This window comes from Ranitomeya imitator, chromosome 2 (assembly GCF_032444005.1).
Source record: "Ranitomeya imitator isolate aRanImi1 chromosome 2, aRanImi1.pri, whole genome shotgun sequence".
NCBI lineage: Eukaryota > Metazoa > Chordata > Amphibia > Anura > Dendrobatidae > Ranitomeya > Ranitomeya imitator.
In genome coordinates, this window is record NC_091283.1 from 559,269,165 (window position 1) to 559,557,522 (window position 288,358).

At 45.1% G+C, this 288,358-nt stretch overlaps 3 protein-coding genes across 5 annotated transcripts; 2 read left to right on the top strand and 1 right to left on the bottom strand.

Moving 5' to 3' along the window:
* The first annotated feature begins 786 nt into the window (after positions 1-786).
* Positions 787-75,716, top strand: LOC138664956 (uncharacterized). 2 transcript variants are annotated; one of them, XM_069752043.1, is made up of 16 exons: positions 787-1,073; positions 10,108-10,218; positions 18,910-18,985; positions 20,359-20,515; positions 26,323-26,368; positions 26,506-26,564; positions 26,844-26,879; positions 29,488-29,540; positions 35,871-36,003; positions 36,418-36,614; positions 36,693-36,738; positions 43,882-43,947; positions 58,066-58,125; positions 58,238-58,320; positions 75,396-75,487; positions 75,562-75,716. In XM_069752043.1, the coding sequence occupies exons 1-16, from the start codon at positions 1,037-1,039 to the stop codon at positions 75,594-75,596; spliced, it is 1,287 nt and encodes a 428-aa protein (XP_069608144.1). In that variant the 5' UTR covers positions 787-1,036; the 3' UTR covers positions 75,597-75,716. The 2 variants fall into 2 exon arrangements, with proteins under 2 accessions (XP_069608144.1, XP_069608145.1); XM_069752044.1 differs by lacking the exon at positions 26,844-26,879 and having other exon boundaries at positions 889-1,073.
* Positions 75,689-78,892, bottom strand: H3-3B (H3.3 histone B). The gene is made up of 4 exons (XM_069752045.1): positions 78,757-78,892; positions 78,074-78,209; positions 76,543-76,696; positions 75,689-76,410 (listed from the first exon to the last, which is right to left on the bottom strand). The coding sequence occupies exons 2-4, from the start codon at positions 78,199-78,201 to the stop codon at positions 76,282-76,284; spliced, it is 411 nt and encodes a 136-aa protein (XP_069608146.1). The 5' UTR covers positions 78,202-78,209; positions 78,757-78,892; the 3' UTR covers positions 75,689-76,281.
* A 46,526-nt stretch (positions 78,893-125,418) lies between these two features.
* On the top strand, positions 125,419-235,863 carry UNK (unk zinc finger). Of its 2 annotated transcripts, none has more exons than XM_069752046.1 (17): positions 125,419-125,591; positions 155,545-155,754; positions 158,981-159,157; positions 159,315-159,445; positions 167,528-167,663; positions 168,681-168,798; positions 168,881-168,965; positions 169,119-169,261; positions 199,216-199,263; positions 215,689-215,874; positions 216,020-216,085; positions 217,697-217,871; positions 223,346-223,447; positions 223,529-223,717; positions 225,456-225,637; positions 227,059-227,319; positions 231,864-235,863. In XM_069752046.1, the coding sequence occupies exons 1-17, from the start codon at positions 125,485-125,487 to the stop codon at positions 232,020-232,022; spliced, it is 2,475 nt and encodes an 824-aa protein (XP_069608147.1). In that variant the 5' UTR covers positions 125,419-125,484; the 3' UTR covers positions 232,023-235,863. The 2 variants fall into 2 exon arrangements, with proteins under 2 accessions (XP_069608147.1, XP_069608148.1); XM_069752047.1 differs by having other exon boundaries at positions 227,059-227,203; positions 231,864-232,101.
* The last annotated feature ends 52,495 nt before the right edge of the window (positions 235,864-288,358 follow it).

A 288,358-nucleotide genomic window follows, 5' to 3' on the forward strand; every position in this document is an offset into this window, starting at 1 on the left:
CTTTCCTTACCCGCTCGCCGCAATATTGGATTGAAGTTCATTCTCTGTCCTCCATAGTACACGCCTGCACAAGGTAAGATTGCCTTGTCCAGGCGTGTAATACGGAGGACAGAGAATGAACTTCAATCCAATATTGCAGCCAGCATGCAGCCAGCAGGTAAGGAAAGGGTGAATCAAACAAAAGGATTAGTGCAAGAAAAGTTGTCTCCTGCAACCACAGGAGATAGGATTCTTAAAACCTGACCTTTATTTATCATCATATTGAAAAGAACAGTTATGCAGATATGAGCAATCCCAGTGCAAGGAAACAAAAGGTGGAATTTATTTTTTTTACCATCATTTAACCCCACTTGGAATATTTTTCCAGTAAGGCCATGTTCTCATGTTCAGTATTTTACCTCAGTATCTGAAAGGTAAAACCAGAAATCAGAGGAAAAGTATAATAGAAACACGTCACCACTTCTGTATTTATCTCCCACTCCTGGTTTTGGCTTACAGATACTGAGGTAAAATACTGACTAAATACTTAGCGTAAAATGGCTGAAAGAAAAAGTTCTAAAATGACAAATGACCCAATTCTGAAGTGAAAGGATTACAGTTAATTGAAATTCAAGAAGGATAATAAAGAGGTCCCAGTCATTTCCCAGTAGTAGCCACACTCCAGTCTGGAGTCGCCTGTAACACCGCTGTGTCCTGTGTGGGAGCTCCAGGATTAGCTGCAGGTATACAGACCGTACACTACAGGGTTAACCTGACACCTGTGCAGGAATGCAGCTAGCCTCAGTCAGTGGCAGGGCAGGACAGCCTGAGTGCACAGCACACACCTCAGCCTCCCCCCGCACTGAACAATTATAGCTGCGCCTTCCTCTTTATTCTGCCTCACTGGATCAGCTCATTGCTAATACAGGGGGAGCACGCCCCACCCCCGGACCGCTGCTGATGCTGGACCCTAGATGTTCTGGTCGCGGCAGTGTGCAGAGTAGCGGTGCTCCATTAATCCTGGAGCCCGGTCACTAACGGAAGTGTCAGCGAGAACATGGCAGGAAAGGAGCCTCTGCTGGGTACTCTGAAAGGTTGGTGGAGAGTGACATGGCAATAGTTCTGTGTGTGCAGGCTTGTAAGACTACAAGTCCCAGCGTGTCCTGCTGGCTTGTATGTGGGGAAGCATGCTGCTGACTGGGCTTTGCTGTGGTGGTGATGGGTGGGGGAGACCCCAGGAAGAGGACTGGGCAGCAGGGTGAGCTGGTGCTCATTAGTGACCCCCGAGCCGAGACTTCTGAGCCCCCCGGGTCACTGTAGGTCACACACATTGTCAGAGTACTGTAAAGGGTTATTCCTAAGATTCTGGTAGTAAGGGACCCTCCATAGGATGTAGGGAAGCTGCTGACCATGGGGGTCCTGAGAGCCAATGTCATAATTTGTGTTTTGCACTAATAATAATAATAATAATTTTAGAATGGCCTCCTTTGAACCTCTTCCCGACCAGTCAAGTTAGTTGTTTCCTGGGCCAAGTTGTAGATTTGATTGACATCTTACATCTTGACTTTTGATGCACTGGAAAATGGGGGAGGCGGGATTCCATATCTGATGAAATGTTATTTTTGGGTATTTTTCTATCATTTATTGTACTGTAGTAAAGACCTGGCAGTATGGTTCCCCCACACCGTAGAGTGCAGCAATACCAAACTTGTATGTGGCGTGGGGGTTTTGTCTTAAAAGCGGACATTTTACCAGGTGAAAAGTGCTCAGTTCTTGCTCTTCTTGAATAGTCAGGTTTTTTTGTTTTTTTTAAACCGCCATCCCGTTCCAGAGATTTGGGCTTTTTATATTGCAGCGCCCCAGGGTCCTGGTTGTTGCAGTAATATCATTCTCCTCTACGGGAGAGTGATGTTACGTTTGGAGGCAATGAAAGAGATCTCTTTACCAGGTACCACAAACATACAACACATTTCATACTCCAGTCCACCAGGGGGAGCTATGCTCCTATTTATTAGGGCACTCTTCACACTTAGGTAGAACTGGCGGCCCGGAGAGGAAGTTAGGCAGTTGCTGGCTGAGCTTTGCTCAGGTAGTTGGTCCCTGACAGGGGTGGGATCCTGTCAGAGGCCTAGACAGAAGGTCACGGAGCTGCGCCTGCCCCACATGCGGCAGTTTCTAAGAAAGGACACGAACAGAGAACTGTATTGTAGAGAGTGAGAAGAAGTCATAGCAAAGGAGTGGAAACCAGAAGGAGTTCTGCCCTGCACAGGCTGCCTCCTTCTGAGGCGCAGGATCCCGGTAGCTGGAACACCGAGGGAGCAACAGTCCTTTATGCCTTGCTCCAGAGATCGTCAGGAAAGCTAATTGCAAGTTACTGATCCGCCCTATACCCAGGAGGCAAGGTGGCAACCACGAGAGGCCGGGGCATGATAGAGTCCCTGTAAAAAGCCTCAAGCCACTGGTCATACGGGTTGTCCTATCCATCTGGGGGACAGAGAGAGATAACATCTGTGAGGACCTTATGAGAAGCTTAGCAGTAAGGTACTACAACACCCAGGCCCTAGAGGAAGGCTACCGATTTCTACCTGATAAGAGGACTCTGGATTTGCCTCCAAACCGGCCGGACTCTGCCTGCCCTGTGATCCGGTACTGTGGATGCTGAAGTCTTCAGTAAAAGGTAAAGAGACTGCCATCTTGTGTCCTCGTTCTTCTCTGCGCCTCTCACCATCCACACACTGGGAAGCCCTGGGGACGTACTTCACCTGTGGGAAGGTATACCATCTAGCTGCCATAACATCACCCCAGCGGACCCCTAAGCAGCGTCGGTCACCCTGACCGAATACCACAGGTGGCATCACGAACATATCCCTTTAAAGACCTTTTCCCCTTTAATACGGACGTCCCAGGGCCACGGACCGACCGGGTCAGCCACCGTGACATCCCCCTGTGAACCGAAGGACCCGGTACCGAGTACCCCTAGCCCTAGACGGGGCGATCCAATATAGTGCTAATCTTTAGGTCTTTCCAAGATGGCGCTGCTCACAGGATTCTCTGGAGATCTGATCTGTCTGTTGGCTGCTCTGCATTATCACCTCTTGTAAAGAGCATAAAAATCAGCACTAAATAAAAGGCAAATAGCTGCGGAACCATATGGTGGATTTTAAATGGGGGGGGGGGGGGGATATGGGGAAATCTCAGGAGATAACGTTTGACTTGGTGACATTTCCTGGAAAAAACTGTCACTTGTGTTGCCATTCTCCTGAGCTCTGTAACTTCTTTTTTCTTTTCTGGGCAATGGAGCTGTGTGACCTGATATTTTATTGATACCATTTTGGGGCACATGCAACATTTTGATAGTTTCTTATAGTGTATATATATATAGTAAACATCACTGTTTCCTATAGAGCACCATAATGACAAACATAGGGGTCTTCAGCGAACCCCCCAGATGTCATAACAACCCATCAGCGCTTCTGGATGGCAGGAGGGAGAGGGGACGATGGGTGCATGGTCAGCCATGGAACCCAGTCCACGTACTGTAAATCATAGATTGGCAGCGGCATCTAAGAAGTTAACTGTAGGGTACCGTCACACAGTGGCATTTTGATCGCTACGACGGCACGATCCGTGACGCTCCAGCATCGTAACAATATCTCTCCAGCGTCGTAGACTGCTGTCACACTTTGCAACGTACGACGCTGGAGCGATAATTTCATGACGTATGTGCAATGTAGAAGCCGTTGGTTACTATGCGCACATTGTATACAATATCTTGCACACCTTTGTTACACCATGTGATCATGCCGCCACAGCGGGACACTAGACGACGAAAGAAAGTTTCAAACGATCTGCTACGACGTACGATTCTCAGCGGGGTCCCCGATCGCAGGAGCGTGTCAGACACTGCGAGATCGTAACTATATCGCTGGAATGTCACGAATCGTGCCGTCGTAGCGATCAAAATGCCACTGTGTGACGGTTAGGGACACTTGCAAATAAATAGGACGAATGCAATCCAATAAATCGGATTGCATTTGAATCAATGTTATTCTGTGATTGTGTGCTCATCCTTCTTTTTTTTTTTTCCAGCTTCGATGAGCTCGGACTGAAAAAAAATAAATAAACGCAGCATGGTGCAATTGCATGTGAAATTTGGATCGCTGGGGATTACTCTGCAGATTTTTCCAGACTGATTTTGGTAAAAACGCATTGCAGATTTCCTGCGAAATTACCGCGTTTTTTTGCAGATTTCACCTGCGGTTTTACACCTGCGGATTCCTATTATAGTGCAGGTGTAAACCGCTGCGGAATCCGCACAAAGAATTGACATGCTGCGGAATAAACAGCGCTGCGTTTCCGCGCTGTTTTTTCCGCAGCATGTGTACTGCGGATTTTGTTTTCCATATGTTTACATGGTACTGTAAGGCTATGTGCACACGTTCAGGAATTCATGCAGAAAATTCCTGTGACAATCCGGACATTTCTGGCAGATTTCCGCATGAAATCCGCATGCGTTTTTTTGTGCGTTTTTTGCGCGGTTTTGACGCGATTTTTGTACGTTTTTTTCCGGACATTTCCCAATGCATTAGACAGTGGGAAAACCGCAAAATTAATGAGCAGGTTCATTATTTTTCCGCAATGCGTTTTTCATGCGGAAAAACGCACATCCTGTGCACAGAAATTGCGGATTTCATAAAAAATGATAGGATGCTTAATGTATGCAGATTATTTGCGGTTTTATAGCGTTTTTATAGCGCAAAAACGCTAGAAAACCGCAACGTGTGCACATAGCCTAAACGCATGGAAAACTGCTGCAAATCTGTGACTGCCGGCCGTAAAGTGAAAGCAGAGCACAGCGGCTGTGCTTTCACTTTACGGCCGGCAGTCACAGTGCGGGAAGCAGACGGCAAGGGACCTGACGGACACCAGAATGTAAGTATGTGCTGTTTTTTTGTTTTTTTTTTAGTTTTACGCTTGTAACCAGGGTAAACATCGGGTTACTAAGCGCGGTCCTGCGCTTAGTTACCCGATGTTTACCCTGGTTACCCAGGGACGTCTTCACTTGTAACTGACTGTGAGCGCCGGCCGTAAAGCACAGCGGTGACGTCTGTGACGTTTATGGCCGGCCCTCACAGTCAGTGCGGGAAGCTGACGGCGAGGGACGCGACAGACACCGGAATGTAAGTATGTAGTGTTTGTTTTTTTTTTACATTTACAATGGTAACCAGGGTAAACATCGGGTTACTAAGCGCAGCCCTGCGCTTAGTAACCCGATATTTACCCTGGTTACCTGGGGACCTCGGCATCGTTGGTCGCTGGAGAGCTGTCTGTGTGACAGCTCCCCAGCGACCACACTACGATTTACCTACGATCACGGCCAGGTCATATCGCTGGTTGTAATCGTAGGTAAATCGTATAGTGTGACGGTACCCTAACAGCCTCAAAACATGCTGCCACAGGGAATCAAGCATGTTATCCGAGCAGGCACGGATAACAAGTTCGCTCATCGTAAGTTATTATATTGGACTATAAAGTAGGAACAGCAATATGTCCCGAGATGGTAACATCCACACTACCCCCAAATACAGTAAGTCACAGTGGTCCCTGAGCTGATCTCCCCACTGTCCCCTGGCTCTGTGCAGAGCCTCTCTGCTGGTTATGCTGCCACCTGCTGACTGCACTTGATCATATTGCTCTGTCTGATTACAACACTGTAGTTAAGTTTGCCATTGTAGGCATTTCAAGGGTAACCATACATTCAAGTAACTTTTCAGAATAAGCTGGCCTGTGGAATAACACTATTTATGGCCAATTTGTGACTTGTACTCTGCTCTTGCAATAGTTTTCCCCTCTGCATGTTCTATATCTAATTTTGGATTTGACGCTGAGCTGGGGGATGAGACTAGCTGCTACCATGTCTCCCATACACGGCACAGTACACAGAAAGGTATTCCCGCTCGTCATTCCTTAGCACACAGACATAAGCAGCAGCATGGAGAACAATATATAGAAGTCCTGTGCTATGCTTATGTGAATCCAGCTCTGGATAAAAAGCTTGTTACCGTGTTTCCCCGAAAGTAAGACCCCCCCGAAAGTAAGGCAGGGTGGGGGGTTTCGGGGGGTCCGCCAATGTAGGGCACCCCCCGATTGTAAGGCAGGGTAGCGGGAGGGGGGGGGGGCCGGGGAATGTAAGGCTGATTGGCCGATCAGCCTGTTTGTCACAGGCTCCCTAGTCCCTGCTGGCCATCAGCTCGAGCTGTGATTGGCAGTAAGCCGGCTCGCAGCTGATTGGCCGAATCAGCTGCGACGTCACCGCCTGCAGGCTCGCTCCGATTGGTCCAGCTTCCCCGGCATCCGAATCGTCAGCCCGGCACCGCAGAGGAGATCGAAACAGAAGGAAAGTAACGGTAAGTTCCGAAACTCTCTCTGTGTGTGCGTGTGTGTACGGTATGTGTATGGGTGCCGTATGGGGCTGTATGTGTCAGTGTGTGTACGGTACCGGTACGATATGTGTGTGGGTGCCGTGTGGGGCTGTACCGGTACCGTATGTGTCAGTGTGTGTGGTGGCAGAGTGGGGGGCAGAACCACTGTATGGGGAGGCTGCAGGAGGGAGGATGGGGTGGATGCCGGACTCTCAAACAATGGGGATGCTGCAGGGGGGAGGATGGGGTGGATGCCGGACTCTCAAACAATGGGGAGGCACCAGGGGATGCCGTACTGTACCATACAACAATGGGTAGGCTGCAGGGATACTGTATGGGGAGGGTTGCCGGACTGTACAACAATGGGGAGGCTGCAGGGGATGCCGTACTGTACCGTACAACAATGGGGAGGCTGCAGGGATACTGTATGGGGAGGGATGTCGGACTGTACAACAATGGGGAGGCTGCAGGGATTGCTTGCTTGTTGAACAGTCTACCTTAATGTAAAGTACCGTACTGTAAAACAGATACGGAACCAGAAACAATGCTGATACCGTATATTTTTACCCCCAGATGAGCTCTTCCGGTCCCGGTACCGTGTTTCCCCGAAAGTAAGACCCCCCCGAAAGTAAGGCAGGGTGGGACTTTTGGGGGTAAAATTAATGTAAGACAGGGCCTTACTTTCGGGGAAACACGGTAGATCGTGCCAAAGTTGCTACCTGTGCTGTGTCTCCTCTGCTTATTTTCTCACTCCTACCACTAACTAACCTGACATCTCAATATTCTGGCAGTCTTGTCTTGAGCAAGACACATTTTTTTTTTCCCCCAGAGTGAATGGTGAGTTTAGTAAGCAGGGGGGAGGAGAAGTGGCTCATAAGTGGGGAAGGAAGCAGATTTCTCTTATAAGAGAAATTATAAAGTTTCTTATAGTCACCTGTTCTATGGATTTATGCAAAGTTTTGCTAAAAGAAAAGTCATATTGTTGGTTCTGACAGCACAGTACTATACAGTGGTATGTAAAAATTTTGGCACCTTTGGTCAAAATTACTTTTGACAAAGGTTTCTGACCTTAATCAGCCTGTTAGGGTTATGGCTTGTTCTCTATTATCATTGGGAAAGGCCAGGTGATGCAAAAATCCAGCTTTATAAATACTCAGGCTCTTCTAACCTTGTGCCAAAAAACAGCAGCCATGGGTTCTTCTAAGCAGCTGCTTAGCACTCTGAAAATGAAAATGTTAGAGACCTACAAAGCAAGAGAAGGCTATAAGAAGATTAAAAAAAGCATTTTTAAGTTGTCCTTTCCTCAGTTTGAAATGTAATTAAGAAATGACAGTTAATAGGAACAGTGGAGGTCAAGACAAGGTCTGGAAGACCAAGCAAAACTTCAGTGAAAACTGCTCGTAGGATTGCTAGAGACTCAAATCGGAACCTTTTTGACTGCAAAAGACCTTCAGAAATATTTAGCAGACTCTGAAGTTGTGGCACATTGGTCTACTGTTCAGTGACACCTGCACAAATATGGCCTTCATAGAAGATTCATGAGAAGAAAACCTCTCCTGCATCTTCACCATAAATTGCAGCGTTAGAAGTATGCAAAAGAACATCTAAACAAGCCTGATGCATTGTAGTAACAAGTCCTGTGGACCAATGAGGTATGAAATATTAATGATAATATTAATATTTATATAGCGCCAACATATTCCGCAGCGCTTTACAGTTTAACAGCTTCAATCACAACAGTCATAAGTAACAATGTTAACAATACAATAATTAAAGCAACACAAGACGACCCTGCTCGTGAGAGCTTACAATCTACAATGAGGTGGGGAGATACAAAGTCCAGGTGTGTATTTACAATGATGTATTTACAATGATGGTCCATCCATCTTCAGGGAGTGGGGGATAGTTGGAAGTAGTAAATGGGCTACACACAAACAAAATAACTGATTAGGGAACATTATAGGCTGCTCTGAACAAATGTGTTTTGAGGGAGCGACTAAAACTATGCAAATTGTGGATGGTCCTAATTTCTTGGGGTAGAGCATTCCAGAGGATTGGCGCAGCACGGGAGAAGTCTTGTAGTCGGGAGTGGGAGGTACGAATTAGTGCAGAGGTTAGTCGAAAGCATTTGCAGAGCGCAGAGGTCGGTTAGGCCGATAGACAGAAATGAGGAAGGAGATGTAAGGGGGTGCCACACTGTGAAGAGCTTTGTGGGTGAGAACAAGTACTTTGAATTGTATCCTGTAATGAATGGGCAGCCAGTGTAATGACTGGCGAAGAGCGGACACGTTTGAGTAACGATTAGCTAGATAAACGACCCTGGCTGCTGCATTAAGGATAGACTGGAGAGGGGAAAGTCGAGTGAGGGGAAGGCCAATTAATAGAGCGTTGCAGTAGTCCAGGCGGGAGTAGATCAGGGCGACAGTGAGGGTTTTTGTTTCTATAGTGAGAAAAGGGTGGATTCTAGAGATGTTCTTTAGGTGTAAGAGGCACGAGCGGGCAAGAGATTGTATATGGTAGGTGAAGGAGAGATCGGAGTCAAACATAACACCCAGACAGCGCGCCTGCTGCCGGGGTGTTATTGTGGTGCCACCCATGGAGAGGGAAACGTCAGCTTTAGGGAGGTTAGTAGATGGTGGGAGCAGAAGTTCAGTTTTGGAGAGGTTGAGTTTCAGATACAGAGCTGATATCATGTCGGAGACTGTATACAGTCAGTGGTGTTCTGTAGTACAACAGGAGTAAGGCCAGGGGATGACGTGTATAGTTGTGTGTCGTCGGCATAAAGATGGTACTGAAAGCCAAATCTGCTGATGGTCTGTCCAATTGGGGCCATGTAGAGGGAGAAGAGAAGGGGGCCAAGGACTGAGCCCTTCGGCAAAAATAATCAAAGGTATGTGTGGACAAAAAAAATGAAGAATATCAGGAAAAGAACATCTCTCCAACCATTAAACATGGAGGTGGATCAATCGTGCTTTGGGGTTGTGTTGCAGCCAATGGCACAGGGAACATTTCATGTGCAGAGGGAAGAATGGATTCAATGAAATTCCAACAAATTGATGCAGACATAACTGCATCTGTAAAAAAGCTGAAGTTGAAAAGATGGCTTCTACAAATGGATAATGATCCTAAACACGCTTCAAATTCCACAAGACTACCTCAGAAGGTGCAAGATGAAGGTTTTACAATGGCCCTCACAGTCCCCTGATCTGAACATCATTGAAAATCTGTGACTAGACCCCAAAATAGCAGAGGATGCAAGACGACCGAGGAATCTTACAGAACTGGAAGAATTTTCCAAGGAAGAATGGATGAAAATCCCTCAACCATGAAAGACTTGGCTGGCTACAAAAAGCATTTACAAGCTTTGCAAAAGGGGGTGCTACTAGGTACTTGCCATGCAGGGTGCTCAAACTTTTGCAGCAGCCCATTTTTCCTTTTTGTGATCATTTAAAATATTTATTTTCTAGCCTGAAATTCAAAGGAAATGTCATCTTTAACTTTAGGCCTTTTTAGAGATCATTTCATCTTCAACTTGCTTAATTGTTCACAATAACAGTAATTCTGAAAAGGGGTGCCCAAACTTATACATGCTTCTGTACACTGACATTGCAAGTGAGACTAGTCTGGCAAGGTGGGGATGTGAGAATATATTTGCAGGCTTGTTCCTTGTATTTGTATAACAACCAATAAATGTTTTCTCTTTCAGCTTGTGTACTGGGATTGCAGACAGAGCATTCAGAAACGATCACTGATGACTGTCCTCATGTGACTCCACTATGTGATACTATAGAAATGATCCTACGGAAGGGACTGAAAAGTAAGTACTACAACCCTTCCTTTCATCCTTCATGGCAAAGTAAACCAGTGTTTGGGAAGTATGTAAGGTATACACTGCTCAAAAAAATAAAGGGAACATTAAAATCCCACATCCTAGATATCACTGAATGAAATATTCCAGTTGCAGATATTTGCTCATTACATAGTGGAATGTGTTGAACAATAACACAAAAAATGATCAGTCAAACCTAATATCCCACAGATGTCTGGATTTGGAATGATCTGCAAAATCAAAGTGGAAAATAAAATTACACTGATCCAACTTCAGTGGGAATGCCTCAAGACAATGAAATTATGCTCTTTAGGGCCCCTTTCCACTTGTGAGGAAAACAGACGAGTGCAATCGGATAAAAAATCGGATTGCACTCGGACCAATGTTAATCAATATGTGACACTCCATTTGCGATTTTTTTTTTTTTTTTTTCCCAGCCGAAATCGGACTGAGAAAAATCTGTGTCGGCTGAGAAAAAAATCGCAGCATGCTGCGTATTGCTGAGATTCTCGGACGAGACTCGCCAATGCAAGTCAATGGGTGCGAGAAAAAAAACGCACAGCACTCGCACCATACGAGTGCTGTCCGATTTTTACGCACCCGTGTCCTTAGAAAAGCCGGCAATTCAGCGCAGAGTACAGTAAAATCACACTGACAGGTTAGATGAGAGTAGATATATACACATAGAATAGGTATATATACATATATATATGTCAGGGAGACACCTACATATATATATTTATATTTAATGCAGCGCGAGATAGCTTTAAAGCTGGTAATTCAATTACCGGCTTTTGCTTTCTCCTTCACAAACCCAACATGATATGAGACCTGGTTTACATACAGTAAACCATCTCATATCACCATTTTTTTTGCATATTCCACACTACTAATGTTAGTAGTGTGTATATGCAAAATTTGGGCGTTCTAGCTATTATATTTAAGGGTTAAATGGCGGAAAAAATTGGCGTGGGCTCCCGCACAATTTTCTCCGCCAGAGTAGTAAAGCCAGTGACTGAGGGCAGATATTAATAGCCTGGAGAGGGTCCATGGTTATTGCCCCCCCCCCCCTGGCTAAAAACACCTGCCCCCAGCCACCCCAGAAAAGGCACATCTGGAAGATGCGCCTATTCTGGCACTTGGCCACTCTCTTCCCATTCCCGTGTAGCGGTGGGATATGGGGTAATGAAGGGTTAATGCCACCTTGCAATTGTAAGGTGACATTAAGCCTAATTAATAATGGAGAGGCGTCAATTATGACACCTATCCATTATTAATCCAATTTAAAGAAAGGGTTAAAAAAATACACACACACATTATTAAAAATTATTTTAACCCCTCTGTGACCTTAGACGTACTATCCCGTCGAGGTGCCCTGGGCTTATCTGACCCTGGACGGGATAGTACGTCATAGCCGATCGGCCGCGCTCACGGGGGGAGCGCGGCCGATCGCGGCCGGGTGTCAGCTGCTTATCGCAGCTGACATCCGGCACTATGTGCCAGGAGCGGTCACGGACCGCCCCCGGCACATTAACCCCTGGCACACCGCGATCAAAGATGATCGCGATGTGCCGGCGGTGCAGGGAAGCACCGCGCAGGGAGGGGGCTCCCTGCGGGCTTCCCTGAGCCCCCCGCGGCAACGCGATGTGATCGCGTTGCTGCGAGGGTCTCCTCACCTCCCTCCCTGCTCGAGCCCCGGATCCAAGATGGCCGCGGATCCGGGTCCTGCAGGGAGGGAGGTGGCTTCACAGAGCCTGCTTAGAGCAGGCACTGTGAAGGCTGCAGCGCTGCATGTCAGATCAGTGATCTGACAGAGTGCTGTGCAAACTGTCAGATCACTGATCTGTGATGTCCCCCCCTGGGACAAAGTAAAAAAGTAAAAAAAAAATTTTCCAAATGTGTAAAAAAAATAAAAAAAAATATTCCAAAATAATGAAAAAAAAAAAAAATATTATTCCCATAAATACATTTCTTCATCTAAATAAAAAAAAAAACCCAATAAAAGTACACATATTTAGTATCGCCGCGTCCGTAACGACCCGACCTATAAAACTGTCCCACTAGTTAACCCCTTCAGTAAACACCGTAAGAAAAAAAAAAAAAAAACGAGGCAAAAAACAACGCTTTATTATCATACCGCCGAACAAAAAGTGGAATAACACGCGATCAAAAGGACAGATATAAATAACCATGGTACCGCTGAAAGCGTCATATTGTCCCGCAAAAAAAGAGCCGCCATACAGCATCATCAGCAAAAAAATAAAAAAGTTATAGTCCTGAGAATAAAGCGATGCAAAAATAATTATTTTTTCTGTAAAATAGTTTTTATCGTATAAAAGCACCAAACCATAAAAAAATGATATAAATGAGGTATCGCTGTAATCGTACTGACCCGAAGAATAAAACTGATTTATCAATTTTACCAAACGCGGAACGGTATAAACGCCTCCCCCAATAGAAATTCATGAATAGCTGGCTTTTGGTCATTCTTCCTCACAAAAATCGGAATAAAAAGCGATAAAAAAATGTCACGTGCCCAAAAATGTTTTCAATAAAAACGTCAACTCGTCCCGCAAAAAACAAGACCTCACATGACTCTGTGGACCAAAATATGGAAAAATTATAGCTCTCAAAATGTGGTATTGCAAAAAATATTTTTTGCAATAAAAAGGGTCTTTCAGTGTGTGACGGCTGCCAATCATAAAAATCCGCTAAATAACTCGCTATAAAAGTAAATCAAACCCCCCTTCATCACCCCCTTAGTTAGGGAAAAATAAAAAAAAATGTATTTATTTCCATTTTCCCATTAGGGCTAGGGTTAGGGCTAGGATTAGGGTTAGGGTTAGGGTTAGGGCTAGGGTTAGGGCTAGGGTTAGGGCTAGGGCTAGGGTTAGGGCTAGGGTTAGGGCTAGGGCTAGGGTTAGAGTTAGGGCTAGGGTTAGGGTTAGGGCTAGGGTTAAGGTTAGGGTTAGGGCTAGGGTTAGGGCTAGGGTTAGGGCTAGGGTTAGGGCTAGGGTTAGGGCTAGGGTTAGGGCTAGGGTTAGGGCTAGGGTTAGGGTTAGGGCTAGGGTTAGGGTTAGGGTTAGGGCTAGGGTTAGGGCTAGGGTTAGGGTTGGGGCTACAGTTAGGGTTGGGGCTAAAGTTAGGGTTAGGGTTTAGATTACATTTACAGTTGGGAATAGGGTTGGGATTAGGGTTAGGGGTGTGTCAGGGTTAGAGGTGTGGTTAGGGTTACCGTTGGAATTAGGGTTAGGGGTGTGTTTAGATTAGGGTTTCAGTTATAATTGGGGGGTTTCCACTGTTTCGGCACATCAGGGGCTCTCCAAACACGACATGGCGTCCGATCTCAATTCCAGCCAATTCTGCGTTGAAAAAGTAAAACAGTGCTCCTTCCCTTCCGAGCTCTCCTGTGTGCCCAAACAGGGGTTTACCCCAACATATGGGGTATCAGCGTACTCAGGACAAATTGGACAACAACTTTTGTGGACCAATTTCTCCTGTTACCCTTGGGAAAATACAAAACTGCGGGCTAAAAAATAATTTTTGTGGGAAAACAAAAAGATTTTTTATTTTCACGGCTCTGCGTTATAAACTGTAGTGAAACACTTGGGGGTTCAAAGTTCTCACAACACATCTAGATAAGTTCATTGAGGGGTCTAGTTTCCAATATGGGGTCACTTGTGGGGGGTTTCTACTGTTTAGGTACATTAGGGGCTCTGCAAACGCAATGTGACGCCTGCAGACCAATCCATCTAAGTCTGCATTCCAAATGATGCTCCTTCCCTTCCGAGCCCTCCCATGCGCCCAAACGGTGGTTCCCCCCCACATATCGGGTATCAGCGTACTCAGGACAAATTGGACAACAACATTTAGGGTCCAATTTTTCCTGCTAACCTTGGAAAAATACAAAACTGGGGGCTAAAATATAATTTTTGTGGAAAAAAAAATATTTTTTATTTGCATGGCTCTGCGTTATAAACTGTAGTGAAATACTTGGGGGTTCAAAGCTCTCACAACACATCAAGATGAGTTCCTTAGGGGGTCTACTTTCCAAAATGGTGTCACTTGTGGGGGGTTTCTACTGTTTAGGTACATTAGGGGCTCTGCAAACGCAATGTGACGCCTGCAGACCATTCCATCTAAGTCTGCATTCCAAATGGTGCTCCTTCCCTTCCGAACCCTCCCATGCGCCCAAACGGTGGTTCCCCCCCACATATGGGGTATCAGCGTACTCAGGACAAATTGGACAACAACTTTTGGGGTCCAATTTCTCCTGTTACCCTAGGGAAAATACAAAACTGGGGGCTAAAAAATAATTTTTGTGGGAAAAAAATTTTGTTTTATTTTTATGGCTCTGCATTATAAACTTCTGTGAAGCCCTTGGTGGGTCAAAGTGCTCACCACACATCCAGATAAGTTCCTTAGGGGGTCTACTTTCCAAAATGGTGTCACTTGTGGGGGGTTTCAATGTTTAGGCACATCAGTGGCTCTCCAAACGCAACATGGCGTCCCATCTCAATTCCTGTCAATTTTGCATTGAAAAGTCAAACGGCGCTCCTTCCCTTCCGAGCTCTCCCATGCGCCCAAACAGTGGTTTACTGCCACATATGGGGTATCAGCGTACTCGGGACAAATTGGACAACAACTTTTGAGGTCCAATTTCTTCTCTTACCCTTGGAAAAATAAAAAATTGGGGGCAAAAATATAATTTTTGTGAAAAAATATGATTTTTTATTTTTACGGTTCTGCATTATAAACTTCTGTGAAGCACTTGGTGGGTCAAAGTGCTCACCACACCTCTAGATAAGTTCCTTAGGGGGTCTACTTTCCAAAATGGTGTCACTTGTGGGGGGTTTCAATGTTTAGGCACATCAGTGGCTCTCCAAACGCAACATGGCGTCCCATCTCAATTTCTGTCAATTTTGCATTGAAAAGTCAAACTGCGCTCCTTCCCTTCCGAGCTCTCCCATGCGCCCAAACAGTGGTTTACTGCCACATATGGGGTATCAGCGTACTCAGGACAAATTGGACAAGAACTTTTGAGGTCCAATTTCTTCTCTTACCCTTGGAAAAATAAAAAATTGGGGGCAAAAATATAATTTTTGTGAAAAAATATGATTTTTTATTTTTACGGTTCTGCATTATAAACTTCTGTGAAGCACTTGGTGGGTCAAAGTGCTCACCACACATCCAGATAAGTTCCTTAGGGGGTCTACTTTCCAAAATGGTGTCACTTGTGGGGGGTTTCAATGTTTAGGCACATCAGTGGCTCTCCAAACGCAACATGGCGTCCCATCTCAATTCCTGTCAATTTTGCATTGAAAAGTCAAATAGCGCTCCTTCCCTTCCGAGCTCTCCCATGCGCCCAAACAGTGGTTTACTGCCACATATGGGGTATCAGCGTACTCAGGACAAATTGGACAACAACTTTTTGGGTCCAATTTCTCCTGTTACCCTTGGTAAAATAAAACAAATTGGAGCTGAAGTAAATTTTTTGTGTAAAAAAGTTAAATGTTCATTTTTATTTAAACATTCCAAAAATTCCTATTAAACACCTGAAGGGTTAATAAACTTCTTGAATGTGGTTTTGAGCACCTTGAGGGGTGCAGTTTTTAGAATGGTGTCACACTTGGGCATTTTCTATCATATAGACCCCTCAAAATGACTTCAAATGAGACGTGGTCCCTAAAAAAAATGGTGTTGTAAAAATGAGAAATTGCTGGTCAACTTTTAACCCTTATAACTCCCTAACAAAAAAAAAAATTGGTTCCAAAATGATGCTGATGTAAAGTAAACATGTGGGAAATGTTACTTATTAAGTATTTTGTGTGACATATCTCTGTGATTTAATTGCATAAAAATTCAAAGTTTGAAAATTGCGAAATTTTCAAAATTTTCGCCAAATTTCCGTTTTTTTCACAAATAAACGCAGGTACTATCAAAGAAATTTTACCACTATCATGAAGTACAATATGTCACGAGAAAACAATGTCAGAATCACCAGGATCCGTTGAAGCGTTTCGGAGTTATAACCTCATAAAGGGACAGTGGTCAGAATTGTAAAAATTGGCCTGGTCATTAACGTGCAAACCACCCTTGGGGGTAAAGGGGTTAATGAAATAAAAACAAAGGTTGTTGTAATTTTTTATTTAACGCCCAATCCACTCAGTGAAGACCCTCGTTCTGTGACAAAAAAAATAATAATAAACCAACAATATACTTACCTTCCACAGATCTGTAAAGTCCAACGATGTAAATCCTTCTGAAGGGGTTAAAACATTTTGCAGCCAGGAGCTTTGCTAATGCAATGCTACTCCTCGCTGCAAAACCCCAGGGAATGAGTCTAAATATAGATCAATGAGCTATATTTAGCTTCATTTGCGGTGAGGCGCCCTCTGCTGGCTGTTCATAGATCGTGGGAACTTGCCTAGAAAGCTCCCAGGCTTTCTAGGAAAGTTCCCACGATCTATGAACAGCCAGCAGAGGGCGCCTCACCGCAAATTAAGCTAAATATAGCTCATTGATCTATATTATTAGTCCGATTCTAACGCATTGGGTGTTCTAGAATATGTATGCGTAGCATATTGCGCAGCCCACGTTGTATATTGCCCAGCCCATGTAATATATTGCACAGCCCACGCAGTCTATAGCAATGTGGGCACCATATCCCTGTTTAAAAAAAAAAAAAAAAAAATAGTTATATACTCGCCCTCCGTTGGCCCCCGGATCCAAGCGGTTACCGACGCTTCTAGCGCTCCGGTCTGAAGAGTGCATTGCGGTCTCGCGAGATGAGGACGTAGCGGCCTCGTGAGACCACCCGTCATCATCTCGCGAGACCGCAATGCATGGAGCAGTCACCTGGGCGTCGCGAGGAGCGGGGAAGGCCGGTTCCTGATCCGGGGGGGCCACCGGAGGGTGAGTATATAACTATTCTTTTATTTTTTTTAAATTATTTTTAACATTGCATCTTTTTACTATTCATGCTGCATAGGCCGCATGAATAGTAAAAAGTTGTTCACACAGGGTTAATAGCAGCGTTAACCGAGTGCGTTACACCGCGGTCAACGCGGCCATTAACCCTGTGTGAGCGCTGACCGGAGGGGATTATGCGGGCGCCGGGCACTGACTGCAGGGAGTAAGGAGCGGCCATTTTCTTCCGGACTGTGCCCGTCGCTGATTGGTCACGGCAAAACAGCCACGACCAATCAGCGACTTGGATTTCCATGACAGACAGAGACCGTGACCAATGAATATCCATGACAGACAAACGGAAGTGACCCTTAGACAATTATATAGTAGATATATCTAGTATATAATTGTCTAAGGGTCACTTCAGTCTGTCCTCCTTTCTGTCATGGATATTCATTGGTCGCGGCCTCTGTCTGTCATGGAAATCCAAGTCGCTGATTTGTCGTGGCTGTTTTGCTGCGACCAATCGGCGACGGGCACAGTCCGGAGGAAAATGGCCGCTTCTTCCTCCCCGCAGTCAGTGCCCGCTCCATACTCCCCTCCAGTCAGCCCTCACACAGGGTTAATGAAAGCGCTAATGGACCGCGTTATGCTTCGGTGTAACCCACTCCATTAACGTTGCTATTAACCCTGTGTGACCAACTTTTTTACTATTGATGCTGCCTATGCAGCCTCAATAGTAAAAAGATCTAATGTTAAAAATAATTAAAAAAATTAAAAAATCATTATATACTCACATTCCGGCGCCTCTCCCGCTCGTCGCGACGCTCCGGTGACCGCTCCATGCAAGCGGCAGGTTCCGGTGGCAAAGATGGTATGCGACAAGGACCTGCCATGACGTCACGGTCATGTGACCGCGATGTCATCACAGGTCCTGCGCCCATATCAACCCTCGGATCGGAAGCTGCCGCGTGCACCGCACACAGGGCCAGGACTTCAACAGAGGGTGAGTATATGTTTATTTTTTATTTTAAGTCTGTATACTACATGGCTCTGGGCAATATGCTACGTGGTTGGGCAATATACTGCGTGGACATGCATATTCTAGAATACCTGATGCGTTAGAATCGGGGCACACATCTACCCTTCTTGCTACATCTCGAAATGATATTCCATCCTGGATGATCTGCTCTACCTGAGCAACTTCTGTGGGTTGTAGACACCACCTCATGCTACTGTACCTCTAGGGGTGAGAGCAATGACAAAATGCAAAAAATGACCAACACAGCCAAAAAGGATGAGAACAGAGAAATGGTCTGTGGTCACCCCCTGCAGACCCACCCCTTTTATAGGGGTTGTCTTGCTAATTACCTATAATTTATACCTGTTGTCTGTTCCATTTGCACAACAGCAGGAGAAATTGTGAATCAATCGATGAGGCTTCATAACTGGACCAGTTGATTTCAAAGAGGTGTGATTGACTTTTAGTTATTGTGTTGTCTAAGTGTTCCCTTTATTTTTTTTTGAGCAGTGCATTTATAATATAAATATATAGCAGTAGCAGAACCATTATATGTCCTCCATTAGGGCATATGAATGTCATAACTCCAAGGCCAGAATAAACCGCAGTTCACATGGAGCCTACTCATTCTGGGGAACCCAGCTTACACATGTATTACACAGATGGACAGTTAATTGGCTGCAGTTTTCAACAATTGCCATTTCTATTTTCATTGGTTATTTTAATAAATGTGAGCCATTGTCTTCCAGGTGGAGTGCTGGGTTTGAAGAAAAGAGATTATTGGCATTGGATAGAGGACCTTCCACAACTTGATGCCTGTGGCAGGTGTGAACCAAAAAAATAAATGTCTGATTAAATCTCATGAGCCTGGGAAAGCAGAGCTTCGAAGGATAAGCCATCACTTATATAATTAATGGTATCTGACCATTTGCACCTCCACCGATTCCCGACAATGAAGGCTGTAACATTGCATCCCCTAAGTTTTCTCTTCATGGTGGCAACCTGTTCTCTGCCTGTTACAGCAGCTGGTCTCAATTATATGATATTATAAGCCCATAGGTGTACAGATTAATAAAATAACAAACTGAGCCTGTTCTAGCTTTCTCTGTAATGATGCCTCTCTTCTGCTGCTCCTTCCCTTGTCAGTGGCTTGCAGCGGTGTCGTCATGGACAAATCAGCCCTGCCTATGTAGATGGCATGAGCTCCTAAGATCTGTGATTGGCTGCAGTGGTGAAGTCAAATCAACAAAGACTGGAGCAGCAGAGGAGAGGCATCCCTGGAGCCAGGGACGGCGAGTACAAACTCCGTTTACTTTAGGCTCACAGATTGATATTAACTCATAATACTGTGTATACTAATAAACTGTGTGTCGTAACCCCTTTAAGCTGCGCTGCCATTCCCCTGAAAAGTGAATGGACACAGTACCACTGTGCAAAAAGATACTGTAAAGGGGCCTCAGTGCTATGATCCCTTCATTCTCATATGGGTGTCCTAATTATAAAGTGAATACATATCCTATATATTTTCACTTTGTGAATTGAAAATCCATGTCAGTAAATGACATGGTTCTTAGCAAAGCGGTTTTCACTGGGATTTAGCCACATGTGAATTGGCACAGAAGATGAAGGCTTGAGGCTTTTGCAAAGCTGTGTATAATGTATTATGATCTAGCATTAGTGAAAAACTGTTAAATTCCAATGTTTTGACCAGTGCAATGGTCTTTTTAAAGGCCTTCTGTATGAGAATGGAGCGGGTATATGATGATGTGTAGCATCTGCTATAACACCATCATATACCCAGCTCCTTCCTCGTACAGATATCTTTGAGAAAGGCCATGTTGAAATTCATCAGTTTTCACTAATTTCGGATTCTAATAATTTTGCAAAGGCGTGTGTGTGTGTATATATCTCAAGTCTTCATCATCTGTGCTCAGGTTACCTCTTATGATTGACAGGACCACCATCCTTTCCTACTAAGCACAAAATCTTTACTGCGGTGTTGTTAATCCCTTTACCATTTGTGACATGTGAATTGGCCCCAGAGAATCAGGCCAATCCATATTTGGACCTGTTGTAGTTCAAACCGTGGCTCAAATCTGAGGCTCGGCCAAAAACACGGCTGACTTTTCCTCGACATGTGATGTATGGTTTCCTTTTAGTCTGATGGTATATCTTCTCTCCTAATTGTTTTATGTTAGACTTCCGCATATTTCAGTGATGATAGAGAAGACTGTGGCTTGCCCCAAGGTTCTAACCCCACAAGGACGAGGAAGATACTTTCTACGCCTGGCTCTCAATAGAAAATCTTTAGCAGCCACTGTCCAACATCTGCAGCACACACAGAGATTACTTGAGGTGGGTATCCCTGCAAGTTTGCAGTCACAGCCTTCTCTAAACCAAGGGTGCACAATGTTCTCTGGCCTGAAGCGTACCTTGCCCAATTTTGACCTTTATGACAACCCATTTTTTTTGCTTCAGGATGAGTTGCATTTGGCATTTTTTTTTTTTGGAAGAGGGCTTTAAAATGGTTCACTCCTGGGGGGTGAGAGGTATATACTTGGCGCTGATCATTCTCCTGTGGCATAATCTGCTTCTTTAAGGCCAGTTTCACAAATCTGTGTATTGGAGTATGGACTGCGATGCCTGTAATGGCCGCAGGTCAGCTGACAAGAACTTGACGGCCTCATGGCTATCTGACAGTTGAATTTGGGTCTGCTGCCAGTTTGTGTACTGCTGTCCATTCCAGTTTAGCCAGATTCCTCAATAGTGGTGTAAACACCCAGAATGCCTAGGGCAGCATAACCTTTACATAAAGCTCTGGATGGGCTGACCGAGCAGAAGGGGCATTCTCTGTCAGACTCCTCACATCCGGCTGGCACTATTGACAACGGCATGGAAGAGGTTACAGATAAAGAATTTTCACTACATTTAAACTTATTGTGTTTGAACCCCAGGTGGGGAATTAAAAAAAAAAAAAAAAAAAAAAAAACAAACAAAAAAACCAAGACTGGTGCCATTCTTCTTCACTTTCATTACTTCTCGGGACTGGCCACTGTGTTCCCTGCTAACTCCTGGTGTAGACAAAATCATGTGATGGCTGCAGCCTTCACATATCGTCCAAACTGAATTTTCCTGTTCGGATAGAATGTGAAGACTGCAAAAAAAAAAAAAGTATTGTTTCTCAGAGCTTTGATTGCACATGAACCTTCCCAAGTAATACATATAGGTCTACACCTCAATAGCTGTGCAATGCTATCGTAGTATCCATTGTAGTCACTCATACTGTGATGTTTAGATCCTATTTTGGTGATCTAACATGATCATTAGAAATGTATGTTTTGATGTTTTTCTTCCTAATGGTATCTTCAAAAATGTGTAATCAAATATAAATATTTTGATTATTTTTTTTTTTTTATGGTCAGTGTTCTTTATAATTTTTTTTTCTTCCTTATTATTATCTATACGTTTAAAATCCTTCCAAATTGTTTTTTTTTTTCTTTTTTTTTTTACACTGGGTGTTAAGCCTAATAACTAGAGTTAAACTTCCTGGAGCAGCCATATGGAACTGGGTAGTAATAGACCTGCTCTGATGCATTAACTACAAAAAAACTTTCTAGGCATGCTGTGATCTGGGCAAACATCATTGTGCAGGGAGGGGGAGCAGGTGAGCTGTGACCTTCACATGTTGTATTATATACTGTCATTGGAATTCTGCCTGTAATGATAATGACTTCTAAAAAGTCAGAAGAGGAAACTTCAGTCTAGTATTCGTCTTAATCCTCCACCACGCCCATACACATTAGACTAGGTGGCCGAACATGCTGATGTTGATGAGATTGGCCGACTGTCTAATGTGTATGGGAACCTCGCAACTCTTCCCTTACAAATGATATTGAGGGAGAAAATTTTTCTGTTCCCTGGGAACTAAGCCACTGCCATAGATGTCTGGCAGCAGCCCTCTCATGGAGAATACAGGAGTGCTCAGCTGAGCAAAAGATTCCTGTATAGGATGTAGTTGGGGGGGGGGGGGAAATGAGAGATGATCTTGCTTATAGCTATCAAATGTTTATGGGGTCCTCTAGTGACCAGTATAAAAAAGTGAAAAAAGTGTGTGCGTGTATATATGTATGTGTGTGTATATATATATATATATATATATATATATATATATATATATATATATATATATATATATATATATATATACACACACATACATACATATATATATATATATATATATATATATATATATATATATATATATATATATATATATATATACACACACACACAGGTCCTTCTCAAAAAAAATAGCATATAGTGTTAAATTTCATTATTTACCATAATGTAATGATTACAATTAAACTTTCATATATTATAGATTCATTATCCACCAACTGAAATTTGTCAGGTCTTTTATTGTTTTAATACTGATGATTTTGGCATACAACTCCTGATAACCCAAAAAACCTGTCTCAATAAATTAGCATATTTCACCCATCCAATCAAATAAAAGTGTTTTTTAATAACAAACAAAAAAACCATCAAATAATAATGTTCAGTTATGCACTCAATACTTGGTCGGGAATCCTTTGGCAGAAATGACTGCTTCAATGCGGCGTGGCATGGAGGCAATCAGCCTGTGACACTGCTGAGATGTTATGGAGGCCCAGGATGCTTCAATAGCGGCCTTAAGCTCATCCAGAGTGTTGGGTCTTGCGTCTCTCAACTTTCTCTTCACAATATCCCACAGATTCTCTATGGGGTTCAGGTCAGGAGAGTTGGCAGGCCAATTGAGCACAGTAATACCATGGTCAGTAAACCATTTACCAGTGGTTTTGGCACTGTGAGCAGGTGCCAGGTCGTGCTGAAAAATGAAATCTTCATCTCCATAAAGCATTTCAGCCGATGGAAGCATGAAGTGCTCCAAAATCTCCTGATAGCTAGCTGCATTGACCCTGCCCTTGATGAAACACAGTGGACCAACACCAGCAGCTGACATGGCACCCCACACCATCACTGACTGTGGGTACTTGACACTGGACTTCAGGCATTTTGGCATTTCCTTCTCCCCAGTCTTCCTCCAGACTCTGGCACCTTGATTTCCGAATGACATGCAAAATTTGCTTTCATCAGAAAAAAGTACTTGGGACCACTTAGCAACAGTCCAGTGCTGCTTCTCTGTAGCCCAGGTCAGGCGCCTCTGCTGCTGTTTATGGTTCAAAAGTGGCTTTACCTGGGGAATGCGGCACCTGTAGCCCATTTCCTGCACACGCCTGTGCACGGTGGCTCTGGATGTTTCCACACCAGACTCAGTCCACTGCTTCCTCAGGTTCCCCAAGGTCTGGAATCGGTCCTTCTCCATAATCTTCCTCAGGGTCCGGTCTCCTCTTCTCGTTGTACAGCGTTTTCTGCCACATTGTTTCCTTCCAACAGACTTACCATTGAGGTGCCTTGATACAGCACTCTGGGAACAGCCTATTTGTTGAGAAATTTCTTTCTGGGTCTTACCCTCTTGCTTGAGGGTGTCAATTATGGCCTTCTTGACATCTGTCAGGTCGCTAGTCTTAAGGCCCCTTCACATTAAGCGACGCTGCAGCGATACCGACAACGATCCGGATCGCTGCAGCGTCGCTGTTTGGTCGCTGGAGAGCTATCACACAGACCGCTCTCCAGCGACCAACGATGCCGGTAACCAGGGTAAACATCGGGTAACTAAGCGCAGGGCCGCGTTAGTAACCCGATGTTTACCCTGGTTACCATGCTAAAAGTAAAAAACAAACAAACACTAGATACTTACCTACCGCTGTCTGTCCTCCAGCGCTGAGCTCTGCTTCTCTGCTCTCCTCCTGTACTGGCTGTGAGCCGGAAAGCAGAGCGGTGACGTCACCGCTCTGCTTTCCGGCTCACAGCCAGTACAGGAGGAGTGCAGAGCACAGCGCTGGAGGACAGACAGCGGTAGGTAAGTATGTAGTGTTTGTTTTTTTTTACTTTTAGCATGGTAACCAGGGTAAACATCGGGTTACTAAGCGCGGCCATGCGCTTAGTTACCCGATGTTTACCCTGGTTACCAGTGAAGACATCGCTGGATCGGTGTCACACACGCCGATCCAGCGATGTCAGCAGGAGTCCAGCGACGAAATAAAGTTCTGGACTTTATTCAGCGACCAACGATCTCCCAGCAGGGGCCTGATCGTTGGTCGCTGTCACACATAACGATTTCATTAACGATATCGTTGCTACGTCACAAATAGCAACGATATCGTTAACAATATCGTTATGTGTGAAGGTACCTTTACCCATGATGGGGGTTTTGAGTAATGAACCAGGCAGGGAGTTTATAAAAGCCTCAGGTATCTTTTGCATGTGTTTAGAGTTAATTAGTTGATTCAGAAGATTAGGGTAATAGGTCGTTTAAGGCCCCTTCACATTTAGCGACGCTGCAGCGATACCGACAACGATTCGGATCGCTGCAGCATCGCTGTTTGGTCGCTGGAGAGCTGTCACACAGACCGCTCTCCAGCGACCAACGATGCCGGTAACCAGGGTAAACATCGGGTAACTAAGCGCAGGGCCGCGCTTAGTAACCCGATGTTTACCCTGGTTATCATGCTAAAAGTAAAAAAAAACAAACACTAGATACTTACCTACCGCTGTCTGTCCTCCAGCGCTGCGCTCTGCTTCTCTGCTCTCCTCTTGTACTGTCTGTGAGCCGGAAAGCAGAGCGGTGACGTCACCGCTCTGCTTTCCGGCTCACAGCCAGTGCAGGAGGAGAGCAGAGCACAGCGCTGGAGGACAGACGGCTGTAGGTAAGTATCTAGTGTTTGTTTTTTTTACTTTTAGCATGGTAACCAGGGTAAACATCGGGTTACTAAGCGCGGCCCTGCGCTTAGTTACCCGATGTTTACCCTGGTTACCAGTGAAGACATCGCTGGATCGGTGTCACACACGCTGATCCAGCGATGTCTCCAGGGAGTCCAGCGACAAAATAAAGTTCTGGACTTTATTCAGCGACCAACGATCTCCCAGCAGGGGCCTGATCGTTGGTCGCTGTCACACATAACGATTTCATTAACGATATCGTTGCTACGTCACAAATAGCAACGATATCGTTAACAATATCGTTATGTGTGAAGGTACCTTTAGAGAACCTTTTCTTGATATGCTAATTTATTGAGACAGGTTTTTTGGGTTATCAGGAGTTGTATGCCAAAATCATCAGTATTAAAACAATAAAAGACCTGACAAATTTCAGTTGGTGGATAATGAATCTATAATATATGAAAGTTTAATTGTAATCATTACATTATGGTAAATAATGAAATTTAACACTATATGCTAATTTTTTGAGAAGGACCTGTATATATAGATATAGATAGATAGATAGAGAGAGAGATTCAAGCCTTGAAAAAGGCTCAGATGGAGCTGAAACGTCGCCTGGCTATGTGGGTTGATTAAAACCTTCCACATTTTCTCACTTTAATAATGGAGTGCTGCCTCTTTTTTGAATCTCTGTGAATCTGGTGCAATCGTTGGACTGGTTGCCTGAGGCCCTGCACCTGAAGATAAGTATAAACGTGGTGCTGTTCCTTTTCTACTAATATATACATACATACACACACACACACACACACACACACACACACACACACTTTTTTTTTTTTTACAGCAATAAAAAAATGCATATAAGAAACCTGATTCAATTGGTCAATTTATGATAAGATGCCCCTTTAACTAGCAGCAAAAACTACTATTTGCTGAAGGTCTTGGGCAGTACACATCACATTCAGCAATCAGCTAAGCTGATACTAACGGGAGTGATGTTTAACACTTTCTATGACTAGTCAGACTGTCACTACACAGTTTGTCCAATGAGTGCTGGTATGAGACTGTGTAGTTATGACTGTCAAAATACTATTTATGCATAAATTAGAAAACACCTGTCCAGTTCACCAGATCATTGTGTAGTTTATTGGAGTCATATACAGAAAATCCCATGGAGCTTAATAGTAATAATAATAATGATGATTGGGGTCATTTGTAATTGTCCACATATAATATTAGCGTTAAATTGGAGAATGTAATATTAGAATTCCGACATTTCGACACCAAGTTTTCTTTGCTATATTCATCCTTTCGCTTTTGTCCTTTTATTGCAGTGGTACGATCCACTATTCTCTGTACTGGGAAACGAAGAACATTTGGGTAATAGATATATTTTGCAATAATTTACCTACTAATTGACAGTTTAATCAAACACACATATATTATGCAGAATATAAGTCAGGAGTAACAGTAATGCCCATGTAACCACCGACTATATGTATATATTCTCCCCACAGAGCCCTTCCTGTCGTTGCTGCTGGTCATATCGCAAAGCACTTTTGATCTAAATTTGCAGGTAAGCCATAATGACTATAAGGCCACGTCCACACATCAGTGTTTTGTTTGTTCCACTCTTGGTTTTGACTTCCAATCAGAGGAAAAGTATAATAGAAACATATGCACCACTTCTGTATTATCACCCACTCCTGGTTGTGGCTTACAAATACTGATGTAAAATACTGACCAAATACTGACCGTGTGAATGTGGCCTAATTGTCAGTTCAGAAGTTGCCTTTGAATTATTTTAAAGTCCCACTATCAATCTGTTGTAATGTGTCTGTTGTAATCTTTTAAGAATTCTAGTTTTCTGGATGAGAGCTGGATTCTACCTGTAAGTATGGATTCATTTTCCTCAAGTTGTTATAAAAATGTTTCTTGCATAGCCAGGGTCCTAATAACACGCAGATTATCAATGGGATTGTCTCATCTTAAACAGGTATAACTGTACAGTGTTTGTAAAAGCAAGCAATTTACATCTTATTAAAAATACGGTTTTTAAGAATGGAGGGATTTTTAATGCTATAGCTTTTTGCTCGTTGCCTATTTTACCAGTCTAGCAGCCTTGGCCAGTTCTCTAGGTAAGGAGCGCAGCGCTTATGATCTCTTTGCTATAGAGCATGCAAGCGCTGCTCTAAAACTGGCTGGATTGCTGCATCAGACCTTTCTCAATGCCCTGGTCATCCTCCGATGCACATGAACGCTCAGTCTGAGCCATTCCGCTGGCCTGGACTGTCAATCAGGAGTAGTACACCGCCCACTGGGAGGCCGAGAGCGGTGCGCTCCTGAAGTTTGCGGATGAGGCAACCCCTTTAAGGTAGATGTGTTTCTTAATACCTTTCCATCTCCTCCTCTCAAGACTTAAATCTTTAATTTTACTGCTAGTCTTGACTTGAAAAGGTGTTTTTTTTTTTTTGAATCAGCACCATTTACTGGAACATGGGGAAAAAGAAATTATTTCTTGTGGACTCACAATTGTTTTTGGAGTTTTAGTTTAAAGGCATTCACTGTATGATAACATCATTTTTAACTTTATCGGACAGGGCAAATATAGCATTGAAAATGAATAATCTTTATTTTTAATCTTTATTTTTTTTATATAGCGCTAACATATTCCGCAGCGCTTTACAGTTTGCACACATTATCATCACTGTCCCCGATAGGGCTCACAATCTAAATTCCCTATCAGGATGTCTTTGGAATAGAATAAATCTGTAGTTTTTATAGTATTATCTTAACAATTTGTCCTATGTAGAACTTTGTGATTGCTCTTTTCCTTTTTAAAATGTTTTTAATTTGCGGAATGAGAAAAGGGATGAGATTTTAAATGAAAAGAAAATGTAAACTAAGTTTTAAGAATAATCAAAACAAACAAAAATACAAAGTTTCCCTCAAAAATACAAAGTTTCCCTGATTGCAGGTACAAAATACTGCCACGCTTTAGTTTTGCTCTGTCGCTTCTTGGCGTGGAGTTGAGGCGTAAATGCTGGGAGGATGTGATCTTTGTCCTCACAGCAAATAATCCGCTGTTCACAGTCATTACTAATGGTTCACTATTATCAGTGATCTGTGCAGCGAGATGCTGGGAGGGAATCGATCGAGTCATCCCATCGTGCCCTGTCCGAAGTCATAAAGAGTAAATGAACCATAAATGAATATGTATATTAGAATAATAACAAATATGTCTAAAAGAATGTAAATGCGTTGTGCTGGAGCATCCCCCATAACATGGATGCACGTTACATGGTCGTCTTTCCTTCTCTAAATAATGCCTCCCTATAAGGCATAATATGTTACCCCCCAAATCCACCAAATAACTAAGCACTACTATTTTTCATCTCTCCAGCCCTCCCATATCCGCCCTTAGCACTTAAAATAAAAATGTTAGTGCAAAGGTAGTTTGCCCGCACATACATATCCTATACAGTGAGGGATATGCTGGAATATTATGGGGTCCTTTACCCAGCATAGATAGTTACTGTAAGGCCCCAGAACAAAGAACACATTTTGTATTGCTATACGTATTGCTGTTATGGGATTTTATAATGCTACAAAGGTTTTAAATGCTAATAGGGGAAATATTCTCCCTACGTTAATAACTTTGGAAAAAAATATAGAGGTGAAATGCTGGTTTATTTTTGTACCACATTTGAAGGGCATCTGCCAGTAGGATTAACTTTTCTATGCCATCTATCTGGGCATGTAGATCATAGGAAGCTGAATAAAGTAACACCCTGATATCTGCGATACGATGTCTTATTCCAGAGAAATCCACGTTTTCTTTAATATGTAAATAAGCTGTTGAAATCTATGGGCCGGACACTGAGCTGCATGAGAATCGGCCTCCAGGGCTTATTTTGCATGCTCTCCTGATCTACATGTCTCCCACAGATCATGTCCCCTTTTCTTAAGCTTATTTACATATTAAAAAAATGTGGATTTCTTGGGAATAAGACATCAGATCACAGATATCAAGGTGTCATTTTATTTAACTTTCTATAACCTGCTTGACCATATAGACTGCTTAGGAGAGTTGATCCTATTGACAGGTTCCATTTAAAGCCCTATGTGTGCCCAAAAAAAATATTTATCGATCATATAATATAAAAATAGTCAAGAAAATCTATTTCGCTATTTTTAATCCTGAAGATGACATTTAGCTGTGGTCATCATCTGACTGCTTAAAGCTGGTCATGCCACCTTCACAATTGGGACTGCTGGAAATGGCAAAGTGCTGCACTAGACTGTCCATGGAATGGCAGTGTGCACACCCGGCGCTCCGTTCATAGTGTGCTCCGGACCCAGTCTAGAGGGGTTGTGCATACATCTCTATAATGTGTAAGCAGGAAAAACACATTGATTGTATGGATGCAAGTTAGAATGTCACAACCTATTGAGACTGTCAGAAACAACAATGTGAAACCTTTTTTTTTATACTGTAGGTGTGTGCCACTTATCAGATTGTGCCATGTCGAGAATTGGGGATGGTATTGAGGTAAGAACCTTGAAGACACGTCGTAAAATGACTACACCCCTTTAACTGTTATGTTGTTGCCAATGGCAACAAATAAAAAAAAAAAAAAAAAAACCCACCACAGTACAAGTGTCTCCTGTACACCTGCGGGTCACACTGGCCTCGCCCATGTCCTATAAGATAATGCAGCCGCTCCTCCAAGACGTAGAATGGCATTACTAACTGGTTTAGCTAGTTCTGTCAGGGCAGTGGTTCATTCTCCTTGCATCCTGGCAAACCTTTACCTATTTTTTCAGGTTTATTTCCCTTTGCTTTGTTCAGTGACTATTTACACTGCTGCCTGTACAGCATATTTAATCACTGACCTATTACATATAATCCGTATGACTTTGTAACCATTGAAACTCAGGACATACAAGTAATTTTAAATAGTGTATTTAGTGCACGCACTGAGGATTCACCAGAAATGGCAGTCATGGGACTGCAGGTTTGCGATTTGCCACACTCGGACTAAACGTTTTCGGCCTCACTCAATGCAAGTGTATTGAGTGAGGCTGGAAACGTTTAGTCGGCACTTGACCGCGTGTATGCAAATCACATACTTACCATCTCACACCCGCCTGCTCCTAGCACCGAATAACCCGGCAGCACGCACTGTGCACACTGTGAGGATTCACAAGCCTACACTGACATAGTGACTCTGGATACCCCTTTAATATAGTTGTCTCATTAGGAATAACCTCTGTCAATATGCCTGTTGGCTCTGATCCGCCTCTTTGGGCCCCTTCCTTCCACGCTTCCAATTTTCTTGTATGTGTTCAGTCGGTATCCTGCAGATTAGCTAACAAATGAGATATGTGCCATCCGACTGTTGATTGGATTGCTCACTGGCCCTTGTTGTTTAATAGATTTTTATTTTTTTTCTCAGTCCGAATAATTGTCCGAAAGGAATCCCGGCATGTACTACTTTGTTTTGCTTCTCGGATAAGACTTAAGGCCCCTTCACATTAAGCGACGCTGCAGCGATACCGACAACGATCCGGATCGCGGCAGCGTCGCTGTTTGGTCGCTGGAGAGCTGTCACACAGACCGCTCTCCAGCGACCAACGATGCCGGTAACCAGGGTAAACATCGGGTAACTAAGCGCAGGGCCGCGCTTAGTAACCCGATGTTTACCCTGGTTACCATCCTAAAAGTAAAAAAAAACAAACAGTACATACTTACCTACCGCTGTCTGTCCTCCAGCGCTGTGCTCCGCTCTCCTCCTGTACTGTCTGTGAGCGTTGGTCAGCCGGAAAGCAGAGCGGTGACGTCACCGCTCTGCTTTCCGGCAACTGTGCTCACACACAGTACAGGAGGAGTGCAGAGCACAGCGCTGGAGGACAGACAGCGTTAGGTAAGTATGTACTGTTTGTTTTTATTACTTTAACGATGGTAACCAGGGTAAACATCGGGTTACTAAGCGCGGCCCTGCGCTTAGTTACCCAATGTTTACCCTGGTTACCAGTGAAGACATCGCTGGATCGGTGTCACACACGCCGATCCAGCGATGTCAGCAGGAGTCCAGCGACCAAATAAAGTTCTGGACTTTATTCAGCGACCAACGATCTCCCAGCAGGGGCCTGATCGTTGGTCGCTGTCACACATAACGATTTTATTAACGATATCGTTGCTACGTCACAAAAAGCAACGATATCGTTAACAATATCGTTATGTGTGAAGGTACCTTTAAACATTCAAATCTATAAGTGCGAGAAAAATCTGATCCCAGACAGACCATCCGAGTGGCATCTGATTTTTACAAATCATTTCATTATGAACATGGGAAACTGTACGTGATTGTTAACGTAGTTGGATGAAAATGGATGTCACTCGGACATTAATGAACACATGTATGACACATGGTTGAAAATCTGAGGAAAATTAGAAAAAAAGCTTGAATTGTCTGGATAAAACTTGGGTGATTTTTTTTTTTCATAGACTTGTCTGCTGGCACCCTTAAAGGGAACCTGCCATCATGATTTAGTATGTTAGCATAAATATATGGCCATAATGGCACTTTTATACTGAATTACTAGGTACTTGTAGAGAAGAAATCCGCATCATGGTTCTTGTTTTATTTGCGTTAGACTGTGGGTAGGGTTTCGGCTCTGTCTTGGCCCCTCTGCATTTGTATGAGCCTCCTCTTTCAAAGTATGCGCTAGCGCTATTCTTACCGCTGGCGGTGCTTGTGCACATTCATCTCCCAGTGGTCTTAAGCAAAATTCTGCTGCTGGCAGCGCATGCTAAATCGCGTTGACAGGTTCCCTTTAAACCAAGTAACCTGAGACAAGACAAGATGGCCTGAAGATGCTCAATATTTGTCACATTGGACCTTGCTGGATTCCAAATCTGCTGCATCTTTAAAGGGAAGGTGCGATCAAAAAACATTTTTTTCCAGTCATTGAAAAAAATGTAAAGAATTAATGTTTAAATTTTCTTAAAAAATATTATCATTTGTTTATAATTTAGTAAAATATGAAAAATAATTTTTGGCATTTCCACTTTTAAACACTAGGGGGAGCAGCTAACGAAATTTGACAAAAACCTAGTGTACAACTAGCTCACATTACTGCACTGCAGTAATTATGGGTAGGAGTCTGCTGACATGTGTGATGTCTCCTCCCCTCCTGGGTGTTTGCAGTGCGCATATTCCTCACTGTAATGAGCAGGACCACGTGACCGCTCACACAGCACAGGCTGCCGGCGCTGAGAGGAGACATCGCTGGAGCTGGGTGTCGGTAAGTATTTCTTGGCAAGCAGGGGGGGGGGGGGGGGGGGTGTGCACAGGGGATGGGAGGCGGGAGGGGATGCACAAACTTTATTTTTAAGGGAAAAGAGAGCGCCTAGACACTGCCTGTGTCGGCGCTTCCTACGGTACCTCCAACTGCGGACATTGCGACCCCGGACCGCGCCTCCATTGCACCACCAATGACTGCACGTAGGTCCCTACTAAGATGACTGACACGGCATGAAGGGATTCTAATATTCCCTGCCTCACCCTATTCTCTTTGCTGGAACCCTCGAGTCTGCAGGGCCTCATATGAGCCAACTTAACAATCCAGCCAACCTGACCTTTTGACAGATGTCTCAAATTTATCGCTGGACTGCACTACAGCTTCCGACTATTGAATAATAAGACAAGCTTTATCTGCCATTTGGCCTCTTGTGTTCATTCCATATAGGCCACAGCCGGACTACCCTTACTTGGCTACATATTACTTTATCCTTGTTCTTACTTGACGTGTCACAAACAGTTCCTAAAGGCACCATTTGTGAACAAGGCCACTGAGTGGCCGAAACGTCAAACTTGTTGCCTCACTGTTTTCTGCCTTCACGTCTGCAATAAACTTTTTTCACTTTAGCAAAATTGAACTGGATGAGTGCAGTGTTTTACTTTTTTCCAGTTATTGAGGGTCTCTGGATCCCGTGCACTAGCACCATCAAGAAACTCTACCTATCTGTCGAGTGCTAGCTCTTTATCCTTTCTGGGATCACACATATACGCGAGATACGGCCGAGTCTTGCAGGTGAAAACCGAGCTCTGGCGCCGGCACTCCGGAGCGAAGCGTGCAGCCGCACAGCAATACATGGAGCTGCACGCCCCTCTCCGGAGTGCCAGAGCTTGGTTTTCACCTGTGAGACTCAGCCGTATCTTGCGTATGTGTGATCCCAGCCTTACACTGACAAGTAGACAGTCAGAGAGGATGGCAGGCAGCAAGGATTCTGGGAGATATATGGTGGAGGGAGCAGGGTGACGGCAGCACAGAGTATTTCAGGAGAGCAGTGTGCTGGTGTATGAAGGCCCCCTGTTCGGTGCGCGGAGCAGCCAGGGATTGAATATAGAGCGCTGTCTTTTATACACATGGATGGGCCGTCTGCTTGTCTGCTCCACTGTAATCCAGGAAACATTTCTGTGGATTGACGGCCTGTTCTGATCCAGACATTGCATGCTAAGACCCCATTCCAGCTCCTTTAAAAATATCAAAAACTTTATTTCTCCATTAAAATTCGAAACAGCAATCCTTGCCTTAGTGCGAAAATGTGAGTGCAGAGTACATGCAACGCGTTTCGATCTAAATGATCTTACTCAATGCATGATGTTTGGCAAACTGCGGTGGCTATTAATATACAGATGGACCAATCTCTTCACTGATACAAGTCACATGACTCATTACCACAGGTCCTATACATGTGAACTCCACCGCAGCTGCAAGAGATGAACAAACAAATAAGCCAAGGTAACACAACATACTTAAAAAATGTAGATACACAATAATAAAAACAATAAATTATTTTTATTATTATTTTATTGTTTTTATTATTGTGTATCTACATTTTTTAAGTATGTTGTGTTACCTTGGCTTATTTGTTTGTTCATCTCTTGCAGCTGCGGTGGAGTTCACATGTATAGGACCTGTGGTAATGAGTCATGTGACTTGTATCAGTGAAGAGATTGGTCCATCTGTATATTAATAGCCACCGCAGTTTGCCAAACATCATGCATTGAGTAAGATCATTTAGATCGAAACGCGTCGCATGTACTCTGCACTCACATTTTCGCACTAAGGCAAGGATTGCTGTTTCGCATTTTAATGGAGAAATAAAGTTTTTGATATTTTTAAAGGAGCTGGAACGCCTTTCTTCTATTCCTTCTGCTATTCACTCATCCTGGTCCGAGATGAAGTTCCGTGCACCTGCGTGGATCGGTGAGCTGGCTGTGGCTATTTAGTCTTTTTTTTTTTCAGCATAAGACCCCATTCCCCTCCTCAGTTCCTGTCCTGGCAATGTGTGAAAGTGAGGCGACAGGCGCAGTCGGGGTGACGCTGGGGGGAAATGTAGCCATATAGTAACGATAAAAATGAGACCTCTCTCTTCAGCTGCCTCACCAGCCTTCCCCTGACTGCACCTAACTGGAGGACATGCTGCCCCCTGTATTACCCCAGACCCGTGTGCAGGTGCTCAGCCAGAACCACCCTAGAATGGGTCCCCCTTTCTGAAGATAATACTGCCATAGTGTTCTCACATAATACCGCCATATAGAGCACACATAATACCGCCATATAGATCTCACATAATACTGCCAGTGTTCTCATAATACCGCCATATACTTCACACATAATGCCGCCATATACTTCTCACATAATGACGCAATATAGATCTCACATTATACCGCCAGTATTCTCACATAATACAGCCATATAGATCACACATAACGGGAGAGAGGAGTGCATATGAGAGGATTAGATGCATGGCTCAACACAGTATCACACAGGAGAGGATTAGATGCACGGCTCAGCAGACAGCATCACACAGTGTAGGAATAGATACATGGCTCAGCACAGTATCACACAGTATAGGATTAGATACACGGCTCAGCACAGTATCACACAGAATAGGTTTAGATACATGGCTCAGCACAGTATCACACAGAATAGGTTTAGATACATGGCTCAGCACACTATAGGATTAGATACACGGCTCAGCACAGTATCACACAGAATAGGTTTAGATACATGGCTCAGCACAGTGCAGGAATAGAAACACCACGGTCTGATGTCCTGATGAGGAGCTGCAGTGAGAGGCAGGACAGGAGCAGCACAGAGCCTCCCCCTCTGTTACATCTGCAGCTCATAACGACATCAGCCAGCTGCACTTCATCTTCTCTAGAGATTACAGCCAGCGCAGCAGGCAGCATAGAAGAGACAGGGAATTCCCGCTGGTGTGAAGGGGGAGACAGATGGAGCTGCCCCTCCAACAGCGCAGCTCTCACATGGAGCTCACAGATACACAGCAATCAGAGCTCCAGAAAGATGGCACCGACCTCCTGCCTCTGCTCTGATGTGTGGAGAGCCCAGGGGGCGTGGCCAGATCACAGCAGGGAGCAGCTCAATTATAGGTATGGGGTCGGCATCCGACCGCAGTCTCCTATGCCCAGGGCCGCCGTATTTGCAGAGTGTAAGTGTCGTGCAGCTACACTTACACTCCTACAAAGCAAAGTGGCGGCGCCCAGTGGCTGAAAAAATAATTAGTAATAAAAGATATTAAAGTTAAAAAAATTAATTTTGTATTATAAATAATTGTTTATATAAACAATCATTTTTAATGCACAAAAAAAATGCGGCACCTTCCCTTTAAGCATAGAGCTAAAATGAATAAAATGTGCTTCTTTTTTCTAAGCCTCTCCCCTTAGAATGAGGAGCAGAGTTTGTTTTTTTTCTCTCCCCCCCCCCCCCCCCCCCCCTTCAGCCCCATCAAATCATCATGGCGGTTTTTAATTGGAATGACCTCCCTTGGTATGTTTTCTTCCAGATATCTAGAGGGCCGAGTGTTTGTGGTAGAGGTACTACCGGACAGCCAAACGGAGGTAGATGAGGTGGTCCTAGCAGGAGATATAATTGATGAAATAAATGGTGTATCACTGAGAAATGCGTATAATGGACAGGTGAGCAGAATGTTAGAACGTCACAATCCAAGCTTGTCATCTATAATAGCCAGGTTTATCTGTCATTCTTTCTTAAGTTTTAGTTTCAATATTTAAAATGCAGTAGGGCTGTTCTCGCGCACATAAGGTCTTTTTTTCAGGAAATTTCCTTGAAAATTCCATCTGAAAGTGCCGCAAAATCGCCCATTACATTGAACATGGTGCACAGCAATGTCAATACGACATCGCTATGCAAATGTTCTCTCATTTCACTCCTGAAACAGTTAACAGGAGTGACATGTTATTTAAGAATTACACTTTTTTTTAAATTTTAAATTAAATCCTGGAGAAACCATTAAGCATGCATGTACTTGCAGACTGTTCTGTTATTTTTTGACATGCAAAACAACTCAACAATTTAATAACCCTATTTAGGCAGGTACAGTACTAAGTAAGTTGAAGGGGGAGCCACTAATATTTGGAATCATTCGTTGGCGTTGGAAAGACGGGGAGGTCTTCCGCCCCCTCAAACCGTATCTTAAAGGGGTCAAAGAGAGGGTTCCTGACTTCCAACTACAACAAAACCCCAGAAACCTAGAGAGAAGACAGGACCGTCCCCAACAGGATGGAAGGTGAGGTCATTAAGTGTTTAGGATATTGGGGAATTGTTCATTCTGTCAAGTAATGTCCTTATTGTTCTTGTTCCTTAGACTCCTGTATTCTGCGCAGTATCTGGGACAAACCGATGTTGGAATGGTAAATGGAAATGGCTTTTTATTCTGTCTTTTTACAGTTCAAGTAAAGTAGAAATGTTGTGTCCCCTCCCTGCTCCAGTTGATTGACAAGTCCCTCGTGTGTACTTAGAGAGAGACATGTCAGTTATCTGGAGCAGGGCGGGGGTTTCATAAAACAAACTGCTTTCTCTGAAACTCCATTTCTGATTCATTCTCCCTGTGGTTGAGTAGCATGATGCAGCTGATGGGTTCTCTTTTAAATCACCTGATCCTGCAACTTTGAAAGCCACATAATCTGCCTTTGCTGAGACAACTGGAGACCCGAAAGGCTAGGTGCACACGATGAGTACAGGCGAGCCCACCAAGTTTTTCAAGCAGAAGACAATTAAAAAAACAAAAACAAAAAAAACACGACTTTCCTGGTCATTTTGGATCACTTTTTTTTTTGTTTTTTTTTTGTTAGGTTTTCCCATGGTTTTTGACGTATTTTAATTGTCACTTTTTTTTTTTCACTCCATGTCAGCTTTTTTGAACAGCTGACTTGTGCCTCTAACAGCCGCAGGTGGAATCGCGATCCACCCTCGGCTGTTACCTGACAGCGACATTTAACACGGGCTTCCAGTAAGCGCGCCGGATGTCCCGCCCATGGGCGCCCGTGTTACATGACCGTGGAACGCCGATGACAACCACAGGTCTCCAGCAGACCTCTTTAGTTGCCACTGCCAGATTGCTATAAGCGCCGCCCGGTGGTCAGCACTCATAACAAGTGAGCAATTCTGCTACATACAGGAGATCTGATCATCCCCTGGATGTAGCAGAGTGATCGCGTTATGGCAGCTTCTAGTCTCCCATGGACTGAAGCATGCCAAAAGTAAAAAAAAAAAATAGAGAAAAAATTAAATATTAACCCCTTATTGCCATCGGACAGAATAGTACGTCCGATGGCAGTATCCCCTGCTTTGATGTGAGCCCGCATCAAAGTCGGGACATGTCAGCTGTATTGAACAGCTGATAGTGCCCGCAATAGGCGCGGGTGGAATTATGATTCACCCACGCCTAATAACTAGTAAAATGCCACTGTCAAACTCTGACAGCGGCATTTGACAAGCGCATCCGGATGGAAATACGCGCATCGGTGACCGCCGTCACATGATCGGGGGTCATCAGTGCATCGGCATGACAACCAGGGGCCTCCTTGAGACCTCTATGGTTGTTGATGCCGGATTGCTATGAGCGCCACCCTGGGGTCGGGGCTCATACACTGTGTTCCAAATTATTATGCAAATTGGATTTGTCATAAAGATTTAATTTTTTTTTTTTTCAAATAAACTCCTGGATGGTATTGTCTCAGGGCTCAATGGATCACTGAAATCAATCTTAAATACGTGTGATAATTGGTTTTGTAGGCGATTCTAATTAAAGAAAAGCTAATTAAAAATGATCGACATTATTAAGCAGGCCACAGGTTTCAAGCAATATGGAAAATAAAAAGCATCTCTCTGTTGCTGAAAAGTGTTAAATAGTGCAATGCCTTGAACAAGGTATGAAAAATTAAATATTTCACGAAAACTTAAGAGTGATCATCATACTGTGAAGAGATTTGTGACTGAAACAGAGCACAGACAGGGTTCATGCAGATAAAAGAATAATGAGGAAGGTTTCTGCCCCTCAAATTCATTGGATTAAGAGAGCAGCTGCCAAAATACCATTACACAGCAGCAAACAGTTATTTCAAGCTGCTGGTGCCTCTGGAGTCCCTCGAACCTCAAGGTGTAGGATCCTTCACAGGCTTGCTGTGGTGCATAAACCTACTATTCGGCCACCCCTGTTATGTTTGCTAATGACAGGTGTTATGAAGGCAATCCAGAAACACTGTGTGCTTAGCGATCAGAGCGCACACAGTGATCTGACAAATACCCAAAAATACAAGAACGAGCTCTGAGACGTGGAAACTCTGTAGACTGCACACCTGATCCTATCCTAAACACAACTAAAAGCGGCTGTGGATTGCGCCTAACAACTACCTAGGCAACTCGGCACAGCCTAAGAAACTAGCTAGCCTGAAGATAGAAAAATAGGCCTGACTTGCCCCAGAGAAATTCCCCAAAGGAAAAGGCAGCCCCCCACATATAATGACTGTGAGTAAGATGAAAAGACAAAACGTAGGGATGAAATAGATTCAGCAAAGTGGGGCCCGATATTCTAGGACAGAGCGAGGACAGTAAAGCGAACTTTGCATCTACAAAAAACCCTAAAGCAAAACCACGCAAAGGGGGCAAAAAAAACCCACCGTGCCGAACTAACGGCACGGTGGTACACCCTTTGCGTCTCAGAGCTACCAGCAAAACAAAAGACAAGCTGGACAGAAAAAAAGCAACAAAAAAGCAAAAGGCACTTAGCTATACAGAGCAGCAGGTCACAGGAACAATCAGGAGAAGCTCAGATCCAACACTGAAACATTGACAAGGAGCAAGGATAGCAGCATCAGGCGGAGTTAAGTAATGAAGCAGTTAACGAGCTCACCAGAACACCTGAGGGAGAAAGCTCAGAAGCTGCAGTACCACTTGTGACCACAGGAGTGAATTCAGCCACAGAATTCACAACACACCCCTAAACAGTGTTCACAAGCAGAAACGGTTGCAGTGGGCCCAGACATATATGAAGACTAATTTTCAAACAGTGTTGTTTACTGATGAGTGTCGTGCAACCCTAGATGGTCCAGATGGATGGAGTAGTGGATGGTTGGTGGATGACCACCATGTCCCAATAAGGCTGTGAGGTCAGCAAGGAGGTGGAGGAGTCATGTTTTGGGCCGGAATCATGGGGAAACAGCTGGTAGGGCCCTTTAAAGTTCCTGAAGGTGTGAAAATGACCTCTGCAAAGTATATAGAGTTTCTGACTGACAACTTTCTTCCATGGTATAAAAAGCAGAAACATGCCTTCAGGAGCAAAATCATGCATGACAATGCACCATCTCATGCTGCAAAGAATATCTCTGAGTCATTGGCTGCTATGGGCATAAGGCTACTTTCACACTAGCATTAACTGCAATCCGTCACAATGCGTCGTTTTGCAGAAAAAACGCATCCTGCAAAAGTGCTTGCAGGATGCGTTTTTCCCCCATAGACGGATGCGTCGTACTTCTGTGGACCGTCGGGAGCAAAAAACGCTACATGTAAAGTTTTTTGCTCCTGACGGACCGCTTTTTCCGACCGCGCATGCGCGGCCGGAACTCCACCCCCACCTCCCCGCACCTTACAATGGGGCAGCGGATGCGCCGGAGAAATGCATCCGCTGCCTCCGTTGTGCAATGCGTTAAACGCTAGCGTCGGAATCTCTCCCCGACGCATTGCGACGGGGAGATTCCGACGCTAGTGTGAAAGTAGCCTAAAAGGAGACTAACTCATGGTGTGGCCACCATCTTCCCCTGACCTCAACCCTATAGAGAACCTTTGAGGTATCATCAAGCAACAGAACTATGATGGTGGGAGGCAGTTTACATCAAACAGCGGCTCTGGGAGACTATTCTGACTTCATGCAAAGAAATGCAAGTAGAAACTCTCCAAAAATTCACAAGTTCACTTGATGCAAGAATTGTGAAGGTGATATCAAAGATGGGCCCTATGTTAACATGTAACTTGGCCTGTTAGGAGGTTTTGGAGTTAAATAGCTTTTTAGTTCAGTGAATGTGACCTCCTAATGCTGCAAATTCCACAAATGAGCATTTTCAGCTCTTTAAAACATATCAAATGCTTATTAGGCACAGTAGAATTTCTAATTTGGAACAGTGCATTTTGAGTTTTTATTCATTTTGGAGATTATACTGTTATCATTGGGAGGTTTCTTCAATAAAATTTGATGTATAATCTAACGAGTGATGACTTTTATTAGACTGACTGTCATTTGCGCCGACCATTTAGGAAAATCCGAGAAAAATGTAATTTGCATAATAATTTGGAACATGGTGTAGCAAGTTTGTAATTCTGCTACATGGTGGCGATCTGAGCATCGCCTCTATGTAGCAGAGCCAATCAAGTTGTGGCAGCTTCTAGCCTCCCATGGAGACTATTGAAGCATGCAAAAAGTAAAAAAAAAAAATTAGAGAAAAAATTAAATATTAACCCCTTATTGCCATCGGACAGAATAGTACGTCCGATGGCAGTATCCTCTGCTTTGATGTGAGCCCGCATCAAAGCCGGGACATGTCAGCTGTACTGAACAGCTGATAGTGCCCGCAATAGGCGCGGGTGGAATCGGGATTCACCCGCGCCTAGTAACTAGTAAAATGCCACTGTCAAACTCTGACAGCAGCATTTCACAAGAGCACCTGGACGGAAATATGCGCATCGGTGACCCCCGTCACATGAAGTGTTTAAAAATATGAAAAAAAATGTATAAGTTCAAATCACCCCCCTTTCACCCCATTCAAAATAAAACAATAAAAAAATCAAACCTGCATATATTTGGTATCACGTTCAGAATCGCCCAATCAATAAAAAAATTAACCTGATCGATAAACGGCGTAGCTATTTAAAAAAAAAAAGTCAAAATGCTAGAATTACGTTTCTTTGGTTGCCGCGACATTGCATTAAAATGCAATAACGGGCGATCAAACAAACGTATCTGCACCAAAATGGTATCTTTAGAAATGTCAGCTCGGCACACAAAAAATAAGCCCTCACCCAACCCCAGATCATGAAAAATGGAGATGCTACGGGTATCGTAAAATGGTGCAAATATTTTGGGGGAATTTCTTTTCAGCACTTAGCTATAAAAGAACCTAGACATGTTTGGTGTCTATGAAATCATAATGACCTGGAAAATCATAATGGCAGGTCAGTTTTAGCATTTAGTGACCAGGGTAAAAAAAAACCCCAGAGATTGCACTTTTTTATTTTTGCAATTTCACCGCACTTGGAATTTTTTTCTTGTTTTCCAGTACATGCTATGTTAAAACCAATGGTGTCCATCAAAAGTACAACTTGTCCTGCAAAAAAACAAGCTCTCACATGGCCATATTCACCAAAAAATAAAAAAAATGTATGGCTCTGGGAAGAAGGGGAGCAAAAAGTGAAAATACCTCTGGGTGTTAAATAATGAAGAAAACGCTAGCTTTTTTTTCTTTCTTTTTTTTTCCAATGCAAAGAAATCAATGGCAAGACTCTGTAGAATACGTCCGGGCATCTTTTGAACTTTTCAATTAACTTATATTTTAAAGCAGCATGTCTTCCAAGTGGGGAAACCCTAGGAGAAAGGTGAAGTTCACTTTTTTTTTTTTAACCTCTTGGTGTTTTTTAGACATGTGATGCAGTGATCCCTGTTACAGCTAGGGGGCGCTGCATGTGCTCCTCAGGATATGCATGGAGGCATATCTGTTTTTATAATGGTTGAACTAGCCACCTCCTACCTATGGGAGTGGTTACAAGTATTTAACGTGACCATGTGGTCACATGAAAAAAGACGAATGACCCTGAGTGGTCTGTGTGCCAGGTCCTGGAGGGCCTCTGTGTTGGGAGGTCCTGGGAGTAGAACTAGATCCCTGAAGAGCACATGGGGAGGTATTGGTCCTGGGGGGCCTGTGTGTTTGACGGTCCCAGATGGGGATGGACGAACTGAATAGCGCACAGAGAGGACGCGTGTGCAGAGTCCTTGATGGCAATGCGTTTGGGGAAGCTACAACCCGTCTGAGGATCTGGACTGTCAGGTGGCCTGGTGAGCAAGGCATTGCCCGGGACGGTGATCCCAGTTCGGCAGCTTCCCTGACAGAGTGAGTACTGACAGGAGTCAGCGTATGGAGCAGGAGCTCCTAGAAGGTAACCCAACGTATGGGGTGCGGTGCAGTCACCCATGGCAACTGGTCAGATAAGGATCAGTGTGTTTAGAGACCGCGATCCAATGTCAAGTGCGCTATATGACTAGGGACATTGATGAACTGTTCGGCGTACGGACACCCATGGTAACTGGACAAATTGAGAGGTCCAGCATGTTTAGTGTCCGTGAGATAAAGCCGAATATGAAGTGTATATGATGAACTGTGCATAATCAGGTTTATGATGCCATAATAAACCGTGTGGACTGTTTTTAAGTAGAAAAACCTTGCCTAAGTGCTTGAATCCCGTGCCAAGCGAGTGTCCCCCAATACACTATGTAAGTGCAATCTTACAGACACCTGCAGCTGCTAAGTCAGTCAGAAGCGTGAAAATATGAACAGCAAGTCTTTTTTTACATACAAATGTGTTTGTTCATCCTCTTGAGTGTTTCCTGATAGGTTTTTCATATGGATTCCAAGGCTGAACCCTTAAAAAAAAATGTCTTGTGCACATACCCCAGGAGTTTGGTACTCCTGAAGTTCAGCTTACACCGCACTTAATGAGTGTTGTGCATTGCGTAGAGGCAGTGGCATTGCCATATTTTCATCCCGAGGTGCCCTTCTGCTTGCTTTTAGCTGCCAGTTACCGGTTAGCTTTCGAGGATTTTGAATATTAAAACACTTCAAGGATTTGATATTTTGTAATCACAGACTCTATTAAAACTGCTCTACAGTTGGACCCTTACTTTACCTTACTTTATCTGGTCTTTGTGACTGCAGACTTGTGAACTCTAGCATCGCACGCAATTGCACACTGTGCGGAGCATGCGGTTATGTGACCATAAGTATGCATAGTACTGGCCATATTCCGTCTACACTCTTTCCGGCCTTTCTCAACAAACTTGCATTGAGTGAGGATGCGCATACATAGCGCATACATGCAGTAACATGACTGCTGTTAGTATAGCTGCTAGAGAATCCTTGCAGCTCACAGTGCACTCTGTGAGGATTTACAAGATGGCAGTCACAGGGTGACTGCAGAATTTTTAGTTTATTCAGGTATATAAAGTCCTGCCACTCTTTCCTCAATAGTGGTAGTGATGGCCATGGCAGTAAGGTCAGACTGGTAGTCCAAAGCTGCTCTCTGCACTTTGCTGCCTTCTTTACCTGCAGAAAAGCAAAGTTAGTAACAAGCATTGTCCTCCTAAATCCAAAAGAGGAGACATGGGAAGCGGAGGCCCTATCTCTTTATGTAGCCTGTGATCTTATACACCCTCAGCTCTGTGTTTTTATACAATTTTCTGTGAAAATGGTTTTGAACCAGTAAAATCTTTTTTTTTTTTCTTTCTTATGTAGTTTGGGGGCAAGGAAATTTTAGATACTGGCATCACCAGGGTGCAAAAGCAGAAATGTCTTCCAAGGGTAAGTGTCATGCTTTTGTTGTAAAATTTGAAGGTCTTTGGATCAGTATCTCATTCTAAGGTTCCTCCAAGAATAAATCACTTGTTGATTTCCATGCATGAAGTTCTGATCAATATTATTACCATTCTTGATTGTCTATTATAAAAAAAAAAGTCAATAAGGAGAATTTAATTCCAGAAAACTTCCCTCTGATCAAGTCCTAAATAAAGCAATTATGCCACTTCTGGGCTGTTAAATTTACTATAATGATAAATGATTTTTTTTTGTGCATGCATAGCAAGTGATGCACCTAATTTGTGAGCTGTGTGCCTCGTAAAAAAGTGGGCTTGTTATTAAAAAAACACGCCAGTCTTAATAAATTTCCCCAAATATATTCAGAAATATGTCGACATGGACCATCTGTGTATCATTAGAATATATTATTAGATTGTCCAAATGTTGAAAAACCTAGTTCAACAAAAAAGTTGACCTGTCTATATACATGAAGGACTTTTTCATAAAGAAAAATGGAAAATGACATGGACAGAATTAAAGTCACCCTCTCCTAATACTTGGTTGTATAACCATTGGCAACAATAACAGACTCCGAGCGGTTCTGTAGCCATCTGTGAACATCTTAAATAATTTTAGAGTTACTTTTCATATGCAAGCAATTTCACTAAACATTTTGGCCTCAATACATCGACTGTTGTTTTATGCTGTAAGCATGTATCAGACTGTGGCTGTGAGTCTTGTCGGACAGGCGGGTCCGCAGCAGCTTTTCAACCTGCTTGAGTGACAGAACTTTCCGCCTAGTCTCCTAGGCGGCTCTTAAAGAAAGTGTGTTTATTGGGTCGCCCATGACAGCACCACCGAGAGAGGGGATCCGCCCTTCAGGATCAGGAAACCTACAGATACAAAAGGGCGGCACCTCTCCCACGCATCAGTTGGTTTTCTGTTCCGGAAGAGGATGGGATGCCTACGGATACCTGGAATATCCCAGGCCCGACCGGTTGGTTTTAGGTAGTGGGAGTCTCCTACCTCGGCCGGTATGGGGTCCCAGGAAGTGCCACGGTGGGGCCGGGTAGGATTCCACGACTGTGAGCGATGCAGGTGGAGCGGTGTCCGGAAGATTCTGTTTCTGGATGGCCAGCGTCGGCAGGTTAGTATCCCCCTGATGGATCCATCTGTTCCTGTCCTGCGCTCCCCGTCAAGCTATGGCGCTTCCGGGTCCGGCGGCATCAGAGGCGGGCTGAGTGGCACGGCGGCTGGAGGCGGGCCAGTGGCTCGGCTGATCTGGGCGGTCCCCTCGCGCGCTCCTGCGGCCTCATTGGCGGTTGCGCTGGTGACACCTCGGGGGGGGGCAGAGCCTGGGGAGCTGTCCCGGAAGTCAGGTGCTGGCCTTTTTTCTTGTCTGCCGCTGGGTCGCGTACACACAGCTTGTGGAGGGATGGCTGCTGGAGACCGGGGGTGCCGTAGCCAGAGCGGGGGGGGGACGTGGAATCGGGAGGCATGCCGGGTCCAGAGGGGAGGATGACATCCCCTGGCCAGTGACCTGCTGACCTGGATATCCGGGGGGGAGGTGCCATACAAGGCCCTGAACGCCAGCAAAACTTTGCTTCTGAAACCATTGCCAGAATGGACGTGGCAGAAGCTTCCTTGGAGCAGCAGGAGGACCTGCAGCATCTGAATTGTGCGCAGCATGCTTCTGTGAGGCCCCGTATAAAGTCCCGACAGAAGGCCCGAGAAACGGGTAGTGGTCGGGCAAGCGTTCTGTTCAGGCACAGGAGCTCCTCCAGGGTGGAAGATCCGGTACCTACTAATCTGCAGCACGGTTAAGAGGACTTCGTGAAAGTACACTCGGTGATGCAGTCTTCCCATTATTTTTTTTCTATCCTGTTAGGGGAAGAAATGTTATGGAAAATTTAAGGCACTGGGAGTGTGCCCTTTGCAGCTGTCCCCTGCCAGATGCCTACCCAAAAAGATTGTCCACCTTGTGTACGGCAGATAGTAGGGTGCAAAGGGGGGAGGATTAGTCTTCAGCCAGAATGCCGCACCTATACTTCCCCCTTCTACAGGTAGCGGAGGAAAGACCCTTTAGATAAAAAAAAGGCAGACTCCTTCCTTAAAGGGCCCTGGGAGATGTCAGCTGGCTCCCTGAGACCGGCAGTAGCTTCCACCTGTACAGCCAGATCCATGATGGTCTGGCTGGATCAATTAGAATCCCAGTTAAAGGACAGGGCCCCACAGGAATCCATCCTAAAAGCTTTGCCTATAATCCAGTGGGCTGCAGCCTTCCTAGCCGACGCCTCAGCGGACTATGTAAGGATGGCAGCTAGAGCAGCAGGACTGTCAAATGCGGCTCAAAGGGCTCTATGGCTGAAATGTTGGCCTGGTGATATCTAGGTCAGATCCCGACTCTGCTCCCATGTAAAGGAGGGTACCTTTTTGGTCCAGTCTGGGACAAACTTTTAGAGAAAGCAAGGGATGACAAAAAAGTTTCCTAGTCTACCAGCCATTTCCTACCGACGTCCTTTCAGTAGCAAAAGGTTCAATCGTTGGAGGCCTTCCAGGGAGCGTGCTAAATGCGATGATAGGAAGAGGAAAGGTACGGGATTTATGTTTGGAGGCCCCTCCAGAGACCCTAAAAAATCTTCCCAATGACTAGCGGTACCCGTGGGAGGTAGGCTGGCGGCCTTTTACCCGGCCTTGTCCCTGATCGCTAACAGCAACTGGATTATAAGTCTAATATCATAAGGACTCCAGTTAGAATTTTCCTCTGTGCCTCAGAATAGGTTTAACCCCTTTACCCCCAAGGGTGGTTTGCACGTCAATGACCAGGCCAATTTTTACAATTCTGACCACTGTCCCTTTATGAGGTTATAACTCCGAAACGCTTCAACGGATCCTGGTGATTCTGACATTGTTTTCTCGTGACATATTGTACTTCATGATAGTGGTAAAATTTCTTTGATAGTACCTGCGTTTATTTGTGAAAAAAACGGAAATTTGGCGAAAATTTTGAAAATTTCGCAATTTTCAAACTTTGAATTTTTATGCAATTAAATCACAGAGATATGTCACACAAAATACTTAATAAGCAACATTTCCCACATGTCTCCTTTACATCAGCATAATTTTGGAACCAATTTTTTTTTTTGTTAGGGAGTTATAAGGGTTAAAAGTTGACCAGCAATTTCTCATTTTTACAACACCATTTTTTTTTTTAGGGACCACGTCTCATTTGAAGTCATTTTGAGGGGTCTATATGATAGAAAATGCCCAAGTGTGACACCATTCTAAAAACTGCACCCCTCAAGGTGCTCAAAACCACATTCAAGAAGTTTATTAACCCTTCAGGTGTTTAATAGGAATTTTTGGAATGTTTAAATAAAAATGAACATTTAACTTTTTTACACAAAAAATTTACTTCAGCTCCAATTTGTTTTATTTTACCAAGGGTAACAGGAGAAAATGGACCCCAAAAGTTGTTGTCCAATTTGTCCTGAGTACGCTGATACCCCATATGTGGCAGTAAACCACTGTTTGGGCGCATGGGAGAGCTCGGAAGGGAAGGAGCGCCGTTTGACTTTTCAATGCAAAATTGACAGGAATTGAGATGGGACGCCATGTTGCGTTTGGAGAGCCACTGATGTGCCTAAACATTGAAACCCCCCACAAGTGACACCATTTTGGAAAGTAGACCCCCTAAGGAACTTATCTGGATGTGTGGTGAGCACTTTGACTCACCAAGGGCTTCACAGAAGTTTATAATGCAGAGCCATAAAAATAAAACAAAATTTTTTTCCCACAAAAATTATTTTTTAGCCCCCAGTTTTGTATTTTCCCTAGGGTAACAGGAGAAATTGGACCCCAAAAGTTGTTGTCCAATTTGTCCTGAGTACGCTGATACCCCATATGTGGGGGGGAACCACCGTTTGGGCGCATGGGAGGGCTCGGAAGGGAAGGAGCGCCATTTGGAATGCAGACTTAGATGGAATGGTCTGCAGGCGTCACATTGCGTTTGCAGAGCCCCTAATGTACCTAAACAGTAGAAACCCCCCACAAGTGACACCATTTTGGAAAGTAGACCCCCTAAGGAACTCATCTTGATGTGTTGTGAGAGCTTTGAACCCCCAAGTATTTCACTACAGTTTATAACGCAGAGCCGTGCAAATAAAAAATATTTTTTTTCCACAAAAATTATATTTTAGCCCCCAGTTTTGTATTTTTCCAAGGTTAGCAGGAGAAATTGGACCCTAAATGTTGTTGTCCAATTTATCCTGAGTACGCTGATACCCGATATGTGGGGGGGGACCACCGCTTGAGCGCATGGGAGGGCTCGGAAGGGAAGGAGCATCATTTGGAATGCAGACTTAGATGGATTGGTCTGCAGGCGTCACATTGCGTTTGCAGAGCCCCTAATGTACCTAAACAGTAGAAACCCCCCACAAGTGACCCCATATTGGAAACTAGACCCCTCAATGAACTTATCTAGATGTGTTGTGAGAACTTTGAACCCCAAGTGTTTCACTACAGTTTATAACGCAGAGCCGTGAAAATAAAAAATCTTTTTGTTTTCCCACAAAAATTATTTTTTAGCCCCCAGTTTTGTATTTTCCCAAGGGTAACAGGAGAAATTGGTCCACAAAAGTTGTTGTCCAATTTGTCCTGAGTACGCTGATACCCCATATGTGAGGGTAAACCCCTGTTTGGGCACACAGGAGAGCTCGGAAGGGAAGGAGCACTGTTTTACTTTTTCAACGCAGAATTGGCTGGAATTGAGATCGGACGCCATGTCGTGTTTGGAGAGCCCCTGATGTGCCGAAACAGTGGAAACCCCCCAATTATAACTGAAACCCTAATCTAAACACACCCCTAACCCTAATTCCAACGGTAACCCTAACCACACCTCTAACCCTGACACACCCCTAACCCTAATCCCAACCCTATTCCCAACTGTAAATGTAATCTAAACCCTAACCCTAACTTTAGCCCCAACCCTAACTGTAGCCCCAACCCTAACTGTAGCCCCAACCCTAACCCTAGCCCTAACCCTAGCCCTAACCCTAGCCCTAACCCTAGCCCTAGCCCTAACCCTAAACCTAGCCCTAACCCTAGCCCTAGCCCTAGCCCTAGCCCTAACCCTAGCCCTAGCCCTAACCCTAGCCCTAACCCTAGCCCTAATGGGAAAATGGAAATAAATACATTTTTTTTTATTTTTCCCTAACTAAGGGGGTGATGAAGGGGGGTTTGATTTACTTTTATAGCGAGTTTTTTGGCGGATTTTTATGATTGGCAGCCGTCACACACTGAAAGACCCTTTTTATTGCAAAAAATATTTTTTGCAATACCACATTTTGAGAGCTATAATTTTTCCATATTTTGGTCCACAGAGTCATGTGAGGTCTTGTTTTTTGCGGGACGAGTTGACGTTTTTATTAAAACCATTTTCGGGCACGTGACATTTTTTGATCGCTTTTTATTCCGATTTTTGTGAGGAAGAATGACCAAAAACCAGCTATTCATGAATTTCTATTGGGGGAGGCGTTTATACCGTTCCGCGTTTGGTAAAATTGATAAATCAGTTTTATTCTTCGGGTCAGTACGATTACAGCGATACCTCATTTATATCATTTTTTTATGGTTTGGCGCTTTTATACGATAAAAACTATTTTGCAGAAAAAATAATAATTTTTGCATCGCTTTATTCTCAGGACTATAACTTTTTTATTTTTTTGCTGATGATGCTGTATGGCGGCTCGTTTTTTTGCGGGACAATATGACGCTTTCAGCGGTACCATGGTTATTTATATCTGTCCTTTTGATCGCGTGTTATTCCACTTTTTGTTCGGCGGTATGATAATAAAGCGTTGTTTTTTTGCCTCGTTTTTTTTTTTTTTCTTACGGTGTTTACTGAAGGGGTTAACTAGTGGGACAGTTTTATAGGTCGGGTCGTTACGGACGCGGCGATACTAAATATGTGTACTTTTATTGGTTTTTTTTTTTATTTAGATGAAGAAATGTATTTATGGGAATAATATTTTTTTTTTCTTCATTATTTTGGAATATTTTTTTTAATTTTTTTTACACATTTGGAAAAATTTTTTTTTAACTTTTTTACTTTGTCCCGGGGGGGACATCACAGATCAGTGATCTGACAGTTTGCACAGCACTCTGTCAGATCACTGATCTGACATGCAGCGCTGCAGCCTTCACAGTGCCTGCTCTGAGCAGGCTCTGTGAAGCCACCTCCCTCCCTGCAGGACCCGGATCCGCGGCCATCTTGGATCCGGGGCTGGAGGGAGCAGGGAGGGAGGTGAGACCCTCGCAGCAACGCGATCACATCGCGTTGCTCCGGGGGTCTCAGGGAAGCCCGCAGGGAGCCCCCTCCCTGCGCGGTGCTTCCCTGCACCGCCGGCACATCGCGATCATCTTTGATCGCGGTGTGCCAGGGGTTAATGTGCCGGGGGCGGTCCGTGACCGCTCCTGGCACATAGTGCCGGATGTCAGCTGCGATAAGCAGCTGACACCCGGCCGCGATCGGCCGCGCTCCCCCCGTGAGCGCGGCCGATCGGCTATGACGTACTATCCCGTCCAGGGTCAGATAAGCCCAGGGCACCTCGACGGGATAGTACGTCTAAGGTCACAGAGGGGTTAAGCTTACTCCCCTTAGATCCTCTTCTTTAGAACAAGCTGCCCTATAATCAGAAATCCATGATCTAGGTCTTAAAAAGGTCCTGGTGGAGGTACCAGAAACGGAGAGAGGTAGAGGTTTCTATTCTCCTCTGTTTTTGGTCCGAAAAAGAGACGGTTCCTTTAGAACCATAATTAATCTAAGGGCCCTCAATAAATACCTGGTAATACATCCATTTAAAATGGAATCCATCAATTCAACAATAAAGTTGTTGTTTGAAAACTGCTTCATGGTGGTGTTAGATCTAAAGGATGCTTATTATCATGTACCCATTCATGTAACCCATCAGCGTTTCCTTATAGTGGCAGTTTTTAGAAAGATCAGTTTGGCACTTCCAGTATTGCGCTCTACTCTTTGGCCTTGCAGTTGCCCCTCGTGTGTTCACTAAGATTATATCCGAGGTCATGGCCCACCTTCATGAATCCAATATCCTTGTTGTCCCTTACCTTGACGACTTCCTTATTGTAGGCAAATCAGCGGACCATTGTTTGGGGCAACTAGAAACTACAATGTCCATCCTGGATACTAAATATCAAGAAATCACGCCTACAGCCCCTAAGAGTACAACAGTTTTTGGGCCTAATTTTAGACTAGCAGTCAGGAGTGCCGTTTACCGCCGGACAAGTTAATTTGCCTGCGTCATCAGGTCCAGATTGCCTCTAATAACCCCACCATGTCCCTTAGGAAAGCTTTGTTCCTGTTGGGCTCTCTCTCATCCTGCATCCCCGCGGTCCAGTGGGCAGTTTCATACTAGATCACTACAAATGGATGTGTTGTTGAATTACAGAATTCTCAAGGATCATTTAGAAGGTTAAGTGACGTTATCCCGGCCGCTTTAAAATCTCTTTAGTGGTGGTTCGACCAGAGAAACCTTTCTAGAGGGGTTCCCTGGGAGTTTAATATAACCAGAGTGGTCACTACGGATGCAAGCCCTACGGGTTGGGAAGCTCATATGAGTAAGGTTATGGTCCAGGGCTTATGGTAACATCATGAGATGGAGGCGTCTTCTAACCTAAGAGAATTAACAGCAGTAGAGCGGGCAGTCAAACAACTTCTTGTATATTTGCAGGGTCATCACGTGCAAATTCTCTCTGACAATCAGGTCACAGTGGCTTATATCAACCACCAGGGCGGGACTTGTTCCAAACATCTGATGGATGTAACAGAAAATGTTGTTCTGCAAGTTGGAACAGGCGTTCTATCTTTAACAGCTCTGCATATAAGAGGGAAAGACAATACCGCAGTGGACTTTTTAAGCCACAACCTTCTGAGACAAGGGGAATGGTCTCTACAGACTGCCATTTTCAATCTGAATGTTCGGAAGTGGGGTCAGCCGGACGTGGATCTCTTCGCCACCACAAAGAACAGCAAAGTAAGGCAGTTCTGTTCACTTGATCCCAAAGAAAACCTGCTAACAGTGGACGCCTTCCTCATAAAATGGGACTTCAGTCTAGCCTATGCCTTTCCTCCCTTAGCTCTACTACCTCTAGTGGTGAGGAAAATCAGGAAGGACAAAGCAAGGGTAATGGTAATCGCTCCCTTTTGGCCCAGGAGGGCATGGTTCTCATGCCTCAGGACCATGTCTGTATCCAACCCTTGGGTGCTGCTAGATGTTCCAGATCTCCTATCTCAAGGCCCAGTCTACCATGCTCAGGTGGCTGGCCTTCATTTGACGGCATGGAGTTTGATCGTTCATTGCTAAAAAATAAGTTTTTCTCTGAACCTAATAAACACCCTTCTTAAAAGCAGAAAAGAAATTACAACCAAGATCTATGCCAGGACCTGGAATTTTTTTTTTTTTTTTACAGAACTCAGGAGTGGAAGCTGGGAGGGGACGTCCCAATAGCCCAGATCCTAGAAGGGTCTAGATATGGGCCTTTCCACCAGTACTCTGAAGGTCCAGGTTTCAGCACTAGGGGCGCTTTTTAGCTATATCGCCGGTAACCACTGGGTTAGTAGATTTATTAAAGCGGTAAGTAGGTCCAGGCCCATAGTTAGGGATAGGTTTATGCCATGGGATTTAAACCTAGTTCTCTCAGCCATGACTGAAGCCCCGTTTGAGCCCATTTTATCAGCATCAATAAAAATACTCTCCCTCAAAGTAGCCTTCTTGGTAGCACTGACGTCGGCACGGAGGGTGAGTGACATCCAAGCACTATCTAGACTCCCTCCGTATATACACTTCCAGAACGATAGTGATACTTAGGCCTGACCCAGCTCTATAGGACACAGGAAATAGTTCTTCCTTCCTTCCCCACCCAGCCAACCATAAAGAGATGAAGCTCCATACCCTAGATGTTAGATGTCTCTTAGAATACTTACCAGTTACTGATTTCTGGAAGCGGGATAATGCCTTGTTTGTCTCTGCTTTCAAGGAACCAAGAGGGGCCTTAGGGTGTCAAAAAGCACATTGGCTGGATAGATTAGGGAAGCTATTTCGCTGGCATGCACGTCAAGTGGCAGGCCGGCACCTGAAAAGCTGAGGGCGAACTCCACCCGATCCATGGCAACTTCGTGGGCGGAGAGATCAGAAGTCTCCATAGACCAAACATGTAAGGCTGCCACTTTGTTTTCTCCAAGCACATGTTTTAATCATTATAGGTTAAACCTGGGTGCTTCCTCAGACCTTTCCTTCGGTATAAGGGTGCTGCAAGCTGTAGTCTCTCCCTAAGTAGTTATTACTCTCTGTAATTCTCTCGGTGGTGCTGTCATAAAGTTACTTACCCATAACTGTATTTTTCGGAGTCCATGACCGCACCCTTAGATTTCGTCCATCTTTCCTTTAGGGTGCGCACTTCTTCCTCTTATAAGGCTCATGTGTAAGAAATATTTAGTGTTAGTGGTGTATATAATTTTTGCCACTAACCATGGAGGTCCTCTCAAGCTCTGTAGTCCAACTGATGCGTGGGAGAGGTGCCGCGGATTTTTGTATCTGTAGGTTTCCTGTTACTGAAGGGCGGATCCCCTCTCTCGGTGGTGCTGTCATGGGCTCCGAAAAATACCATTATCGGTAAGTAACTAAGACTTTTTTCTCTGAAACATTACAGTATTTTAGAATCGAGCAAATTTGCCTGAAATCATACGTGGATTGGGCAGCATGTATCTACTGTTAGGTTTCCTTTAACTAATCTGTTGGCTGGCCAGGGACTGGAGTATATTTCTGTTTGTAATGTTCACCATTCTTATGGCGAAAAATATGATGAAATTGAAGTCCGCGCCCCATCAATCTAAGTTGGCTGACACTGACAACAAAAGTTTTGCTTCTGCTACAAGTTTCAAAAATTTTGCAACATTTCAAATGGTTTTATGCCAGTGTTCTGGCAAAAAAAAAGTGAAGAATCAGCTCCTTATTTAACCCCTTAGTGACAGCAAAATTTGACATTAATGATCAGGCCAAGTTTTAAAAATCTGACCAGTGCCACTTTGTGGTAATGTCAGTGGGATGCATTAAAGTGTTCCACAGTTGAGGATCAATACCCCCGAAACACCGTGTCTTCAAATTGAGGTTCTGGTTTGGCTTTTGTCCTAAGTCATATGACAAGACTTGTTTTGAAAGGGAACCTGTCAGTAGGACTGTGCACAGTAACCTACAGACAGTGTCAGTTTGGCACTGTTATACTGATTACAATGATACCTTGGTTGATGAAATCCGTCTTGTGGTTGTTGTTTAACCTTTATTTTTGGTTAATGGTATGCTCGTGCTGCGGGGCGGCCTGTGTGGGGCATCATGTGATGCTCTGCTTACATATGCATCTGTATGGCTTATGACTAGGGATGAGAGCCTGTTTGTTGGGCTCTCCATGCATGTGTTATGACTGTCACACAGCTGCGACACATGCAGCTGAGGCGCCGAACAGCTGATTATTGGGAGCGCTATAGCTATTCGGATTAGGACTTATCCGAAGCTTTTGACATATCCCTACTTAATGACGGTTCAATGACCTGCCCCTATTTTAAATACTTGCTCAGTTCATATCTTTTTTTTTACTACAGCACATTGGCAGTGGCGCATGCGCAGTGGTGTCTATTGCTTACTGGCAACATTTTGTTGGAGAAAAAAAAAATTGGCTTCAGCAAAATGGCCCTTGTGCAGTAGCATCTATCAGCAAAATAGATGCTACTGCACAAGCGCCGGTGTCATTTTGTTGCAACCCAATTTTTTTTAGTTCAAACAAAATGGCGCCGGCGGCATAGCATCCATTGGCAAGCGATAAATACTACTGCACATGCGCCGCCACCGTTTTGCTGTAGTTCGTTTTTTTTTGTTTTAATTTTCCCCCTCCCCAAGACCACAATATGAACTGAGCAGTATATAAAAAAATAGGAGGCAGGTCACTGAAGGTTCAGTGACCTGTCAGAAGCCCATAAGGATGAATATGTACGCAGAGCACCACATATGTCTGCTTTACATCTGCATCATTTTTTAAACTTTTTTTTTTTTGTTTGTTTGTTTTCTGTTATGATGACAGAGGGGTTAAAAGTTGAGCAGCAATTTCTATTTTTTTTTCAGCAAATTTACCAAACCTGTTTCTTTCCAGACCTATTCAGATTTAAATGGACTTTGAGGGGCATATATATTGGCAACGCACCAAAAATCTTACCCTTTTAAAAAACGCACCCCTCAAATACTTCAAAACTGTCTGGAAACCTTTTAATTAGGGCTAAAGCAACATTTTAGAGGTGACATAATTTTTATCCCTTTTGCAAGAGGCAACACCAAAAAGTTAAAAACCCAGTTTACCCACTTTCTTACAAGCATGCCGATACCCCACAGGTAGTCAAAAAGTTCTGTTTGTACAAAGGTCAGGGCTTGGAAAGATATTAAAATTTTGGAACCCTAATTTGTCTCTATTTGGAATTGTCAAATGTGCAGAGCCCGTGTGGTTTAAGAAGAGAAATCCCCCATAAATGTTTTTTTTTGTAAATTATACTCTCTAATGCATTTATCTAGGGAGGTAGTGAGTAGTTTGATACCATTTTTTATGCAGTTGATGCCAGACAAACGTGGTATCCTTGGTGAAGAAATAGTGTTATTAGCTTCCAAACAATTCTACCCGTGATGCCAAGTGTCTGGTGGCAGTTTGCTGGGTTAATTTGGCAGTCCCTGCCTTCGTAAATTTATAAACGTGGATGTGTACCCTGTAGTGTTGTCTCATATTTTGTATAATTTTACACCATATTTGGCACACTTGGAGGGGATAAATTGGCAAAACGACAGACGACCCTTGATGTTCATGAGGGAATCGTCGACTGCAACATTTTGCTGAGGGGTATATGAATTTAAAAATGAATTTTGTAGTAGGGAAATTAGTGGTCTCCATTTGTTAAGGCGATTGTAGTTCATTTCTTGGGGGGCTAGGGAATTGTCATTAAAGTGAAGGAATCTCATTAGGGTTTCATAACTGGCTTGGGTCATAACAGCTGCAAATACAGGAGTGCTCTGGACAGATTTTGTTGCCCCGTGTGAGCAGTTTTTTTTTTTTTTTTTTTTTTTTTTTTTTAATTAAACCTGTAGAGGGTAATGCCCAAAAATCCATGAACAGGAATGAAAGGATGTGGGTTTTGGGCAAATATGTTGTCAGGCATATAAATTAGTTTGATGGGCAATTAATTGTAGGACTTCAGCGGTGAAAACAAATTAGGAACAATTCAAAGGGGCTAAAATTGGTGACATCCAATTTTATTTCAGGGGCTGCTGAAATAGTGGAATTTGAGGAGAAAATGCATTGTTTGGATACCACAGAGGTGTGGGGACTGCAGTACTTGGTCCTGCCTCTGACTATTCAACAGTGACGACTGACTCCACTACCGTGGGATCCTGTGGAGGAAGACGAGTCGTGGCTGTCTGAAAACTGTTCTTCTTTAGAAGCAGATTCTGTATCACTCCAGGAATTGCCGTAGCAAAACAGGGTGCACGCCTGATCTACGGTCAACATTCTGCCGGCCATTATTTTATACGAATGCCTAAAAAATAAAATCCTAACCTAATCTAACACTAGGAAAGCTAACGTAACAGTAGTAATATTTATTTATTAGATTTTTTTTCTCCTTTTGAAAAAACTATAACCCTAGCCAAAGGCAAAGAAAGAAAGGACAAATTGTAAAAGAAAAATTTTAATCTGACAAGTGGGATGATCAAGGGGGCGATTAAGAGATTGGGGAAGAATTTATTGGATCTGAGCTAGAAATTTGACAGCACTTGTATATAGTGAATTTCTCTCCCAGAACAACTAAAAGGAGAGGGCACAGTGCTAGTGCTTGCCATTTTTACTAAATATTGAGCTTTTGATCACTCTGATAGAACTATCGCAGTGATCAAACGTCAGGAACCAATTGGAATAATCCCTGTGGTTGCTGGCTGGCAAATCTGTGCAGGCGCACTGCATATGCGACCACCATTTTGCTTTGGGAAAAGGAGGGACTGTGGGATGTCAGTTTTGGTACTTGGGTACCGGAGGCTATCATTTCTCTGTCTTCTGACATATTAGATCATGTTAGAGGAGAGAAGTGATTTTTTTAAATGAGACTTCAGATTTTTAAAACATTTTGTATGTCATCGCCGTTATTTGTTGAATAACGGCAATCACGTAATTGGGGGATAAAAAAAGGCCCTGATCGTGTTCTCCACGGTTTCAGCCCCCGGTAGCTGAAACCCCAGAGATTTTCTGACACTAGGGGGCACTATCCACTTATTTCTCAGCACTGAGGAATAAGGCCCCTTAACCTTCGTCAAGCTGCATAATTTTACAACGTTAACAGGCTGCAGAGGTACAATTGTACCTTCATATATATTTTATTGAAATTTGGCCAATATATTCTGGACCAAAACTGCAGAGATGTCACAAAATTTCAGCCCTCTATGGCTTTTCGAAAAAAAAAGTTATTGCAATTTTAAAACGGAGTAGTTACAATTCTACCTACTCAGCCGGACGAAGGTTAAATACCGTTGATACACATTTTAACGGCAGTAGTTAAGGGGTTAAGATATTTTACATGGTTTATTTCAAGTTCAGGGGAGTCAATGCAGATAGCTGTATCACATGTGATTATAGTAGTGAGATATTTATTTTACTCACTTATATAGCGCCATTAATTCCACAGCGCTCTACAGACATTATTGGCACTGTCCCCGATGGGGCTCACAATCTAGATTCCCTATCCGTATGTCTTTGGAATGTGGGAGGAAACCAGAGTACCTAGAGGAAACCTGCGCAAACACGGGCAGAACATACAAACTCCTTGCAGATGTTGTCCTTGGTGGAATTTGAACTCGGGACCCTTGCGGTGCAAAGATTTAGTCCTAACCACTGAGCCACCATGATATACATGGAAACATGTGGTCTCCCCTTCTAATTATTGCTTCACTGTAGCATTAGGCCTCATTTGAACTGTAAATGACCATCCTAGCAGGTTGGTGAGCGCTCACCTGTTATCTCCCACAGGATGTATTGCTGGACATCAGAGAGACAGAAGTTGCAGTAAAGGACAAGGAATCATCTGAGGTAAGTGATTGACATTATGAATGGTCTTTATTACCACACTGGCCACAGCAGCATTTGCTGGTTTTGATGGCCTAGGTTTCTTGGTCATGTCTCACCCTGTGTATCCCTGCAGGTCCTGTTTCGCTACTCGTACCCCGAGATTTCCAGTGTTGGACGAAGGCTGGATAACAGGAGAGTGTTTGCATTATGTGCGGTGTAAGTATGACTGGCGCGTAGATGTTGATACTGGCCATGTTTTTGGGGGGTATCCGCTCAAGAGGGAAACTAGATATAACTGGGTAAAAGTTTAAAGGGGTATTCCAGGGATTGTTTGTTGTAGTCAGAGAGTTGAGAAATCGCCAAAATGGGGGACTTTACCAATTGCTACTACATCCAAATGGGGGCACATTGTTACCTCTGGAGTACTCTGAGAGTGAATGGAGCCGCAGCACACACTCACTACAAAACTTAAGGGCTAGTCAGTCCTCCACATCGCAGATTGTGCAGGAGCTATGAGCACTATCAGTGACATTGGTCTCTATGAGGAACTAGCCCAATGACTTGCGGTGCTTTCTCACTGTGAAACAGGATTTGGACTTGTGGTCCGATGAGTACATAGACTATAATGGTGTGGAGTCGGTAAGCCACAGTTGCGACTCCGACTCCTGGATTTTATCAGGTTCCGACTCAGACTCCGGCTCCGACTGCTTCATAAATGGCCAATTCGTAACAATAAATTTACTGTTGTCAAATATTAACATCGTGCTTATTCAGTTTCTCAGCATCATATAATCAGACTACTTCTTACAGTCTTCCTCTTCTGATTACCGTATATACTCGAGTATAAGCCGACCCGAGTATAAGCCGACTCCCCCTAATTTTGCCAGAAAAAACTGGGAAAACTTAATGACTCGAGTATAAGCCTAGGGTGGAAAATGCAGCAGCTACCGGTAAATTTCAAAAGTAAAAATAGATACCAATAAAAGTAAAATTAATTGAGACATCAGTAGTTTGTGTTTTTGAATATCCATATTGAATCAGGAGCCCAAACATAATGCTCCATAAAGTTTGATGGGCCCCATTAGATGTTCCATACAGCCACTTGCCCCTTATAGTGCTGCACAAGTGTTATGGCCCCATAAGATGCTCCGTACAGCCACTTGCCCCTTATAGTGCTGCACAAGCGATATGGCCCCATACAGATGCTCTGCACAGCTACTTGCCCCATATGCTTTTGCTGCCATAAAAAAAAAAAAATCACATACTCACCTCTCTGTCGCTCAGGACCCCGGCACCTTTACCTGCTCCTCGTGCGGCTCCGTCTTCGGCACTGACGTTCAGCAGAGGGTGTGCACTGATTAAGTCACCGCGCCCTCTCACCTGAGCGTCACTGCCAGAGGATGCTGGAGACGGAGCCGCACCGGAACGAGGAGAGGTAAATATCGTGCAGCGCTGCGCTCCCCGTATACTTACCTACTCCTGGCGCGGTGTCTCTGCTTCTTCCCCGGAGCTGCATCTTCTTCCTGTATTGAGTGGTCACAGTTACCGCTCATACAGTAATGAATATGCGGCTCCACCCCTATGGGAGGTGGAGCCGCATATTCATTTCTGTAATGAGCGGTACCATGTGACCGCTCAGTACAGGAAGAAGCTGCAGCGCTGGAAGAAGCAGGGACCGCGCCGGGAGTAGGTAAGTATAATTACACAGCCCCCGGGTATTACTCGAGTATAAGCAGAGAGGGGGACTTTCAGCCCCAAAAAAATGGGCTGAAAATCTCGGCTTATACTCGAGTATATACGGTAGCAGCTGTGAGATGCTTGGAAGATGCACACCAAACATCTAGTCTAGAGGAGGAGCTTTACTACTAAGAATTTGCAACACATTTTCACTTTCAGTTTCATACATTGTAAGTAAGGGGGTTGGGGCAGCATGAGGTTAATCAAGTATAAGCTTAGATAAGGGCAGTGGAGAACAGTGACACACAAGAAGTAATGTCTCTATCTTCAGCAGAACTGCTTATCACTGTTGTTCATAGTTTGATAGAACATATATATTTGAATAATATTTATAAAATTCATATGAAAGTTCAATTATGAAATATTAATACATTTTTCTCTAGTCACCTTCCACGACGGCATATGGAGGTTGTCTCTTTGCCCTAATGGGGAACAGGAAACACAGAGAGGTTTAAAAGGACCTCCCACCTCCCACCTGCCAGTGTCTTTCCTGTTCCCCATGGGACAGGGAGAGGTCTCCAGGTGCTGTTGTGGCCGGCAACTGCGGTACCTTTGTGCAGGCTCTGCCTGTTATAGCCGGGCAGCTGATAGTCGCGCTCCGCCTCCTCCCCTGCTGCTCCCGTCGTCCTGCTATGCAGGTGCCTCAGGGACCCCCTCCCGGCCTTCCCGCGCCCCCACGAGGGCAAAGCAGGCCTGGGATCCCTCGCCGGGCTCCTCCATGAGCTGCTCGGCGTTCTCCCCCTCCATTGCCGGCTCGGCGTTCCGGATGTGACGTCGGCGGTCTCGCGCGTCACTTCCGGTCCTTCGTTCTCCTGGAGGCCGCTTCTTCCGGGTTCGCCGGCCGGCGTGTCGGACTGATGGCGTCCCCACATGGATCCCGGAGGGGGAGGGGGAACTGTTGATTGCTGGAGGCAGGTGCGGACAGCGTTCTTAAACCCTGCTGAACCACCACTGAGGTAAGACTATTTTTCCCAGTATGGATGGTTCCTTGTGCCCTGCATCTGCGGAGCCCAGCGCTACCCCTGCTACAGTAAGTGTTTTGCAGGGATAGGATCCGGGAGGTAGTACCTATAGGGGGTTTAATGTCCTCACTCCCCTCTCCCTTGTCATTTCAGGGAGAGAAGTCTGCCCCTAAAGCCGCTATTAAAAAGAAGTGCCCAGTCTGTTCTACTAAATTCCCTCTTAACTGGGACAAAAGACTCTGCCAGCCATGTACTGACAAGATTGTAAAAGCTGAGCAACCATCTCTGCTGGAAGAAATTCGCTCCTTAGTAAAACAGGAGGTGCAATCTTCGTTAGCAGCTTTTACTACTCCTCCACCTCCGCCACCACATTCCCCAGCTAAAAAGAGAAAAATTCAGGTGGTCGAATCGGACTCTGATTCAGACCTCTCCCATACTTCATCTGTGGGCTGGGAAGATCCTGTATCACCTAAAGCTGAGGTCAGGAAATACCTCTTTTCCTCAGATTATATTGAGGATTTAGTATCTGCTGTCCGTAATACTATGGGCCTAGAAGAGGAATATGAACCACAGTCCGTACAGGATCAGATGTTTGGTGGACTCAGATCGGAGAAGAGAGTGGGGTTCCCGGTGCACGCTAACATCGTTAGTATGATTAATCAGGAATGGGAACAGCCTGAGAAACGCCTCACTACCCCTGCAGAAATGAAGCATAGATTTCCTCTAGAGGGTGAAGTAATCAAATTGGACATTCCAAAGGTTGATGTGCAGGTGGCTAGAGTCGCCAAAAGAACAGCACTCCCTTTTGAGGATTCTTCACAATTAAAGGATCCTAAGGACAGAAAGATTGAAAGTCTCCTAAAGAAATCTTGGGAAACTTCTACGTCTATCCTTAAGGCCAATGTCGCTTCCACTTGTGTTGCCAGGGCCCTCTCCTGCTGGTTGGAGAAATTAGAGTCTCATATATCTCAGGGTACCCCGAGAGGTGAGTTATTAGATTCACTTCCCATCCTGCATAGAGCCTCTGGGTTTCTGGCTGACGCTTCTCTAGAATCTGTTGAGTGGCTGCCAGATCTCTCGTACTCTCCAACTCTGCTAGAAGAGCCCTCTGGCTTAAAATATGGAGCGGTGATATCACCTCAAAGGCCAAGTTGTGTGCTATACCCTTTAAGGGAGATTATGTTTTCGGTCCGGCCTTAGACGATATTCTTGACAAGGCTACTGACAAGAAAAAGGCACTCCCGGAGCAAAAACAACCGAGAAAACGGTTTTTTCGTGCCCCACAGTCTCAGCCCCCTCAAAGAGGGAAAGGCAAAACCGGCAGGTGGAGTTACGCAAAAGGTAGAGGGAAAAATATTTTTGTCCCCCAGCAGCAGCAGCAACAGTCCCAACAGGACAAGCAATGACTCCGACCCGGTAGGGGGGAGACTCTCGAAATATGTGGGTCAGTGGGAAAATATCACCAGTTCCCACTGGGTCCTCAATGTCATCAAGGAGGGCCTATTAATAGAGTTAATTTCTTCCCCCCCCCCTCAGGGTCTAAAAATTACTACCCTGCCGACTTCAAGAGATCACAGTTTATTGACTCTAGGTCTCAGGGATCTTATGAAATCAAATGTGATCTCCCCAGTTCCACTTTTGGAACAGGGAAAAGGACATTATTCCCGGCTGTTCTTAGTACCCAAACCCTCAGGGGATGTAAGAATTATTATAAACCTAAAGGGTCTAAACCAACATGTGAAATATCGCAAGTTCAAGATGGAGTCTGTAAGATCTGCAATTCCTCTGATAGGACATCACTCCTTTATGGCAACCATCGACCTAAAGGATGCATATTTTCACATCCCTATCCACCCGAGACACAGAAAATACCTCAGGTTTGCGATACAGGGGAGTCATCGTGTGGAGCACTATCAGTTTGGAGTCCTTCCCTTCGGCATTTCCTCAGCACCAAGAGTATTCTCCAAAATCATGGCAGAAGCAGTGTCATTTATCCGGAGTCAAGGTGTCTGCATAGTGCCCTACCTGGACGATCTCCTGATAGTAGCCCCCACCGAGATGACCCTGATGTCCCATGTGTCAACCACTTTGGAGATATTGAAGTCTCTGGGTTGGATTCCAAATATGAAGAAATCACAGCTTCAACCCTCAAAAACCAGAAAGTTCTTGGGTGTGGTTCTGGACTCAGCAAAACAGATGTCCTTTCTCCCAGACGATCACAGGCTACCATTAGTAGCAAAAGTCAGAAGATTCAAGGAGACGAGATTTCCTACTCTTCGGGAGGGAATGTCTCTCTTAGGCTCCATGACAGCCTGCATACAATCAGTGGCTTGGGCTCAAGCTCACTCGAGAATTCTTCAAACCCACATTCTAGACAGATGGGATGGTCGTCCTGGCACTCTAATAAAAAGGATTCACACACCCGGTCGAGTGAAAGCATCCTTAACATGGTGGATGAATTCCACAAACCTCCTGAAAGGTGTAAGTTGGATTCAGCTTCCGCTAGTCACAATCAAGACAGATGCGAGCAGGAGGGGCTGGGGAGCCATAATAAATCATGTTCCTTACCAAGGTCTTTGGAACCAGTCAATCAGCAACAAATCGTCAAATTTCAGAGAACTCAAAGCTGTGGAAGAGGCCCTGTTGGCAGCAAGCCGTCAGATTTCTGGTCAACATGTCCAGATCTATTCAGACAATATGACCACGGTGGCTCATATCAAGCACCAGGGCAGTACAAAAATCCTCAGTCTGAAAAAGATCTCCGCTCGAATTTTTTATTGGGCCGAAAAACACTTGCTGTCCCTGACGGCAATTCACCTAAAAGGGACTGCAAATATTCAAGCAGATTACCTGAGTCGCCAGGACATTCATCCTGGCGAATGGAGCCTGGATCTTCAGACGTTCAATATGCTAGTTCAAAAGTGGGGTCTTCCAGAGGTCGACCTCTTTGCCTCTTACCAGAACACAAAAGTCAAAACCTTCTTTTCCTTGAACCCAAGAGGCAATCCCAGAGGTCTGGATGCCCTAGTCCAAGATTGGCACTTCCAGCTTGCCTACGCATTTCCGCCAATCCCAATCCTGGCAAAGGTTCTAAGGAAGATACGATCAGAAGGGACTCCGACTATCTTGATAGCTCCTTTTTGGCCCAAGAGAAGTTGGTTCAACTTGGTCATCCAACTACAAGTGGATGGACCGGTAATATTACCTCAAAAGAACAATCTCCTCTCTCAGGGTCCTATTCTCCACGCAGACCCTCAGAAATGGAACTTAGCAGCGTGGTTACTGAAGCCCACGTGTTGAAAGCAAAAGGTCTATCGGACCCCGTCATAGCTACTCTCCAAAAGTCGAGAAAGCCAGTAACCAACGCCATATACAACAAAATATGGAAAAAGTTTTCGTCTTTTTGTTTACCTAACCTTCCAGACCCTCTCAAGCCTAATATACCTAACATCTTAGATTTTTTACAAAAAGGCTTAGAAATGGGTCTTAGGCCCAGTACTCTCAAAGTCCAGGTCTCGGCACTTAGCTCCTTTTTTGATCAAGATCTAGCAGGTCATCGCTGGATCAAAAGATTCTTAACATCAGCAACTAGGATGAATCCTAGAAAACAGATAATAGTTCCCCCATGGGATCTTAATGTGGTGCTTCAAGGTCTTACAGGCCCGCCTTTGAACCTTTGTCCTCCTGCTCTCTTCAAAATCTTGCCTATAAAACTGTGTTTTTGGTAGCCATAACTTCGGCTAGAAGAGTGGGTGAACTACAAGCCTTATCTATAAGAGAGCCGTATCTTCTAGTGAGAGATGACTCAATAGTACTTCGTCTAGATCCTTCTTTTCTTCCGAAGGTAGTCTCTGATTTTCATCGTTCCCAAGAGATTGTTCTACCAACCTTTTGCCATAATCCTGCAAATTCGGAAGAAAGAAGATTCAACACTCTGGACGTCTGACGTATTGTGCTGCAATACTTAGATCAGACCCGTGCTTTCAGAATCGATCATAACCTCTTTGTCCATCCCTCTGGGCAAAATAAGGGTAAAAAAGTAGCTAAAAGTACCATTGCTACATGGATCAAAAAAGCTATAACGGAAGCCTGCCTTGCTCAAAACAAAATACCTCCAGTAGGGATCAAGGCCCATTTAACAAGATCTACGTCAGTCTCCTGGGCAGAAAGAGCAGGTGCATCCCCAGAGCAGATCTGCAGGGCAGCAACGTGGTCTTCACTTCATACTTTCTCTAAACATTACAGATTAGATGTATTGTCCAATAAGGACTTAGTCTTCGGCCGTAAAGTTCTGCAGGCCGTTGTCCCTCCCTAGTGCCAAATTAGTTGGTATTCCTCCATATGCCGTCGTGGAAGGTGACTAGAGAAAATAGAATTATTCTTACCGTTAATTCGGTTTCTAGGAACCTTCCACGACGGCACTAATTTCCCACCCGATACATATTCCTGGACTAGTTCTGGGATTCAGAAGGTAAACCGGTGCTATGGTTTCAGTTGTAAGTCACTGGCAGGTGGGAGGTCCTTTTAAACCTCTCTGTGTTTCCTGTTCCCCATTAGGGCAAAGAGACAACCTCCATATGCCGTCGTGGAAGGTTCCTAGAAACCGAATTAACGGTAAGAATAATTCTATTTTTTTTTTTTAAAGCTGGAGTTGGTACATTTCTACCGACTCCGACTCCAACCAAAACTAACTCAGACTCCACGACTTCGACTCCACAGCCCTGGTGCTGACAGGGACCATGTGCTGTGCTGTGCATCTTTTTTGGAGTGTACGCCTACAGCAGACAGTCTACTACTACAACTATCTGTTGGCAAGCATGCCCATACATGTTAGCGTTGGTCAAACCAGCCAATATTACTTTGTGTAAGAGGGCGGTGGGGCTGAAGGTTCATGCACACAGCAGAGCTCTGTTATTGCTCTGTGAGTGCTTTCACATTGTGTTCTGTGTCCCAGTTGGGGTATATGTCCAAAATTCCGCCGCAAAAGGGTCTGGATGTACCGTATATACCGACAGGGCCATAGACTGATAGGATGCAGACAAAGCGAACGTGCGCTCTGTCGTGCATTGTTTTCGAAGGTGTCCACCTACTGTAGGCAGACATCCAGATGCAGTCTATTATGTCTGTGTCTGCCTCTAATAGATGTATACTCCCGAAAATAATGTACGTTAAAGCACACGTTCCCCCCCGTCCGCACCCAATTGGGCAGGGGATTTTGGATGTATTCCACGACAGAGACACAGAACGCACTGTGAAAGCACCAAGCACCCCAATACATGGCTCCTTGTGGGCCACCGTATGGTCAAAGCTCTATTCTACACTAGAACAAATGTTTCTCAATGGGGAAAAACTTCAAAATCAATCAGAAAAGAAAACTAGCTATGAGATTTAAGTTTCTTACAGCAGCGTACACAAGCTAGCAAAAGAAAAAAAGTTCCTAGCTTTTTTTTCAATGGAAGAAAGCTGTCTCTGTAATGCCACCTAGTGGCTGTATCCATAAGCAAGTGTGCACAACTTATTACGTTAAAGAAAAAAGTTAAAGGGAACCTGTCAGCAGGATTGTGCACAGTAATCTACAGACAGTGGCAGGTTGGGGCCGTTATACTGATTAAAATGATACCTTGGTTGATGAAGTCTTTTATTTTCAGTTTTGAGTTAATGAGATTCGGGTGTGGCATGTGGGGGTCTTCATGTGGTGCTCTGATTATGTATTCATTATGGTTACTGATCCCTCACAGACCTGCCCCCTAGTTTACATACTGAATATAATTTCATTCATCGTGCTGGGGCCTGTGCTGAAGCATGATGTGGAGGATAATATGCATATTTTCGTTTTTACAACCTGATGCCGGCAGCAGCACCTGCGCTGTAGCATCTATAAATGCTACTGTGCAAGCGCTATTTTGACAGCGGAAAAAAAAAATCGGCATATTGCACTTCATAATAGTGGTAAAACTTCTTTGATATGACTTGCGTTTATTTGTAAAAAAAAAAAAAAAAAGTCACACAAAATAGTTAATAAATAACATTTCCCACATATCTACTTTCCATCACACAATTTTTGAAACAATTTTTTTCATTATGAAGTTTAAGGGTTAAAAGTTGACCAGTGATTTCTCATTTTTTCCATCAAAATAAACAAAACCTTTTTTTAGGGACCACCTCACACTTGAAGTCAGTATGAGGGGCCTATATGACAAAAAATACCCAAAAGTGACACCATTCTGAAAACTGCACCCCTCAAGGTGCACAAAACCACATTCCAGAAGTTTAGTAACCCTTCAGGTGCTTCACAGGAATCAATGGAATGTGAAAGGAAAAAAATATTTAACTTTTTTTCACTAAAATTTAACTTGACAATTTTTTTTTCACAAGGGTAACGGGAAAAAATGAACCCCAAAATTTGTAATGCAATTTCTATTGAACATTCTGATATTGCATATATGGAGAAAAAAAACCCTGTCTATGCGCACGGCAGAGCTTGGAAGAGAAGGAGCGCTGTTTGACTTTATCTTATAACAAGAAAAAAAAAATTATTTTAGTCATCTCACAGTCCTCGTCTCACTCCAGGGGTCCGTCATTCAGCCAGGGTTGCGGCTTGACAGCCGCTGCAACGAAATCCAGACAAAAAAAAATATGACCCAGCGATTAAGAATCTGCTGCACCTTAAGAGGTCTTATTTGTATAAAACTTCCATTTTATTGAGAAATAGTTTAAAAAAATAAATGTAAACCACAGTTGCAAAATTGGCTGGAATTGAAATCAGACACCATGTCGCGTTTGGGGAGCCCCTGTGTGCCTAAACATTGAAACCCCCCCACAAGTGACACCATTTTGGAAACAAGACCCCTTAAGGAACTTATCTAGATGTGTGGTGAGCACTTTAAACCCCAAAGTGCTTCACAGACATTCATAATGTAGAGCTATGAAAATTAAAAAAAAAAAATCATCATTTGTCAATCTTTTAGCCCCCAATTCTTAATTTTCCCAAGGGTAACCAGAGAAATTGGACCCCAAAAGTTGTTGTCTAATTTGTCCTGAGTATGCCGATACCCCATATGTGGGAGAAAACTACTGTTTGGGCACACATCGGGGTTTGGAAGGGAAGTAGTGATGTTTTGGAATGCAGCCTTTGATGCAATGGTCTGTGGGCATCATGTCGCATTTGTAGAGCCCCTGATGTAGAAACATTCCACAGTTGACCTCATATTGGAAACTAGACCCCTTACGAAACTTGTCTAGATGTGCCTAAACAGCGTCAATTCTCAATAATTGCCCCCTTTTGGGAACTAATCTATTGTTTCCTGGTATATAATGTATAATTTATAATGTAGTGGCATACATGAGTTGTGTAGTTTGTCATTTGTCAGTTGGGTAAGTCCATGGTGGTGTGGTACAGTCTGAAGCATTCTTTCATACACTGGCCAGATTTGTGGAGGCTGGTGTCGCATTGGTAAATGGCTTCCTTGCGTATTTACTTACTGTAACACACTCGGCACCTCTTTTATGGCTTACCTTTTTTTTTTCCGCTATGAAGGGCAAATGTTGGCCTGGTACAATATGAGCACCTTCAGTTCTGGGACCCACTCCTTCCTTACTGCCAAATATCAGGGCCTTAATCCCTACCTCCTGGAACTGAAGGTACGACTAAGGCTGGTTTCATATTTGCGGATGGAGATGCTGCAGAGGGTTGCGTATGTCCTCCGTGAAGCAGTGAGTGTACCAGATTTCCCCCCATGTGAAGGACTAGGCCTCAAAACTTCTTTATTTCAACTGCATCTACAGATGAGCGTATAAATTAGTTTGACCCACCATGAGAAAAAGAAAACTGACCCTAGTACCATATTTTTCCATGTGTGAGGTTTATGAAGGAACTATCACATAAGGCCCATTGACATTGGTTGATGATCTGGAACCAATGTTATTTGGGGAGTATTCCAATCATTGTGGTTTGTCATGTGACACAAGGAACAGTTTATGGAGGAAAGTCACTCCACACACACCATCTATAGGAACGGAACTGAGGGGCAGGAAGACTCCGGGGGCCATTGAAGGTGAGTAAATCACGATTTTTTTTTTTTTAATAATTATATGGTGCCCAGTCCATGGAGGAAAGTCTCCTCTCCTCCACCCTGGGTACCAACCACACATGATCTGCTTACTTCCCGCATGGTGGGCATAGCCCCATGCGGGAAGTAAGGAGATCAATGCATTCCTAGGTGTGTGGAATCACCGCGAATCTGCTCAGGAAAAAAATAGAATTATTCTTACCGTTAATTCGGTTTCTAGGAACCTTCCACGACGGCATATGGAGGTTGTCTCTTTGCCCTAATGGGGAACAGGAAACAGAGAGGTTAAAAGGACCTCCCTCCTCCCACTCGCCAGTGACTTATAACTGAAACCATAGCACCGGTTTACCTTCTGAATCCCAGAATTAATCCAGGAAATAGAGGGTGGGAAATTAGCGCCATCGTGGAAGGTTCCTAGAAACCGAATTAACGGTAAGAATAATTCTGTTTTCTCTAGTCACCTTCCACGACGGCATATGGAGGAATACCAACTAATTTGGCACTAGGGAGGGACAATGGCCTGAAGAACCTTGCGGCCGAAGACTAAATCCTTATTGGATAGTACATCCAATCTATAATGTTTGGAGAAGGTATGGAGTGAGGATCACGTAGCTGCCCTGCAGATCTGCTCTGGAGATGCGCCTGCTCTCTCTGCCCAGGAAACTGACGTAGATCTGGTTGAGTGGGCCTTGATTCCTACCGGAGGTAGTTTATTTTGAGCAAGGTAAGATTCTGTTATGGCTCTTTTAATCCATGTAGCAATGGTACTCTTGGCTACCTTCTTCCCCTTATTTTGTCCTGAGGAATGGACGAAAAGATTATGATCAATTCTAAGATCACGTGTTTGATCCAAGTAATGTAGCAGAATACGCCGAACATCAAGAGTGTTAAATCTCCTTTCTTCCGAGTTTGCAGGTTTATTGCAAAAGGTTGGTAAGATGATTTCTTGAGAACGATGAAAATCAGAGACCACTTTTGGAAGGAAAGAAGGATCAAGTCGGAGTACTATTGAGCCTTCTCTAACCAGTAGATAAGGTTCTCTTATTGACAAGGCCTGTAACTCACCCACTCTTCTGGCTGAAGTTATAGCTATAAAAAAAAAACAGTTTTGTAAACAAGATTTTGTGGGGAACAGGTAGACCGAGGTTCAAAGGGTGGACCTGTAAGACCTTGGAGTACAACATTAAGATCCCATGGAGGAACAATGACTTGTTTCCTAGGGTTTATTCTAATTGCTGAGGTCATGAATCTTTTGATCCAACGATGGCCTGCTAAATCTTGATCAAAGATAGAACTGAGCGCAGAAACCTGGACCTTCAGAGTACTGGGTTTCAGACCAATCTCCAAGCCTTTTTGTAAAAAATCTAATATTTTAGGTATATCTGGCCTGAGAGGGTCTGGAGGGTTAGGCAGACAAAAAGATGAAAACTTTTTCCAGATTTTATTGTAAATGGCGTTTGTTACAGGTTTTCTGGATTTTTGTAGCGTAGCTATGACAGAGTTTGGCAACCCCTTTGCTTTCAATACCTGGGCTTCAGAAACCACGCCGCCAAATTCCATTTCTGAGGGTCTGAGTGGAGAACTGGCCCCTGAGAGAGGAGATTGTGTTTCATCGGTAACATTATCGGTCCGTCCACCTGTAGTTGTATGATCAGGTTGAACCAACTTCTCTTGGGCCAAAATGGAGCAACCAAAATAGTTGGGGTCCCTTCCATCCGTATTTTCTGTAGCACCTTTGCAAGGATCGGGATTGGTGGAAACGCGTAGGCCAGATGAAAGTGCCAATCTTGAACGAAGGCATCTACGGCTCTGGGATTTCCTCTTGGATCCAAGGAGAAATATGTTTCGACTTTTGCATTTTGGTGAGAGGCAAAGAGGTCGACCTCCGGGAGACCCCACTTGTTTACCAGAAAGTTGAATGTTTGACGATCCAGGCTCCATTCGCCCAGGTGAATATCCTGGCGGCTCAGATAATCTGCCTGAGTATTGGCAGTACCTTTTAGGTGAGTTGCCGTCAGGGACAGTAAGTGTTTTTCGGCCCAGGCAAAAATTCGAGCAGATACCCGTTTTAGGCTGGCGAATTTTGTACTGCCCTGGTGTTTGATATGGGCCACCGTGGTCATGTTGTCTGAGTATATCAGGACATGTTGCCCAGAAATCTGATGATTTGCTGCTAAGAGAGCTTCTTCCACAGCTTTGAGTTCTCGAAAATTTGACGATCTCTCTCTGATTGACTGGTCCCAAAGACCCTGATAAGGAACCTGATTTATCATGGCTCCCCAGCCTCTCTTGCTGGCATCTGTTTTGATCGTGGTTATTGGGAACTGAATCCAACTCACACCCCTGAGAAGGTTCTTGGATTTCATCCACCATGTTAAGGAGGCTTTCACCCGACCTGGTGTGTGAATCCTTTTGGTTAGAGAGCCGGGACGACCATCGAAATTGCCCAGAATGTGGGTTTGAAGAATTCATGAGTGTGCTTGAGCCCAAGCCACCGATTGAATGCAGGCTGTCATGGAGCCTAGGAGCGACATCCCCTCCCGGAGTGTAGGAGATCTCATCTCTTTGTATTTCCTGATCTTTACTACTACTGGTAGTCTGTGATCGTCTGGAAGAAAGGACATTTGTTTTGCTGAGTCCAGAACCACTCCTAAAAATTTCCTGGTTTTTGAGGTTTGAAGCTGAGCTTTCTTTATATTCGGAATCCAACCCACAGACTTCAATATCTCTAATGTAACTGACACATGGGATATCAGGGTTATCTCGGTGGGAGCTACTATCAGCAGATCGTTCAGATAAGGCACTATACAGACCCCTTGTCTCCGGATAAATGACACCGCCTCTGCCATTACTTTGGAGAACACCCTTGGAGCCGATGAAATGCCGAAGGGAAGGACTCCAAACTAATAGTGTTCCACTTGACGACTCCCCTGTATCGCAAACCTGAGATATTTTCTGTGTCTCGGGTGAACAGGAATGTGAAAATATGCATCCTTTAGGTCGATGGTTGCCATAAAGGAGTGTTGATCTATTAAAGGAATGGCTGATTTTATAGACTCCATCTTGAACCTTCGATATTTCACATGCTGATTCAGACCCTTTAAATTTATAATTATACGGACTTACCCAGATGGTTTGGGTACCAGGAATAAACGGGAATAATGTCCCAGACCCCATTCCGATTGTGGAACTGGGGAGATCACGTTTGATCTGAGAAGATCTTTGAGACCCAATGCTAATAAATTGTGATCCTTTGCTGAAAGGGTAGTAATCTTTAGACCCTAAAGGTTGGGGGGAGATTAACTCGATCAATAGGCCCTCTTTGATAACATTAAGGACCCAGTGGGAACTGGTGATGTTTTCCCACTGATCCACATATTTTGAGTCTTCCCCCCCCCCCCCCCCCCCCACCGGGTCGGAGTCATTGTTTATCCTGTTGGAATGGCTGCTGCTGTTCAGAGACAAAAATGTTTTTCCCTCTACCTTTTGCATAGCTCCACCTGCCGGTTTTGCCCTTACCTCTCGGTTGAGAGGGCTGAGACAGTGGGCCATGAAAAAAAACGTTTTTTCGGTTGTTTTTGCTCCGGGAGCGCTTTTTTCTTGTCCGTAGCTTTGTCGAGAATGTCGTCTAAAGCTGGACCAAAAACAGTCTCCTTTAAAGGGAATGGCACACAATTTAGTCTTAGAGGTGATATCACCACTCCATAATTTAAGCCAGAGGGCCCTCCTGGCAGAGTTGGAAAGCACTAAAGATCCGGCGGCAATCCTGACGGATTCCAGAGAAGCATCTGCCAGAAACCCAGTAGCTTTATGTAGAATAGGAAGTGAATCCAACATCTCACCTCTAGATGTACCTTGAGATATGTGAGATTCTAATTTTTCTAGCCAGCAGGAGAGGGCCCTAGCCACACAGGTAGATGCAATATTAGCCTTGAGGACAGATGTAGAAGTTTCCCAAGACTTCTTTAGGAGACTCTCAATCTTCCTGTCCATAGGATCTTTTAATTGTGAAGAATCCTCAAAAGGGAGTGCCGTTCTTTTGGCAACCCTGGCCACCTGCACATCAACCTTGGGAATGTCAAGTTTGACAAAATCACCTTCTAGAGGAAATCTATGTTTCATCTCTGAAGACATATTAAGGCGCTTTTCAGGGAGTTCCCATTCCTGCTCAATCATATTAACAACATTAGCGTGAATGGGAAACCCTGCCCTTTTCTCCGATCTGAGCCCACCAAACATATGATCCTGTATGGACTGTGATACAGGTTCCTCTTCAAGCCCCATAGTGTTATGAACAGCAGACACCAGGTCCTCAATATAATCCGAGGAATAGAGGTATTTCCTGACCTCAGCCTTAGGGGATGCTGGATCTTCCCAGCCAGCAGATGAAGTATGAGAGTGGTCTGAATCTTCCTCTTCTTAGCTGGGGAATGTGGAGGTGTAAAAGCTGCTAAGGAAGATTGTACCTCCTGTTTAACAAGAGAGCGAATCTCATCTAGAAGGGATGGTTGCTCAGCTTTAATTATCCTGTCAGTACATGGCTGGCAGTTTTTTGTTTCCCAGATAGGACATTTCTTCCTAATAGTAGCTCTAGGGGCAGACTTTTCTCCCTGAAACAGAAAGGGAGAGAAGAATGAGGAGCTAACCCCTAAGGAAACCACCTCCCGGATCCAGTCCCTGCGTACTCACAGTAGCACGGGCAGCGCTGGGCTCTGCAGACGCAGGGCATAAAGAACTGTCCATACTGAAGAGATTGTCTTACCTTCAGTGGTGGTTCAGCAGGCTTTTATGGAGCAGTGCTCCCAGCACCTGCCTCCAGCGACATGATTCCCCCTCCAGGATCCACGTGTGGGACGCCATTGCTCCGATAATGCCGGCCGGTGAAACCTGGAAGTACCGGCTTCAGGGTGATACGAAAACCGGAAGGGACGTGCGCGCGACCGCTGATGTCACTTCCGGAACGCCGAAAAGAGCAGCATGGAGGGGAGGAAGTCGGGAAGCTCAGGGAGGATCCCGGCTTGCTTTACCCTCATGTGGGGTGCAGGAGTCCCGAGGTACCTGATATGCAGGATGATGGGAGCAGCTCAAGGAGAGGCATGAGGCGACCACCAGCTGCCCGGCTTTAACAGGTAAAACCAGTAATAACTGTAGTCGCCGGCCACTACAGCATATGGAAACCTCTCCCTGTCCCATGGGGAACAGGAAAGAAACTGGCGAGTGGGAGGTTCTTTTAACCTCTGTTTCCTATTCCCCATTAGGGCAAAGAGACAACCTCCATATGCTGTCGTGGAAGGTGACTAGAGAAAAATGCAGCATGTGCATTAAAAAAAAAAAAAAAAAAAAATGCAGATTGCATCCTATTAAATAGGATGCTTAATGTGTGTTTTTTTGTGTTTTTATAGCGAAAAAACATGTGAAAAATCTGCTACATGTGCACACAGCCTAAGAGTAGACCCCAAATGTCATGTATAAGTTCTTGGTCCACTTTATCCAAATGATGTTTCTTCAGGTTTACATGACTTGTAAAATGACTACCTACGATAGGAGAAACCACACCCTACCTTAGATAAGGCTCATAACAGCAAGATGTTGACATCCTCATCATAGGCAACTGCAGACATCTGAATTGTTACAGATGCATTGTGAGGATTCTCTGGGTATGCAATTACCGTATTTCCAGCCACATCCCAACTAGACTGGTCTGGCCTTAAGGTACCGTCACATTTAGCGACACTGCAGTGATCTAGACAACAATGCCGATCGCTGCAGCGTCGCTGGAGAGCTGTCACACAGACAGCTCTCCAGCGACCCTGAAGTCCCTGGGTAACCATCAGGTTACTGAGCGCAGGGCCGTGCTTCGTAACCCGATGTTTACTAGTGTATTAAAAAAAACAAAAATAAACTACCTACTTACATTCCGGTGTCTGGTCACGTCCCTCAGCTTCCCGCATTGACTGAGCACGACACCGCTGTGCTCTGCTTTAGGGCAGCCGGCGCTCACAGTGAGTGCGGGAAGCTGAAGGCGAGGGATGTGACCAGACACCAGCAAGTATGAAGTTTTTGTTTTTTAACACTGGTAACCATCAGGTTACTAAGCGTGGCGCTTAGTAACCCGATGTTTACCAGTGAAGCCATCGCTGAATCGGCGTCACACGCTGATTCAGCGACAAAATAAAGTCCTGGACTCTCCCCCAATGACCTCCCAGCAGGGGTCTGATCGTCGCTGTCACACATAACGATATCGTGACTATGTCACAAAAAGCAAGGATATCGTTATGTGTGACGGTACCTTCACTCAATACACTTGCATCGAGAGGCTGTTGCCATCAAGTTAGTACATGACCAGCAGCACAATGCTCAGTGGAAGTCAAGGATTTTAAGAACCCTTATGTCCTGCAGCAGCGTTCACCCACCATTCCATACTGCAGAATGGGAGGTGAGGAAAACAGATAGCAGTGCTTTTAATTGCATCTTTTGATGCAGAAGTAGCTGCAGCATTTTAACATACTTTCTCTCCCCCTAGAGAAAAAGGAGACTCCAACATGGCGTCATTCACCTGCTTTGTGTTTGAAGCCCTTGGGCACAAGGAGTGTGAAGAGCTCATAAAGCGCATCGGTGAGTGCATCTCAGTCTGGTGGCATATGTTCAACAGTTTATTAAAATTAACTTCATGCATTTCCCTTTTACAGCAACAGGCTTCAAGCATACAGAATGGTTTGTGTGACAATACAGATTTCTATCAACAGAACTTTGTACCAAATCTAAAATAAATTTATTTTTGTAATTGAGTTAAGTAATTAGACAAAAGCAATTGGGTTGAACAATAAACATTTAATTTAAAATACTGACACTACAATATATAAAATAGCTCTCAAATGCACATTGTGTCTGTAGCTGCCTTGTTAACACATCAGTCTGCACTGTACAAAGCACCAAGTCACCTCATGTTGGGCAAGCTGCACAGACCCCCCCAATTCTGAGTTACAATGAAAGGGAGGGGGGAGATTGACAAGTCACCATAACTCTAGGCAGGAACACTTACAGAACTGACCCTGTTACTAGCTGCACACATAAGATACAAGGTGAGTGTCCTCATGCCTGGTTCTCCTCCACACAGACTTATTCTAGCATCAGAGTACACAGACTGAAGTATGTCTTACTGACAGGTTATTGCATTGGCGCAGAGCATAGTGGAACAGGGACATGGTCATGCAGAAGCATAAGCACCTGCTGCTCATCAGTCTACATCCTGGACTAGGACGCTGAAGGACAGCTAGAATCAGAAGCATTCACCCTGAGTGGCAGATGGAATGGTTGGTAAATTACAAAAAGGAAACAATTCATACAAAAAAAAAAAAAGTTAAAACCAAAGTATAATACAGTCTCACTATAAAAACTCCACAAGTGCACTATGCCCGCTCTCCTCGTATCCTGCGAGCAAGCTGGATGTCCTTGGGCATGATGGTCACTCTTTTTGCATGAATGGCACACAGGTTAGTGTCCTCAAACAGGCCGACAAGGTAGGCTTCACTGGCCTCCTGCAAAACAACGTACAAGAGTTATTAGTGCGAGATCCCCATCATGGGCAGTGTTTAGGAATATAACCTTATGAATGGGGCGTTAAATGCTCACTAGATAAGTGGTCTTTGCTTATCTGCAACTACACCTACCTGCAATGCACCAATAGCAGCACCCTGGAAGCGCAGGTCAGTCTTAAAGTCCTGGGCGATCTCTCTCACCAGCCTCTGGAAAGGGAGTTTACGAATCAGGAGCTCAGTTGACTTCTGGTAACGACGGATCTCACGCAGTGCGACAGTGCCAGGCCTAGATAATATATTAAAAAAAAAAAAAAAAACCAATCACTTAAGGTCTGTCAATAGAAACTGCAGACTCAACTGGCCAGGGGACATTACTGCATGACAGCCAGTCACATGAGTGTCCAAACCCAACACCATCTGACTTGTATAGGGAATCCCTATAAGACATAAGTCTTCATGACAAAGAACTTCAAATGTTACTTAAGGCAGCATCTCATGCCAATATGTGAAGTTCATACACAGGCGCTGAAGACTGGGTAGGTTTTACGGTACCGTCACACTCTGCAACTTTCCAACAATCACGACCAGCGATGTGACCTGGGCGTGATCGTTGTAAAGTCCTTGTGTGGTCGCTGGAGCTGTCAGACAGCTCTCCAGCGACCAACGATGCCGACGTCCCTGGGTAACATTGGGTTACTAAGCACCGGCCATAAAGCAGATCGGTGACGTCACCGCTGTGCTCTGCTTTACGGCCGGCGCTGACACAGGATGCAGGAGGAGTGCAGGGAAGCTGACACCGGGGGACGTGACAGGCACCGGAATGTGAGTATGTGTTTCTTTCTACATTTACAATGGTAGCCAGGGTAAACATCGGGTTACTAAGCGTGGCCCTGCACTAGTAACACGATACTTACCCTGGTTACCAGTGAAGACATCGCTGGATCGACGTCACACGCCAATTCAGCCATGTCAGCGGGTGATCCAGCGACTAAATAAAGTTCTGGCCTTCTAGCTCCGACCAGCGATCTCACAGCAGGATCCAGATCGCTGCTGCGTGTCAAACACAACGAGATCGCTATCCAGGACGCTGCAACGTCACGGATCGCTATTGTTGTAATGTTGTTCAGTGTGAAGGTACCTTTACTCTACAGATGCCACTTATGTACAGGAAAAAAAAAAAAAAAAAAATATATATATATATTATATATAACTGACAAATTCCGATGATTCACTGGCCTGATGTGATGTCAACTACCAAGATTTCCTCATACCAAGTGTGTTGGAAAGACTGGAAATTCCCAGAAACAAGTAATCCAGCAAATCTTGGCTTGGTTACAGAGCACAGAGTCTTTTTTTCAGCATAAGTGTAAGTAGTGACAATGCAATCGTCAAATCAGTCAGGAATATATAACCAAGTGTGCATGCGATTTCTGGCTTAGCTGGTACTGTCAAAGGCAGCTGGAAATTGCATAAAAATACAGCAGGAAGTGTGAATGTAGCGGTAAGTCAGTTTTTGGAGAAGTATGCCAAAAGTATGACATGTATGCAAAACAAAGCTTGCAGTGGAAACCTGGTGTGTACAGGGCAGATGTCAGCACCCAGGGACAATGTAATGGTGTCTGCAGTAGTTGCCTGCCGGGCGCCAACCTCACAGGGCACATACCTGTAACGATGGGGCTTCTTCACACCACCAGTAGAGGGAGCACTTTTCCTGGCAGCTTTGGTGGCCAACTGCTTACGTGGAGCCTTTCCACCAGTGGACTTACGAGCGGTCTGCTTGGTACGGGCCATCTTCTAACCTAAGAGACAAAGATTCCGTCAGAATAAGACGATTTCCTGTACTTGGTTACCAGTGTGGCGTCAGGATAGTAGAAGTAACTATAGTCAGACATTAGTGTCCAGCTCCAGGTGGCACAGGTACAGTGTGGTTCAGTCAGGAGTAGGTAAGATAGGAGCGACAGCTGACATCGCCTCACAGTCACTGTAGCTATCCGCACAGGAAACAGTCTGGAATGACGTCACAGGAGAAAGCGCGGCAAACCAAGTTCAAACCCAGTCACGTGCTCTCCAGCCAATCAGCCTCGCCAAGCCCGTGAAGCGGATAACTGCCAGCGGGAAGCCCTGACTCCCAGCCGGTATGATATTAACGTGAACCCGCCGCACTCTCACCCCGCTGAATGTTAGCCGAGCACCCCAACAGGCGGACCAGGAGCCTGGTACATAACCGGAGCCACAACCAATATGACCCAGCGGGACTAAACCCCTCCGCTCCCGCAACGGTTACCTAGAAGAGAACCTGCATCACAGCCAGCCCCAAATCTACGAGCCTCGTATAGAAACACTTACTTGATAAAGCTGCGGTGTCCTCTCCTAATCCCTGTGCTCTCTCCTTATCAAGCGGGAAGTCGTCTATGCGTAAGACGGTGGAGTACGTGCTTTATATAGCAGGCCGAACTCGTGCGTCTGACGTCAGAGCTCAGCGCATCGTCAATGCAGCTTGAATACAACGCGCGCTTATGATTGGCTGTTGTTATTACTAGACACCTACGTCACCATCACAAGCTCTGCCCCAAAGTGTGCCTGCGCTGATTGGCTACAATAGTCTCCTGTGATTGGTTCTAAACGTAAGGCTTCTATTGGCTGGCTGAAGAGAGGAATAAACCAATAAGGATTGAGACCATGCCTTGGGTTCTGATTGGATGAATCCAGTAAGTTTCTATCCTGCTCTTGTCTCGAAGCTCAGCTCTAGCATGGAGGTGACGGGAGCTGGGACTGGACTGCACGGCCATGTGACACCGGTGCGAGCCGGGCTGTGAGGAGGCTGCTCCTAATACTGGGGACGCACTGACACTGCAGCACTGTCTGCCTGTTCACACCACAGCTCTGCACTTATATTCCATAGAAGTATTGTCAGCTGGGCATCTGTGTGATGTACGTTCATCTCCTGACACTCCACAGGGCAGGGAAACAATGGTGCAGTGAGGGCGCTAACGCTATGTGCCCACGTTGCGTTTTTAAGCGTTTCCTCATTTTTCCACTGTGGAAACGCTTAAAAAACGATAATAAAACGCATCCCATTAATTTTGATTGCATTCCGCAATTTCTGTGCCCATGCTGCGTATTTTTCCGCAGCGGAAACGCATGGCGCTAAGGCTACGTTCACATTAGCGTTCCGCTAATGTGCGTCGCTGTTGCGTCGGTGACGCAGCGGCGACGCGCCCCTATGTTTAACATAGGGGACGCGTGCGTTTTTTTGGTTGCGTTTTTCGACACGTGCGTCGTTTCCGACGCTAGCGTCGGACGCAAGAAAATGCAACAAGTTGCATTTTTCGTGCGTCCGATTTTCGTCAAAAAACGACGCACGCGTCGCAAAACGCAGCGTTTTTTGTGCGTCGTGCGTTGCGTCGCCGACGCACCGGCGCGCAATGCTAATGTGAACGTAGCCTAAAATATGCAGCATGTTCATTTATTTTGCAGAATCGCGGCAATTCCGCAGCCATAGACGTGTATAGGAAAAACCACATGTAAAAGGAGTCAAAGACGCATCAAAATCCGTACGCGTATTTCTGACAAGGGTGTGCGGCTTTGATGAGGAAAAATCTGCTTCCATTCTGCAACGTGGGCACATTGCCTAAGAGTTTATGCTTAATACTAAATACAAAGAGAATGAACAAAAGAGAAATCGAAATCCCCTCAGTATTTGCTTGCAGGGTCGGACTGGGGTGTCTGGGGCCCACCAGGGGAATGGACTCTAGGGGCCCACCCTACAGCTATATGCAAATATCTGTCATTATAGTGGAGCATTGGCTGTAAAACACCGGCGGCTGCTGCACATCTACCGTGTGCCCCAATAACTGGGATGTATAATTACGGTAGTTTACATTAATGGGGTTCTTGGTTAAAACAAGTTATCACTGATCCATGGGCTCCACAGGATAGGTGATCGCTTAGATCCGACCATTAGAAACTGCACCGATCGGAAGAATAGGGAACTTTTATCCCTGACAGGACACTTTTATCACTATTTTAAAATGCAGCGGCAGGTGGGATTTCTGACCGCAACTCCATTCATTCTCTTTGGGGCTTCCAGAAAAAAACAAGTGCAGCCACTGAGGGAATGAATGGATCAGTGATCTAGTCGGACATACCGCTCCAGTCTAATGGGGATAAAAAGTTCCACATTTTGCTGAATGGGTCCAAGCAGTCAGACCCCCACCAATCAATATGTTATCACTTATCCTGTGGAGAGGTGATTACTTTTTTCCACAGGAAACCCCCTGTCAGTGCATCCCCGGCGCTCTGCTTCTCTGCTCTGGCTGTGAGCGCCGGACAGCCGGAAAGCAGAGCGGTGACGTCACCGCTCTGCTTTCCGGCCGCTGTGCTCACAGCCAGAGCAGAGAAGCAGAGCGCCGGGGACAGACAGCGGTAGGTAAGTATGTAGTGTTTGTTTTTTTAACTTTTACGCTGGTAACCAGGGTAAACATCGGGTTACTAAGCGCGGCCCTGCGCTTAGTAACCCGATGTTTACCCTGGTTACCAGTGAAGACATCGCTGAATCGGCGTCACACACGCCGATTCAGTGATGTCAGCGGGACGTCCAGCAACGAAATAAAGTTCTGGCCCTCTAGCCCCGACCAGCGACATCACAGCAGGGGCCTGATCGCTGCTGCCTGTCACACTGAACGATATCGCTAGCCAGGATGCTGCAACGTCACGGATCGCTAGCGATATCGTTTAGTGTGAAGGTACCTTAATGGAAATAAAGAATCTTCTCCTAATTAATATCAGAGAGAACAAATGACCGCCATACACAACACAATCCACTATACCAAGACCAATAATATCACATACAGGAAGAAACACCACCACACTATGACCAGACCACATAGTGACCGAATAATACTACATACAAGGGACAAATACCACTGCACCATGTCAAGACCACATATTACCACCACTTGGTGACCAAATAGCACATACAAGGGACAAATACCACAACACCATTTTCAGACCACATATTACCACCACATAGTGACTGAATACTACAATACTGATCAGTAATAAAAAAAAACAAAACACAATACTATCACCATAAGTGCCAGTATTCACAGGAGATCTGTACTTAGTATGCAGTGTCTGTGTAGAGGTAATATAGAGATCACTGGTGGTATTATACACAGGAGCTCTGTATATAATGTATAGGTAATACAGTGATCACTGGTGACATTGTACACAGGACCGCTGTAAATAGTATACAGTGTATAGTGTCAGTGTATAGGTAACACTGACTCACCAGTGATGTCTCTAGGTGAAGTCCTTCATCTTTCATCCAGCACAGACCGCCATCATTTCTTCCAGCCAGGACTCGATTCTGCAGGAAATAACACAGTTATCTCAAGCTCAGCTTGCAGAACACATTACTTAATTTTTCACAACTTCTACATTACACCACATGAAGAAAAAAAGGCGATATAGTATCACTCTACACAGTAACAGGACCGCCCCCCATTTAAAACAGTATACTCAAAAAATAAAATAAATACATCACTGCAGTAATAATATCCCTTAATTAGCCCATATGGTAATAATATTCCCCACCCTTGCCCCGTTTCTCTCATTCCTGGCTCCAGCCATATGTTCTCGCATCCTGCCCTCATGAGTATCCATTCTACCCCATATGATCTCCCCATCCTGCCCCATCAGTCTCCATCGTATCCATCCTGCCCCATGATCCAATCCTGCCCCATGTCTTTCATTCTGCCCCATGTCTCCAATCATGCCCTGTATCTACATTCTGCCCATGCCTCCAGTCCTGCCCCCAGTGTGTCCAGCAATCTGCCCCAGTGTGTCCAGCATATTACCCCTAGTGTGTCCAGCATATTACCCGCAGTGTGTCCAGCATTGCCCCAGTATGTCCAGCATATTGCCCCAGTGTCCAGCAATCTGCCCCAGAGTGTCCAGCATTGCCCCAGTGTGTCCAGCAATCTGCCCCAGTATGTCAAGCATATTGCCCCCGGACAGTGTGTCCAGCAATCTGCCCCAGTGTCCAGCATTGCCCCCAGTGTGTCCAGCATATTACCCCTAGTATGTCCAGCAATGTGCCCCAGTATGTCCAGCATATTACCCCCAGTGTGTCCAGCCATCTGCCCCAGTACGTCCAGCACTGCCCCCAGTGTGTCCAGCATATTACTCCCAGTGTGTCCAGCAATCTGCCCCAGTGTGTCCAGCATATTACCCCCAGGTTGTCCAGCAATCTGCCCCAGTGTGTCCAGCATATTACCCCCAGTGTGTCCAGCAATCTGCCCCAGTATGTCCAGCACTGCCCCCAGTGTGTCCAGCAATCTGCCCCAGTATGTCCAATTGTCCAGCATTGCCCCAGTGTGTCCAGCAATCTGGCCCAGTGTGTCCAGCATTGCCTCCAGACAGTGTGTCAAGCAATCTGCCCCAGTGTGTCCAGCAATCTGCCCCAGTGTGTCTGGCATATTACCCCCAGTGTGTCCAGCATATTACCCCCAGGTTGTCCAGCAATCTGCCCCAGTGTGTCCAGCATATTACCCCCAGTGTGTCCAGCAATCTGCCCCAGTATGTCCAGCATATTACCCCCAGTGTGTCCAGCAATCTGCCCTAGTACGTCCAGCACTGCCCCCAGTGTGTCCAGCAATCTGCCCCAGTGTCCAGCATTGCCCCAGTGTGTCCAGCAATCTGCCCCAGTGTACAGCATTGCCCCAGTGTGTCCAGCAATCTGCCCCAGGGTCTCCAGCATTGCCCCAGTGTGTCCAGCAATCTGCCCCAGTGTCCAGCATTGCCCCAGTGTGTCCAGCAATCTGCCCCAGGGTCTCCAGCATTGCCCCATTGTGTCCAGCAATCTGCCCCAGGGTCTCCAGCATTGCCCCAGTGTGTCCAGCATTGCCTCCAGACAGAGTCAGACATAAAGAAAAAAAAAAGTAAAATCGTCACCTCTCCCGTTCCCAGCGCAGGTGCGGTGCACTCAGCGTCTCTCTGGCTCTGCAACGCTCAGGACAGAGAGGCTGAGCGCGCAGTGATGACGTCATCGCACCCTCTGCCCTGAAACGTCGCAAAGTCAGAGGGCGCTGAAGACGCTGCAGCTGCCGCAGGAACCAGGAGAGGTGAGTATTAGAACGGGGGCCCAATGCCAGCGCTGGCACCGGAGGGGGGACCCTGGTCGTGGCGGCGGTCGGCGCCGCCCGAAGATTTAAAGGGCCCGCGTCTCTTTTTTTTTTTTCTTCCTCCTCCTCCTCCTCTCTGGGTCGGGGCCCACCGGGCATTTCACCGGTATCTCCGTGGGCCAGTCCGACCCTACTTGCTTGTACCGCCATTTACCAAGAAATACAGACACTTATCCATCTTGCAGTACCATCAGGGAGGCGTCTGATTGGCTCCAAATTGATTCTGCAGCAGAAAAACAACCCCAAACATACAGCCAATGGCTTTCTGGATGTAACACAAACAATTTCTCATACACTCAGGTGCAGGGGCAGAAGAAAACTGATCAAACTCTGACCAAAATCTCTGATGAAACTCGGTCTGTTTTTCCTATACATGAAAACAGCTGACATCTGAATGAGGCCTTAGGCTAGGTTCACATTGCGTTAGTCCAGTCCGTTCAACACATACGTTAAACGGACTGCGTTAACGCAAGTGCCAAAAAAGATTGCGTTTATGCGATCGCGCTAGCGCAGATGCTCTATCTGTGCTAGCGGTGACGGACCAGAAAACGCTGCAGCCCGTGTCTGAGGGTCCGTCACAGAATGACGGCACATCACTAACTCATGCCAATTATGACATGCGTTAGCGATGCGCTACATAATGGCAGATAATGGGTGCGCTAACGCATCCGTTACATAGCGTTAGTGCCGCTATGTAACGGATCCCGTCAGCGCATTGCCATTAACGCAATGTGAACCCAGCCTTAAGGTACCGTCACACATAACGATATCGTTAACGATATCGTTGCTTTTTGTGACGTAGCAACGATATCGTTAAGGAAATCGTTATGTGTGACAGCGACCAACGATCAGGCCCCTGCTGGGAGATCGTTGGTCGCTGAGGAAAGTCCAGGACTTTATTTCGTCGCTGGATCTCCCGCTGACATCGCTGGATCGGCGTGTGTGACGCCGATTCAGCGATGTCTTCACTGGTAACCAGGGTAAATATCGGGTTACTAAGCGCAGGGCCGCGCTTAGTAACCCGATGTTTATCCTGGTTACCAGCGTAAACGTTAAAAAAAATAAACACTACATACTTACCTTCAGCTGTCTGTCCCTCGGCGCTGTGCTTCTCTGCACTCCTCCTGCATCCTGTGTCAGCGCCGGCCAGCCGGAAAGCACAGCGGTGACGTCACCGCTCTGCTTTCCGGCTGACCGGCGCTGACAGTGCAGAGGAAAGCAGAGCGCCGGAGGACAGACAGCTGAATGTAAGTATGTAGTGTTTGTTTTTTTAACGTTTACGCTGGTAACCATGGTAAACATCGGGTTACTAAGCGCGGCCCTGCACTTAGTAACCCGATGTTTACCCTGGTTACCGGGGACCTCGGGATCGTTGGTCGCTGGAGAGCTGTCTGTGTGACAAGCTCTCCAGCGACCAAACAGCGACGCTGCAGCGATTGACATCGTTGTCGGTATCGCTGCAGCGTCGCTCAGTGTGACGGTACCTTTAGTCTTAGTTTTTCTACACCTGCCTAAAATGTTTGCAGTGTACTGTATGAGTCATAAGATATACTTGCTATAAACTGTATCTGTTTACATCAGTTTTGCAACAGATCATTTTATTTTTTGGTTTAAATATAAAAAACTTGTAGCTATTAGGCTGCCGTCACACTATCAGTATTTGGTCAGTATTTTACCTCAGTATTTGTAAGCCAAAACCAGGAGTGGGTGATAAATGCAGATGTGGTGCATATGTTTCTATTATACTTTTCCTCTAATTGTTCCACTCCTGGTTTTGGCTTAGGCTGGTTTCACACGTCAGTGGCTCCGGTACGTGAGGTGACAGTTTCCTCACGTACCGGAGACACTGACTCACGTAGACACATTGAAATCAATGTGTCTCTGCACATGTCAGCGTGTTTTCACGGACCGTGTGTCCGTGTGCAAAACACGGAGACATGTCAGTGTTCGTGGGAGCGCATGGATTACATGGACCCATTAAAGTCAATGGGTCCGTGTAAAACACGTACCGCACACGGACGCTGTCCGTGTGCAGTCCGTGTGCCGTGCAGGAGACAGCACTACAGTAAGCGCTGTCCCCTCCACGTGGTGCTGAAGCCGCCATTCATATCTTCTCTCCAGCAGCGTTCGCTGGAAAGAAGATATGAAAAATCCTTTTTTTTTCGTGTTTAAAATAAAGATCCCTGTCCCCACCCTCCTCCCATCCCTTGTGCGCCTGCCCGCTGTTAATAAAATACTCACCTGGCTCCCTCGCAGCGTCCTCTCCTGGCCGCACCTTCTCCTGTATGAGCGGTCACGTGGTGCCGCCGATTACAGTCATGAATATGTGGCTCCACCCCTATGGGTATGAAGCCGTTAGTAAAAACACATGCACGCTGGGCCAAACCAAGAAAGAGCGTGCATACAGGATTCAGTAAGAACAACGTCTGCAGCAGAAGGAGCCTCCACCTGCAGCGATCTAGAACTTGGTCCACATATGGCCTTCCACAAGACGCCAGATGGAAAGTGATGGAAGCGTTGTCCCCATTGTTTCCTATGGGCTTGTTCACACCTTTCCCACACCAGGATGCGAGGCCGGTGGCCTGATCACAATATTTAATGTAACAATCTGGCTGGACCAGTGCCTGGAAGTAAATTGTAAAAAAGTCAGATGATGTCCATCTAGTATTATTTCTTATATAGGATTACACTAGTGTTTTGCTGTCAAAGTAACAAGGGAATGGAAACTTAACGATAGTGTGATCGGAGCTTGTGTATTCATGTCTATCTATATACAGTCATGGCCAAAATTATTGACACCCCTGCAATTCTGTCAGATAATACTCATTTTCTTCCTGAAAATGATTGCAAACACAAATTCTTTGGTATTATTATCTTCATTTAATTTGTCGTAAATGAAAAAACACAAAAGAGAATGAAGCAAAAGCAAAACATTGATCATTTCACACAAAACTCCAAAAATGGGCCAGACAAAAGTATTGGCACCCTCAGCCTAATACTTGGTTGCACAACCTTTAGCCAAAATAACTGCGACCAACCGCTTCCGGACTCATTGCTGGCCACCTTAGAAGTCTCCAGTGCTTTCTCTCAAATCATTTTCTAGTGCTTTTTGAAGTGTGTTTTGGGTCATTGTCCTGCTGGAAGACCCATGCCCTCTGAGGGAGACCCAGCTTTCTCACACTGGGCCCTACATTATGCTGCAAAATTTGTTGCTAGTCTTCAGACTTCATAAAGCCACGCACACGGTTAAGCAGTCCAGTGCCAGAGGCAGCAAAGCAACCCCAAAACATCAGGGAACCTCCACCATGTTTGACTGTAGGGACCGTGTTCTTTTCTTTAAATGCCTCTTTTTTTCTCCTGTAAACTCTATGTTGATGCCTTTGCCCAAAAGCTCTACTTTTGTCTCATCTGACCAGAGCAGTCCAGTGCCAGAGGTAGCAAATTAAAGCATTAAAGTCAATGGGTCCGTGTAAAAGACGTACCGCACACGGACGCTGTCCGTGTGCAGTCCGTGTACCATGCAGGAGACAGCGCTACAGTAAGCGCTGTCCCCCCGACATGGTGCTGAAGCCGCCATTCATATCTTCTCTCCAGCAGCATTCGCTGGAAAGAAGATATGAAAAATCCTTTTTTTTTGTTTTTTCGTGTTTTAAATAAAGATCCAACGGAAAATACCTCAATACAAGGCGACTCTTCCCAGGAAAAAAGGTCTCCAAAACCCGCTGCTCAACTATAGAACAAGCAAAGGCCGTAATTGACAATCCATATTTCACCAACCCAAACCACATCATCATACATACAGGCACCAACAATCTCCAGGCCCACACCAGCAGGTAGCAGGACAATTGTGTCAGCTAGCAGAGACCACACAACAGAAGTTCCCCAGCAGCAAGATCATCCTGTCATCTCTGCTGCCAAGAAAAGACTCCTTCCAATACATCACCCAAGACGTCAACAGAGAACTAGTAGCCAAGATCAGTACGATGCTAGACATCACCCTGGCACAACATCCCGTCATAAACCTCCACCACCTGTATGATGACAAACATCTTAACAACCAAGGAGTCAGCTTTTTTGCCAAAGAACTTAAAGACATTGTACTCAACAGAGTCCCTGGACCAAGAACCCATACAAACCGAAAACCTATAGAAAGAGCACCAACTTACAATCCAAAAACGGAATATGCTCAACGAACTGGAAACTGCAACCTGTATGCAAAACCAGTCTATATGAGACGACACCACCCTCCCCACACAGAGTGAAACAGAGCAGTGAGCTGGCAGAAGTAAAGACCATGATCAGCTCCATATGCAAGAAACTCACGCGACTAGACCAATTGCCTACAACAAGGTCACCAGTCAGCAACCCAAGATGTCCTATGCAGGACAGCCCATTACAAGGTATACAGCTACACAATGTCAACTCTAACCATTAGTAGCTGGAACATCCAGGGCCTGAACACCTCAGCCTTCGGATACAAGACAAACGACCCAGACTTTAACCAAAGACTGAAAGACATTGATATACAGATCCTCCTTGAAACATGGACTAAGGCCAATAATGAATCCTATGTCCCCATCGGATACAGGGAATTCTCTGTCTCCGCCCTGAAAAACAAAAACATCAAACAGGGCCGGAGCTCAGGAGGAATATTAGTATGGTACAAAGAAGAGCTCCATGAACATATCAGAGCAGCGAAGAGAGGAGACAGCCACATCTGGATAAGAATAAGCCGCTCCATCCTCACATCCGGGGCCGACATCTACCTCTGTGCAGTGTACGTAGCTCCTCCAGAGTCTCCATACTTTAACCCAGACAGCTTTGAGACCCTAAAGACTGAAGCTGCCCATTTCCAGACTCTTGGCAACGTTCTCATCTACGGAGACCTCAACGCAAGAACGGGAAGAGAAAGAGACTACCTGACCACTGATGGAAACATCTATATACTTGGAGCAGATACCAACTGTGACAACCCAGTGCACACCGACAGGAACAGCTATGATTGCACAGTTAATAAAAGCGGCAGAACGCTGTTGAACCTATGCCGAAGCCTTGGACTTCGTATCCTCAATGGCCGCACCAAGGGAGACTCACTGGGAAGACATACCCTAAACTCCCATGTGGGCAGCAGTGTGATAGACTATGCCATCACAGATACGGACCCTACAAATATTGGCGCCCTTATAGTCACCCCACAAACACATTTGTCAGACCATAACCAACTGCTCCTATACATCAAATCCACAAAGAAATCACCCTCACAAACCCCGCAAAAGACCGGCCTCTTTAGCCTGCCACCATCCTTCAAATTGTCCAAGATGTCGGCCCCAAAATACAAAGATGCCATCAACAGACCAGAGATCAAGGAGAAGCTCCAATGTTTCCATAATAACGTGTATGAACTCAACCCAGAAGGAGTACACCTAGCGGTAAGAGACCTTAACGACATTCTATATGCCATGGCAGAAATGTCTAACCTAAAAAGAAGCATCAACAAGAGACCGAGTAAACAAAATCCCAACAACTGGTTTGACAAAGAATGCAAGACCATACGGAAGGCCCTAAGAATGGCCTCAAATAAAAAACAGAGACCCCAACAACCCCACTCTGAGAGAAGCCTACCACACCGTACAACGAAATTACAAAGCCATCCTCAGAAAGAAAAAGCAAAACGACATCTCTACCAAACTCCTCCAACTCCAAGATGCCCTTGAAGACAACAAATTTTGGGAACTATGGAATCACCTTGGATCCCACCAGAAAAGCAACAGCCTCCACATCTAGAGCGGCAACATCTGGCTCCAGTACTTCAAGGACCTCTACTATGACATCCCAAGTAAAGACCTGAACCTGGCACAAAAAGAGCCTGTGAAAAAACTGAAAGATATGGAGGAAAAGTTCAAAGATTTCCAAAATCCTCTGGATACACCAATCACACTGACAGAAATAACAGAAAGGATCACACAGATAAAAGGTAAAAAAGCCAGTGGTCCAGATGGGATCCTCCCAGAAATGCTGAAATACAGCCCTCCTGACTGCGATAACAAAACTATTTAATATCCTACTGCAGGCCGGCTGCTTCCCCAAAAACTGGAACCAAGGCCTCATAACCCCTATACACAAAAATGGGGACAAGTACGACCCAGCAAACTACCGAGGGATATGTGTCAGCAGCAACCTGGGTAAACTCTTCAACTGCATCCTGAACAAGAGGATCCTCACCTTCCTCACCGAGCACAACGTCCTCAGCAAGAGCCAAGCAGGGTTCATGCCAAACCACCGCACCACTGACCACATCTACAATCTGCACAGCCTCATCAAGAGCCACGTCCACAATACAAAGAACAGGAAGATATACGCTTGTTTTGTGGACTTCAAGAAGGCCTTCGACTCAGTGTGGCACCCAGGACTATTCCTAAAATTGCTGGGGAGCGGAATAGGAGGCAAAACATATGACATCATCCGAAGCTCCTACACTGAGAACAGTTGCAGTGTGAAGGTCAACGGAAGGAGGACGGCCTATTTCCAACAGAGTCGAGGAGTGAGACAGGGCTGCAGCCTCAGTCCAACGCTCTTTAACATCTACATCAATGAGCTGGCAGTGGCTCTAGAGTCCTCCTCAGCACCAGGATTCGCCCTCCATGACACCCAGGTGAAATTTCTGCTGTATGCAGATGACCTTGTGCTGTTATCACCAACTGAGAAAGGCCTCCAAGATCATCTGAAAATCCTAGAGACCTTCAGCAGCACATGGGCACTGCCAATCAACGAGAAAAAAACTAATATCATGGTGTTCCAGAAAAGAAAGCAGAAACCCACTGGCAATCCTACCTTTATGATAGACAACCGTCCACTTACTGAAACCAACAGGTACACCTACCTGGGCCTAGAACTCAGCCAGTCAGGGAGCTTCAAGCAAGCCATAGAGTCACTAAAAGACAAGGCCTCCAAAGCCTTCTATGCCATCAAAAGGCGTCTGTACCACCTCAAGGCACCAGTAACCGTATGGCTAAAAATTTTTGACTCCATCATTGCCCCAATCCTTCTATACGGTAGTGAGGTCTGGGGCCCAGTCTCATACCCAAACTGGTCAAAGTGGGGCACTGGGCCGACAGAAATATTCCACCTAGAGTTCTGCAAGCATCTTCTCCAAGTCCATCGGAGCACATCAAATAGCGCCTGCCGAGCAGAGCTGGGCAGATTCCCACTACACATCGCAATAAAGAAGAAGGCACTGTCATTCAAGGCTCATCTACAAAGTAGCAGTCCCAGCTCCTACCATCACAAAGCCCTCCTACACCAGGAAGCCTCAGGAAGCCTCCCAAGAAAAAGTACCCAAAGCCAGTCTGACCAAGCCATCAACCTCCATGACATGACAAAAGGTGAAATCCAGAAAATGGTACACAAAGTCAAAGAGGAATATCTCAGCATCTGGAGGAACGACATAAACAAATCCAAGAAACTGACAATATACCGGAATCTACAGAGGGAGTACAAACTGGCCCCATATCTAGAGAAACTAGAAAACCCCAAAGATCGACAGATCCTGAGCCGGTACAGACTGAGCGCCCACAGCCTACTCATCGAATCCGGGCGGCACCGACAGAACTACAAGCCCCGAGAGAGCAGACTCTGCCAGCAGTGCCCCCAGGAGGCCGTGGAGGATGAGGCCCACTTCCTGCTGAGGTGCCCCAAATACTCCGCAGTAAGGGACTCTCACTTCAAGAGACTGTCTGATCTCCTCCCAGACTTCACCTCCAAGGAGGAGGAAGAGAAACTACTGATAATACTGGGGGAAGAGGAAAGTGCAGTGGCCGTAGCAGCGGAATATGTCAGTGCCTGCCACAGACTAAGAGGAGCCTGATATGTCATGGACTCCCGTACCCCAACACTGGACATATCCCTATCCCCCGACTAAAGAGCCTGATATGTCATGGACTCCTATACCCCACCCTGGAAACATCCCCTATCCTCTAAAAGGAATTTGATATACCCTGGACCTCTATATGCCTCCCTCCCCCACCCCTGTATTTTTACCATATGCTTTGGCAATGCTAACATGTACTTAGTCCTGCCAATAAAGCTCATTTGAATTGAATTGAATTGAGAGAGAGAGAGAGGGCGAGAGAGAGAGAGGGGGGGAGAGAGAGAGAGGGGGGGAGAGAGAGAGAGAGAGAGGGGGAGAGAGAGAGAGGGGGAGAGAGAGAGAGGGGGAGAGAGAGAGAGAGGGAGAGAGAGGGGGAGAGAGAGAGGGGGGGAGAGAGAGAGAGGGGGGAGAGAGAGAGGGGGAGAGAGAGAGAGGGGGAGAGATAGAGAGAGGGGGAGAGAGAGAGAGGGGGAGAGAGAGGGAGGGAGAGAGAGAGAGGGAGAGAGAGAGAGAGAGAAATTTTTTCATGCCAGAATCAAAAACAAAGCTTCTGGGCATGCTCAGTGTGGAAAAAAGGGATTCGGTCGCCGGAAATGTTCTTTCACACATCAGTTCTGTGCGTTTATTGCTGGAAACGTCCCTTCAGGCTTTTTCGTCGAACACAAAAAACGTTGCAGGAGACGTTTTTTGTATCTGGCAAAAAAGCCTGAAGGGACGGATCCGGCACAAAACGGATGAAACACATGTCCTTCAGGCACAATCCGGCAGTAATACAACTCTATGGGGAAAAAACGGATCAGGCATCAGAAAAAAACTGATCCAGATTGTGCCTGAAACTGCCGGATTGTGCCTGAAACCAAAAACCTCATGTGTGAAAGCAGCCTTATAGACAGCACATCTTATAGGGAACACTGTTTGGCAGACCATTATTTGGAAATGTAATGCAAACTATTCCTCACGATCACCAGTGGTAGACTACAATCTACTAGAAATGTCAGGTTGTCAATCTTCTACTGAAAGTGCATTATTATTATTATTTATTTATATAGCATGGAGGAGGGAAGGAGGTCTTGGGAGGACCGGAGATCACATGAGGAAAGATATTGAGAGATTAGTTCGGAAATATACGGAGGAGAAAGGTTATGGATGGCTTTGTAGGGCAGTGTTAGTAGTTAAAACTGGATACGCTGGGACATTGGGAGCCAGTGACGTGATTTGCAAAGATGTGAAGCAGGAGTATAGCGAGGGGAGAGATTAATTAGTCGGGCAGCAGAGTTAAGGATGGACTGGAGGGGTGCGAGAGTGTTAGAAGGTAGGTCACAGAGGAGGATGTTGCACTAAAATGTAATGGCATGTAAAATAAAATGCGAGTGTCTACCAGAACTTTAGATTCCTAAAAGCATATAAAAGCACAATGTCTATGTACAAATATATAAAATGGAAATAAAGGTATTGGGGGAGAAAGAAAGGAAAGGAGAATGTGACTGTACATTGAACCATAATTTTTATTTTGACTTCATTAAAATGTCTTTCTGTTACAGTAATTTGTAATGTCTGCTGTGCTTTGTTTTGCATTTATGAATTATGCCCCTGACCATTTATCAGAGTACTGAGGTCCCTTATTAACCCCTTAATCCCATATGACGTACTATCCAGTCGAGGTGACCTGGTTGAGGGCAGAGCAAAGTACTGCAGTGCGCAGGCATCGGGAAAGGCGCCCCTGGGTGAGTATAATCTAACCTCTTTTTCTCATCTTTCAGGTAACATCGGGGGCTTATCTACAGCATTCCAGAATGCTGTAGATAAGCCCCTGATGCTGGTGGGCTTAGCTCACCTTCGATTTTGGGGGTGACAGGTTCCCTTTAACGCTGCCACCATTCATCAAACACACGGGGTGATGAGTCCCCAAAATCTATGTTACTGTCAGACAATCAAAAGGTCACACACACTCTGAAAGGCTGTTTTATTTTTCAGGGCTCCTTTCCACTTGTGAGACACACGTCCGTGTCGCGCATGTTAAAACCAAGCTCTGGCGCCGGCACTCCAGAGCGGAGCGTGCGGCCGCATAGGAATACATGGAGCTGCACGCTCCGCTCCTAAGTGCCGGCACCAGACCTTGGTTTTAACATGCGCGACACAGACGTGTGTCTCGCAAGTGGAAAGGAGCCCCTAGGCTGCTGTCACACTAGCAGTATTAGGTCAGTATTTTACATCAGTATTTGTAAGCCAAAACCAGGAGTGGAACAAACAGAGGAAAAGTATGACAGAAACAAGTCACCACTTCTGTATTTATCACCCACTCCTGGTTTTGGCTTACAAATACTGATGTAAAATACTGACCAAATACTGCTAGTGTGACGGCAGCCTTAGGCTACTTTCACACTAACGTCGGTACGGGGCCGTCGCCATGCGTCGGCCCGACGCAAACTGCGAAAATAATGAACAACGGGGGCAGCGGATGCAGTTTTACAACACATCCGCTGCCCCATTGGGGGCGGAGTTTCGGCCATGCATGCGTGGTCGGAAAAGGCAGACTCGACGCACAAAAAAAGTTACATGTAATGTTTTTTTATGCCGACGGTCCGCCAAAACACGACGCATCCGTCGCACGACGGATGCAATGTGTGGCCATACATCGCAATGCATCGCTAATGCAAGTCTATGGAGAAAAAACGCATCCTGCAAGCACATTTGCAGGATGCGTTTTTTCTCCCAAACGACACATTGCGACGTACAGCAAACAACGCTAGTGTGAAAGTAGCCTTAGCGTGAACAAGGATCAAGTTATTAAAGATTTTAGGCTTTAATATGAAAAGATGCAGTGCTCACAATAGGTATATAAAAAGGTAAAAATACAATGACACTGTTTCCTGAGGGAAGGAGAAGTGAATCATGTATTGCTGGCTGCCCCTGCATGTGAACACTTTTCTAAGTGTAACCCAGCTTTTTATAGTCCAGACCATAGGCTCATATTCCCAGGATAACCTGAATAGGCACCTTTAAAGATGCGGTGTGTGAGAATGGATACTGTGCCATTTCAAATATCCTGTGCCCCCTCCCTTCTCCATATATACAGACAGTAGGACATATTCTGGCTAGTACAGATCATTTGCTAATCCCCTTAAAGCTCAGTAAAGCTGCATTTTTGACACCTCTATATGCTCCCAGCAGATTTCTCCCTGTGGTCCTAAAACTTGCCTAAGAACAGGCAGATGCTATATCCCTTGTGTATACAATACTGGTATATGAAGTTTCACCCTTTTGTCAACAAATTGTAACTCTACTGCTGTTATGATTTCCCTTATTGATTATATATTTCCTTCACAAAACTTCATTCTATCACTGCATGCGCCTGTAGCTGTAGGAAGAGGAGTGCTGTGTGGAGCATTGGGCCTCTCAGTATTGATGGTATGTACCAATTTCTATTGCTGCCTGTTTTGACAGATTCCACATATGATAGCCGGCGTCCTTTTCATCCAGTAACATTCGCCTGTGGTATTTCACTGCACTGAGATCAGATAACGGGCATTCACATGTTAATGCTCTATTAGCCACATGTGTTATTTCCTGCTCTTTTCCTTCAGTTACTTTGTCCCTGCTCTAATCACCACCCCATTTCTTCTGGGAGATTGATATATCCAAAGGGCAGAACCCATTGTCCATGAAGTCTTCTTATAGATTAGAATTTTATTGACATGCAAATTAGAATTGAACAATGAAATAAATAGGAGCATTTGGAAGAAGATATCCAGGGCACAATGCAATAGTTAGTGACTGATGTTATTTTCTTGCAGAGATAAAATTATAAAACCTGAAAACCCTTAAGGTTACATTTACATAAGCATGTGAGTATTACCATCCAAGAGAAATTGACTGATTTTTTTCCAGGTGTTGTTCTAGTTGCTACCACTTTGTTTTCATTGAAGCAGGTTAGACTGAACTTTTTTTTTATTCATTGACTCTTAGGCCGGCGTCACACTAGCGAGTTTTACGGACATATGAGCGCAGAAAATATATCCAGAAAATACGCATTGCACACGGCCCAATGATTCTCTATGGGGCAGCTCCTATCTGCCGTATATTACGCAGCAATTACGTAGAAAATCGCAGCATGCTGCGTTTGTTAGCGTATTGCGCAAAAATACGCCAATGAAAGTCTACACATAGTATAGGTATATATATATATATATATATATATATATACAGTGGGTACGGATAGTATTCAGACCCCTTTAAATTTTTCACTCTTTGTTTCATTGCAGCATTTTGGTAAATTCAACAAAGTTCATTTTTTTTCACATTAGTGTACACTCTGCACCCCATCTTGACTGAAAAAAAACAGAAATGTAGAAATTTTTGCAAATTTGTTAAAAAAGAAAAACTGAAATATCACATGGTCATAAGTATTCAGACCCTTTGCTCAGACACTCACATTTAAGGGTACCGTCACACTAAGCGACGCTGCAGCGATACCGACGCTCTCCAGCGACCAACGATCCCGAGGTCCCCGGTAACCAGCCCTGCGCTTAGTAACCCGATGTTTACCCTGGTTACCAGTGAAGACATCGCTGGATTGGCGTGACACAAGCCGATCCAGCGATGTCAGCGGGAAGTCCAGTGACGAAATAAAGTTCTGGACTTTCCTCAGCGACCAACGATCTTCCAGCAGGGGCCTGATCGTTGGTCGCTGTCACACATAACGATTTCCTTAACGATATCGTTGCTACGTCACAAAAAGCAACGATATCGTTAACGATATCGTTATGTGTGACGGTACCTTAAGTCACATGCTGTCCATTTCCTTGTGATCCTCCTTGAGATGTTCTACTCCTTCATTGGAGTCCAGCTGTGTTTAATTAAACTGATAGGACTTGATTTATAAGGCACACACCTGTCTATATAAGACCTCACGTGCATGTCAGACCAAATAAGAATCATGAGGTCAAAGGAACTGGCCAAGGAGCTCAGAAACAGAATTGTGGCAAGGCACAGATCTGGCCTAGGTTACAACAGAATTTCTGCAGTATTCAAGGTTCCTAAGAGCACAGTGGCCTCCATAATCCATAAATGGAAGAAGTTTGAGACCACCCGAAGTCTTCCCAGACCTGGCCATCCAGCCAAACTGAGCAATCATGGAAGAAGATCCTTGGTGAGAGGTAAAGAAGAACCCCAAGATCACTGTTGATGAGCTCCACAGATGCAGTAGGAAGATGGGAGAAAGTCCCACAAAGTGAACTATCACTGCAGCCCTCCACCAGTTGGACCTTTATGGCAGAATGTGCGACACAAGCCTCTCCTCAGTGCAAGACATATGAAAACCTGCATAGAGTTTGCTAAAAACACATGAAGGACTTCCAGACTATGAGAAATAAGATTCTCTGGTCTGATGAGACGAAGATAGACCTTTTTTGCGATAATTCTAAGCGATATGTGTGGGGAAAACCAGGCACAGCTCATCATCTGCCCAATACAATCCCAACAGTGAAACATGGTGGTGGCAGCATCATGCTATGGGGATGTTTTTCAGCTGCAGGAACCAGGATGACTGGTTGCTATTGAAGGAAACATGAATGCGGCCAAGTACAGAGATATCCTGGATGAAAACCTCTTCCAGAGAGCTCTGAACCTCAGACTTGGCCGAAGGTTAACCTTCCAACAAGACAATAACCCTAAGCACACAGCTAAAATAACAAAGGAGTGTCTTCAGAACAACTCTGTGACCATTCTTGACTGGCCCAGCCAGAGCCCTGACCTAAACCCAATTGAGCGTCTCTGGAGACACCTGAAAATGGCTGTCCACCAACGTCCACCATCCAACCTGACTGAACTAGAGAGGCTCTGCAAGGAAGAATGGCCGAGGATCACCAAATCCAGGTGTGAAAAACTTGTAGCATCATTCCCAAGAAGACTCATGGCTGTACTAGCTCAAAAGGTGCTTCTTCTCCATACTGAGCAAAGGGTCTGAATACTTATGACCATGTCATATTTCAGTTTTTCTTTTTTAAATAAATATGCAATAATTTCTACATTTCTTTTTTTTCAGTCAGGATGGGGTGCAGAGTGTATATTAATGTGAAAAAATGAACTTTTTTTTGAATTTGCCAAATGGCTGCAATGAAACAAAGAGTGAAAAATTTAAAGGGGTCTGAATACTTTCTGTACCCACTGTATATATATCAGTGAGACACACACACACACATATATATATATATATATTAATATTTCATACAGCGCTAGATAGCAGAAAAGCCGGTAATTCAATTGCCGGCTTTTCCTATCTCCTTCACAAACCCGACAGGATATGATATATGGTTTACATACAGTAAACCATCTTATATCCTTTCTTTTATTACATATTCCTCTTTAGTAATGTAAGAAGTGTCTTTGTGTCAAATTTGGGGTCTCTAGCTATTACATTAAAGGGTTAAATCCCAGAAAAAATTGGCGTGGGCTCCCGCACAATTTTCTCCGCCAGAGTGGGAATGCCAGTGACTGAGGGCAAATATTAGGCTACGTTCACATTTGCGTTGCGTCGGGGGCAGGTTCGGCGACGCATAGCGACGCATGCGTCATGCGCCCCTATATTTAACATGGGGGCGTATGGACATGCGTTGTCTTGCGTTTTGTGACGCATGCGTAATTTTTGGCGCAAGCGTCAGGGCGCAGAGGACGCAGCAAGTTGCATTTTTTTGCGTCCAAAATCAAGCCAAAAATGGACGCATGCGTCACAAAACAATGCGTTTTTGCATGCGTTTTACATCCGTCGTGCGTTGCGGCGACGACGCTGCGTCCAAAGACGCGAATGTGAACGTAGCCTTAATAGCCTAGAGAGGGACTATGGTTATAGGACCCCCCCTGGCTAAAAACATCTGCCCACAGCCACCCCAGAAAAGGCACATCTGTAAGATGCGCCTATTCTGGCACTTCCCACTCCCCTGTAACATAGTAACATAGTAACATAGTTAGTAAGGCCGAAAAAAGACATTTGTCCATCCAGTTCAGCCTATATTCCATCATAATAAATACCCAGATCTACGTCCTTCTACAGAACCTAATAATTGTATGATACAATATTGTTCTGCTCCAGGAAGACATCCAGGCCTCTCTTGAACCCCTCGACTGAGTTCGCCATCACCAACTCCTCAGGCAAGCAATTCCAGATTCTCACTGCCCTAACAGTAAAGAATCCTCTTCTATGTTGGTGGAAAAACCTTCTCTCCTCCAGACGCAAAGAATGCCCCCTTGTGCCCGTCACCTTCCTTGGTATAAACAGATCCTCAGCGAGATATTTGTATTGTCCCCTTATATACTTATACATGGTTATTAGATCGCCCCTCAGTCGTCTTTTTTCTAGACTAAATAATCCTAATTTCGCTAATCTATCTGGGTATTGTAGTTCTCCCATCCCCTTTATTAATTTTGTTGCCCTCCTTTGTACTCTCTCTAGTTCCATTATATCCTTCCTGTAACTGTGGGATATGGGGTAATGAAGGGTTAATGTCACCTTGCTATTGTAAGGTGACATTAAGCCAGGTTAATAATGGAGAGGCGTCAATTATGACACCTATCCAATAAAGACACAGGGTGTTTTAATATTTTATTATAATCTTAATCCACCTGAAGACCCTTGTCACCTGAAACAAAGTTAAAAAAAAACAAACAACAATATTCTATACCTTCCGTCGTTACTGTCTTGTCCCACGCTGTAAATCCATTGGAAGGGGTTAAATTATTTTACACCCAGGAGCCTGCTAATGCAGCTGTGCTCCTGTCTGTAAAACTTGGTGAATGAATGGAATGCAGGGAAATGTACTGTAGTTACCTCGAGTCGCGGTGATGCGCCCTCTGCTGGATGAACTCATATGAACTCGAACCTGGGAACTTTTCCGGATGCCATACGGATGACACACGGATAAATTTGTGTGTAAAAATCGCATCCTCGCATTGAATACGGAACAGTGTTTTTAGGACAATTACTGCGTATTATGGCCGTAAAAAACGGACCGTATTTACTTACGCCTAGTGTGACGCCGGTATAAAGGTACCGTCACACTAGACGATATCGCTAGCGATCCGTGACGTTGCAGCGTCCTCGCTAGCGATATCGTCCAGTGTGACAGGCAGCAGCGATCAGGCCCCTGCTGTGCTGTCGCTGGTCGGGGAAGAAAGTCCAGAACTTTGTTTCGTCGCTGGACTCCCCGCAGACATCGCTGAATCGGTGTGTGTGACACCGATTCAGCGATGTCTTCGCTGGTAACCAGGGTAAACATCGGGTTACTAAGCGCAGGGCCGCGCTTAGTAACCCGATGTTTACCCTGGTTACCATCGTTAAAGTAAAAAAAACAAACGCTACATACTTACCTACCGCTGTCTGTCCCCGGCACTGTGCTTCTCTGCTCTGGCTGTGAGCACAGCGGCCGGAAAGCAGAGCGGTGACGTCACCGCTGTGCTTTCCGGCTGCCCGGCGCTCACAGCCAGAGCAGAGAAGCACAGCGCCGGGGACAGACAGCGGTAGGTAAGTATGTAGCGTTTGTTGTTTTTACTTTTAGGATGGTAACCAGGGTAAACATCGGGTTACTAAGCGCGGCCCTGCGCTTAGTTACCCGATGTTTACCCTGGTTACCGGCATCGTTGGTAGCTGGAGAGCGGTCTGTGTGACAGCTCTCCAGCGACCAAACAGCGACGCTGCGGCGATCCGGATCGTTGTCGGTATCGCTGCAGCGTCGCTTAGTGTGACGGTACCTTTAGGCCTCACTTATACAAGTGTATAACATGGCCGAGTGCTAGCTGATGCTTTATCGGATAGCATTCAACCCGATGTTTTACTATGGGGCAGCCTAGATTTGCGATTTTTTTTTGCCGATTCTGCATGAGAAAACAATTGCAGCATGCTTGAATGCATCCAATAATTGGATCACGCTCACCCATAAAAGTCTATGGGTGCATGTGAAACATCGGATTGAACTTGCATGTCATATGAGAGCAGCATGATTATCACGGACAATGGGGAAGCTGGCATATATATATATATATATATATATATATATATATATCTACTATATAATTGTCTAAGGGTCACTTCCGTCTGTCTGTCATTCTGTCACGGATATTCATTGGTCGCGGCCTCTGTCTGTCATGGAATCCAAGTCTCTGATTGGTCGTGGCAAAACGCCCACGACCATTGCCATGACCAATCAGCGACAGGCGCAGTCCGGCGGTAACATGGCCGCTCCTTCCTCCCCGCAGTCAGTGCCCGCTCCATACTCCCCGCAGTCTCCACTCACACAGGGTTAATGCCAGCGATAACGGACCACGTTATGCCGCGGGTAACTCACTCCGTTACCGCCGCTATTAACCCTGTGTGACCAAGTTTTTACTATTGATGCTGCCTAGGCAGCGTCAATAGTAAAAGGATCTAGTGTTAAAAATAATAAAACATCATTATATACTCACCTTCCGCCGCCTTTCCCGCTCCTCGCGACGCTCCGGTAACCGCTCCATGCAAGCGGCAGGTTCCAGGTTCCAGGTTCAAGGATGGTATGCGACAAGGACCTGCCATGACGTCATGGTGATGTGACCGCGACATCATCCCAGGTCCTGCGCTCAACTCATACCAAACCTGGGACCGGAAGCTGCCGAGTGCACCGCACACAGGCGACATGACTACAAGGGCTCCCTCGGAAGGTGAATATATGTTTATTTTTTATTTTTTAACCCCTTAGCGACTGCCGATACGCCTTTTAACGGCGGCCGCTAAGGGTACTTAAACCACAGCGCCGTTAATTAACGGCGCTGTGGAAAAAGTGAATAGCGCCCCCCAGAGTCGGATTTTCTCCGGGGTCTCGGCTGCCTGTGGTAGCCGAGACCCCAGAGAACATGATTCGGGGTTTTTTTTTACCCACCCCGCATTTGCGATCGCCGATAATTTTACCGGCGATCGCAAAAAGAAAAAAAAAACGCGATCTCTTTTTAATTTCTCTGTCCTCCGATGTGATCGCACATCGGAGGACAGAGAAAAGGGGTCCCAGATAGCCCCCCAATACTCACCTATCTCCCCCGATGCTCCTCGTGTCTCCCGGTGGGCGCCGCCATCTTCAAAATGGCGGGCGCATGCGCAGTGCGCCCGCCGGCCGGCACCGGGAGAATCTTTGGGGTCTCGGCTGCCGGGGGTAGCCGAGACCCCAAAGAACATGATCGGGGTCGGTTTTACCGACCCCTGTTTTGCGATCGCCGGTAATTAACTGTTTACCGGCGACCGCAAAAAAAAAAAAAAAAAAGTAAAGTGTAATTCTCTGTCCTCTGATGTGATCGCACATCAGAGGACAGAGAAATAGGGGGATTCGGGGATTCTAGCATACTCACCTGTGTCCCTGGGTCCTCCTGCTGCTCCTCCTGGCTGCCGGGGAAAAGAAAATGGCGGGCGCATGCGCAGTGCGCCCGCCATCTGTCTCCATCTGCTGGCCGGCAGGAGAACAGCAGTTGGGGCTAAAATTAGGGTTATGGGTAGGGTTAGAGTTAGGGCTAGGGTTAGGGTTAGGGCTAGGGTTAGGTCTAGCGTTAGGGCTAGGGTTAGGGCTAGGGTTAGGGGTACGGTTAGGGCTAGGGGTAGGGTTAGGGGTAGGGTTAGGGCTAGGGTTAGGGGTAGGGTTAGGGGTAGGGCTAGGGTTAGGGCTAGGGTTAGGGCTAGGGGTAGGGTTAGGGCTAGGGGTAGGGCGAGGGCTAGGGTTAGGGCTAGGGCTAAATTTAGGGTTAGGGTTGGGGCTAAATTTAGGGTTAGGCTTCTTTCACACTTACGTCGGTACGGGGCCATCGCAATGCGTCGGCCCGACATACCGACGCACGTTGTGAAAATTGTGCACAACGTGGGCAGCGGATATACTTTTTCAACGCAGCCGCTGCCCAATCTATGTCCGGGGGAGGAAGGGGCGGAGTTACGGCAACGCATGCGCGGTCAGAAATGGCGGATGCGACGTACAAAAAAACGTTTCATTGGACTTTTTTTGTGCCGACGGTCCGCCAAAACACAACTGATCCAGTGCACGACGGACGCGACGTGTGGCCATCCGTCACGATCTGTCGGCAATACAAGTCTATGGGCAAAAAACGCATCCTGCGGGCACATTTGCAGGATCCGTTTCTTGTCCAAAACTACGGATTGCGACGGAATGCCAAACGACGCAAGTGTGAAAGTAGCCTTAGGGCTAGGGTTAGGGTTGGGACTAAAGTTAGGGCTAGAGTTGGGGCTAAAGTTAGGGTTAGAGTTGGGATTAGGGTTAGGGTTTGGATTAGGGTTGGTATTAGGGTTAGGGTTGGCATTAGGGTTACGCTTGGAATTAGGGTTAGGTTTGGGATTAGGGTTAAGGTTAGGGTTGTGATTAGGGGTGTATTGGGATTAGGGTTAGGTTTGAGGTTAGGGTTGAGATTAGGATTAGGGGTGTGTTGGATTTAGGGTTTTGATTAGGGTTATGGTTAGGGTTGACATTAGGGTTGTTTTGGGGTAAGGGTTGTGATTATCGTTAGGGTTAGTGATTAGGATTATGGATCAGGTTGGGATTAGGGTTAGGGGTGTGTTGGAGTTGGGTTGGATCTAGAATTGGGGGGTTTCCACTTTTTAGGTACATCAGGGGGTCTCCAAACACGACAGCCAATTTTGCGCTCAAAAAGTCAAATGGTGCTCCCTCCCTTCTGAGCTCTGCCGTGTGCCCAAACAGTGGGTTACCCCCACATATGGGGCATCAGCGTACTCGGGATAAATTGGACAACAACTTCTGGGGTCCAATTTCTCTTGTTACCCTTGTGAAAATGAAAACTTGGGGGCTACAAAATCTTTTGGAAATATAATATATATATTTTTTTTTTATGACTCTGCATTATAAACTTCTGTGAAGCACTTGGGCATTCAAAGTTCTCACCACACATCTATATAAGTTCCTTGGGGGGGTCTAGTTTCCAAAATGGGGTCACATGTGGGGGGTTACTACTGTTTAGGTACATCAGGGGCTCTGCAAATGCAACATAATGCTCACAGACCATTCTATCAAAGTCTGCATTCCAAAACGGTGCTCCTTCCCTTCCGAGCTCTGCCGTGCGCCCAAACAGTGGTTTACCCCCACATATGGTGCATCAGCGTACTCGGGATAAATTGGACAACAACGATTGCAGTCCAATTTCTCCTGTTACCCTTGTGAAAATAAAAACTTGGGGGCTACAATATCTTTTTTGTGGAAAAAAAATATTTTTTATTTTCACGACTCTGCATTCTAAACTTCTGTGAAGCACTTGGGCATTCAAAGTTCTCACCACACATCTAGATAAGTTCCTTGGGGGGTCTAGTTTCCAAAATGGGGTCACTTGTGGAGGGTTTCTACTGGTTAGGTACATCAGGGGCTCTGCAAATGCAACATAATGCTCACAGACCATTCTATCAAAGTCTGCATTCCAAAACGGCGCTCCTTCCTTCCGAGCTCTGCCGTGCGCCCAAACAGTGGTTTACCCCCACATATGGGGTACCAGCATACTCAGGACAAATTGGACAACAATTTTTGGGGTCCAAATTTTCTTGTTACCCTTGTGAAAATAAAAACTTGGGGGCTAAAAAATCTTTTTTGTGGAAAAAAAAATATTTTTTATTTTCACGACTCTGCATTCTAAACTTCTGTGAAGCACTTGGGCATTCAAAGTTCTCACCACACATCTAGATAAGTTCCATGGGGGGTCTAGTTTCCAAAATGGGGTCACTTGTGGGGGATTTCTACTGTTTAGGCACATCAGGAGCTCTCCAAACGCGATATGGTGTCCAATCTCAATTCCAGCCAATTCTACATTGAATTTCTCTTCCAAGCTCTGCGGTGCGCCCAAACAGTGGTTTACCCCCACATATTGGGTATCGACGTACTGAGGAGAAATTGCACAACAACTTTTGTGGTCTAATTTCTCCTGTTACCCTTGTGAAAATTAAAATTTGTGGGCAAAAAGATCATTTTTGTGTAAACAAAAACGATTTTTTATTTTCACGGCTCTACGTTATAAACTTCTGTGAAGCACTTGGGGGTTCAAAGTGCTCACCACACATCTAGATAAGTTCCTTAAGGGGTCTAGTTTCCAAAATGGTGTCACTTGTGGGGAGTTTCCACTGTTTAGGCACATCAGGGGCTCTCCAAACGTGACATGGCGTCCGATCTCAATTCCAGCCAATTCTGCATTGAAAAAGTCAAACGGCGCTCCTTCACTTCTAAGTTCTGCGGTGCGTCCAAAAAGTGGTTTACCCCCACATATGGGGTATTGGCGTACTCAGGAGAAATTGCACAACAACTTCTCTGGTCTAATTTCTCCTGTTACCCTTGTGAAAATAAAAATTTGTGGGCAAAAAGATCATTTTTGTAGAAAAAATGCGATTTTTTTTTTCACGGCTCTACATTATAAACTTCTGTGAAGCACATGGGGGTTCAAAGTGCTCACCACACATCTAGATAAGTTCCTTAAGGGGTCTAGTTTCCAAAATGGGGTCAATTGTGGGGGGTTTCTACTGTTTAGGCACATCAGGGGCTCTCCAAACGCGACATGGCGTCCAATCTCAATTCCAGCCAATTCTACATTGAAAAAGTAAAACGGCGCTCCTTCACTTCCAAGCTCTGCGGTGCACCCAAACAGTGGTTTACCCTCACATATGGGGTATCGACGTATTCAGGAGAAATCGCACAACAACTTTTGTGGTCTAATTTCTCCTGTTACCCTTGTGAAAATAAGAATATGTGGGTGAAAAGATCATTTTTGTGTAAACAAAAGCGATTTTTTATTTTCACGGCTCTACGTTATAAACTTCTGTGAAGCACTTGGGGGTTCAAAGTGCTCACCACACATCTAGATAAGTTCCTTAAGGGGTCTAGTTTCCAAAATGGTGTCACTTGTGGGCGGTTTCCACTGTTTAGGCACATCAGGGGCTCTCTAAACGTGACATGGTGTCCGATCTCAATTCCAGCCAATTCTGCATTGAAAAAGTCAAATGGCGCTCCTTCACTTCTAAGTTCTGCGGTGCGCCCAAAAAGTGGTTTACCCCCACATATGGGGTATTGGCGTATTCAGGAGAAATTGCATAATAAAATTTATGGTTACATTTCTGTTTTTACACTTGAGAAAATAAAAAAAATGGTTCTGAATTAAGATGTTTGCAAAAAAAAGTTAAATGTTCATTTTTTCCTTCCACATTGTTTCAGTTCCTGTGAAGCATGTAAAGGGTTAATAAACTTCTTGAATGTGGTTTTGAGAACCTTGAGGGGTGCAGTTTTTAGAATGGTGTCACACTTCATTATTTTCTATCATATAGACCCCTCAAAATGACTTCAAATGTGATGTGGTCCCTAAAAAAAAATGGTGTTGTAAAAATGAGAAATTGCTGGTCAACTTTTAACCCTTATAACTCCCTAACAAAAAAAATTTTGTTTCCAAAATTGTGCTGATGTAAAGTAGACATGTGGGAAATGTTATTTATTAACTATTTTTCGTGACATATCTCTCTGATTTAAGGGCATAAAAATACAAAGTTTGAAAATTGCAAAATTTTAAAAATTTTCGCCACATTTCCGTTTTTTTCATAAATAATCGCAAGTAATATCGAAGAAATGTTACCACTAACATGAAGTACAATATGTCACAAAAAAACAATCTCAGAATCAGCGGGATCCATTGAAGCGTTCCAGAGTTATAACCTCATAAAGTGACAGTGGTCAGAATTGCAAAAATTGGCTCGGTCATTAAGTACCAAATTGGCTCTGTCACTAAGGGGTTAAATAAGGTTTGGTTCAGGTGATCACCTAATCAGAAGCACATTAAGGCTATGTGCACACGATGCGGATTTTCCTGCTGATCCGCAGCAGTTTCCCATGAGTTTACAGTACAATGTAAACCTATGGGAAACCGAAAACACTGTGCCCATGCTGCAGAAAAAAAGTGCAGAAATGCAGCAGTTTACATTCTGCAGCATGTCAATTCTTTGTGCGGAATCTGCAGCGGTTTTACACCTGCTCCATAATAGAAAACCGCAGGTGTAAAACCGCAGTGGAATCCGCACAAAAACAGCGGTAAATCCGCTATAAATCCGCAGGAAAAACGCGGTGTTTTTGCCCTGCGGATTTATCAAATCTGCTTCGGAAAAATCCGCAGGGGACCATTCTACGTGTGCACATACCCTTAGTAGAATGAGGTGTACTTTGGTTGGAATTCAACTGACACTGGAATGGAATGGCTGTCAGACATGTAGAGATAGTGATTTTTAGAAAACTGTGCAGTGGTCTCTTAATTTTTGCCTGTGCTATATATCTCTATATATATATATATATATATATATATATATATATATATATATATATATATATATATTTATATTGCATAGGGAGATAAGACAGAAGAAAAGCTGGTAAATCATCTGCCGTGTTCTGTAAAATCACTGCAGGAGCAGACAAGATAGAAGAGATGGATTATTTACAGTAAATATAAATAGAATAGATATATAGATGTCAGTGACAAATACAATTAGTACAGTGTGTGTGGAAATTACTGGACATGTATTTAATTAATAAAAGATTATTTTCCGGAAAATTCCTAAGGAGACTATTGAAGCAAGTAAAAAGTAGAAAAAAAAGTTTTAAAAAATATAAAAAAAAAATAAAAGTTCAAATCACCCCCATTCGCCACATTCAAAATAAAAAATAAATACATAAAAATACACATATTTGGTATTGCCGCGTTCAGAAATGCCCAATCTATCAAAATGTAAAAAGAATGAACCCATTCGGTAATTGGATTAATGAGAAAAAAAATCAACACGCCAGAATTATGTTTTCTTTTGTTGCTGCAACACTGCAATAACAGGCTATCAAAAGATCATACCTACCCCAAAATGGCGTACAAAAAATAAGTTCTTACCTAGCCCCAGATCCCAGAAAATAGAGATGCTACAGGTCTTGGAAAATGGCCCCATTTTCATTTTTTGTTGTTGCAAATTTTGAATTTTTTTCACCATTCATGTAAAAATGAACCTTGACATGTTTGGTATCTGCAAACTCATAATGACCTGGAGAATCATAATGGCAGGTCATTTTTAGCATTTAGTGAACAAAGTAAAAAACAAACAAACAAAGCAAATGTGGAATTGCACTTTTTTACAGTTTCACCGCACTTTGAATTTTTTTTCCCCATTTTCCAGTACACGCTATGGTAAAACCAATAATGTCTCGTCCCACAAAAAAGCAAGCCCTCACATGGCCATATTGACCAACAAATAAAAAAGTTATGGCTCTGGGAACCAAAACTGAAAATCCCAAGGTCGTGAAGGGGTTAAAACGGATATGTGTATGGATCAAGGAGACTCTGAGTCTGTGCACAATCCAAGAGAACGAAGAAAATCATATGGATGTGTGAATGCAGCCATAGGGCTCGCTCCCACTTGCATTAAATCGGACGAATGCAATCTGATTAAAAATTGTAATGCATTCGGACCATTATTATTCTATCATTGCGTGGTCATCTGCGATTTTTTTTCCAACTCAGATCGGATTACTATTGGACTGGAAAAAAAATTGCTGCACGCTGTGATTGTATGCAAAAATCTGATCGCATTCACAAATAGATGTCAATGGATGTGATAAAAAAAATTGCATGGTACTCGGACCATGTGAGTGCTGTCCGATTTGTACGCACCGATGTCCTTTGAAAAGCCAGCGATTCATCAACTGTGTACAGTAATATCACAGCGTGACCTGACAAAATAGAATAGATATATGCAGCACCCCAGAGACCTGGTCGTTGCAGTAACGTTGCTCTGCCACTAAGGGGAGTGATGGTACGTCTGATGGCACTAAAGGAGTTCTTCTGACCAGGTATCACCAGCACACATTACACTTCACACTCCGGCCACTAGGGGGAGCAAAAGGTTTTATTTATTAGGCCACTCCTCACACTGGTAAAACTAGGGGTTGGATAGGAAGTTAGTCAGAAGCCGACTGGGTTGGATTCAGGCAACATCCCGTGGCAGGGGGTGTTGCAGGGAGAGGATTCAGGGGGGTCCCTGTCAGGCGTGGGAACCTTGCAGGTACCTATCGGCAAGAACAGAACGTTACGGAAACGCGCCTGCACTACCCGCGGCGGTATCCTAAGAAAGATACACGAAGGGAAGGATATTGTGGACCAGTGAGAAACGAGATCAAGCACAAAGGAGAGCCAGTAGGAGTCGTGCCCGGAGAACGGCAAAACGGGTGCGTCCTAGCCATAACATACTGGGGGACGGAGAACTAGAAAGAACTGGAACGAATTAGAACGATTGAGAATAGAAGTTGTGAGGACTATCCCGAATGCTCAGCAGGGAAGCACTACAACACACAGGCACTAGTGGTAGGCAACGATTTCCACCTGCAAAGGGAACTCTGGATGTGCCCATCTGACCGGCCGGTCTCAGACAGCCCTGTTAACTGTGCTCTGGATTGCGGATCCTGAAGTCTTCAGTAAAGAGACTGCAACCCTGTGTCCTCGTTATTGTCTGCACCTCACACCATCACCATCCACCTTACTGGGAAGCCCTGGGGACATACTTCACCTGTGGGAAGGTTTACCATCTAGCTGCCATCACATCACCCCAGTGGACCCCAAGCAGCGTCGGTCACCCTAAACAAATACCACAGGTGGCGTCACAAACCTTTGACAGACTCGTATCACCTTTCATTGGGCGCCCCTTAGCAGGGTCGTCACGGACCGGGTCCAGCCACCGTGACATCCCCAGAACTGAGCCAACAGAGGACCAGTACCGAGTAACCCGCGGCCCTGCGTCTGGGGGCACTCCATATATACACATAGATATATAGGTGTCAGCAGTGGCGTAACTTGAAACTTATGGGCCATGATGCGAAAGCTCCAACGGGGCCCCCCAAATATTTAAAATTTTTAATAGCAACATAGGGGTGTGTGGTAGTGCCAACGAATCACAGGGAGGAGGCGTGGACTGACGAGTGTCCGAGGTAAAGGCAGGACAAATCAACATCATGGGTAATTAACCCTTTTTTACTAAATATCATGCATTGATGTTACGTGCAGCAGTGTGATTTGGGGATCGTTACACTATACGCTATGGTGGTCTGTTAAGGCATACTTAGCTATATGCATGTGACATGCTACAGTCTATTATAACAGATTACATGCCCTGTTGTTGCAGCCCATGCGTATATACATCCTGACTTTTCTTCGGCCTTACAGTATTTCTACATCTGTAGATTCAATCACCTAGTGATTTAAAACCCATGTGTTGTATAAGTTGTACATTCCTTTGGATATAATTTGTTTTTGTGTGTTACTATTTTTTGTAAAAACAAAATTTTGGTGTAATTTTATCAGCAATTTGGACTCGATTTTCTCCTTTAACACCTTAGCGACCGCCGATACGCCTTTTAGCGGAGGCCGCTAAGGGCACTTAACCCTCCGTCACATACAATATTCGGACTAACAAGTTCACATACAATGTGCCTGTCAGGCACCTGCTGGAAAAATACCTATAATATCTAATGTTTGCAATTTCAGTGCTCTAAAAGTGATCAGTGACCTTCATAGGGATGTAATAAAAGAGACTACACAAAATCAGTTGCAAAAAAAAACATTTACTTAACATAAAACTAATAACTATGAAATACAAACTTTTCAAAACTCCCGCCAAATAGTCCCCAGTTCGACTCTCTCAAAAAAATGTACAAAGAAAATTTTTGAACACAAACTTAATTTTAAGGTACCTTAAGTACTATTAAAAACATATTCAATCAGAAGTAGATGCTGAGGTTTCCCCAGAAAAGTCACACTTGCAGAGCAAATAGCAAGAATTACACACCATTTTTGCCTGTGTCAGGCAAATTGCTTTATGACATTTGAGACATTCATAATTTGAAAGCCTTCTGGTTCCACTTTCCGTTTGGCAGGTGGTGCATCTCCTTCTTTTGTGAGGTGGTGCAGATGGTGACTTTTCACCATCATCTTCTGGGCGGAACCTTTTGACCTGAACTTGAAGGCGAGAGGGGATACCGATTGTTTTCACGCTTCTCCTGCGTATCTCTCCAAGTACTAGTTCATGGGCAATTTTTTCAGATACAATCGTCTACGGAGTGGTTCAAGCTTGTTTTCAAGATAAATTACTTGTGAATTTATACCACCCAAATTCAACATAGCAAAAAATATGACCATTGGCCAGCGTTTGATGTTTCTGCTGACGTTGAAAGTGGAGCACATCTGATCTGCTGTATCCACACCCCCTTTGGTGGCATTGTAAAATGTAATTATCTCCGGTTTTTTTTCTGCCCCAGTCCCAGGATCGATGGCATCATCATGAAGTGTTGATAGAAGAAGTACGATTTTTTTGGCATGTGGTACATAGGAAACTAAAGCCTTTCCATTATGGAATGCAAACATACTGCTGTACTGTTGTCTCTCTTTCACACTTACAAACTGTGGCGGCAATTCCCTTTTGTTTTTTCTTACAGTTCCCACATATGACAGCTTCTGAATTTTCAGATAATCAATCAGATCACAACTTGTAAACCAATTGTCAGCTGTAATATTGCGACCCGATCCAAATAAGGGTTCAGCCAGTCTTTTTACAACATCAATGGGTTTGTTGCTCACACAGTAAGGACCTTCTGGTTGTTTTCCTGCATAAACTTCCAGGTTGTAAGTGTAGGTCTTACTGGCATCAACAAGGGCATACATTTTTATTCCATATTTGTTTGGCTTTGATGGAATATATTGACGAAAGGCACATCTACCACGAAAACCAGGGAGCATTTCGTCAATAGTGAGATTCTCTCCAGGGTAATAACTTTGTTTACAGTTTACAACAAATCTTTGAAATATATCACGAATTGGAGCAAGTCGGTCATGTGTTTTGCGTTCGGTTCGGGTAGTTCTGTCGTCAACCGAAGGCAACAAATTAGAATCTTGAATCTGTCTATGGACATAACAAGGCTAAATTTTTCAACTCCATCCCCATCTTTACCCCAAAGTTCCTCCAAACTTTGTCTATTTGCCCTATAAGCTCCTGCAAGGTACAGTAATCCAAAAAAAGCACGCAGTTCTATTTCATCTGTGGGCTTGATGGTTCTGTTGCAGATGTACTTGTCCTTTATAATGTCTATATATTGGTTGGTATATGTGACAATAGAGTCCAGAATGTCATCTGTAAATATACTGTTCCAGCATTCAACTGCAGTTTTTGCATTACGTGCAGTTCCTATTACTGCAGGAAGGTGAGTAATAATGTTTAAAGGTTCCCTACGTTTTTTCTGGAATGGCTTCTTGTTCCATTTAGTATTTTTATCTTTTCCAATATAATATGATCCAACTTCTTCATCCTCACCACTGTCACCATCTTGCTCTGTTTCAGAATCCAGGACACATTCTTCCACCTCATCATGAGAATCAATCTCACTTTCCTCTCCTAAATCCTCATTCAGTGTGAGGTCTCTATCATCTAACAGCATGTTTGTTACTTCCTCAACATCAAGTTGTTTGGATAAATTGTACATTTTCCTCTCCATTTCAGCAGATAATCTGAAGCAAGAGAAGGAATATGTTAGGGAACTACTGTATATGCCTGAGCAGCACACTTTCTTTTATAAAATCTCCCTTATTTCTATGAAATATCCTCACATTTTGTGCTATGCATTCATAAAACAAGCTAAATAAACTATTGTGATGAATAAAAACATAAAATACCAACCTTACTGAATGTGACGTATTCACATACAATGAGCCTGAGAGATCTGTGCAGCTATATCCTCTCCCCTGATGCTCTGAAATCCAACTGTGATATCAGGTTTCACAGACCTTCAAGAGACAGGAGACTACCTGGAGGGAGGGGGTTTCCTCACAATCTGGTGAGGAAGGAGAAATGAAAGTAAAAGAGAAGCGCCTGTCAGATCAGTTGTATGTGACGGAGGGTTAAACCACAGCGCCGTTAATTAACGGCGCTGTGGAAAAAGTAAATAGCGCCCCCCAGAGTCGGATTTTCTCCGGGGTCTCGGCTGCCGGGGGTAGCCGAGACCCCAGAGAACATGATTCGGGGGGTTTTGTACCGACCCCGTATTTGTGATCGCCGGTAATTAACCGTTTACCGGCGATCGCAAACAAAAAAAACGCGATTTTTTTTTTCATTTCTCTGTCCTCCAATGTGATTGCACATCAGAGGACAGAGAAAAGGGGTCCCCGATCGCCCCCCGATACTCACCTGTCTCCCCCGGTGCTCCTCGTGGCTCCCGGTGGGCGCCGCCATGTTCAAAATGGCGGGCGCATGCGCAGTGCGCCCGCCGGCCGGCCCCGGGAGAATCTTTGGCGTCTCGGCTGCCGGGGGAGGCCGAGACCCCAAAGAGCATGATCGGGGTCGGTTTTACCGACCCCTGTTTTGCGATCGCCGGTAATTAACTGTTTACCGGCGACCGCAAAAAAAAAAAAAAAAAAAAAGCAAAGTGTAATTCTCTGTCCTCTGATGTGATCGCACATCAGAGGACAGAGAAATAGGGGGATTCGGGGACCCTATCATACTCACCGGTGTCCCTGGGTCCTCCTGCTGCTCCTCCTGGCCGCCGGGGAAAAGAAAATGGCGGGCACATGCGCAGTGCACCCGCCATCTGTCTCCATCTGCCGGCCGGCAGGAGAACAGCAGTTGGGGCTAAAATTAGGGTTAGGGTTAGGGCTAGGGTTAGGGCTAGGATTAGGGTTAGGGCTAGGGTTAGGGCTAAATTTAGGGTTAGGGTTGGGGCTAAATTTAGGGTTAGGGTTGGGGCTAAATTTAGGGTTAGGGTTGGCGCTAAATTTAGGGTTAGGCTTCTTTCACACTTACGTCGGTACGGGGCCGTCGCAATGCATCGGCCCGACATACCGACGCACGTTGTGAAAATTGTGCACAACGTGGGCAGTGGATGTAGTTTTTCAACGCATCCGCTGCCCAATCTATGTCCTGGGGAGGAGGGGGCGGAGTTACGGCCACGCATGCGAGGTCAGAAATGGCGGATGCGACGTACAAAAAAACGTTACATTGAACTTTTTTTGTGCTGACGGTCCGCCAAAACACTGATCCAGTGCACGACGGACGCGACGTGTGGCTATCCATCACGATCCGTCGGCAATACAAGTCTATGGGCAAAAAACGCATCCTGCGGGTACATTTGCAGGATCCGTTTCTTGTCCAAAACAACGGATTGCGACGGATGCCAAACGACGCAAGTGTGAAAGTAGCCTTAGGGCTAGGGTTAGGGTTGGGGCTAAAGTTAGGGCTAGGGTTGGGGCTAAAGTTAGGGCTAGGGTTGGGATTAGGGTTAGGGTTTGGATTAGGGTTAGTATTAGGGTTAGGGTTGGCATTAGGTTTACGCTTGGGATTAGGGTTAGGTTTGGGATTAGGGTTGAGATTAGGATTAGGGGTGTGTTGGATTTAGGGTTTTGATTAGGGTTATGGTTAGGGTTGACATTAGGGTTGTTTTGGGGTAAGGGTTGTGATTATCATTAGGGTTAGTGATTAGGATTATGGATCGGGTTGGGATTAGGGTTAGGGGTGTGTTGGGGTTAGGGTTGGAGCTAGAATTGGGGGGTTTCCACTGTTTAGGTACATCAGGGGGTCTCCAAACACGACAGCCAACTTTGCGCTCAAAAAGTCAAATGGTGCTCCCTCCCTTCTGAGCTCTGCCGTGCGCCCAAACAGTGGGTTACCCCCACATATGGGACATCAGCGTACTCGGGATAAATTGGACAACAACTTCTTGGGTCCAATTTCTCCTGTTACACTTGTGAAAATAAAAACTTGGGGGCTACAAAATCTTTTTTGTGGAAAAAAAATATTTTTTATTTTTATGACTCTGCATTATAGACTTCTGTGAAGCACTAGGGCATTCAAAGTTCTCACCACACATCTATATAAGTTCCTTGGGGGGTCTAGTTTCCAAAACAGGGTCACTTGTGGGGGGTTACTACTGTTTAGGTACATCAGGGGCTCTGCAAACGCAACATAACGCCCACAGGCCATTCTATCTAAGTCTGCATTCCAAAACGGCGCTCCTTCCCTTCCGAGCTCTGCCGTGCGCCCAAACAGTGGTTTACCCCCACATTTGGGGCATCAGCGTACTCAGGATAAATTGAACAACAACTTTTGGGGTCCAATTTCTCCTGTTACCCTTGGGAAAATAAAAACTTGGGGGCTACAATATCTTTTTTGTGGAAAAAAAAATATTTTTTATTTTCACGACTCTGCATTCTAAACTTCTGTGAAGCACTTGGGCATTCAAAGTTCTCACCACTCATCTAGATAAGTTCCTTGGGGGGTCTAGTTTCCAAAATGGGGTCACTTGTGGAGGGTTTCTACTGGTTAGGTACATCAGGGGCTCTGCAAACGCAACATAACGCCCGCAGACCATTCTATCAAAGTCTGCATTCCAAAATGGCGCTCCTTCCTTCCGAGCTCTGCCGTGCGCCCAAACAGTGGTTTACCCCCACACATGGGGTACCAGCATACTCGGGACAAATTGGACAACAACTTTTGGGGTCCAATTTCTCTTGTTACCCTTGTGAAAATAAAAACTTGGGGGCCAAAAAATCTTTTTTGTGGAAAAAAAAATATTTTTTATTTTCACGACTCTGCATTCTAAACTTCTGTGAAGCACTTGGGCATTCAAAGTTCTCACCACACATCTAGATAAGTTCCATGGAGGGTCTAGTTTCTACTGTTTAGGCACATGAGGGGCTCTCCAAACACGACATGGCTTCCAATCTCAATTCCAGACAATTCTACATTGAAAAAGTAAAACGGCACTCCTTTTCTTCCAAGCTCTGCGGTGCACCCAAACAGTGGTTTACCCACACATATTGGGTATCAACGTACTCAGGAGAAATTGCACAACAACTTTTGTGGTCTAATTTCTCCTGTTACCCTTGTGAAAATAAAAATTTGGGGGCAAAAAGATCATTTTTGTAGAAAAAATGCGATTTTTTTTTTTCACGGCTCTACGTTATAAACTTCCGTGAAGCACTTGGGGGTTCAAAGTGCTCACCACACATCTAGATAAGTTCCTTAAGGGGTCTAGTTTCCAAAATGGTGTCACTTGTGGGGAGTTTCCACTGTTTAGGTACATCAGGAGCTCTCTAAACGTGACATGGCGTCCGATCTCAATTCCAGCCAATTCTGCATTGAAACAGTCAAACAGCGCTCCTTCACTTCCAAGTTCTGCGGCGCACCCAAAAAGTGGTTTACCCCCACATATGGGGTATTGGCGTATTCAGGAGAAATTGCATAACAAAATTTATGGTTACATTTCTGTTTTTACACATGTGAAAATAAAAAAAATGGCTCTGAATTAAGATGTTTGCAAAAAAAAGTTAAATGTTCATTTTTTCCTTCCACATTGTTTCAGTTCCTGTGAAGCACGTAAAGGGTTAATAAACTTCTTGAATGTGGTTTTGAGAACCTTGAGGGGTGTAGTTTTTAGAATGGTGTCACACTTCGTTATTTTCTATCATATAGACCCCTCAAAATGACTTCAAATGTGATGTGGTCCCTAAAAAAAAAAATAGTGTTGTAAAAATGAGAAATTGCTGGTCAACTTTTAACCCTTATAACTCCCTAACCAAAAAAAAAAATTTTGTTTCCAAAATTGTGCTGATGTAGACATGTGGGAAATGTTATTTATTAACTATTTTTCGTGACATATCTCTCTGATTTAAGGGCATAAAAATACAAAGTTTGAAGATTGCAAAATTTTAAAAATTTTCGCCATATTTCCGTTTTTTTCATAAATAATTGCAAGTAATGTCGAAGAAATGTTACCACTATCATGAAGTACAATATGTCACGAAAAAACAATCTCAGAATCAGCAGGATCCGTTAAAGCGTTCCAGAGTTATAACCTCATAAAGTGACAGTGGTCAGATTTGCAAAAATTGGCTCGGTCATTAAGTACCAAATTGGCTCTGTCACTAAGGGGTTAATATCACAAGGAGGTCTGTAGTTGGAATGATGCTCAAAATCCAAGTGGAAAATGAAGTTACAGGCTGATTCAACTTCAGTGGAAATGCCTCAAGACAAGGAAATTATGCTCAGTAGTGTGTGTGGCCTCCACGTGCCTGTATGATCTCTCTACAATGCCTGGGCATGCTCCAGATGAGGCGGCGGATGGTCTCCTGAGGGATCTCCTCCCAGACATGGACTAAAGCATGCGCCAACTCCTGGACAGTCTGTGGTGCAACGTGACGTTGGTGGATGGTGCGAGGCATGATGTTCCAGATGTGTTCAATCGGATTCAGGTCTGGGGAACAGGCGGCCAGTCCATAGCTTCAATGCCTTCATCTTGCAGGAACTGTTGACACACTCCAGCCACATGAGGTCTGGCATTGTCCTGCATTAAGAGAAACCCAGGGTCTACTGCACCAGCATATGGTCTCACAAGAGGTCTGAGGATCTCATATCGGTACCTAATGGCAGTCAGACTACCTGCGGCCCTCCAAAGAAATGCCACCCCACACCATTACTGACCCACTGCCAAACCGATCATGCCGAAGGATGTTGCAGGCAGCAGATCGCTCTCCACGGCGTCTCCAGACTCTGTCACATGTGCTCAGTGTGAACCTGCTTTCATCTGTGAAGAACACAGGGTGCCAGTGGCGAATTTGCCAATCCTGGTGTTCTGTGGCAAATGCCAAGTGTCCTGCATGGTGTTGGGCTGTGAGCACAATCCCCATCTGTGGACGTCGGGCACTCAGACCATCCTCATGGAGTCGGTTTCTAACCATTTGTGCAGACACATCCACATTTATGACCTGCTAGTCGTCATTTTGCAGGGCTCTGGCACTGCTCCTCCTTGCACAAAGGCTGAGGTAGCGGTCCTGCTGCTGGGTTGTTGCTCTCCTACGTTTCTATCGCGCTCTACACCGTCCTGAACCAGAAGGTCCGCCATGCACTATAGCTCTGAAATGTACTGACACTTCATCTTGAGATGGACATTGTGCCTGTCATCACGAGACGCTACACCACCATTGACAAGTTAAGTAAGTCTACTAATATCAATATCCTATTGTTCTTTCTTCTCTATTATTAGAGTAGTTCGGTATTCTGTAGTATAACCATTGCTCAACTGCACGAATCGATTGTCAGTGTTGCTTCCTAAGTGGACAGTTTGATTTCACAGAAGTTTGATTTACTTGGAGTTATATTCTGTTGTTTAAGTGTTCCCTTTACTTTTTTGAGCAGTGTATATATATTGAAGAATATTTCCTCGGAAAACTAGTTAGGTGTAAATGACATAGAGAAATGGTCCATGTTAAAATTGCATTGGAATCGGATTGCATACACATGTAAATCGGAAGTCATTCAGATGCTAGGTTTTAAAATCGGGTTGTACTCGCATGAAATAGGGATTTTTGTGTACTCACCGTAAAATCCTTTTCTCCGAGCCAATCATTGGGGGACACAGGACCATGAGTGTTATGCTACTCCCACTAGGAGGACACTAAGTGAACTTAGAAAGATTAGCTCCTCCCCTGCAGTATACACCCTCTGTTGGCTCTAACCTGAACCAGTTCGGTAACAAAGCAGTAGGAGCTTGTAACTAATAACAAGAATAAACTATGTCAAAACTAAGAATGAACACAAGCCATTAGGCTAAAAGGGTGGGTGCTGTGTCCCTGCACCAGAGAAGAAAGTCTTCCAGGTGTGATGATAAATGCGCATAGACGCGAGTTTCCTAGCACTAATCATGGAGAAGATCACTTGTTGAGAAAATCCTGATTAAGCTAGAACCCAGGATTCAACGGCCATGCCATTAAACACACAGCCCCGGGGTTCTGGTGGTAAATAGGGCCCTGGGAAAGCAGATCTGGGTGACCCGGGAGTCGCCAGGGAATGTGGGCGATGAGTTGAACTATCCGCTTACCACGCCCGGCGCAGCCAGACCGGCGGTGCCAGGATTACTGGTACCCCCTCCACCCTGATCCTTTTGATGACCCTTGGAAGGGGAGCAGGAGAAAATACATACGGAAGCTGAAATTGCTGCCACGGAAGAACCAGTTCATCCGCTTCGATGGCTACTGGGTCAAGGGACTGAGCTATCAACTTGGAAACCTTTGTGTTTAGCCGTGAGGCCATCAGATCCACATGCGGAGTCCCCTAGTGATGACAAATCTGCTGAAAGATCTCCGGATGAAGAGACCACTCTCCTGAGGCGAGGTCTTGGTGGCTGAGGAAATCTGCAGCCCAATTCTCTACTCCCAGGATGTGAACCGCCGATATGGCTGAGTGGTTCCTCTCGGCCCAACGAAGTATGTGACTTACCTTGTGCATGGCTGTCCTGCTGCGGGTGCTCCCCTGACGGTTGATGTACCCCACAGCTGTGGCATTGTCGGATTGGATCATGATGTGACGACCTGCCAGGGGATGATGAAAAAGCAGAAGGGCTAACTTGATTGCCGGTATCTCCAAAATGTTGATCATCAGACGCGACTCGAGAAGACCAGCTTCCCTGTGCCGTGTGATGGCAGAAAACTGCACCCCAGCGTGGGTGGCCACCAGCCAGCCAACGTACTGGAAGGACTTCCCTGATCCAGTGAAGACTTCAGCGTCCACCACCTGAGGGTCTACCTGACCCACTGAGGCAGACGGAATCGACGGTCAACAGGGAATGGGTTCCTGTCCCAAGCCATCAGAAGTGCATGTTACAAATGGTGGAGGTGTAGCTGCGCACATGGAACCACCTCTATCGCTGCCACCATTTTGCCGAGAATCCCCATACTGAATCGTATGGAGTGAGGGAAAGAGCGGGAGAGCATCTGTGCTCCCTGTTGTAAGGCTAAGGCCGGCGTCACACTGGCGTTTAAAACGGCCGAGTGCAATGCGATAAAAAATCGCATTGCACTCGGACCAATGTTAACATATGAGGCCGCTCCCAGCAGCCGACTTTTTGTCGGCCGTTTTCATCGGTCCGAGACAATCGCAGCATGCTGCGATTGTCTCGGACCGAGGAAAACTCTCCGCTCACTCGCACCCATATAAGCCTATGGGTGCGAGTGAGACAGCGCACACCACTCGGATATCATCCGAGTGATGTGCGCTATAAGCAGACCCCAGCAATGGAGGAGATGGAGAAATTCATTTCTCCGCCTCCTCCGCAGCTGTGCTCCGATCCTCCCTGTGCAAGAGAATCGGAGCACAGACGCATGACACTCGGCTCCTGCTCTGCTGCGAGCAGGAGCCGAGTGTCATTAGCATCTCGCATCGGATGCAATACGCTAGTGTGACGCCGGCCTAAGACCTTTTCCGGAGGGAGAATTACCAACCCGCGGGAAGTGTTCATGATCATTCCCAAGAAGGAAATCTGCTGAGCTGGCACTGGAGAAGACTTTTTTAAGTTTATCTTCCAACCCAGGTGAGAAAATGTATCCACCGTGATACGCACTCCTTGCAGGCCCGAAATGATGGTCCTTTGATGAGCAGATCGTCCAGGTATGGAAGCACCGCCACACCCCGAGCGTGAAGAATGGCCATGACCACCGCTATGACTTTGGTGAAAACTCTGGGGGCGGTGGCGAGGCCGAAGGGCAAAGCTACAAACTGGATGTGGTCCCCACCAACCAAAGTACATAGAAATCTTTGGTGGGGAGGAAAAAAATCGGGATGTGAAGGTAAACCTCCTGGATGTCGATGGATGCTAGAAACTCCCCTTTTTCCATCGAGGTGACGACTGAGCGGAGGGACTCCATTCTGAAACGTTGCACTCTTGACAAATTTGTTTAACAATTCTAGGTCCAGTATGAGTCGCAATGTGCCATCCTTTTTCGGAACCACAAATAGGTTTGAGTAAAAACCCTTGAACCTTCTGTCTTGAGGGACCGGAATAATGACTCTGTCCCTTTGGAGAGCATCTAAGGCTCTTGTCATTGTTTTGGGAGAAGACAGGAAAAAAGTGTTGAGGGAAGGGAAGAAAGCTCTATTTTGTATCTGGAGGACACCAGTTCTCTAACCCACTCGTTGTGAATGACTGAGAGCCAGGCTTGTCGGAATGAAAGTAGACAGCCGCCTACTTTGTCGGTGCCCACCATATACTATAACAAGTCATTGTGTAGAGGTTAATGACCTTTTGAAAGCAGAATCCGCTCGCCATTCTCTGAGCCATAGCGCCCTCCTGATGGAGACGGCATTTGCTGCTGCCTGTGTAGTGCAATTGGCCGTATCTAAAGAAGCGTTTACTACAAAATCCCTGGCCAGAAATATCTGACTAGCGAGGCTTGCTGCCTTCGGGGGAAGATGACTATCCTGAATGGCTGTGGCTAAACTTACTGCCCAAGCGACCATAGCGTTAGCCACCTAAGTCGAGGCAAAAATGGAAAGAGCAGCACTCCAGAGGCCTCAAAGACTGACTGAGCAAGGTTGTGAATTTGACAGTCAGTGGGATTTTTGACTGAGGAACTATCAGACAAGGATAGGAGCGTTTGCTATTCGTGGTACCTTTCAGATTGCAGTTCAACCCGATGCATTTGCATTATGCCATGGGATAGCAGTGGCACACAGCAATCTTCAACCACATGACCTGTGTCACAGTTAGAGCCCACCCTGCAACCCTACAGGGGCATTTACAATGCAAGTAGAAACGCTCATTGCACAATAATCTTGCAGTCCAAGGCCAAGTTCACACTAGCAGTATTTGGTGAGTTTTTTACCTCAGTATTTGTAAGCCAAAACCAGGAGAGGAACAATCAGAGGAAAAGTATAATAGAAACATATGCAGCACTTCTGCATTCATCACCCACACCTGGTTTTGGCTTACACAAATGAGGTAGAATACTGTACTGTATTCTCACCCATCCCTTGTAGACTGTTAGCCTTCTCGGGCAGGGTCCTCACTCCTCCTGTACCAGTTATGACTTGTATTAAGATTATTGTACTTGTTTTTATTATGTATACCCCTTCTCACATGTAAAGCGCCATGGAATAAATGGCGCTATAACAATAAATAATAATAACATGTGAACATGGTCTTATACAAACGATACTGCACATCACTCATCAGCTGCCTTTTGATCAACATTTATCTTACACTAGATGGCAGCCCAATTCTAAAGAATCGGGAGTCTAGAATCCATATATACTTGAAATTCGGCAGGAGCTTGAAGAGCAACGTCACTGGGCCCGCCTCCACGCAGTAGAAACTTGCTGTGAGGTAAAAATTCAAAAATCACACCAAAATGGCGGGCGGAGTGTGTCACAGTACGGCACGTTTCTGATTGGTCGCTCGCAGCAGGCGGCAACCAATCAGACACTGGACACTGTTGACGTCACTTATCTCCGGACATTAGCTCCGGACATTATCTCCGCACATTAGCTCCGGACATTAGCTCCGGACATTAGCTCCGGACAAAGCCACGGAAGTTGGCACAAATTGCAGGAACTAGTATTCTAGGCAATTAATCTCCGGACATTAGCTCCAGGCATTAGCTCCGGACAAAGCCACGGAAGTTGGCACAAATTGCAGGAAGTAGTATTCTAGGCAATTATATATTAGATGTGTGGCCAAGAAACAATACCTGCCAAATTGGCTCTTTATTGGAGCATATATAGCCTTAGGACGGGGTCACACTTGCGAGTGCAATGAGAAACTCTCTCATTCTCTCGCCTCAATGCCCAACATAGAAATACATGTAGCCACACACTCTGGTCCTGAGTGCCGGCAGGAGTGTAAGGGGGACGACAGCACTGTGGCTACCTGCTTGCCGAGGCCGGAACTGTCGAGGTTGCATCCCATTTCCGGGGGGAAGCAATAGCAAGCCAGACCTTCCTCCTGACTGTGCGGGCAGGGGCATATATAAAGGTGAAAGTGTGCGCAGCAGATGGCAGTTTGGTGACAACCCAGGGCAGCGCACAGTCAGGTGAACGGCACACCCTGTCCTCCCCACAGGGTACCGGCGCTGCGACAGGCTGCATTGAGAGGGTTCCCTGCCTGCAGAGGGACCGCTGCGCTGAGGGGAGCCGTGCGCTCAGCAGCAGCTCAGAGAGAGACTTAGTGGGAACAGACAGTGGGCAGCAGGGACCAGTGAGTGCTGCGGTCCCGGAGCATCCGTACAGCGCAGGCCCGTGCCCAAGCCCCGCTGACAAAGACTGTGAGGAGAAATGTGCAGGGTGCCTGTTGGTCACTACGGAGGTGTTGAATGTTCCGTGCTAGTGAGTACTGTGTGCATGCTGCCGGAGAAGCAGCGCACCAGTGGTTGTCGGTGCTTCAGTCTTGGCGGGAACAGGCAGCGCGCAGCATAGAGAGGAGAGTGCAGCATGCCCAGTAACTTAGGCTTCTTTCACATTTCCATTTTTACAATCTGCATAGGATCCGACAAAATGTTGAAATGACGGATCCTGTGCAAATTTTAAAAAACGGGTGCACTGGGCCCGTTTTTTTCTGACGGACCCGTCGAGACTATGTGCACCTGTTGTGTATGCGTCTTCGCAGCGGTTTTCCGCTGCGAAAAAAGCATACACAACACAGTTTAAAAATCATGAAAAATCGCAATATTCTTACCTTCCGGCATCCCGCGCAGCGTTACCGATGCTCGCGATGATCCCGGTAGCTGGTGTTCCCAGTAATGCCTTGCGTGCAATGACCTCTCACGAGAATGCGACGTCATCAGGTCATTTCGCAATGCATCCATGGGAACACTAGCTGCCGGGAGCATCGGTAACGCTGCGCGGGATGCCGGAAGGTAAGAATAGATGTGACATCATTTGAAGTGACATCTTTTAAGTGTCATCAGAAATATAGCAGAAAGATAACCCATGGTATATTCTCCTTCATGCTGTCATGCCCTGATCCATCTCCTTTCATTCACAAGTATGTGCGAACTGTCTCCTAATCTGAACTAGCCACTGCACCCTCTGAATCCCATGTACTTCTATCCCTCTTCTAACTGCTGGAACGCCTACAGCCTACAATAACCAAGCCACCGCTGCCAGAGCCGCCACCTCACCCCTACCTTCTGTCTCTTCCCCACTATCCCATAGAATGTAAGTCTGCAAGGACAGGGTCCTGTACCAGTCTGTCACTGTAAACCTGTTTACTGATAACGATATCTATAACCCTGTATGTAACCCCTTTCTCATGTACAGCACCATGGAATTAATGGTGCTATATAAATAAATAATATTGCGATTTTTTTTTTAAATTATTATTTATAACATTATATCTTGAGAGAGAGAGAATTTCCCCGACGGGAAATTCTTCCGCGCATGCTCAGTTTCAAAAGACGGCATCCGTTGCTGGATTCCTTCTTTTCACAGTCAGCGACGGATCCTGCGTCCATAGGCTTCCATTATAGGCAACGACGGGCAGCGCAGGACTCGTCACTGAGCGATTTTCCGACTTACAGAAAAAACGTTCCTCTGAACGTTTTCTCTGCCCGACGGACAGCAGTTTTCCGATGGATCCAGTGCACGACGGATGAAACGGATTGCCATCCGTCACAATCTGTCGCTAATACAAGTCTATGGGAAAACACAGGATCCAGCAGAAAAATTTGCTGGATCCTGTTTTTTCAAAAATCGACGGATTGTGACGGGAGCTCAAAGACGGTGTGAAAGAGGCCTAAGGCTACATTCACACTTGCGTTGTTTGCTGTCCATCGCAATGCGTCATTTTGGGAAAAAAACGCATCCTGCAAATGTGCCCATACACTTGCATTGCCGACGGATCACAACATGTGGCCATACGTCGCGTACGTCATGCACTGGATGCGTCGTGTTTTGGCGGACCGTTGTCACGAAAAAATGTTCAAGGGAACGTTTTTTCGTAAGTCGGGTCCGGCCTTTCCTACCGCGCATGCGTGACCGGAACTCCACCCCCTCCTCCCCGGGACTTTACAATGGGCAGCAGATACGTTGAAAATCTGCATCCGCTGCCCACGTTGTGCCGAATTTGCACAACGTCTGTCGGTACGTCGCACCGATGCTTAGCGGCGGCCGCGTACCGACGCAAGTGTGAAAGAAGCCTTAGAGAGATCGAGGTGCCATGTGCTTCATGACCAGGAGTATAGCACATGTGCCGCAAAGAGAGAACCGAGTACTGGATAGACTTGTGTGACCCACCTTACCAGCACATACTTTCCCACCCACAGGAGACCCTGACTTTGCCCGTGTATATTTGCAGAGCCACGTTGGGCTTGTACACGACTGTGGCCCACACCTTTGCAAGCACTGTAGAATATTGATAGTGGTAGCGGAAAGTACTGGAAACTGACCACTGCCAGAAGATGAGGCATTGTTGTTTTCACAGAATATCACTGGAAAAGACACCGTGCCTGCCATTGTCGGCGCCATTGACTTCATATTCTTAGCAACCACTGACTTTCATCTGAGCTGCATATCCATTTTGCCATTTGCACTGCATAACCCTTTTCCTCCCTGCGGAGTATTCCCGTTATTAAACTTGTTAACCCTTGCTCTGCCTCCTGTCCATCACTGCATTCCGCACCCGCAGTGCCGGGTAGTGAGGCGACTTTCTCGCATTGCACGGGCAAGTGTGACCCCGGCCTTCTACATGGAACATACTTTAGGTTTTGGATGATGAAAAGATTACTGCAGACCACAAATTGCTGCAAAATCTGCATGAGGACCCCCTGATCCCACAGGTCGCCACGTGTCACACACTAAAGAGCTGCAGTGGTGGGAGACTATCACGGACATGTGATCACTAGCACAGCCACACAGACTTTCGCTATAGCACTGCAGCCTTTCCTACAAAGCCAGACGGAGAACCTCTTCCCTAAACTACAACTCCCATGACGCCGCGCGGCACCCGCCTCCCTCGTCCCAGCTTGCTACTTATTGCGCCCTCTAGCGCCGAGCCATTCGCACTCCACAGCATTCCCTCAGTGCCTCGGAAGCACTTCTCATTTCCTTTCATGGCGGCCGCGCAGGCGCATTTGGCCTCCACCGCGGCGTTCCGCGTAGACCCAGCGATAAAAGGAACGGAGGAGGGAGGCCAAAGGATGTCTAAGGGCCCTGTCCCAAGTTCCCCGTCCGCCTCGGCTAGCTCCCCGGCAGCGGCGGCAGGCGGGGCGCTCCAGGCGCAGCCCGAGAAGCCTCAGCACTACACGTACGTAAAAAAAAAAAAACAGCTCGAGACGGCTGACGTCAGCGGGGAGGCGTGAGTCACGCGTAGTGCCCCGCGCCTAGGCCGGCGGGAACCGGTCAAAGCTGGCTAGTGGAGGGGGCGGGGCCGGGGCCGCTGGGGCGATGCCTGCTCTGTGCCGCCCGCCTCACCACACGGAGATAGGAACAGCTGTGTAGTCACCAGGAGCTGCTTCTTTATTGAAGAGGGAATGCATGGAAAATGGTGGAGGCTCCTGCCACCTGAGAGCTGTGGGCCATTAGAAATGAATAAACTTGATTACCGTTTTGTGTATGCAGGCCCTCTGCAGTCCAATGTGTCGCTATGGTACAGCCTATACGGTATTTGCCAGGCTAAAGTGGATGAAGGAGTTGTGTCTTTTAGTTTTTCATCCCCCTGGATGCTCCACTCTGCCGTGCCAATGAGCCCAGTGTTGTCCGTCTCAGGGGTCCCAAAATCCGCCCCCTCTCTAATCACACTGGTCCTAAGGGGTCGGTAACCCGCATCACCCAAAACCCGCTTTAACCCTTTGCTGCTGCAGACAATTTTTGTCTTTACGGTTGCATTTTTGCCTCCCTTTTCCCTCCAAAAAAATTCTCTTCCTCCATCGTCACATCCATGCGCCAGCTTGGTATTTTTTATTATTTTATTTTGCAGGGCGAGTTGTAGTTTTGAGTGACATCATTAATCTTACCATATAATGTACTGAAAAGTGGGGGGAAATCCTAAGTGGAATAAAATGGTGGTAAGAAAAAAATTGGCATTTTTTTTAAGATTGTCTTTAACCCCTTCTTGACCTTGGGATTTTTTGTTTCTCCGTGTTCGTTTTTCACTCCTCTCCTTCCCAGAGCCATACCTTTTTTATTTTTCCATCAATTTGGCCATGTGAGGGCTTATTTTCTGCGGGACGAGTTGTATTTTGAACGACATCATTGGTTTTACCATGTCTTTTACTAGAAAACGGGAAAAAAATTCCAAGTGCGGTGCAATTGCAAAAAAAGTGCAATCCCACACTTGTTTTTTGTTTGGCTTTTTTGCTAGGTTCTTTAAATGCTAAAACTAACCTGCCATTATGATTCTCCAGGTCAGTACGAGTTCATAGACACCAAAGATGTCTCGGTTATTTTTTATCCAAGTGGTGAAAAAAAATTCCAAAATTTGCTTAAAAAAAAAAAGTGCCATTTTCCGATACTCGTAGCGTCTCCATTTTTCGTGATCTGGGGTCAGGTGAGGGCTTATTTTTTGATCGCCCGTTATTGCATTTTAATGCAATGTCGCGGCGACCAAAAAAACATAATTCTGGCGTTTCGGATTTTTTTCTCGCTACACCGTTTAGCGATCAGGTTAATGCTTTTTTTATTGATAGATCGGGCGATTCTGAACACGGCGATACCAAATATGTGTATGTTTGATTTTTTTTTTTATTATTATTTTATTTAGGATGGGGCGAAAGGCGATTGATTTAAACTTTTATATTTTTAATATTTTTTTCATATTTTTAAAAACATTTTTTTTTTTTTACTTGTGCCATGCTTCAATAGCCTCCATGGGAGGCTAGAAGCTGGCATAGCCTGATCGGCTCTGCTACATAGCAGCAATCATCAGATCACTGCTGTGTAGCTGAATTGCACGTGTGCTGTGAGCGCTGACCACAGGGTGGCGCTCACAGCAGGCCGGCATCAGTAACCATAGAGGTCTCAAGGACCTCTATGGTTACCATCCTGATGCATCTCCGACCCCCGATCATGTGACGGGGGTCGGCGATGATGTCATTTCCGGCCGCCCGGCCGGATGCGGTAGTTAAATTCCGCTGTCTGTTTGACAGCGGCATTTAACAGGTTAATAGCGGCGGGTGAATAGCGATTTCACCTGCCGCTATTGTGCGCACATGTCAGCTGTACAAAATAGCTGACATGTCGCGACTTTGATGTGGGCTCACCGCCGGAGCCCACATCAAAGGGGGTGACACGGCATGCGCAGTACTAGTACGGCGCATGTCGTGAAGGGGTTAAGATTGTCTTTAATACGTTGATTGTGTGGTCAAAATGACCTGATGATATGAGTGTAGCGACAAGAAACTTGTATAGATTTTTAAAAAAAATTTTGTACATGGTAAAAAAAGTTAAAAAACAAAAATTGCCAATTTTCCAAGTACTGTAAGAACATTTGTATTTTTCCATGTACTGACCTGTGTGTAGTCTTGTTTTGTGTGGTGCTATTTTGCTATGGATTTGGAACACACATGACATTTTGATCACTGTGGCTTTTTTTTTTCAGGGCAGTATAGTGACCAAACAGCCCCATTTTTTTTTTAATGAGGGGGATAAAGAGGGTAATTCAAATTTTTATATTTTAGCAATTTTTTTGTTACATTAAAGTTATCACAATTTCAGGTCCTCCTATCGAAAATACCGTATAGAGTGGTATGGAAGTTTAGTTACCCCCGGGCAACATTACTCTGTTATTGTGAACAGTTAAGCAAGTTAAAGGTGAAATGACTTTTGTGTTTGAAACTGTTAAACTGTAAAGCGCTGTGGAATATGTTGGCGCTATATAAATAAAGATTATTATTATTATAAATGATCTTTGAAAGGCCTAAAGCTAAAGATGACACATTTCCTTTGTATTTTAGGGAAAAAATATCTGTTTTCATATTTTACTTTTTAAAAAATTACAAAAAGGAAAATAGGCTAATGCAAAAGTTTTGGCACCCTTGGAGATTTGGGTGCTCCGATAACATTGACCAAGGTTTCAGACCTTAAAGGGACTCTGTCACCTGAATTTGGAGGGAACAATTTTCAGCCATAGGGGCGGGGTTTTCGGGTGTTTGATTCACCCTTTCCTTACCCGCTGGCTGCAATATTGGATTGAAGTTCATTCTCTGTCCTCCGTAGTACATGCCTGCACAAGGCAAGATTGCCCTGCACAGGCGTGTACTATGGAGGACAGAGAATGAACTTCAATCCAATATTGCAGCCAGCATGCAGCCAGCTGGTAAGAAAAGGGTGAATCAAACACCCGAAAACTCCGCCCCTATGGCTGAAAATTGTTCCCTCCAAATTCAGGTGACAGAGTCCCTTTAAGTAGCCTGTTAGTACACAAGCCGTAACCCTATCATTGTTAGGAAAGGCCAGGTGATGCAAATTTCTCAGCTTTATATAAACCCGGCCTCCTCTAACCTTGTTCAAAACCCTACCAGCTGTTTTGCACTATGAAAATGGTGGAGGCCCACAAAGAAGGAGAAGGCTATAAGAAGATGGCAAAGCATTTTAAAGTTGCCCTTTCCTCAATTAGGAATGTAAATTAAGAAATGGCAGTTAATAGGAACAGTGGAGGTCAAGATAAGATATGGAAGACCAAACAAAATTCCAGTGAGAGCTGCCCATAGGATTGCTAGAGAGCCAAATTACGCTGAGGCTGCGTGTCCACGATCAGGATGGCCGGCGGTATCGTCGGAGCGGCTTTGCCGCTCTGCGCTAAGCCCCGTCCCCTTCTGGGATGCGATGATGCCGGATGTGTTCACAGCACACATCCGGCATCATCGCTCCCCACCATAGGGCCCTGTGCTATATCTTGCGGCGACGCAGCGTCGCCGCAAGATATACGGACATGCTGCGATCTGAAAAGACGCGCAGCATGTCCGGAGTCGCAGGGCCGCCGCGTGCGTGTTACATTATATCCCCTCCACTATGCTGTAACATCTGGACGCTGCGGCTCTATGCAGCGTCAGACACGCAGCGTTTCCTGATCGTGGAAACAGACCCTAAAGAGAAGAAAAAAGACGTCGCATATTGAAGAGCACATGTAAGTATAAGGGGCAACGGTGAGACACGTCACTCCCCCACATGGGTAAGACAGAAAAAGCTCATTTTTACCCTTCGCCATGACAGCACCCACTGGAGAGATAGGGATCCGCCCCAAGGAACAGGAAACCTACAGAGACATAAAAGGGGGCGGTCCCCCTCTCCTCAGTTTAGGTTTCCTGTTCCCAGGGGACAGGATCGCTGGATTCTCCAAGGAAAATCTACAACCATACCTGGGCCACAAGCATCCGCCTGTGCGGTCTCTGCGGGAACGGCAGGGGATGCGGTCCTGAAGCAGCGTCGGGGGAGACTCCGTTAGACGGCTCCCCCCTCGTCTGGCCGGCATGTGGGATGGCTGGGTCCATAGGGGCTGGCCGAATCCCGGTGCGGCCGATGGAGACGCCGGACGCGGACCGACTTATGGGAGGTCCGCGATTCGTGGCTCTGCAGCAGCGGCAGCCGGCACACCGCTCCCAGCTGCAGCCTGGAATAATGGCGGCCGCACATGCGTGGAGCGGGGGAAGATTCCCCTTGCTAACCCGGAGGTAATGGTATACTTCCGGGTCACTCACACAGCGGTGAGGGGAAGCGCGGTTCGCGCAGGCGCAGTACACCGCTGTGTGGGGTTGAATGAAAAAAAAAAAAAAAATCCGGATCTTGGCATATAAAAAGGGGATGGTTGCAAACGCACAGGCGATGCAACATGTCATCCCCAGGCAAGACGGTGGACCCAGCAGGGGAGCCACCCAGCAGGAGGTCCTCGGATGCCAGCCACAGAAGCGAAGCCTCAGATTCCAGATCCAGGAAGGCGCTTCAGCAACCTGATCCTGTACCGTACAGCTTCACTGGGTGAGTGTTAAAACCCCTCTGCCTATAAAGCTGACACTCTTTCCCACAAATCTTTTTTCACCCAGGCCAAAAAGAGACAAAAATCTAAGCACAGACAGTGTGCATTATGTGACGAGCCTCTCCCAGATGCCCACCCCAAAAAACTCTGCAACCAGTGTATCACCGAAACAATGCAGAGTCCATCTATGTCAGTTACGGATATACGGGCCATAATTAGGGAAGAGTTGCAGGCCATTACACAAGCCAGTGCACCCCCTAAAAAATCCAGTAAAGACAAGGCTGTATCCAGCTCTGAGTCCGATGAGGAAGGCGTCATCCACTCAGACTCCTCACATTCATCATCCTCTTCCTCCACACAATCTGACATCGGAGGTCGAGCTTGTTTCCCCCTTGATGGGGTTGACAACCTGGTAAAATCCATCAGGAATACGATAGGTTGTGAGGATACAAAAGACGACCAAACTGCACAAGACATCATGTTTGCAGGGTTGGCAGAGAGGAAGAGAAGAGCCTTCCCAGTAATTCCTGCCGTTAAGGCACTAATAAGGAGGGAATGGGAAAAACAGGACCAGAGGGGTTTTCTCCCATCAGCCTCCAAAAGGAAGTACCCCTTTAGTGACGAGGAATTAAATATATGGACCAAAATTCCTAAAGTGGACGCAGCTGTGGCCTCCACTTCTAAACAGTCAGCCTTACCAGTCGAGGATACAGGCCTACTTTCTGATCCTCTAGATCGAAAAGCAGAGTCGTCACTGAAAAGATCATGGGAAGCTTCCACGGGCATATTTAAGCCAACGATTGCCAGCACGTGCACAGCTAGATCCATGCTTGTTTGGATCGACCAGTTAGATCAACAGATTGAGCAGGGGATCTCCAGACAAAAATTGCGGGATGCACTGCCATTAATTAGAGGAGCAGCAGCATTCATGGCCGATGCGTCAGCCGACTCTCTACGCCTTGCAGCGAGGTCAGCAGGCCTAGTGAATAATGCCAGACGTGCGTTGTGGATGAAGAGTTGGAAGGGGGATACACATTCAAAAGCTAAGATTTGTGGTATCCCGTGTGAGGGTGAGTTTCTGTTTGGAAAAGCTTTAGATGATATCCTCAAAAAGGCAAAGGAGAGGAAAAAAGCCTTCCCTGACCCCCCGATTCCTTTCTATAGGAAGACCTTTAGGAGAAGACCGTTCGGGAAAAGAACGCAAAATGAAAGACCATCACGGTGGGCCACAAAAGAGGGAAAACAGAGTGGCACTATGTTTAAAGGGCCCCCCTTCCGTAGAGACAACAAATATTAATGTACCAGTTACCCCAGTAGGGGGCAGGTTAAAATTTTTCTTTCCCCAATGGCGAAAGATTACGTCAAATTCCTGGGTTCTGAATGTTATTAAAGAAGGAATGAAAATAGAATTCCTCCAAATTCCCCATAATTCTTTTGTTTTAACAGCCCTTTCCTCACCAGTTCAACAAAGGGCCCTTGAACTGGAAATCCAAAATCTCATAGTAAAAAATGTCTTAGGGTATGTTCACACGTTCCTGATTTCCATCCTTTTTTTTTCATGACTGTTTTTTAAAAAACTGCAGCTCTTGGCAGAAAACGCAGGTCCTTTTTTTGGTCCTTTTTTTTTTTTTGATCCTTTTTTTGATCCTTTTTTTGATCCTTTTTTTGATCCTTTTTTTATGCAGTTTTCTATGCAGTTAAAATGGCTGAAAATACCCTACCCCTACCCCTAACCCTACCCCTAACCCTATTCTAACCTTAGTGGAAAAAAAAAAAAAAAATTCTTAATTTTTTTTATTGTCCCTACCTATGGGGGTGACAAAGGGGGGGGGGAGGGGTGTCATTTACTATTTTTTTTTTTTTATTTTGATCACTGAGATAGGTTATATCTCAGTGATCAAAATGCACTTTGGAACGAATCTGCCGGCGCATGCGCCCGCCATTTTGCAAGATGGCGGCGCCCAGGGAGAAGACGGCCGGACGGACATCGGGACGCCGGGTAAGTATAAGGGGGGAAGATTAGGGCACGGGGGGGGCATCGGAGCACGGGGCGGTGGGATTGGAGCACGGGGGGGCGGGATCGGAGCACGGTGGGGCAGCCACACTCCGCCCACGCACTTCCGCCCGCTTCCCCGCACTTCCTGCTGCAGCGGTTCTGCACCACAAACCGCAGTAAAACCCGCAGATATTTTTTTCATCTGCGGGTTTTACTGCGGGTTTGACCTCACAATGGAGGTCAATGTGTGCAGAACCGCTGCGGCTCCGAAAAAAGAAGTGACATGGTACTTCTTTTTTCCCGCAGCTATTCAGCGCGGTTTTTTTTTTTTTGATTTTCCGCATTGTGGGCACAGCAGTTCCTGTTTTCCATAGGGTACAATGTAATGTACCCTGCATGGAAAACAGCTGCGGACCCGCAGCGGGAAAATCGCGGCAATTCCGCATGAAAAAAAGGATCGTGTGAACATGGCCTTAGGGTGCCGAAGGGACAAGAGGGTAGAGGGTTCTACTCTCCGTTATTTTTAATCCCTAAACCCGATGGTTCCTTTAGAACAATTATAAATCTTAAAAAACTCAATACGTTTATTAAAAATTATACGTTTAAAATGGAATCTATTAGATCTGCCATTAAACTCCTCTATCCAAATTGTAAAATGGGCGGCATTGATTTAAAAGATGCCTACTACTATCTCCCTATTCACAGCAGATATCAAAAATACTTAAGAGTGGCGGTAACTCTTGAGGGGGAGATTCATCATTTCCAATACACAGCCATGCCCTTTGGTCTCTCCACAGCTCCAAGGATTTTCACCAAAGTTATGTTAGAAGTGATGGCCTACCTCCGCCAAAAAGACACCTTAATCATCCCCTATTTGGATGATTTTTTAGTAGTTGGAAATTCGTCCGTTCAGTGTGCTGAGCGGTTAGCTGACACTGTTTCATCCCTAAAAAACCTGGGCTGGATCATCAACTATGAAAAGTCCAGACTCATCCCACTTTCTCTCCAGACATTCCTAGGTTTCAATTTAGACTCCACAAAACAAAAGTGTCTACTCCCACAAGTAAAGGTATCACTAATAGAGGAGAAAGTAGCGGCGGCCATTCAAAAACCCCAGATGTCCTTGAGGGCAGGAATGTCCTTATTAGGATCCCTTTCCTCCTGTACTCCAGCTGTTCAGTGGGCACAACTTCATACCCGAACATTACAACATCAGATACTTTGGGAACAGAGGCAATTTTTAGGGCACCTTGAATCAAAAATAACATTATCAGGGAAAGTGTTATCATCTTTGTCATGGTGGTTGGATAGCAAAAACTTAACGGAAGGTGTCGCTTGGGTGATAACACCATCCCACACGGTAACCACTGATGCTAGTCCCCACGGGTGGGGTGCACACATGGGGGATAAATTCTGCCAGGGAATATGGAATAAGAAGGAGATTTTAGATTCATCAAATTTGAAAGAATTGAAGGCAGTAAACTATGCACTGCGTCAATTTCTCCCACAGTTACGAGGAAACCACGTCAGAATCTGTTCAGACAACACTAAGACAGTGGCGTATTTAAACAAACAAGGCGGCACACGATCAGACGCTCTAATGTCTTCCGCAAAGAATACCTTAACCCTGGCCGAAAATCATCTATTGTCCCTCTCTGTGGTCCACATCAAAGGAGAGAACAATCAACAAGCAGACTTTCTAAGTCGACACACTCTACATCAAGGAGAGTGGTGTCTAAATCCTCACATATTCCACAAAGTGACATTATTATGGGGCAGGCCCCAGATAGACCTGTTTGCTACGGAACAGAACAGACAAGTCCAGAAATTTGCATCTCGGTTCCGTGCAGACCACCCGGACATTCTAGATGCTCTTCAAACACCCTGGCAATTCAAGCTGGCATATGCCTTCCCTCCGATAATTCTGCTTCCACAAGTAATACGGAAGATCAGGGAAGAACAAGCCAGGATAATATTGATCGCACCATTCTGGCCCAAAAGACCATGGTTCTCGTGTCTGCTGCTGTCAATGTCAGTGACAGATCCATGGGTCCTTCCCTCAATCCCAGACCTTCTCTCTCAGGGACCTTTCTTCCACCCTCAGGTGGACAGCCTCCACTTGACGGCCTGGAATATGGAAGGCAGATACTAAATTCCAGGGGGTTCTCAAAAGGCCTCATTGATACACTCCTGCTTAGCAGGAAACCATCTACAACTAAAATTTATACCAAGATATGGAAAAAGTTTCTTCAGTTCCATACAGGTTCAAACCCCTCTGAAGTTCCAATAAAATCTATCCTAGAGTTTCTACAGAAAGGGAAAGAATTAGGTCTGTCAGTTAACACACTAAAAGTTCAGGTGTCCGCTCTGGGAGCCCTCTATGGCCATAATATTGCGGGTAATAAATGGGTATCCCGATTTATCACGGCTTGTGAGCGAGCTACTCCGGTCCACATACCTAGAATAGCTCCTTGGGACCTAAACCTAGTTCTAGACTCTCTAACGGAACCTCCATTTGAGCCTATAGACACAATATCCCTGAAACACTTCTCACTAAAGACAGCCTTCTTAGTAGCCTTAACATCGGCTAGAAGAGTCAGCGACATTCAGGCCTTGTCGATAGATCAACCTTACCTTCTCACATTTCATGACAGACTAGTTTTAAAACCAGACCCCTTATACCTTCCTAAGGTAGCAGGGAAATTCCACAGGTCACAAATACACCTTCCTACTTTCTTTAGAGACCCCTCTACTCCTGAAGAACAAAAATTTCACACTTTTTAGATGTCAGGAGAATAGTCTTACAATATATTGAGAAAACTAGTAGTTGGAGGCAGAGTAGGGCTCTGTTCATTTCCTTTCAGGGAAGAAGGAAAGGGTATGGAGTCACGAAAGCAACATTGTCCAGGTGGATAAGAGATGCTATCCGGTTGGCCTACTCCATCAAGAATATAGAACCTCCGGAGGGCATTAAAGCACATTCCACTAGAGCCATGGCTTCCTCCTGGGCCGAAAAAGGGAACGTTCCAATTGAGGACATATGTAAGACCGCAACCTGGTTGGCTCCTTCCACTTTCTATAACCACTACAGGCTTAATCTTTCATCAGACTCTGACCTACACTTTGGCAGGACTATCCTCAGCACGGTGGTCCCCCCCTAGGTGTTGGTCTCTGGAAATCTCTCCAGTGGGTGCTGTCATGGCGAAGGGTAAATAGCCGTATTACTTACGGTAATGCTCTTTTAATGAGTCCATGACAGCACCCAGTCACATCCCTCCCTAAATAGATAAAAGCCAATGTAATTACTTCTATGAAGTTTATAACCTGATAGGTTGCAATATATGACTAATACTGGCGGTCCTCCGGGTACTCTGAAATTAAACTGAGGAGGAGAGGGGGACCGCCCCCTTTTATGTCTCTGTAGGTTTCCTGTTCCTTGGGGCGGATCCCTAGCTCTCCAGTGGGTGCTGTCATGGACTCATTAAAAGAGCATTACCGTAAGTAATACGGCTATTTTCATCTGCACTATTATCGGCACTTTAGAAATCTTGCATGCATGATGACTCAGATTTGACCGCATGTACACTGTACTTTTTTTGTTTTTTTCTGGTCACATGGACAAGTAGCGGTCTCTGGACCTAATTGGGCTCCGTTTCAAATGTAATCAACCTCTCGTGTCTCCCCTCTTCCTCATAGTTTGTAAGCTTGCGAGCAGGGCCCTCACTCCTCTTGGTATCTATTTTGAACTGTGATTTCTGTTATGCTGTAATGTCTATTGTATGTACAAGTCCCCTCTATAATTTGTTAAGCGCTGCGGAATATGTTGGCGCTATATAAATTATTATTATTGTTATTATTATAATCAATGCTATTTCTTGGTGCGTATTTTCTGAGTGACATGTCAACCCCATAGTGCACCTATCCTCTGTTTCCTTCCCTCATATGTACTCGTCCTGTGTATTGGATTTAGGGTCATTGGTACCCGATATTTTATCTTGATGCGATCTAATAAAATTTGTATTTGATTATTTACAAAATGTTGTCTCACTCTATTGAATCTTTTTGAGTAATTGAGCTCCATTTTTATATAGGAGCTACTCTTTCTGCTGGTTATTACCGCTGGTTATGTGTATCCGCAATGTCAGTTTATGTTAAGTAAGTATAAGTAAAGTATGTAAAAGTTTGAGAAGCATAGGCAAACATCTAAAACCAAGCAATATTAGTAACAACCCCCTAGGCTGTAATGTGCCAGTTATTCGCACCACAATATATAACAAGCAATAATAGAGAGCAAGTATTATAAACAGGTTCCATTTGTTACCATAATATCAAGTAAAGCCAGTAATAGTACAATTCATGTATTTCTTAATGATCATATACAGCTCTGGCAAAAATTGAGACCACTACAAAATGTTCACTTTGTCTGACTTTTCTCTACATAGGTATATTTTTGAGTAAAATGTAAATTGTTCTTTTATTCTATAGACTACTGACATGTCTCCGAAGTTCCAAGCAATAGGTTTTGTATTTATTTTGTGAAAAGAAGAAATGGTCAAAATAACAAAACAAAAACCCCCAGTGCTTTCAGACCTCAAATAATGCAAAGAAAACAAGTTCATAATACAACAATGCTAATTTTTTAACTCTGAAAGAGTTCAGAAATCAATATTTTGTGGAATAACCATGATTTTTAATCACAGCTTTCATGCGTCTTGGCATTCTTTCTACCAGTCTTGCACACTGCGTCTGGCACAAAACTTTAAGCAGTTCTTCTTTGTTTGATGGCTTTTAACTATCCATCACCCTCTTGATTACATTCCAGAGGTATTCAATAGGGTACAGGTCTGGAGATTGGGCTGCCCATGACAGGGTTTTGGTGTGGTGGTCTCTTTTTTTTTTTTTTTTTTTTTTTTTTTTTATGCCAGAGCTGTTGAAGTACATGACTAGTGCAATACCAAATAAATAAATAGCGGCTCGTGTCTCTCTGCACCTTATGAGCTGCACATGTGGGTTATCACATATCGGCAGATGAATAATTGGCACATTAGGGTTTTTTTACATTGTTACTGCTTGGTTTTAAATGATTTTAGATGTTTGTCTATGCTTCTCTATACACTTTTGCATATTTTACTTATATTTAGCAGTGTGCATCATTATGTGGTGTCTTTTTTTTTTTTTTCTCCTCTTTTGCCTCAAGCTGTTTTCTACATGATGCAGCACCCTATTTTTGATATTTAACTAGTTGTTCACCCTTTTTTCTTATATAAGAGAGGCAAATCAGACCCCCCACCCCCCCCATTTAACTGCAGAAGACTTCACAAAAGATTTAGCAAACTCTGGAGTTTAGGTACATTGGTCTGCTGTTCAGAGATGCCTGCACAAATATTGGCCTTCGTGAAAGAGTCATCAGAAGAAGAAAGCTCCTGCGTCCTCACCATAAAATTCAGAGTCGGAAGTTTACAAGCCTTATGCATTTTGGAAACAAGTCCTGTGGATCTATGAGGTTAAATTGAAACTATTTGGCCACAAAAAATCAAAGGTATGTGTGGAGAAAATGGGCACAGAATTTCAGGAAAACATCTCTCCAACCATTAAGCATGGAGGTGGATCAATCATTCTATGGGGTTGTGTTGCAGCCAATAGCACGGGGAACATTTCACGGGTAGAGGAAAAAATGAAGTCCATGAAATTTCAAGAAATTATTGATGCAAACATAACATCTGTTAAAAAAAGGATATCTTGTACAAAAGCCCATCAAAATCCACAATAGACTACCTCAAAAGGTGCAAGCTGAAGGTTTTGCAATGGCCCTCAGTCCCCTGATCTGAACATCATTGAAAATCTGTGACTAGACCTCAAATTAGCAGTGCATGTGCATGCAAGACAACCAAGGAATCTCACAGGACTGGAAGAATTTTCCAAGTAAGAGTGGATAAAAATCCCTCAAACAAGAAATGAAAGACTCTTGGCTGGCTACAAAAAGCGTTTACAAGCTGTGCTACTTGATACTAGCCATAGATGGTGTCCAAACGTTTGCATCTGCTCATTTTCCGTTTTGTAATTTTTGAAATGTAAAAGATGAAAATATATTATGTATATATTTTTTCTCCTAAAATATAAAGGAAATATCTTTTAGCCCTTTAAGAGATCATTTCATCTTCAACTTTCTTAACTGTTCACAATAACAATCATATTGACCATGGGTGCCCAAACTTTTACATGCCACTGTACTGTGATACCACAATATTGCAGTATATAGTGAAAATCTAAGTCTCCTTTGAGGCTGAGCTACCAAGATGGCAGCAACTGGGGCCCTCAGCTGCCATGGTATGCCATCGGTTCCCCACGACGATGTTGAGGGGGGCTGATTGGAGAGAGTGCTCACAAGCATTTGCAACCAAACCATCTAAAGGGGGTTATACAGGATTTAACACGTTAATCAGACACGTGTAGAGAAGTTAACTGTGTTAGGAGGTTAAAAAAAAAACCGTTACGTTTCTGCCTAAAACTTTGCCCAATTTGCGATTATTTCCTTTCGCGCTCCTTTAATTTATCAATATCAAAACTCAAACATGAGCAGAACAGAGGGTGTAGGGCAGGACATGATTGTTAAGAATCGAAACACAAAGTATGTAAACTTTCTTTCCGTAAGACTGGAAATCCCCTTTATGATCATTGTCTCATGACTCTGGTATTATGTTGGTGCATTGCTGATTTTTGGCTTGGAGAACAGAGGAGGCTTGTAGACTGACCTCTTTGCCCCCTTTATGTCTTATTTCAGGCTGCCGATCTTTTTGTTTTCAGTGAGATGTTGATATCAGTAGTCTGCCAGCATCTCTCCTAGAGAACGCAGGAGCGCTCAGCAGAGTGAGCCGACTGTTATCTATTGTGTATGGGGTCCCTTAAGGTACCGTTACACTAAACTATTTACCAATGATCACGACCAGCGATACAACCTGGCCGTGATCGTTGGTAAGTCGTTGTGTGGTCGCTGGAGAGCTGTCACACAGACAGCTCTCCAGCGACCAACGATGCCGAAGTCCCCAGGTAACCAGGGTAAACATCGGGTTACTAAGCGCAGGGCCGCGCTTAGTAACCCGATGTTTACCCTGGTTACCATTGTAAAAGTAAAAAAAAAAAACAGTACATACTCACATTCCTGTCACGTCCCCCACTGTGTAAGCGCCGGCCGTAAAGCAGATCAGTGACGTCACCGCTGTGCTCTGCCTTACGGCCGGCCGGCGCTGACACAGTCAGTGCAGGAAGCTGACGCCGGGGGACGTGACAGGAATGTGAGTATGTACTGTTTTTTTTTGTTTTGTTTTTTTACTCTTACAATGGTAACCAGGGTAAATATCTGGTTACTAATTTCGGCCCTGTGCTTGGTAACCCGATATTTACCCTGGTAACCAGTGAACACATCGCTGGATCGGCGTCACACACGCCGATTCAGCGATGACAGCGGGTGATCAGCGACCAAAAAAAAAGGTCCTGATCATTCCCAGCGACCAACGATCTCCCAGCAGGGGCCTGATCATTGGTCGCTGTCACGCATAACGATTTCGTTAACGATATCGTTGCTACGTCACAAAAAGCAACGATATCGTTAACGAAATCGTTATGTGTGAAGGTACCTTTAGGCGAAGGCTAAATGGTGATTTTTGGCATTGCATCTAATTCTATGGAGTTACATTGTGACCTAGTGTGACTGCAATGAAGAGTTACAATTGTTTTCGTAAGTGTTGTTTGCAAGTCACACATGATATACTGGCCATAGACCAGGAGTCTCAAACTCAGTTGGGTATATGGACTTCACATAGAAAAAATGTGAATTTAAAGGCCCACATTCTTTGCAAGGCGAGATTACATTTTTAGTGATACTATGTTATTTTTTTTCTATGCACTTTTGATCATTTTATTTATTTATTTTTAATGGCTTTGATCGTATGGGTCATTGTACAGTTTTATAGCTTGGGTCACTAAGGGTGGGGCATAACAAACATGTACTTTTTTTTGTTTACTTTAGTTTATATATAAAACAGCATTTTTAGTGTAAATAATATTTACATACTTTTATATTTAAATTTTTTTGTTTTACAATTTTTATTTCCTTTTTTTTTTCTCCCCTTAATTGGCTACATAAAATAATTGTGTCTTACAATTAGCACCATATAGTAATTCTGACCAACATTTTATAGTAATGTCCACATCAGGTAGCAATGTCCACATTCCGGTCCACATCTTGTAGTATTGTCCTCTTGGTCCCCATCTTGTATTAAAGGGAACGTTTTGGCTGATCTAAGATGCGACCAGTGCCTTTCAGGACATATCTACAGCATGCTGTAGATAAGTCCTGAAAGGCAGTGACCACATCTTATAGCAGCCAGAACTGCTGACAGGTTCCCTTTAATGTCCCCATTCTGGTCAATAACTTTTCCCAATTCTGCTACACTTTGCATACACATGAAAAAAAATCCTTCTCAACTGACCTTCGCTCTCTTGGCAAATGGCGTTCTCATCTCTTCCTCCAGCCTCCCGACGTCAGCTGCCGACTTCTGATTGGCCGCCGGCTCATATTGGTATTGCGGCACAAAGAGCTGGTGTCTGCACCATGATAGATTTCCAAGGATGCACATTCAATTAAAAAAAAAATCACTGACATCAACAGCCCACAGGACTGGGCCGCGGTCAACACTGGAGCTCTGTTGCCTGTGGGCTGCATGCGCCCCCCGGCTCACGTGTTTGAGACCCCCGCCATAGACTGTGCAAGTCACATGCAACTTGTTAGCTGCTTTGTTTTCGATACTTAATGGTATATGACATTGAAATAACTTTGATGTTTTTTTTTTTTTTTTTTTTTACCTGGGCTGTGGAGTCGGTAAGCCAAACCTCCAGCTCAAACTCCTTAAATTTCCATGACACTGACTCCAACTCTACCAAAATGGGCTCCGACTCCATGACTCCGACTCGACAGCCCTGTTTTTTTACCAGTAGAATTTCCACATCTAACGCACTTTTATGAGGAAAAGCCACACAAAACTATACCCACAAAATAAATTGACATGTTGCGGATTTAAAAAAAAAAAAAAAAACACTGCGGGTGAGTTTTATGCAGCTTTAATTTTTAAAAAAAATAAAGCACAGGGTGCATGATGTTTCTGTAAATCTAATCCACTTTGCTGGAATGTTAAGATGCTGTGTCTTTTGCACAGTGAAAATACAAAGTGAAAAATTAATTGTGGAACTTGCAAAGATTCTTCATACTAGGAGACCACTGCATCTGCCTTGCTGGTCACTACTTAATAAAACGAGTAAAATCCAGCGCTATGAAGTGAAGGTGCCAAATAGTGGTGACCGAGCATACTCGTTTACTCGGGTTTTCCCGTGCATGCTCGAGTGGTCTCCGAATATTTGGATGTGCTCGGAGATTTAGTTTTTGTTCACACAAGCTGCATGATTTACGGCTGCTAGACAGGCTGAATACATGTGGCAACTCACTAACAAACAGGCAATCCCCACGTGTGTTCAAGCTGTCTAGCAGTCGCAAATCATGCAGCTGCTGCGAGGGAAAACTAAGTCTTCCAGCATGCCAACATACTCTGAGACCACCCGAGCGTGCTTGGGAAACCCGAGTAACGAGTATACTCGCTCATCACTAGTGCCAAATCTGTTGTTCCCCACACTGACTTCCATTTTAACGCTTTCAGAAATGGCTAATTATTAGTAACTAGATGGTGGCCCGATTCTAACGCATCGGGTATTCTAGAATATGCATGTCCACGTAGTATATTGCCCAGCCACGTAGTATATTGCCCAGCCACGTAGTATATTGCCCAGCCACGTAGTATACTGCCCAGTCACGTAGTATGCACTATATCCCTGTTAAAAAAAAAAAAAAAAAAAAGAATTAACCCCTTCATGACCCAGCCTATTTTGACCTTAATGACCTTGCCGTTTTTTGCAATTCTGACCAGTGTCCCTTTATGAGGTAATAACTCAGGAACGCTTCAACGGATCCTAGCGGTTCTGAGATTGTTTTTTCGTGACATATTGGGCTTCATGTTAGTGGTAAATTTAGGTCAATAAATTCTGTGTTTATTTGTGATAAAAACGGAAATTTGGCGAAAATTTCGCAATTTTCACATTTTTAATTTTTATTCTGTTAAACCAGAGTTATGTGACACAAAATAGTTAATAAATAACATTTCCCACACGTCTACTTTACATCAGCACAATTTTGGAAACAAAATTTTTTTTTGCTAGGAAGTTATAAGGGTTAAAATTTGACCAGCGATTTCTCATTTTACAACGAAATTTACAAAACCATTTTTTTTAGGGACCACCTCACATTTGAAGTCAGTTTGAGGGGTCTATATGGCTGAAAATACCCAAAAGTGACACCATTCTAAAAACTGCACCCCGTAAGGTGCTCAAAACCACATTCAAGAAGTTTATTAACCCTTCAGGTGCTTTACAGCAGCAGAAGCACCATGGAAGAAAAAAATTAACATTTAACTTTTTAGTCACAAAAATGATTTTTAGCAACAATTTTTTTTATTTTCCCAATGGTAAAAGGAGAAACTGAACCACGAAAGTTGTTGTCCAATTTGTCCTAAGTACGATGATACCTCATATGTGGGGGTAAACCACTGTTTGGGCGCACGGCAGGGCTTGGAAGGGAAGGAGCGCCATTTGACTTTTTGAATCAAAAATTGGCTCCACTCTTTAGCGGACACCATGTCACGTTTGGAGAGCCCCCGTGTGCCTAAAAATTGGAGCTCCCCCACAAGTGACCCCATTTTGGAAACTAGACGCCCCAAGGAACTTATCTAGATGCATAGTGAGCACTTTAAACCCCCAGGTGCTTCACAAATTGATCCGTAAAAATGAAAAAGTACTTTTTTTTCGCCTCAATTTTTTCATTTTCACATGGGCAATAGGATAAAATGGATACTAAAATATGTTGGGCGATTTCTCCTGAGTACACCGATACCTCACATGTGGGGGTAAACCACTGTTTGGGCACATGGTAAGGCTCGGAAGGGAAGGAGCGCCATTTGACTTTTTGAATGAAAAATTAGCTCCAATTGTTAGCGCACACCATGTCGCGTTTGGAGAGCCCCTGTGTGCCTAAACATTGGAGCTCCCCCACAAGTGACCCCATTTTGGAAACTAGACCCCCCCAAGGAACTTATCTAGATGCATATTGAGCACTTTAAAAGGTGCTTCACAGAAGTTTATAACGCAGAGCCATGAAAATAAAAAATAATTTTTCTTTCCTCAAAAATGATTTTTTAGCCTGGAATTTCCTATTTTGCCAAGGGTAATAGGAGAAATTGGACCACAAATGTTGTTGTCCAGTTTGTCCTGAGTACGCGGATACCCCATATGTGGGGGTAAACCACTGTTTGGGCGCACGGCAGGGCTTGGAAGGGAAGGCACGCCATTTGGCTTTTTAAATGGAAAATTAGCTCCAATCATTAGCGGACACCATGTCGCGTTTGGAGAGCCCCTGTGTGCCTAAACATTGGAGATCCCCCACAAATGACCCCATTTTGGAAACTAGACCCCCAAAGGAACTAATCTAGATGTGTGGAGAGCACTTTAAACCCTCAAGTGCTTCACAGAAGTTTATAACGCAGAGCCATGAAAATAAAAAAAAAATTTTTTCTCAAAAATGATTTTTTTTTAGCCCGCAATTTTTTATTTTCCCAAGGGTAACAGGAGAAATTTGACCCCAAAAGTTGTTGTCCAGTTTCTGCTGAGTACGCTGATACCCCATATGTGGGGGTAAACCACTGTTTGGGCACATGCCGGGGCTCGGAAGTGAAGTAGTGACGTTTTGAAATGCAGACTTTGATGGAATGCTCTGCGGGCGTCACGTTGCGTTTGCAGAGCCCCTGATGTGGCTAAACAGTAGAAACCCCCCACAAATGACCCCATTTTGGAAACTAGACCCCGAAAGGAACTTATCTAGATATATGGTGAGCACTTTGAACCCCCAAGTGCTTCAGACGTTTACAACGCAGAGCCATGAAAATAAAAAATCATTTTTCTTTCCTCAAAAATGATGTTTTAGCAAGCAATTTTTTATTTTCTCAAGGGTAACAGGAGAAATTGGACCCCAGTAATTGTTGCGCAGTTTGTCCTGAGTATGCTGGTACCCCATATGTGGGGGTAAACCACTGTTTGGGCACACGTCGGGGCTCGGAAGTGAGGGAGCACCATTTGACTTTTTGAATACAAGATTGGCTGGAATCAATGGTGGCGCCATGTTGCGTTTGGAGACCCCCTGATGTGCCTAAACAGTGGAAACCCCTCAATTCTACCTCCAACCCTAACCGCAACACACCTCTAACCACAACCCTAACCCCAACACACCCCTAACCCTAACCACAACCCTAATTCCAACCCAACCCTAAGGCTATGTGCCCACGTTGCGGATTCGTGTGAGATTTTTCTGCACCATTTTTGAAAAATCCGGGGGTAAAAGGCACTGCGTTTTACCTGCGGATTTACCGTGGATTTCCAGTGTTTTTTGTGCGGATTTCACCTGCGGATTCCTATTGAGGAACAGGTGTAAAACGCTGCGGAATCCGCACAAAGAATTGACATGCTGCGGAAAATACAACGCAGCGTTTCCGCGTGGTATTTTCCGCACCATGGGCACAGTGGATTTGGTTTTCCATATGTTTACATGGTACTGTAAACCTGATGAAACACTGCTCCGGATCCGCAGCCAAATCCGCACCATGTGCACATAGCCTAATTCTAAAGGTATGTGCACACGCTGCGGAAAACGCTGCGGATCCGCAGCAGTTTCCCATGAGTTTACAGTTCAATGTAAACCTATGGGAAACAAAAATCGCTGTACACATGCTGCAGAAAAACTGCACGGAAACGCAGCGGTTTACATTCCGCAGCATGTCACTTCTTTCTGCGGATTCCGCAGCGGTTTTACAACTGCTCCAATAGAAAATCGCAGTTGTAAAACCGCAGTGAAATGCGCAGAAAAACCACGATAAATCCACAGCGGTTTAGCACTGCGGATTTATCAAATCCGCTGCTGAAAAATCCGCAGAGGACCAGAATACGTGTGCACATACCGTACCCTAACCCTAACCCTAGTTCTAACTCCAACCTAAGTGAAAAAAAAAATTCTTTATTTTATTATTGTCCCTACCTATGGGGGTGACAAAGGGGGGGGGTAGGGGGTCATTTACTGTTTTTTTTTTTTTATTTATTTTTTTATTTTTTTATTTTGACCACTGTGATAAAACCTATCACAGTGATCAAAATTCACTCTGGAACGAATCTGCCAGCCGGCAGATTCGGCGGGCGCACTGCGCATGCGCCCGCCACTTTGGAAGATGGCGGCGCCCAGGAAAGAAGACGGACGGACCCCGGGAGGCTCCGTAAGTATGATGGTGTGGGGGAAGAGCATGGGGGTGTGGATCGGAGTGCGGGGGGTGGTGGATCGGAGTGCGGGGGGTGGGTGGATCGGAGTGCGGGGGGTGGATCGGGGTGCAGGGGGTGGGATTGGAGCACGGGGGGAGCGGACAGGAGGACGGGGGAGCGGAGCACAGGACGGAGGGGAGCGGACCACAGATCGGAGGGCTGGGGGGGCGATCGGTGGGGTGGGGGCACATCAGTTTTTCCAGCCATGGCCGATGATATTGCAGCATCGGCCATGGCTGGATTGTAATATTTCACCAGTTTTTTTAGGTGAAATATTAGAAATCGCTCTGATTGACTGTTGAAAGTGAAACTGCCAATCAGAGCGATCGTAGCCATGGGGGGGGGGGGGGGGGTGAAGCCACCCCCCTGGGCTAAACTACCACTCCCCCTGTCCCTGCAGATCGGGTGAAATTGGAGTTAACCCTTTCACCCGATCTGCAGGGACGCGATCTTTCCATGACGCCACATAGGCGTCATGGGTCGGATTGGCACCGACTTTCATGACGCCTACGTGGCGTCAAAGGTCGGGAAGGGGTTAAGATAAAAAATAGTTACATACTCACCCTCCGTAGCCTCCCAATTGAAGCGGCCGGTTACCGATGCTCCTCGCGCGCTCTGGTCCCAAGAGTGCATTGCGGTCTCGCGAGATGATGACTTAGCGGTCTCGCGAGACCGCTACATCATCATATCGCGAGATCGCAGCATGGACCGGTTACCGGAGCATCGCGAGCGGGAAAGGCCTGGCGTGGATCCAAGGGGCCGAAGGACAGTGAGTATATAACGATTTTACATTTTTTTTTTTTTTAAATTATTTTTAACATTAGATCTTTTTACTATTCATGCTGCATAGGCCGCATGAATAGTAAAAAGTTGGTCACACAGGGTTAATAGCAGCGTTAACCGAGTGCGTTACACCGCGATCAACGCTGCCATTAACCCTGTGTGAGCGCTGACTGGAGGGGAAATAATGGAGAACTCAGATTATATAGTAATATTAGGTATAACTTGAAACCGAGTACAAATATGAAAAAAAGTTAAAAATAAAAGCATTATTACAATGTTTCAGGATAACAAAGCCATAATAACACAATGATCTAAAATAAATATCTTAAGGAAATGCTTGGTTCCGGAAATCCCATTTTTTTAAATATTTTTTCAAACATGTTCACAATGGCAAATTTAACCCATGTGGTAGGTTGATGAAATGTAATCAATCACTGAGACCCCAATGATCATGTACATGGGTCTCCCTTATGAATAGGGAGGATGATGCACAGCTCTGTTCAGAAAATAGGAAACACTTTGTATACATGACTTTTGTTGTGCGTGTTTTTTTGTTTTGTTTTCTTGTGATTTTTGGAATTATTTTTTTTTTTAGATTGCAGAATGCCATATATATATTTTTTTTTTTTTTTTTTTTAATTTTCTCATGGATCTCTGGTTTTATTTTCATGCTACAGGACAAATATACGTATGCATGTGACTTGTGTTTTAACATTCCATCATGTAGTTTTTTGAAGACTTTTAGGATGACATGATCAATGAATCATATAAAATGCAGGTACTTAAGCTAAGCAATAAAACCCATAGGAAAAATGACAAAAACAATAATATAGAAAAATGCTTGAATTATTATTATTTTTTTTTTATTTGAGTTTTTTTTGGTATCCAAAGTGCGAAAATACAGGTGCTTCTTACAAAATTAGAATATCATCAAAAAGTTAATTTATTTCAGCTCTTCAGTACAAAAAGTGATACTCGTATATTATATAGTCATAACAAACAGAGTGATCTATTTCAAGTGTTTATGAAAGCCCAAAAGTCTTTATGTCAGTTAGCTACAATAATTAACAAAACACACCTGCAAAGGTACCCTCGCTCAAAGGGAGAAGCCTTCAGGGCCTCCAGGACTAGATTGAGATCCAAGGGATCCACGGGAGCCCAGTACGGAGGAGCTGCATGCGCTACTCCCTCAAGGAAGGTCTTGACCTGCGGTCGGGAGGATAACGTCTTCTGAAAAAGAATGGAAAGCGCTGATACTTGACCCTTTAGAGAACTAAGGGCAAGACCTGCGTCCAGTCCCGCCTGGAGAAACGCCAAAATAGAAGGGAGAGAAAAGGACATAGGTAGGATGTGATTGGACTCACACCAGTGGAAATAGGCCTTCCAGGTTCAATAGTAGATCCTGGAGGACTGTGTGAATCACCCGATCTGAAAAACCGGATGCTTTCAGAACCGCGGTTTCAACAGCCACGCCGTCAAAATGAGCGACCAAGAATTCGGATGGCAGATCGGACCTTAAAGGGAACCTGTCACCCCGTTTTTTGAGATTGAGCTATAAATACTGTTAAATAGGGCCTGCGCTGTGCGTTACTATAGTGTATGTAGTGTACCCTGATTCCCCATGTATGCTGAGAAATACATTACCAAAGTCGCCTTTTTCGCCTGTCAATCAGTCTGGTCAGGTGGGCGTGTTCACAGCGCTCTTTTCTTCCCCAGCTTTCCGTTGGTGGCGTAGTGGTGTGCGCATGTCCAGAGTTCCGACTTCCCTGCGCCCACGTGAAGACACAGCGCGCGATCTGCGCTGTAATCCCTTGCATCGGTGGGGGCGGCCATCTTCCTGGGGCCGCGCGTGCGCAGATGGAGTGCTCTGCTGCACGGGGCTTCAGGAAAATGGCCGCGGGATGCAGCGCGTGCGCATTAGAGATCGCGGCGGCCATTTTCCCAAAGCCGAGATGCAAACTCGGCTTTGGGAAAATGGCCGCCGCGATCTCTAATGCGCACGCGCGGCATCCCGCGGCCATTTTCCTGAAGCCCCGTGCAGCAGAGCACTCCATCTGCGCACGCGCGGCCCCAGGAAGATGGCCGCCCCCACCGATGCAAGGGATTACAGCGCAGATCGCGCGCTGTGTCTTCACGTGGGCGCAGGGAAGTCGGAACTCTGGACATGCGCACACCACTACGCCACCAACGGAAAGCTGGGGAAGAAAAGAGCGCTGTGAACACGCCCACCTGACCAGACCAGCCTGATTGACAGGCGAAAACGGCGACTTTGGTAATGTATTTCTCAGCATACATGGGGAATCAGGGTACACTACATACACTATTGTAACACACAGTGCAGGCCCTATTTAACAGTATTTATAGCTCAATCTCAAAAAACGGGGTGACAGGTTCCCTTTAAGGCAGCAGATTGGATCTGTCTGGAAGCCGCCAGGGAGCGTCCGCAAGAAGGTTGACGATCTACGCAAACCAAGACCTTGGCCAATCCGGTGCGATCAGAATGACTGGCACCCCCTTCGCCTTGATCTTCTTCAACAGCTTGGGAAGAAGAGGAAGGGGAGAGAACAGATAGGGAAGCACGAACTGCGACCAAGGAATGGCCAGAGCATCGGCGCCCACCGCAAGAAGATCGCAGGACCTGGAGATGAACCGAGGAACCTTCCTGTTCAGTCAGGATGCCATGAAGTCCACATGCGGAGTACCCCATCGACGGCAAATCTGATGGAAGACCTCCTGATGCAGGGACCATTCCCCTGCCGTGAGGCTCTCGCAGCTGAGAAAATCGGCAGCCCAGTTGTCCACGCCGGGGATATGCACCGCGCATATCGCCGGAACTGTCACCTCTGCCCATAGGAGGATCTTGAATACCTTGGCCAATGCCAAGGAACTCAGAGTCCCTCCCTGGTGTTTGACATTTGCCACTGCCGTGGCATTGTCCGTCTGAATTCGGATTGGCTGACCCTTGAGAAGCCTTTCCCAGTGAAGGAGGGACAGAAAGATGGCCCGTATCTCAAGGACATTGATCGGCAGAACAGACTCCTGTGCCAACCAATGACCCTGGACAGTCAGGTGGCAAAAAACCACCCCCCAGCCAGAGGTGTATCTAGCTCATCCGGCAGCCGGGGCAAAGGATCAGTTTGGCGCCCCTCCTCAGATTTCTACCCCCATAATGTCCTGATTTCTGCCCCCATCCCCTCCCTTCCCGGGTGCAGTTGCATGTGGTGGAGAAATCTGAGGAACACAGTAGTATACAGCACTGCCCACATAGTAGTATATAGCACAGCCCGCATAGTAGTATACAGCACCACCCACACAGTAGTATACAGCACCGCCCACACATTAGTATACAGCACCGCCCACACAGTAGTATACAGCACAGCCCACATAGTAGTATACAGCACTGCCCACATAGTAGTATATAGCACAGCCCGCATAGTAGTATACAGCACAGCCCGCATCTCTCCTGGCAGTTTGGTGGCTTCAGCTCCAGCCTCCATTACCCAGCCAGCTGGAGCACTTACCACAAACCGCAAGGCTGCCTGTGAAGAGGCGGCGAGTGACGTCAGCAGCGTGATCATGTGACCTGATCACGCTGCTGGTGCTCCACTGATGTGGAAGTGCCGGCGGTGGTCAGGGCATAGATCAAGGGTACTAGCGTCTGAAGACGCTAGTACATCCTTGGGAACAGACACGCAGCACTTTCTCTGAGCCGGCTATCAATTTGACAGCTGGCTCAGAGAACAGAAGAATCTCAGTGTGGGGGCGGCAGAATTCCGCCGACGGGGAGCCTGCTCCTTGGACCGCCGCATCAGGCAGCTTGATGGCGCCCCCCTGTCGGCTGTGCCCGGGGCACATGCCTCGGCTGCCCCCCCATGGATACGCCACTGTTCAGCTGAGAAGGCTGGTGTTTGTCGTCACCACCTGCCTGTGAACGGCAAGGAAGGACCGGCCCTGGAAGATGAGGGGTGATGTCAGCCACCAATTGAGGGAACGTTTGACCCAGGACGGGAGCTGAATCGGACGATCCAGAGAAAAGCCAAACTTGTCCCACTGCCCAAGGATGGCTTGCTGAAGTGGTTTCAAGTGGAATTGTGCCTCCGACATTGACACCATCCTCCCTAGGACCTTCATGGCTGATCGGAAGGATGGAAGCCAAGGGCCCTGAAGCAAGCCAACTTCCCGCTGGAGAATTGCTCTTTTCTCTTCGGGGAGGAAAACCCGTCACTGACGGGTGTCGAACAGCATGCCTAGGAACAGGAGGTGCTGAGTCGGAACAAAGCAGGACTTCTTCCTGTTGACAAGCCACCCGAAGCAGTACCGGGTATCGAGGACGATGGTCAGACTTTCGTGAGCCTGGGAAAAAGCCGGAGCCTTGATGAGGATGTCGTCAAGGTACGGGAAGAGCATTAGACCTCTGATCCTCAAAATGGCCATCAACGCTGCCATGATCTTTGTGAAAACCCTGGGAGCGGTTGCGAGACCGAATGGCAGGGCGACAAACTGGAAATGCTCCTGATGTACCGCAAAACGCAGGACTTTGTGATGTCTATGGAGCACAGAAATTCCTGCACCTCCATGGAAGCGATTACTGAACAAAGGGATTCCATCCTGAAATGTCGCAGGCAAACTCTTTTGTTCAGTAACTTGAGGTCCAGAATGGGATGAACCGCGCCTTTTTTTTTTTTCAGCACCACAAACCGGTTTGAATAGAAACCTGTGAATCGTTCTCTTTCCGGAACAGGAACGATTACCCCCGAACTGAGGAGAGAGGCGATGGATGCAAAGAAACCCGGGACCAGAGCAGGGTCTCTTGGAGGGCAGGATTCGAAGAACCGATCCCGGGACCAAGAAACAAATTCTATTTTGTATCCTGAATAGTGATGAGCGAGTGTACTCGTTGCTCGGGTCTTCTTGAGCATGCTCGGGTGGTCTCCGAGTATTTCTGACTGCTCGGAGATTAAGTTTTCATTGCCTCAGCAGCATGATTTACAGCTATTAGCCAGCTTGATTACATGTGGGGATTACCTAGCAACCAGGCAACCCCCACATGTACTCAGCCTGGCTAATAGCTGTAAATCATTCAGCTGCAGTGATGAAAACTAAATCTCCGAACGCTAACAAATACTCAGAGGTCACCCGAGTGCACTCAGGAAAACCCGAGCAACAAATACACTCGAGCCAAACGTCTCTGAAGGAAAGGAGACGGCCGCCCAGCTTGAGATGCGCTGGGGTCTCAGTGCGAGTCATGCCGAGGTAGATCTTCCAGGTCTAGATCTGGTGGATCTACCTTGGGGGTAGCAGGAGCGCCAAGAAGGTGTGAGCCTAAAGGAGACCTTCTTCCTATCCTGGCGAGCCTGCGGCCTCTGCTGTTGGGAGAAGGACTCTGTCACTGCGAAACGATGAAAGGACTGAAACTGCTGCTTCTGAAGAGGACGGTGAGATTTGGACTGGGGGAGAAGGGAGCTTGTACACCCGGTGACGTGATCCTTGAAAAGACAGGCTAGTGAGGGACTTCTTTGAAGACAAGTCCACCTTCCAGGCCTTAAGCCAAACAATTCGCCGGATAGCAACAACATTACTGGACGTCTGAGCTGCGCAAGACGCGACATCCAGGGAGGCAGAAACCAAATACTCCCCTGCGTGAGAAATCTGGTTGGCGAGATCCGCCAGCTGTTCTGGTTGAGCTCCGGCCAGAATGCCTTGACGGAGTTGTTTGGCCCATTTGGCTACCGACTTTGAAACCCAAGTGGCAGCGAAGGCCGGACAAAGAGTAGACGCAGCCGCTTCAAAAGCTGACCTTGCAAAGGATTCTATAATTCTGTCATTAGAATCCTTCAAAGATACTCCATCAGTAACCAGGAGGACCGTGTTGGTAGACAGTCTAGAAACTGGCGGGTGCACGGAGGGAGAAGCTGTCCAGTTAGCGGTAAGTTCAAGAGAAAAGGGATATAACACGCCAAGGCGCTTCCCTCTTTGAAAGAGTCTGGTCATCTTCTTATCCTCTTCACCGGCACCTGGGGGGAAAAGTACCTCCCCGGCCAGGAAAAAAAATCAGACATCCAAAGATCTTGCGATGTGGGACATTGGCGTCTCCTCCAACCGACAGGCTCTGATGGGCGAGTGGGTGGGAGGCTAAGGCAGGACCGGGTCCGGATCACCTCAACACGCTTCTGTGTTAGGGGCTGGGTTCCTGTTGACTAGACATATGAGGATATGGGGTGGCAGTGCACGCTGTACTCATAATCTCTTTGTGGGAGTACAGTTGTGACTAGTAACATAGTAACATAGTAACATAGTAACATAGTTAGTAAGGCCGAAAAAAGACATTTGTCCATCCAGTTCAGCCTATATTCCATCATAATAAATCCCCAGATCTACGTCCTTCTACAGAACCTAATAATTGTATGATACAATATTGTTCTGCTCCAGGAAGACATCCAGGCCTCTCTTGAACCCCTCGACTGAGTTCGCCATCACCACCTCCTCAGGCAAGCAATTCCAGATTCTCACTGCCCTAACAGTAAAGAATCCTCTTCTATGTTGGTGGAAAAACCTTCTCTCCTCCAGACGCAAAGAATGCCCCCTTGTGCCCGTCACCTTCCTTGGTATAAACAGATCCTCAGCGAGATATTTGTATTGTCCCCTTATATACTTATACATGGTTATTAGATCGCCCCTCAGTCGTCTTTTTTCTAGACTAAATAATCCTAATTTCGCTAATCTATCTGGGTATTGTAGTTCTCCCATCCCCTTTATTAATTTTGTTGCCCTCCTTTGTACTCTCTCTAGTTCCATTATATCCTTCCTGAGCACCGGTGCCCAAAACTGGACACAGTACTCCATGTGCGGTCTAACTAGGGATTTGTACAGAGGCAGTATAATGCTCTCATCACGTGTATCCAGACCTCTTTTAATGCACCCCATGATCCTGTTTGCCTTGGCAGCTGCTGCCTGGCACTGGCTGCTCCAGGTAAGTTTATCATTAACTAGGATCCCCAAGTCCTTCTCCCTGTCAGATTTACCCAGTGGTTTCCCGTTCAGTGTGTAATGGTGATATTGATTCCCTCTTCCCATGTGTATAACCTTACATTTATCATTGTTAAACCTCATCTGCCACCTTTCAGCCCAAGTTTCCAACTTATCCAGATCCATCTGTAGCAGAATACTATCTTCTCTTGTATTAACTGCTTTACATAGTTTTGTATCATCTGCAAATATCGATATTTTACTGTGTAAACCTTCTACCAGATCATTAATGAATATGTTGAAGAGAACAGGTCCCAATACTGACCCCTGCGGTACCCCACTGGTCACAGCGACCCAGTTAGAGACTATACCATTTATAACCACCCTCTGCTTTCTATCACTAAGCCAGTTACTAACCCATTTACACACATTTTCCCCCAGACCAAGCATTCTCATTTTGTGTACCAACCTCTTGTGCGGCACGGTATCAAACGCTTTGGAAAAATCGAGATATACCACGTCCAATGACTCACCGTGGTCCAGCCTATAGCTTACCTCTTCATAAAAACTGATTAGATTGGTTTGACAGGAGCGATTTCTCATAAACCCATGCTGATATGGAGTTAAACAGTTATTCTCATTGAGATAATCCAGAATAACATCCCTCAGAAACCCTTCAAATATTTTACCAACAATAGAGGTTAGACTTACTGGCCTATAATTTCCAGGTTCACTTTTAGAGCCCTTTTTGAATATTGGCACCACATTTGCTATGCGCCAATCCTGCGGAACAGACCCTGTCTCTATAGAGTCCCTAAAAATAAGAAATAATGGTTTATCTATTACATTACTTAGTTCTCTTAGTACTCGTGGGTGTATGCCATCCGGACCCGGAGATTTATCTATTTTAATCTTATTTAGCCGGTTTCGCACCTCTTCTTGGGTTAGATTGGTGACCCTTAATATAGGGTTTTCATTGTTTCTTGGGATTTCACCTAGCATTTCATTTTCCACCACTACTCTCACTGTATTCCTCTGGGTACCTGAAAAGAAACGATGCACACTGAGGTAGATATGGGTCTAGTGAAAGACCCGTTTCCACCTCCTACTGACACTAAGCTAAACTGATTATAAGAATGCCAGTCGGTGGGGTGTACACTGTAGAGGAGGAGCTAACCTTTTTTTGTGCATAGTGTCAGCCTCTTAGTGGCAGCAGCATACACCCGAGTGATAGAGGAAAAAAAAGAAGTTTTTTTTTTGTTTTATTAATAAAACCACACCTTGTGCTTGACTCGCCGTTCCTGGGCCCAGAACAAAACCACTGCTGCTCCTGGTGTCTGTTTTTGGCTTTAGCGCTGACGTCACATTGATGGAGCTGAAGCTCAGTAGCTCATGCTGTCTACTCTGCCAGAGCTCTGCTTTTGGTTGCAGCGCTGACCTCATCAGCCCTCCAGACAATAACAGACAGCCAGAGCTGTGGCAGAAACTCAGTGCTGGACCTTGGAATGGTGAGTTAAGCAACATTTGTTTTCATTTTTTAAAACACAATCTGGAGATGGGTTTCTGAAATCGAGGAAAGAAAATCAATTTTCTGAGACCTATAACTTAATTTTTCCATCAATTAATCTGTGTGAGGGCTCGTATCAGTGAGCAGAGATAATGTTTTAGTGATCGTGTGGAGTACATATTTTGATTGAATTTTTGGGAGTATGTGCACTGCCTAAAATTGGAAATGTGTGGTTTTTTTAGATTTCAATTTGTCACCATTTGATCACTTTTACTATATATTTCAGAATGGCAATGTTTAGCTAAATTGGTAACCCATTGGCCCCCTGCAGTCACGTCACAGCCACTGATTTATAGCAGCATTCAAATGGATAAGTAGCAGTGATCAGAACTAGCTCCATTGGCTGCTTTTAGTCAGATGCTGACTGTGTAACACAGCTGGCATCTGCTCCCTAAAGGGGTTGTCCGGTCCAAATCAATAAGTCTGCATTCACTCTGTGTGACTACAAACTTGTGAATTCCCCCAGCGCAATCTTAATGTAGTGATTCTCCTCACTATTTATTTGCTTGTTTTCTCAGGTACCTGAAAGAGTTCCGGACTGAGCAGTGCCCACTCTTTGTGCAACACAAATGCACCCAGCATCGACCCTACACCTGTTTCCATTGGCACTTTGTTAACCAACGACGGAGAAGATCTGTAAGACGTAGAGATGGGACATTTAACTACAGCCCGGATATTTACTGCACAAAATATGATGAAACGTCAGGGCTATGTCCTGAAGGAGATGAGTAAGCTTCCTTACGGCTGCAGCATTTTAATATTTGCCAGAAGCCAAAAGTTCTTTAGCAGTAGTAGTTAAAGGAACTTCATGATGGCAAATACCTTTTTGAGCCACTGGACAGGCAGGCTTTAGTTAAAGGGGTTTTCCCATCTCCAAGATCCAATATGTAGTAGGTGTAATAATATAAGCAAATACCTCCTATTAGAAATGTAGTATAATTTTTCTGATTCGCTATGTCTTTCCTCGTACAGGGCATTGCAGGACCTTAGGTATGATTTGGACCTGCCTAGCACCTTTAGTATGCCATATGTATCCCAAACTGTTGTCAACAAAAACGTCAGTTCATTACATTAAAAAAAGCCCTTATACAGCTGCATCTGTTGAAAAATAAAACACAAAATAATGTATGGGTCTCGGAAGTTAGTAAAACAAATTAATTGTGTTTATTTTTTTTTCATACTTCCAATTTTTTTTTTCTTTGATTAGTTAAATGTTTGTTATTGGCATTATTCTTTTTTTTTTACTATTTCATCGCATATGAAATCTCCTATTTTTCATTATATTATTATATGGTAAAGTGAATAGTCTGTTAAAACTATAACTCATGCCAGAAATAAAAAAAAAAAAAAAAAAGAAAAGTTATGGCTCTTGGAACAAAAGGAGGAAAATATGAAGTCGCAAAAATAAAAAATAGTGTTAAGGGGTTCATAAAGATTAGATGTTAAACTAATACATACAGAATTAGATCTGGACTTCGAGTAGATAAATATTTGTTTGCCGAACAGTGTGCTTTTCTAGTAAAAAATAAAAGAACAAGCAATATGGTCAGACTTCCTGCTGCTGACTAAAATGTCTATTTAGAGTAGTAGTAGTATGCCGGCTGCCGTCTTCTCGTGGGCGCGCAGTTGTAGTAGTATGCCGGCTGCTGTCTTCTCCTGGGCTCACCTTCCTGACCAGGCCTCAGAAATTTGGCAAATACTTTGCAATTTTCCAACTATATAATTTTTGTGCCCTTAAGTAAGAGAGTTATGTCACACAAAATAGTTAATAAATGACATGTCACGTATGTATACTTTGCATGAGCACAATTTTCGAAACATACAGTAATGTTTTTGTTAGGAAGTTAGGTTAAAAGTTGATCAGCAGTTTCTCATTTTTTCAGCAAAATTTACAAAACCAATTTTTTTTAGGGAGCTCATTATTTATGAAGTGACATTGAGGGGTCTATATGACAGAAAATACCCAAAAGTTGCACCATTCTAAAAGCATCAGCCCTCAATCTGCTCAAAAACCGCATTAAAGTGTATTAACCCTTCAAGTGCTTCACCGGAACTAAAGCAATGTGGAAGAAAAAATTAAAGTTTGACTTTTTCCCACAAAAATGTTACTTTAGCCCCAATTTGTTTTTACTTTCACAAGGGTAACAGGAGAAAATGCAAATAAAATTTGTTGTTCAATTTCTCCTGAGTACACAGATACCCCATATGTGGGGGAAAACTACTGTTTGGGTACACGGCAGAGCTCGGAAGAGAAGGAGCACTGTTGTGAATTCTGTGGCCAAGCTCCCTCCTGTGGTCGAGAGTGGTACTTCGGCTGGTTCTGTCTATGAGCTTCCTTTGGTGGATGAGAGTGGTACTGCGGCTTCTGAGTTTCCTTCCTCAGGTGATGAGGTTAAGTCGTTAGGTGCTGCTCTATTTAACTCCACCTGGTGCTTTGATCCTGGCCTCCAGTCAATGTTCTAGTATTGGTCTTGCTTCCTCCTGGATTGTTCCTGTGGCCTGTCTATCCTGCATAAGCTAAGTTTTGCTTGTGTTATTTTTTGCTTGCTATTTTTTCTGTCCAGCTTGCTTTATTGGTTTTTCTTGCTTGCTGGAAGCTCTGAGACGCAGAGGGAGCACCTCCGTACCGTTAGTCGGTGCGGAGGGTCTTTTTGCCCCTCTGCGTGGTTGTTTGTAGGTTTTTGTGTTGACCGCGAAGCTATCTTTCCTATCCTCGGTCTATTCAGTTAGTCGGGCCTCACTTTGCTAAATCTATTTCATCTCTGTGTTTGTATTTTCATCTTACTCACAGTCATTATATGTGGGGGGCTGCCTTTTCCTTTGGGGAATTTCTCTGAGGCAAGGTAGGCTTATTTTTCTATCTTCAGGGCTAGTTAGTTTCTCAGGCTGTGCCGAGTTGCATAGGGAGCGTTAGGCGCAATCCACGGCTACCTCTAGTGTGGTGTGTTAGGATTAGGGATTGCGGTCAGCAGAGTTTCCACGTCTCAAAGCTCGTCCTTTGTTTTTGGTAATTGTCAGGTCACTTTGTGTGCTCTGAACTTCAATGTCCATTGTGGTTCTGAATTACCTGTTCATAACAGAGCACCATTTGACTTTTGGAATGCAAAAATTGGTTGGAATTGATAGTGGACACAATGTCGTGTTTGGAGAGCCTCTGATGTGCCTAAACAGTGGAAACCCCCCACAAGTAACATTTTGGAAGCTAGACCCCTTAAATAATTTATCTAAATGTATAGTGAGCACCTTGACCCCCCCAGGGGCTTTTCAGAGTTTTATAATATTGATCTGTGAAAATTAAAAAACACATTTTTTTGGACATTGCTGGATCATAGGCCAGACGGCGTCTCATTATAGGGAATCTTGGGTTTTGTAAATTTCTTGAAAAAATTAGAATTACTGCTAAATTTTTACCCCTTCTGACATCCTAAAAAAATAAAATGACGTTTGAAAAATTATGCAGATGAAAAGTAGACATATGGGAAATGCTGTTTATTAATTATTTTGAATAGCGTGACTAACTGGTCTAAGGATATAAAAAGTAAAAGCTTGAAAATTACATGTTTTTTTTCAAAATTCTTGCAAAAATGATGAGATTTTATCAAAAAATATTGACCTATATTTACCACTAACATAAAGTATAATGTGTCACGGAATGACAGTCTCAACATCACTGGAATACGTTGAAGCGTTCCATAGTTATTACCACATAAAGTGACACTGGTCAGATTTCTAAAATTTGGCCTGGTCATTGAGGTCAAAATTAGCTGTCGCTAAGTTTGTTATTCACTATGAATAGCCCCTGTATAATTATATTAAAAATAAGGGAACTTTTTTTTTTGTTAGGTGTTTTATTATGAGTGTTTACTTTGCTTTTAGTTTGTTAGGGCGTGTCTATGAACATCTGGATTTCAGGTCTAAAATCCAATTTAATTATATCCTTTTGTATTTGTCCAGTTGCCCCTTCCTACACAGAACAACAGGTGACACAGAAAGAAGATACCACCTGCGCTATTACAAAACAGGCATCTGCATCCATGAGACAGACTCTAAGGGTCATTGTACCAAAAATGGTCAGCACTGCGCCTTTGCCCATGGTCCCCATGATCTCCGCTCACCAGTATATGACATAAGGTAGATATATGGCTTCCCTTACTGCCTTCAGTACTACACCTGTGTGAGAACATGTTCCAGACTTTGTACTGTATTTCTGAATGACAGAACTGTCTTACGAACTGTTGTTGGAGAGACCATAATTACAGAATATTTGTCTCCTACTTCTATACCATAGAGAACTTCAGGCCATGGAGGCCTTGCAGAATGGACAACCAACTCTGGATGGAAGCTTAGAAGGACAAACTGCAGTGGCCGCAAGTCATGCCATGATTGAGAAAATTTTGGGAGAGGAACCCCGCTGGCAGGGTGAGGGGCTTTGTACAATATGTAAAGCATGAGTGATGTCTAATTTCTGTACAGGGAGTAAAATGAACCTTTCTTTGGCACATTTTTGCAGTCATACATTCAAAATGGATTTGACATCTTTGTATATCAGAATTAGAATCCACAGACTTGCATTATCATATTGTCAACAGGTAGTAGCCATGATTGATATGTAGCAGGTAGCCTTGGCATTAGCCATCTCTTTTCTGATCCCAATTTGGGAGTTGCATTACATGTGCAGAAGCAACTGGGTACCTTGGACCATTCACTCCTCATGACATGATCATTTATTTGTGCCATCTTGCTTTGTTTTTTTGTTTTTTTTTTAACTGTTATTTGAGTGTAGATGATGGGTATATATAGTGGATGCAAAAAGTCTACACACTCCTATTAAAATGCCAGGTTTTTGTTATGTAAAAAAATTACACCAAGAAGAATAATTTCAGAATTTTTTCCACCTTTAATGTCATCTAATTATCTGTACAATGCAATTAAAAATAGACTGAAATATTTTAGGGTGGAAAAATAAAAGAACTAAAATAAAGTGGTTGCATAAATATGCACATCTTTAAACTAATACATTATTGAAGTACCTTTTGAATTTGACTGCATTCATTTTTTTGGATAGGACGTTATCAGTATGGCACTTCTAGAATTGGCAATCTTTGCACACTGTGTCTTGTAGGAGCGCTCAGTCTGTCAGATTGTGAGGGCATCTCCTGTGTTAAGTCCTCTTCAGGTCAACCCACAGGTTTTCAATTGGATTCAGGTCTTGTCTTTGGCTGGGCCATTCCAAAACTCTGATCTTCAGTCAAAGCCAATTTTTGTTGACTTGGAGGTGTGCTTAGGGTTTTTGTCATGTAGAATGATTAAATTCCTCTTCATCATCATCTTTTTAGCAGAAGCTTGAAGGTTTTGATGCAGAATTGACTGATATTTAGAACTGAGTACACATATATATAACAATGAACATATAGTGTGCATTACCAAATTATACTCAACCTATAACATAATGCACAACTCATAAAATCATGATAAACATAACTTTATTAATCATAAAAATATCACATAACATAAATGAAAGGGAAAAACAAAATCAGGTGGAAAAAGGGGTACGGGGTAACACAGAGACCAAGATAGCATGTATTATGACTCATACATTATAAAAAAAGTTTTCAAATAAACATCAAAATACATGCACATAATAATTTCAGCATAAGTATCCATAATATGTAGAGATGACAATATCGTCTATAATGGGATCATCAGCTATAAATTACTATAAGGCACCACAAATAATCATGGTGCCACAAAGTATATCGTTCCAGAGAAATTAATAGTGCAAAAATGCTGTTCAATATAAGGCAAGAATATAAATGAAATACCGTACAGAAGAAATTGTATCAAAATCAGAAACTGTGTGCACAAATTATTATAATAATAAAATACAACTATCTATATGGCAGCACAGTATAAATATTGCACATTAGATCCATCTAGCAGCAAAACAAGGCTGCTTGTACAGCAGTATCATGCGAATAGCAGCGTAATTCAATCATAAATATAGCAGCACAGCACAGTGTAATTTTAATATATAAAAAACCCATAAAGCAGACAGAAAAACGGCTGTGTGGAGCGATGGAATACTTAACTGTATGAGTGGTCCCGTGACCACTTTGACGTCAAAGCTCAGGCGAAACGCGCGTCGGGCGGGTGCGGGCTATCACGGGACCACTCATACAGTTAAGTATTCCATCGCTCCACACAGCCGTTTTTCTGTCTGCTTTATGGGTTTTTTATATATTAAAATTACACTGTGCTGTGCTGCTATATTTATGATTGAATTACGCTGCTATTCGCATGATACTGCTGTACAAGCAGCCTTGTTTTGCTGCTAGATGGATCTAATGTGCAATATTTATACTGTGCTGCCATATAGATAGTTGTATTTTATTATTATAATAATTTGTGCACACAGTTTCTGATTTTGATACAATTTCTTCTGTACGGTATTTCATTTATATTCTTGCCTTATATTGAACAGCATTTTTGCACTATTAATTTCTCTGGAACGATATACTTTGTGGCACCATGATTATTTGTGGTGCCTTATAGTAATTTATAGCTGATGATCCCATTATAGACGATATTGTCATCTCTACATATTATGGATACTTATGCTGAAATTATTATGTGCATGTATTTTGATGTTTATTTGAAAACTTTTTTTTAATATATGAGTCATAATACATGCTATCTTGGTCTCTGTGTTACCCCGTACCCCTTTTTCCACCTGATTTTGTTTTTCCCTTTCATTTATGTTATGTGATATTTTTATGATTAATAAAGTTATGTTTATCATGATTTTATGAGTTGTGCATTATGTTATAGGTTGATATTTAGAACTGTTCATAATTCCCTCCACATTAACTAAAACCCCAATTTCAGCTGCCGGAAGAAAAAAAAAAATCAGAATGCTGCTTCCACCATGCTTCGCTATGGGTTTGGTGTTCTCTTAGTGATGCACAGTGTTGGCTTTGCACCAAACATACTTTTTGGAATTATGGCAATAATAATAATAATAATAATAATCTTTATTTTTATATAGCGCTAACATATTCCGCAGCGCTTTACACTTTTGCACACATTATCATCACTGACCCCGATGGGGCTCACAATCTAAATTCCCTATCAGTATGTCTTTGGAAAAAGTTGAAGTCATTGCTTTTTTTTGGAAGTGCATTGAACAGCAAGGTGGATTGCAGCTGAGGGGAAAAACAAAAAAAATCTTTAAATCTTCAGCTTAGCGAGTGTGACCTGAGCGTAAGTGTGAACGGCGGTAAGTTTGACTTGTGATTCAGTGACTTTGGATTAAGGGAGTTACATCCATTGATAATGGCGCTATGACCAATGTGATGGATCCAAGACCACAGTCTATAATGGGCCCTATTGATGTATTGAAATCACTCAGTAGTGTGTGTTTAAAAAAAAAAAAAATAAAAAAAATATATATATATATATATATATATGTTGTGAGTTCTGTTTTTGGGCTCCCTCTGGTGGTTACTGATGGTACTGGGTGATTTGTGTTCTGCTGTCTCTGGTGTCCACCTGTTCTATTAGGATTTGGGAGTTTCCTATTTAACCGGGCTTTCTTGTCATTTCCCCGCCGGCTATCAAGGTTATCAGAGTGTTTTGTTTCCTCAGCTTCTGGCTTCAGTAATCTTCAGGACAAGCTAAGTTTTTGATTTTCTTGTTCCACGTTTTGCTTTATTTTTGTCTTGTCCAGCTTGCATATAATTGTTTCTTTGCTGCTGGTTGCTCTAGTGGGCTGTAATTGCTCCTCATGTTCCATGAGTTGGAACATGAGTTCAAGTAAGACCGCGCAGTTTACTTTTGTATCCTCTGCTATCTAGTTTTAGCGGGCCTCATTTTGCTGAATCTGTTTTCATACTGTGTATGTGCCTTCCTCTCATTTCACCGTCATTATATGTGGGGGGCTGCTATTTCTGTGGGGTATTTCTGTGGAGGCAAGAGAGGTCTGTGTTTCTTCTAATAGGGGAAGTTAGATCTTCGGCTGGTGCGAGACGTCTAGGATCAACGTAGGCACGTTCCCCGGCTATTGTTATTTGTGTGTTCAGGTTTAGGGTCGCGGTCAGCTCAGGTTCCATCACCCTAGAGCTCGTTGGTGCTTGTCCTTTTGTGATTCCCTGCCATTGGAATCATGACAGTATAGCCGGCCAAAATGTTTGGGCTGAAGTAGGAGGAAAAGTAGTCTGAGGAAGTTTTTTTTTTTTCTCTCCTCTGAGGTTGCTGCCTAGCCTTAATTGCAGCCTGGCTGATTTTTTTATTTTTTTTTTTCCTCCTCTTAATCCTTGAATGGCTCTGACCTTAGCTGTTTATCATGGACGTCCAGAGTTTAGCTTCCAGCTTGAATAATCTTGCTGCTAAGGTTCAAAATATACAAGATTTTGTTGTACATGCTCCTATGTCTGAACCTAGAATTCCTATTCCAGAGTTCTTTGCTGGAGATAGATCTAGTTTTCTGAATTTTAGGAACAATTGCAAGCTGTTCCTTTCTTTGAAATCTCGCTCTTCTGGAGACCTGCTCAGCAGGTTAAGATTATTATATCTTTCCTGCGGGGTGACCCTCAAAATTGGGCATTTGCATTGGCACCAGGGGATCCTGCGTTGCTTAATGTGGATGCGTTTTTTCTGGCATTGGGTTTGCTCTATGAGGAACCTAACCAGGAGATTCAGGCTGAAAAAGCTTTATTAGCTCTCTCTCAGGGGCAAGATGAAGCAGAAATATATTGTCAAAAATTTCGGAAATGGTCAGTGCTTACTCAGTGGAATGAGTGCGCCCTGGCTGCAAAGTTCAGAGATGGCCTTTCTGAGGCCATTAAAGATGTTATGGTGGGGTTCCCTGCGCCTACGGGTCTGAATGAGTCTATGACTATGGCTATTCAGATTGATCGGCGTTTACGGGAGCGCAAACCTGTGCACCATTTGGCGGTGTCTTCTGAACAGGCACTTGAGACAATGCAATGTGATAGAGTTCAGTCTAGAAGTGAACAGCAAAACTATAGGCGGAAAAATGGGTTGTGCTTTTATTGTGGTGTTCTTGACTGATCACAAAAATCTGATTTACCTTGAGTCTGCCAGGCGTCTGAATCCTAGACAGGCTCGTTGGTCACTGTTTTTCTCTCGTTTCAATTTTGTGGTTTCATACCTGCCAGGTTCAAAGAATGTGAAGGCGGATGCTCTTTCTAGGAGTTTTGTGCCTGACTCCCCTGGAAATTCTGAGCCCACTGGTATCCTTAGGGATGGGGTGATTTTGTCGGACGTCTTCCCAGACTTGCGACGTGCTTTGCAGGAGTTTCAGGCGGGTAAACCCGATCGTTGTCCGCCTGAGAGACTGTTTGTTCCGGATAGTTGGTCCAGTAGAGTCATCTCCGAGGTCCATTCTTCTGCGTTGGCAGGTCATCCTGGAATATTTGGTACTAGAGACTTGGTGGCCAGGTCTTTTTGGTGGCCTTCCTTGTCGAGGGATGTGCGTTCTTTTGTGCAGTCTTGTGAGGTTTGTGCTCGGGCTAAGCCTTTCTGTTCTCGAGCCAGTGGATTGTTGTCACCTTTGCCTATCCCGAAGAGGCCTTGGACGCACATTTCCATGGACTTTATTTCGGATCTCCCTGTCTCTCAAAAAATGTCTGTCATCTGGGTTGTGTGTGACCGCTTTTCTAAAATGGTTCATCTTGTACCCTTGCCTAAGTTGCCTTCCTCCTCTGAGTTGGTCCCTCTGTTTTTCCAGAACGTGGTTCGTTTGCATGGGATTCCGGAGAACATCGTTTCTGACAGGGGATCCCAGTTTGTGTCTAGATTTTGGCGGACGTTCTGTGCTAAGATGGGCATTGATTTGTCCTTTTCGTCTGCATTCCATCCTCAGACGAATGGCCAGACGGAGCGAACTAATCAGACCTTGGAAACTTATTTGAGGTGTTTTGTTTCTGCTGATCAGGATGACTGGGTTACCTTTTTGCCGCTGGCCGAGTTTGCCCTTAATAATCGGGCTAGTTCTGCTACCTTGGTTTCTCCTTTCTTTTGTAATTCGGGGTTTCATCCTCGTTTTTCCTCTGGTCAGGTGGAGCCTTCTGATTGTCCTGGAGTGGACATGGTGATGGATGGGTTGCATCGGATTTGGAGTCATGTGGTGGACAATTTGAAGTTGTCCCAGGAGAAGGCTCAGCAGTTTGCTAATCGCCGTCGCCGCGTGGGTCCTCGACTTCGTGTTGGGGACTTGGTGTGGTTGTCTTCTCGTTTTGTTCCTATGAAGGTCTCTTCTCCTAAGTTCAAGCCTCGGTTCATCGGTCCTTATACGATCTTGGAAATTCTTAACCCTGTGTCGTTTCGTTTGGATCTCCCGGCATCGTTTGCTATTCATAATGTGTTCCATCGGTCGTTGTTGTGGAGGTATGAGGTACCTGTTGTTCCTTCGCTTGAGCCTCCTGCTCCGGTGCTGGTGGAGGGAGAATTGGAGTATGTTGTAGAGAAGATCTTGGATTCTCGTGTTTCCAGACGGAAACTCCAATATTTGGTCAAGTGGAGGGGTTATGGTCAGGAGGATAATTCTTGGGTGGTTGCCTCTGATGTTCATGCTGATGATTTGGTCCGCGCTTTTCATAGGGCTCATCCTGGTCGCCCTGGTGGTTCTCGTGAGGGTTCGGTGACCCCTCCTCAAGGGGGGGGTACTGTTGTGAGTTCTGTTTTTGGGCTCCCTCTGGTGGTTACTGATGGTACTGGGTGATTTGTGTTCTGCTGTCTCTAGTGTCCACCTGTTCTATTAGGATTTGGGAGTTTCCTATTTAACCGGGCTTTCTTGTCATTTCCCCGCCGGCTATCAAGGTTATCAGAGTGTTTTGTTTCCTCAGCTTCTGGCTTCAGTAATCTTCAGGACAAGCTAAGTTTTTGATTTTCTTGTTCCACGTTTTGCTTTATTTTTGTCTTGTCCAGCTTGCATATAATTGTTTCTTTGCTGCTGGTTGCTCTAGTGGGCTGTAATTGCTCCTCATGTTCCATGAGTTGGAACATGAGTTCAAGTAATTGCAGGATGGTTTTTTGAAGGGTTTTTTGCTGACCGCGCAGTTTACTTTTGTATCCTCTGCTATCTAGTTTTAGCGGGCCTCATTTTGCTGAATCTGTTTTCATACTGTGTATGTGCCTTCCTCTCATTTCACCGTCATTATATGTGGGGGGCTGCTATTTCTGTGGGGTATTTCTGTGGAGGCAAGAGAGGTCTGTGTTTCTTCTAATAGGGGAAGTTAGATCTTCGGCTGGTGCGAGACGTCTAGGATCAACGTAGGCACGTTCCCCGGCTATTGTTATTTGTGTGTTCAGGTTTAGGGTCGCGGTCAGCTCAGGTTCCATCACCCTAGAGCTCGTTGGTGCTTGTCCTTTTGTGATTCCCTGCCATTGGAATCATGACATATATATTAGTGGTTTTCCTTTAGAAGCTCCTTTCAACTACTGCTCCACAAGATCTGTAACAGTCTGTTCACGGGATTTTCTCTGTCTGAGTCCCATACACAGGTTTGTATATAGTGTGCGGATATTGCGGAGCCGCAATTAAAAGGAGCTTCTAAAAGAGCATGATTTGGGCTTTAAATCACCACTGCAGCATAATGTTTTAGAGCGAAGAAGGCAAAATAAGGTAAAAGAAATACTTTAAAAAAACAAAAAAAAACCCAACAACATACTGAACTTTGCAGTACATGGAGGATAATTGAATATAAACAAAAGTTTAGTTACTCTTTAAGTGTGAACAAGATCTTACATTTACTGGTCGTTACTCAGATAAAACATTTATATAGTAAACTAATATGTATTCATTCAAAGACACACTTGTACTATCGTCATGCATGGCTAGTTTTCCAATGTTTTCTTTGCTTTTAATAGCACCAAATCGCATATATTATGCTTCTTGCTGCATCTTCGAAGTTATGATCACCAACTGTAGAAGTGCCAAAGGGATAATCAGGCACATAACACGCGTATCTTATTCCCCGATCCTGTAAATTTAGGAAATAGCATCAGTAGAGTTCACGAACTGTCTGTTACATTAGTGATTTCCCTACAAATCTAAAGGGCTCCCATAACATTAGACTAATGTCAGCTACACCTGTGATATATGAAGACCTTCCATCTAACTTCTCCTGCCTAAAACTAGCTATTTTATATATGGGACCTTCTTCCTCCCACCCTGCCGCCCTCTTCTTTCTTCTTCATCTGCCCTCTTTTTTTCCTCTCGAACTCTGCTTCTTCTTTTTCCTCTTGCCCCCTGCTTCTTCCTTTTCCTCCCGCCCTCTGCTTCTTCCTCTTCCTCACTCTTCTTCCTGTGTTTTTTTTTTTTTTTTTTAAATATGTAAACTTTGTAACATTTTTCTACCTAATATAATACATGGAGGAGTCTGATTAGTAATCATGCATATAAAATAATTATAAATAACGCAATATTGAAATATAAAGAAATTCTTATTCTGGGTACCATGTCCTCTTGCATGCATGCAGATACCACCTATGTGCTTGGGCACTACAAGACAGAACAGTGCAAAAAGCCTCCCCGTCTCTGCCGTCAAGGATATGCGTGTCCCTATTACCACAATAGTAAGGACCGCAGGAGGAGTCCACGCCAAAATAAATACAGGTATGTATAAGGAAATATATGATTGCAAAGTATGTGCACTAAACTCTGAAGCCCTTTCATCTTCTATGGATTACTGACATGAGAAAGACTTTAATTCCTAAATGTTCTCCTACACATTAGACTAAAGTCATCCGCACCCACCGATATTTAGACCTACACTCTAATAAGTATGGGGGTGCAGGCCAAAAGAGTGTCAGTAGAGATGTCAATCAGGCATGTCCAATGATGAAATGCCTATTGCTTTGTTCTCCTGGAGATGAGCTGCTGGCTAACAGGTCTGCCAACAGCTTTCTCATAGAAAATACAGGAGTGCTTAGCTGACCGAGCGCACGCGTGTTTGGGAGAGACGGCCCAGATGGCTGTTGGCTGAAGCATCGTTCATCCGACAGCCATCTAATGTATATTGTTGGCTTTAGTGTTGGGGAAAAACATTTGTCTGGGCCGTGATAATACTGTTCTTCTGTCTTCTAAAAAGAATATGTTCACCTTGTACGCATTAGTCTACATTATGTGCATTAGTCTAGATTATACACATTTTGAATTACAGTGGATAGTGTTCTTCACTTGGTTCACTAAAGAACTGGAGAATCCTCCTTGCCGTCAGTTTTCTGGTACAGTATCCATGCTCAGGCACATTGTGATCCTATGGCTTCAGCCCGCATCACTGACACTTCTGCATTACTTTCTGCTGGTATTTATCACTTAGGTCCATTTCACCTCTCATTCTTATGATAACATGACACACATCATCAGAGTTTACAATGCAGTTAATTAAAAGTGCACATAGGCTTCTATAAAGCTGTTTAGATAATTTAATCTGATGAGCCCAAAGTGTCTATTGTATACTTTCTTCTACACCTAGAGCTGATAAGAGGAAAACGTTAGACTTCCCTTTTAAGATGTTTCCACCAGTTTCTGTGTTTTTGATGGTCGTTTTCTTCTGCTGCAGTGAAGATTTTTTTTTTTTTCATGCTTTCAAGTGAATTTGGTTTTCCTTAATATGACTGTTTGTTGTAGGTCTTCCCCTTGTCCAAGCGTGAAACACGGAGATGAATGGGGAGACCCTAGCAAGTGTGAAAGTGGGGACTCCTGTCAATATTGCCACACCAGAACAGAACAGCAATTTCATCCAGAGGTAATTGCCTTTTTTTGTCTCGTTTCCATTGTTGCCCTGATTCTAGATGGTGTGATTGGTAATCTCCTGCCATCCCCTACAGATCTACAAATCCACGAAATGCAATGACATGCAGCAGTCTGGAAGCTGCCCACGTGGGCCCTTCTGTGCCTTTGCACACATTGAACGTACGTTGTTCTACTTAAATTGGCTCTATGTACCCTGGAGTCCTTCATATACAAATTAGGACATTTTTTTTAATGCAATTAATCTTTTCGAAATTTTTACATTTGTTTCCTCTTTGTCCCAATCCTCCTAATAATGTGCCAATCTTGTTACAGAATCTCTTCTTTGTGATGATCTTCAGTCTACTTCATCTGTGTCGAGCCCTACACAGTCCGGACCTATCATGTATATGCCATCTGCGGCAGGAGACTCTGTCCCTGTGAGCCCATCTAGTCCACATGCACCAGACTTCAGCAGTGTATGTCTTCTATTCTCTATATGCCAACATGACATATTCAGTGTGTAGTGCACGGATTTTGCAAGTTTTGCTGTAAATAGTCATTTGTCTTTATTATTTCTTGTTAAATTGCGCTTGTTATTTTTGTTTGAAGGGCTCCTTTGTGGTAAGTTGATCACTGGATAATCTGCTGCTGGAGCCCTCAGTGATCAGCTGTAGACTAAAGGTACCTTCACACATAACGATTTCGTTAACGATATCGTTGCTTTTTGTGACGTAGCAACGATATCGTTAACGAAATCATTAAGCGTGACCGCTTCCAACGATCAGGCCACCGCTGGGAGATCGTTGGTCGCTGGGTATGATCAGGACCTTTTTTTTTTTGGTCGCTGATCACCCGCTGTCATCGCTGAATCGGCGTGTGTGACGCCGATCCAGCGATGTGTTCACTGGTAACCAGGGTAAATATCGGGTTACTAAGCGCAGGGCCGCGCTTAGTAACCCGATATTTACCCTGGTTACCATTGTAAAAGTTAAAAAAAAACAAAACAGTACATGCTCACATTCCAATGTCTGTCACGTCCACAGGGTTAAAACTGCTTTCGGCAGGAGCGCTGCTAATGCACGCCCTGCAGCCGAGAGCTTTCCCTGCACTGTGTTAGTGCCGGCCGGCCGTAAAGCAAAGCCGGAGCTGACAGTGCAGGGAAAGCTCTCGGCAGCAGCGCGTGCATTAGCAGCGCTCCTGCCAAAAGCAGTTTTAACCCTGTGGACGCCGGGGGACGTGACAGACATCGGAATGTATGTACTGTTTGTTTTTTTTCTTAACTTTTACAATGGTAACCAGGGTAAATATCGAGTTACTAAGCGCGGCCCTGTTACCCAGGGACTTCGGCATCGTTGAACACAGTTTCAACGATGCCAAAGTTGTTCCCCGGATCGTTGGTCGCTGGAGAGAGCTGTCTGTGTGACAGTTCCCCAGCGACCACACAACGACTTACCAACGATCACGGCCAGGTCGTATCGCTGGTCGTGATCGTTGGTAAGTCGTTTAGTGTAACGGTACCTTAAAGGTACCTTCACACTGACCAACTTCACAACGATATCGCTAGCGATCCGTGACGTTGCAGCGTCATGGATAGCGATATCGTTGTGTTTGACACGCAGCAGCGATCTGGATCCTGCTGTAACATCGTTGGACGGAGCAGAAAGTCCAGAACTTTATTTCGTCGCTGGATCTCCCACAGACATCGCTGAATCGGCGTGTGTGACGCCGATTCAGCGATGTCTTCAATGGTAACCAGGGTAAACATCGGGTTACTAAGCGCAGGGCCGCACTTAGTAACCCGATGTTTACCCTGGTTACCATTGTAAATGTAAAAAAAAAACACACTACATACTAACATTCCGGTGTCTGTCGCGTCCCCGGGCGTTCTGCTTCCCTGCACTGTCAGCATCAGCCAGCCGTAAAGCAGATTACAGCGGTGACGTCACCGCTGTGCTTTACGGCCAGCCGGCGCTCACAGTCAGTGCAGGAAAGCACAGCGACGGGGGACAGACACCGAAATATAAGTATGTAGTGTTTTTTTTTTTTTTTTTACATTAGCACTGGTAATCAGGGTAAACATCGGGTTACTAAGCGCGGCCCTGCGCTTAGCAACCCGATGTTTACCCTGGTTACCAGTGGACTTCGCATAGTTGGTCGCTGGAGAGCTGTCTGTGTGACAGCTCTCCAGCGACCACACGGCGACGCTGCAGCGATCGGGATCGTTGTCTAGATCGCTGCAGCGTCGCTAAATGTGACGGTACCTTAAGGAGATCACACATTGGCATTTACTTAAACAGGAGCTGAGCTGCCATACCCAGCGGCCACTACAGTGGACAAAGTTGTGCCATTCCAACTCCATTCACAGTTTACATCTGACCGCCACTGGAGCTGGTAACAACGGATTGGTTAGGGTCCAACAGCTGGTTCCTCCAATAATCTGATAGTGATGAGCTATTCTAAGGATGGGTCATAAATTGTAAAATTAGTGGACAACTGTTATGACCTGGTGGTCAGGACAATAATGGACCTGGTGGTTAAGAGCACACGGAATGACCTGATAGTTACTGATAATAAAGGACGAGCTCTGGGACGTGGGAACTCTGCTGACCGCAATCCCTAATCCTATCAAACACACTAGAAATAGCCGTGGATTGCTCCTAACGCTCCCTATGCAACTCGGCACAGCCTAAGAAACTAGCTAGCCCTGAAGATAGAAAAATAAAGCCTACCTTGCCTCAGAGAAATTCCCCAAAGGAAAAGGCAGCCCCCCACATATAATGACTGTGAGTAAAGATGAAAATACAAACACAGAGATGAAATAGATTTAGCAAAGTGAGGCCCGACTTACTGAACAGACTGAGGATAGGAAAGGTAGCTTTGCGGTCAGCACAAAAACCTACAAAAAGACCACGCAGAGGGCGCAAAAAGACCCTCCGCACCGACTCACGGTGCGGAGGCGCTCCCTCTGCGTCCCAGAGCTTCCAGCAAGCAAGACAACAATAAAAATAGCAAGCTGGACAGAAAAATAGCAAACCAAAGAAAATACAAGCAGGAACTTAGCTTCTGCTGGGAAGACAGGTCACAAGACGATCCAGGAGTGAACTAGACCAATACTGGAACATTGACAGGTGGCATGGAGCAAAGATCCAAGTGGAGCTAAATAGAGCAGCCAGCTAACGAATTAACCTCGTCACCTGAGGAAGGAAACTCAGAAACACCCACCAGAGGAAGTCCATGGACAGAACCAGCCGAAGTACCATTCATGACCACAGGAGGGAGCCCGACAACAGAATTCACAACAGTACCCCCCCCCTTGAGGAGGGGTCACCGAACCCTCACCAGAGCCCCCAGGCCGACCAGGATGAGCCAAATGAAAGGCACGAACCAGATCGGCAGCATGAACATCAGAGGCAAAAACCCAGGAATTATCTTCCTGACCATAACCCTTCCACTTGACCAGGTACTGGAGTTTCCGTCTCGAAATACGAGAATCCAAAATCTTCTCCACCACATACTCCAACTCCCCCTCAACCAACACCGGGGCAGGAGGATCAACGGATGGAACCACAGGCGCCACGTATCTCCGCAATAACGACCTATGGAACACATTATGGATGGCAAAAGAAGCAGGAAGGGCCAAACGAAATAACACTGGATTGATAACCTCAGAAATCTTATACGGACCAATGAAACGAGGCTTAAACTTAGGAGAGGAAACCTTCATAGGAACATAACGAGACGACAACCAAACCAAATCCCCAACACGAAGTCGGGGACCCACACAGCGCCGGCGGTTAGCGAAACGTTGAGCCTTCTCCTGGGACAATGTCAAATTGTCCACCACATGAGTCCAAATCTGCTGCAACCTATCCACCACAGTATCTACACCAGGACAGTCCGAAGACTCAACCTGCCCTGAAGAGAAACGAGGATGGAAACCAGGATTGCAGAAAAACGGTGAAACCAAAGTAGCCGAGCTGGCCCGATTATTAAGGGCGAACTCAGCCAACGGCAAAAAGGACACCCAATCATCCTGATCAGCAGAAACAAAGCATCTCAGATATGTTTCCAAAGTTTGATTAGTTCGTTCGGTTTGGCCATTTGTCTGAGGATGGAAAGCCGAGGAAAAAGACAAATCAATGCCCATCCTAGCACAAAAGGATCGCCAAAACCTCGAAACAAACTGGGAACCTCTGTCAGAAACGATGTTCTCCGGGATACCATGTAAACGAACCACATGCTGGAAAAATAATGGCACCAAATCAGAGGAGGAAGGCAATTTAGACAAAGGTACCAAATGGACCATCTTAGAAAAGCGATCACAAACCACCCAAATGACCGACATCTTTTGAGAGACGGGGAGATCCGAAATAAAATCCATAGAAATATGCGTCCAGGGCCTCTTCGGGACCGGCAAGGGAAAAAGCAACCCACTGGCACGAGAACAGCAGGGCTTAGCCGGAGCACAAGTCCCACAGGACTGCACAAAAGAACGCACATCCCGTGACAAAGACTGCCACCAAAAGGATCTAGCCACCAAATCTCTGGTACCAAAGATTCCAGGATGCCCAGCCAACACTGAACAATGAATCTCAGAGATAACTCTACTAGTCCATCTATCAGGGACAAACAGTTTCTCCGCTGGGCAACGGTCAGGTCTATCAGCCTGAAATTTTTGCAGCACCCGCCGCAAATCAGGGGAGATGGCAGACAAAATTACCCCCTCTTTGAGAATACCCGCCGGCTCAGGAACACCCGGAGAGTCAGGCACAAAACTCCTTGACAGGGCATCAGCCTTCACATTCTTAGAGCCCGGAAGGTACGAAACCACAAAATCAAAACGGGAGAAAAATAACGACCATCGAGCCTGTCTCGGATTCAACCGTTTGGCAGACTCAAGATACGTCAAATTCTTGTGATCTGTCAAGACCACCACGCGATGCTTGGCTCCTTCAAGCCAATGACGCCACTCCTCGAATGCCCATTCCGACTATCTGTGTTCTTGCCGTTCAGCTCTGGTCAAAGTCCTATCACATTGCATAGGCTCAGGCCCATGCTCAGATAGTACCGCCAAATGGTGCACAGCTTTACGCTCACGCAAGCGTCGATCGATCTGAATGGCCAAAGACATAGACTCATTCAGACCAGCAGGCATAGGAAATCCCACCATGACATCCTTAAGGGCTTCAGAGAGACCCTTTCTGAAGATTGCTGCCAGGGCACATTCATTCCACTGAGTGAGCACAGACCACTTTCTAAACTTCTGACAATATATCTCCGCTTCATCCTGACCCTGACACAGAGCCAGCAAGATTTTCTCTGCCTTATCCACTGAATTAGGTTCGTCATAAAGCAATCCAAGCGCCAGGAAAAACGCATCAACATCACGCAATGCCGGATCTCCTGGCGCAAGGGAAAATGCCCAGTCTTGAGGGTCACCACGTAACAAAGAAATAATGATCTTTACTTGTTGAACAGGGTCACCTGAGGAGCGAGGTTTCAAGGCAAGAAACAATTTACAATTATTTTTGAAATTCAAGAACTTAGATCTATCCCCAAAAAACAAATCAGGAATTGGAATCCTAGGCTCTGACATCTGATTCTGAACCACAAAATCTTGAATGTTTTGTACACTTATAGTGAGATTATCCATCAAATAGGACAGACCTCGAATGTCCAGATCTACACCTGTATCCTGAACCACCCAGAGGTAAAGGGGAAAAGAGAGACAAAACACAGTGCAAAGAAAAAAAAATGGTCTCAGAACTTCTCTTATCCCTCTATTGAGATGCATTAGTACTTTGGGCCACCTGTACTGTTATGACCTGGTGGTCAGGACAATAATGGACCTGGTGGTTAAGAGCACACGGAATGACCTGATAGTTACTGATAATAAAGGACGAGCTCTGGGACGTGGGAACTCTGCTGACCGCAATCCCTAATCCTATCAAACACACTAGAAATAGCCGTGGATTGCGCCTAACGCTCCCTATGTAACTCGGCACAGCCTAAGGAACTAGCTAGCCCTGAAGATAGAAAAATAAAGCCTACCTTGCCTCAGAGAAATTCCCCAAAGGAAAAGGCAGCCCCCCACATATAATCACTGTGAGTAAAGATGAAAATACAAACACAGAGATGAAATAGATTTAGCAAAGTGAGGCCCGACTTACTGAACAGACTGAGGATAGGAAAGGTAGCTTTGCGGTCAGCACAAAAAGACCACGCAGAGGGCGCAAAAAGACCCTCCGCACCGACTCACGGTGCGGAGGCGCTCCCTCTGCGTCCCAGAGCTTCCAGCAAGCAAGACAACAATAAAAATAGCAAGCTGGACAGAAAAATAGCAAACCAAAGAAAATACAAGCAGGAACTTAGCTTCTGCTGGGAAGACAGGTCACAAGACGATCCAGGAGTGAACTAGACCAATACTGGAACATTGGCAGGTGGCATGGAGCAAAGATCCAAGTGGAGCTAAATAGAGCAGCCAGCTAACGAATTAACCTCGTCACCTGAGGAAGGAAACTCAGAAACACCCACCAGAGGAAGTCCATGGACAGAACCAGCCGAAGTACCATTCATGACCACAGGAGGGAGCCCGACAACAGAATTCACAACAGACAACCCCTCTAGTTTCAATAGTTTAATGTACAATCTTCAGGGGAAAGATGTAGTCAGTTATAATGCAGTGTGCCAATCTTAACAATTCCCATGCATGGGGTCAAAGAATAAAAAAAAAAAATATGTACATGGGGGGGGGGGAAAAAAAAGAGTGAAAATAGATGCGCATGACCAAAGAGCCCAATTGCATTGTATTTATTTTGAAGGCCACTAAGGGCCCTAGGAGAGTGTTTTTGTCAAGTCAAGAGTATTTCAGGCTATGTGCACACGTTCAGGATTTCTTGCAGAAATTTCCTGAGAAAAAACTGAAATTTTCTGAACGAAATCGGCATGCGTTTTTTGCACGTTTTTTACCGCGTTTTTGGTGCGTTTTTTTTGCGGACTTTTCTGGACATTTCCCAATGCATTATATAGTAGGAAATCTGCAAAAAATCTGCAAAATTAATGAACATGCTGCGTTTTTTACCGCGATGTGTTTTTTTTCGCGGAAAAAAAAACGCATCATGTGCACAAAAATTGCGGAATTCATTCTAAATGATGGGATGCTTAATGTATGCTGTTTTTTTTGTGGTTTTATAGCGAAAAAAACGTGAAAAATCAGCAACTTGTGCACACAGCCTTAGAGTCTTGGAAACAAATTTTAAAGTTCTCTGTAGCGCAAACTGATTGGTATATCTGATGCATGATGCCCAGATAGCACCAAAAAGATTTTTGATGGCATGTTTGGTTACTTCACTGTGTTCATAGATCATAAGGTTACTTAATAGCCAGGAAGTAGAGAGAGAGATTGGGTGATCTCCAATTGAGTGCAATATGAATCTTTGCCTCCATACTCTAGAATTGAATCAATCAATGGGTTTTCTAACTAATCCACATGATAAATAACATGCGCAAAGCAGTTCTTTTATTAGCGGACTGGTCCACTATATATGACAAGTGTCACCAACGGAGTCCCAACCCCTGAAACATCTGTTAGACAAAATCCTACTAGATCAGGGGTCCAAGCCCCAAAGTACGTGTTTCCCCATACAACTTCCCCGCCACTTAAAAGAGAATGTATACATATATATTACAGTATACCACTGTTGCTAAGCTAAAATATACTATAAAAAGACCAATATTACCAAATTACTACTACATAAGGCCAAAATAATACTGCTACACAATGTCCTCTATCACCACTGCATAGTGAGTACCTAGTATTATATGACCATTACCTCTACATAACACACACTGTACAAAGACCAATAACCTTTATAATAATCTTTATTTCTCTATTGCCTCATTGGGGGACACAGGAACCATGGTGTATGCTGCTGCCACTAGGAGGCTGACACTGTGCACAAAAAAAGTTAGCTCCTCCTCTGCAGTGTACACCCCACCGACTGGCATTATTAACTTCAGTTTAGCTTAGTGTCAGTAGAAGGTGGACACTGGTCTTTCATTAGACCCTTATCTACCTCAATGTGCGTCGTTCCTTTTCAGATTTTCCGGAGGGATACAGTGTGAACAGTCACAACTGTAATCCCACATTATGGACTATGAGTACGGCGTGTACTTCCACCCCGTATCCTCATAGATCCCACAGCAGGACCAAGATCCTAGCACACAAGCGTGCTTAGAAGTCCGGTCCTAGCTCCGTCCTCCACCCATTCGCCCACCAGAGCCTGTCGGTTTCGGAGATGAGGACATCCATCAGCTCCCTGGACGTCTGATATATTCCCCGGATTGAGGTTAATGAGGACGGCGTGGCATGTTTTAGGTGAGTATTCCACATACCCTACCCTCAACGTACCTCTGAGTCCCTCCTCAGATCCGGGGTAGTCATTTGGGGGTCCCTTGGGATTTTTTTCCAGGCTGCCTTGGCCTGGTCGGCGTTTTTCTCCTTATTGGCCGCAGGGGACACATGGGGCGGGGGTCGTCACTCTGTTCGCGTGACAGCCACGCTACTAACTTCGGCGGCCGCACTGTTCTCTGAGTCCGGCGCGGTGGCCTTAAAGGCGACCGCGCTGCCTTTTTCCTCCGGCCGCACTGTGTTCTGACCCGGCAAGGCGGCCGTGCAGGCAGCCGTGCCACTTCCTCCTGCGGCCGCAATGTTTTTCAGTCCCGGCGCAGCGGCCTTATAGGCAGCCACGCCGCTTTCCTCTTGTGGCCGCACTATTTTCATAAGGTAAACATGGTGAAGCAGATGGAATAAAAAATCCCAATGTTAAATCCTGTTCCAATACTGACCAGGATGCACAAACCGCCCCCTCACTGTACTCCCTGACGAAGCGGTAGCGAAACGAGCGTTGGAGTGCAGTGAGGGGGGCGGTTTGTGCATCCTGGTAAGTATTGGAACATGATTTATATATGAATTATATCCATACATCTAATAGGCATTATATACCTATCCAGTATAATTGATATCTATTACTATCATTATCATGCGTTCTTGTGATTATTTAATTATCAAATTCACAATTTTTTTATAATTATTCTTTGCTGACCGGTTCACACACTCATCCCTCATTTATTTTCCATCAATTGATTGTATATTTTGTCATAGCATGTTGTACATGCTTTTTAATCATGTTGTACAATCATGTTGTGTAAATGTATCACTTAATAAAATGTATTTGTTGTTATATTGCTTATTGGATACTTATTTTCTTTTTGGGTTTATTTGTGTTTCTTAGTATCCCACTTTTTTACTTATTGTCATTATTGGTATTTCATTTCTATGTTGGTTTACTGTGGCATCAAAGATTCCTCTACGGAACCCGCAGATCAGGCAGTTTCGTTTAGACGGTCTAAACTACCTCCCAAGGTATTCGCTCCTCATCCTGAATTCGATGAGTTTCTGGCCAGAGAAAGAGAGAATTCGACCAGAGGCAAGCGCCTTGTCGTCTTATATCCCTTTCCTCCGGATCTCATCGCCAACTGGACGACTTCTCCCTCTGTGGATGCTCCGGTTTCTAGACTTTCCACCTACACTGTCTTCACGCTGTCCGGTCGGGTGTCTCTGAAAGATCCCATTAATAGGATCTTTGAATCCTTCGCGAAGTCGGCTTTCGAAGCGCCCGCGTCTTCCCTATGCCCAGCCTTTGCTTCCACCTGGGTTTCGAAGTCTGTATCCGAATGGGCTAAACAACTCCGTTGGGGCATTCAAGCCGGAGCTCCACCAGAACGGCTGGCAGAACTTGCCACCCAGATTACTCACGCTGGGGAATATTTGGTTTCTGCTTCCCTGGACGCCGCATCTTGTGCCACTCAGGCGTCCAGTATTGTTGCCAGTCGTCGCACCATTTGGCTCAAGGCCTGGCAGGCGGATTTGTCATCAAAGTCCCTTACCAGCCTGCCTTTTCAAGGATCACGTCTTTTCGGTTCCAAGCTAGACCAAATTATTAAGGACGCCACCGGGGGCACCAGTTCCCTTCTCCCCCAGTCCAGACTTCGCCGACCTCCCCCTAGGCAGCAACTTCGGTCTTTTCGTCCTTTTTCGTCGTTTCGCGGCATCAGATTCCTTTTCCCAACAGCAGAGGCCACAGGCACGTTAAGAGAAGAAGGTATCCTTCAGACCCACTCTTTCCTGGCGATCCCGCTACTCCCAAGGTAGATCCTCCAGGTCTAGGACTGGAAGATCCACCAGGGGGGGACTCAGAATTCTCTGGCCTCGGCTGAGGTATCCAAGATCCTACTTTGGGCAGAGGCAACGGTCCTGGTGCTATCCGCGTTGCATATCCCCGGCATGGACAATTGGGCCGCCGACTTCCTCAGCCGCGAGGGCCTCGTGGCAGGCGAATGGTCCTTGCTTCAGGAGGTCTTCCATCAGATTTTTCTTCAATGGGGGATTCCGGAAGTGGACCTCACGGTGTCCCGAATGGACAGGAAGGTCCCTCTGGTCGTCCCAAGGTCCTGTGATCCTTTCGCAGTGGCGTCGACGTTCTGGCCATTCCTTGGTCGCAGTTTGTGCTCCCCTATCGGTTTCCACCCCTGCCCTTGTTTCCTGAGCTGTTGAAAAAGATCAAGGCGGAAGGGGTGCCGGTCATTCTAATCGCCCCGGATTGGCCTAGGAGATCTCTTTTGCAGAGATCGTCAATCTTCTCGGGCATGCGCCTGGCGGCTTCCAGACAGACACGATCTGCTGTCTCGGGGTCCGATCTGCCACCCGAATTCTCGGTCGCTCAGTTTAACGGCGTGGCTGTTGAGACCGTAGTTCTAAGAGCGTCCAGCCTGAACTGAATTTGGCACCTCTTCTGCGTAAGATACGTACCAAGGTCCAGGCGTGGAAAAAGCTACACTTATCGGTAATTGGTAGGATAAACCTGATAAAGATGATTGTGATGCCGCAGTTACTCTATGTGTTGCACAATTCCCCTATATGGATATCGCAGAATAGGTTTCGGAGGATTAGATCTTTGTTTGGTGAGCTGATCTGGGGTGGGAAGAGCCCCAGATTTAAACAGGAAACCCTACAGAGACCAAAGACGGAGGGAGGGGTGGCATTGCCCAATCCGTGGTTGTATTTTTTGGCCTCACAGTGTCAGCATTTCAAGGGATGGGGAGATGGGTCAGGTGGGATGCGGGCACCTTGCAGCCTGAGATCATTGATTGGGACAAAGGTGTTGAGTGAGGGCCTAGAGGGGGGACATTTCCGTGAGAAAGGTTCTAAATTTTGCACTGTAAGGCTCATTCACAAGGTGTGGGATAAAGTTAAAGGAATTAGGGGTGTACGGGCACTCACTAGATTCTCACCCATTTGGAACAACTGTGTCCTACAGGAGTTTAGACAGATGGAGGGATTTCATATTTGGAGGGAGGCAGGCATTTCTCGGATGGGCCAGATTTTACATCAGGGTAGAATTAGAGACTTTGAGATATTGCAGGAAGAATTTTTACTCCCGGAGTCTGAGATGTACCAATACCGTCGTCTTTCTCATGCGTACCGGGCACAGTGTAAGAGAGGGCCTGTTGAAATCCAGGTGGATCTTATGCTGGATTTTATCCTTGAAGGGGGAGGCACGAAGGGGGCGATTTCGGGAATATATGAATTCCTTCTATTTTCTTTTCTGGCGGAGCACCCTATTAGAGCAAGGGCGAAATGGGAGGCTGACCTGGGGGCGATTGATGATGACCGATGGGAATCAGTATTGGATTATGTGCCCAGGATATCAATGAGTGAGCCTGGTAGGCTGTCACAATTATTTGTCATTCATAGGGCTTACAGAACCCCAGACATGTTGTTTAAAGCCGGATTAAGGCCTAATTCAGAATGCCCTAGATGCTCGCAGTCCGAAGCGGGCATCCTTCATATGTTGTGGCAGTGCCCCAGGCTGTCCTCCTTCTGGGTGGTGGTGTTGAATAAAGTGGGTTTGGCATATAGTTGTAATGTGCCTCGGGATCCTCTGGTATGTGTTTTGGGCTATGTGGAGGAGGTAATAACTGATAAGCTGTATAAAACGGTTATAGCTAGACTGTTATTTATTGCGCGAAAGTTGATCGCCAAATTCTGGATTAGGGAAGAGCCACCAACAAGGAGAGACTTTATGAAACAAGTGGACCATATCATTGCTTTGGAGAAGAGTATCTATGTTAGGAGGAACAAGATGGACCTCTTTGACAGGTTGTGGAGCCCGTGGCTTGAATCAATGTGACCTGAAGACCTTTTGCCCCTATGGAAATATTTTTTTTTTTGACAAGTCATCTTCCTCTTCTTGTACTTTTGTATGTGATAATTTAGTGGGGGATGACTCTTGACAGGTCTCTAGTGGGTGGGGGGAAGGGGGGTGGGAGTTTGGTTTGGGACTAAATAAGTTTTCTAACAAAAAAAAAAAAATGTATTGTGTATTTGTATATTGCTGAAAACAAACTATTCCTTTTATTGTTTATGCACAATTTTGATGGTTTAATAAAAATATCTGATTCAAAAAAAAAAAAAAAAAAAAGAGCGTCCAGCCTTTCGGATCGGGTGATTTACATTTTAATTCAGACTATGAAGCCTTCATCTTCCAGGGTCTACTATCGTACCTGGAAGGCTTACCCCTGTTGGTGCGATTCCAACCGCATTTCACCTATGTCCTTTTCTCTTCCTTCCATTTTGGCCTTCCTTCAGGCAGGACTAGATGCGTGCCTTGCCCTTAGTTCCCTAAAGGGCCAGGTTTCTGCGCTTTCCATCCACTTCCAGAAGACGTTATCTTCTCGGCCACAGGTCAAGACCTTCCTTCAGGGAGTAGCTCATACCTTTCCTCCGTACAGGGCTCCTGTGGATTCATGGGATCTTAATCTTGTCTGGAGGTTCTGAGGGGTTCCCCCTTTGAGCCTCTCAGGGAGGTCTCCCTGTTAGTTCTATCTTGGAAGGTGTCCTTTCTTGTGGGCATCACCTCTGTCCGGCGCTTTTTCGAGTTGGCGGCCCTTTCTTGCCGACCTCCTTTCCTGGTTATCCACCAGGACAAGGTGGTCCGGAGGCCTCTGCCTTCCTAAGGTGGTTTCCACCTTCCACCTCAACGAGGACATCGTTCTCCCTTCCTTTTGTCCAGCTCCGACTCATCCTCTGGAGCGATCATTGAACAAGCTGGACCTCGTCAGGGCGGTAAGGATTTACCTGAGCAGAACGGCCTCTTTCCAGAAGACGGACTCCCTTTTCGTCATTCCCGATGGCACGCGTAGAGGCTTGCTGGCTTCCAAGGCAACTATGGCTCGCTGGATCAGAACGGCGTTTTTGGAGGCTTATCGGGTCAAGAACAGAGTGCCCCCTCCTGGGATTGAGGCTCACTCTACCCGGGCAGTCGGCGCCTCCTGGACGGTGCACTACAGGGCTTCCGTCCTACAGCTTTGCAAAGCGGCAACCTGGTCTTCCATCCACACGTTCGCCAAATTTTACAAGGTCCATGCCTACGCTTCGGCGGACGCCAGCCTAGGCAGTAGGATCTTGCAAGCGGCAGTGGTGAGTCCTCTGACCCGATGGAAGTCTGTTTTCCCGCCCTAGGGACTGCTTTGGGATGTTCCATGGTTCCTGTGTCCCCCATTGAGGCGATAGAGAAAACAGGATTTTTGGTTGCTTACCGTAAAATCTGTTTCTCTGAGCCTTCATTGGGGGACACAGCTCCCTCCCATTTATTCAGTTTCTGTGGTTCTATGTTCTATGACTGTTCTCGTGTTTACAGTTCTCATGGTTGTGATTGTTATTTCAATCTTATTGTTTTTCTCCTACTGCTTTCTCACTAGCTGAAGTTAATAATGCCAGTCGGTGGGGTGTACACTGCAGAGGAGGAACTAACTTTTTTTTGTGCATAGTGTCAGCCTCCTAGTGGCAGCAGCATACACCATGGTTCCTGTGTCCCCCAATGAAGGGTCAGAGAAACAGATTTTACAGTAAGCAACCAAAAATCCTGTTTTTTTATATAGCGCTAACCTATTCCGCAGCGCTTTACAGTTTGCACACATTGTCATCGCTGTCCCCAATGGGGCTCACTATCTAAATTCCCTATCAGCATGTCTTTGGAATGTGGGAGGAAACCGGAGTACCCAGAGGAAACCCACGCAAACATGGGGAGAACATACAAACTCCTTGCAGATGTTTTCCTTGTTGGGATTTGAACCCAGGACTCCAGCACTGCAAGGCTGCAGTGCTAACCACTGAGCTACCGTGCTGCCCAGTAATGCTGCCAATAATGCGGCCATACACCTATCACTGCATGACTGAAATTCATTAAGAGGTTACTAAATAAAAAAAGGAAACATGCTATTGAAAAGACCGATATTATCGCCGTACGGTGACCATATAGTGACAGATACCAGTCCTGCCAGCAATATTACAGATTACAGTACAGATATATACAGTATAGGGACTTCCAGATGATCTTTCTGACTGAGCCGTTTTCTTTTCGCATCTTTTTCATTTGGCCCAGACTGACATGACAGCTTCCTGCCAGGACTCAGCTGCACAGATTACAGCAAAAACTCTTTTGACTACTCACATTTCCAGCACCGTCCCCATCTATTCCTAACTGCACAAACTCTCCAACTTGTCTGCTCTTCCAGCGTGGAGCAGTGACCCCAATACTTCAAATATTATGTCATATCCATGATTACCCCTCCACAAATTAATGCTAATAAGATAATGTTTAACACAACGACCTCCCAAGAAATTCAAGACAGGCCACAATGAATGTATAGTTCAAACAGTATAGAATTTATTCAATAAATCACTAAACAAAAGCCTGAAGCTTTTATACACAATACAGAAAAAAATGAAAACAATACAAAAATGCCTCCGATCATGATAACCAGATCACGTGCAAACCATTAATAGAAGATTGCCAAAACATTGGCTTAATGTAATCTATATCCACAACAGTGGTAAAGGGCATATATGTTAAGGTACCGTCACATTTAGCGACGCTGCAGCGATCTAGACAACAATCCCGATCGCTGCAGCGTCGCTGTGTGGTCGCTGGAGAGCTGTCACACAGACAGTTCTCCAGCGACCAACTATGCGAAGTCCCCTGGTAACCAGGGTAAACATCGGGTTACTAAGCGCAGGGCCGCGCTTAGTAACCCGATGTTTACCCTGGTTACCAGTGTAAATGTAAAAAAAAACCAAACAGTACATACTTACATTCCGGTGTCTGTCCCCCGTCGCTGTGCTTTCCTGCACTGACTGAGCGCCGGCTGGTCCGCTGCGGCGCCTCCCCTGGGTGAGTATAATATAACGTCTTTTTCTCCTTTTTCAGGTAACATCGGGGGCTTATCTACAGCATTACAGAATGCTGCAGATAAGCCCCTGATGCCGGTGGGCTTACCTCACCCGCGATTTTCGGGGTGACAGGTTCCCTTTTAAGGTCAAAATAGGCTGGGTTATGAAGGGGTTAATAGAAACAAGTCACCACTTCTGTATTTCTCACCCACTCCTGGTTTAGGGTATGTGCACACGTCAGGTTTTTTTCCTGACAAAATCCTGAGAATTCTGCCAGAAATTCGCGTTTTTTTCGTGGAATTTGCGCAGATTTTTTGCGGTTTTTTTTTTTTTTTTTTCTGAATGTCATTTTTGCTATGGAATCCGCAAAAAATCCGCAAAAAGATTGAGCATGTCCGTTTTTTTCTGCGGAAAAAAACGCTAACATCTGCACAAAAAATGCGGAATGCATTCTAAAAGATAGGATGCATAATGTTAGCGTTTTTTTACCGGATTTATAGCGTTTTTATTGTGAAATTCCGCAAAAAAAAACGCAAAAAATCCGGACGTGTGCACATACCCTTAGGCTTACAAATACTGAGGTAAAATACTGACCAAATACTGAACGTGTGAATGTGGCCTAAGACTAGGGGCAGGGAACTTGGATTAGTGGCACCACTCCAGCTCTGCACTAAAAATGTACTGTATTAATGAGCCCCCTTAGGTGACCTAAACCTGTGTTTGTGTGATCGCTAGTCCTATGTACTGTTTGAAGCCCAGACACAGCGAATTTCAAAAGAGCTCTGTGATGGCAGGCATGGGGGCTTCAACAGACTCCCTGCTGTCATTGTAAGTCATTAGAGCCTCTGCAGTCACTGTATGCGACTGAGACTTCCGAATCATTTTATCACATGTGGGGATTCTCCGGTGTTGACCGGAAGAGTGGGTGGTCATGTGACCACAAATATTTGATTTCCGGACTTCTGGCCATGTTCAGACTAGACGTGTGTGGCCTCGCTCAATAACCTCTAGCTGGAATATGGCCGGAAGTATAGAAATCACATACTTATGGTCACATGACCACCCACTCTTGTCGTCAACAGCGGAGCAAACCTCACAGCATGACTGCAGACCTTGAGCATAAGACTGGACAACTTCTACAACTGGACTGAGCCTGCAGAATAATGCTGAACTATAATGCGGTCTCAGCCTGTGAGCGCACTCCATCCACCTGCCCCCAACTTGCACTGTACATGTATGACGAATGTCGGGAAGGGGTTAAAGTGATCATGATGCTTGATAATGGATGTGAGTGGGGGCTGATTTTGTGCGTTTTTAGTGGTGAAGCAGCTATTTGATTTTTGTGCTGATTTATTTTTTTTTTTCATTCTATTTAACTTTTTTACCGTTTCACCTGATCCCACTCTGTGACATGAATATTTTTTACTTCGATCGCCAGACTCCTAAACTGCAGGACTTTTGTACTGCAATGCCTGTAATCTCTCCATTCTGCACTGATTCAGCCTGATAGAACCGATTTATAGTTGGGTCGAATAAGCTACCGTAGTCTGGGGTCATCAGATGACCTCGGGGTATCATGGAAACGATCAGCACTCACGAGTAAGATCGCGAGGGAACTATAGTGTTAAAGGAGGTGTTTTTAATCCCTTTTTAATCACTTGGATGTTGCTGTCACTATTGAGAGCTATATACAGCTGTCACCATGGGATTTTCACCCACTGGGGGCGCGTTACATTTAATCCTTGGCACCTTGAGAAAGTGGCGCTGAGAATTAAGGTCCCTTAATGACCACCGTAATAAGACATATTGATGGTCATTTAGGACTGGTGCTTACACATATTACATGTGCTTCTGCCTATTACATGCTAAAAGTCGGTTTCTAGAAGTCTTTACACACGAGTATTATTGGGAACATGTGTTTTTTTTGATAATTTAACTCTTGGTATTTCCTGAATAATATATATTGCGGATTAATCTATCCAGTTGTTTTAGTATACAGGTTTTGGTAACTCGTGGAATAATATTTAATTGCAGATTAATCCATTTAGTTGTGTCAGCACACAGTTGAGTGTGAATTACTGTGTTCAATTAATTGTTTGTCAGGTGTTATTATTCAACACCATTTTTTTAAATACAATTTATTAAAAGTTAAATTTTAACTTATTGGTCCCACCCTGCTTTTCTCACATATTTTGGATCGGTGGTCACAGCTATATCTGCCTATTACATGCTACCATAAATCCACACACTCGCATGTAGAAACACACATTAACATATAAAAATACACTCGTATACACACATAATGATATACACACACACCAGAGTATACAGTCAGATACACTCAATGATATATATACACACACACCAGTGTATGCACTCATATACTTACACAATGATATACACACCAGTGTATACATTCATATACACGCACAATGACCTATGCCCCCAACGAGACACATTTACACACCAACACACATCAGGGTATACACACAATGAGAGAGAATATATATATATATAGTACAGACCAAAAGTTTGGACACACCTTCTCATTTAAAGATTTTTCTGTATTTTCATGACTATGAAAATTGTACATTCACACTGAAGGCATCAAAACTATGAATTAACACATGTGGAATTATATACTTAACAAAAAAGTGTGAATCAGTGAATCAACTGAAATTATGTCTTGTATTCTAGGTTCTTCAAAGTAGCCATCTTTTGCTTTGATGACTGCTTTACACACTCTTGGCATTTTCTTGATGAGCTTCAAGAGGTAGTCACCGGGAATGGTTGTCACTTCACAGGTGTGCCCTGTCAGGTTTAATAAGTGGGATTTCTTGCCTTATAAATGGGGTTGGGACCATCAGGTGTGTTGTGCAGAAGTCTGGTGGATACACAGCTGATAGTCCTACTGAATAGCCTGTTAGAATTTGTATTATGGCAAGAAAAAAGCAGCTAAGTAAAGAAAAACAAGTGGCTATCATTACTTTAAAGGGAACCTGTCACCCCGTTTTTTCAGTAGGAGCTAAAAATACCGTTAAATAGGGCCTGAGCTGTGCATTACAATAGGGTATTTTTTGTCCCCCGATTCCCTACCTATGCTGCCGAAATACCTTACAAAAGTGGCCTTTTTTGCCTGTCAATCAGGCTGGTCAGGTCGGATGGGCGTGGTCACAGCGCTGTTTCTTCCCCCACATCTTGCTTATGTTCCCGTTGGTGCCGTAGTGCTTCTCGCATGCGCAAGTGCCGAATGCACAGCTGTAGAAAAAGAGCGCGCTCGCCGCTATTCAGCGGTTTCTCGGTGGGCGCGGCCATCTTCCTGAGGCCGCACGTGCGCAGATGGAGTCTCCTGCTTCCCGGGGCTTCAAGAAAATGGCCGCGGGGTGCCGCACGTGCGCAGATGGACATCGCGGCGGCCATTTTCCTGAAGCCGAGATTCGAACTACTGATGAGTCATCTTCATCACCGCACTTCTCATGATGTTGCCTCATTCGCGCCACCAGGCCTTGCATCTCTTTGTTGCATCGTTTGCATTTTGCACGCATGCCTGCCTTACCGATAGGCGAAGGAGCTTCATTAAAATATTCCCAAACTGGGTCTCTTTTACGGCCTGCTGCCATTATAAGGAAATAATGTAATAAACCTCAGATCGTACACACAAACAGATCCAGACTTGTCTGTCTGTGGCTATGCTGCAGTATTGTGCTCAAAGTTTCACTTTCATTTTCTTGTCTGCTTGCCCTTCCTCCTCCTCACACTTAGATTCACATTCTTCTTGTGTTGTGCAGATCTATTCCACTCCAAACAATCAGAAACATATTGTCTAACTTCTTGGACTTGGCACTGAAGGGGTTGATTCTGTATTCATAGGTTTGTAGAACAATAGGATTAAGGTCTTTTTCTCAACTCTGTTCATGTTGTAACATTTTTGCCGTGAAAAAGAGGCTGGGACCTCTGCGGAGTCAAATTCTGTTTTGTTAACTGCGTAAGTAAAGCGAGCGTCTGTGATAATATAGGAGAGAAACTGCCCACTAATCCTACAGAAACCTTTGGAAGAGCATGGCATTGTGAATGTTACACATATACAGCCTTTATTCTACTGAGTTAAACAACTCGGCTTTATCTCATGATGGAAGAACCTTTGGATGGTAAAATATTTTCCTCAAAAAGCTGTTTATTGAAAAAAATCCGATTTAAATAAAAAAAATCCGATTTAAATAAAAAAAATCCGCTTTTTTTTTTTTTTTTTTTTTTTTTTTACATTGATTTTTATCCACCCTGGAAGAAGGTCCTGTGGACTGATGAAACCAAGATTGAGTTGTTTGGTTATACAAATAGGCGTTATGCATGGCAGCCAAAAAACACAGCATTCCAAGAAAAACACTTGCTACCCACAGTAAAATTTGGTGGAGGTTCCATCATTTTTTGGGGCTGTGTGGCCAATGCCAGCACCGGGAATCTTGTTAAAGTTGAGGGACACATGGATTCCTCTCAGTATCAGCAGATTCTTGACAATAATGTTCATGAATCCGTGACAAAGTTGAAGTTACGCAGGGAATGGATCTTTCAGCAAGACAATGATCCAAAACACTGCTCCAAATCTACTCAGGCATTCATGCAGAGGAACAATTACACTGTTCTGGAATGGCCATCCCAGTCCCCAGACCTGAATATCATTGAACATCTGTGGGATCATTTGAAGAGTGCTGTCCATGCTTGGCGACCATCAAACTTAACTGAACAGGAATTGTTTTGTAAAGAGGAATGGTCAAAAATACCTTCATCCAGGATCCAGGAACTCATAAGCTACAGGAAATGACTAGAGGCTGTTATTTTTGCATAAGGAGGATCTACTAAATATTAATGTCACTTTTCTGGTGGGGTGCCCATACTTATGGACCTGACAAATTTTGTTTGAATGCAGATTGCACATTTTCTGTTAGTACAATAAACCTCATTTCAAGGCAGAAACATTACTGTGTCCAACAGTTATTAGATATATGAATCTGAAAAAGCTGTTGCAAAAAAACCAATTTTTATAAAACATTAAGCTTAAGATTAATAGTGGTGCCCAAACTTTTTCATATAACTGTATAATATCAAAAATACATTCCAGAAAATCACATTGTATAAATTATATAAATGTATTTATATTTTGAAGTGAGAAATAAGTATTTGATTACCTACCAACCAATAAGAGTTCTGGCTCCTACAGACCAGTTGCACACTCCTAATCAACTCGTTACCGGCATTAAAGACAGCTGTATTACAATAGTCACCTTTATAAAAGACTCCTGTCCACAGATTCAATTAATCAGTCAGACTCTAACCTCTACAACATGGGCAAGACCAAAGAGCTTTATAAGGATGTCAGGGACAAGATCATAGACCTGCACAAAGCTGGAATGGGCTACAAAATCATAAGTAAGACGCTGGGTGAGAAGGAGACAACTGTTTCACTTCATGGGGTATGAGAGATCAGCCTAAAACTACACGGGGGGGAACTTGTTAATGACCTCAAGGCAGCTGGGACCACAGTCACCAAGAAAACCATTGGTAACACATTACGCCGCAAAAGGTTTAAAATCCTGCAGTGCCCGCAAGGTCCCCCTTCTCAAGAAGGCACATGTGCAGGCCCATCTGAAGCTTGCTTGCGAACACCTGGATGATTCTGTGAGTTATTGGGAGAAAGTGCTGTGGTCAGATGAGACAAACATTGAGTCCTTTAGCATTAATTAAACTCGCCTTGTTTGGAAGAAGAGAAATGCCGCCTATGACCCAAAGAAACAGTCCCCACTGTCAAGAATGTATGTGGAAACATTATGTTTTGGGGGTGTTTCTCTGTTAAGGGCACAGGACTACTTCACCGCATCAATGGGAGAATGGATGGAGCCATGTACCGTAAAATCCTGAGTGACACACTCCTTCCTTCCACCAGGACATTAAAAATGGGTCATGGCTGGGTTTCCTGCAAGACAATGACCCAAAACACAGCCAATGCAACAAAGGAGTGGCTCAAAAGGAAGCACATTAAGGTCATGGCGTGGCCTAGCCAGTCTTCAGACCTTAATCCCATAGAAAACTTATGGAGGGAGTTAAAGCTCCGAGTTGCCAAGCGACCGCCTCATAATCTTAATGATTTAGAGATGATCTGCAAAGAGGAGTGGACCAAAATTCCTCTTGACATGTGCGCTAACCTCATCAACTACAAAAAAAAGTTTGACTGCTGTGCTTGCCAACAAGGGTTTTGCCACCAAGTATAAAGTCTTGTTTAGCAGAAGGATCAAATGTTTATTTCTCACTGCAAAATTCAAATACATTTATATACCGTATATACTCGTGTATAAGCCTAGTTACTTTGTCGCCTCATTGGGGGACACAGGACCATGGGTGTTATGCTGCTGTCCACTAAGAGGTGACACTATGCATAATCTGAAAAAGATTAACCGCGGCTCCTCCTCTGCAGTATACACCCCTGGACGGCGTCGGCCTTCTCCAGTTTTTGCTTAGTGTCGCATAGGAGGCACATCTAAGATTTTTTACTCCGTTTTTTTTTCTGATGGATTACAGATGAAGAAAAGTGGGTCTCCTGTGAGACTCCCGGCATCGCTCCTTCCTCGGCCCCCTATTACGGGGTGCCCGGTTGAAGTTGAGATGGCTTTTTCCCCATGTCGCTCCTTCCCCAGTCCCTCGGGTGCTGGTTCGAAGTCGAGACCCCCCCCCCCCCCCTCCTTCCCCAATTCCTTTTGGTTTCTGGGTTGAGGTCGAGGCGAGGATAAAGCCCCCTGAAGGTCATAGCAGCACCCTCCCAAATCCCCCTCTGGGGGCATTAGGTTGAGACGCCTCAGGTAGGGCCTGTACAGGCAGCACTCTGCAGCTCCCAGCAATGGGCCAGCACACTGCGCCTGCATCCAGGGACCCCAGCCCAGCTGCGGGCTTCTGTCAGGGCCGGGGGGAGTGCAGGCAGGCATGGCACAATAGAGACACAGGGCTCCCTGCGCCCCTGTATCTGCGGCAGCACCAGCTCTATACTGCCTCAGGGGGACCCCTCACAGGGCCCCCCTTCCGCTTATAGCCCCACCGCTATCCTGCCTTTAAATCCGGGGAAGGTCTGGTTCAGATCCGACCCCCTCCCAGACTTCCGCGCCGGCCTGGAGACTTTTGGGCATCAGGCATCTAATTTAGGCCGCAGCTTTGGTCTAGCTGATTCCGCCTCCTCTCTGCCCCCCGGATGACAAAGATGACACTCTACATTGTCATAGAGGGGGCGGATCGAGACAGAAAGGGCGCGTTTTTACACAGATTTGCCGCCTTTTTCCTCGACTCTTCGCCCCCTTCTCCTCGGCAGCCATTTCTACTGCAGCAAGGATTAACCCTGCATCTCTCGGTCAGCAGGACCAGGCCAGCCAGTCTCCGGGGGGCACAGGACTGTGGTTCTTCGGCGCTGGTCCTAGGGGCAAACTGGTGGGGTAAGATCAGAGCTGGGTTGTTTTTCTTGACTGTGAATCTATATTCCCTATAAGGCTCCCCTATAGGTTCCTCTGCATAGCTACCCCTGTAAGGTCCTCTGCATAGCCAGTCCTTCTGCACTCTGCACCATGCTGGGCTCTAGGTCCAAGAGAACCAGGCAGGACTGCTATTATGCATTCTGCACAGCCTGCGGGACCGCTCTCCCCAGTGGCAGCACGTACCCGCACTGACAGGACTGCACTCAGACTACTGTGTCAGAGCCCCAAGAAGCCCCTGCCAATGCTTCGGTGTCTAATGCCAGGCCAGAATGGGTCACTCAGATGTCGCAATCTATGACGCAGTCCATAGATAATCTAACCTCCACATTGCTTCAGGCTCTGCAAAGTCATGCCTCGGCTATGACCGTTACCCAGCAAAGGGAGAGCTAGACTCAGGGACAGGACGACCCTGGCACATCCACGTCTAGATCAGGACGCAAGTGGACCCATAGGTCAAGTCCATCTGCGTCATCTCCTCCAAGGGAGAGACACCGTAGTTCCAGGTCATCTAGACCGTCCCCTTCCCCAGGAGCAGACAATGCAGATCTCCGCAATCCCCGACCAGAGATGGCCTCTGCCCCAGCTCACCAGCAGGGGATGCCTCAGTGATACACAGGATTCGGAAGGCATCTGTGACTCCGACTCAGACAAGGAAACGGAAGGGTCCCTGATCCCAATCCCCAACTTCTCCAACTGAAACCTAAATGCTCTTACAAGAAGCGTAACCAAACTCAATTCCGATCCTTTCTGAATTCTTTGGGCTGGTCCGTCTTGCGTCCAGCACAAAATCGTAAGCGTTCCCCACGCAGGGACATCTAACGATCGTCGCAAAGGTCGGACAAGACCTGGCAGTCAAAAGCAGGCCAGTCTAAGCCCAGAGGAGGAAAATCTAATACTTTCTCCTCATCATGACTCACGGACTCCGGAAGACACCACACCCGTAGGCGGCCGACTTTTGCTCTTTCATCAAGTCTGGCTGCCTATTACAGAAGACAGGTGGGTCAGGGAACTAATGTCTTCCAGATACAAGATAGAGTTCACCTCCAACCCACCAGACCGATTCTTCCTCTGTCCCCCCAAAACCACCAGCCAAGGCTCGTGCCTTCCGACAAGCGGTCTCCTTGCTTGTTCAAGCAGGGGTCATAGTACCGGTACCCACGGCCGAGCGCTTCTGAGGGTTCTACTCCAATCTATTCGTAGTCCCCAAGAAAGGAGGCAGAGTGCGGCCCATACTGGACCTAAAACAACTCAACAAATATGAGATCAGAGATTTCTCAGGTTCGCAATCGACCAGGACCACTACCTGTTCGTGGCTCTCCCGTTCAGACTCGACACGGCTCCCAGAGTGTTTACTAAAGTCATGGCAGCCATCATGGACGTCCTGTACTCCGGAGGCATAGTAGTCGTTCCATACTTGGACAATCTACTCATCAAGGCTCCCACCTTCAAGGACTGCAAGCTCAGCGTCTCAATCACAATCGACAGTCGCATGGGCTGGTTAGTCAACCTACAATAGTCATCACCAACCCCGAGTCAGTCTTTGACCTTCCTGGGAATGCTATTCAACACCTCCAGGGGTCTAGTGCTCCTTTCCCAAGGACAAGGCACTGGCTCTCCGCCTAGGAGTTCACACCCTCCTCCGCAAACCCCCTCGATCTCTCTGGTTTGCCATGAGAGTCCTCGGCAGGATGGGGGCAGCAATAGAAGCCGTCCCATGTGGCCAGTTTTGCCTCGGGCCTCTCCAACTAGCCATCCTCAAGTCCTGGGACAAGAACCCTTTCTCTCTCTCGACAGGGAGTTCCGGCTAACGTTGTCAGCCAAGAGGTCCCTGCACTCCCTGCTCAAGCCAACCTCGCTAGCAAAGGGAAATCCTTTCCCACAGGTCAATGGAAGGTTCTGACCACCGATGCGAGCCTGACGGGTTGGGATGCAATGCACCTACACCAATGGGCAAGTGGTCCCCAGTGGAAGCGACCATGCCCATCAACATCCTGGAAATTCATGCCATCCTCCTGGCATTGAGGGCCTTCCATCACTTACTGGCAGCCTCTCACATCAGAATACAGTCAGCCAATGCCACGGCTGTGGCATATGTGAATCACCAAGGGGAAACCCGCAGTACCAGGCGATGTGAGAACTGTTACATATCCTCCACTGGGGGGAGGGCACAGGGTCGGTTCTCTCGGCGGTCCACATTCCAGGTGTGGACAACTGGGAAGCAGACTTCCTCAGCCGACAAGGAATGGACTCGGGAGATTGGTTTCTTCTCCATCCCGAAATTTTTTGCCAGATCTGCCATCGCTGGGGGACCCTGGATGTGGACCTAATGGCATCCCACTTCAATGCCAAGGTCTCCAACTTCATGGCCAGAACATGCGATCCGCAGTCGCTCGGAGCTGACGCTCTGCTTCAGGACTGGACCCAGTTCCAGCTTCAGTACATTTTTTTTCCACCTCTCACGCTGATATCCAGGCTGGTGAGGAAGATCAAGCAAGAGGGAGTTCCAACCATTCTAATCGCACCGGACTGGCCCAAACGTACATGGTACGCCGACATTATACAACTTACAGCAGACGCCCCCTGGCGTCTCCCCGACTGCCCCGATCTTCCATCACAAGGCCCGTTCTACCACCAGAAATCAGGGGCTCTCAATTTGACGGCGTGGCCCTTGAGACCTGGGTTCTAACCCAGGCAGGGCTCTTGCCGGACGTCAGTGGAAACATTATCAGGGCACGGAAGCCAGCCTCTGCCAAGATTTATTACCATACCTGGAAAGCTTTCTTTACCTGGTGCGAATCTCGTGGCCAGACCCCATTCCCTTATTCCCTACCCAAAGTACTTGGTTTTCTCTAATCGGGTCTGGAGGCCAGGCTGTCCCTGGGCTCGCTTAAGAGCCAGGTGTCAGCCCTCCCAGTGCTTTTTCAAAGACGCATTGCAACCAAGCCGCAAGTAAGGACTTTTCTTCAGGGGGTTTTCTGATTGGTTTCCCCCTACAGACGACCACTAGATACGTGGGACCGCAGCCTGATCCTGACAGCATTGCAGGAGCCACCCTTCGAACCCCTTAAGGAGGTCCCGCTCCGCCTTCTGTCCTAGAAGGTGGTTTTCCTGGTGGCAATCACCTCGCTACGCAGTGTCTGAACTGACAGCACTCTCCTGCAGACGGCCCTTCCTTGCCTTTCACTAGGACAAGGTAGTTCTCCGTATAGTCCCATCCTTCCTTCCGAAGGTTGTGTCCCACGTCCACCACTGCCATCCCTTTGTCCGGTCCCGGTTAATAGAGTGTAGAAGGCTCTGCATACGCTTGACCTTGTTAGGGCATTGTGTAGATTTGTGTCTAGGACTGCGTCCTTCCGGAGGTCTGATTCTCTTTTCCTTCTTCCGGAAGGCGGCCGCAAGGGTCTGCCAGCTTCCAAAGCTACCCTTGCCAGGTGGATCAAATCCACCATACAAGAGGCCTACCACCTTAAGAATTCTCCTCTTTCAGACGGTATTATGGCACTCTACACGGGCGGTAGGGGCCTCCTGGGCCATTCTGCACCAGGCTTCGGCACAACAAGTCTGTAAGGCGGCCACTTGGACTAGCCTACACACGTTTACTAAACACTACAGGGTTTATACCCAGTCTTCAGCGTACGCGAGCCTGGGTAGATGTGTTCTGCAGGCGGCAGTGCCCCAAGTGTAGGGGCCTGTCTGCACAATATTCGTCCATTGCCTCCCACCCAGGGACTGCTTTGGGACATCCCATGGTCCTGTGTCCCCCAATGAGGCGACAGAGTAAAGGAGATTTTTGTGTACTCACCGTAAAATCTCTTTCTCTTAGCCTCTAATTGGGGGACACAGCTCCCACCCTGTTGCCCTTCCGGGCCGTTATTACTATTGAGTTCTCATATTATTTGCTTGAGCTCGTACATAGTTGCCTTCTTATAGGCATGGTTATGTTATTCATGTTACGTTCCTCCTACTGCTTTTGCACAAAACTGGAGAAGGCTGACGCCGTCCAGAGGTGTATACTGCAGAGGAGGAGCCACGGTTAATCTTTTTCAGATTATGCATAGTGTCGCCTCCTAGTGGACAGCAGCATAACACCCATGGTCCTGTGTCCCCCAATTAGAGGCTAAAGGAAAGAGATTTTACGGTATCTCCTTTTTTCAGCAAATTTTTTTGTGTGCTGAAAATAACCACTTCGGCTTATACACAAGTCATTGTCCCAGTTTATGGAGGGGGAGTGACGGAGCAGAGGGTCACAGGAGGCAGGAGCCAACTGCTGCGACTAAAGCCTATGCCCACTGCTAAAGAGAAATGTTATTCATTTCTCTTATAAGCGCGGGCACAGTTCTAGACGCAGCTGCCGGCTTCCAGCAGCTGCCGGGCTCCCTCGGGTGCGTTCTCTTTAAGGTAATGAATATTCACTTCTCTCCACTCCTACAGTATAGGCTGGAGAGAGGTGACTATTCATTCCCTTAATGAGCGGGAATATGTGATCGCACGGCCGCCGGAGCTGCAGGAAGCCGGAAGGAGATTCTGCGAGGGCACGAAGGGAATGTGTGGGATTTTTTGTTTTGTTTTTTATATGCTTTTCTCATGGGAGCCAGACATACAAGTATGGGGATGAGGAGCCATGCATACAAGGCTGGGATTAAAGAGCCATGCATACAAGGATGGGAATAAGGAACCGTGCAGACAAGGATGGGGAATGAGGAGCCGTGCAGACAAGGATGGGGAATGAGGAGCCGTGCAGACAAGGATGGGGAATGAGGAGCCGTGCAGACAAGGATGGGGAATGAGGAGCCGTGCAGACAAGGATGGGGAATGAGGAGCCGTGCAGACAAGAATGGGGAATGAGGAGCCGTGCAGACAAGGATGGGGAATAAGGAGCCGTGCAGACAAATTGGGGATGAGGAGCCACACAGACAAGGATGGGGATGAGGAGCCACGCATACCAGGATATGGGGATGAGGGGACAATGCATACCAGGCTTATACTCGAGTCAATACAATTTCCCAGTTTTTCGAGGCAAAATTGGGTGCCTCGGGTTGACGTATATACGGTAATTTATACAATGTGATTTTCTGGATTTTATTTTTGATATTCTATCTCTCAATGTTAAAATTAACCTACCCTTAAAATTATAGATTGTTCATGTCTTTGTCAATGGGCAAACTGACAAAATCAGCAAGGGATCAAATGCTTATTTCCTTCACTGTATATGGCAATATTTATTATATAACAATCATGGACTAGTGTACAGTTCAGTACTTACCCATGATGGCAGTGATTGCTGTGCCCTTAACACTACCCTGACCCGCTTCAATGCATTGGTAACCTATTAAATTGTCAGGGGACAGGAGCAGAATTGGGGAAATTATCAGACATTGTATATAAATCCATTTAAACTCAAAATAACTTATAAATCGCACAAAATTAAATATTTCATTTTTGGATATTGAGCTACAGATTGAGGAAGATGGGCTGATTCACATAGATTTATTTAGATAAATACTCACTGCTACATACTCCTTTTAGCCAGCACATCTTCTACTGTAAGAGCTAAAAAAAAAACCCTGAACTAAATAAAGTGTACAAATCCCTGACCCCCATCAATTATTATTATGCTTTTTTTTTTTTTTTTGACTGCGTCGCTTTATTACAGAGATAGTCACATTAGTTGCTTTTGAAGCACAATATGTGTAATCTCTACTTGTAGTGCAATGGGGGGGAAGGGGTGCATGTCTTAGGCTGATAGATTAGCTTCTGTGCTGTGATTGGCAGAGACAGGGGGAGTTGAAAGAACATGTCCGTATAGAAGACTCTAAAGAAATCTCTGCTTGTAGAGCAAGAAGAAATTTCACATACTGCTTTTGAAAAGCAACAAATGTGAATATCTTTGCAGTCGCACAATGCAACTTAAAATGCAAAAAAAACAAAAAGCTGTAGAATCAGTTGAGCGCAGGTGTTTTTTTTTTATTTTTTATTTTTTACAAGGTATTTAACTCCGATTTCTTTTTGAGGAATTGACAGGTCCTCTTTGAATAGTTAAATCAAAAGGCAAACCTTATTTCAAGAGCGTGGCAAGTGGAACAAGGCGAGATATGCTATCAAAAGCTTTTTCGATGTCAAGGGATAGCAAAGTGAGAGGTGATTTTGATATATTGAATGGCCTATTAATAAATTACTCCTAATAGATATTAATTAATACAATGTGTAGTATATTAATATTTTCTTACAATTGACACGACATAATAAAATAAAAGAATATGAAAACAAAGGCGGATGGCGAATTGGATACAATGCATTAGGCCATGTTCACACTATGCGGTTTTTACTGCGGAACCGCGGCGATTTTGCCGCTGCGGGTCCGCAGCTGTTTTCCATGCAGGGTACAGTACAATGTTACCCTATGGAAAACAAAAACCGCAGTGCACATGATGCGGAAAAACCCGAAAAAAACCGCGCTGAATTGCTGCGGAAAAAAAGGACCATGTCACTTCTTTGTGCAGAATCGCAGCGATTCTGCACCCATAGAAATGCATCGATCCGCTTACTTCCCGCATGGGGCTGTGCTCACCATGCGGGAAGTAATGCGGATAATGTGCGGGTTATACCCGGGGTGGAGGAGAGGAGACTCTCCTCCAGGCCCCGGGAACCATATTTGTGTTAAAAAAAAAAAGAATTAAAATAAAAAATCATGATATACTCACCTCTGAAGTCTCAGCGCTGCACGCGGCCGTCCGGTCTCAGGTTTGCTATGCGACCAGGACCTTCGGTGACGTCGCGGTCACATGACCGTGACGTCACCGAAGGTCCTGGTCGCACAGCATCTTTGGAACCGGACCGCCGCCTGCAGCGCCGAGAAGATCGGGACGTCAGAGGGTGAGTATATCATCATGATTTTATTATTTTTAACATTACTATTGATGCTGCATATTGCTGCATATGCAGCATCAATAGTAGGGGTAAATCCCGCAGCGGAACCCGCAGGACAAACCGCGATAAATCTGCAGGGATAACCGCAGCGGGTTTGCCCTACAGATTTATCAAATCCGCTGCGGGAGAACCCGCAGGATAAAAAGGAACGTGTGAATGTGGCCTTACTGTGATGAAACACCAGATAGCAGCATAGTTGTTGTATCAATATCTACATAAGAAAAGCTAAAAATCTAGGAGGCAGTGTAATGTAATACTGTAAAAAAAAAAAAACCAGCCCAATATGAGTTTGTAATCATGAAATGCATAAGTCTGTTACTGTTTTGTCATTAATGTTTGTTTAAAGCAGAACTGTATCTCATTTAATAGGAAAAAAATCATAAACCATATTTCTTTGTACGTATTAAGTTGTCTTGTTTGATGTTTTTTTTTTTTGTTTTTTTTTTTTACAAATTGTTGTATGAATGTACAGAGTTAAACAGAAATGTATAAGGTATCATAATGACAATGTTTATTCCAGTGCTAATTACTGATTACAACAATATCAATGTCTTTATTTTGGTGAAAATCTTTCATAAAAATGGTTACATAAAATAATGAGAAGCACTAAAAATGTCTGGTAAGAGTAAAAAGCATTCTTGAAGCAGAAGGTTTTGGTGCTCCGTGTCTTTAACATTATCTCTCCTCTCATTTTATTTTGAAGGTATGGGGCAAAATGACCCATCTTCCCACAAGTCCAACATCGGCAACTGTAAGCATTACCGTAGTTATTTATTTTTATTATTATTTTTTTTTTACCTTAAAGTGAGGGCAGGGAATTAGTTAAAGTGAATTAAATTTTGGGCATATTTTCATAATTGTTAAAATTGGTTCAACCAGGGCCATTGGACATAGTCAAATTTGTAAGTTACCGTATGTCAATTCTTTGTACGCTATATACAGCGGGGAAAATAAGTATTTGATACCCTGCCGATTTAGCAAGTTTTCCCACCTACAAAGACTGGAGAGGTCTGTAATTTTTATTGTATGTACACTTCAACTGTGAGAGACAGAATCTAAAAAAAAAAAATCCAGAAAATCACATTGTATGATTTTTACTTATTTAATTTGCTTTTTATTGCATGAAATAAGTATTTGATACAATATAAAATCAGAACTTAATATTTTGGTACAGAAACCTTTGTTTGCAATTACAGAGCTTAGATGTTTCCTGTAATTCTTGACCAAGTTTGCACACACTGCAACAAGGATTTTGGCCCACACCTCCATACAGATCTTCTCCAGATCTTTCAGGTTTTGGGTCTGTCACTGTGCAACATTGAGATTTAGCTCCCTCCAAAGATTTTCTATTTTGTTTAAATCTGGAGACTGGCCAGGCCACTCCAGGACGTTTAAATACTTCTTACGGAGCCACTCCATAGTTGTCCTGGCTGTGTGTTTTGTCATCTTCAATGCTTTTACTGAGGGGAGAAGGTTGTTGGCCAAAATCTCGTGATACATGACCCAATCCATCCTCCCTTCAATGCAGTGCAGTCGTTCTGTCTCCTTATCAGAAAAGCACCCCCAAAGTATGATGTTTCCCCCACCATGCTTCACGGTTGGGACAGTATTTTTGGGGTTATACTCATCCTTCTTCTTCCTCCAAACTCGGTGAGTGGAGTTGATACCAAAAAGTTCCATTTTGAGCTCATTTGATCACATGACCTTCTCCCATGGTTACTCTGAATCGTCCAGATGGTGTTACGAGTATGTCACACCAACCTGGGAATTCTGGGGGTAGAAGATCACTGTGTGTTGTGAATTGCAGGTCTTCCATTTTTCCTGTTTTGTCTGAATCCCATATTAAATTAATTTGGTTTCCTTTGGTGCTGAAGAGGTTAACGACTCTTTTTATGCTGGTCAGAAACATGCAACTCCATTTCAGCTGCTTCTGATCTGGTTGTTAACTCTTCCTATAAAACCTGGCCAGATCCTCTCTGTCTTGCCAGTGAAAGCGCTGCTTCCTTGCACTGAGGAGACGCTGTGCTGAATAGGAGTTCCTTCAACCTCTCACTCTCAATAGGTGTCTTCCCCTCATCCTTGCTCATCCAATGCTAAATGCATTTGTTGCTTTGTATTTCTTACTGCTGTCCAACCATGCTGGGGTCACAGGAGATATTATTGTGTTCAAGGTGTTAGAGCATGTGTTTGCAGCCAGGTCTAGTGCCTTTGATCTTGTAACCTCCCCCGGGGTGTTGGCCAATTGCTAATTTATCCCAAATAAGGACCCACAATCCCTCTCACCTGTTCCTTTAGTCAGTCCTATAAATTTAGTAGCATCTTAAGGGGTGCACGTGTGTGGGGTCAGGCACGCGCATCCCTGCAGCAAAGCATCACGGCAGCTAAGCATACAGACGCCGCAGTTATTTCAACGGCAGTTAGTCACGGCAGGAGTCAGGACCCCACTCTATGTTCTGTTTCTTCTGGGTGTGTCTTCCGAGTAAGCACTTCTTATTACTTGGATCTAGCTTTTCTATTAACCCCTCTTACTTCTTTGCCATGTTTACCTGTGCCCCTACATTGTTTGCTCCACTAGTCCTCTCTCTCCTTCGCTATCACAAATCCCAGCACTCCCTAACCTAATAATCATCTCCCCTTCCCTCTTACCTCCCCACCTGTCCTCCCCTGCTGACCTGCTCCTCAACCTCAAATCTGTCCAACAAACACATAAAACAAGTCGGCCACTCTTTCTCCCACCTGCTCTCTCTCTCTCTCCTTCTCCTCACTGCTGGAGACATATCTCCCATCCCTGGACCCCCACATCTCATACCTCCCATTACTACTCCCCCTATCACTCCCTATCCAACATGAACTTCCGCAATCTTTCCAACATAAAACCCGTGTCCCTGACGCCCACCCCCCTGCTCCCCCTCTCTGGAGCACTCTGGAATGCCCGCTCAATCTGCAATAACCTTCATGTGATTCACGACCTTTTTCTCTCCCGCAATCTTACCTTCCTTGGCCTCACAGAAACATGGCTAACACCCTCTGACACCGCCTCCCCTGCTGCGCTGTTACGGAGGCCTCCACTTCACCCACACCCCTCGCCCTGGCAACAAACATGGTGGAGGAGTGGGTCTTCTCCTTTCTTCAAACTGCACCTTTAACCCAATCCCACCTCTTCCCTCCCTTATCCTCCCCTCTTTTGAAGTCCATTCTGTCCGCATCTACTCTCCCTCCAACCTCCAAGTGGCCGTCATATACCGACCTCCGGGCCCGGCCACTGCCTTTATTGACCAATTCTCCACCTGGCTTCTTCACTTTCTCTCTGCTGACACTCCCACCATCATCATGGGTGACTTCAACATCCCCATTGATACCCTTCAGTCAACAGCCTCCAAACTTCTGTCCCTTACCTCATCCTTTGGACTTACTCAGTGGTCATCCGCAGCCACCCACACGGATGGGCATACACTAGACCTGGTATTCACCCGTCTCTGCTCTCTATCTAACTTCACCACCTCCCCTCTCCCTCTATCCGACCACCATCTGCTCACCTTCTCATCCCTGTCCTCCTCACCAATCATCCATATCCAGCAACATGCGCACCCACGCAGAAACCTTGCACACCTAGACACCCACACACTCTCTGACTCCATCCTACCACTGGCATCCATATCCTCACTCCACGACACAGACAGTGCCGCTGCTTTCTACAATGCCACTCTCGCATCAGCTATTGACACGGTTGCCCCTCTCGTCCATGGCAGAGCACGACGTATCAATAGATAACCTTGGCATAATAACACCACCAAAAAGCTAAGGCAAGTGTCCAGGGTTGCGGAGCGGCGTTGGAAGAAAACACACTCGCAAGACAACTTCACTGTATTCAAACAAGCAACACTCGCTTTTAAATCTGCACTCACCTCTGCTAAACAGGCCTACTTCACAACCCTCGTATCTTCCCTATCCCACAACCCCAAACAGTTATTCAAAACATTTAACTCCCTCCTCCGCCCCCCACTGCCCCCTCCAACCTCCCTCATCTCTGCTGAAGACTTTGCCACACACATTAAAAATAAGATCGACCAGACAAGGCAAGTCTTTATTGTTCAACCACCACAACCCCTTTGTATACCAGACCAATGCCCAAACCCCATAACCTCCCTATCCAACATCACTGAAGGGGGACTTAATTGTCTCCTCTCCAAATCCCACCTCACCACCTGTGCGCTCGACCCCATCCCATCCCACCTCCTCCCCAACCTCACCACTACACTTATCCCATCCCTAACCCACCTCTTCAACCTATCACTAACTTCTGGCACCTTCCCCTCTGCGTTCAAACATGCCACAATCACGCCTATCCTTAAAAAGCCAACCCTCGATCCAAATGCTATGTCCAGCTATCGCCCAATATCGCTGCTCCCATTTGCTTCCAAACTCCTGGAGCAGCACGTCCATGCTGAAATCTCCTCCCACCTCTCATCTAACTTGTTGTACGACAATCTACAATCTGGTTTCCGTCCCCATCACTCAACTGAGACTGCCCTGACCAAAATCACTAACGACCTACTTACCGCCAAAGCTACTGGACAATACTCTGTACTCCTCCTTCTAGACCTGTCCTCTGCTTTCGACAGTTGACCACTGCCTCCTACTGCAGATGCTCTCCTCCTTTGGCATCAAAGACCTCGCCCTATCCTGGATCACCTCGTACCTTTCCAACCGCACATTCAGCGTCTCCCACTCCCATACTACCTCCTCATCCCACCCTCTCTCTGTTGGAGTCCCCCAAGGCTCTGTTCTAGGACCCCTACTCTTCTCAATCTATACACTTGGCCTGGGACAACTCATAAAGTCTCATGGATTCCAGTACCACCTCTATGCTGATGACACTCAGATCTACCTCTCTGGCCCAGACGTCACCGCTCTGCTGTCCAGAATCCCAGAGTGCCTATCAGCCATATCCTCCTTCTTCTCCTCTCGCTTCCTCAAACTCAATGTGGACAAATCTGAACTCATCATCTTTCCTCCATCCCACAAATCTTCCTTACTTGACCTATCTATCGCAGTCAATGACATCATGCTTTCCCCTGTACCCGAAGTCCGCTGCCTCGGAGTAACCTTCGACTCTGCCCTGTCCTTCAAACCACACATCCAAGCTCTTTCCACCTCCTGTCGCTTCCAGCTCAAAAATATCTCCAGGATCCGTCCTTTCCTCAACCCCCAATCTACTAAAATGCTTGTGCACGCCCTCATCATTTCCCGCCTTGACTACTGCAACATCCTTTTCTGTGGCCTCCCTGCTAAGACCCTTGCACCTCTCCAGTCCATCCTTAACTCTGCTGCCCGACTAATCCATCTCTCTCCTCGCTACTCCTCCGCTTCCCCCCTCTGCAAATCTCTTCACTGGCTCCCATTCCCTCAGCGTATCCAGTTCAAATTGCTAATACTGACCTACAAAGCCATCCACAACCTGTCTCCTCCATATATCTCTGAACTAATCTCTCGATATCTTCCCTCACGTGATCTCCGGTCCTCCCAAGACCTCCTTCTCTCCTCCACACTTATTCGCTCCTCATCCAATCGCCTCCAAGACTTCTCCCGAATATCCCCCATCCTCTGGAATTCTCTGCCCCAACACGTCCGACTATCAACCACAGTCGGATCCTTCAAACGGAACCTGAAAACTCATCTCTTCAGGAAAGCCTACAGCCTGCACTGACACCGCTGCTGCCTCATCACTATCGAAGCTACCGCCTCACCAACACCGGAGCTACCGCCTCACCAACATCGGAGCTCCTGCAACCCTCAACCTACTGTCTCCTTCCCCATAATCCTGTAGAATGTAAGCCCGCAAGGGCAGGGTCCTCGCCCCTCTGTACCAGTCCGTCATTGTTAGTTTGTTTACTGTATGTGATATTTGTAACTTGTATGTAACCCCTTCTCATGTACAGCACTATGGAATCAATGGTGCTATATAAATAAATAATAATAATAATAATCCTTCAAACATGCCAAGATCACACCCATCCTCTATAAAAGCCCTCCCTCGACCCATCCTCTGTGTCTAGCTATTGCCCGATATCTCTTCTCCCTTATGCCTCAAAATTACTGGAACATCATGTCCATCTTGAACTGTCCTCCCACCTCTCCTTCCTGCTCCCTCTTTGACCGGTTACAAGCTGGCTTCCGACCCCATCACTCAACTGAAACTGCCCTAACTAAAGTCACCAATGACCTGCTAACTGCCAAGCGCAAGCGACACTACTCTGTCCTCCTTCTCCTGTACCTGTCTTCTGCCTTTGACACTGCGGACCACTCCCTTCTGCTACAGATCCTCTCAACTCTTAGCATCACAGACTTGTCCCTATCCTGGATCTCGTCATATCTGACAGACTGAACATTCAGTCTCCCTTCCCCACACCACCTCCTCACTTCGCCCCTTGTCTGTCGGTGTTTCTCAAGGCTCTGTTCTAGGACCCCTACTCTTCTCCATCTACACTTTCGGCCTGGGACAGCTCATAGAATCCCACGGTATGCAGTATCTTCTCTACGCCGATGACACGCAGATCTACCTATCCCGACCGGAACTCACCTCCCTACCAAAATCACCCAGTGTTTTGTCTGTCTGCTATCTCAGCCTTCTTTTCTGCTCGCTTTCTAAAACTAAACATGGACAAAACAGAATTCATCATCTTTCCCCCTTCTCACTCTACCCCTCCACCAGACCTATCCATCAATGTCAATGGCTGCTCACTTCCCCAGGCACACACGCCTGATGCCTCGGGGTGATCCTCGAATCTGCCCTCTCTTTCAAGCCACATATCCAAGCCCTTGCCTCCTCCTTCTGTCTCAAACCCAAAAATATTTCCCGGATCCACGCATTCCTTGACCGCGACACCACAAAAACACTAGTGCATGCCCTTATCTCCCGCCTTGACTACTGCAACCTCCTATTTTCTGGCCTCCCCTGTAGCACTCTGGCATTAATGCCTGAAAATCACCTGAAGGGTTCATAAACTACCTGACAGAAGTTTTCAATATGTCGGGGGTGCTGTTTTAAAAATGGTATTACTTTGGTGTTTTTCCAATATACAGGACCACGAAAGTCACTTCAAATGTGGATAGGTCGCTAAACAAATACATTTTATACATTTCCTTGAAAAAGTGCAAAATTACTGCTACATTTTTAACCCCTTTACCCCCAAGGGTGGTTTGCACGTTAATGACCGGGCCAATTTTTACAATTCTGACCACTGTCCCTTTATGAGGTTATAACTCTGGAACGCTTCAACGGATCCCAGTGATTCTGACATTGTTTTCTCGTGACATATTGTACTTCATGACAGTGGTAACATTTCTTTGATATTACCTGCGTTTATTTGTGAAAAAAACGGAAATTTGGCGAAAATTATGAAAATTTCGCAATTTTCCAACTTTGAATTTTTATGCAATTAAATCACAGAGATATGTCACACAAAATACTTAATAAGTAACATTTCCCACATGTCTACTTTACATCAGCACAATTTTGGAACCAAAATTTTTTTTTGTTAGGGAGTTATAAGGGTTAAAAGTTGACCAGCAATTTCTCATTTTTACAACACCGTTTTTTTTTTTAGGGACCATATCTCATTTGAAGTCATTTTGAGGGGTCTGTATGATAGAAAATACCCAAGTGTGACACCATTCTAAAAACTGCACCCCTCATGGTGCTCAAAACCATATTCAAGAAGTTTATTAACCCTTCTGGTGCTTCACAGAAATTTTTGGAATGTTTAAATAAAAATGAACATTTAACTTTTTTTCACAAAAAATTTACTTCAGCTCCAATTTGTTTTATTTTACCAAGGGTAACAGGACAAATTGTACAACAACTTTTGGGGTCCATTTTCTCCTGAGTACAGCGATACCCCATATGTGGGGGTAAACCACTGTTTGGGCACATGACAGAGCTCGGAAGCGAAGGAGCGCCATTTGACTTTTCAATGCAAAATTGACTGGAATCGAGATGGGACACCATGTTGCGTTTGGAGAGCCTCTGATGTGCCTAAACATTGAAACCCCCCACAAGTGACACCATTTTGGAAAGTAGACCCCCTAAGGAACTTATCTAGAGGTGTGGTGAGCACTTTGACCCACCAAGTGCTTCACAGAAGTTTATAATGCAGAATCGTAAAAATAAAAAATCATTTTTTTTTCACAAAAATTATCTTTTTGCCCCCAATTTTTTATTTTCCCAAGGGTAAAAGAAGAAATTGGACCCCAAAAGTTGTTGTACAATTTGTGCTGAGTGCGCTGATACCCCATATGTTGGGGGGGAACCACTGTTTGAGCGCATGGGAGGGCTCGGAAAGGAAGGAGCTCCATTTGGAATGCAGACTTAGATGGAATGGTCTGCAGGTGTCACATTGCGTTTGCAAAGCGCCTAATGTACCGAAACAGTAGAAACCCCCCACAATTGACACCATTTTGGAAACTAGACCCCCTAAGGAACTCATCTAGATGTGTTGTGAGAGCTTTGAACCCCCAAGTTTTTCACTACAGTTTGTAACGCAGAGCCGTGAAAAAAAAAAAAAAAAAAAACTTTCCCCCAAAAATTATTTTTTACCCTCGGGAAAATACAAAACTGGGGGCTAACAGGAGAAATTGGACCCCAAAATTTGTTGTTCAATTTGTCCTGAGTACGCTGATACCCGTTTTTTGGGGGTAACCACTGTTTGGCCGCATGGGAGGGCTCGGAAGGGAAGGAGCGCCATTTGGAATGCAGACTTAGATGGAATGGTCTGCAGGTGTCACATTGCGTTTGCAGAGCCCCTAATGTACCTAAACAGTAGAAACCCCCCCACAAGTGACCCCATATTGGAAACTAGACCCCCCAGGGAACTCATCTAGATGTGTTGTGAGAACTTTGAACCCCTAAGTGTTTCACTACAGTTTATAACGCAGAGCCGTGAAAATAAAAAATCTTTTTTTTTTTCCCACAAAAATTATTTTTTAGCCCCCAGTTTTGTATTTTCCCAAGGGTAACAGGAGAAATTGGACCCCAAAAGTTATTGTCCTATTTGTCCTGAGTACGCTGATATCCCATATGTTGGGGTAAACCCCTGTTTGGGCACACGGGAGAGCTCGGAAGGGAAGGAGCACTGTTTTACTTTTTCAACGCAGAATTGGCTGGAATTGAGATCGGACACCATGTCGCGTTTGGAGAGCCCCTGATGTGCCTAAACAGTGGAAACCCCTCAATTATAACTGAAACCCTAATCCAAACACACCCCTAACCCTAATCCCAACAGTAACCCTAACCACACCTCTATCCCTGACACACCCCTAACCCTAATCCCAACCCTATTCCCAACTGTAAATGTAATCTAAACCCTAACCGTAACTTTAGCCCCAACCCTAACCCTAACTGTAGCCCCAACCCTAACTGTAGCCCTAACCCTAGCCCTAACCCTAGCCCTAACCCTAGCCCTAACCCTAGCCCTAACCCTAATGGGAAAATGGAAATAAATACATTTTTTTAATTTTTCCCTAACTAAGGGGGTGATGAAGGGGGGTTTGATTTACTTTTATCGCGGGTTTTTTAGCGGATTTTTATGATTGGCAGCCGTCACACACTGAAAGACGCTTTTTATTGCAAAAAATATTTTTTGCGTTACCACATTTTGAGAGCTATAATTTTTCCATATTTTGGTCCACAGTCATGTGAGGTCTTGTTTTTTGCGGGACGAGTTGACGTTTTTATTGGTAACATTTTCAGGCACGTGACATTTTTTGATCGCTTTTTATTCCGATTTTTGTGAGGCAGAATGACCAAAAACCAGCTATTCATGAATTTCTTTTGGGGGAGGCGTTTATACCGTTCCGCGTTTGGTAAAATTGATAAAGCAGTTTTATTCTTCAGGTCAGTACAATTACAGCGATACCTCATTTATATCATTTTTTTTATGTTTTGGCGGTGTGTCCACTGTCTCCGCTGCTTTTTGCATTGGCAGTGGAGCTCCTGGTGCAGACAATTAGAATTTCGGTCTCAGGCAGTGGGTTTAGGTATGGCCTAGTAGAAGAGAAAATAGCCTGATATGCTGATGAGGTGTTACTTTTCTTGGAGGACTCTGGGAAGTCATTGTTGGGAGCGATGAACATCCTTAGGACGGGGGGGTGTCCTAGCTGGCCATGTGAGCGGACGTATAGGAGAGCGCTCCCGCTGCCATTAATGCTGTAATCCTGTGCGGACACTGCGGTCTGCCTCAAATTGTGCTGTACCGGTTGGCTGAAGATTCTGGGAGCGGAGGAGCACTGTGGGGACCCCCAGTGGAGGAAGAGATGACTCGGAGGATGCAGAAAGACGTGGGCGCTGGAGTGGCTGGCATGATCCAAGATGGCGCCGCAGCCAGAGAGGACGCTGAAAAAGCAAACGCCGCATGTCAGCGACGCTTGGATGCTGCTGCAAAGTTAAGAAAGTTTGCCTTGGTTGACGGAGGGGAGGAGGCACAGGCGCCTGCTGAAGAAGGATCTGAAGGAGAGGAGGATGAGACGATTGATGGAGTGAAGGAGGTACAGAAGGGGGAGGGAGAAGTTGGCATGACTGCAGGCACAGAGACTCAAAAAGAAGTGGAATTGGGAGAACCAACCCTGAGGGACATTTTTAAACTTGTATCCTCATGTAAACAGTCCCTAAATGGCTTGACCCTTCAGATGCAGGAGGTTAAAGTGGACATTACACAAATAAAAGCTGCCCTACAGAAGATGGACAAACGCATGGGGGAGATGGAAGAGCGGGTGAGCACTGCAGAGGATCATGTTGTAAAGTTACAAAAGGCAGAGAAAGTTTGCTCAAAAGATATCAGAACTGGCGGCAAAAAATGAGGATCTGGAAAATAGATCCAGAAGAAACCATCTCCGAATTTTTGGACTGCCTGAAAAACCAGAGGGAAGAAATCCTACTGAGTTTATTGAGAACTAGCTGTGGAAGAAGATTGGTGTCGAGGTTCTGACAAGTTTTTTCCATGGAAAGAGCTCACAGAGTTCCACCGCAGCCCCGTCCCCTGGAGCTAACCCCCGTACCATGTTGGCCAAGATATTAAACTATAGGGACAGAGACATTGTTCTTAGGAAGGCCAGAGAAATGGAGGCTCTCACGGTTGGCGGACAGAGGATTGCCATCTATTTGGATTACTCCACTGCGGTCCAGAAACAGAGAATGCAGTTTACTGGTGTCAAGAGGCGACTGAAAGAGTTGGGGGTGCAATACTCCATGTTTTTCCAGCGAGGTTGAGTGGTGGCTTTTGACAGAGTTCATTTCTTCATGGCACCAGAGGACGCTATCCAGTGGATTGATGTTAATGTTAAGAAACTGCAGGCTAAAGGAGACTAAGAATCCATTGAGACATGGGATATGATATTTGCTTATTTTTGAAAGAGGAGAATTGGGTTAATTATGTCTGCTTACCGCTTATGTTACTTTCAATTCTGGAGGAGTTGAGTCTGGCCAGTCCGGTTATTTTGCCAGACAGTGTTGGGATAGATAATATGGAGGGTGGTGGGGTAGTTGAAAGGGTGTTCTATGACTGTGTTTTGTATTCTCTTTATCTTGTTGTATGCTTTGAAATGTTTTTGATAAATGTAAAGAGGTGTTGTTTTAATGGTATTGGGAGGCGGAAGGAGAACGTAACCTAAGGGAGAGTGTCTCTAATGGGTAGAGGAGCCCCACTCTCGATAAGAGGAAGAAGCTTTAATTTGAAGGAGGGGTTGGGGGGAGTTTAAAGGGCGGGGGGGAGGGGTTAGACAGCTCAGGCTAGGGAGTAAGGAATCTTGGAAGGATCATGAGCACTGTGATGGGGGACCGTATTAAAATACTGAGTTGGAATGTAAGGGGCCTAGTGGATAAGACCAGATGAGCGGCGGTTTTACAGTATGCTCAAGATCAAAGGGCTTCATTGATATGTCTCCTAGAGACACATTTGGTGCGCGAGAAGGTCGATGTCTTGTGTAGGCGCTGGTTACAGAAAACGTATCACTCTACCTTCTCTACGGAGTGATATGTTTCGGTACTAGTCTGCGGGTGTGCGTTATAAGGAGGTTATGGTGTATGTTGATGTGGATGGGCAGTATGTGGTGGTGAAATGCAAATTGTTTGGGGTATTGGTGTTGTGGCTATGTACACTATTTTTCGGACCATAAGACGCACTTTTTTTCCTCCAAATTTGGGAGGAAAGTGTGTGTGCTTCTTATGGTCCAGATGTAACATGTGGGGAGGGGGCAGCGGGAGTGGGATCCACTATGATCCCACTCACAGGAGGCAGAAAAATGTCCCGCTGCAGCCAGCGCTGGGGAAACCATGTGATCCCGATGATTAAAGTACAGTGAATATTCATTAGCCGCTTCCCTGCCCACCAAATGAATAGTCCTTCACTTACAGGGACACACATGGTTTCCCCAGCGCCGGATTCCTGCAGCAGCTGGGGAGATCTGTGTCCCGTGGAGGAGGGGGCAGCAGCAGGGGCCAGAGGAGACAAGATCGCTGCATACCTGACAGACTGTGCTGGATGCTGAGGCATAAGGACCTGTGTGATGTCATGAAGTGGGTGGGCTGGAGCGTCACATTGGAGCACAGAGCCCTCCCTCTTCTGATGTCATCACAGGTACTTCAGACACCTCACTAGAATCTGCAAGCTTCCTCTTATGACCTGTGCTGTGGAGAGGCAACAAGAGGGAGGGCTCTGTGCGGTCATGGGTTGCTCACAGCCTGAACTACCAAGAAATACTTAAAAGGTTAGTCAATACAACACACAATAAAGCACTCTGCCACTCCTGTGGTGAACTATAACTCCCAGCATGTCATAGGTTCTGCAGGACAGGCTGAGATTTATAGTTCTCCCATGGGTTCTTAAGGCAGCACTCCAGTGTTATTTTTCAGTGCTGGAGTGGTGCTTTAAATATAAGCCCTGTTCCCCCATTCTTATACTCACCCTCCAGCGTCTTCATATAGTACTTTACCGACACCCACACTGGTCCCACAGCACCATCTTCTACCCGTAGCTGCCAACATAATAACCGACTATTATATATAATAGCAACACATATAATAGTATGTTATTTATGTTATTAAATATTTTACCACATTTTTTTTGCTTCAAATATTTTTTTTTTCCTATTTTCCACCTCTAAAACCTGGGTGCGTCTTATAGTCCGAAAAATACAGTATATTTCACCTCCCTATTCCAGCAAGAAAATTAGAGAAGTGTTGGAGCTGGTTGTACGGGGGGACCCGATGTCGCTTCTAATTATCGGAGACCTCAATAATATGTGATCACTTTTCTGACAGAAATAAAAACATACAGAATAGGTCTGAAGGCCATACTACTGCGTTTGGAACATATGTCCCGAAAATTGGTATGATTGTTTTGTGGAGAGTACAATATGTCGGGGAGAGGGGCTACTCTTGCTACTCGCCGGCTCATGATACCCTATCTAGAATAGACATGGCTCTTGGAAACAACATGTTTGACACAATGGTGGGGGATGTAAGGTACTTGTCACGGGCATTCTCGGATCATAATCCGATTGAGGTAGAGTTGCGGCCAATGGGAACACAAGCCATGTGCAGGGGAGAGTGGAAAATTCATCCTAACTGGTTGCATAGTGTGAATCTACAGAACGTACAGCGGGAGGTAGAGGAGATTTTTACGTTTAATGAGGGAAGTGCGGATATACCTACTTTGGGAGACTATGAAAGCGTATCTGAGAGGATTGCTGTTTAGGGATATCAGTAGATGTAAGCAACGGACAAAACAAGCGGAGAATGCAGCAAGGGAAAGGCTGAGAGTAGCTGAAGATGAGTTGGTTACACAGGGTACCCCTGAGGCAGGGAGATGGCTAAAAGCTCAGAATAATATGGATAAAATTCTCTTGGAGAGGGCAGAGAGGAAGAAAGCGTTTCAAAGAATAGCTTTTTACCAGGAGGGGGAGGTGGTGGGGCACATGCTCTCATTGGTGGTTTCAGCCCAGAGGAGTACATCGTTTGTGCATTCATTGGTTCTTGACAACGGTACGAAAGTGTCAGAGACCTCTGAGGTCTTAGAGGTCTTTATGGACTTTTATGCGGACTTGTACTCCTCTTGGGTGGACTCATCGGTGGGAGACAATGTGGCATTTCTAGAGGGACTTGTTTTGCCTAAGCTGATGAAGATGATGGAGAAAGCTTGGAGGCACCTATTACGGATGAAGAACGGAGTCGTGCATTAAGGGCAATGGCAATGGGTAAGGTGCCAGGAGTAGATGGACTACCAGTCGAAATTTATAAAGAGATCACTACGGATTTCAAGCTTCTGTCCAGGGTGTTACCGACCTGGCTGACGGGTGTGATTTCTAAGTTAATACATCCGGATCAGTCCGGCTTTATGCCTGATAGGTCTATTTTCAATTTAAGAAGGCTTTTTCTGAATGTACAGCTGGGGGGTTGACAACTGTGGTCAGAGAGTTATCGCATCCTTAGACGCCCATGAGGCATTTGACAGTGTGGAATGGGGTTATCTTTATTTAAATGATTCTGATGCCTAAGATATTGTATGTTCTCCACAACGCACCTATCTGGATACCATGTGGGAAATTTAACCTGATTAACTCCTTATTTAGGAGTTTGGTGTTGGGGAAACAGCATTCCCGTATCAGGTTGGAGACGCTTCAGTGACCTAAGGATGAGGGCAGTTTGGCTATGCCTAACCCCGAAATGTACTTTCTGGCGGCCCAATGTCAACATTTTAAGGCTATGTTCACACGCTGCGGATCTGCAGCGTTTCCGCAGCTGCGGGTCTGCAGCAGTTTCCCATGCGTTTTCAGTACAATGTAAACCTACGGGAAACGCAATCCGCAGTGCACATGCTGCGAAAAAAAACTGCGCAGAAACGCAGCGGTTTACATTCCGCAGCATGTCAATTCTTTGTGCGGAATCCGCAGCAGTTTTACACCTGCTCCATAATAGAAAACCAGAGGTGTAAAAACCGCAGTGGAATCCGCACTAAATCCGCGGTAATTCCGCAGGAAATCTGCAGGTAAAACGCAGTGCCTTTTACCTGCGGTTTTCACAAATCCGCTGCGGAAAAATCCGCAGACCTCTAGAATATAGACTTTCTCAGCTTTATATCCTACAGAGTGTATAGATCCCCGGATTTTTTGTATAGAGCCGGACTGAGATCTGACTCGGAATGCCCTAGATGTAGGAATTATAATGCTGGATTGTTTCACATGCTTTGGACGTGTCCGAGATTGGCTGCTTTTTGGTTGGTGGTTCTCAGCCGAATAGAGGGGGCTTACAGATGTGTAATCCGAAGGGATATGTAGAGGAGAGAACTGTGGATAACAATTTGAAAATGGCAATTGCTAGATTACTATACATGGCTCGGAAGGTCATAGCAAAAAATTGGATAAAAGAGGAGCCACCTACGAGAGAATGTGTTAAATATGTGAAGCATGTTATCACCTTGGAAAAGGGAGTGTACCAGAAAAGAGGAAAAATGGTCTTGTATAACAAACTGTGGACGCCTTGGCTGTAAATGGGTTAGGAGGAGGATGAGTGAAGATAGGCCTGGGGGGTTTCCCTGTGGGGGGATGATGGTCTATATGGACATAATAGAAGACATTGTATAATGATAACTTACGTACCATTACACGATAAGTTAGGGGAAGAGCGTGAGCTGTCTAATTGGGGAGGGGGGGGGGGGGGGGGTTGGTAATGCTGGGGCTGTTGTTGGGGAAAATTGAAAATACCTGGATTAATTTCAAATGCTTATTGTATTTTTATACTTAATAAAAATCTATTTGAGTTAAAAATAAATAAATAAAAATCCTTAGGACTCTTGGGAATGTATCAGGCCTTGAAATTACCTGGGAGAAATCTAATATTCTGGTGGTGGATGGAAGTGGCGATGATATCCTGATAGCGGGGGAGGGTAGTAAGTTGGCAGTGGTCTGACAGTTTAAATATTTGGGTAGCCAGGTGTTACTTCCCCTCTCGAGCTATGTGGACCTGAATCTCCATTGCTGAGTAGATTTAGAAGTAGAATAGGGGTGTGGTGTAGATTGTATCTCTCAGTAGTCGGAAGAATAAACCTAATTAAAATGTTTCTCATGCCCCAATTACTGTACGTGTTGCACAATACCCCCATATTTCTCCCGTGCTGCGCCAATCCTCTGGAATGCTCTACCCCAAGATATTAGGACCATTCACAATTTGCATAGTTTTAGTCGCTCCCTCAAAACACATTTATTCAGAGCGGCCTATCATGTTGCCTAATCAAAGTCATTTTATGTTTGTGTGTGTGTAGCCCAATTCACTACTTCCATCTATCCCCCACTCCCTGAAGATGGCTGGACCATCATTGTAAATAGATCATTGTACACACCTGTACTTTGTATCTCCCCCACCTCATTGTAGATTATAAGCTCTCACGAGCAGGGTCATCTTATGTTGCTTTAATTATTGTATTGTTAATGTTGTTACTTATGACTGTTGTGTTTGAAACTGTTAAACTGTAAAGCGCTGCATAATATGTTGGCGCTATATAAATAAAGATTATTATTATATGGCTGCCCCAAAGATTGCCTAGCAACCAGGCAACCCCAACATTTATTCAAGCTGGCTACTAGCTGTAAATCATTCAGCTGCGGCGATGAAAACTAAATCTCCGAACTCTAACAAATACTCGGTGACCACCCAAGCGTGCTCAGGAAAACCCGATCAATGAGTATATTCGCTCATCACTAATAAAAATGTATCTGATTTAAAAATAAAAAATAAAGCCCAGCAGGTTTTTTTAAATCTGCCCTGGACAAAGCTTGTCCAAGACCTATACTCACTTTCGTTCTGCATTGCAATCACAGCTACGCCTGTGACTGCAATGCACTCCCATGGCCTCAATATGCCTCCATGAGCATCCTGGGGGAAACACACAGCGACCTTCACATGTGACACCGGTCACTGCCTCACAAGGGGCTGTAAACCCAGATCAGTAGAACCTTTTTCATCCAGAAGATTTGCAGAGTTGCTTTTTATCCCATTGTGATATCTTTCAACTGAGAAATGTAAAAAGAAAAATCATCTACTTGCTTTGGATGAGCTGCAAAGAAACCGATACATTATTTAGCAGATTTTTGTGATATCTAATACAAGCTTTGATCTCTTCTCTCTCAGATGCTATGTGCCAGTTTAGGAAGCCCAAATAACCCATGTGGATCTCCTCCAGGATCTCTTGGCAAACCTCACAGTTTAGATAACCTTGGTTTTCATGGTGACCTGCCAGGCAGCTATAAAAAAGCTCCCGGATGTGAGAGAGAAGACTCCATAGGAACAGATTATCTCAAAAGCTTTAAAAGCCAGGTCAGTAGTCCAATCACTTTCTGGTATGTCTTGTGTCCACAGGCTGTACACTGATGTATGACCCCGGCTGTTTCCAGAGCGCTGTGGATCAGCTGCTATGAATAGGTTGCTCAGAGCTTTCACATCTCTCTGTTGTTTTACAAAGGCAAAGTTAAAACCGCATTCATTGGAACACAGAAGCCAAGAACAACCTCTACTGCAGACTAAACAGGTGAGGCTGACATTGATCCATCTAATAATTCTTTTATGGCAACAAATGTGTGTTTCCAGCCTTTACATTGATGTTTTTATTGCCGTTTAAAGTTTTCTACTGAAATTGGGTTCCCCATACAGTGCTTTTCCCATCAGTTACTTCTATGCATATGTTTAAGCCTCATTCAGACGACCGTGAATCATGAATGAGTTCTGTCTATGGTTTTCATGGTCACATACTCCTTCTAATCCAAGGGGCTGTTCCCATGTCCATGTTTTTTTGATTTTTGGGGGGACCATGTGTCCACAAAAAATCACAGACACATAAGGTATTTGTTTTTGATCAAAGTAATGAACCAAAATCACCCATACAAGTCTATACATCCTTGAAATCAAACTGCACTTGGACTCTTTTTTGCATACATGAAAAATCAGACGTCCTAATGAGGCCTAAGCCATATGTAATTTGTAGGGGTAGAATCCGCTTTCAGCCCATCTCTCTGTGTACCACAATGGTCTGGTGGACTCCATGTATTATGTGGAAAATGGAAAGTTCCTCAAACAACATTGGCTTTTTTGGGGTGACCTGAGAAGGTGGACCTGTATTAAAGTGGTTGGCTATAATAAGACCTTTCAGGAGATTATATTGATCATAAGCATTACAAACTTCTGTGCCACATTAATGGCATTGTGGAAATGTTAAAAGGTATAAAAAAAACAAACAAAAAAAAACATCCTGCTCCCTTACACTGGGTGGTGCTGAAACTCCCTGAAGGGTGTAGTGCATTCTTTCTGGTCCTCAATTGAATAGCGGAGGGGAAGCTTTCTGGTTTTAGATTGCACCCCTCCAGATTGTTCCACATTGGCTACTGACAATAAACCTGTGGGAGTTAAAGTATGGTCACAGAAAACTTTTTTTTTTTTTTTTTTCAGATTTCTGTATGTACTTCCCTTGATTCAATACAAAAACCACTGACATAAAAGGTCTTCATGCAAATCGTGGCACAAATCAGATTTTTTCGCTTTGATTCCAAAGCAAATGCAGATTGAAATTTTGCACAATAAAAATACTCTGTCTGATCATACCCTGAATCTCATGGATTTCTATACCTACCTTACTGTCAGATGTACATGTTAAGAACATGCATGTGTAACAGAGGTCTGTGATGGAAGCCCTATATTGGTATCCATCACCTATAATTTATATTTACTCCGTGTACTGGTAAATAAAAGGGATGGTGACGGAAGGTAAAAGGACACTCTTTTGGTGTCCATCTGGTTAGTGGAGCCCTGTGGAAACATTAGCATATAATACAGGATGTTTTCCCAGCGTATACGTTCAGCTAACTGTTTGCATTATTCAGCCTTGTTTTTTGTAGTTCTATATAATATAATACTGTAGTAAAGAAATTTGGGAGGCATATGTATGTCCCCTGAAAAAAAAAAATTATAATAATTTTATTTTTTTCAGGGGCCATGTCTGGTCACTGGGTGGCATTGCCTGTGTCCTAGCGTAGTTGAGTGAGCATTGTAATATTCGTTGATGAATTTTGCTGCTGATGTGTAAGTGACCAGCATCATGTTGTAACCCTTTCAGGTGCTCACATTCCTACTTTTGTCATTGTTCTAGGATGCCCTAGGAATCCTGCCCATGGGAAGCCCGTTGACCTCAAGCATTTCCTCTAGCATCACATCTAGCCTGGCTGCTACACCTCCCAGTCCGGCAGCTATAAGTGGTACCTCCGGTATGAATGCCAATGCCCTTCCCTTCTACCCAACCAGTGACACTGTAGAATCAGTAATAGGTGAGAATTTTGTTGCCTTTGCAAAATCTCATGGAAGTAGTGCTGCGAACCTTCTCAATAAATGTGGAGAGATCTTTCAGTACAAGAAGCTGTACGTCAGTCAGAAAATAAAGCATTTCTATTTCCCCCTATTTCACATTTTAGTAAGGCCACATTTATTTATTTTATTTTTTTTCATTTGTTGGTTAAAATACCACTTTTGCCATTAAAACCAGTAATGTAATGGACTCTCATAAAGTCGGCTTCAATGCCATTTTTTCATTGCAGTTATAGTGGATAACTGTAGTAATTGACAATGGATAAGTAGGTATTAATAGACTAGGCAGTTCTCGAATGTAAGGAAGAAGGAATAATCATGATTAAGGGTGCTGCGACACCTGGAACGCGTGGATGCCAGCACTAATGTAGCATGAACATTTTTCATATGCCCGCTGTATTATATTCATATGAATACATAAGATTGTTTGCTCATCAAGCTGGATTAGTCCTTCTTTGCCAGCAATATCATGGTGAGCTAGAGTCTTTTTCTAGTTCTAAACTTCACCAGATTTATGAAAGTGGCTGTAGCTAAGTGATAAACTTTGAACATATTTAGACTGTCTAGCCCAACTTTATACCACCTATTAGTTCGCATACTTTGTGGTAGAAATTTGCACCAAGCTTTGGACGTTTTTTTGCTGCTTGGTGTTGGAATTCAAGCAAAGCCTCATTTCCAGGAAGATAAAGAATGTGTCTAATATAAATAAGTGTAATGACAGACAAGTGTAGACGCAAACTAGGGCACAAATCTGGCACAATTGGCTTTAACAAAAACCTCCCCCCTATGTTTGGTATGAAGAACATATGAATGGTAAACCAGTTACTGCCTCTTTCTATCCTGCTCTCAAGATTTTGTAGAGGCATTTTTTTTTAAGTATTCAAGATCAGATTTTCCAAGTCTTTAAAAAGTCAAGCACACTTTTGATATTTTGTGCAATAAAAAGATTCCTGGTGTGAGAGCTCCTTTACAGAGCCCCGAATCCTGAAAGTATTAATGGGCAATCTCAGGCCACCACTAGGTGGCGCACGCTACCATGGAGTTATACTGTTTCCATTGAACTTACTGAGAACTGTATAAATCTGCAGTGAGGCCTCCCTACAGCATGGATGCTGTAGCGGACTTTGTTGCCTATCTGAACAATAATTTATTTAATGCCTAGCTTTCATATTTCATTATTAGATCGTTATTTATCCAGTGACTCCAATACCTGTAAAGTTTACACATCTTTATATAGAAAAGAAGTCATTGTCAATATTAGATTATCATTATTATGATCATCGAGCAGTCATCCACGTCATACCATAAAAGCTACCCTTTATGGTGAATTTGTCCAAGCCAGGCAGGTCTGTTCCGATGACACTACCTTCCTTCCGGAGGCAGCTGTCATCTGAAACAGACTTTCCAGCAGAGGTTTTAATAAATATTCCATACAATCTGCACTTGAAAGCCAAACTCAGAAATTCAACCTTATACATGATGTTCCAAGCACAATGATACTCCCCTTCCTGTCACATTCAGCACATCTTATAGGTTACAAGTCAATGAACTTAAACACATTGCTAAATATTTGCCAGTCATCCATCAGTATGACAAATTGAAAAAATTATATTTGCAGGTATAGAGCCAGGAGAGTCCAACGCCTAGACAATATTCTCTCACCCAGTCTTTTTTACAAACAATCTTCGATTCCCAATTGGTTGTCAATTGCGCAGGTAGTCCAGTCTAAGGGGTCAGATTGGGAGACCTTGGTGGCCTGGAAAGTGGATTGGTCGTCGTGGGCCAGATGAATGGCCACCAAGGTCTCCCGATTTGACCCCCTTAGAGTTTTATCTTTGGGGTCCTCTGAAGACAATTGTCTATGCTGTGAAGATTCAAGATGTGCAGCATCTGAAACAACGGACACTAGAAGCCTGTGCTAGCATTTCTTCTGCAATGTTGCTATCAGTGTGTCAAGAGTGGGAGAAGAGGGTTGTATTGCCAATCTAACACAATGGGCAGCACTTTGAACACATTTTATAAGTGGTCATAAACTTGTAAATAACTCATGAAAGATTAAAGTTACGTTAAAACCAAAGCACACCATTGTTTTTCTTGTGAAATTCTCAATAAGTTTGATGTGTTACGTGACCCTCTTTCCCATTGAAAAAAATAAAGTTGGATCCAAAATGTCCAACTTCAAAATGGCCGCCATTGTCACCACCCATCTTGAAAAGTTTTCCCTCTCCCATATACTAATGTGCCACAAACAGGAAGTTGATATCACCAACCATTCCCATTTTATTTGGATTTATCCATATAAATGGCCCACCCTATATATTTATTAATGTGTGGTTATTTTTTATGTTAATTTTTTGTTATTCCTTTTTTAATTCCTTTTTGTTATTCCTTTAATCCAATTTAATCATTATAGCAACACATGTCCATTTAATCCACTCACAGCAGTATTGCTCCATGCAAATAATTACCATGTGATTGGTCCATATGTGTTTAAAACAAACTCCCCATGATTCTTTGTGCCATACTATGGCTAAGGGCGCCAGAAACGCGTCAGTTTTAACATATCTTCCAGATAGATCAGTTTGAAAGATTTTTTCAATAAAGGATTTGTCATTATACTGGAAGATTGTGCCTCCTTCAATCCACTTCTCCTTCAAGACCCCGAAGCCCATCGGCGCAGGGAGGACCATGACTGGGGGAGGGGCAGACCATAACTCATGGTTGAAATTTTCAATTTCATAGCTGTGTAGTTGTTAGGTAAAGGGTCCTACGTTGTAAGTGGAGCACAGGATGGATGCTGGGTGCATTGAGTTTATCAGGGGGTGGAATTACTTTATCTCTTTGTTCACTCTTTCCTTTACCTGGAGGACAACAGGAAACAAATAATAATAATAATAATGTCTAATATGGCTTGTCTCTTATTTGAATTGTCACAGCTGCGGATTAGGAGTAAGGTGGAAGTTGCAGGAATTTACGGTGGACTAATCTGATCTAATAAAAGGTGTACAATCTCATGGTGAACAGGCTCGGCTATTGGGGCTGGCCTGCATTATTTAATATGGTAATGCTTTTGGCTTTCCGACCTGGTAAAGTACCTGGGATATCACAGTATCCGGGAATCCTTGCGACCGATGACTCCACCTGACTCCAACCATGGTTGTATAATCCGGTGACTTAGGGTACCGTCACACAGTGCCATTTCGATCGCTACGACGGTACGATTCGTGACGTTCCAGTGATATCCATACGATATCGCTGTGTCTGACACGCAGCAGCAATCAGGGATCCTGCTGAGAATCGTACGTCATAGCAGATCGTTTGGACCTTTCTTTCGTCGCTGGATCTCCCGCTGTCATCGCTAGATCGGTGTGTGTGACACCGATCTAGCGATGCGATCTAGCGATGCGTTCGCTTGTAACCAAGGTAAACATCGGGTTACTAAGCGCAGGACCGCGCTTAGTAACCCGATGGTTACCCGGGGACCTCGGCATCGTTGGTCGCTGGAGAGCTGTCTGTGTGACAGCTCCCCAGCGACCACACTACGATTTACCTACGATCACGGCCAGGTCGTATCGCTGGTCGTGATCGTAGGTAAATCGTATAGTGTGACGGTACCCTAAAATAAAGCTGTGGCCATTTTTGACATCCAAACCTTTTGTGTCTTGTACTTTTATTATGGTTTAGGTTTACCAGAGTCACGATTTGTTTTATGGGGGAGTGAAGGTCCATCCAGTCCCGTATCTATCAGTCATGAGTTCTCCCTAGTGATGTTTACAAGTTAGCACAAGTTAGTCAGTTAGAAGTCATAGCCGGTCTCACCTTGAGCACCATCATTAGCAGTGTGATTTGCCTCCTATGTTTGGTGTCCATTCTTTTTTTATCTTTTAGTCACCAAATGTAAATTGTATAATTCTTTAGGCAATAGAGTATAATGGATTGGTGTAATACTGCACAAAATCTATCAGATTCAACTTTCTACAGTGTTGCTTTGTTCATCCAGATCAAGAAAAATATTTTATATATTCCAACCATTAACATGTCTAATTTTAATATTTACATAGAAAGTTGGGTATACTTGTAAATACACTGCAGTGCCCATTGTGTTCAGGGGTGAAGCTTGTATTATACTCCAGGCCGAAATTGCTTTCTTATTGTAATGTCTACTGGTAGCTGACCCTAATGATTTACATCCTGGAAAGTCCAAACACACTTTAATAATGGGTTTTAGGAACAATCTAGGGAGAAAGTTTAGTTGATTTTCTAATGCCGAAATTATGAATGAGTTGGCTGTAACAGCATTAAAAGGTTTCTCTCCTTTTCAATTTTCAGGACCTCATTGCTCCCTTGTTTCCTGTTTGACGGGAAGTGGGGGGATGCGTTCCTAATGATTGTCAGGTCTAATGATTGACATGGCTGTGCTGCTGGCCTGAACTGTGCGCTCTCCTATGCTGCAAGTAAAAGCAGCGTTGTCTCTGCAGCATCGATGGGGAAGGGGTCACTGAAGCTGGCCAGATCAGTGATTCGGCTAGCTTCAGAGCACTTACAAGTGCTGCGCTCCTTGCCTATGAGACAGGCCACCCTGATAGACTACTCAAGCGGTAGTGGTAGGCAATAAATAGTAAACAATTAAAATTCACTCTGCTTTTGAGAACATAGAATTTATAATAGAAGGTAAATTGTAAAGTTTCTGTAAACGGCACCATAATTGTTTTCCATTTGACAAGATTAATCATTATTTTGCAAGGAAGGGTTGTTTCCAGTTCATTACTCTTCAGTCGGGAACATGAACTGCACCCGGTCGGTAGCAGATTGATAGGATCTATTAGGTTCCCAAATGCTGTCCCCTAAGAATCTCCCAATCTCATTTAGTGAAGGAAATAACATATCAAAGTCATCCTATCCATCTCATCCAATAGTAGTTGTATGAAAGCCTCGGCTTAGGACCAAATTTCAGACAATTTCGTCAGGACCTCTTCAGGATTGCCAATTGTCCAGAAATTCTAGGACTGTCCGTAAAAATAAGGCACTTTATTGACGTGTCCATAAAAAAATGTAAGGCATCCTTGATTTTCTTTTTGAAGATGAAGAAACTTATGCAGATTTCGATTTGTATTTATTATCGTTTTGCAGTGAACACAGCTGACGTCTTCATATCAGAATTATGGGCTGTAGACATCGGTCACTGATTGTAATGATTTAGTACATATTTTCCAATGTGTCTGTAAAAATTGTCTGTCCATGACTTTTTGATAAGCTGTCCAGAAAAAATAGTCAGGTTGCCAATCCTGGGCCTCTCTCATGTTTTCATTAATCTTGCATACTTTTTTGCATGGTCTTAGACTGCCATGAGCTTTGGTTAATGTATTTCTATAGCACTTTTTCCCCACTTATTTGCTTGAAATGTTATACCTTCTATTTTTTCTTTTACATTTTTCAGAATCTGCTCTAGATGACCTTGACCTTAATGACTTTGGAGTTGCTGCTTTAGAAAAATCATTTGACAACAGCTCTGTGGCAGCTCCAGGAGGCATCATGATAGGTAATTCCTATTCCAGCTGGTCTCGTCATGTGTTAGTGTATAAATGTGTACAATATGATTGTTCTCCTCTTCTTTATTCAGGTGGAAGTTTAATGCAGAGCTCGGCTCCCGTAAATATCCCTGGCTCCTTGGGGAGCTCGTCGTCCTTTCACTCTACCTCGCCATCGCCCCCTGTCAGCATTTCCTCACATTTCCTTCATCAGACATCGGGGGCTCATAGCCAATCGGAAAATACTTTTCTTAATACGTCAGCTGCACACGGTTCATTGGGTGAGTGCCTGGATACAGTGGGAAAATAAATACAAGTATTCTGAAGGCTGGAAGTACAGAGACATTGTGGACTGAAACATTAAATTATTGTGTGAATTTCTCTGCTAATAGTTCTTCTACACTAAATGTGTACGTTTTGTGAAAGTACGGGAAGCTGAACGCCTGGTAGGCAATTGTGTGGGTTTATATCTCAAGTGAAAATGGAATTGAAATTTGATTCAGATTCCCCTCCTTCATTATTAGAAGTTTGGTCATTATCTAATAGCACTATAAATGTGTGAGATTTGCGACAGATCCTCATAAAGTGGTTTCTTACATTTAAGAGTTGTCTGGTACTTAACAATGAATGCCTTCTCCTTGCGACTGGTCATCAATATCAGGTGAATGGGAGTGCCGGTGCAGAAATCTGTGACGGCCAAATATAAGCAATATAGTGGGCGAACACCGCAGCCCCGCACATTGCTTAGTGGCTGCTAAGCAATAAGGTGTATTACTTGGCAGTGACCAGGAAGCATCTGTCTTCTGCGCTGTGCGTTGCTTGCATCCGGACAGGGCAGTTTTCAACTGGATGTCGGCTTTCAGATCTCCACTGACCACTGGATAGTTCATCAGTTGTAAAGAAATAAACAAGCCCTTTAAATTGACTCCCTTCTAGAAGGATCTGTGCACTTGCCAATGTAGTACATTTTCATATTCCTCATTTTGTTGTGCTGCTCTTAGGTTTTTCCTCTGAAAAATCTATAACCAAATGACAGCTGGAGATTGACACTCCTGCACCAGACAATATTGGCAAGAGGAATTCCAAAGTTTGTTCCAATGACAAAGGAAATAAGAAATAATAATGATACTTGCTCATAGTGAAGATAGTGAAACACTGTACTGAAACGCCCACATAAATGAAATGTAAGGCACTGTACAGATGTGTGAACCGAATCTTGTGCATGTACACTATAGCATATAGACTTGTCTAAATTGTGCAGTGGATACGCCAACCTGTTTCCACATGAGCGTTCACGTGTCCGGTTTCTTATTTGGAATGTGTCATGGACAACTTCAGTTAAAATCCAAAATGAAGCGTTGAGTAATTTGGGTAGTGCCCCGGCCGTCGGCTACGACCTACATGTCCGTCTTCACGAGTGAAGCTCCCGGTTGCTAATAATGACGTTAATTGGCAAACTATGATATGCAGCTTGGACTCTCTACCATTCCTACGCGTTTCAGAGAACTCCTGTCTCCTCCTGCAAGACCCTGATGAAGGAGACATTTTGGATTTTAACTGAAGTTGTACATGAAATATTCCACATTAGAAACTGGACTTGTGGACTCATGTGGAAACACGTTGGCATGTTATTACTTATTATTAATTCTGTGGTGGTCAGGATTGTTACTTTGCTGCAGGTGATTTGTAATTTTAATAATGGAAAAACCCATCTGTCAATTTATTCACACTTTTTTCCAGGGAGGAACAGCCGAGGGAGAATACAAGAAAGAAAAGATTTTTCAGCAGTATTATTTTATTGGGAATACAAGTATTTATTAAGCAGTCGGTCATTAATTTATTAATGCCTAATCCATTTTCTATGTGTTGTAAAGACCTCTCCTTTCTGGTGTACAGTACAATCCTGGATAGCTGGAGAGCATATTAGAGTGTTTTGGTTACAGTTTTTCTTTTGATTGAACATAATTTGCTATGTTTCACTAGTAATAAGGTATTTTGGCTATCTTACTATCCATGCAGGTCTGAATGGGATGAATAATAGCATATGGGAGCACTTTGTATCTGGCAGCTATTCCCCAGGAACATCCCCAGCATTTCCATCAGGCCCGGGAGGAGCTGAATTGGTAAGGCTCCGACAGGAACTGGAGGAAGCCAGTAACACCATCAAGCAATGGGAAGACTCATGGAAACAAGCTAAACAGGTACCCTATGGATCATGTTGCCGTCTGCCCGATATATTTTTCCTTAAGGGGGGAATTTGTGTAGGGAGCAGTGACTATTACAGCCTACGCCCCGATTTCTAGAACTGAGCAGCTACAGGGGAGAATTATACTTTTTTTCACTGTAGCTACTGCTCCATTAAGCAGCCACAAGGCTTTAAATGCTGTTTTCCTTCACATTACCCCTATTTCTATAGGTAAATATGGGTTCTGAACATGAGTTTCATTTTAAAGGGAACCTGTCACCCTGAAAATCACGGATGAGGTAAGCCCACCGGCATCAGGGGCTTATCTACAGCATTCTGTAATGCTGTAGATAAGCCCCCGATGTAACCTGAAAGAGGAGAAAAAGACGTTAGATTATACTCACCGAGGGGCGGTCCCGCTGCTGGTCCGGTCAGACGGGTGTCTCTGGTCCGCTGCGGCGCCTCCCATCTTCATTCCAAGACGTCCTCTTCTGATCTTCAGCCACGGCTCCGGCGCAGGCGTACTTTGTCTGCCCTGTTGAGGGCAGAGCAAAGTACTGCAGTGCGCAGGCGCCGGGCCTCTCTAACCTTTCTGGCGCCTGCGCATTGCAGTACTTTGTTCTGCCCTCAACAGGGCAGACAAAGTACGCCTGCGCTGGAGCCGTGGCTGAAGATCAGAAGAGGACGTCTTGGAATGAAGATGGGAGGCGCCGCAGTGGACCAGAGACCCCCATCCGACCTGACCAGCAGCAGGACCGCCCCTGGGTGAGTATAATCTAACGTCTTTTTCTCCTCTTTCAGGTTACATCGGGGGCTTATCTACAGCATTGCAGAATGCTGTAGATAAGCCCCTGATGCCGGTGGGCTTACCTCACCCGCGATTTTCGGGGTGACAGGTTCCCTTTAAATCTCAAGTATCTGATCTACAGTCACAATTTTTCAATAGATTATAAACCCCTTTGTGACCATGTGATTTTCCATTTTTGCGCTTTTGTTTTTTCCTCCTCTTCTTCCACGATCCATGACTTTTTTATTTTTCCATCAATATATCTCCATTTGAGGGCTTGTCTTTTGCTAAACAAGTTGTACTTTTGAATGATATGATTCAAGGTTAGAGCGAGTATGCAGATAGCAAACATGTAAAATGTTTTTTTTTTTTTTTTGCATTATATTTCAGTTTTACGGCGGCCAAAAAGAAATGTAATTCTGTAATTATGATTTTTTTTTTTATCGTTATGCAGTTTACCGATCAGATTATTTGTTTTTATATTTTGATGTAGCCGACATCAAAGGCTGGGACAAGACCTTTGACGTCAATATGTCAAAGGTCATGGAGGGGTTTATATGGCATATAAAATGTCAAAAATATTTTGGATTAAAGTCAATGGACCACATATAGCATGGAAAAAACAAAGTTCTCTTCTGTTCTCTCACCAGGCATGTGATGCGTGGAAAAAGGAAGCCGAGGAGGCCAATGAAAGAGCCACAGCAGCCAGCATGGAATGTGAATTAGCCCGGGAGCAAAGAGACGCTCTAGAGCAACAGCTGAAGAAACTGCAGGAAGAGCTAGAGATAGTCCCAGGTGCACAAGACTCGAAGCTACATGGTGGTGCTGTTAATGAACTGGAGGGTCTTCCTCTCTCTACTTTATTTAGCATTCAGAAGCAGCTACATGCCAACCTTGAAAGGGTTGATAAGGTTAGTCTGAGGGAGTGGGACATTGAAAGGTACCTTATGATTACATACAGTCATGGGCGTAAGTGTTGACACCCCTCAAATTGTTCCAGAAATTAAGTATTTTTCTCAGAAAATTATTACAATTACAGCGAAAAAAGGCAAATTGGACATCATTTCACACAAAACCCAAAAATGGCACAGACAAAATTGTTGGCATCTCTCCAAAAATTTTGTGTAAACAACTTTGTTTCAAGCATGTGATTCTCGTTCAAACTCACCTATGGCAAATAACAGATGTGGGCAATATGAAAATCACAACTGAAACCAGATAAAAATGGGAGAAAGTGACTCAATCTTTGCAATGTGTCTGTGTGCCACACTAAGCATGGTGAACAGATAGAGGAGAAGAGAACTGTCTGAGGAGCTGAGAACTAAAATTGTTAAACAATATCAACAATCTCAAGGTTAAGTCCATCTCCAGAGATCTTGATGTTCCATTGTCCATGGTGCGTAACATAATCAAGAAGTTTACAACCAATGGCACTTTAGCTAATCTCCCTGGACATGGACAGCAGAGAAAAAATGATGAAAGCTTTTAACGCAGCATAGTCCGGATGGTGGATAAGCAACCCCAATTAAGTTCCAAAGAAATTCAAGCTGTCCTGCAGGCTCAGGGTGCATTGGTGTCAGCGTGAACTATCTGTCAACATTTGAATAAAATAAAATGCTATGGCAGGAGACCCAGGTGAGCCACACTGCTGATACAGAGATCTAATAAAGTTAGACTGCAGTTTGCCAAAATGTACGTGAGTAAGCCAAAATCCTTCTTGGAAAAAGCGTCTTGTGGACAGATGAGACCAAGATAGAGCTTTTGGTAAATCATTCTCTATATAGAAAATTGAATGAGGCCTACAAAGAAAAGAACACGGTACCTACAGTTAAATATGGTGGCGGTTCAAAGATGTTTTGGGGTTGTTTTGGTGCCTTGACTGTGCACAAGGCATCATGAAATCTGAAGATTGCCAAAGGTTATTGGGTTGCAATGTAGTTCCCAGTATCCATAAAGCTTGGTTTGGTTCCTTGCATCCAACAGGACAATGACCTCAATCATACTTAAAGAAGCACCCATAAATGAATGGAAACAAAGCACTGGAGAGTTCTGAAGTGACCAGCAATTAGTCCTCATTAGTGATGAGCGAGTGTACTCGTTGCTCGGATTTTCCCGAGCACGCTTGGGTGGTCTCCGAGTATTTATGACTGCTCAGAGATTTAGTTTTCATCGCCGCAGCTAAATGATTTACAGCTACTAGGCAGGCTGATTACATGTAGGGATTCCCTAGCAACCAGGCAACTCCCACATGTACTCAGGCTGGGTAGTAGCTGTAAATCATTCAGCTGAGGTGATGAAAACTAAATCTCCAAGCAGTCATAAATACTCAGAGACCACTTGAACACCTGTGGAGAGATCTTAAAATTGATGTTAGGAGAAGGTGCCCTTCATATATGAGAGATCTGGAGCAGTTTGCAAAAGACGAGTGGTCCAAAATTCCAGTTGAGAGGTGCAAGAAGCTGTTTGATGTATATAGGAAGCGATTGATAGCAGTTATTTATTCCATTCCAAATGCTGTGCAACCAAACATTAAGTTGCGGGTACCAACAATTTTGTCTGGCCCATATTTGGGGTTTTGTGGGATATTATGTTGAATTTATTTGCCTTTTGTTGTTCTTGTTTTCCTTGGGGGGGGGAATTTACAGGTGTGGTGACTATTTTGACTCCATGAGTGTTTTACAGAAAAAAGCAGCAGTGGATGTTGCTGAGCGAAAATTGCAAACTGCCGTTGTAGTGACCGGCGTATTGTAGTGGCAAGTTCATAGACTCGCATCCATGAATTAGGTGGGCTCTCATCGCTACAGTAAATGCCAAGCATGTGGACATTAAATGTGGTTTAGGCACACTATGGGGCTCAAAAGGGAGCTGGCATTTGGATTTGGAAGCACAGAATGTGCTAAATTTCTTTTCGGGGGGCAGGAGCCATTTTGCTTTTTCAAAGTCGTATTGCTACCAGTTGCATGGAAGCCCACTACCCCCTATATTTCCATTGACAGATGACGTACCTGAGAGGCGTCTGACCGGGATCCAAGAAGTCACATAAAGTAAAGGAAGGCTGACAGCACTCACTCTCATAGGGCGCTCGTTCCACGTCCAGGGAACCCTACCCGGATATCTTAACAGCTTCAAGGTAAAGGGACAGCGCTCCAGTCGGGTGTTTAAGGTCCAAAAATCTTTATTCCAGCCATGATAAAAAGATTAACAGCAACGTTTCGACCGTACAATCGGTCTTTTTCATGCTTGAAAAAGACCGATTGTACGGTCGAAACGTTGCTGTTAATCTTTTCATCATGGCTGGAATAAAGATTTTTGGACCTTAAACACCCGACTGGAGCGCTGTCCCTTTACCTTGAAGCTGTACGGGATCCAAGAAGTATCGTTTCTCCTTGTGGAGAGTGACATGATAAGCATGTCGAGGTGAGGAGACTTAAAGCCGCAATGCTCCTCTGGGAAATATGCAAATTGTCTCTTCAGAGAGGAAGAGAACTAGAACTCTAGAGTTCTAGTTCTCTTCCTCTCTGAAGAGACAATTTGCATATTTCCCAGAGAATCTAAATGTTCGAGTGACGTGATTCAGATGAAACTCCTGAAAAAAATCTATTCACTTTTATGAGGCAGCAGAGTTACTCTGTACTCCGCCTGGCCTCTGTACAGCGATGTGGTTTGGTTTTTTTTTAGAATCGCCCAAAACTGCAGCGGACCCAGTTTTTATGCATATCTAAAAAGACAGACACCGCTATATCATAGGCCAGTAGCTCCATCTGCCTCAATATAGGGAATGTTGAGCCAGGGGTTCCATCTGAATAGTGTATTTCAGAGATTTACACAGAAACCCTGGTGTAAGCGCAGAGTGCAGGATGCATGTGTGCCGAGCCTTACTGCAGTGTTTGGGAGGCAGAATGAACAAATCAACAGCAGGTGAAGAATTTGTTTTATTTCTTTTTTACACCGTGATTACACTACTTTATTCTTCGGGTCGGTGCGATTACAACTATACCATATTCATATCGGGCTTTTATGTTTGACTGCTACCACACACTAAAAGACATTTTTTATTGCAAAAACTAGTCTTTGCATCGCTATATTTTGAGAGCTATAATTTTTCCATGATTTGGCCAGCACAGTTATGTGAGAGCATGTTTTTCCCAAGATGAGTTGACGTTTTTATTGGTACCATTTTCGGAGACATGACATTTTTTGATCACTCTCTATTACAATTTTTGGGTCAGTATGATTGCAGTGATACCACAATTATTTCTATATTTTTTTTTTTTTATGTTTTGTCTTTTACACAAAAACAATTTTTGTAGGAAAATTCATTATTTTTTGCATTGCTTTATACTGAGAGATATAACTTTTTTTTTTTTTTTTTTTGCTGATGGAGCTGTATGGCAGCCCTTTTTTTTACGGGACAAAATGATGTTTTCAGCGACACCATTTTTTACTTTTATTGCGTTTTGTTCCACTTTTTGTTTGGCAGTATGATGTTAAAGCATCGCGTTTTGCTTCTTTTTTTTTTTTTCTTCTTCTTCTGTGTTCACATAAGGGGTTAACTAGTGGGACAGTTTTGTAGGTCGGGCCGTTCTGGACACGTCGATACCAAATATTCTGCACGAACATCCAAACTTGCTAAACCATGCTCTGATCATGCAGTAGCAGTTTGCTAGCTCTGGTGACCCAAATGTCGTCATAACGACATTGGGTCACCATGGCACCGATCGGCTGATCGGAGAGCAGAGGGGGATCCCTTGCTTGCCTGCTAAATACTGTGATGGATTTCGATCACAGGATTTATTGGGTTAAAGTCGGGCACCGCTCCTGCACTCAGTGCTGGGTGTCAGCTGTAAGAATCAGCTGACATCCAGCGGTGAGACGATGAGAACAGCCTCTGTGCGGGGGGGAGATCGCCATGATGTATCCATACGTCAAAGGTCAGAAAGTACCAGCAAACCATGACGTATGGACATGTCCAATGTCGGGAAGGCCTTAAGGCAACAACACATGTATATAGCCGAAATGGTCATACCTCCACCCTATCTTTCATATTGAATGATCTAATGAGCCTGCGTAAAGATCATTGTGCCGGGAGAGGTTGTAGGGTCAACTCTGACATAACCTGTTGTAATTGGTAGATCTGTTATCTGTGTACAGAGGTGGCACTCATTGTTATCCTGCCTCTGATGAGGAAACTGATGAAATTTTATATATATATATATATATATATATATATATATATATATATATATATATATATATATATATATATATATATATATATATATATATATATATATATATATATATATATATATATTTTTTTTTTTTTTTTGTAGTGTTGGATCTTTTGTCTGTTTTAGTTGTTGTAATGTCAGCTTGTGCAGGAACATAATTGTATGTTTGTACATTTCTTTTCATAAGTTGTTGGTCTAATAAATAATAATCTATTATATTGCAGGCTGTTTTCCAGCTCCAGACTATGAAATGTCGGAAGTGCCAGGACCAGAACAGAGCAATGTTACAGTGCCAACATGGCGTTCTATGTGAAGTGTGTGCGGCTGAGGAAGGAGAGTGCACTAACTGTCAGCTTCCTATACAACCTGTTCTGCAGCCATGACCCTTGCAGGCCTGGACCCAGGCTTAACAGAACTCACCTGTTTTTTATAAACTTCTATAAATATATGTATAAATATATTCATACAATGAAATCTAACAAAAGCTGAGCACTTTTAACAAAAAGTTTTTCATTCCTTTGGAAATTGCCACAAAGCCTCTAAATTAAATCAGTTCGGAATCCTCCATGTTGGGGGTGGCGGTCCAGGCAAATGGCTTACTTGTATGCAGCAAATCTGTGCTACGTGATCTTTATTAATGGGACCAATTGGTGTATATTTTTCCCACGTACAGTCCAGACGATGAGAAGCTCTCCAAAGTCTTGGCTTTTGTGCAGACGGGAACACAGAACTTCAATGAAGATGGCAAATAAGGGCTTCCCTGTGGCAAGAGACCAGATGGGCCATGAATTTGGACATATTGTATTAGCAGGAATTTCTACTTTTGCTCCCCATTCACCAGCGTTTTATAGGCGTACAGGCATCATAGAAATGTTGGGTTTATGGTTCGTGTCAATTTTTCCCAGATAAAGACATTGTGTGAAACATCAGATCCTTAGCCCTAGAAATAATTCTTACAGTATTGTGTCCTAAGGAGGGTTTTTTTTCTTACTCTGCTAAAACTAATCTCCTTCAATGAGAAGCATAAAGGCAGTCCTAATCTTGTATGTAAAATGCTAGCCTCCTTCCTTTTAAAGGTGTATTCCCTTTCAGCTAAGGAGTGTGTCCTGCTGTTGGTGCCCCATCAAATACGATTCCATGAGAAATCGGGCACCCATAGTTCAGCTTTTCTGCAGCACCACCACAGTGGAAATGAGGCATAACACTTGTGCTACTGAGAGCGAATCTGACCGATTATTTCTGCCCAAACCATGGGCAGCATGATTCAGAGACTGGATTTATGATCACAGGCTGGTATATTGGTGTCTGAATTGCCCCGGCATTTCAGAAATGGTATAGTTTGAAGATTTGGCCCGGGACCATAATGTGAGACGAGACTAGTCTGGCACCACCCCTGGATGGATTCTCTCCTCACTGCTTTAGGTAATCATCAGGTTTTTACCATATGTAGACATGAGGGACCTGTCAGTCACCTGGAGCGGTGCTGGAAAATGGAAAAGCTGAGCGGGAGCACGCCTGACTAGTCTTGTCTCTGCCGATGGTACCCGGACCGCTCTTCAAAATAGCTTTAATTTATCTAATATACTTGACTGCAGTCATACAGCCGGGCTTTGATTCAGGCTGCTCAGCATTGGGCAGCATGAATCGGCTGACAGGTTACCTTTATTGTTTATGAAGTGCATTGATATGTTCAGACCTGCAGATCAGGCGTCGCTCTACTTAGCTGTACTCTAAAAATGGATAACGGTTGAAAGCAGGAACCATCATGGTGAACATGCAGTTGAGTCTGTTCGCACCATGTTAAAGCAGGAGATGAGGAGATTCATGTAGTTATATCAGAAAAGATTCAGTCTAATTTTTTTTTTCTGTTCCTTAAAGGGGTATTCCCGTCTTCAAGATCCTATCCTAATATGTAGTAGGTGTAATATTAGCAAATACCTTCAATTAGAAATGTAGTATAGTTTTTCTGATTTGCTTTGTCTCTTTCCTCGTGTGCAGGGACCTTAGGTATCCATGGTTACAACCACTGATATAGTGACAGTTAGCTAGCTGCTAGTGGTCATAGCCATGGATACCTAAGGTCCTGCAATGACTACACATGAGGAAAGAGACATAACGAATCAGAAAAACTAGACTCCATTTCTAATTGAAGATATTTGCTAATATTATTACAATATTGTTATATTATTACACCTACTACATATTGGGATAGGATCTTGCAGATGGGAATAACCCCTTAATTCCTGCCCAATTTAGGCTTATATCGTAAAGGGGTTGTCCCAGGAACAAAAGTTCATTTTAATCAATAGATCTTGGAATAATAACTTCCACAATTGGATGTGTTTAAATAAAATGTTCCTGTGCTGAGATAATCTTATAAATGTTCCCCTGCTGTGTACTGTGTAATGGCTGTGTCTGACCGTACAGGAACATGGTCTGATCATACCACAGCTCCTGGGCAGGGGAGAAGAAAAGAACTATACAGACATTACAGCAGGGGATCACAAATGATTGATTCTTTTGAAGTAAAACGCAGTTTAAAAACAGGCAGGGAAAATTCATTATCTCACAAAAAGAATCCGCTGTGATCCCCTGCTGTCCTGCCTGTATACTCTCTTCTCCCCTGCCCAGGAGCTGTGGTATAATCAGACCATGTCACTGCACGGTCAGACACGGCCATTACACAGTACACAGCAGGGGCACATTTATAAGATTATCTCAGCACAGGAACGTTTTACTTAAACACATCCAATTGTATAAATTATTATTCCAAGATCTATTAATTAAATTTTTTTTTTTTTTTGTTCATGGGAAAACCCCTTTAAGTGAATGACTTGTATGTTTGTGAATGTTTAAAAGAAAGGCTGGTACTTATGGATAGGCCCGCCCACTGGACTCCTAACTTCAGAAGGAGCAGAAATTGAAACCATTGAGCATAGGTATACTGTATCTTTTCTGACTACACTATGTAACTGATGTAATTTTCATTCCTGCTCATTATGAACTTTGATTTCTACTGGCTAGTGACATCTTAGTCATTGTGGAGGCCTGTCCACCAGACTCCTGAGCCTAAAATAAACATATTGATTAAGGTTATCATGAATCTTTTTGTACAAACTTAAAAATACTTAGAACTTCTTGCTCTAAACCAAGCTCACCATATATTGGACTTTCTATGTTTAACATGACAAACATGACAGGTTCCGTTTAAGTTAGAATGCTCTAAAAGGGCTTTTGGAGAAATGGATAAACATCTGTGTAAACTTGACAACCCCTTTAACCAGCCTAATAATAAGAGTAACACATGATTGTTTTTTTTACAAAAAAACAATTTCAACTCTAGTATTGTAGCCTCCTTAGTGAGGTTTATGTGTTAACAAAGGGTTTGGGGATGTATATTTGTAGCTGTTTATACTGTGCGCTTTGTACATATAGGTATACAGATAATAACAACGTAGAACCTTGTAGTCCCAGCAGTCATAGGAAATATATGTTCACAAAAAAACATTATGTAGAGATTAGCAAACCAACCTGACTTTTTTTTTTTTTTTAACTTTTCATTTGTTACTAACCACACCGAGATTCTAGTAGTCTATGGGGACCGTATGCATGACTGGAAGCAGTAAGAGAGTGCATGGAAGACATTTGCTTGTGTATTTATATATGTTTGAGGAACATAAAGCCTTCATTCATTTCATTTTAGGTCGGGATTGTCTTTCAAACCATATACCCAAGAGTGATGATAGTTTACTTTAAAGTGTGATGTTCATTGCCACATCTGCCATGTTGGGGATATAGACGGAAATCATTTGCATACAGGAGTTATGGCCAGTGGACTTTCTTTGAAAATTCGTATATATCCTCACTAAAAGTTTTGATTTGTCAGAAGTTATTGTAAGTTGCCAACGCTGATAATGTTCAGAAGTCTTGTTTTTATTTGTATTGTCCTTTTGATACTACAGAACATTCCACATCTGTCCCAATGACCCTTTCTAGCAATGTCCCAGTTTTTTGGCCAATAATGATTAACTTAAGGCCTCCCTTTCCCCCTAGGAATATTTTTTTTTTTTGTACCCTGAGATTGCTTATCTAGCATGATCAGAAAAGGTTTGTATCAAAATCTAAACATGTGAATTTTCTTTTTTTTATATATATATGAAATAAATCTATGTGAAAAATCAACTTTTTCTTGATTAGTAAACAATAAAATGAATTTCTTCTGAATGATTGTTTATTTTTATGGTTTAGATGATGGTACCAAAAAAATCTCTTGCAGGCAAAAAGCTTTCCTGGCTCTTTTCTGAACTTTTCCCACGGTGCTCGCGCTGACATCAGAAAGGTGAACTGAGTTCATTGGCCGTGAACTCGCAGGACTAGAGTTGAGCGACTTTCACTTTTCTAGGATCGAGTCAGGTTTCGCGAAACCCGACTTTGTCAAAAGTCGGGTCGGGTAAAATCGGCCGATTATTGCAAAAAGTCGGGGGCCGACCGAAACAAGTCAATGGGGAATCAAAGTCGGCAGTGAGTGGAGGACAGGAAAACACCTACAGTGCCCATTTTAATGCCAAAAACATCAATTCTTATTTCTTAAGCTTGTCAATCTTAATTTACTTTATAATAATAGTTAGGCATTGAAAACGGGGTCATTTGGCTAAAGTTGTGGGGGTAGGGCTGGCTCAAGATTTTCGTGGGCCCAGGAAAAGCGGAATACGTCACGGCGGTGGAGCAGGGAGAGGTAAGTATTTCAACTTTGCAAGTGCTGTGATCCTGAGCAAGCAGGGGAGCCCCACTCATTGGCACTGGCACAGGGCCCCTCATAGTAAGGCGGTGTTTGACGGCGGGTGGCGCCTCCCACTGCCAGAGACACTTTTGCGTACTATGAGGGGCCCTGTGCCAGTGCCAACAAGTATGCCCCCCCCCCACCTGATGAAGGAACCTGCGCTTTCATCTGCACCTTCCTCTTTGTCCCCGTGTAAGGTCGTATAGTATGCGGGAAGGGGAACCTGACTTTCAGCAGGGTCAGATTCAGGCTGTGTAGAGTTCAAGGGGAATGTAGTGCTCTGGGTCAATGTACCAGCAGACTCATCTAGCAGTGGCTGGGCAATGGGCAGGATGAGGAGGAAACACAGATATAGGCCCAAATAATAAAGTAGGCTAAATGCAGTTAAAAATTGGTAACAGGACTAAACAGGTGGAATAGCTTTGTTCAGTGGAGGACAACTGTAATGAGTGGTGCAGACATGGTTAGTAGGCCCAAATACAAAAGTAGGCTAAAAGAAGTTCAAAATTGGTAACAGGACTAAGCAGGTGGCATAGCTTTGTTCAGTGGAGGACAACTATAATGAGTGGCGCAGACACAGTTTGTAGGCCCACAATAAAAAAGTAGGCTAAATGCAGTTCAAAATTGGTAACAGGACTAAACAAGCGGCATAGCTTTGTTCAGTGGAGGACAACTGTAATGAGTGGCGCAGACACGGTTAGTAGGCCCAAATACAAAAGTATATAGACAAGGCGTCAGTAGAAATGACTAGATAAACATATATGGCGACTCATAAAACAGATAATAATCTAATAGGAGAACCGAGAGTCAAAACTGGCCAAAACAATTCACAAAAGGTTATATTTATTGAAAAAATCAATTACATAAATACAATAGTAATAAACAATGATCAGTAATAGATAAATAACATAGCAACTGCATCCATGAATACATCCAAGTCATCCAGGTGCACAGGACAGGACCAAGATGGGTATAAAAAACAGTGTTTTAAATCATGAGTGTCCAAGTAAGTACTAGCCACACATGAGCTCTGCTACCTAAGATGTGTGGCGATCAAACCAAATCAAACTGGGAGAGGGAGATATTTGGTGGGGGGGGATGGCCGCGGACCATGTGCAGTGCTGGCTGCGATACATCGATGACCTATTCATTATATGGCAGGGGCCCGATGATGCTTTGCATGAATTTATGAAACAACTTAATGATAATACATACAATATCAAATTAACATACCAAACAAGCAAGACCGATGTGGATTTTCTGGACATTAAGATTGAGGTTGATGGTGATCAGTACCTGCAGACGGATGTCTACAGAAAATCCACATCGGTCAATGCACTTTTGCATGCTGACTCGGGTCACCCACATAGTACTATCAAAGCCATCCCAGTTGGTCAGCATCTCAGGATGAAGCGGATCTGCTCCTCTACTACTAAATTTGAAGCCCAGGCAGTGGATCTTAGAACCAGGTTCCAAATGAGGGGATATAGTAATAGGAACATCAGGAAAGGCTATTTGAGAGCCAAATATACATCACGGGATGAACTACTGTGTCTAAGTAGTAACAACCGCAATCGAAAAAATAAGGAAATGTCTAAACAACATGACACAGTACGATTTATCTCTACCTACAATGGGGAATGGGCCACTATGAGGAGGTGTCTCCAAAAGCATTGGGGCATCCTCAGAAGTGACCCACTGTTCTCTAAATGCCTTAATGATTATCCTTCGATGACTGCGAGAAGGAGTAAAAATCTAAAAGACCTACTGGTGTCAAGCCATTATGTTCCTAAGCTCAGTAGGTACAATTTTGGATCTGGTGGACCACCCAGGGGATGTTTCCCCTGTGGTGACTGTATCTCATGTCCGAACATCTCTCGTGTGGCCACTTTTGACTCCGCTGATGGGAAAAAGACTTTCTCCATAAACTACCATATAACCTGTAATACCACACAGGTAGTTTATTACGCTGTATGCAGTTGCCCTAAAATTTATATAGGACTAACATCTCGTCGTTTGGGCACACGCACACATGAACATGTACGCAATATAATGGCTGCGAGAGATGAGACGGACATGATGAAACTCAAGACCATACCACGGCATTACAAACAGCATCACGGCTGTGACCCCAAGTCCTTTATGGCACGGGGAATTGATCATATACAATGTGGTATTAGAGGGGGTGATGTTAGGCAGATTTTAGCCCAGAGAGAATGCCGTTGGATCAGTACATTGGGTACCATGGCACTCATGGGCCTCAATGAAACTCATGGATTATCCTTTTTCTTATGAAGTAGCCGTCTGAGGGGATATATTCCCTGGGTTGGGTTTCCTTTTTTCTCTCGGCCATGTACCATCAGTTTTAATTTGGTATCTCTTTTATTATTTTTAGTGTGCTTATACTTGCATCCATATCCATTATGACTTCTGACGTTGGTGACGTTTAGGCGGAGCGATCCTAAGACGGAAGAATTTCCATAGTTGTGATGGACGAATACCAAAGATCTGAAATGGACAATTTTGGGAAATATAATACACATCATACAGTACATTATTATAGTGATTTGCTGGATATATCAGATGGCCTATCTACCTATGAGATCATATAATTTTATATCGGCCAACGGTGGTGTGTATATATCTCATATATATCCCCATGTCAGTAGATTCATTGTTTATGGTGTCTGTATATTTTAATTAATTTTGATGTTCATTATCTTGCCTGTTTTTTATGTGTAATCTAAGCTCCTTATTTATGTAGGGGATATTATAGTGCTTATCCGGCAATTAATGCACATGTCATTCTTATTCTGTACTTGTATTATTGCACAGATCAATGTACACTTTTGTTACATTGGTATTCAATATTCACTTGCAGCCTGTCATCGGTCAGACTGCCATTTAGGCACTATCACTGTTATTCACCATTACTTGTTTGAGGTCTGTCCAGCATTGGTAGTGGGGACATTAGTTGGCTCACCAATGGGGACAGAGGATTGTGAGACATATACATAGAGCATTCCCTTTTGCTGTACACGTATGCGCACTATCGCATTTTTTGTAATATTAATTTTAATACATGCATATGGTTAGCTTATGGTTTTACTTACGCACTTTATAGGCACCGTCACTTTGTATTAATATACGCAGGGACATAGTACCGGCGGCGTTCCGCCTTCTCCCTGGCAACGGTCCTGGGTCACGTGATGTGGGCGTGGCGCCTGCCCGCTCACGTGACTGGGATCTGTCGGCCGGGACTGAGGCTTGGAGCGCAGTGCGGCGAAGGTCCGGCGTTCCATGCTTGCGCACTTTACTTTATGATCAGATCACATGATCGGATGCAAACACCATTTAAACCGGATAGAGATCCCTATTAAACCACGCCCCCTGAGGAAGCGGCAACAATCGAACGCGAAACGCGCGTTGGGGTATGTGATCCAGGACCCTGACAGGACTCTTTCGCACACATGGGTAATTTATTTAGTTGACTTTATTCAGATGTTACTATTAGTACACTTATGATGTGTGGTATGTGTGGTGACCCTTGGAGTTCGACCATTGGGAATATATTATTTGGTTTGATCGCCACACATCTGAGGTAGCAGAGCTCATGTGTGGCTAGTACTTACTTGGACACTCATGATTTAAAACACTTTTTTATACCTATCTTGGTCCTGTCCTGTGCACCTGGATGACTTGGATGTATTCATGGATGCAGTTGCTATGTTATTTATCTATTACTGATCATTGTTTATTACTATTGTATTTATGTAATTGATTTTTTCAATAAATATAACCTTTTGTGAATTGTTTTGGCCAGTTTTGACTCTCGGTTCTCCTATTAGATTACCAAATACAAAAGTAGGCTAAAAGCAGATCAAAATTGGTAACAGGACTAAACAGGCGGCATAGCTTTGTTCAGTGGAGGACAACTGTAATGAGTGGCGCAGACACGGTTAGTAGTCCCAAATACAAAAGTAGGCTAAAAGCAGTTCAAAATTTGTAGCAGGACTAAACAGGCGGCATAGCTAGGTACTGGGGTGGGCTCCTCTGCTGAGTAGCAAACAGTGGTAGTAGGCGCAAAGTATTAACTGGTCAAAATGGAGGCCAGGGTGTTATGACTAGGCAATTCAGTACCACAGTGGACATAGAGGTCAGAGCACATACAGTGATCTGACAATAACCCAAAAACATAGAACGAGCTCTGAGACGTGGGAACTCTGTTGACCGCAATCCCTGATCCTCTCCAACAAACACTAGAGGCAGCCGTGGATTGTGCCTAACGCTCCCTATGCAACTCGGCACAGCCTGAGAAACTAGCTAGCCTGAAGATAGAAAATAAGCCTACCTTGCCTCAGAGAAATACCCCAAAGGAAAAGGCAGCCCCCCACATATAATGACTGTGAGTTAAGATGAAAAGACAAACGTAGAGATGAAATAGATTTAGCAAAGTGAGGCCCGACTTTCTGAACAGAGCGAGGATAGGAAAGGTAACTTTGCGGTCAACACAAAACCCTAAAAACCACGCAAAGGGGGCAAAAAGACCCTCAGTACCGAACTAACGGCACGGAGGTACACCCTCTGCGTCCCAGAGCTTCCAGCAAACAAATAGAAAAGCTGGACAGAAAAAAAAACAAACAAAATAGCAAAGGAAAACTTAGCTATGCAGAGCAGCAGGCCACAGGAACGATCCAGGAGGAAAACAAGTCCAATACTGGAACATTGACAGGAAGCCAGGATCAAAGCACTAGGCGGAGTTAAGTAGAGCAGCACCTAACGACCTCACCACATCACCTGAGGGAGGAAACTCAGAAGCCGCAGTACCACTTCCCTCCACCAACGGAAGCTCACAGAGAGAATCAGCAGAAGTACCACTTGTGACCACAGGAGGGAGCTCTGCCACAGAATTCACAACAGTACCCCCCCCTTGAGGAGGGGTCACCGAACCCTCACCAGAGCCCCCAGGCCGACCAGGATGAGCCACATGAAAGGCACGAACAAGATCGGGAGCATGGACATCAGAGACAAAGACCCAGGAATTATCTTCCTGAGCATAACCCTTCCACTTAACCAGATACTGGAGTTTCCGTCTTGAAACACGAGAATCCAAAATCTTCTCCACAATATACTCCAACTCCCCTTCCACCAAAACCGGGGCAGGAGGGTCAACAGATGGAACCATAGGTGCCACGTATCTCCGCAACAATGACCTATGGAATACGTTATGTATGGAAAAAGAATCTGGAAGGGTCAGACGAAAAGACACAGGATTAAGAACCTCAGAAATCCTATACGGACCAATGAAACGAGGTTTAAACTTAGGAGAGGAAACCTTCATAGGAATATGACGAGAAGATAACCAAACCAGATCCCCAACACGAAGTCGGGGACCCACACAGCGTCTGCGATTAGCAAAATGTTGAGCCTTCTCCTGGGACAAGGTCAAATTGTCCACTACATGAGTCCAAATCTGCTGCAACCTGTCCACCACAGTATACACACCAGGACAGTCCGAAGACTCAACCTGTCCTGACGAGAAACGAGGATGGAACCCAGAGTTGCAGAAAAATGGCGAAACCAAGGTAGCCGAGCTGGCCCGATTATTAAGGGCGAACTCAGCCAAAGGCAAAAAGGTCACCCAGTCATCCTGATCAGCAGAAACAAAACATCTCAGATATGTTTCCAAGGTCTGATTGGTTCGTTCGGTCTGGCCATTAGTCTGAGGATGGAAAGCCGAGGAAAAAGACAAGTCAATGCCCATCCTACCACAAAAAGCTCGCCAAAACCTCGAAACAAACTGGGAACCTCTGTCAGAAACGATATTCTCTGGAATGCCATGTAAACGAACCACATGCTGGAAGAACAATGGCACCAAATCAGAGGAGGAAGGCAATTTAGACAAGGGTACTAAATGGACCATCTTAGAGAAGCGATCACAGACCACCCAAATGACTGACATCTTTTGAGAGACGGGGAGATCTGAAATAAAATCCATAGAGATATGTGTCCAAGGCCTCTTCGGGACCGGCAAGGGCAAAAGCAACCCACTGGCACGAGAACAGCAGGGCTTAGCCCAAGCACAAATCCCACAGGACTGCACAAAAGTACGCACATCCCGCGACAGAGATGGCCACCAAAAGGATCTAGCCACTAACTCTCTGGTACCAAAGATTCCAGGATGACCAGCCAAGACCGAACAATGAACCTCAGAGATAACTTTATTCGTCCACCTATCAGGGACAAACAGTTTCTCCGCTGGACAACGATCAGGTTTATTAGCCTGAAATTTTTGCAGCACTCGCCGCAAATCAGGGGAGATGGCAGACACAATTACTCCTTCCTTGAGGATACCCGCTGGCTCAGATAAACCCGGAGAGTCGGGCACAAAACTCCTAGACAGAGCATCCGCCTTCACATTTTTAGAGCCCGGAAGGTACGAAATCACAAAGTCAAAACGGGCAAAAAACAGCGACCAATGAGCCTGTCTAGGATTCAACCGCTTGGCAGACTCGAGATAAGTCAAGTTCTTATGATCAGTCAATACCACCACGCGATGCTTAGCTCCTTCAAGCCAATGACGCCACTCCTCGAATGCCCACTTCATGGCCAGCAACTCTCGGTTGCCCACATCATAATTTCGCTCAGCAGGCGAAAACTTCCTGGAAAAGAAGGCGCACGGTTTCATCACTGAGCAATCAGAACCTCTCTGCGACAAAACAGCCCCTGCTCCAATCTCAGAAGCATCAACCTCGACCTGGAACGGAAGCGAAACATCTGGTTGACACAACACAGGGGCAGAAGAAAAACGACGCTTCAACTCTTGAAAAGCTTCCACAGCAGCAGAAGACCAATTGACCACATCAGCACCCTTCTTGGTCAAATCGGTCAATGGTTTAGCAAAACTAGAAAAATTGCAGATGAAGCGACGATAAAAATTAGCAAAGCCCAGGAACTTTTGCAGACTTTTCAGAGATGTCGGCTGAGTCCAATCATGGATGGCTTGGACCTTAACAGGATCCATCTCGATAGTAGAAGGGGAAAAGATGAACTCCAAAAATGAAACCTTCTGCACACCAAAGAGACACTTTGATCCCTTCACAAACAAAGAATTAGCACGCAGGACCTGAAAAACCGTTCTGACCTGCTTCACATGAGACTCCCAATCATCCGAGAAGATCAAAATGTCACCCAAGTACACAATCAGGAATTTATCCAGGTACTCTCGGAAGATGTCATGCATAAAGGACTGAAACACTGATGGAGCATTGGCAAGTCCGAATGGCATCACTAGATACTCAAAATGACCCTCGGGCGTATTAAATGTAGTTTTCCATTCATCGCCTCGCTTAATTCGCACAAGATTATATGCACCACGAAGATCTATCTTGGTGAACCAACTAGTCCCCTTAATCCGAGCAAACAAATCAGATAACAACGGCAAGGGGTACTGAAATTTAACCGTGATCTTATTTAGAAGGCGGTAATCTATACAAGGTCTCAGCGAACCATCCTTCTTGGCTACAAAAAAGAACCCTGCTCCTAATGGCGACGATGACGGGCGAATATGCCCCTTCTCCAGGGACTCCTTCACGTAACTCCACATAGCGGCGTGCTCAGGCACAGATAAATTAAACAATCGGCCTTTCGGGAACTTACTACCAGGAATCAAATTGATAGCACAATCACAATCCCTATGCGGAGGTAGGGCATCGGACTTGGGCTCATCAAATACATCCCGGTAATCAGACAAGAACTCTGGAACCTCAGAAGGGGTGGATGACGAAATTGACAGAAATGGAACATCACCATGTACCCCCTGACAACCCCAGCTGGACACCGACATGGATTTCCAATCTAATACTGGATTATGGACTTGTAGCCATGGCAACCCCAACACGACCACATCATGCAGATTATGCAACACCAGAAAGCGAATAACCTCCTGATGTGCAGGAGCCATGCACATGGTCAGCTGGGTCCAGTACTGAGGCTTATTCTTGGCCAAAGGCATAGCATCAATTCCTCTCAATGGAATAGGACACTGCAAGGGCTCCAAGAAAAACCCACAACGCTTAGCATACTCCAAGTCCATCAAATTCAGGGCAGCGCCAGAATCCACAAATGCCATGACAGAATACGATGACAAAGAGCAGATCAAGGTAACGGACAGAAGAAATTTTGACTGTACCGTACCAATGGTGGCAGACCTAGCGAACCGCTTAGTGCGCTTAGGACAATCAGAGATAGCATGAGTGGAATCACCACAATAGAAACACAGCCCATTCAGACGTCTGTGTTCTTGCCGTTCAACTCTGGTCAAAGTCCTATCGCACTGCATAGGCTCAGGTTTAATCTCAGGTAATACCGCCAAATGGTGCACAGATTTACGCTCACGCAAGCGTCGACCAATCTGAATGGCCAAAGACATAGACTCATTCAAACCAGCAGGCATAGGAAATCCCACCATGACATCCTTAAGGGCTTCAGAGAGACCCTTTCTGAACATAGCTGCCAGCGCAGATTCATTCCATAGAGTGAGCACGGACCACTTTCTAAATTTCTGACAATATAACTCTATCTCATCCTGACCCTGACAAAGAGCCAGCAAATTTTTTTCTGCCACTGAATTAGGTTCGTCGTACAGCAATCCGAGCGCCAGGAAAAATGCATCGATATTACTTAATGCAGGATCTCCTGGCGCAAGAGAAAATGCCCAGTCCTGAGGGTCGCCACGCAAAAAAGAAATAATGATCAAAACCTGTTGAACTGGATCACCAGAGGAGCGAGGTTTCAAGGCCAGAAATAGTTTACAATTATTTTTGAAACTCAGAAACTTAGTTCTATCTCCAAAAAACAAATCAGGAATAGGAATTCTTGGTTCTAACATAGATTTCTGATCAATAGTGTCTTGAATCTTTTGTACTCTTGCCGAGAGCTGATCCACACATGAAGACAGACTTCTAATGTCCATTGCTACACCTGTGTCCTGAACCACCCAAATGTCTAGGGGAAAAAAAAGGCAAAACACAGTGCAGAGAAAAGAAAATGGTCTCAGAACTTCTTTTTTCCCTCTATTGAGAATCATTAGTACTTTTGGCTTCCTGTACTGTTATGACTAGGCAATTCAGTACCACAGTGGACATAGAGGTCAGAGCACATACAGTGATCTGACAATAACCCAAAAACATAGAACGAGCTCTGAGACGTGGGAACTCTGTTGACCGCAATCCCTGATCCTCTCAAACAAACACTAGAGGCAGCCGTGGATTGCGCCTAACGCTCCCTATGCAACTCGGCACAGCCTGAGAAACTAGCTAGCCTGGAGATAGAAAATAAGCCTACCTTGCCTCAGAGAAATACCCCAAAGGAAAAGGCAGCCCCCCACATATAATGACTGTGAGTTAAGATGAAAAGACAAACGTAGAGATGAAATAGATTTAGCAAAGTGAGGCCCGACTTTCTGAACAGAGCGAGGATAGGAAAGGTAACTTTGCGGTCAACACAAAACCCTAAAAACCACGCAAAGGGGGCAAAAAGACCCTCCGTACCGAACTAACGGCACGGAGGTACACCCTCTGCGTCCCAGAGCTTCCAGCAAACAAATAGAAAAGCTGGACAGAAAAAAAAAAAAACAAAATAGCAAAGGAAAACTTAGCTATGCAGAGCAGCAGGCCACAGGAACGATCCAGGAGGAAAACAAGTCCAATACTGGAACATTGACAGGAAGCCAGGATCAAAGCACTAGGTGGAGTTAAGTAGAGCAGCACCTAACGACCTCACCACATCACCTGAGGGAGGAAACTCAGAAGCCGCAGTACCACTTCCCTCCACCAACGGAAGCTCACAGAGAGAATCAGCAGAAGTACCACTTGTGACCACAGGAGGGAGCTCTGCCACAGAATTCACAACACCAGGGCCCCTGTATATTTTAATCATCATCTATCATTTCAACAAATTTGTATTGGCAGTGCCATTGAAAGATTTAACAGCACAGACTACACAGTGGTGGAGCAGGGAGAGGTAAGTATTGCAAGTGGTAGAGCACTGTTCGAGCTGGGGGGAACACTCTCGTTGGCGGCGGTACTGGCACAGGGCCCCTCATATTCTCATATTACGACGGTGTGTCTGACGTTGGTTGTGTACCACCACCGTCAGGGACACTTCATTGTACTATGAGGGACACTGTGCCAGTGCCGTCGCCCAAGAGTGGGCGCACCCACCTGTCCAGGCAAACGGCACTCGCACGGGTGCTTGCGCCAGGTGGTGATCACGGCCCTGTGGGGGGAGTCAGCCCATTTAGGGAGGTATAAAAATGGCCTATGGTGGACATTCAGCAGCTGCAAATGGCAGAATTGGAGAAGTCCGTAAGAGGAGGCCAAAAGCTAGACATTTTTCAGGCAAGCTGCGTGTCAGCAGGAGAAGGTGGGGCAAAATAATTTGAAATCCATGATTGGTTCATTTTAATGAACTTTAGATTATCAATAGGGTTGAGCGAAACGGGTCGAACATTTTCAAAAGTCGCCGACTTTTGGCTAAGTCGGGGTTTCATGAAACCCGATCCGACCCCTGTGCGGGGTCGGCCATGCGGTACGCGACTTTCGCGCCAAAGTCGCGTTTCAATGACGCGAAAAGCGCCATTTCTCAGCCAATGAAGGTAAACGCAGAGTGTGGGCAGCGTGATGACATAGGTCCTGGTCCCCACCATCTTAGAGAAGGGCATTGCAGTGATTGGCTTGCTGTCTGCGACGTCACAGGGGCTATAAAGAGGCGTTCCCGCCGACCGCCATCTTACTGCTGCTGATCTGAGCTTAGGGAGAGGTTGCTGCCGCTTTGTCAGAAGCAGGGATAGCGTTAGGCAGGGTCCATTAACCACAAAACCGCTTGTGCTGCAGCGATTTGCACTGTCCAACACCACCCTCGGTGTGCAGGGACAGTGGAAGTTTTTTTTTTTTTTTTTTTCCCCTCAGCGCTGTAGCTCATTGGGCTGCCCTAGAAGGCTCCCTGATAGCTGCATTGCTGTGTGTACGCCGCTGTGCAAACCAACTGCTTTTTTCAAAGCACAAATCCTCTTGTTCCTTCCTTTCTGCACAGCTATCTTTTTTGTTTGTCCACACTTTTTATTTCATTTGTGCATCAGTCCACTCCTTATTGCTGCCTGCCATACCTGGCTGAGATTACTGCAGGCAGGGAGATAGTAGCTGCCTGCCATACCTGGCTGAGATTACTGCAGGCAGGGAGATAGTAATTGTAGGACATTCCCTGTTTTTTTTTTTTTTTTTTTTTTGGTGGGAGATTAAGATTGGCAATTTGGCATTTCTGCTAGAGTGCCATCCCTGTGTGTGCCATCTCTCTCACATAGTGGGCCATAGAAAGCCTTTTCATTTTTCTGTATTTTTTTTTGTGGGGTGTATAAATTCTCCCTGATAAAAATACAGTGGGAGATTAATATTGGCCTTTGGGCTTGTGTGCCAGTCCTGAGTGTGCCATCTCTCTCACAAATAGTGGGCCATAGAAAGCCTATTTTATTTTTTTTTGGGTTTTATAAATTCTCCCTGAAAAAAAGGGAGATTAATATTGGCCTCTGGGCTTGTGTGCCAGTCCTGAGCGTGCCATCTGTGCCAGCCCTGAGCGTGCCATCTCTCTCACAAATAGTGGGCCATAGAAAGCCTATTTAATTTTTTTTTTGGTTTTATAAATTCTCCCTGAAAAAAAGGGAGATTAATATTGGCCTCTGGGCTTGTGTGCCAGTTGTGAGCGTGCCATCTGTGCCAGTCCTGAGCGTGCCATCTCTCTCACAAATAGTGGGCCATAGAAAGCCTATTTAATTTTTTTTTTGGTTTTATAAATTTTCCCTGAAAAAAGGGAGATTAATATTGGCCTCTGGGCTTGTGTGCCAGTTGTGAGCGTGCCATCTGTGCCAGTCCTGAGCGTGCCATCTCTCTCACAAATAGTGGGCCATAGAAAGCCTATTTAAATATTTTTTTGGTTTTATAAATTCTCCCAGAAAAAAAGGGAGATTAATATTGGCCTCTGGGCTTCTGTGCCAGTCCTGAGCGTGCCATCTGTGCCAGTCCTGAGCGTCCCATCTCTCTCACAAATAGTGGGCCATAGAAAGCCTATTTTTTTTTTTTTTTGGGTTTTAGAAATTCTCTCTGGAAAAAAAAAGGGAGATTAATATTGCCCTTTGGGCTTGTGTGCCAGTACTAAGCGTTCCATCTCTCTCTCTCTCTCAGTCAGTGGGCCATAGAACGCCTATTTTTGGTTTTATTTGTTTTCTAAATTCTCCCTGAAAAAATCATTTTATTTTATTTGGTTTCTAAATTCTTCCTGATAAAATCATATTTTTTTTATTATTTTTTTTTCTAAAGTCTCCCTGAAAAAAAAAAAAAAAAAAAAAAACAGTGGGAGATTAATATTGGCCTTTCTGCTTGTGTGCCAGTCTTGACTCCTGGGTGCGTCATCTCTCAGTCAGTGGGCCATAGAACGCCTATTTTTGGTTTTATTTGTTTTATAAATTCTCCCTGAAAAAATCATTTTATTTTATTTGGTTTCTAAATTCTTCCTGATAAAATCATATTTTTTTTATTATTTTTTTTTCTAAAGTCTCCCTGAAAAAAAAAAAAAAAAACAACCAAAAAAAACAGTGGGAGATTAATATTGGCCTTTCTGCTTGTGTGCCAGTCTTGACTCCTGGGTGTGCCATCTCTCTCTCTCTCTCTCTCTCTCTCTCTCTCCAATTGTGGTCCATAGAAAGTCTATATTTTTTTTCCTTGATTTGGGTTCCAAAATCTACCAGAGAAAATAACTACATCAATCATTGGTAGAAAAATATTGGCCTCTGGGCTTGTGTGCCACTCCTGACTCCTGTGTGCGTCATCTCTCAGTCAGTGGGCCATAGAACGCCTATTTTTGTTTTTATTTGTTTTATAAATTCTCCCTGAAAAAATCATTTTATTTTATTTGGTTTCTAAATTCTTCCTGATAAAATCATATTTTTTTTATTATTTTTTTTTCTAAAGTCTCCCTGAAAAAAAAAAAAAAAAAACAAACAAAAAAAACAGTGGAAGATTAATATTGGCCTTTCTGCTTGTGTGCCAGTCTTGACTCCTGGGTGTGCCATCTCTCTCTCTCTCTCTCTCTCCAATTGTGGTCCATAGAAAGCCTATATTTTTTTTCCTTGATTTGGGTTCCAAAATCTACCAGAGAAAATAACTACATCAATCATTGGTAGAAAAATATTGGCCTCTGGGCTTGTGTGCCACTCCTGACTCCTGTGTGCGTCATCTCTCAGTCAGTGGGCCATAGAACGCCTATTTTTGTTTTTATTTTTTTTATAAATTCTCCCTGAAAAAATCATTTTATTTTATTTGGTTTCTAAATTCTTCCTGATAAAATCATATTTTTTTTATTATTTTTTTTTCTAAAGTCTCCCTGAAAAAAAAAAAAAAAAAACAAACAAAAAAAACAGTGGGAGATTAATATTGGCCTTTCTGCTTGTGTGCCAGTCTTGACTCCTGGGTGTGCCATCTCTCTCTCTCTCTCTCTCTCTCCAATTGTGGTCCATAGAAAGCCTATATTTTTTTTCCTTGATTTGGGTTCCAAAATCTACCAGAGAAAATAACTCCATCAATCATTGGTAGAAAAATATTGGCCTCTGGGCTTGTGTGCCACTCCTGATTCCTGTGTGCGTCATCTCTCACTCAGTGGCCCATAGAAAGCATATAGTTTGTTACATTTGTTTTCTAAATTCTCCCTGCAAAAATCTATTTTTTTTTTTTGGGGGGTTTCTAAAGTGTTCCTGAAAAAAATAAAAATAAAAAAAAAATAATAGTGTGACATTAATATTAACATTTGTGCTTCAGTGACAGTCCTGCGTGTGGGGCATCTCTCTAATTTGCAGCCACCAAAAAAAGAGTGTGTAACATTGGGCCTGATTTTCGCTGTGGTCTCACCAACCTGTAAAGGGGTAGCTAAATCATACTGAAGTTATAGCTCACCGTGTAAGTTGTGTGACTGCAACAAATAACGTTAGTTTGGTTACGTTTTTAAAACAATGAGGAAGTCTAGTGGAAGAGGTCGTGGCCGGGGGCGTTCATTGTCAGCTGGTAATGAGGGTAGTGGTAGTGGTGGAGCATCAGGTGGTCGTGGGGAAAAAAATATTGCACCTAAGTCTGGAGCTGTGGAGCCAGGTTCGTCGTCCGGCTACACAAGGCCTCGAACGCTCCCTTTTCTGGGATTAGGAAAACCGCTTTTAAAGCCGGAGCAGCAAGAGCAAGTTTTGGCTTATCTTGCTGACTCAGCCTCTAGCTCTTTTGCCTCCTCTCGTGAAACTGGTAAAAGTAAAAGCAGCGCGTCGTTAGTGGATGTTCACGGTCAGGGACAAGTCACTTCCTTGTCCTCTTCAGCAAAAACAACAACAGAGAAGAATGCAGCAGGCGACACAACGGGTTACTCCATGGAGCTCTTTACACATACCGTCCCTGGCTTAGAAAGTGAAGCAGTTAACAGTCCATGCCCATTACAAATTGAATCTGACATGGAGTGCACTGACGCACAGCCACAGCCAGACTACTATGCTGGTCCTTTGACTCAGACCACAACATTGCCCTCGCAGGGTGCTGATCAAGAATCAGACCCTGATGAGACTATGTTGCCCCATCACGAACGCTATACCACCGAACGACACGGTGACACAGACGAAGTTGCGCAGGAGGTACAAGAAGAGTTATTAGATGACCCAGTTCTTGACCCCGATTGGCAGCCATTGGGGGAACAGGGTGCAGGCGGCAGCAGTTCTGAAGCAGAGGAGGAGGAGGGGCCGCAGCAGGCATCAACATCGCCACAGGTTCCATCTGCCGGGCCCGTATCTTGCCCAAAACGCGTGGCAAAGCCAAAACCTGGTGGAGGACAGCGTGGCCATCCGGTTAAAGCTCAGTCTGCAATGCCTGAAAAGGTATCCGATGCTAGAAAGAGTGCAGTCTGGCATTTTTTTAAACAACATCCAATTGATCAGCGCAAAGTCATCTGTCAAAAATGTTCTACTTCCTTAAGCAGAGGTCAGAATCTGAAAAGTCTCAATACTAGTTGCATGCATAGACATTTAACCACCATGCATTTGAAAGCTTGGACTAACTACCAAACGTCCCTTAAGGTTGTTGCACCCTCGGCCAATGAAGCTAGTCATCAACGCAACATCCCTTCCGGCAGTGTAGGACCACCATTTAGCGCACCACCTGCTGTATCTGTGCAGGTATCTTTGCCAGGCCAAAGCAGTCAGGGTCAGGGAATCACCAGTTTCGTAGTAGGAAACACTGCATCTAGGGCACCGGCGGCAACAATACCATCTCCCACCGTCTCTCAGTCTGCCATGTCCACCGGCACCCCCGCTAGTTCCACGATCTCCAGCTCTCCAGTCCAGCTCACCCTACATGAGACTATGGTTAGAAAAAGGAAATACTTAGCCTCGCATCCGCGTACACAGGGTTTGAACGCCCACATAGCTAGACTAATCTCGTTAGAGATGATGCCCTACCGGTTAGTTGAAAGCAAAGCTTTCAAAGACCTGATGGACTACGCTGTACCACGCTACGAGCTACCCAGTCGACACTTTTTTTCCAGAAAAGCCATCCCAGCCCTCCACCAGCATGTTAAAGAGCGCATCGTCCATGCACTCAGGCAATCTGTGAGCACAAAGGTGCACCTGACAACAGATGCATGGACCAGTAGGCATGGCCAGGGACGTTACGTGTCCATCACGGCACACTGGGTAAATGTGGTGGATTCAGGGTCCACAGGGGACAGCAAGTTTGGGACAGTTCTGCCTAGCCCACGGTCTAGTAAACAGTTGTCTGTAGCCGTTCGCACCCCCTCCTCCTCCTCCTCCTCCTCGTCCTCCTGCAGAAGCAAGAGCTCGTCCACAGACCGCAGTCGCACAAACACTCCATCCGCACCTGCCACTGTTGCACACCAGGTCTCCCATTATGGGGCAGCTACTGGCATACGTCAGCAGGCTGTATTGGCTATGAAGTGTTTGGGCGACAATAGACACACCGCGGAAGTTCTGTCCGAGTTCTTGCAGCAAGAAACGCAGTCGTGGCTGGGCACTGTAGATCTTGAGGCAGGCAAGGTAGTGAGTGATAACGGAAGGAATTTCATGGCTGCCATCTCCCTTTCCCAACTGAAACACATTCCTTGCCTGGCTCACACCTTAAACCTGGTGGTGCAGTGCTTCCTGAAAAGTTATCCGGGGTTATCCGACCTGCTCCTCAAAGTGCATGGACTTTGCGCACATATCCGCCGTTCGCCTGTACACTCCAGCCGTATGCAGACCTATCAGCGTTCTTTGAACCTTCCCCAGCATCGCCTAATCATAGACGTTGCAACAAGGTGGAACTCAACACTGCACATGCTTCAGAGACTGTGCGAACAGAGGCGGGCTGTTATGTTTTTGTGGGAGGATACACATACACGGGCAGGCAGTAGGATGGCAGACATGGAGTTGTCAGGTGTGCAGTGGTCGAAGATTCAAGACATGTGTCAAGTCCTTCAGTGTTTTGAGGAATGCACACGGCTGGTTAGTGCAGACAACGCCATAATAAGCATGAGCATCCCCCTAATGCGTCTGCTGATGCAAAGTTTGACGCACATAAAGGATCAGGCGTCTGCACCAGAGGAAGAGGAAAGCCTTGATGACAGTCAGCGATTGTCTGGTCAGGGCAGTGTACATGACGAGGTACCGGGCGAAGAGGAGGTGGAGGATGAGGAGGATGATGGGGATGAGTATATTTTTAATGAGGAAGCTTTCCCGGGGGCACGGGAAATTGGTGGCGTGGCAAGGCCGGGTTCTGGTTTTTTGAGGGACACAAGTGACGTAGATTTGCCTGCAACTGCCCCTCAACCAAGCACAACCGCAGATTTGACAACGGGAACTTTGGCCCACATGGCGGATTATGCCTTGCGTATCCTCAAAAGGGACACACGCATTACAAAAATGATGAACGATGACGATTACTGGTTGGCCTGCCTCCTTGATCCTCGCTATAAAGGCAAATTGCAAAATATTATGCCACATGAGAACTTGGAACTAATATTAGCAACAAAACAATCAACTCTTGTTGACCGTTTGCTTCTGGCATTCCCTGCACACAGCGCCCGTGATCGTTCTCACACGAGCTCCAGGGGCCAGCAGACCAGAGGTGTTAGAGGGGCAGAAATCAGAAGTGGCGTTGGCCAGAGGGGTTTTCTGACCAGGTTGTGGAGTGATTTTTCTATGACCGCAGACAGGACAGGTACTGCAGCATCAATTCAAAGTGACAGGAGACAACATTTGTCCAGTATGGTTACAAACTATTTTTCATCCCTTATCGACGTTCTCCCTCAACCGTCATTCCCATTTGATTACTGGGCATCCAAATTAGACACCTGGCCAGAATTGGCAGAATATGCATTGCAGGAGCTTGCTTGCCCGGCAGCTAGTGTCCTATCAGAAAGAGTATTCAGTGCTGCAGGTTCAATACTAACAGAAAAAAGGACTCGTCTGGCTACCCAAAATGTAGATGATCTAACCTTCATTAAAATGAACCACAACTGGATTTCAAAATCTTTTGCCCCACCCTGCCCGGCTGACACCTAGCTTTCCTATGAAAAGGTCTTGCCTGTGGACTATTCTGAATGACTTTTCCAATCTCGTAATTTTCTTCACCTGATTGTCCAGCATACGACATGTTTCCACCTCACGAAATGGCCAAACTCCCCACACGGGGCCGTGCTATCGCCACTTTGCGCTTGGACCCTTGAGAGTGCTGTTTGTCTGAAGAGGTGGGTGTGGCCGCTTTTGGTCGACGGCACTGCCACTGGGTCCCTCATAGTACAATAAAGTGTCTCTGGCGGTGGTGGTGCGCACCCAACGTCAAACACACCGTTGTAATATGAGGGGCCCTGTGCCTGTACCGCCGGCCACAAGACAGTTCCCCCCCCAGCTCAAACAGTGCTCTACCACTAGCAAAATTATCTCTCACAGCTTCACCAATGTGTAGTCTAGGCGCTGACATCCTTCAATGCCTGGCACTGACAATACCATTGTTTTGACATTTTTGTTATGTTAGGCCTTCGAAGCCTGTCTGCGGTCCCTTCTTTCTACAACTACTACACTGACCAGGCCACTGCTGGCCGTGTTACCCTGGAACCAATTTAAAAGTGCCTACAGTCAGCCCAATTTTGTTATGTTAGGCCTTCGAAGACTGTCTGCCGTCACTCCTTCCACTAGACTTCCACTGACCATACACTGCTGCCCATGTACCCCTGGAACCAATTTAAAGTGCCTACAGCCAGCCCAATTTTGTTATGTTAGGCCTTCGAAGCCTGTCTGCGGTCACTCCTTCCACTAGACTTCCACTGACCAGACCACTGCTGCCCGTGTACCCCTGCAACCAATTTAAAAGTGCCTACAGCCAGCCCAAGTTTGTTATGTTAGGCCTTCGAAGCCTGTCTGCGGTCACTCCTTCCACTAGACTTCCACTGACCAGACCACTGCTGCCCGTGTACCCCTGGAACCAATTTAAAAGTGCCTACAGCCAGCCCAAGTTTGTTATGTTAGGCCTTCGAAGCCTGTCTGCGGTCACTCCTTCCACTAGACTTCCACAGACCAGACCACTGCTGCCCGTGTACCCCTGGAACCAATTTAAAAGTGCCTACAGCCAGCCCAAGTTTGTTATGTTAGGCCTTGGAAGCCTGTCTGCGGTCACTCCTTCCACTAGACTTCCACTGACCAGACCACTGCTGCCCGTGTACCCCTGGAACCAATTTAAAAGTGCCTACAGCCAGCCCAAGTTTGTTATGTTAGGCCTTCGAAGCCTGTCTGCGGTCACTCCTTCCACTAGACTTCCACAGACCAGACCACTGCTGCCCGTGTACCCCTGGAACCAATTTAAAAGTGCCTACAGCCAGCCCAAGTTTGTTATGTTAGGCCTTGGAAGCCTGTCTGCGGTCACTCCTTCCACTAGACTTCCACTGACCAGACCACTGCTGCCCGTGTACCCCTGGAACCAATTTAAAAGTGCCTACAGCCAGCCCAAGTTTGTTATGTTAGGCCTTGGAAGCCTGTCTGCGGTCACTCCTTCCACTAGACTTCCACTGACCAGACCACTGCTGCCCGTGTACCCCTGGAACCAATTTAAAAGTGCCTACAGCCAGCCCAAGTTTGTTATGTTAGGCCTTCGAAGCCTGTCTGCGGTCACTCCTTCCACTAGACTTCCACAGACCAGACCACTGCTGCCCGTGTACCCCTGGAACCAATTTAAAAGTGCCTACAGCCAGCCCAAGTTTGTTATGTTAGGCCTTGGAAGCCTGTCTGCGGTCACTCCTTCCACTAGACTTCCACTGACCAGACCACTGCTGCCCGTGTACCCCTGGAACCAATTTAAAAGTGCCTACAGCCAGCCCAAGTTTGTTATGTTAGGCCTTGGAAGCCTGTCTGCGGTCACTCCTTCCACTAGACTTCCACTGACCAGACCACTGCTGCCCGTGTACCCCTGGAACCAATTTAAAAGTGCCTACAGCCAGCCCAAGTTTGTTATGTTAGGCCTTCGAAGCCTGTCTGCGGTCACTCCTTCCACTAGACTTCCACAGACCAGACCACTGCTGCCCGTGTACCCCTGGAACCAATTTAAAAGTGCCTACAGCCAGCCCAAGTTTGTTATGTTAGGCCTTGGAAGCCTGTCTGCGGTCACTCCTTCCACTAGACTTCCACTGACCAGACCACTGCTGCCCGTGTACCCCTGGAACCAATTTAAAAGTGCCTACAGCCAGCCCAAGTTTGTTATGTTAGGCCTTGGAAGCCTGTCTGCGGTCACTCCTTCCACTAGACTTCCACTGACCATACACTGCTGCCCATGTACCCCTGGAACAAATTTAAAAGTGCCTACAGCCAGCCCAAGTTTGTTATGTTAGGCCTTCGAAGCCTGTCTGCGTCCCGTTCTTTCAACTACAACTACACTGACCAGGCCACTGATGGCCGTGTTCCCTTGGAACCAATTTTAACTTGCCTACAGCCAGCCCTATGTTATTATGTTAGGCCTTCGAAGCCTGTCTGCGTCCCGTTCTTTCAACTACAACTACACTGACCAGGCCACTGATGGCCGTGTTCCCCTGGAACCAATTTTAACTTGCCTACAGCCAGCCCAATGTTAGGCCTTTGATGCCTGTCTGCCGTCACTCCTTCCACTAGGCCTCCACTGACCTGTCTATTGCTGCCCGTGTACCCCTTGAACCAACATCATTAAATATAAAAAAAATTAATTTGATTATAAAAAATAAGATCGTGTTGAGATCTCAAATGCAGACATTTTAACAATCAAAACAAACACACAACAAATATCTGGAACTGTACTACAAAGGTCCAACAGCTACAATTTCTTTCTCCTGCAAGAAGTTAACTGAAAGTTTTTTGGAGTTGTTAACACAGATATGGCATCCACCGAGTGTTGTCCTGTCGCGTCTCCTTTAAATTATTTCCAATAAGATGTTAAACTATTAATTTAATAAAATCAATAATTAACCCCTTCCCGACCTGTGACACAGCGTATGCGTCATGAAAGTCGGTGCCAATCCGACCTGTGACGCATATGCTGTGTCACAGAAAGATCGCGTCCCTGCAGGCCGGGTGAAAGGGTTAACTCCCATTTCACCCGATCTGCAGGGACAGGGGGAGTGGTAGTTTAGCCCAGGGGGGGTGGCTTCACCCCCTCGTGGCTACGATCGCTCTGATTGGCTGTTGAAAGTGAAACTGCCAATCAGAGCGATTTGTAATATTTCACCTAAAAAAATGGTGAAATATTACAATCCAGCCATGGCCGATGCTGCAATATCATCGGCCATGGCTGGAAATACTAATGTGCCCCCACCCCACCCCTCCGATCGCCCCCCCAGCCCCCCGATCTGTGGTCCGCTCCCCTCCGTCCTGTGCTCCGCTCCCCCGTCCTCCTGCCCGCTCCCCCCGTGCTCCAATCACACCCCCCCGTGCTCCAATCAAACCCCCCCGCACTCCGATCCCCCCCCGTGCTCCGAACCACCCCCCCTGCACACCGATCCACCCCCCCTGCACACCGATCCACCCGCCCGCACACCGATCACTCTCCCCCATGCTCCGATCCCTCCCCCCCCGTGCTCCGACGCCCCCCCGTGCCCTGATCTCCCCCCCCTGTGCCCTGATCTCCCCCCCTTATACTTACCGATCCTGGCGGGGTCCCGTCCGTCTTCTTCCCCGAGCGCCGCCATGTTCCAAAATGGCGGGCGCATGCGCAGTGCGCCCGCCGAATCTGCCGGCCGGCAGATTCGTTCCAATGTGAATTTTGATCACTGTGATATAATCTATCACAGTGGTCAAAATAAAAAAACAGTAAATGACCCCCCCCATTTGTCCCCCATAGATAGGGACAATAATAAAATAAAGAATTTTTTTTTTTTTTCACTAAGGTTGGAGTTAGAACTAGGGTTAGGGTTAGGGGTAGGGTTAGGGGTAGGGTTAGGGTTAGGGGTAGGGTTAGGGGTAGGGTTAGGGGTAGGGTTAGGGGTAGGGTTAGGGGTAGGGGTAGGGTTAGGGGTAGGGTTAGGGGTAGGGTTAGGGTTTCGGTATGTGCACACGTATTCTGGTCCTCTGCGGATTTTTCCGCAGCGGATTTGATAAATCCGCAGTGCTAAACCGCTGCGGATTTATGGCAGATTTACCGCGGTTTTTCTGCGCATTTCACTGCGGTTTTACAACTGCGATTTTCTATTGGAGCAGTTGTAAAACCGCTGTGGAATCCGCAGAAAGAAGTGACATGCTGCGGAATGTAAACCGCTGCGTTTCCGTGCAGTTTTTCCGCAGCATGTGTACAGCGATTTTTGTTTCCCATAGGTTTACATTGAAATGTAAACTCATGGGAAACTGCTGCGGATCCGCAGCGTTTTCCGAAGCGTGTGCACATACCTTTAGAATTAGGCTATGTGCACACGGTGCGGATTTGGCTGCGGATCCGCAGCGGATTGGCCGCTGCGGATCCGCAGCAGTGTTCCATCAGGTTTACAGTACCATGTAAACCTATGGAAAACCAAATCCGCTGTGCCCATGGTGCGGAAAATACCGCACGGAAACGCTGCGTTGTATTTTCCGCAGCATGTCAATTCTTTGTGCGGATTCCGCAGCGTTTTACACCTATTCCTCAATAGGAATCCGCAGGTGAAATCCGCAGTAAATCCGCAGGTAAAACGCAGTGCCTTTTACCCGCGGATTTTTCAAAAATGGTGCGGAAAAATCTCACACGAATCCGCAACGTGGGTACATAGCCTTAGGGTTAGGGTTGGGTTGGAATTAGGGTTGTGGTTAGGGTTAGGGGTGTGTTGGGGTTAGGGTTGTGGTTAGGGGTGTGTTGCGGTTAGGGTTGTGGTTAGGGTTACGGCTACAGTTGGGATAAGGGTTAGGGGTGTGTTGGCGTTAGAATTGAGGGGTTTCCACTGTTTAGGCACATCAGGGGTCTCCAAACGCAACATGGCGCCACCATTGATTCCAGCCAATCTTTCATTCAAAAAGTCAAATGGTGCTCCTTCCCTTCCGAGCCCCGACGTGTGCCCAAACAGTGGTTTACCCCCACATATGGGGTATCAGTGTACTCAGGACAAACTGGGCAACAATTACTGGGGTCCAATTTCTCCTGTTACCCTTGAGAAAATAAAAAATTGCTTGCTAAAACATCATTTTTGAGGAAAGTAAAATGATTTTTTATTTTCACGGCTCTGCGTTGTAAACGTCTGTGAAGCACTTGGGGGTTCAAAGTGCTCACCACATATCTAGATAAGTTCCTTGGGGGGTCTAGTTTCCAAAATGGGGTCACTTGTGGGGGGTTTCTACTGTTTAGGCACACCAGGGGCTCTGCAAACGCAACGTGACGCCCGCAGACCATTCCATCAAAGTCTGCATTTCAAAACGTCACTACTTGACTTCCGAGCCCCGACATGTGCCCAAACAGTGGTTTACCCCCACATATGGGGTATCAGCGTACTCAGGACAAACTGGGCAACAATTACTGGGGTCCAATTTCTCCTGTTACCCTTGAGAAAATAAAAAATTGCTTGCTAAAACATCATTTTTGAGGAAAGAAAAATGATTTTTTATTTTCACGGCTCTGCGTTGTAAACGTCTGTGAAGCACTTGGGGGTTCAAAGTGCTCACCACATATCTAGATAAGTTCCTTGGGGGGTCTAGTTTCCAAAATGGGGTCACTTGTGGGGGGTTTCTACTGTTTAGGCACACCAGGGGCTCTGCAAACGCAACGTGACGCCCGCAGACCATTCCATCAAAGTCTGCATTTCAAAACGTCACTACTTGACTTCCGAGCCCCGACATGTGCCCAAACAGTGGTTTACCCCCACATATGGGGTATCAGCGTACTCAGGACAAACTGGGCAACAATTACTGGGGTCCAATTTCTCCTGTTACCCTTGAGAAAATAAAAAATTGCTTGCTAAAACATCATTTTTGAGGAAAGAAAAATGATTTTTTATTTTCACGGCTCTGCGTTGTAAACGTCTGTGAAGCACTTGGGGGTTCAAAGTGCTCACCACATATCTAGATAAGTTCCTTGGGGGGTCTAGTTTCCAAAATGGGGTCACTTGTAGGGGGTTTCTACTGTTTAGGCACACCAGGGGCTCTGCAAACGCAACGTGACGCCCGCAGACCATTCCATCAAAGTCTGCATTTCAAAAGTCACTACTTCCCTTCTGAGCCCCGACGTGTGCCCAAACAGTGGTTTACCCCCACATATGGGGTATCAGCGTACTCAGGAGAAACTGGACAACAACTTTTGGGGTCCAATTTCTCCTGTAACCCTTGGGAAAATAAAAAATTCTGGGCTAAAAAATTATTTTTGAGGAAAGAAAACGTATTTATTATTTTCACTGCTCTGTGTTATAAACTTCTGTGAAGCACTTGGGGGTTCAAAGTGCTCACCTCACATCTAGATAAGTTCCTTTCGGGGTCTAGTTTCTAAAATGGGGTCACTTGTGGGGGGTTTCTACTGTTTAGCCACATCAGGGGCTCTGCAAACGCAACGTAACGCCCGCAGAGCATTCCATCAAAGTCTGCATTTCAAAATGTCACTACTTGACTTCCGAGCCCCGACATGTGCCCAAACTGTGGTTTACCCCCACATATGGGGTATCAGCGTACTCAGGAGAAACTGTACAACAACTTTTGGGGTCAAATTTCTCCTTTTACCCTTGGGAAAATAATAAATTGCAGGCTAAAAAATCATTTTAGAGAAAATAAAATTTTTATTTTATTTTCATGGCTCTGCGTTATAAACTTCTGTGAAGCACTTGGAAGTTCAAAGTCCTCACCACACATCTAGATTAGTTCCTTTAGGGGTCTAGTTTCCAAAATGGGGTCATATGTGGGGGATCTCCAATGTTTAGGCACACAGGGGCTCTCCAAACGTGACATGGTGTCCGCTAATGATTGGAGCTAATTTTCCATTTAAAAAGCCAATTGGCGTGCCTTCCCTTCCGAGCCCTGCCGTGCGCCCAAACAGTGGTTTACCCCCACATATGGGGTATCAGCGTACTCAGGACAAACTGGACAACAACATTTGCGGTCCAATTTCTCCTATTACCCTTGGCAAAATAGGAAATTCCAGGCTAAAAATCATTTTTGAGGAAAGAAAAATTATTTTTTATTTTCATGGCTCTGCATTATAAACTTCTGTGAAGCACCTGGGGGTTTAAAGTGCTCAATATGCATCTAGATAAGTTCCTTGGGGGGTCTAGTTTCCAAAATGGGGTCACTTGTGGGGGAGCTCCAATGCATAGGCACACAGGGGCTCTCTAAACGCGACATGGTGTCCGCTAACAATTGGAGCTAATTTTCCATTCAAAAAGTCAAATGGCGCGCCTTCCCTTCCGAGCCCTGCCGTGTGCCCAAACAGTGGTTTACCCCCACATATGAGGTATCGGCGTACTCGGGAGAAATTGCCCAACAAATTTTAGGATTCATTTTATCCTATTGCCCATGTGAAAATGAAAAACTGAGGCGAAAAGAATTTTTTTGTGAAAAAAAAAGTACTTTTTCATTTTTACAGATCAATTTGTGAAGCACCTGAGGGTTTAAAGTGCTCAATATGCATCTAGATAAGTTCCTTGGGGGGTCTAGTTTCCAAAATGGGGTCATTTGTGGGGGAGCTCCAATGTTTAGGCACACGGGGGCTCTCCAAACACGACATGGTGTCCGCTAACGATGGAGATAATTTTTCATTCAAAAAGTCAAATGGCGCTCCTTCCCTTCCGAACCTTACCATGTGCCCAAACAGTGGTTTACCCCCACATGTGAGGTATCGGCGTACTCATGAGAAATTGCCCAACAAATTTTAGGATCCATTTTATCCTGTTACCCATGTGAAAATGAAAAAAATTGAGGCTAAAAGAATGTTTTTGTGAAAAAAAAGTACTTTTTCATTTTTACGGATCAATTTGTGAAGCCCCCGGGGGTTCAAAGTTCTCACTATGCATCTAGATAAGTTCCTTGGGGCGTCTAGTTTCCAAAATGGGGTCACGTGTGGGGGAGCTCCAATTTTTAGGCACACGGGGGCTCTCCAAACGTGACATGGTGTCCGCTAAAGAGTGGAGCCAATTTTTCATTCAAAAAGTCAAATGGCGCTCCTTCCCTTCCAAGCCCTGCCGTGCGCCCAAACAGTGGTTTACCACCACATATGAGGTATCAGCGTACTCAGGACAAATTGGACAACAACTTTCGTGGTTCAGTTTCTCCTTGTACCATTGGGAAAATAAAAAAAATGTTGCTAAAAGATAATTTTTGTGACTAAAAAGTTAAATGTTCATTTTTTCCTTCCATGTTGCTTCTGCTGCTGTGAAGCACCTGAAGGGTTAAAAAACTTCTTGAATGTGGTTTTGTGCACCTTGAGGGGTGCATTTTTTAGAATGGTGTCACTTTTGGGTATTTTCAGCCATATAGACCCCTCAAACTGACTTCAAATGTGAGGTGGTCCCTAAAAAAAATGGTTTTGTAAATTTCGTTGTAAAAATGAGAAATCGCTGGTCAAATTTTAACTCTTATAACTTCCTAGCAAAAAAAAATTTTGTTTCCAAAATTGTGCTGGTGTAAAGTAGACATGTGGGAAATGTTATTTATTAACTATTTTGTGTCACATAACTCTCTGGTTTAACAGAATAAAAATTCAAAATGTGAAAATTGCGAAATTTTCAAAATTTTCGCCAAATTTCCGTTTTTATCACAAATAAACGCAGAATTTATTGACCTAAATTTACCACTAACATGAAGCCCAATATGTCACGAAAAAACAATCTCAGAACCGCTAGGATCCGTTGAAGCGTTCCTGAGTTATTACCTCATAAAGGGACACTGGTCAGAATTGCAAAAAACGGCCAGGTCATTAAGGTCAAAATAGGCTGGGTCATGAAGGGGTTAAAAAAATAATTGAGTAAGTCAAAAGCACATTGCAAATAAACATTAATTACAAATCAAGAAGCATGGCGCGTCCGAGGGTGAGTAGATACCGAATAAGAATATAATCACCCTCGGACGCGCAATGCTTATTTACAACAGCCTTCCTTCCTAAGAATCAGCCCTTCCGTGGTGTAGAGAGAGGTTGTGTTACACTCCAAGGTGTTCCCCAGGTTGCCTTTCCTGAGCTTCGATCTTCCGGCTCTCGTTTAGTAGCTGTTGGAAACTACGCTGCATTAGGCCTACTAATTGTGTATGGGTGAAACAGTGGCGCATCTGCGGTCCCTCCTTCCACTAGGCCTCCACTGACCTGTCTACTGCGGCCCGTGTACCCCTTGAACCAACCTAATAAAATATTTAAAAAATTAATTTGATTATAAAAAATAAGATCGTGTTGAGATCTCAAATGCAGACATTTTAACAATCAAAACAAACACACAACAAATATCTGGAACTGTACTACAAAGGTCCAACAGCTACAATTTCTTTCTCCTGCAAGAAGTTAACTGAAAGTTTTTTGGAGTTGTTAACACAGATATGGCATCCACCGAGTGTTGTCCTGTCGCGTCTCCTTTAAATTATTTCCAATAAGATGTTAAACTATTAATTTAATAAAATCAATAATTAAAAAAATAATTGAGTAAGTCAAAAGCACATTGCAAATAAACATTAATTACAAATCAAGAAGCATGGCGCGTCCGAGGGTGAGTAGATACCGAATAAGAATATAATCACCCTCGGACGCGCAATGCTTATTTACAACAGCCTTCCTTCCTAAGAATCAGCCCTTTCGTGGTGTAGAGAGAGGTTGTGTTACACTCCAAGGTGTTCCCCGGGTTGCCTTTCATGAGCTTCGATCTTCCGGCTCTCGTTTAGTAGTTGGTGGAAACTACGCTGCATTAGGCCTACAAATTTGGTATGGGGTGTAGAGACAGGTTGTGTTACACTCCAAGGTTTTCACCAGGTTGCCTTTCCTGAGCTTCGATCTTCATGCTCTCGTTTAGTAGGTGTCGGAAAGTAGGCTGCATTAGGCCTACAAATTGGGTATGGGGTGGAGAGAGATGGTGTGTTACACTCCAAGGTGTTCCCCAGGTTTCCTTGCCATTGCTTCGGTCTTCCGACTCTCGTTTAGTAGTTGTAGAAAAGTACACAGCATTAGGCCTACAAAATGGGTATGGGGTGGAGAGAGATGGTGTGTTACACTCCAAGGTGTTCCCCAGGTTGCCTTTCCTGAGCTTCGATCTTCATGCTCTCGTTTAGTAGGTGTCGGAAAGTAGGCTGCATTAGGCCTACAAATTGGGTATGGGGTGGAGAGAGATGGTGTGTTACACTCCAAGGTGTTCCCCAGGTTTCCTTGCCATTGCTTCGGTCTTCCGACTCTCGTTTAGTAGTTGTAGAAAAGTACACAGCATTAGGCCTACAAAATGGGTATGGGGTGGAGAGAGATGGTGTGTTACACTCCAAGGTGTTCCCCAGGTTGCCTTTCCTGAGCTTCGATCTTCATGCTCTCGTTTAGTAGGTGTCGGAAAGTAGGCTGCATTAGGCCTAAAAAATGGGGAATGGGGTGGAGAGAGATGGTGTGTTACACTCCAAGGTGTTCCCCAGGTTTCCTTGCCATTGCTTCGGTCTTCCGACTCTCGTTTAGTAGTTGTAGAAAAGTACACTGCATTAGGCCTAAAAAATGGGTATGGGGTGGAGAGAGATGGTGTGTTACACTCCAAGGTGTTCCCCAGGTTGCCTTTCCTGAGCTTCGATCTTCATGCTCTCGTTTAGTAGGTGTCGGAAAGTAGGCTGCATTAGGCCTACAAATTGGGTATGGGGTGGAGAGAGATGGTGTGTTACACTCCAAGGTGTTCCCCAGGTTTCCTTGCCATTGCTTCGGTCTTCCGACTCTCGTTTAGTAGTTGTAGAAAAGTACACAGCATTAGGCCTACAAAATGGGTATGGGGTGGAGAGAGATGGTGTGTTACACTCCAAGGTGTTCCCCAGGTTGCCTTTCCTGAGCTTCTATCTTCAGGCTCTCATTAAATTGTGGTTAAATGGAACAACTGCATTTGGCGTACTAGTTGGTTTGGGGCCTACTATCGGTGTCTGCCACTCCTTGCTGTTCTCCTGGTTTCCTGTCCTGAAATACCATTTTCAGCCTCTCGTTAAGTAGTTGTTAATGTTAGACTGCATTTGGCCTACTAGTTGGGTTGGGGCCTACTATCGGTGTCTGCCACTCCTTGCTGTTCTCCTCCACTGAACAAAGCTGTGCCGCCTGTTTACTACGGTTGCCAATTTTGAACTGCATTTCGACTACTTACTGATTTGGCCCTACTCTCTGTGTCAGCCTCTCATTCCAGTTGTCCTCCACTGCAATGCCCCCTGGTTATTCCTGTGTTACCAATTTTGAACTGCATTTAGCCCACTTTCTTCTTTGGGCCTATATCTGTGTTTCCACTTCATCGTGCCCATTGCCCAGCCAGTGATAGATGAGTCTGCTGGTACATTGACCCATAACGCAACATTCCCCGTGCACGCTACACAACAACATTGTGACCCTGCTGAAAGTCAGGTTGCTCTTCCCGCATACCATACCACCTTACACGTGGACAAAGAGGAAGGTGCAGATGAAAGTGCAGGTTCCTTCATCAGGTGGGGGGAGGAATACTAGTTGGCGACGTCACTGGCACAGGGCCTCTCATAGTACGCAAAAGTGTTGCTGCCGGTGGGAGGCGCCCCCGCCGTGCAAACACACCGCTGTACTTTGAGGGGCCCTGTGCCAGTGCCAATGCCAACGAGTGGGCCCCCCCTGCTTGCTCAGGTTCACAGCACTTGCAAAGTTGAAATACTTACCTCTCCCTGCTCCACTGCCGTGACGTGGTCCAGATTTCCTGGGCCCACTAATTACTTGAACCAGCCCTACCCCCCACAACTTTAGCCAAATGACCCCCAATTTCAAATGCCTTCCAATTATTATAAGGTAAATTACGCTTGACAAGCTTCATTAAGAAGAATGGATGGTTTTGACATTAAAATGGCCACTCTAGGTGTTTTCCTGGCCCCCACTCACTGCCGACTATGCTGCCCCATTGACTTGCATTGGGTTTCGTGTTTCGGTCGATCCCGACTTTACGTCATAATCGGCCGATTTCACTCGACCCGACTTTGGACATAGTCGGGTTTCGCAAAACCCGGCTCGACTCTAAAAAGGTCAAGGTCGCTCAACTCTAATTATCAACATTCTGGGTAGCCAGACGTGTCCTTTTTTCGGTCAGTATTGAACCAGCAGCACTGAAGACTCTTTCTGATAGCACACTAGAAGCAGGGCAAGCGAGCTCCTGTAATGCATATTCTACCAATTCAGGCCAGGTGTCTATTTTAGATGCTCAGTAATCAAAGGGGAATGACCTGTGAGGGAGAACATCGATAAGGGAGTAAAAGTAGTTCGTAACCATACTGGACAAATGCTGTCTCCTGTCACTTTGAATCGATGCAGCAGTACCTGTCGTGTCAGCGGTCATTGCGAAATCACTCCACAACCTGGTCATAAATCCCCTCTGTCCAACGCCACTTTGGATTTGTGCACCTCTGCCATGTTGCCCCCTACGGCTCGTGTGAGAACCATCACCGCCGCTGTGTTCTGGGAATTCCTGAACCAAACGGTCTACAAGAGTTGCTTGTTTGGTAGCCAATATTTGCTCAAGGTTCTCATATGGCATGATATGTTGTAATTTTCCTTTATATCGTGGATCCAGGAGGCAGGCCAACCAGTAATCCTCATCGGTCATCATTTTGATAATGCGGGGGTCCCTTTTTAGGATACGCAAGGCATACTCGGCCATGTGGGCCAATGTTTCAGGTGTCAATTCACTGCTTTTGCTGGGTTGAGGAGCACTTTCTTGCCAATCAACATCACTTGTGTCCCGCAAAAACCCTGTACATGATCTTGCAAACGCCACCAGTTTCTATTGCCCCCTGTGAAGCATCCTCCTCCCATAAATATTCATCCCCATCATCATCCTCCTCCTCTTTGTTCGCCACCTCGTCCAGGAGAGTTCCCTGAGCAGACAATGGCTGACTGTCATCAAGGCTTCCCTCCTCCTCGGCTGCAGACGCCAGCTCCTTAATGTGCGTCAAACTTTGCATCAGCAGACGCATTAGTGGGATGCTCATGATGGCGTCGTCTGCACTTACCAGCGTGTGCATTTCTCAAAACACTGAAGGACTTGACAGAGGTCTTGGAGCTTCGACCACTGCACACCAGACAAGTCCATGTCTGCCATCCAAGTGCCTGCCCGTGTATGTGTATCCTCCCACAAATTAATTACAGCATGCCTCTGTTCGCACAGCCTCTGAACCATGTGCAGTGTGGAGTTCCACCTTGTTGCAACGTCGATTATTAGGCGGTGCTGGGGAAGATTCAGTGATCGCTGATGGTTCAGCATACGGCTGGAGTGTACGGGCGACCGGCGGATGTGCGAGCAAAGTCTTTGCACCTTTAGGAGCAGGGTTGGTAACTTCGGATAATTTTTGAGGAAGCACTGCACCACCAGGTTCAAGGTGTGAGCTGTTGTGAATTCTGTGGCTGAGTTCACTTCTGTGGTCACAAGTGGTATTGCAGTCTCTGGGCTTCCTCCCTCAGGTGTTTTGGTGAGCTCGTTGGCTGCCTTGCTATTTAGCTCCACCTGAGTCTGTCTTCCTTGCTCCTTGTCAATGTTCCAGTGTTGGATCTGAGCTACTGCATCTTTCCTTGGGCCTGCTGCTCTGCTAGATAAGTGCTTCTAGTTTGTTTTCTGTTTTTTCTGTCCAGCTTGCTATTATCTTTTGCTGGAAGCTCTGAGAAGCAAAGGGGTGCACCGCCGTGCTGTTAGTTCGGCACGGTGGGTCTTTTTGCCCCTTTGCGTGGTTTTCGTTTTAGGGTTTTTTGTAGACTGCATAGTTCTCTTTGCTATCCTCGCTCTGTCTAGAATATCGGGCCTCACTTTGCTGAATCTATTTCATTCCTACGTTTGTCTTTTCATCTTGCTAACAGTCATTATATGTGGGGGGCTGCCTATTCCTTTGGGGTATTTCTCTGAGGTAAGTCAGGCTTGTATTTCTATCTTCAGGCTAGTCAGCTCCTCAGGCAGTGCCGAGTTGCATAGGTAGTGATAGGCGCAATCCACTGCTGCTTATAGTTGTGTGAGGATAGATCAGGTACTGCAGTCTACAGAGATTCCACGTCTCAGAGCTCGTCCTATTGTTTTTGGTTATTGCCAGATCTCTGTATGTGCGCTGATTACTGCACGCTGTGTTGCCTGATTGCCAGACATAACAGTACAAGGAGCCCCACCAATGATTCCCAATAGAGGGAAAAAAGAAATCCTGACATCATTTTTTTTTCTTAGCTCTGTCTTCAGTCTTTTTTTTCCCCTAGACATTAGAGTGCTTCAGGACACAGCTGTGGACATGGATATTCAGGCTCTGTGCTCCTCAATGGATAATCTCGTTGTAAATGTACAAAAGATTCAAGATACTATTGATCAGAAATCGATGCTAGAACCAAGAATTCCGATTCCTGATTTGTTTTTTGGTGACAGAACTAAGTTCCTGAGCTTCAGAAATAATTGTAAGCTATTTTTGGCCTTGAAACCTCATTCTTCTGGTAATCCTATTCAACAGGTTTTGATTATTATTTCTTTTTTGCGCGGCGACCCACAGGACTGGGCGTTTTCTCTTGCACCAGGAGATTCTGCATTGAGTAATGTTGATGCATTTTTCCAGGCGCTGGGATTGCTTTACGATGAGCCTAATTCAGTGGATCAGGCTGAGAAAAATCTGCTGGCTTTATGCCAGGGTCAGGATGATGTAGAAGTATATTGTCAGAAATTTAGGAAGTGGTCAGTACTCACTCTGTGGAATGAATCTGCACTAGCGGCTTTGTTCAGAAAGGGTCTCTCTGAAGCTCTTAAGGATGTAATGGTGGGATTTCCTATGCCTGCTGGTTTGAATGAGTCTATGTCCTTGGCCATTCAGATCGGTCGTCGCTTGCGCGAGCGTAAATCTGTGCACCATCTGGCGGTATTGTCTGAGAGTAAACCTGAGCCTATGCAGTGCGACAGGACTATGACTAAAGTAGAACGGCAAGAACACAGACGTCTGAACAGACTGTGTTTCTATTGTGGTGATTCTACTCATGCTATTTCTAATTGTCCTAAACGCACTAGGCGGTTCGATAGCTCTGCCGTTATTGGTACTGTACAGTCCAAATTCCTTTTGTCCATTACCTTAATGTGCTCTTTGTCGTCGTATTCTGTCATGGCGTTTGTGGATTCAGGCGCTGCCCTGAATCTGATGGATTTGGATTATGCTAAACGTTGTGGATTTTTCTTGGAGCCTTTGCGGTGTCCTATTCCGTTGAGAGGAATTGATGCTACACCTTTGGCCAAGAATAAGCCTCAGTACTGGGCCCAGCTGACCATGTGCATGGCTCCTGCACATCAGGAAGTTATTCGCTTTCTGGTACTGCATAATTTGCATGATGTGGTCGTGTTGGGGTTGCCATGGCTACAAACCCATAATCCAGTATTGGATTGGAACTCTATGTCGGTAACCAGCTGGGGTTGTCAGGGAGTACATGGTGATGTTCCATTTTTGTCTATTTCGTCATCCATTCCTTCTGACATCCCAGAGTTCTTGTCGGACTTTCAGGATGTATTTGAAGAGTCCAAGTCTGATGCCCTACCTCCGCATAGGAATTGTGATTGTGCTATCGATTTGATTCCTGGTAGTAAATTCCCTAAGGGTCGTTTATTTAATTTGTCCGTACCTGAACACACCGCTATGCGCAGTTATGTGAAGGAGTCCCTGGAGAAGGGACATATTCGCCCATCGTCGTCACCATTGGGAGCAGGGTTCTTTTTTGTAGCCAAGAAGGATGGTTCGCTAAGACCGTGTATTGATTACCGCCTTCTTAATAAGATCACTGTTAAGTTTCAGTATCCCTTGCCATTGATTTCTGACTTGTTTGCTCGGATTAAGGGGGCTAGTTGGTTTACTAAGATTGATCTTCGTGGTGCGTATAATCTGGTGAGAATCAGGCAGGGAGATGAATGGAAAACGGCATTTAATACGCCCGAGGGTCATTTTGAGTATCTGGTGATGCCGTTCGGACTTGCCAATGCTCCATCTGTTTTTCAGTCTTTTATGCATGACATTTTCCGTGAGTATCTGGATAAATTCTTGATTGTTTACTTGGATGACATTTTGATCTTCTCAGATGATTGGGAGTCTCATGTGAAGCAAGTCAGAATGGTTTTCCAGGTACTGCGTGCTAATTCCTTGTTCGTGAAGGGATCAAAGTGTCTCTTCGGTGTGCAGAAAGTTTCATTTTTGGGGTTCATCTTTTCCCCTTCTACTATCGAGATGGATCCGGTTAAGGTTCAGGCCATCCAGGATTGGACTCAGCCGACATCTCTAAAAAGTCTGCAGAAATTCCTGGGCTTTGCTAATTTTTATCGTTGCTTCATCTGTAATTTTTCTAGCATTGCCAGACCATTGACCGATTTGACCAAGAAGGGTGCTGATTTGGTTAATTGGTCTTCTGCTGCCGTGGAAGCTTTTCAGGAGTTGAAGCGTCGTTTTTGCTGTGCCCCTGTGTTGTGTCAACCTGATGTTTCTCTTCCGTTCCAGGTCGAGGTTGATGCTTCTGAGATTGGTGCAGGGGCGGTTTTGTCACAGAGAGGTTCTGGTTGCTCAGTGTTCAAACCATGTGCTTTCTTTTCCAGGAAATTTTCTGCTGCTGAGCGTAATTATGATGTGGGCAACCGAGAGTTGCTGGCCATGAAGTGGGCATTCGAGGAGTGGCGTCATTGGCTTGAGGGTGCTAAGCATCGCGTGGTGGTTTTGACTGATCATAAGAACCTTACTTATCTTGAGTCTGCCAAGCGCTTGAATCCTAGACAGGCCCGTTGGTCGTTATTTTTTGCTCGTTTTGATTTTGTGATTTCATACCTTCCGGGCTCTAAAAATGTGAAGGCGGATGCTCTGTCTAGGAGTTTTGTGCCCGACTCTCCGGGGTTATCTGAGCCGGCGAGTATCCTCAAGGAAGGAGTCATTGTGTCTGCCATCTCCCCTGATTTGCCGAGAGTGTTGCAGAAATTTCAGGCTAATAAACCTGATCGTTGTCCGACCGAGAAACTGTTCGTCCCTGATAGGTGGACTAGTAAAGTTATCTCTGAACTTCATTGTTCGGTGCTGGCCGGTCATCCAGGAATCTTTGGTACCAGGGAGTTGGTTGCTAGATCCTTCTGGTGGCCATCTCTGTCACGGGATGTGCGTGCTTTTGTGCAGTCCTGTGGAATTTGTGCTAGGGCTAAGCCCTGCTGTTCACGTGCCAGTGGGTTGCTTTTGCCCTTGCCGGTCCCGAAGAGGCCTTGGACACATATTTCGATGGATTTCATTTCTGACCTTCCCGTTTCTCAAAAAATGTCGGTCATTTGGGTGGTCTGTGATCGCTTTTCTAAAATGGTCCATCTGGTGCCCTTGGTTAAATTGCCTTCCTCCTCTGATTTGGTGCCTTTGTTCTTCCAGCATGTGGTTCGTTTACATGGCATTCCTGATAATATTGTTTCTGACAGAGGTTCCCAGTTTGTCTCGAGGTTCTGGCGAGCCTTTTGTGGTAGGATGGGCATTGACCTATCTTTCTCCTCGGCCTTCCATCCTCAGACTAATGGCCAGACCGAACGAACCAATCAGACCTTGGAAACATATCTGAGATGTTTTGTTTCCGCTGACCAGGATGATTGGGTGTCATTTTTGCCGTTGGCTGAGTTCGCCCTTAATAATCGGGCCAGCTCGGCTACCTTGGTCTCTCCATTTTTCTGCAATTCTGGGTTCCATCCTCGTTTCTCTTCAGGACAGGTTGAGTCTTCGGACTGTCCTGGTGTGGATTCTGTGGTGGACAGGTTGCAGCAGATCTGGACTCAGGTAGTGGACAATTTGACCTTGTCCCAGGAGAAGGCTCAGCTTTTCGCTAATCGCAGACGCCGTGTGGGACCTCGACTTCGTGTTGGGGATCTGGTTTGGTTATCTTCTCGTCATATTCCTATGAAGGTTTCCTCTCCTAAATTTAAACCTCGTTTTATTGGTCCGTATAGGATTTCTGAGATTCTCAATCCGGTGTCTTTTCGTCTGACCCTCCCAGACTCCTTTTCCATACATAATGTATTCCATAGGTCGTTGTTGAGGAGATACGTGGCACCTATGGTTCCATCTGTGGAGCCTCCTGCCCCTGTTTTGGTGGAGGGGGAATTGGAGTATATTGTGGAGAAGATTTTGGATTCTCGTGTCTCTAGACGGAAACTCCAGTATCTGGTCAAATGGAAGGGTTATGCTCAGGAAGATAATTCCTGGGTTTTTGCCTCTGATGTCCATGCCCCAGATCTTGTTCGTGCCTTTCATGTGGCTCATCCTGGTCGGCATGGGGGTTCTGGTGAGGGTTCGGTGACCCCTCCTCAAGGGGGGGGTACTGTTGTGAATTCTGTGGCTGAGTTCACTTCTGTGGTCACAAGTGGTATTGCAGTCTCTGGGCTTCCTCCCTCAGGTGTTTAGGTGAGCTCGTTGGCTGCCTTGCTATTTAGCTCCACCTGAGTCTGTCTTCCTTGCTCCTTGTCAATGTTCCAGTGTTGGATCTGAGCTACTGCATCTTTCCTTGGGCCTGCTGCTCTGCTAGATAAGTGCTTCTAGTTTGTTTTCTGTTTTTTCTGTCCAGCTTGCTATTATCTTTTGCTGGAAGCTCTGAGAAGCAAAGGGGTGCACCGCCGTGCTGTTAGTTCGGCACGGTGGGTCTTTTTGCCCCTTTGCGTGGTTTTCGTTTTAGGGTTTTTTGTAGACTGCATAGTTCTCTTTGCTATCCTCGCTCTGTCTAGAATATCGGGCCTCACTTTGCTGAATCTATTTCATTCCTACGTTTGTCTTTTCATCTTGCTAACAGTCATTATATGTGGGGGGCTGCCTATTCCTTTGGGGTATTTCTCTGAGGTAAGTCAGGCTTGTATTTCTATCTTCAGGCTAGTCAGCTCCTCAGGCAGTGCCGAGTTGCATAGGTAGTGATAGGCGCAATCCACTGCTGCTTATAGTTGTGTGAGGATAGATCAGGTACTGCAGTCTACAGAGCTCGTCCTATTGTTTTTGGTTATTGCCAGATCTCTGTATGTGCGCTGATTACTGCACGTGTGTTGCCTGATTGCCAGCCATAACAGTGAGCCAGGCAAGGTATGTGTTTAAGTTCTGAAAGGGCTATGGCAGCCATAAAATTCCTTCCGTTATCACTGACTACCTTGCCTTCCTCAAGATGTACATTGCCCAACTGAGTTTGTTGCTGCAAGTACTCGGCCAGTACTTCCGCGGTGTGTCTGTTGTCGCCCAAACACTTCACTTCTAACACAGCTTGCTGATGCTTACCACTAGCTGTTCGATAATAGGACACCTCGCGTGCAACACTGGCAGCTGCGGATGGAGTGGTCGTGCGACTGCGCTCTGTGGACGAGCTTTCGCTTCTGGAGGAGGAGGAGGAGGGGTGGCGAACGCCTACAGCCAACTGTTTCCTAGACCGTGGGGTAGGCAGAACTGTCCCACTATGGCTGTCCCCTGTGGCCCCTGCATCCACCACATTAACCCAGTGTGCCATGATGGACATGTAACGTCCCTGGCCATGCCTACTGGTCCATGCATCTGTTGTGAGGTGCACCTTTCAACTGACTGATTGCCTCAGTGCATGGACAATGCGGTGTTTGCAGCGTCGGACTGGAGTACCTTGGGCCCACCATGCCGTTTAAAAATACCACACAGGATAGATCCTATATACCACACCACACACGAGTGCTGACAGATCCTCTATATACTACACCACACAGGAGAGCTGACAGATCCTCTATATACTACACCACACAGGAGAGCTGACAGATCCTCTATATACTACACCACACGGGAGAGCTGACAGATCCTCTATATACTACACCACACGGGAGAGCTGACAGATCCTCTATATACTACACCACACGGGAGAGCTGACAGATCCTCTATATACTACACCACACAGGAGAGCTCACAGATCCTCTATATACTACACCACACAGGAGAGCTGACAGATCCTCTATATACTACACCACACAGGAGAGCTGACAGATCCTCTATATACTACACCACACAGGAGAGCTCACAGATCCTCTATATACTACACCACACAGGAGAGCTGACGGATCCTCTATATACTACACCACACACGAGTGCTGACAGATCCTCTATATACTACACCACACAGGAGAGCTGACAGATCCTCTATATACTACACCACACAGGAGAGCTGACAGATCCTCTATATACTACACCACACAGGAGAGCTGACAGATCCTCTATATACTACACCACACAGGAGAGCTGACAGATCCTCTATATACTACACCACACAGGAGAGCTGGCAGATACTCTATATACTGCACCACACAGGAGAGCTGACAGATCCTCTATATACTACACCACACAGGAGAGCTGACAGATCCTCTATATACTACGCCACACAGGAGAGCTGACAGATCCTCTATATACTACGCCACACAGGAGAGCTGACAGATCCCCTATATACTACACCACACAGAAGAGCTGACAGATCCTCTATATACTACACCACACAGAAGAGCTGACAGATCCTCTATATACTACACCACACAAGAGAGCTGACAGATCCTCTATATACTACACCACACGGGAGAGCTGACAGATCCTCTATATACTACACCACACGGGAGAGCTGACAGATCCTCTATATACTACACCACACGGGAGAGCTGACAGATCCTCTATATACTACACCACACGGGAGAGCTGACAGATCCTCTATATACTACACCACACGGGAGAGCTGACAGATCCTCTATATACTACACCACACGGGAGAGCTGACAGATCCTCTATATACTACACCACACGGGAGAGCTGACAGATCCTCTATATACTACACCACACGGGAGAGCTGACAGATCCTCTATATACTACACCACACAGGAGAGCTGACAGATCCTCTATATACTACACCACACAGGAGAGCTGACAGATCCTCTATATACTACACCACACAGGAGAGCTGACCGATCCTCTATATATACCACACCACACAGGAGAGCTGACAGATCCTCTATATACTACACCACACAGGAGAGCTGACAGATCCTCTATATACTACACCACACGGGAGAACTGACAGATCCTCTATATACTACACCACACGGGAGAGCTGACAGATCCTCTATATACTACACCACACAGGAGAGCTGACAGATCCTCTATATACTACACCACACAGGAGAGCTGACAGATCCTCTATATACTACACCACACAGGAGAGCTGACAGATCCTCTATATACTACACCACACAGGAGAGCTGACAGATCCTCTATATACTACACCACACAGGAGAGCTGACAGATCCTCTACATAATACACCACACAGGAGAGCTGACAGATCCTCTATATACTACACCACACAGGAGAGCTGACAGATCCTCTATATACTACACCACACAGGAGAGCTGACAGATCCTCTATATACTACACCACACAGGAGAGCTGACAGATCCTCTATATAATACACCACACAGGAGAGCTGACAAATCCTCTATATACTACAACACACAGGAGAGCCAACAGATCCTCTGTATACTACACCACACAGGAGAGCCGACAGATCCTCTATATACTACACCACACAGGAGAGCTGACAGATCCTCTATATACTACACCACACAAGAGAGCTGACAGATCCTTTATATACTACACCACACAGGAGAGCTGACAGATCCTCTATATACTACACCACACAGGAGAGCTGACAGATCCTCTATATACTACACCACACAGGAGAGCTGACAGATCCTCTATATACTACACCACACGGGAGAGCTGACAGATCCTCTATATACTACACCACACAGGAGAGCTGACAGATCCTCTATATACTACACCACACAAGAGAGCTGACAGATCCTTTATATACATACATACATATATACATACATCTCTATATACTACACCACACAGGAGAGCAGTAATGTAGGTCCAGTATGTGTAGTAAAATACTTACCGGTGGCCATATTCCACTGCAATGAAGACAGAAGCAACGACACAGCGGCAGAAGACGGCGACTGCTGAGTATTTTATTACACACAGGGAAGGTTTCTGTTGGGGGCGAGACATTGTTTTTATTAGTATGATTTTGGTATAGATGTGATTTTTTTCATCACTTGTTATAGCTTTTTTTGTGGAATTGTGGCGACCCGAAAAAAGGACATTTGGAATTTTTGAGTTGTTTCTGTTTACGGTGTTTACTGATCGAGTTAATTGTTTTTATATTTTGATAGATCGGACTTTTCTGAACCCAGCAATGCCAAATATGTGTTGTTTTTTTATTTTTTAAATATATTTATTTTCAATTGAATAAAAAGGGGTGATTTGAACTTTTAGGAATTTTTTAAATTTTGTTTTTACCTTTCACTGGTACAGATAGCACCCTTAGAGGACATGAGGATGCGATCATCCGATCGCATGTGCCATTAAATACAGTGATGCCACAGCATCACTGCAGATAGCAGAAATCACAGTCTCCTTTAAAGCTCGGCTACAGGAAGAAGACCCCAGGCTGTCATGACAACCCATCGGCGACCCACGATCAATTCATGGGAGCCAATGGGTGAGAGAATGATGCGTACGCATGTTGGCACGTGTTATATGCTGCTGTCAGAGATTGACACTGGCATTTAACACGCGCCATACATGTAAGGCAGATGTCGCAAAGGTGTTAATCACCTGAGGACCCCCTTCACCACTGTGTCACCCAATATCCTGTGGGCCCCCTCCCCCACTGTGCTATCTCTATTTTCCTGTGGGCCCCCTCCCCCACTGCGTCACCTCTATTTTCCTGTGGGCCCCCTCCCCCACTGTGTCACCTCTATTTTCCTGTGGGCCCCCTCCCCCACTGTGTCACCTATTTTCCTGTGGGCCCCCTCCCCCACTGTGTCACCTCTATTTTCCTGTGGGCCCCCTCCCCCACTGTGCCACCTCTATTTTCCTGTGGGCCCCCTCCCCCACTGTGTCACCTCTATTTTCCTGTGGGCCCCCTCCCCCACTGTGTCACCTCTATTTTCCTGTGGGCCCCCTCCCCCACTGTGTCACCTCTATTTTCCTGTGGGCCCCCTCCCCCACTGTGTCACCTATTTTCCTGTGGGCCCCCTCCCCCACTGTGTCACCTCTATTTTCCTGTGGGCCCCCTCCCCCACTGTGCCACCTCTATTTTCCTGTGGGCCCCCTCCCCCACTGTGTCACCTCTATTTTCCTGTGGGCCCCCTCCCCCACTGTGTCACCTCTATTTTCCTGTGGGCCCCCTCCCCCACTGTGTCACCTCTATTTTCCTGTGGGCCCCCTCCCCCACTGTGTCACCTATTTTCCTGTGGGCCCCCTCCCCCACTGTCACCTCTATTTTCCTGTGGGCCCCCTCCCCCACTGTGTCACCTATTTTCCTGTGGGCCCCCTCCCCCACTGCGTCACCTCTATTTTCCTGTGGGCCCCCTCCCCCACTGTCACCTCTATTTTCCTGTGTCCCCCCCCCCCACTGTGTCACCCAATATTCTGTGGGCCCCTCCCCCACTATGTCACCTCTGATTTCCTATGGGCCTAGTCAGAGAGGGAAAGGGGAGCCACAGTAAAATAGAGGTAGTTGACACAATAGGGGAGGGGGCCCACAAGAAAATTAGAATATCACTGTGGGCCCCCTCCCCATGTCACCTTTAGGATGCATGGGACCCCCTCCCCTAACTGCCTCTGTGGCTGGAGATCTACTCAGGTGCCGGCATCATACAGTTATGTACTTACAGTCACACTGACTGCAGCCATCAGACTCCCTCTGCTCCACTGCTGCTTGGGTAGTTCTGCTGACCAATCACAGCACAGCTCCTTGCCTGAGCTGTGCTGTGAGCTCACACAAAGAAAACTAAGCTGATTTGGCTGCAATTCAGCCAATCAACGTTTACACTGCTGCCCAGGGCTTTGTGGATTGTGGAGGAGGAGCAGAGATAGGCAGCACAGGAAACAGGTGACTGCGGGTCCTCAGTGTGTGCTGTCTCCTCAGCCTCACAGTCAGCTGTTCCTCTGACTGCTGGCTGAAGTGAGGGTCCACGCACACAGCTCTTCTGGCAGAGGAATGGCAGCAGCAGCAGGTGATGTGAAGGAGCTGCTCCTGCACTTCCCATCACCTGTGCAGTCTGCCAGCTCTGCCGACTATATAATGTGCGCACTGCTGGTGCACCCTACGAGCATGATGCAGGGCAGGCACAAATGAAGGAGGCAGGAGCTGGGGGCGGGGCCCACCGGAGGATTCTCCGGTGTCCCAGTGCCCCAGTCCGACCCTGGGTGTTTGACATGCTGGTGGAGGGCTGGGATGGCTTTTCTCGCAAAGAAGTGTCAACTGGGTAGGTCATAGCGTGGTACTGCGTAGGCCATCAGGGCTTTGAAAGCTTTGCTTTCAACCAACCGGTAGGGCATCATCTCTAACGAGATTAGTCTAGCAATGTGGGCGTTCAAACCCTGTGTACCTGGATGAGAGGAAGAGTACTTTCTTTTCCTAACGAGAGTCTCTTGTAGGGTGAGCTGGACTGGAGAGGTGCATATGGTGGAACTAGCGATGGTGGTGGTGGACATGGCGGATTGAGAGAGGGTGGTGATGGTATTCTCGATGTTGGCCTACATACAGTGTCTCCTACCAATAACCTTGCGATTCCCTGACTGCTTTGGCCTTGCGACGATACCTCCACATTTGCTGCTGGTGGTGTCCTAACTGGTGGGCTTACAGTGAGGGAAGCAATGTAGCATTGCTGACTACCTTCATTCTGAGCAGGTGCACCAATGGTACGGGACGTTTGGTAGTTAGTCCAGGCTTGCAAGTGCATGCTGGTTAAATGTCTAAGCATGCACGTTGTATTTAAATTTTGAAGATTCTTCCCTCTGCTAAAGGTCTTTGAGAATTTCTTACAGATAACTTTTGACTGATCATTCGGATCTTGGTTGAAAAATTGCCACACTGCACTCCTCCTACTATGGAACACCTTTTCAGGCATTGCACGCTGTTCTCCTTTCACCGGATGGCCACGCTGTCCTAAAACTGTTTGTGTTTTTGACAAATGTTTTTGGCCTGAGACCGGCCTGCCAGATGACAGCTGTTGCGATGTAGATGGCTGCTGTGGATCATCCTCTGCTTCTGAGGTACTGGCAGCGGCACCCTCTTCCCCAATGGCTGCCATTCTGGGTCAACAACTGGGTCATCTATCACCTCCTCTTCAATGTCATGTGTACCTTCCTCTGTGTCACCATGTAAGGTGCTATAGCGTTCGGGACGGGGCAACAGTCTCATCAGGGTCAGATTCTGGCTCCGTACACTGCGAGGGCAATGTAGTGATCTGAGTCAATGGAACAGCATTATAATCTAGCTGTGGCTGTGCATCAGTGCACTCCATGTCCGATTCATCTTGTAATGGGCAGTTAACAATTTCCCGTTTTAACCCAGGCACAGTATGTGTAAAGAGCTCCATGGAGTAACCTGTAGTGTCGCCTGACGCATCCTTCACTTTTGGTTTGTGTGAAGGACACAAGGAAACGTCTTGTTCCTGACCGGGAGCATCCATTGACGACTCGCTGCTTTTATATTTGGAACTTTCTGAAGAGGAGGCGAAAGAGCTAGAGGCTGAGTCAGCAAGGAAAGCCCAAACTTTTTCCGGCTGCTCCGGCTTTAAAAGCCATTTTCCTACTCCCAGATAAGGGAGCCTTCGAGGCCTTGTGTAGCCAGACGATGACGCTTGCTCAACATCTCCAGCCTTAGGTGCTATTGTGCTTTTGCCACTCCCACCAGATGCTCCACCACCACCACCATCAGTACCAGCTGGCAACGACCGCCCACGGCCTCTTCCACCTGACTTCCTCATTTTTTGGAAAATCTAACCAAAATAACAACCGTTATATGGTACTGTAAAACCAGGTAGAAGGTGTATATAAACGTGTTGAGATTTTAAATCTCCCTTTTTTTGGGGGGAGACGGAACAAAAAATCAGGCCCTGTGCAAAAAACAACACAATGTAAGTGGCAGATAGTGCCTGACTGATATACGACAAACTAACAGAACAGAAGTATATCCACTTTGTGAGAATTTGAATCTCCCTTTTTTTTGGGAGACTGAACCACAAGTTAGGCCCAGTGTATATAACAACGCAATCTAAGTGGCAGAAAGTGGCTGGCTGATATACCACAAACTAACAGGACTGAGGTATATCCACTTTGTGAGAATTTGAATCTCCTTTTTTTGGGGGGAGACTGAACCAAAACTCAGGCCCAGTGTATATAATAACGCAATCTAAGTGGCAGAAAGTGGCTGGCTGATATACGACATACTAACAGGACAGAAGTATATCGACTTTGTTAGAATTTGAATCGCACTTTTTTTGGGGGAGACTGAACCAAAACTCAGGCCGAGTGTATAAAGCAACACCATGTAAGTGGCAGAAAGCGGCTGGAAGATATATGGAAAAAATACAAGGACTGTAGTACAATTTCAATCTCCCTACAATGATCTCAGGAAAAGTATGGCAGCAATAAGGCTACATTCACATTTGCATTGTTCGACGCAACGCACAACGCATGCAAAACGCATGCAAAAACGCATTGTTTTGTGACGCATGCGTCCATTTTTGGCTCGATTTTGGACGGAAAAAAAATGCAACTTGCTGCGCCCTCTGCGCCCTGACGCTTGCGCCAAAAATTTCGCATGCGTCACAAACCCAAGACAACGCATGTCCATGCGCCCCCATGTTAAATATAGGGGTGCATGACGCATGCGTCGCTATGTGTCGCCGAACCTGCGCCCGACGCAAATGTGAACGTAGCCTAAAAAGGACTGCTGCACACAAAAGTGTGGACAAATAAACAAGATAACTGTGCAGAAAGGAGCAACAGGATTTTTGCTTTAAAAAAAGCAGTTGGTTTGCACAACGGCATGCAAACAGCAATGCAGCTATCAGGAGCCTTATAAGGCAGCCTAATAAGTTACAGAGCTGATGCACAAAAATATAGCCTCCACTGTCCCTGCAAACAAATGGTGGTGTTAGACAGTGGAAATCGCTACAGCACAAGCAGTTTCGGGGCTTAATCTTCCCTCCCTAACTATATCCCTTCTTCTGATGAAGCTGCGGCAACCTCTCCCTATGCTACGATAGGCAGAAGTAAGATGGCGGTCGGCGTGCACGCCACTTTATAGCCCCTGTGACGCCACAGAAAGCAAGCCAATCACTGTCATGCCCTTCTCTAAGATGGTGGGGACCGAGACCTATGTCATCACGCTGCCCACACTCTGCGTCCTCCTTTATTGGCTGAAAAATGGCGCTGAAAGCGTCATACGAAACGCGACTTTGGCGCGAAGATCGCCGACCTCATGGCCGATCCCACACTAAGATCGGGTCGGGTTTCATGAAACCCGACTTTGCCGAAAGTTGGCGATTTTTGAATTTGTCCGATCCGTTTCGCTCAACTCTATGCAGAACCTGTCAGACAGCACCGTGATCAGGAGAACTTTCTCACGCTCGCGGTGCCGTCAGATAGATAATAGGAGTTCACAGAGAGACATTGAGCACACGGTGCTCAGTCTCTCTGCTGGATGACAGGCTGCATGGTCGCATCATGCAACCATGCAGCCTGCCATCTAGATGTAGCAGAGCTGGACCTGTCCTGGGACAAATGAATTAGCAGCATCTCTGCGGAAAAGTGAAGAGGAATATTGTTTGTTTTTTTAAACTTTTGCAGATGACGAGGGCATCGGGGAATGAGCGAAGTCGTAAGTATGGTTTAATTAAGATTATTAAAGGAGTCTGTCATTCTTTCAATTAAAGGACATTTTTCTGGGTGTCTGTGTTTTCTTACAATGTGACTATGGGGTTAGTAATGGGGCATCTTATTGATGCCTCTCCATTCCTGACCTCGGGGCTTGATGTCCCCTGACAATACAAAGGTGACATCAACCCTCCAACTATCACCCCACTTGCCACCGCTGCAGGGCAAGTGGGAAGAGTGAGGCTAAGTGCCAGAATTAGCACATCTTAGAGATGCACCTTTTCTGGTGCGGCTGAGAGCTGATGTTAGCCTGGGGGGCTAGTATCCATGGCCCCTTCCTAGTCTATTAATATCGGCCTGCAGCTGTCTGCATAGCCTTTGCTGGTTATTAATTATAGGGGGAGCCTATGTTATTTTTTCTTATTGTCCCAATTTTAATAGCCAGTTAAGTCTAAGTATAAAATTGTGAGCTGATATTAATAGACTGCGAAGCTCCATGGTATTACCCCCTTGCCAGGCTATAATCATCTGCCCTCAGCCGTCAGATTTCCCTCTGGTTACGAAAATTGTGCAGGAGCCCACACCATTTTTTCCAAAAATTAATCTTTTATTAATTAACCCCTTCCCGACCTGTGAGACAGCGTATGCGTCATGAAAGTTGGTGCCAATCCGACCTGTGACGCATATGCTGTCACAGAATGATCGCGCTCCTGCAGGTCGGGTGAAAGGGTTAACTATAATTTCACCTGACCTGCAGAGACAGGGGTAGTGGTACTTCAGCCCAGGGGGGTGGCTTCGCCTCCCCAAGGCTACGGTCGCTCTGATTGGCTGTTGAAAGTGATGTTTCAGTTTCAATCAGAGCAATCGTAATATTTCACCAATGAAAATTGGTGAAATATTACAATCCAGCCATGGCCGATGCTGCAATATCATCGCCCATGGCTGGAGACCGCGATCTGCCACCGATCTACCGCCCCCGTCCTCCGTCCTTTCTTCTGCTGTCCTCTCCCCTCCGTCCTCCTGTCCGCTCCCCCCGCAGTCCAATCTCACCCCACGTGGTCCGATCCCACCCCCGCATACTTACCGAGCTCCGGTGTCCGTCCATCTTCTCCATGGGCGCCGCCATCTTCCAAAATGGAGGGTGCATGCGCAGTGTGCCTGCCGAATCGGCCGGCAGATTCATTCCAGGTACATTTTGATTGCTGTGATAGGTTCTATCACAGTGATCAAAATAAAAAAAAATTATAAATAAACCCCCCTTTATCACCCCCATAGGTAGGGAACATAATAAATTAAAGAAAATATATTTACTTTTATTTTTCCACTAGGGTTAGGGTTAGAACTAGGGTTAGGGTTACAATTAGGGTTAGGGTTGCAATTAGGGTTAGGGTTAGAACTAGGGTTAGGGCTAGAATTAGGGTTGGGGTAAGAATTAGGGTTAGGGTTGTAATTAGGTTTAGTTTTGCAATTAAGGTTAGAATTAGGGTTAGGGTTGCAATTAGGGTTAGAATTGGGCTATGTGCACATGGTGCGGATTTGGCTGCGGATCCGCAGCGGATTGGCCTCTGGATTTGTAGCAGTTTTCCATCACGTTTACAGTACGATGTAAACCTATGGAAAACCAAATCCGCTGTGCCCATGGTGCGAAAAATACCGCACGGAAATGCTGCATTGTATTTTCCGCAGCATGTCAATTCTTTGTGCGGATTCTACAGCGTTTTACACCTGTTTCTCAATAGGAATCCGCAGGTGAAATCCGCACAAAAAACACTGGAAATCCATGGTAAATCCGCAGGTGCGTTTTACCTGCGGATTTTTCAAAAACTGTGAGGAAAAATCCTCACACGAATCCGCAATGTGGGCACATAGCCTTAGAGTTATGGTTGGAATTAGGGTTAGGGATGGAAATAGGGTTGAGATTAGGGTTAGAGGTTTGTTGGGTTTAGGGTTGGGATTAGGGTTAGGGGTGTGTTGGGGTTAGGATTGTTGTTAGGTGTGTGTTGGGGTGAGGGTTGTGATTAGGGTTATGGCTAGAGTTGGGATTAGGGTAGGGGTGTGTTGGGGTTAGTGTTGGAGTTAGAATTGAGGGGTTTCCACTGTTTAGGCACATCAGGGGTCTCCAAACGCGACATGGCGCCACCATTGATTCCAGCCAATCTTGCATTCAAAAAGTCAAATGGTGCTCACTCCCTTCCAAGCCCCGACTTGCACCCAAACAGTGGTTTAACCAAACATAAGGGGCATAAGCGTACTCAAGAAAAATTGCGCAACAACTTTGTGGGTCTAATTTCTCTTGTTTCCCTTGGGAAAATAACAAAATGGGGGCTAAAAACTTATTTTTGTGGGAAAAAATGATTATTTTCACAGCTCTGCATTATAAATTTCTGTAAAGCACTTGGGGGTTCAAAGTACTCACCACACATCTAGATAAGTTCTTTTGGAGGTCTAGTTTCCAAAATGGGGTCACTTGTGGGGGGTTTCTACTGTTTAGGCACATCAGGGTCTCTGCAAACGTAACATGACGCCAGCAGACCATTCCATCAAAGTCTGCATTCCAAAACGTCACTACTTCCCTTCCGAGCCCCGACGTGTGCCCAAATAGTGCTTCCCCCCACATATGGGGTATCAGCGTACTCAAGACAAACTGGACAACAACTTTTGGGGTCCAATTTCTCCTGTTACTCTTGTGAAAATAAAAAATTGCGGGCTAAAAAATAATTTTTGAGGAAAGAAATTATTTTTATTTTCACGGCTCTGCGTTATAAACTTCTGTGAAGCACTTGGGGGTTCAAAGTGCTCATCACACATCTAAATTAGTTCCTTGGAGGTCTAGTTTCCAAAATGAGGTCACTTGTGGCGGAGCTCCAATGTTTAGGCACACAGGGGCTCTCCAAACGCGACATGTTGTCCGCTAACGATTGGAGCTAATTTTTCATTCAAAAGTCAAATGGCGCTCCTTCCCTTCCAAGCCTTGCCGTGTGCCCAAACAGTGGTTTACCCCCACATGTGAGGTATCGGTGTACTCAAATGAAATTGCCCAACAAATTTTAGGATCCATTTCATCCTGTTGCCTATGTGAAAATAAAAAAATTGAGGCCAATCAGAAGCCGCGACGTCATTCTCATTCACAAAACTGCTAATTCTAGGAATTGAGGACCTGCGAATGACGTCGCGGCCTCTGATTGGTCGCGTGCCGGTCACATGGGCGGCACGCGACCAATCAGAAGCCGGGACGTCATTCACAGGTCCGAAAGGTGCGCTTTTTAAACAAAGAAGCCTCCCGGTTAGCAGTGTGAAGTCCAGGGGCCGCCGGAGAGGTGAGCATATCAATATTTTTTATTTTAATTCTTTATTTTACACATCCCTATGGATCCCAGGGCCTGAAGGAGAGTTTCCTCTCCTTCAGACCCTGGGAACCATGAGAATACCTTCCGATACTTGATGTCCCATTGACTTGTATTGGTATCGGATATCAGTATCGGCGATATCCGATATTTTTCGGGTATCGGCCGATACTATCCGATACCGATACTTTCAAGTATCGGACGGTATCGCTCAACACTACTGACCACACATTTAAAGGGATTTCTGCATTTTTTTCTCTGCTCTGTTTGCTATGGATCCGCTCCATACCTTGGCGGATTAAATGGATAGTTTGACAGTTATGATACAAGACCTGTTTGTGGAACAGAGGGCCTTGTCCTCGTCTCATAGCCACCTGCAAAGGGAGCTTTCTGACACAGTTAAATCGTTGCAGACTGACTGTAAGCGCTCTGACACTGTCGATGTCTCTTTGCACTCTCCTGAACCTACAGTCAAGCTCCCAGATATCTTCTCTGGGGAGAGGGAGAGAATTTTTACTTTTAAGGAGAGTTGCAAGCTTTTTTTTTTCTCTTAGACCCCGATCTTCTGGAGATGAGATTCAGCGGGTGGTGATAATCATTTCCTTACTGCGGGAGGGACCTCAGTCATGGGCTTTCTTTTTACCTGCTTCTGCCCCTGAACGTGTGTCTGTGGACAGATTCTTTGAGGCTTTGGGACTGATTTATGATGAACCAGACCGGGCCAGGGTAGCAGAGGACATTATCATGAGTCTCTCCTAGAATGAACTTACTGCTGAACAGTATTGTTCTGAGTTTAGGCAGTGGTCCGTTGAGGTGTCTTGGGATGACTCTGCTCTGAGGCGCCTGTTTGAGAGAGGACTTTCTGATCATCTCAAGGATGCGCTGGCCCTTCATACACCACCTAGTTCCCTGGTCGAGGCCATGACCCAGGCCATTCGTGTGGACCGGAGGTTACGGGAGAGAAGAATTATCTAGCGTGAGATTCCTGTTTTGCATGCCAAGTCTGAGGTGATGTCATTCAAGGAGACTATGGAAGTTGGTGCCATCAATTTCAAGGAGAAGGAAAGGAAACGGCGACGTGATGGGAAATTATGTTTTTATTGTAGAGATCCGGGACATTGGAAGAAGGACTGCCCCTCTAGGTCCATCGAGTAACAAGCTGCCGAGTCTGGGTGATAGTCTAGGTGGTCATCCAGACTCTCAGGTACCATTTTCGTCATTTGAAAAAGTTTTGTTAGAGGTGGAACTGTGTTCTGGAGGTGGTTTTTCATCCACTTCAGCGTTTGTGTACTGTGGATCTTCCATGAACTTCATTGACTCTAGTCTGGTGTCCAAATTAAAGTTAGGGACAGTTAGGCTAGAGACTCCCATCCATATCGTTGCCATTGATAAGACACAGTTGGCTCAAAATGTCCTTAAATTTGTCTCTGAGGAGTTTCTCCTCAAAGTGGGTTCCTTGCACCAGGAATGAATTTCATGTTATGTTATGAATAATCTTCCTGCGGCACTGGTGTTGGGGTTCCCCTGGTTGAAGAGGCATAATCCTTTTATAGACTGGGGATCTCGTGATATTGTTAAATGGGGTCCTAATTGTTCCAATGGTTGTCTTTCTGCTGTGTTTGTGTCCACCATTAGTCCGGAGGGTATTCTGGAGTACCTAAAGGACTTTGGGGACGTGTTCTCCGAAAAAGACGCTGAGGACTTACCACCCCATCGTCCTTATGATTGTACCATCAATCTTATTCCGGGTTCTAAATTGCCCAAAGCCCGTTTGTACAATCTTTCTGGCCTGGAACGTATTGCCATGAAAAACTATATCTCTGATAGTCTACGCAAAGGCCACATCCGTCACTCTGTTTCACCTGTGGCCGCGGGATTTTTTTTTGTCAAGAGGAAAGATGGTGGTTTACGCCCATGCCTCGATTTTTGGGAACTAAATAAAATTACTGTGAGAAATACCTACCCTCTTCTCTTCCACTCATTCCTGATCTCAATTGTCTGGGGCTAAGTGGTTTTCCAAACTGGATCTTAGGGGAGCATATAACCTTATCCGTATTCAGGAAGGGGATGAGTGGAAAATGGCATTTTTCACCTCCGAGGGTCTGTTTGAGAACTTGGTCATGCCCTTCGGTCTCACTAACGCGCCCGCGGTGTTTCAAAACTTCATGAATGATGTATTTTCTGATTTTTATCGGGCGCTTTATGGTTGTATACCTGGATGATATCCTTGTTTTCTCGCCTGACAAGGAATCCCACATTGGTCATTTACATGCTGTTCTTCACAGGTTAAGGGGAAATTCTCTGTTCGCTAAACCGGAGAAATGTTTGTTTTGTGACCAGGAGCTTTCTTTTCTGGGGATCATCCTTTCTGCCAATGGGTTTTGGATGAATCCCAGAAAGGTACAGGCCATTCTTGATTGGGTGCAACGCAGAGACCTCAAGGGGTTGCAGCATTTTCTGGGTTTCGCCAATTATTATCGGAAATTCATTAAGGGGTTTTCTCAGGTTGTCAAGCCACTCACCGATCTTACTCGCAAAGGGGCTGATGTCAAAGTTTGGTCATCCTTGGCAGTTGAAGCATTTATTACATTAAAAAAGTGTTTTATGACTGCTCCTGTATTAGTTCAGCCTGATCCATCTGAACCATTCATTGTAGAGGTGGACGCATCAGAGGTGGAAGTAGAGGCGGTGTTGTCTCAGGGACCCGTTACTTTGACCAATTTAAGACCAAGTGCCTTTTTCTCCCGGAAGTTTTCTTCTGCAGAGGGGAACTATGATGTTGGGAACTGGGAGTTATTGGCCATAAAATTTGCTTTTGAAGAATGGAGGCATTTTTTGGAGGGGGCTCATCGGATCACGGTGATTACTCATCACAAGAACTTGTCTTGTATTGAAACTGCCAAACGGTTAACTCCTAGACAGGTTAGGTGGTCACTTTTTTTCTCTCGTTTTCATTTTTCTATCACTTTTTGGCCTGGTTCGAAGAATGTCAAGGCTGATGCCTTATCTCGCAGTTTTGATTCAATATCACCCCCTGAACCTCCTTCCTCCATTCTTCAGCACTGGGTGGTTGTTACAGGGGTATCCTCTGAATTGGAGCAGGAGATTCGAAAGGCTCAGTCTCTTGCTCCTCCCTCTTTGCCTGACAATAAGCTTTTTGTCCCAGTTTAGTACTGATTGAGGGTTCTCCGGGAGTTCCA

Coding starts and splice junctions, on each gene's coding strand:
- H3-3B (XM_069752045.1), bottom strand. CDS start 78,201: ATGGCCCGTACCAAGCAGACCGCTCGTAAGTCCACTGGTGGAAAGGCT. Junction 76,697..78,073: donor AAGAAGCCCCATCGTTACAG/GTATGTGCCCTG, acceptor TATATTATCTAG/GCCTGGCACTGTCGCACTGC. Junction 76,411..76,542: donor CTGCTATTGGTGCATTGCAG/GTAGGTGTAGTT, acceptor GTTGTTTTGCAG/GAGGCCAGTGAAGCCTACCT.
- UNK (XM_069752046.1), top strand. CDS start 125,485: ATGTCTAAGGGCCCTGTCCCAAGTTCCCCGTCCGCCTCGGCTAGCTCC. Junction 125,592..155,544: donor GAGAAGCCTCAGCACTACAC/GTACGTAAAAAA, acceptor TTGTTTTCTCAG/GTACCTGAAAGAGTTCCGGA. Junction 225,638..227,058: donor CATGGAAACAAGCTAAACAG/GTACCCTATGGA, acceptor TTCTCTCACCAG/GCATGTGATGCGTGGAAAAA.
- LOC138664956 (XM_069752043.1), top strand. CDS start 1,037: ATGGCAGGAAAGGAGCCTCTGCTGGGTACTCTGAAAG. Junction 20,516..26,322: donor ACACACAGAGATTACTTGAG/GTGGGTATCCCT, acceptor CTTTTATTGCAG/TGGTACGATCCACTATTCTC. Junction 26,369..26,505: donor GGGAAACGAAGAACATTTGG/GTAATAGATATA, acceptor TTCTCCCCACAG/AGCCCTTCCTGTCGTTGCTG.